At 36.6% G+C, this 288,358-nt stretch overlaps 8 protein-coding genes and 1 long non-coding RNA gene across 15 annotated transcripts; 5 read left to right on the top strand and 4 right to left on the bottom strand.

Annotated features, from left to right (window-relative positions):
* Nucleotides 1-9,236: 9,236 nt before the first annotated feature.
* On the bottom strand, nt 9,237-20,109 carry LOC149963476 (uncharacterized). Its single transcript, XM_090180559.1, has 16 exons — nt 19,922-20,109; nt 19,318-19,432; nt 18,734-18,875; nt 17,823-17,883; nt 17,644-17,753; nt 17,417-17,573; nt 17,132-17,366; nt 16,294-16,411; nt 15,988-16,228; nt 14,892-15,074; nt 14,490-14,595; nt 14,065-14,170; nt 13,525-13,657; nt 11,811-11,919; nt 11,659-11,743; nt 9,237-9,565 (listed from the first exon to the last, which is right to left on the bottom strand). The coding sequence occupies exons 2-16, from the start codon at nt 19,421-19,423 to the stop codon at nt 9,487-9,489; spliced, it is 1,971 nt and encodes a 656-aa protein (XP_090036685.1). The 5' UTR covers nt 19,424-19,432; nt 19,922-20,109; the 3' UTR covers nt 9,237-9,486.
* A 5,580-nt stretch (nt 20,110-25,689) lies between these two features.
* On the bottom strand, nt 25,690-26,162 carry LOC149963475 (uncharacterized). Its single transcript, XR_016480236.1, has 3 exons — nt 26,087-26,162; nt 25,901-26,012; nt 25,690-25,853 (listed from the first exon to the last, which is right to left on the bottom strand). It is a non-coding gene; the product is annotated as an uncharacterized LOC149963475 (long non-coding RNA).
* Nucleotides 26,163-46,756: 20,594 nt separating this feature from the next.
* On the top strand, nt 46,757-47,448 carry LOC149963474 (uncharacterized). The gene is made up of 2 exons (XM_090166964.1): nt 46,757-47,009; nt 47,066-47,448. The coding sequence occupies exons 1-2, from the start codon at nt 46,757-46,759 to the stop codon at nt 47,446-47,448; spliced, it is 636 nt and encodes a 211-aa protein (XP_090023090.1).
* Nucleotides 47,449-65,816: 18,368 nt separating this feature from the next.
* On the bottom strand, nt 65,817-71,303 carry LOC149963473 (insulin-like peptide 5). Its single transcript, XM_090170723.1, has 3 exons — nt 71,229-71,303; nt 70,422-70,602; nt 65,817-66,090 (listed from the first exon to the last, which is right to left on the bottom strand). The coding sequence occupies exons 1-3, from the start codon at nt 71,229-71,231 to the stop codon at nt 65,879-65,881; spliced, it is 396 nt and encodes a 131-aa protein (XP_090026849.1). The 5' UTR covers nt 71,232-71,303; the 3' UTR covers nt 65,817-65,878.
* A 1,340-nt stretch (nt 71,304-72,643) lies between these two features.
* On the top strand, nt 72,644-76,942 carry LOC149963472 (bombyxin B-1 homolog). The gene is made up of 3 exons (XM_090170718.1): nt 72,644-72,670; nt 74,333-74,545; nt 76,620-76,942. Exons 2-3 carry the CDS (start codon nt 74,365-74,367, stop codon nt 76,847-76,849), a joined length of 411 nt encoding a protein of 136 aa, XP_090026844.1. The 5' UTR covers nt 72,644-72,670; nt 74,333-74,364; the 3' UTR covers nt 76,850-76,942.
* Nucleotides 76,943-91,159: 14,217 nt separating this feature from the next.
* Nucleotides 91,160-221,759, top strand: LOC149963470 (uncharacterized). 2 transcript variants are annotated; one of them, XM_090180545.1, is made up of 9 exons: nt 91,160-91,444; nt 111,024-111,240; nt 211,023-211,220; nt 211,611-211,888; nt 213,005-214,133; nt 214,849-215,110; nt 216,006-216,138; nt 216,205-216,315; nt 218,546-221,759. In XM_090180545.1, the coding sequence occupies exons 2-9, from the start codon at nt 111,094-111,096 to the stop codon at nt 219,342-219,344; spliced, it is 3,057 nt and encodes a 1,018-aa protein (XP_090036671.1). In that variant the 5' UTR covers nt 91,160-91,444; nt 111,024-111,093; the 3' UTR covers nt 219,345-221,759. The 2 variants fall into 2 exon arrangements, with proteins under 2 accessions (XP_090036671.1, XP_090036664.1); XM_090180538.1 differs by having other exon boundaries at nt 213,005-214,223.
* Nucleotides 126,341-127,113, top strand: LOC149963471 (uncharacterized). The gene is made up of 2 exons (XM_090155939.1): nt 126,341-126,527; nt 126,593-127,113. The coding sequence occupies exons 1-2, from the start codon at nt 126,494-126,496 to the stop codon at nt 127,111-127,113; spliced, it is 555 nt and encodes a 184-aa protein (XP_090012065.1). The 5' UTR covers nt 126,341-126,493.
* Nucleotides 221,760-224,070: 2,311 nt separating the features above from the next.
* On the bottom strand, nt 224,071-236,444 carry LOC149963469 (uncharacterized). 2 transcript variants are annotated; one of them, XM_090170709.1, is made up of 6 exons: nt 236,372-236,444; nt 230,895-231,526; nt 229,258-229,356; nt 229,083-229,187; nt 225,931-226,047; nt 224,071-224,206 (listed from the first exon to the last, which is right to left on the bottom strand). In XM_090170709.1, the coding sequence occupies exons 1-6, from the start codon at nt 236,421-236,423 to the stop codon at nt 224,174-224,176; spliced, it is 1,038 nt and encodes a 345-aa protein (XP_090026835.1). In that variant the 5' UTR covers nt 236,424-236,444; the 3' UTR covers nt 224,071-224,173. The 2 variants fall into 2 exon arrangements, with proteins under 2 accessions (XP_090026835.1, XP_090026839.1); XM_090170713.1 differs by lacking the exon at nt 236,372-236,444 and adding an exon at nt 232,493-232,556.
* A 24,419-nt stretch (nt 236,445-260,863) lies between these two features.
* Uba1 (ubiquitin-like activating enzyme 1) lies at nt 260,864-282,628 on the top strand. 5 transcript variants are annotated; one of them, XM_090180529.1, is made up of 25 exons: nt 260,864-260,994; nt 261,083-261,154; nt 263,840-263,956; nt 268,276-268,346; nt 268,624-268,792; nt 269,916-270,050; nt 270,112-270,218; nt 271,672-271,895; nt 272,586-272,833; nt 272,901-273,071; nt 275,241-275,336; nt 275,400-275,480; nt 276,005-276,160; nt 276,929-277,094; nt 277,157-277,239; nt 277,511-277,624; nt 277,807-277,871; nt 278,384-278,432; nt 278,505-278,651; nt 278,715-278,789; nt 279,271-279,457; nt 279,902-280,284; nt 280,354-280,437; nt 280,909-281,009; nt 282,061-282,628. In XM_090180529.1, the coding sequence occupies exons 3-25, from the start codon at nt 263,840-263,842 to the stop codon at nt 282,209-282,211; spliced, it is 3,180 nt and encodes a 1,059-aa protein (XP_090036655.1). In that variant the 5' UTR covers nt 260,864-260,994; nt 261,083-261,154; the 3' UTR covers nt 282,212-282,628. The 5 variants fall into 5 exon arrangements, with proteins under 5 accessions (XP_090036655.1, XP_090036631.1, XP_090036636.1 ...); XM_090180505.1 differs by having other exon boundaries at nt 278,505-278,789; XM_090180506.1 differs by having other exon boundaries at nt 260,866-260,994; nt 261,102-261,154; nt 278,505-278,789.
* Nucleotides 282,629-288,358: the final 5,730 nt, after the last annotated feature.

Here is a 288,358-nt window from a genome sequence, read left to right as displayed (position 1 = left end):
CTGGAAGGTTCTATGGTAACCGAATGTCTTATTTTTTAAATTACAGTTTAACAACTTGCGCAAAAATTACCAAAATTAAAATAACGTAGACGACGAATTTTTCCAGTGCACAAGATTAATTTAAAACATAAATAGTTAATTTATGTAATTAAATTTAGTCATTTTGAGCCCACTACTTTGTTTTTATAAAACATGGTGACCTGTATAAAACAAAATTTTCACGCTTAATTTTCGTTTCTGCTTTCAAATTTCGCGCTTGTCATTTCTTGGCATTTTTTCGAGCTCGATCTTGGAATTTTGTAAATCATAGAGTGGCAACACTGCTCATGACTCCGGACTAAAGTTAGTGTCGAAACTGCAGCGCAGCGTAAGTTAAAGTTATACGATTTTAATGTTCCAGTTTTGATGTTAAGGAATGTAAATAGTGACGTAGACTGGAGCTTAGGTGGTGAGGCACTAATTTAAAAGTAAGCTTAATTAATTTTTATTTATTATTTTATTGAAACACCTATTGTATTAAGTAAACCCGTTGGCTAAATTTTACTATATGGGAGTGGGTGCCGTAGAACACATGACGGACATTGACGCAAAGATTGTGCAAACCATACTAAGCTTTCTGGGGACCATAGTTCGACTGTAGTAGAACTCGTGAAGATGACATTGTTTGAATTATTTCTTTTGAACTGTACTACAATAATATTGAATTATTTTCTAATATTTTGGACGTTTTTTGACAAATCTGAAACGCGTACTTTGTGAAACTCCTCTCACGCTCCTCTCCCTTTGAAGTTTCGCGCATCTCGCCTGTCAGATTCTACACTGTTCTCACAGGGGTAGAACAACGACCATCACTGGCCGGTGACCACATTAGATTTACTGTCTTTAACTTCTTTATAGCTTTCTAATGTCAGCATATTATGTGCTCTTGTTCATATTTAATTACCACTTCAAAAGAAGTTATGGGTCCCAGTGGCGTAGCTAGACCTTTTGCAGAGAAATAGTTTTCAAAACTAGTTTAAAATGGAGTATTGACCGTCGCTTCAGTTGCCATGAAGTGAAAAGTGCCGCCCCCCTAGCTACTCTACTGATTGGTCCATGAAAATTGTTTTAGACGGTCAGGGAAAAGTTGGGGAATTTTTAAATGAAAACGTTTTGGCAACCCGTATTAACATTAAGAGGGAATAATCTTTCCTTGCATAATAAGTCCTTTCTTTGAATGCGGGCTGACTCTACTACTAAACATAAATTATTGAGGTCAAGGTTTAACTAATTTTCTTTCAATATTATAGATGCATCGCCAAGATAAATCCAGAGAACCCGAAAGAGGTTATAAACGTGAAGATCTTTTTTATGTAAACAAAATATCCCAATATGATTGGATATTAATTAAAAATAAAATCCTGTAGTAATTTTGGGAAATTGGCTCACGAATAAATGATTTTTTCGAAATTGTATCCAATATTTCGTAATATTTGCAGAATATAGGTTTTTTATCACAACGGAATGTCCGTTTTTCAAAAGAAGTTTCCTTAAAAAACCGAATTCAAAGTATTTCAGAAAATCTGGGTTAAGTGTTTTTTACCGAAATTATCTGAAATGTTTACAGAATTCCGTTTTTTGCAACACATAAGACGTACTACAGAACTGTATGCCATATTTACAGAAGAACGTTTTATAAAAACACAAGTTGTTCAGTTTGTCCTACAGAACGGTGTCGGTATGCCATATTTACAGAAGTACGTTTTATAAAAACACAGATTGTTCAGTTTGTTATACAGAAATGTGTGCCATATTTACAGAAGTATGTTTTATAAAAACACAGGTTGTTCAGTTTGTCCTACAGAAATGTATGCCATATTTACAGAAGTATGTTTTATAAAAACACAGGTTGTTCAGTTTGTCCTACAGAACGGTATGCCATATTTACAGAATTTCGTTTTATAAAAACACAGGTTGTTCAGTTTGCCCTACAGAAATTTGTGCCATATTTACAGAAGTACGTTTTATAAAAACACAGGTTGTTCAGTTTGTCCTACAGAAATGTATGCCATATTTACAGAAGTCCGTTTTATAAAAACACAATTTGTTCAGTTTTTAAATAAAACATTCTTTAATATGTACAGAACATTGATTTTTAAAAAAAAAAAGTTACATTTTTATTTAACATATTTGTTCTGTATTATTTACAATACAAATATCTGTAATTTTTATATAATTAATCTGTAAGTGAAAAACATTTTTTTATCTGTTAAAAAAGCAGTTGGTTTCTGTAAACCTTTATTATGGAAATATCTGTAAAGAAATCAGAACATTTCTGGAATGATGGTTTGCCAGATATTTTCTGTAATTTATGCAGTAGAAATTTCTCTCAGTGTACCCTTAAAATATACAGTACCTCAGACTGTATATTTCACATATTCCTCGATATATTAAATATATCTTACTGTACAATATCCGGTAATTTGAGCTGTATATTTTACAAATTCTTCAATATAATAAACATAACTTACGGTAAAATATACAGCACTTCAGACTGTATATTTCACATATTTTTCCATAAAATACTAATAACTGTAAAATATACTGAGGGGTGAACTGTAGTTTAAACATTTTTAGCTAGAAACTGTACTATAGTGTATATAAAATGTATAGAGTTACCTACTGTTATGTTTTCATATTGTCCTGTAACAACGAAAACCTCTACCGTAAACTTTTAAATGTAAAATCTACATTTTGTTTATGTACATAAATTTCACGAAAAGATCCAGTTCAATCTACAGTAACCGTGTAACGACATGGACACCCCTTGGCCAGAGCTTCCGCTCGCTCGTTTCCTAAAATACCACTGTGTGCTTTAACCCAGTTAAGGGCGATTTTAGTACCATGATTAATAATAAAATCCCGAATGGTTGCACACATGCCAGACTATCACTCGACATAGCTGATAGCTACCTGTGCATCGTGGGGTCGTTCCCTAGCGAACTACTTAATGCCCTCCAAAATGGAGTAAACCTCTATGTAAAAAATACTAAAATTATAACTCATGTCTAGACGAAATGTCATTGACAAGAGTTCCAAGCCATTAGAGTAAACGACAAATGTCGCAGCTGCGGCATACTCCGATAGCGAACCATCGTAAAGATGTGTTGGAGGCTGAAATACGACGAATGGCACAAGTGCGAATCATTGAAAAGGTAGATTGCTCTGACTACGCATCACAAATTGTCACAGTGATGAAGCCTAATGGTGGCTTACGCGTTTGTGCCGATTAAAAAACTACCATAAATCCGCAACTAAACGTCAATAAACACCCAATACTGAACGATGAAGACATCTTTGCGATAGCCGGGTGCAAGTTCTCGAAACTTGATCTCCGGGACGCCTACAACCAAGTTGAACTCGACGTAGTTTCACGAAAATTCACGTTCATTAACACGACTCTTCGCCTATTCCGGTTCAACCGATTAGCTTTCGTTGTAGGCCCACGAGGGGTCGGAGTGTGCAATAACTGGTGGCTTTCCCGGGGAGTCGGGGCCCGGCTCTTGTAACCCAGCACGGCCGGTGGCGCACTGGGAGATGTTAGCTCCGTCCAAATGGTCCTATCTCCACCTCCGACTTCAGTCCGGTGTGAACTGTTAACTGGGCTTCGGCCCAGGCTAACGGAGAGGGGCCGGGCAAACTGGCCGTCTCCGCGGATTGAGTTGCCTGCGGTGGGGCTGCGGGCCTCCGTAAGAGGGCACGGCGCCCATCTCCCGACCTTTTGGGGTTCCACCGGGATTTCCAGTGCCAGCTGTGCCGGGTTATGCGGTTTGCCGTGTGCCCGCCGTTCCCCTTTAGACGCTCTTTCCAAGGGGCTTGGCTCTCTACCTTTCTAGGTAGAGTGTCTGCTGGCGTTGCCAGAGCATCCGCTCTTATTCCCACTGCTGTGTGCGAAGTGGCGAGTTGGTCGGCCCATTGCTGCACCTTCTGCTGGGTTGAGCGGCTTGCGTCGAAGGTGCGGCCATCAGTAGTAGGGTTCTACTACCCATGCTGGTTTTGTCACCTGTCCGGGCGTGTGGACGCTGGCGTAGGGCATTTGATGATGGACCTCCGGTGGTGTGGTTTAAATCTTACCGGTACACCGGACTATAAATCTGATGCATGTCCAGCTTTCGTTGTAGCTCCGACATCGTCCATTTTCAACAGTTAATGGAAATGGACCTTAGTGACGTCCGGAACGTCACTCTCTTCTAAGACTACACTCCTGTTGAAGGGAGCACCAAGCAAGAGCACCTGCACACCTTGGAAAAAGTCTTAAAGAAATTTAGTGACTTTGGTCTAAAACTAAAACTGCAAAAGTGCAGATTTCTCCAAACCCAAGTAGAGACACCTAAGTAGTTAGTGGGTTGATGGACTAAACTGCTAGGGGGCGCTCGTGCGAGGTCGGAGGGAGAAATTCCGTGAGCGTTATTCTGGTTCCCGATGAGAGACTGAACACCAACTCGTGTAGTTTCATCCTAGTTGTATTATGTTAATAAGTTGCCCATTAAATATAATTTTCATCAGTAAATGCGATTCATTTATAAGCACAACGAAACACAACAGAAGGTCAACATGCAGCTTTACACGTCCTGACCACACTCACTCAAGCTAAACGTGAAGCGATGCAAAAGGCTACCCGTGATGACCCAGCTCTTCAGGCAATGAAAATATATATACAGGGTGTCCCAAATTGCTCGAACAGTGCATTTTTCTCAAAAACTATTTCACTTAGAATTTTGAAATTTTTGGGGACGGTGTAGTAGCCTTAATTATGAAATCGAATCATTTTTCACGGTTATGAAAAAAGTATTTTGTCACCGGTAGGTGGAAGCGGAAAAGTTTCAACGATAAACTCGTAGCGCATAATAAAATTTGATCTGTTAAAATTGGCCTATTGTTCACTGAGATACGAGGACATGAATAAAAACAAGTTGGTAGAAGGAGGCCATACCTTTTTGAAAAAGCACCTACTAGTGCTTAAAAAAGGTTTCAACATTTGAATGCTTTGAACAACGGTCCAGTTTCAATTTCCTAGCGTAACCTTTCATGTTTAAAATCACGCTCTCAATTTAGTCAGATAAGTCAAGTATGCCGGGTTATTCTGCAGCAGAGCGGACTTTAATGGTGCAACTGTTTTACGGAGAAGCTAATGGAGCTAGTCAGTTATATAGTATGTGCTATCCCAACAGAAGACCAACCCATAACACCGTTAAAGAAAGCTTATTCAAAAAGGTAAGGCCTCCTTCTACCAACTTGTTTTTATTCATGTCCTCGTATCTCAATGAAAAATAATCCAATTTTCACAGATCAAATTTTATTTTATGGTTTAGAGTATGCGCTACAAGTTTATCATTGAAACTATTCCGCTACCACCTACCGGAAAAAAAATTCAAAACCGTGAAAAATGATTCGATATTTCTGAAATTTCATAATTAAGGCATCTACTGTCTACACAATACTACAGATCGACCTCAACAAAATCTTCTAGTGAGTAATCATGATCACACATGAGTTCAAACTGAGTTTTTCGAGTTCGAATAAAGTTCAGGGAGTTTTCAAGAGTTCGTAAGAGTTTGCACAGATTGAGAGAGTTCGAGTTGAGTTTGTGGTAGTTCGAGTTGAGTTTGTGGGAGTTCGAGCTGAGTTTGTGGGAGTTCGAGCTGAGTTTGTGGGAGTTCGAGCTGAGTTTGTGGGAGTTCGAGCTGAGTTTGTGGGAGTTCGAGCTGAGTTTGAGAGTTCGGAGAGAGTTTCAGAGAGTTCACGTTGAGTTTCAAACAGCTTGCCCTTTTTGGCGTATTGAAGTGATCTACATTTAGATTTAATATTAGGAGTTGACTCTTATGATAGGACTAATGCATATTACATGAAAATATGTGCTTAACAAATAGAAAGCACAGCATTAAAATGTCTAGCTAATTTTAAGGAGTGAACTAATGGTTTTTAAATATCTATTTGATCGAGCGAGTGGTTGCGAGAGATAGATTCCTTTAAAGCTGAGAAGCGATTCTTTAGTAATAAAGAAAATGCTAAAATGAAAATTAAGTTACTTTTAGGCAGGTGCAGTTTTATTTAGGTATCGTTACATTTTGCAAATACTCAGATACATTTAATAGCATTTAAATTAATTTTAAATAAAATCCAAACACAATTTTGTTTGGTCAAATATAGGATCAGCAATATGACATAAAAGCCATGAACCGTTAAAGGAATTTCAACTAAAATATTATTTCGTTTTAGTTCATACGACATACATAACACCCCTATGCCTTTAGATTTAGAAGTGCTAGATGGCAAATGTATTGGTGCAGTCTTTAGAGTATTGCTGTTCTTTGGCTGTTCCACCTCTAAGATAGCTAAAGTCTAAAGCACATCCAACAAGCCAATCTTTTTATTTATATTTTCGAAACATATGGAACCTTTGATTATTTCTTCCGCTCTCCACGTTACAGTATAAACGGCGGAAAACCGTTATCTAAGAAGGCCACGATTTGACGTTTTGGATGTAATATTTGGTTGCATGACGCGACGAAACCGATCGCTAATTAAATTCGATTTTTCTGCGTTTAAAAGCTAGCACAACGTAGACTTCCTTATGACATGAGGTTTTCCGGTCGAACCCGAGAGGCAAATAAAAGGTGTAGACTCGCTAATTAGTTGTACATTTAGTTGGCCGAAGTCGCGTAGACACAATTCTACTGTTAAAAAAGAATAGTTACAATTGAAATTGATGTCTTAGGTAATATACCTCTGGTGTGCTTAAGGTAAAATACCTGTAAGTCCTGAATAACCATTGACAGTGTTTGAAAATCGTGGTCCCAATCGTCCACTGTCTTCCAAAAACTCTGACGATAAGTCGAGTACAGAGTTGTGTCTCTCGAAACATTCCACATTATTGAAATCGTCTCTGCTATTGTCATCACTTTCTTCAACTAGCCTTACCAGAACTACTGGAGTTCGTTCCGTTAGCAACTAGACAGCGAATGTGGTTTTTCCACGATGGAGCGCCACCACATTTCTGCGGTGCCATAAGAGATCATCTTGATGCGACCTTGCCTTTGAGGTGGGTAGGACGAGGAGCCATTCCATGGCCGGCACGATCTCCTGATTTGAACCCATGCGATTTTTATCTTTGGGGACATCTCAAAGCCTTAGTTCACAAAACCGAAGTCCAAGATGTCGACGACTTACGGCAGCGAATAATTGATGGAGGTGAGACTATTCGTAATACACCATAAATGTTTGAAAACGTTCGTCAATCATTTTTACGACGTTGTCGTTTGTGTCTTAGTTCAAAATACCCGCCTTGGGCCCCAAGGCGGGTATTTTGAACAGATGTTGTAAATATTTTTTTGTACTTATTAATAAAGATAACAATTTCATTACGTGTTTATCTACTAGGGTTTATCTGATGTTATCATTAACTTGAAATATTTTATAATTAGTCAATCTTTCCAGCTTAAATTTAGTAAGTTCAAAATTTGGCGGTGCATTACGAGTAATGAATTTTTTGATATTCGACAATCTTTTTATCACTTTATCGCTAAAAAACCACCCACAAGTTTATGAAAACCATTGGGCTCAAGGAAGAATAACGATTTCACATTTGCATCGATTTCGATGGTTTTATGCCGATTTTTGAGAGCTCGTAACTTTTAAACATGGTTTTTTAGGACCATGGTTCATTTAACACTTTAAACTCGTAGGGGCCCACAGAATACAATATGAAAGTTTCGATACTCCTATCCGTAACATCTTACATATTACTACTGGCAAACCAATTACCTTGCTATATCCAGGTTTCTCCACTAATAATTCTGATTTTTCCAGGTGAAAGCTTGAGCACCCAAGAGAATAAGATTAAACATTTTTAATGAGGTTATGTCAAAAACACTTACCTAGTGTAACTCTCCATATGTCATAGCTAAATTAATCTTATTACAAAGTATAGGGTCACTAAATTCATGGTTGACACTTAAACAAATTGGTTCCACATAAAAGAGAAGTAATAAAGGCAAATCTTAAGTAAGGAAGATTTTTTATGTAAATTTGTACTCTTTCGGGCAAACTTTCTGAACCCTCATAAATTTCCTTGATTTTTACTAAATAATGGCAATTTGGCTGACTTTTCTGTCAACAATCTAATTCCCAGTTTTCCAGGTCTGTATGAACCCTGTATTTATATCTATATTTTATAATGTATGTCAGGATCTATTATTATCAACAATCAGAGAAACAGTTCTGGATATGCACAGACTGCCCTGCTGCTAAACAAATGTAGTTCTACATCAAACAGGCTTAAATTCTTTCCATTATTTTAATTAAGATCCAAATGAACAACTCAGATGTGTCAATGTTGCAGTGGAATTATTGTCTCAATTTAAAAAGCTCTTATTTTCCATAGTGTTGGTTTAAACTGAGTTTTTTAAATAAACCTTGGTGGTTTGCTTTGTTTATCTTTAAATAAAGCGCTTTTTTCATATGCATACAACAAAAAATAATTGAATATATAAAAACAAACTTTAGAACAACTGCTGCTCCCATAATTACTGCTATTATCAAGAACCTATTTAGGTTGATGGAGTGTACAAGGACCATATTAAGAGTAGCTTCCACATTCAGCCTCTTTGTATTAATACTTGCTAGTGAATTGCAAATGGGTTTTATAATCAGGGTCGTACACAAGGGGGGGGGGTCCGGGTCCAGACCCCCCTTGGGCCTACCTTTGACTGTACTAACTTTCCACCCCCTTCTCGACACCCCTCTTATCAAGGAGGGTCCAGTATGTGAAGGTTGAATTTCTGGCTACACCACTGCGTATAATAGAATACCTTCTTAACTTCTGTTATTAATGAGACCAAGAACCCAATTTTCAAAAAGAAATTATGTACTTAAATGTAGCAACTTAATTTATTTTTAATTTTGTTGCAGTACTGAGAAATGTTATGGTGAATTTTCAAATCATAAAAAAATTATAACACTTTTTACAGATTTAAATGAAAACATTTAAAAGATACTTAAACTAGTTAAATGTGCAATAAATACTTTGTGAAAATAAATTGTAAACTTTCAGAAAATTTTATGTTATTGTGATACAAAGAAATCTTAAAGGTGAATTTTCCAATTGTGATAAATTTATTAAATTTAATTTCTCAAACTTCAATGGTGAAAAAATTTAAATGATACTTACAACTTAACAATGTTAGTAGTATGATATAAAAATAAGTACACTAAACACAGGTCGGCATTTTTATGTTATACTGCAATAGAAAGAAATACTTGTGCGAATTTTTAAATCATGACATGTATTTATAAAATCTTTTTTTTTTTCAAAATTAAATGGTGAAAAATTTTAAAAGATACACAAGTTAAAAATATTAGTTCAATCTTACTCAAGTTAAAAAAACCGTAGTATGATCTAAAAATAAGTACACTAAATACATTTTCTGTAAATGCAAGTGGTTGTCCTCACTGTTTTGATCCAAGATTTGGAGAAGCGAAAAACTTGTTCCTCATCGGGGTATGTCTCAATCCCATGTTATTATTTCTAACAAACATACAGAATAAATTTTAAGGTCATGTTCAGTATAAATATGCTAAACCATCAATGCACTCATTCCAACCTTTTCTATCAATAGGTTGTTTTAACATGACAATTGCGTCTCATTCAATGATTATTCACTCTGTTGATGAAAACTTCTCGATTTCGCATTTTAACAGTTGAAGCAAAATATGTTGGTAATCTTTGATAAAGTTGGGGCCTACCTTTGTCAAATTTACATATGAAAGCTCCGGGGTTACGGAATTCTCTAATTGGGAATACAAACTCCTCAATCCCCCCATTGGGTTAAGGGGGGGGGCAGTCCGCCCCGGGTGCCAGGGTAGCTGGTGGTGTCATTTGCCTGTCAAAAACGTCGGTAGGGTGGCGGACCATAGCTAGGCAGGGGTGGGCTAGGAAGCCGCCCCGCCGACGAAACATTGCCGACCCGGGGATCCAGCCATCTTAAGCCGTCACTGCATAATAGCAACTGTGATATTATCGCACACTGCAAGATTCTGTACTAAGGGAGCCAAACCATCCCTGTATAAATCCAAAGAACTAACATTTGGCTAATTTTAGTTTAATTGAAAAGATTATATCAATTTCAGAATATAAAATTGGTGGTTGATAAAATGGGTCAAAACTGTTGTTGAGACCAGATGGATAATCATGTCACAAGAATAAAGATCCCATGATCTAACAATGTAAGAGATTTGAGGGAGAATACCTTACGCAGTTTGATAATCATGGCAGTAGCGTAGCAAGAGGATTTTAGTTGGGGGGACCCATAAAATTTATTTTTTAAACATTTATACCTACAACCATATGTTTCTGATTCATAGTAGAATTGAATACATTCATAGTGGTTTAATTAATCTATATTTGCTGCAAAAGGGTTTCACAGGTATGTATTGCTACCAGATAACTATTTGTTTATTATTTTCAAAAGTACAATACAAGGACCCTGAAAACCAGGAATACTCAACTTTTGTCCCTGAAATGAGCAAAACTAACAAATCTTTTTTTCTTTCAAAACAGAGAAAAATTTTATATCATCTTACTTTAAGTTTTGTCATAAGTAAACATTAAACTAATTAGTTACTTAAATTAAGGCATTCATCTATAACATCCAACTTTTTTCAAAAGACAATACTAACCTAACCTTTACCCCTTGTATTTCTAACGCAGTATATAAGCAGTGTAGTTAAGGAACACAATTTCTTAGTACTGGCAAGAGACTACTTCAAGAATCAGTTTAATATCAGGAATTTATACACCAACTTTGAATGCTTATTCCACCTACTAGAAAAAATATCCCCCATTTGTTATATTTCCCCTCACGTAGTTGTTTTAATACTAGGAAAATCTCCCAGTTTTACCACTCTTGTTTAACTGTATCATCTGCTTTTCTGTTTTCGCCTTTTCTATCATTTTGATGGTGTCAAATGTAATTTGTGATGCATTTTCGATATTTCAAAACTTATGCCTTTGCCAACATTTTATGGCTATCCAACTCATTGAATTGGGAATAATATTGCTAGAATTACAATTAAGATTTCGGTTGCCATGGTTACGCGGGACCTGTTCTGATAAGACTGTACGAAATTCATCTTTATAATTAGGCGGTAGTGCCATACTCACCATAACTTGAGTTAAAATGATCGTGTTGACAGAATAAAATTATTTTTTAAACAACTTCAAAGGTTTGTTTGTTACGAGTAATCATACATTTCAATTTCGCATCAGATTTGCGAAAATAATTCAATATAGTTGCCACTACAAGAGACAGATGCCGCCACGGTTGAACGATAAAGTTGATAAAGTCTCCTTATTGAACGAAATTGGTCCCGCGCCAGCCAGATTTAGCTGTACCACTATTTATTCCCAACTCAATGATCCAACTTACAGATAGTAAAGATGACGACGACTTCATGCTTAATTGTGGAAGTTTTTGGTTGTCAAGTTCTAACCTTTGACCCCATCCCCCCTTGAGATCTTTAAGTAACTTATGATTTGCACTCCCGCTTGATATGGAAAAGGAATATTACTCCAAACCCCCTTAAATATGCTTGATACATCAGTGAACATGAAATAATTACCTGCTTGAAAGTGGTGTTTTACCAACAGCTTGACTCAGGCTTGAGAAAGATCCGCTGCGGAGAGAACCCTTACTGTTGACTGGTGCTAAAAACACAGAAGTTTATAGATAGTGGTATAATACTATTGAATGATTGAATTTTAATAAACTTACTTAAATTAGATTCCGGTGTAGTGACATGGCTTGAAAAAACTTCAGTGTTATCAACATTTGTGAATGAACTCCAGTAATCACTTGAAATGTTCAATAACTTTTCCATAACCTTGAAAAAAAGTCTTTTAGAGAAAAGTCACAGGTACTAGAGGGCACCATTACAATTAACAAAAAGGGGGGAGCTGGATGGAACTTCCAAAATGGGTACTGGAGAAAAAGCTATGAACTTTTCCATTTTAAATTATCATCCTGCAGTGAAAGGAAGAAAATTATATTTTTGTGTTATAATTATCTGGTTATCTTTATGGGGGGGGGGTTTCATAATTAGCCTTTGACCAAATAAGTGTTCATATTTGATAAACTTAGAAGCTGAAAAATTTAGAGAATGTATCTTAATATATTATTCTTGACGTTAGTTTTTATATCTTCAGTTGTCTAAGGACTTGTACAATATGTTTGGAGTAGGTTCTATTAATTTTTATCAACCTTGATTGTATTGTTGTTAAGTTCTACTTTCTTTATGGACATATAATTTAATTAGTATCATATCAATTTTTAAATACCAATTTCCAACTCGAATTACCCTAGGTAAGTTTATGACATTTGCTATAACAGCTGACAATAAAACTTCAATATTTAAAAGGTGGCCTTTTTAAAAAATTGGCAAAATAAGAATAAGTTTTGATACTTATACATTTCTAAGCTTTTACCATCCACTTATTTTACCACTTAATAAGAATCAAAGGCTTACGTAGTTTTTGTAAGTTCAGTATGCTGGTAATGATTGTGAAGGAGACTTTGTTAAATTTGAATATTTAATTAAAATCAATACCATGACCATTGTAAATATCATTGATTTTAATTAAATATGCAAAGTTAAGAGTCTCTTTTATATAATTAGTAAGAATTTAAAATATACAGTGTGTTACTATGTGATAAATAACCACAATGCATATAGATTCAAAGTATGATATCATAGAAACAAGACTATATCTTATGACAAGATGAGCTTAAGTACCATGATAATTTCTCATTTCTATCCCAAGCGAAGTCATAGATCTCTTATGATACTGAAGAAATGGCAACATCTGGCAAGATAAAGTACTGTAACCATATATTAAGAAAATTCTGTCCCAAAACAGTATAAAGCTAATTTAATTTTTTATAGTAGGTTAAAAAGAATGGTTATGCAAGAAAAACTATCTACTTAATTGGAACTGAGTCTCAAAGCACTACGGTTCTCAAGATAATTTTGAATGACCTTGAGGACATGGTTCAAGGTCACTGAGTTTTTTTCCCTGTAATGATCCCCTACGAGTGCTATGCGATCTCAAAATATCACATTTCTAGGTAACAAAGATTTTCAATTATTAGCTCTGGACCGTTTTTAAGTGGAAACCCTGTAAATATGAAAGATGAAACTACGAAAACAAAACAGACTCTAGCTAATTTTTCAACAAATAAAAATTCAAGATGGTCAGATAAATAAGTGTGTTGATTTCGCATGGAATGCCCCAAGTATTAAAAACATCTTAAACTGATGGTACTTTTCCCTGGGCTTATTGAAAATCAGAAACTAATAAAAATGTATTTTAAGCCAATACTGGTTTGAGACTGTTTCCCCCAATTTCAAATACATTCTTAATTAGTTCCAATTTAATTGGAAAGGAAAAATATGTTATTAACTTTTGAGATATAAGCTAGGAACACTTACAGAGCACTGCTTTCCTTGTTCCGAAACCAAAGCCACAGCTTCCAAATGAGCCGATGAATAGCCAACAACAGTAGGTCCTAGCACAGTAGCCAAATTTCTTATACCCATTTTAATTTCTGGAGTGTCTGCAATTCTGAAAAAATAAAATTCATGAAATTACTGCAATTGTCAAAATTAATGCTCAAGGCAAATCTTGTTTCAATCAAAAAAGAAACCTGACCAAACCCTTAAGCTAAAAGTTACTTGTCCAGATTATGTCAGCCAGCTATTTATAACAATACATTTGAAATAACACTCAAGACCGAGTAAACTGTTGCAAAGTATGATAATTAAATACACTATGCAATTCAAAGTGGATGATACAGGGTGTTAACTAAAAAACGATACAGCCTGTATAACACCCTGTATATAATTATGGTAGAGTTACTCTAATTTTTGTTAACGTTAAATTTATAAATATCTAATCAGCAGTAGCCATTTCAGTTTGAGAAACTTTGTTTAAAGGCTATTCTAAAAATCAATAAAAGATATGAAGCATACCTTTGCCAGTGTAGGATAAGAAAGGCAAGCGTATCTCTGTTTGGTTGTGGTAGTTGACTAATCGCTTGGTACAGGGCAGTCAAGTTATCTTGCGGGTCTTTAATCTCTAAAAATATACAAAGAGAGTTGAAATACAGTTGCTTTCACAAATGGTCCTAAAAAAACTTTGTGATATGCGAATATTTAAAAACCCGGGTTAAAAAAACCCATTTTTCGAAAAAACTCGTAACTCAGCCTTTTAGGTTTAAACCTGGTTTAATTTCTAATACTCCATTTAAATTAAACTAATTGTCACTTCTGTTGGTTCCATTAACGAAAACTTTAATTTGAGTAAAAATTCTATGCGTAGATTAAACTAAAAGAAATTTTTCATATCCACAAATACAACAAAGTTTCCAATTTAAAATGTCCCAAATAGATCAAACCTGAAGCTTTGATAAACTCATGCCACAATGCTCGTGGTACCAGGGTTTCGAAACTACGCAGAAAGTCTTTGATAACACCACACAAAATGTGAACATCAATTTTAGACTAAAAATAAAATAATAAATAAATGACGAGAGCAGAAACATTAGCGATGATAAAAGAAAACGGATATAATACCAGTTTAGGTTATTGATATAGCAATTTTAATGAATTGGTTCAATTCTAAGTTAATGATATTTACCAAGTAAAAGGGAAAAACCAACTCATAACAATTTTCACAAATTACTTAAAAGTAGATTTCTTTATGGAAAGTAAATAGACATAGTAGTATAAAATGAATTTTCAATTAAATTAAAATCGAGAAGAAAAGGTATCAGAATCGATTCCCCAAATATATTTACAAGATTAGGAACTCCTTTTCCTTTGAGAATTCGCTCTTTCATTTCTCTGACATCTTTCTCAGAGCCAGGAACTCTGTACAGGCCAACTTCGGACATTCCACGATTGTCAATCTCATTGACGCAGTAAATAATCAAGCCTGGGACCATTGGTGCTTTTTTCGGCGCATAATCAGCAATTGTTGTCTGAAATTAACAGTAATTAGTGGATACTTGTGACTATTCTAGTGCTACACTTTTAGCTAGTGTACAAAAAAATCATATAATCAAATGTTATACAACCAATTGTACAAATTAGTTTTGATTTCCCCTAGTTGGATATCAGTGTGGCACATCACCAAGGAAATCAAAATAATACAAGTTCTTATAGCATATGAAAAAACCAATCATCTATTTATTTTTAACTTTTACTACCTAATGCATCAACTTAGTATTTTATTTAGACTAAAAAATTTTGGTAGCGCTGAAATGCCAAAGATTTTCTTTTCCCTTAAGATGTCAATCCTAATATAACAACTGCTGTAGCCCCTAAGTCCTTAACACCATGAAACTTATCTTGGATTAAACTATGTAGAATGCAAGATGTAGTGACTTATCAAATTCGCACAGGCAGAAAATAAATTATGCCAGGTAATTTTTCAAAATGTTTCCTTCTGCATTTGATATATTTAAAGGGCAATCACTTATCAGCAACTTATAGAGTTGTAAATCAAAAACTTTCCCACTCTGAAAATTTTCTGGCTAATTAGTAATTGCAGATGGTTATTTTCCGCATTTTCCAGAAAAATATAAAAAAGGTTTCCATTCCATAAGTAGCCCAATTTTTTCGAATCCAAAAGTAAAACTAAACCTCTAAACTAGTCTAGAGTTAAAAACCCTTAGTTCACAACAGTTTGTAATGTCTGCCATACACCAACAAACAATTTATTTAAAGAAAGGTGGACGTAACGATAATTTTCAGGTGTTAATAACTACAAGTGGAGAACATCATCTAAAAATGAACTGAAGAGACAAAAGTCATGGTCACTCTAGACCTTAAAGCACAGTTTAAATGAGTTTAGATCAATATCATGAGAAACTGCAGAGAGATTTAATTTACCCTTTCTCCTTTGTTGGGTGTATTAGTGCAGGGCACACACGGAAGGCCGACTCTATTTTGACACTCCGGATGGCAGGTTGATCTGCACTCTATGCATTTCAAGGCTTCCTTGTAGAATTTAATGCGTCTACCACATGGGTTACATTTCTCAGGACGGATAACAGTTTTTGTTACAAAATTGTGAGGTCTGCAATTAATTTTTGTCCCTGATAGTTGGCGTTTTTGAAGGATTGAATTGCTCCTAAAAAATTAGAATACAAAAAATATTAAATTTCAGAGTGACAGAAAATACAAGTAAATTCATACCTTTGAACTGGAGTTCCGGTAGATGTTGGAGTAGAGAATACATCAGAGTTACCAATGCCCATTCTGTTCACTATTGACGACGATGAGTTAATGGATGGAAATCTTGGTTTATCAGAATCTAAAGATAAATATTAATTATATTTACTTATCCATCAAAATGGCTCTGCAAGAATGATAATTCCAGACAAGCAATTAGCTGATTAATATTTTTGTTAAGTAAACAAACACCACTAAACCAATAATTTCAAGTGCTTATTTTATTTATACTTAGTGAAAATAATAGTGTTGTAAGTCGGAAAATGACCGAGGCCTTTTTTCCGGAAAATTTTCCGTATTTTTCCGAAAAAAATAAAAAAAGTTTTCATTCCATGATTAGTCTAATATATTGTTTGCAAATTGAAATAAAGCGGTATTTTCGCCTCATTTTTTCGAATCTGAAAGTAAAACTAAACCTCTAGACTAGTTTAAACTGATTAACAATGTAACGCTATTAATGTTTTGTAGTATGTTTACTGATATTAGACATTTTATATCGATAAAAAGTTAAAAAGAGTTTAAAAACCCTTAAAAGGTAATTTATGTTTCCAATTTTGATTTTTCCGATTTGCGGAAAATTTTCCGCATTTTATTTTTCCGGAAAATTAACATCCCTAGAAAATAACCATTTGAGACGATCCGAAGGTATCATGGTCTAATTTACCCCCAGCACAAGACAGGGGAAAACGTAACTGGATGTGCTCCAATCACATACATTTAATTTGTATGAAAAATGGCGCCTGACATTACTATCCCAGGGGCGCCTGTTAGTATATATTCTAAATCTCAATTTGAAAAGCACCTGAACGAAGAAATGGGCGACTTTGAGCAGGTGGAGCACTGGGTATCTCTTCTTTGTAGATGAATGGTTCTGGTTCACTGTTACACCGTTCAAACTCACGATGAGGTATTTGGTCTTGCTGGGCTTGTGATTCTATTCTGGATGTAGCTACAATATTGCCTTGAGGAGGAACCGTCACTGTGGTGGTTGCAATTAACGTTTTGTCTCTGCTGCCGGCAACGTATAAATTTGTATCCTAAAATCAGAAATGTTAAACCTATGCCATAAAAAAAAAAAAACAGTTACCCCAGATTTCCTTCGTTTTGGGGGTGTGGTTTCGCTCTTGTGTTTTCCACCACTTCTTGTGCGACGTTTTCCTGGTCTAGACTGTTCATCATCTTCCAAATCTAAATCGTCTTCAGTTTTATCATAAAATTCAGACTGTTCAGTAATAATTTCATTGCTAAAATTATTAAAAGAAATGATACATTAAACTATGTTTAGAAAAAATATCAATTGAAAGGTTTGTGTACATAGTTTCTGGTGGAACATATCTAACGTATTGGGCAAACATCTCTTTAGTTTGATCAGCTATTGTATTGTCACGGTTGACCACTTCTTTCACCTCTCCAAAAATCATTTTCTAAACAAATAGAAACCAGGAACTGAAATTAATAACGTGTCACATATCTTAGAATGCACTAAAACTTACTAGATCAAGCAAACGCTTCTCCGCATCTAGTCTTCTGTTTCGCTCATCCCTGAACTTTTTCCTAATGCAAAATATAACATTAACACAATATTTCAGCCAGGGTTGTCTGATTTAAATCTATTTCATTTAAATCAGTTATTAAAATTAAGTGATTTTTTTAAGAAGGTTCTTTAGAAATTTCAATTCAGAGAAAATGCAATTAAGTTTTATTATTAATAATAATTCAATTTAATAATGAATAATTTAAAATAAAGTTTACGTTATCGCTGCACTCAAACTATTTATCAATTTATTAAGAAAACAGACATAAAACCTTAAAAAAATCATTAAAATTCACAAAATTCCAATTTAGATCAAATCAATCTATTTTTGATTTTCTTAAAAAACCACTCTGATTCCAGCCACCTAAATCAACGGCTTTAAAAGTTGCTCGGGTAATAGCTTAGCTGATTATTTCTGACACTTAGCTAAGACCAAAAAATTAAATCGCCATGAAAAAGTTGTAGGGTATGATGATTAGACAAACCAAGGATGTATTTAATATACTTTGGAAGAATAACTATGTTAAGACAATCCGTGGGCTTCATGGTTTAGTATCCCCCCCTCAGAAAGAGAAAGGGGGGGAGGTAAAACATCACTGTCATTTGCTTCTATCGCATCGGAAGTATTTGTTTTTATTGGAACGGATGAAATACCAGGCTAATTTCATATTTTTAAGGCATGAGGTGCATTGGGAGCAACACCGAAAACTGTCTGAACACAGTCATTCTCCCTTTAAGAATAAATAAATACATTCTTGGATTAACTATATTTTACTAAGTAGACTTAGTATAACTGGTATAGTGCACTGGAAGCAGCATAAACATAATTGCTTTAAAGATTTATTCAAAATAAAAAATAGTAATACTGACACGAGACTGTCAAATTTTGATTTCCACTCATTGCGTTCCAGAGCCACAGTGTTATATTCAAGTTGTAACTCCCGATATAAAGCTTCCGTATTCAGCCATTGTTTGCGGCCCATTTGGACAATTTGCACAAACTTAAGGAACTCTGGATAATAATAAAAAGAATTAGAGCATTAGTTTCAACAAATTTTAGAACATTAATTATCATTATCTCAAGTTTACAAATATGTTTAGTATAGATGTACCATTATAATTTTATACGAGAAAAGCTCGCAATTTATATATACTTTCCTAATTGGAATTTCCACCAACTACACCAATCCACATCTAAATCTAATCAGTTGGTTTGTGTTTTGAAGTAACAAGTTTTTTTTTTACTTTTTCAAACATTTCTATCAGTTAAAGCGTCACCAAGCATTCTTACATAAGGAACCTAGTTTGCTTGGATATTGACAGTCTAAAATCAATTGGGCTTATCGAATTTTTAGACAATGTTCTTAACAGTAAAATAGTTAAATTACGAAACTTGGATTTGTAACTAAGTTTTATACAACAAAAATCATTGATTTCGAGCACGCCATAATTACCAGATTCGATGCTGGATTCTTGTTGACTTTCATTTAAAATTGCATAGTATCGGCATAAATCATCAAACTGCGCCACTAATGACATTTTCCCCAAAGAGGAGGCCATGCTTAACTTCTAAATAAAAAGGATTTTTTAATACACAGTTATATCTACACTGCAGTTTAAACTTTAAAGTAATAAATAAAATAAGAAAAACAGAAATATCAATAGATTGACCATTATTGAAATGGATACTTTAAGAAAACTCAAGTGACCTTCTTCAACATTACCTTGCTCCACTACATTATTACAATAACTCTACAACCTTAATTTTAATTCTACGTGGTGTGCACACTTTTCATATGTTTTTTTTTAACTTTACCTTTAATTTTTATATATTTACAATCGTAATTGTTCAATATCTATAGAATTACATAAATGAAATAAATGAAGGTTGCAGTTTTCTTAATTTCCTCAATGTGCCATCAATTAATTCAAACCCTTTGTACAGTAAGGTCCAAGCCAATGATTTAAAGTGTATAATTATGAATATTTTCACATACAGCAAATAAACCACAGAATACTTCACAATTAAAATAGTTGTTAGAAAAAAACAAATCTTACCAATACGTTTAAATTAACGATCGTAAAATATTTACATTAAACAAAACAGTATTGAGTATTTAACGGCGAAAAAGTGATTTGAATTATCAAAATGCAACCCCGCCTGAACCGTTAAAAACTTAAAAATCCCGGCATCCCACGAGCCTTTTATTTTGTTGTGCTATTACAAAGACCTGACATAACACGGACAATAGTTTTGATTTTTATGAAAGCTCTCAGGGGATGAGAAAAATAAAGGCAACAATGCAAAAATCGACCACGGGCTGCGTTCTTTAGTTCTTTATTTGCTTAACAAAAGGTCTGAGACCCATCACGTCAAGACATCGGGAAATGATATATGTACAAACAATAGATAGAAATATAAACATACAGTGAAAATAGAGAAACAATAACGATAAATTTGTTAGGATAGATTTTTTGACCCTTATTCGAAGATTTCAAGAAAGTTCCCAAGCTCCTTTCGGAACTGGGTTTGCTTGGGAATGCCCTTGAGATGATCGGGCAGAGATTTCCAGTCCCAGATGGATGAGGGTAGGAACGAGTGTCTGCGGCACGCAATGCGAAGACCTGGGAGAACCAAAGACGCCGTACGTTGACCTCGGGGATGTCGGAACCACTGAGAAACAACAGCGGAAAGAAGAGCAAGGGTGCCTCCTTGGCGGTGAATGACCGAGTTTACTATGACCAGGCGTTTAACACGGCGACGAGAGGCAAGCGTGTTCCACTTGAAGTTAGTGAGAACATTGGTCATACATTGGGGGAGGTTCGCCTCTCTCATTCCACCACGTTTAAGTACTTGGGTGTCGTTATCGACAACCACCTCAATTGGATTCCGCATTTGAATTCTGTCAAACTTAAGTTGCTGCCCTGTCCCAGAATATTGCCCAGTATGCTCACGAGACCTGGGGCATTAAGGGTGCAGCCCTGCGTAACATATACGATGGGGCATAGAGCGTATCATCGTCTATGCCGCCGGAGCCTGGTGGCGTGAATCAGGCAATGTCAAGATGGTTCAAAAACTCCGAAGTATCCAACGCATTTTTGCTCTCCGCATCACAAAGTCATACCGCACGGTATCTACCGACGCCCTGCTTGTCTTGGCTCGTCTGACTCCTGTTCACCTTATTGCAAGTCAGGAGGCGGCTGTCTTCCGGCTGTTCTCTATTGGTATTCCCGCTACCCATCTGCACGACCGTCTACTACCAACTAATTTGTTGAGACCGCACGATATTTGGTACGAGCATCCTGCTTGCAGGTTTGCCTACCCATGCCCGACCACCGAGCCCAGGGGTTTGTGGTATGAAATTTTTACCGATGGTTCTAAGAATGCTGCCGGCACTGGATGTGCCTTCGTAGTGTTTTGGCAGGGACATGAGGTCCACCACGAACAATTCCATTTGAACCAAGAGGCCGACATTTTCCAGGCCGAGCTTCTGGCAATTTTTTACGCACTTCTCTGGGTCAGGGAGCAACAGGTCGCTTCCCCCACTATACTCTTTACAGATAGTCTGTCCTCAGTTCAGACTTTAAGAAATCCCAATGCCACTATCGTATAAAAACCCTACTTACCGACATTGGTCCGGATTTGATAAATATATCGTGGGCCCACGCAGGTACTCCTGGAAACGAGCGCGCCGACGCTCTTGCTAAGGAAGCGGCACTTGGAGTTGGAAAGGTGCTCCGCTTGCCCATTACTAAGACTCACATTAAGAGTCGCCTTCGTACCTCTAGCTACAATACGTGGCAAATTCAATGGACCACTTCAGATAAGGGTCGACACACGTTCTCCCTTATTCCTGATATAGGCAATTTTCACGCTGACGTTGATTATTTTTCCTCCCAGATTCTCTCTGGCCACGGCAAGTTCCCGGCCTATCTTTTCCGGCTTGGTCACTGTACCGAGCCCTCTTGTATATCCAGCTCCCCTAATGCGGACGCCGCGCATTCCTTGTCTGACTGCCCTCTTACACAGAGATTTCGGCACTCTCTCTTGAACGACGCTGGCACCGTTGTTGTAAACACCACCACTATGGCTACCTTTTCTAAGTTAATGAAGTACTTAGTTTTTAATTTTGAGTATGTTGTGTCCATGCATTTGCGCCCTGCTGTTGATCACACTACCTTACCAAGCGACCAGGATGATTCGCTTGCGTAAGCTCCTGCACTTTTTCTTGCAATAAGTCTGCAGTCTAAATTTCTCACTCAACATCCGTTTCATTCGTGATTTTTCACTTGTTCCGCTTCTGTACACTCCAGTACCTCCGTATTTTGCACTTCCTTTGCCCGTTGGGCTTCCGTCTGCTATCCCTGGGATAGCCTGTACTAGCGTGCAGCCTCCCCTTTTGTGACTTCGGTCGCGTTGATTCTCACTCACCACTTCTCCTATTATGGTAACAATCCAGCTTGCACTTTTTTGCACTGCCTGCCTGCCCCGTGCTTTTTGCTCTTCCCCGTTTGTACCTCCTCCAGTTGACGAGGCCTTTCTTGTCGTATGTTTGCGCCCCTGTAGTATGAGCATTGCTCGTGGAACAGGGGCTTTAATAAATATAACACAAACTGGTCATACAGGTGCTCCACGAAAGCCGATGCTAGCCGCGAACCGAAGAGCCCGTCTCTGGACAGCCTCAATTGAATGGATACCGCTAGCCGTGGCGGGTGCCCAAACGGCCGAGAAGTACTCCAAGATAGGGAGAACGTAGGCTTTGAAACCCAGAGACTTAGTGCTGAAAGAGCAGTGGACCAGATGTCGTTTGACAAAACCCAATGCACGCGCGGCCTGTGAGGTCACCCGGGCAATGTGGGTAGACCACTCCAGCGTGTCCGTGAGGGTGACTCCGAGATATTTCCACGGTCCCCGTAGGAGTGAAGCTTGGACTTTAGAAGTTCGTGTGGAACCAAGTCGAAGGCCTTTCGGAAGTCACGGAAGATTATGTCCACACGGCCCCCTAACTCCAGCCCTGCAGTCCAGTCCTCAATACAGCAGAGGAGTTGAGTTTCAGTGCTGAACCCGCTGCGGAAGCCATGCTGGTACGGCATAAGCACATCATTAGTAGAGAGGTGCGTGGTGATCTGGGAAGCATCGACATGCTCATCGGGCTTGAGGACTTGAGAGAGGAGTGCGATCGGGCGGTACTCAGACGGGTCAGAGGTATCACCACCCTTCGAAACCAGGGTGACGTTTGCGCAACTCCAGTCAGAGGGAATGGCACCGGCGTCGTACGACAGTTGGAAGCGGGCAGTCAAGGGAGCAGCAAGAGCATCTGCACACTTCCGAAGTAGGGTAGAGTGGATGCCGTCGGGGCCAGGGGCCTTCAATTGCTTGACCGTCCTGAGCAGTTTCCGAATACCAGGTACAGAGAATTGGACGGGGTCCATAGTTGGGGCCCTCCGGGGCAGGAGAGAAACCGAGTCGAAGTTATATTCAGGAAAAGTTTTTTGGAAGGAAGCAGCAAGCAGGTTAGCCTTATCGGCGGCAGACGTGTAAAGAGTCGAGCCCATCTTGAGGTCTGGGACCGAAGACGTCTTGTTTTTCCGAGAGACGAGCTGGAAAAAAGCAATTCCGGTTAAAATCCAGGTCCGAGGCAACCAGATCCAAATGGCGAGTGCATGCAGCCCGGAGCGCAAACTTTACGATTGCACGGTGCCACGAGAAGTGCTTCCTGTTAGCGTCACTAGGATGAAGTTTGGTTCGGTTGTATCGGCGCTTAGATATGCGAATCAACCGACGAAGCGGAGGCCCCACCCAGGGCAAGCTTTGGCGCGATGAATTTTTTTTTACGGGCACATGAGCCGCCGTGGCAGCCTCAGTGGCTGACCGTAGGGTGCTCCAAGCTTCCTGGACCACAGGAGGGAACTGAATGGCTGAGAGTTGAGCGGAGATAGCCGTGAAGTCGGCACGGTTAAGGTCCAAGACCGAGCGAGGCGGTACCCAAGCTGGGGGACTCACCCCCCGGATAGGGCAGAGGAGAAAGTCATGGTCGCTAATACACGGAAGGTGAGTGACTGCCCCCAGAAGGCCAGGGTTCGAGACAAAGATAAGATCGAGGATATTTCCACCGTTTATGTTGTCGCGTGTGGGCTCCAGGACTAGAGGATAGCGCCGCCGCCGCTGATTATTTAGATAACGCCGAAACGCCGCCGCCGAGAAATTTAAATTCGGCGGCGCCGCCGCCGCCGCCGAAACATTTTTATTTCGCCGCCGAATTTATTTACATTATTATAGTATAATAATTGCGTTTTGAGATCTAAATTCTAAATACGATTTCTAGGTTGGTGGGTGCACCGTACTCGCGTTATAAAATTGGAAAAAATAATAATTTCCAAAAGATCTGGCACCACTGCACCGCGCGCACTAACATTTTCTGCAGCAGACAGCTGGGATCGGAGCATAGACATAATAAAGAAATAGACCCAAGATTCTACGGGGGTTAAATACGGGAGTGATAACGAGCAGACAACCGGTATTTGTTCCGTATTCCTGTGGTACCACGTTTAAGCGACGCCTGTCGATTAGGCGAGAAAATACAAAATCATCACGTGACACGTCACACATGTTCGTGTTTGTAATCTTTTAGGTACTCTGACGTGATTCGCGAATATTTTGGCTGTGAGAATTTAAAATAAGGTAAATTTTTTTTATAATTTTTAAATAAGTCAATTAATTCTTTCAAAACCCAAATAAAAAGCAGCAGATGATCTTATAATCAAAAACATAAAATTATATTTGCGAAATGATATTTTTTCAAAGGCTTAAGTAACTATCCGGTTTGTTGTGGAACTTGTGGTTATGGCTTGTTATGGGAATATTCTGAGATTCTAAATTGTAAACAAAAGTAAATGGAATTTCGATGAAAAGGATGATTCTACTAAAGGTATGTAGCTATTGTCCTTGAAAAAAAATTAGCTTTGACAATTTAAGTCTGATGGCTTGACCCTTCATTTCTAGATTTTTGTCCTTCGCTAATTTGTGGAGTCTGAGCTTGCAATATAAATTAATAATTTTCTGAATGATGATGTTCGATCCTGCCTATAGTTATAAAAAGATTTTTAAATAAGAATGAATATTCATTGAAATAATATGATAGTTTATTCCTACTTATAAAGCGCCACTAAACTTAAGTGGCGCTTTGGACTAGGCGCCCACTGGCTTTCTGTTTCGTATCCGTCCTGCCTTCCACAAGGAATTGTCTCCGTTACGAAGCAAAGGCTCGTGGAAGCCATGACAGAGACGTTACGAGGAGTAGTGAGCGCTTGGCCTAGGCCATGTAGTACCTAACGCTTAGGAATATTTATCCGGTTTAAAATCAGACGCAAAAACTTTAGGGGTGAATTTGATAAACGGGTAGTACTTTTATGTTAGCTAACATGTTTCATAATTCGTTTTGGTGATTTTTTTTTATTTGGTAAAAAAAGGTTAATTTTAGTGTTTTTACGCATTGCAATAACAAGTAAAACAAGACCGGAAAAGGTTTCATTCCATAAGTAGGATTAAATTATCATATTATTTCGATGAATATTCATTCTTATTTAAAATCTTTTTATAACGAAACCTACAATACTTTCTCAATGGACAATTGCTGTAAATCGCGACACATTCAAATCATGATTTAATTTGTAATGATCACTTTTTAAAACGGGATATACAAATTGTAAATGGCAAAAGGTGGGTCACACCAAAAGCCATTCCAACTCTGGTTTGGTTTCCATAGAATTAAAACAAGTAAAAATAGTCAAAATAATTTTTTTATTTAATTTATAGAAATTACATCCAGTTGAAAGTGAAATAGAAAAAACCGGTGATGCTAACTTCTCACCTTTAAATTTTGACCAAGGATCATTTCGTGTAGGTTTAATTATGTTATTATAATTTGAGTAAGATCTCCTTGGTTTTTAGCCAATTTTGTTTAGTTGTTATGAAGAGATATTCCTCTCTCTATAAAAGAAATGTATTATGAAATATTGTTGGCATGGACATCTTACCAGATCACCATGAACATGTTTGATCCTGAAGTTGGAATCGAACATCATCATTAAGAAAGTTATTAATTTATATTGCAAGCTCAGACTCCACAAATTAGAGAAGGACAAAAATCTAGAAATGAAGGGTCAAGCCATCAGACTTAAATTGTCAAAGCTAATTTTATTTCAAGAACAATAGCTACATACCTTTAGTAGAATCATTCTTAATCCAAGGTAGAATCAAAATTCCATTTACTTTTGTTTACAATTTAGAATCTCAGAATATTCCCATAACAAGCCATAACCACAAGTTCCACAACAAACCTGATAGTTTCTTAAGCCTTTGACAAAATATCATTTCGCAAATATAATTTTTTGTTTTTAATTATAAGATCATCTGCTGCTTTTTATTTGGGTTTTGAAAGAATTAATTGACTTATTTAAAAATTATAATAAAAATTTACCTTATTTTAAATTCTCACAGCCAAAATATTCGCGAATCACGTCAGAGTACCTAAAAGATTACAAACACGAACATGTGTGACGTATCACGTGATGATTTTGTATTTTCTCGCCTAATCGACAGGCGTCGCTTAAACGTGGTACCACAGGAATACGGAACAAATACCGGTTGTCTGCTAGTTATCGCTCCCGTATATTTTTGGCAAATCAAACTCCGCGTAAGGTGTCTATTTCTTTATTATGTCTATGGATCGGAGAGAGAGAAACGGAAACTGCTTTGGAGTTGCCTCGCCTCGTATTTTGCAATAAGTACAGAAGCGTATCAGCAGCTGCATTCAGCAATAACTAGTCTATTATATTTTAAAAATTCCTTTGATACAAAGATAAAATAATTTGTGATAATAGACTTAAACGCGCCTTCCCAATCGACCGCCATTACCTTACAGTCTACAGGGAGGGTGATGAAAAAACTGGTTTTGGGGAGATGAAATTTCAGCGGTAGAGGGCTGGCTCGTTGCTTGTCGGTACGATAATGGCGGCGCCCAGTAAACGTTTCTAAAAAGAGTATATATATAATAATACTAGTGAAATACTAGTAAATAAGTACAGTATTGTTATTACCAGCGTAAATGTTTTAGTTTAATAGTATCATATGTAACATAGTTACTCATAAGTGTGCCTCTGTTTAACATCTCTATATTAAAAGTTTAAATGAGACCTTGTTTCACAGCCACCAAAGAAAATACGGACTAACGTCGCGTAAAACTGGTTTTAACTTTCTTCCCTCCCCGCCAGAACTACTTTTGATGACGATAAAACCGTCATCGACTGGGAAGTGACGTCAATTACGTCATATCCTTGCAACAAGGTCTCATTGTGAAAAAGTTCTTTCTGGCACACTTATGATTAAATAAGTTACATATGATAGTATGTAACCAAAGTTACCTCTTTCTCGTTTTGGAAACAAGTGGTTCCTATTTTAATAAAATACATTCTATTAAACATGTTTTTTTTAAAAATGTGTTTAACAGTTCAAGCTCTAGCGGTCTTTTAAAAGGCTGTCGCTATTTCTGAGGGGGGGGGGGCAGTTTTTCCCCTTAGGCGCCGCCGCCGCCGATTTTTTCAACGCTGCCGATTATTTTCTGCAAATCGGCGCGCCACGCCGCCGACGAACTAATTATCGTTCCCGCCGCCGCCGTTGAAGATTGGTTCGGCGCTATGCTCTATCCAGGACACACTGCGTCCGATTGGCGGACAGCATGGCGTGAAGGAAGTTCGTGTCTTCCGCGGCGGGACTAGTGAGGGATGTCCAGTCAATTTTAGGAAAGTTGAAATCGCCGACTATAATGAGGTCCGATTTGGCATCAGGGAGACGGGTGATGAGATTGTGGATGCGTCTGTTATAAGCAGGTTAAGCTGATGGTGGCCGGTAGATACAGCAGATCCGGAGGCAGGAGGAGCCGACAGTAATCCTGGCAGCCACAGCCTCGACTTCCGTGTGGAGATCAAGTGGGAAGGATCGTAACCTACTGTCTATAGCGAGGCAAACCCCGCCGCCGTTTTTATTTCTGTCCTTTCTGAAGACGTTGAACGTAGGGCCAAAAAGCTCAAGGGAAGAGAATGAGGTGTCCAGGTGCGTCTCAGTGAGCGCAAGTATATGGTGTCAGTGAAGGTCCGGAGGGCGAGATGCTTATTTGTGAGAGAACACAGATTAGTGTACAAAAGGGTGATCCCAGTTGTCGCAAGTCACTCTTGTGGGCGGGCCTTGGGCAATTCAGGCTGCTTGCTAGCGGGAGGGCGATAGAAGGCAACTGTGATGCCTTTGGCCCAATTATCAGGTATGAGCGCCCGGCGGACCTTATGGGCCGGGAGTTCGACCTTGAAAGAGCTGAAGGTTTGCTGCTTGCCAGCCTCCACCTCTGAGACGGAGAGTGGGTGAAGCCCAAGCTTAAACAGATGGTCCTCGACGTGGGCGGCCCTGGCTGTCACGTGAGCCTTCGATACGAGGAGGGTTTTGGTGAGTTTAGCGGCTAGATGAGACCACGCTGGATCGTCTCTCATGCCCCATTTAGCCACAGGGCATCTGGACTTGGCCTTTTCGCTGGGCGAGACAACGACCCCGACAGGCCAATGCGCTGGATCAAGGATAGTGGCCTCATCCTTTGGATCGACATCAAGGAACGCTGTCTGGAAGTCATTTTTGCCCAGGGTTATCAGCTGGATGCCGGACGGAGTGATGCCCAAACCCTTGACATAAGCGTCCAGGTCGGGACTTTTAACTGCTGTGTGCAGACGAGAGAGGTATATCTTTTTAGCGGAGTCCGCGACAGAAGGCCACTAGGCAGCCACTCAGTTGCTAATCCAATGATGGTACTGTTGCGTTTATTGGACCTGCAGCGGTATCTGAACTGTTGCATAAGGTTTGCAGCGTTACGTCAAGAGCAGTGCTACCAAATGCTTTTCTGTACTTAGTGGTGAAGCGAGGATGGAGCAGGATGGGCAGCCGCCCCGAGTGCCGGTGGCTATAGGGGGTGCCCATAGTATTAAAAATGATTTGTTGGATTATATATTAACAAGAATGTATTTATTTATTCTCAGGGATAATGAATATGTCGAGACTATCGACGGACACGTTGAGGCCCTAACCCCGTCACGCTAAGGGGGGGGGAGGAAAAAAGGAGGTGGACTTATTTTTTGCGTCCTCGCAGCAGCGTTAATCGCGTCGAAAAACGTAATTTCTAAGAACCAATGAGATTGCAGTATTATTTGATTTTATTAAAGCGGGGGAGCATACCGGGGGCCCCAACGGGTGGAATTGGAGAAACGCTAAAAATAATCTCGACATATTCATTCTCCCTGAGTATAAATAAATACATTCTTGATATTAATATATTTATTGTTGAATCTTGAAAAATAAAACCAAGCAAATAATGTTGTTTTCTAGTTACCAGTCTATATAAGGATTATTTTAGTCTAGGTGGCGTAGCGGCGCTAGCTTCTCCAAGGTAGCACACAGTGTGAGAAATAAGGCACTATCACAGGCCAATCGCCTTTGACTGTATTATGAAAGCCCGATTTTGAAGGTTAAAAATGGTAAGTGGCCAGTGGCCAGTTTTTTAATTAAACTACCTAGGCTCTACTGGCCACAGGTCCCGTTTAAAAAATTCCTTATTTCTCAGCCTGGTAACACATATGATCTAGCGTCTGCTACAGAAAAATTAAAAGCAGAGATATATACCACATAAAGGATCCTTGGATATGAAATAGAATAGATCCATTACGCTGTAATAGGCTGGTCGGAAAGACGCGGGATCGACAACTGGCAGAAGATCGATAATTCCGTTATAAGTCTGTTAAAAGCGCCATTTATTGGTGAAACTAATTACATAACAAAAAACAAAGGCGCGAAATACGACTTAGGCTTAAAAGCAAACGGAAGACCGGCCCCTTAGGTTTAGCCATTTCATTTACCAGCATATTTGAGATTTCAAAGAAATACCTTTTGTCAACAAACCCTCAATTGAAGTAATCTATTTCTGGCTACAGCAGAAAAGAAAATTTCAATTTAAATTTTTTTTCTAGTTATTTACTTACCTGCAAGTTTTCTCATGATCATTAGGAATTATTTTTTAACACAATCCGAGGAAAAGGCATTGGGAATAGTTATCCTACTCAGGGGCGAATTAACCCTTTCGGCTCCTCGAGGCACATAAATATTTGGCGCCCCTTGCCATTGTCTAACGGGCTGGTCAGCTAAATAGGGTCAAGCCAAGTACTTGGATCGTGGGGCTTTATCAGAGTTTTTGCGCCCCCTTGAAAAATGCAGCCCTACGCACGTGCCTACTCTGCCTAATGGCTAATACCCCCCTGATACTACTACAAAACAGTTTGAAGGTGCTTATAAAAGATCTCTAACCACCCGACCCACTCCAGTTCTGACTGGATGAAACTGAAATTCCCAGACTTTATAATGTTCGTCATTACACAAAATAACAAAAGATAAGAATCTACAAATAAAGAGTGAAGCGATCAAACACAAATATTCGAAATTAATATTATTCAAAGGGCAATAACTCGTCACAATCTATTGTACAGCTGTTTTATTCTAATTCCCATAAAATTCCTTAGTTTTATTCCCCTAAGCCTTAGCTAAACATTATTTAAAAGTGATAAGAGTTTTGAAAAGATAATCGTGGAAAATAGATCAGTCGAATGCTTTCTCTAATTTATAATAAATGACTTACGGGGAATGAGCACGGAAGTGACAGCTAGCAGACAATCGCTAATGTCTGGGAGAGTTACCTATAAGCGCCATCTGATGGTGAACTTCCTGAGGTTAAAAAAAATAATATAAAATGTCATAGTTCAGCTTGGCGGATGATATATTTTTTTCGGAATCTCTGGCGCTAAAAGTTCCAAATTAAACTTAATTTTAAATCTAACTTGTAAATAACTCATGAAAAACCATTAACTAAGGCAAATGAATCTTTAATTGTGAATATACTTTTTATTGATTTAAATTAAATCAATAAAACATTTCCCACCTGAATTTTTAGCCCCTCTCAATCGCTTTGCTTTAAACCTACGCGTCCTTTCACATGATCACATCTTGGATTAACAAAAATCTGACCAGCAAATGACTTTTGCGACAGCAGTGCCGCTTCAGCGAAGTTAACGGAGAATTTCCGAAACTCCTGTAACCCGTAGCCTTCTACAAGGCAGAACCCGTAACAAACACTTAGGAAATGCACGGGGAACGCTAGACTGATATATCCAGGTAGGTACTACTATTATTAATCCAAGATCACATCAAAATTAATAGCTCGCACACTAGGGTAGCGTTCAGCAAGTTCCCTCAACAAACTCAACGTTGCAACCGTTTACTCTAGTGTACGATTTTTCGCGTATGTGGTTTTGACGTCAAGTTAAAAATGTTTAGTCAATGATTGGCTGAAGGAAAATATTATTTCGATGATAAACGGTCACGTGACGTCACAGCACGGAAGAAGGCTAGCTGCAGAAGCCGTGACAAACGATATTTGACAAAATTTACAACAAGCGTAAAACGCGTTCAACAAGATAATTTTTCAGATAACTTTGTTGAGCGTTACTGAACGCAGCCCATCTGTTAAATTTTCCCCTCTTTGGAGCGTTATCCTTCATCGTTATGGCACCTCTTCTTCACCTCCTTGACTTTCAACTCGCTCGCTCAAACGAACTGGTTCCCCACCGACGTCTAATTAATTCCACAAATAAATTAAATACGTTTTGCAGCTACTCTCAAGCGAGCGTTAGCAACTTGAAAACCGTAGACTTTTGGTATGGTGCGTGGCGGCTAGGAGCAACAAACACAAGGAGAAAGTAGCTAGCCTTTAAACACGCTAACGCAGAGTTGTGTACAAATTTCATTGGACGAGCCTTAACGCTGAACGTTTTACGGAAAGGGGGGTAGAAAATTTCAAAATTTTCCCCTTTCGACGGCAGCAGGCGCTAAAGCGTCTAACCAATGCAAAATGTACAGAAGAAAATGCATGACTTTCGACGGGTTGCGTTCTCCTTGTGTGGGGTGCTGTGTTTGTTGCTCCTAGGGGGCGGAGATGACGTGGAATGGTCACCCGAAGAACGTACTTAGATACGTTTTGCACTTACTCTCAAGCATACATTAGCAACTTGCAAACAGTTGGGTTTGGTATATGGTATGTGGCGTGGCTTTGGAGGGCTGTCCGAAGGTTTTCTCTTTAATCAGTTTGTCCACGATGGAGTTTTGTCCGTCATGGACCTTCGCGATTCTGACTGTCTTTGGTGGCGTTGGATTCCTGATTTGATTTCATTTCCCGAATTGGTCTCCCGCTTAACTTTTAAACCTTTTAAGGCCTTACAGATAGGTGTTTTTGACGCCTTCCCTGACATTTTTGATACTTTGTATTACGAGATAGCTTCGATTTTGGGGAATATCGCTCTCTGACTATTGTTTTAATATTTCTCTTACGTAACTCCTTTTTGGCGTTGTTGTCTCGTAACTCACATTTCCCAACTTCATTCGGACAGCGTTTTGTTTTCCAAATCCGATTTGCCCTCCTGACCTTTTTTTGTGTGAAAACAAGTAAGGCGTCGGATCGTACGCAATCCTTAGGCGCCCTGCACCTTGAATAAAGCTATAGAAGTAAGAGAGAAGACTTAGTCTAGAGAAGGCCTAGAGAAATTAGGTGAGAGAGGAACACTGAAAGGGTCCGCAGCAATTCCGGATGATGCGCGTGGGTAAGAGCTTGAGCTAAATGAGAGCCACTAGGATGAACCGGAAGACCAATAAGGCAGCGTACTAAAGGGCCGCGGTGAGCCGCGAAGCGGGGACACGAAAAAAGAAAATGTTCCAGGTCTCCGAGTAGTGCACATGCTGAGCAGGACGCGGAAGGCGCACGATCGGAGCGATAAAGCTCGGCAGGAGTGGGGAAGCGATCTAACACGGCCAAGAAAAAAGGACGCTCTAGTGATTGCCGCAAGCGGAGGTGCCAAATGGCTGGGTACTGCGGAGTCGGTTGGACCGAATACAGAAAACGTTCGGTAGATAGCGCAGAGAAATGAAGTGTCCAGGAGGTCATCAATGCACCAGAAAGAGTCTTGCGGCATTGTAAAGTGTCAGCAGGTGAGAAAATATAAGGCGATACCAGGGAAGCAGTGGCGTTTTTAGCAGCTCTATCGGCAACCTCGTTACCGGAAATCCCTACGTGCGCTGGAACCCACAGAAGAGAGAAACGGGCAGTAGGACAATCTCGAAGCCGAGAAGCAAGTGGGAGTAATAAGGGATCGGTGCCGTCTGCGCGGCTAAGTATCGCAAGAGCAGAGCGGGAGTCCGAGCAAATCCTAGCGTCATAAATGCGATGATCCCGTAGCCAGAGGGCAGCCTGGACAATTGCCGGCAGTTCGACGCGGCAGATGGACAACTCAGAAGATGTGCGGAAAGAGTACGTGACATCCAGGCTAGGAATATGAAAAGCCAGCCCAGAGTACATTACATTAGGATGACGGGAACCATCGGTAAACACTACACAGTGATCCAATGGATAGAGAGACAATCGGCAAGAAAATTTATCAGTCAACTCCATTGGAAGAGAGGATGCTTTCGTCCCCACAATCCAATCCCCGTCTACATAGAATGGGGAACTGGTCCAGGGGGCAAAATACGACGCAAGGGGGGCACGTAGGATAGAGCGGTAAAGAATGTCGACCTTGTGAATAAGAGAAAGGTGAGCTAGAGCCCCACGAAGGGAAGCTGAAGTGGGATTAGTTGGGGACATCCATTCTGCAAGAAAGTGGGAAAGAGGACAGGTGAAGCAGTGAATCCCGTACTTCAAAAGTTGTATATCGCGATGTAAAGACAGAGGAGGGACAAAGCTTACAACTTCCAGCGCACCTATAGACGCAGACTTCGGTGCTCCAAGTACCACCCGTAGGAAGGCGGACTGAACGCGATCCAACAGAGCAAGGGATGTTGCAGATGCAGCGCGGTAGGCCATCGCTGAGAAACCTATACCGCGGGCAGATCATCCAGGAGGAGACTGAAGAGCAGCGGGCTGAGAACAGCACCTTGAGGCACACCACGAAGCAGCGGGAAAGGAAAAGAGAGCGAGTTACACACCCGCACATGAGCGACATGGTCCGTGAGGTAAGACCGGAAGAAGGTTAGTATCGAAGCGTCGAAGCCCAGCGCTGTTAGTTTGCGAAGGACAAAATCATGATTGGCGTTTCCTTGATGTTGAGGAAAACGGCCACACAAGAATTTTGTGTGGAAAGGGCATGCTTAGCAGTCTCGCTGTGATAGACAACATTATCCATACTGCGGTGGGCATGACGGAAACCCGTCTGAAAAGGCGAGCGAGTACCCAGCGATTCGAGCCACCAATCAAGGCGACGCTGAATGAGGCGCTCGAAAAGCTTCCCGAGAACAGATAAAAGTGTAATGGGCCTATAAGAAGCTGGATCGTTAGGATCCTTTCCTGGCTTAAGAAAAGCCACAATGATGCCGGATTTCCAGGCGGTAGGCATATAGTGCGCTGACCAGCCGGCGTTAAAGATCCCAAGAAGAATGTAGAGGGCAGTCATAGGAAGATTTCGAATCAATAAAAGAGAAACCCGATCAGCTCCGGGTGCAGTATTCCTGGTACGGGACAATCCGTAAAAAAACTCATCCAACGTGAAAGGACGTGAAAGAGCGGAGGGTGCAAAGGCAGAGGCCAAGGGACGATGCCTAGTACCCGCCACTGCCGCAGAAGAGAAATGTGAGCCAAAACGTCAGTGGCCGCTGCAGCCGAGGACACGGGGCCAGAGACCGATTTCAAAGGGGGAATCGGAGAAGTGGGAGGAGTAGCGTCAAACCAGCGAACCTTCCGCCACAGGGAAGGAAGGGGAGCCGCATCAGATAGATACGAACAGAAAGTACGCCAAGAAGAGGTACGGGACTGTCGGACAAGACACTTAGCACGCGCCGTGAGCCGATGAGCAGTTTGAAGATCATCAGAGCGTTTAGTCCGATGCGCCCTGCGTCGAGCCGCAGCAGCGGCTCTAAGGGTAATGGCAATACGAGTAGACCACCACGGACGAGTTCGCAGAGAGTGAGATCCAGGACTAGAGCCATGGACAGGGATGGTGGAATGGGCTGCAGTGACAACATGGGAAGTAAAGGCATCTAATGAGGGAGAGGAAGTCAAACCAGTAAACAATTGGCCAGCAAGGGAGTGAAAGCGATTCCAGTCGGCGCGAGCGTAATCCCAACGAGGAGGGGCATCATTTACAGTAGCACCACCTTCGGTGCAGCTAATAAGCAAAGGGAAATGGTCACTGCCGGAATCCGGCAGCACAGGCCACTGACATGTAAGAGCCAAGTCAGAGCTGACGAAAGTAAGGTCAATCGAAGAGTCATTCTGAACAGCATTACTCTTGCGAGTAATCGACCCGTTGTAGAGCAACGTGAATCTGTCCAGGGACTCGTACCAATCGGCCAATAAAACGCCCTGGGCATTAGTGGAAGGTGAACCCCATAAAGGATGATGGGCATTAAAATCACCCATAATCACAAAGGAGTCTCCGAGGCATCCGGAAAGAAGATCCAAGACGATACGCGATGCGCAGCCATGAGGGTCATAAGCGCTAGCAACCGCCACCCAGCGGTTAGCAATAAAGCAGGTAACTGCAACAACTTCAAGTGTGACAAACTTGGGGAGAGGAGTACACTCCCCCTCCAGGGCGGCCAGAACGATCACTACGATAGACGGAGTAACGACCAAAACGTAAATACAGAGTTGAAGATTCCGAAAAACAAGTCTCTTGGAGACCAACAACTAATAAAAAAATAAATAAAATCAGCTAGGCTAATACCCTAGGCACCACCTTAGGCCAAAGGGAGAAGTTTGGATTAACAATTGAGACAGGAAACCTATGTGAGCCCGAACTCCACAAATATTCCACTGAAGGAAACTATAATCAAGACTCATTGGAAGGATCGGCGACGTCCATAGCGGAAGACTTAGATCGCCTACCAAACTTTCCAAAGTTATCTAGTTGGGCATCAGATATATTGCTGAAGTGTGACACGGCCACACTGGTGATCGTGGAAACCAGTCGAGGATCCTGAAGAGAGGAAGTGAGTTCAAGAAGAAAAGGCATAATAATCTCCGCCACAACAGCAGAGACCACAGCTGTTCGAGAAGCAGTGGCTGGGGGCTCAACGAAGACTTCAGATGAAGCATCCGAGGTGCGGATAAGAGGAGATGGGTGTAAGTCCAATGACGGTTTAGTGGAACGTAGAGTAGGAATCGGGGGAAAATCCATTACGCCAGCGGTGAAAGGAGGGGTCACAGGGGCAGCTCTGGCCGCGGCAGCATAATTCGCAGTGACTGAGATCCGAGCTTCCGAGAAAGTAATTCCTTTCTCTGCCTGGAATTTCTTAATTTCAACTTCTTTCCCAAAAATAGGACAGAGTCGATAAAAGCTAGGGTGGGGGCCCTGGCAATAGTTGCATTTGTATGGTTTCGTACAGCTGTCAGTCTCTGGATGCGTCTCACTACAACGGGAGCAGCGCCACTTGTTTTCAGGTTGACGACATCGCTTTTCAGTGTGCCCGTAGTGCAGACACTGGCGACAACGCATAGGACGATCTTTAAAAGGTAAGATGTAAAAAAGCTCACCATAAATTTGAACCCTTTCCGGAACGTATGTGGAGAACCCAAGAAGGACTACACTACTACTAGAACCTAGACGACGGCATTCTACGAGGGAATTGGAGTTGGCCGAGATTTCGACCTTTATTTCAGCATCGGAGTATCCAGTACCTGAATGAACACGAATGATTTTACGGCGGTGGAGAGGTTGGAGATTCGGAGCGTCGACCAGTTTGACCGGAATGGAATGGAGGTGTTTAATGACTCGAAGCTTGCCAGCAACGATAGCGTTAATAGGAGTAATGGAAATCCGTCCATTCGGCAATAGGCGAATATCGGAGATATCGGCGCGATCAATATCAGGGGAGGTTATCACGTCCCTGGCCGATAGAGCCAGGGGAGTGTTAGAGTCGGAAGCTACGAAGATCAGTGGAGGAGGACTCGTGACCAATCCTACATTAGAAGGGGGGTGCTTCGGACCAGACGCGCCAGAGTCTGCGGTATGAGACCGTTTACCCATGACGACCGAAGCTGAAACCCACAAAGGGTTAGAAAAAGAGAAACCCGCAAGCGCTAAAAGAATAAATAACGGGGACACAATGAAAAAGGAATTAAAACAAATAAATACCAGTTATCTTCTTGCACCGGCCGTGACTCGATGCAGGGAATAGAGAATAAGAACGGCCTAAGCCTAAAGAGAAAAACTTGCCCTAATTGGGAAGGGAAACACACAACTGCGCAAAAGACTAAGTGAACCCGAGAAGGGGGCGAACCGAAAACACGAAGCGAAAGAAAAAGAACCGACTCGGACGAAAGTTCGAGGCGGACTCGCCCTCCTGACCTTTCCATTCCAACCTCCACAAAATGTTGGAGAATAAACAATATCAGTCATCTTTCGGGCTGGTATGAAAACACTTCGCAGTGGCGCCTACTTCAAGATGCGCTTCCCGTTCTTACACTATTGCACCATTCTGAACCTGGCTCCTACGGTCCTTTCTGCCCAGCTGTAGGCAATCAGTTCCCGATTGCCGTCACCATCGCTCTTGCAGCCTGCGAGACGGGTACGCCAACTATTTTACCTGAACTCCACCCGGGTTTATCAATTTTTTATTTAATTGCAAATGGGCTGAGAAACAAGATAAATTTTTTGAATATCACGGATTTACATATTTATTCGTTAATTTTAACATTTTGTTTACCTCTTCTATTTATAGGAACTCTATAGCGTAACGTTTTACGAGACGGATAAGTAAACTTTTACTTTTTAAATATTTTTAGTCGTAATTCATTCCGTCTCCCGAATTAAGTAGGTCCTCATATGCGCTCAGAATCATGATAAAACGCTAATTTTAACACTATTTGTTTTTTACTAAAATTTTACGCACCAAGTAAATATTTAAAATCTAACTCCATGGCTTCGGGCCTAAAACCTGAAACCGAGATTCCCTTTAATACGATTCATCCTATTTTATTCGTTATTAATTATGAATACGACTTAGTTACATCTAGGAGCAACAAACACAACACCCCACACAAGGAGAACGCAACCCGTCAAAAGTCGTGGATTTTCTTGTGTACATTGGCTAGACGCTTTAGCGCCTGCTGCCATCGGAAGGGAAAAATTCGGAAATTGTCTTCCCCCCACCTGTAAAACGTTCAGCGTAAAGGCTCGTGACGCTCGTCTAAGGAAATTCGTACACAACCCTTCGTTAGCGTGTTTAAAGGCTAGCTGCGTTCTCCTTGTGTTTGTTGCTCCTAGGTTACATGTACTTCTAAAAGCTTTAATATCACGAACTAGCAATTATTCATGTGTAGCTGCACCAATGACTCTTATCAGGAATCCATACCTCAACTTGGAATGCTTATGTTTTAGGCGGCGCTTAAGCCACCTGTCAAATTTCTGAAGCGCCACCTAAAATTTCCGAGAAGCGCCACCTAAAATTCCCAATTTTTCCAATTCACTTGTCGAAAAGTTTCTTCGAACTTAAAAATGGGCATCAAAAATTTAATTTTTCATAGTCGGCCTCAATATTTCAACTTTAAAAACCTTTTTGGGAGCTCCCCCCTCCCCCATATCACTCACGATAGGACGCCCCTGACCAGTGCTAATGGCTTAAGCGCCACCAGTTTTGAAATCCTCGTGACACCACTGCACAAAAGATCGTTGGTCGAGTGAGCTCTCGGCTGCTGTGTCGTCTGCTATAAAAAGTGACGACGCTTACGCAAGCTAAATAGTGTATCCAAGCGACTTTGTGAGCAGCCGAAGTTTAGCAGACGACGGTTTGCTCAACCTTAACGATCACGCATAAGCCTCTGCGTTCAAAAATCTTTCACGATGCTTTTGACGTCTAAGCATCCAAATGGCAAGGTTTCCAACAAATGTTCACGGTATATGTCTTACTTGTGATCGCATCGGGTGGGTTTCGAATCTGACTCCTCCTGCATGACAGGCGGGCGTTCTACCAGTACCAAAGAACCTCCGATACTTAAAGCAAAAGTGGATATAAAACAGAAAGTCTGGGAGGACCCGGTAGCCCTGTTCCATCAAAAATGAGGATCCCCCAAGCATGCCCCTAGTTTGTGCCTACCCCCTTTGGCGGAGCATTACAAATGGCGCTTTACTCGCATGTACCTGCGTAAATCGGCTGATATATTATAGTTCTTCTTCAGTTTCTTATCCACCTGATTATATAGTCTTTGGGCTGGATTTGGTGCGACATGTTTGGTAGATAATTGATAAAAACGTTTTGGTTTTGAATGAATGGGGTGTGCGGTTTTAAGTGTTTAACGAATTTAAAAACAATGGAACTTTAAAAGAACTACTAGAATATATGTGCTCTCAACACGAGTTGTTACATTCGCATTACTCTGAAGAAACAATTAATTTCATCCCCCTTTTTTTGAGATACAATTGAACCCAAAATCTCAGTTTGCGATTCTGCATTATTACCTTGGTTATTACTATCATTGATTAAATAACCTTATAAGGTTATTTAATCCATGTTACTATACTAAAATTTGTCTGTACATCCCTATCTACTGGAATTTTAGCTAAGCCTTGGTTTAAATCTTCACTGGTTTGTACAGTACCAATTGAATACAAATCTTTTAAATTACACTGACTAAATTTACTTTTCGGCTTTAAAGCTAACTCTTCTGGTGTATATTTCTTACGGGCTTGAGCCACGCTTGAACTTAACAGAGGCAAAATTTTTGAAAAAGGAATAAATTAACCAACGTGACAACGTCTTCGGGAGTTTTACCAAGGAGGATATGCTTCTTGGTTTTACCGCTAGGTTAGCTAGCATCGCCCATCTGAACTATTTCCTCTGACCATGACGTCATGAGACAGAGGTAAAACGTAACAGAGTCGTTCCTGATTGGCTCATTCATTGTATAGGGGAAATAGCTCCTCATTTTTGAAGGAAACCACTGAGAAAGCTAACGAACCCTTTTCCTCCCAGACTTTCTGTTTTATATCCACTTTTGCTTAAAGGGGCTCCAAAGTTCGGTGGCAAAATGTGTGTAAAGTCAGTAAAGTGCGAAATATACGGTTGGCTCTGCCCGCCTCTGCCAAGGCCGAGTGAGGGGTTGGGGGAATGAAAAGCATGCTCAATTTTCTTTTTTTTTTTGCCACCGAACTTTAGAGCCCCTTTAAATCACTTTGTTGAAAATTAGAAATTCAGTTTCATCAAAAGCGTATATCAATAGTGTTTTATTTTTCGCTTCTTATGTAAATACATGGAAGAAGAAAGCTTTATTCTTCCATGATAAATATAACAAAATTTTGGGTTCGATTTAAATTATTGCACAGAAGAAATTGAAATGTTGTGACTTGCGTATTAGTAATTATTCAAATGAATTAACAAATCCGGCTACCGTGAACAGAACTCCCAGCGCTCTGCACTCCGAGCGAGTGCTTAACCGTTGAGCCACCGACACTTACTGCACCGGACCCTTTTTTTAAACATAAAGCTTAACGTTTCTCTGCCATTCTTTATGCTTTTTAATTTTGGAAGAGACAATTGTTTCTTTAATAGTTTTGTTATACATTATTTATATAATTAATAATAAAATTTGAGCTGAGCTTTTTTTAAAGACAATTCAGTGCAATTTTTTATTTTAATTAGCAATAATTAAACGGTATGGAATCGAACCCGGATCACTAGATTTAGGCGGTAATGGCTAAAGAATTAAAAAACTCGGACTCTTGGCTAAGATCATTGTGTATTATCTTGTATATAGCGGATACACCTTATTATTAAATTAATTGAATTAAACAAAGTTGTTTTGCCGACCGACCGTAACCATCGAAAACCACATTCAGGGTACCATAAATTTGTATACCAAACGTGATCGGGCTGAGCTATTTAAAATACGAACCAATTAATTAATCTAAAATGAATATTACTTTAACCCTCTAGTAGCACAAATTTACACGATTAAAATAATTTACAAAATTTTGAAATTCATTTTACAATAATTTTCGATGTTCAGCCCCGCTTTCTCGTAACGGCTGCGGAAGCGCTCCGGCCTGGAATCATTTGCGTTTTAAAACGTGGCAGCGATGCGTCGCTACCCACTCCAAAAAGACCCTGCTATTACTTAAGAGTATCGTGGGAACTAAGCCATTTTTTCCCGGTCGTGTTAAGCCTTAGCCTACTTTGTTGTTCAACTACCACGACTTCACGAGGGTACCTTTTAACAAGCAGGTAAATATCAATTGGTTTTGCTATTCTAATTTTATATTATTCTTGGCTTAGAATTAAGCAATGAAATTATTTGTTCTTAAAGAAAATATAGGGTTCCCCGCTTCCGGTAAACAATGGCTACGTTAAGCTTATGGAACGAGATTTTTGAAACACTAGTAAACGTTTAGTGTTGAAATGAAAACTATTGACTCTACAGATTTTAAACAGAAATATACTTGATATAAATTTAAATTGGGAATTTAGATTTCATTTTATTTCGCTACCTGATCTCCAAAACCTGATAACTCGAAATTAATGGTTGGCGTTTTTAGAAAGAGCTTTTCAGCCTTCACTAAATAAAAATCAAGATAATTCACCACTTCAGTAACACGATCTGCGCAAACGCAGTGACTGACGCGCCATCTACTATTAAAGAAGATAACTGCTTAGTATGCAATTTCCTTCTTCCGTTTCTACAAAATTTATATAGTATGTGCTCTCGGAAAATTTCCGTAAATGGCACAATAAATACTGAAGTGGTGAATTACCACATAGTTTCATAGTTCACGTTTAAAGTGAGAATAATTTTTTTAAAGCATGCGGTTTTATATTTTACAAAATTTATATTTTTATATTTTTATATTTCATACAGGATCCAATTGGGAATACACCGAAAATAGTATTCCAAAATGAAAACATTAGAGAAATATTAAATTCTCCCTTGGAGGTTAAAATTGACGGGGTGTCATTTGACGTCAACTCTATAAGAATGACAGTCGCATCCTTGTTTTCTGGATACCATACGTTTCAACTTGAGTATCCGACTTCCTTGAGAAAAACAATGGATAAAGAATTTCCAGAAAGTGTTTTTTAAAATTGTAACAACGGATGTTTCGTCGCCGGTAGTAGGCATTGTTAATAGACTTACAGAATAACTATAAGTTTATGGATCATGCTTTAGAATACACTAATTTTGTTTAAAGAATAAAGTTTAAATTTCAATAAAAACGTATTTTCTAAACTATGAACTTATTAATGCTGTAAGCTTACTTGTTCCCTTTCTAGCACATAAACAATTAAACATATTTGTCGCCTCAAATTAACCATATAATAAAAATGATTCACGCACACCTGTACGCGTTAATGTGAAGCTCAATTGTCGTTATATTGAACGACATATCGCTTGAATTTGAACAGCAATTCAGGTGCATTTGATCGCCAAAAGACTTAAATTTGAATGATAAATCCCGCACATTTGAAAGCCATTTCAGGAAAATATGATCGACCCAAGACTTAAATTTGAACGCCAAAAGACTTATATTTGAACGCCGGAACATTTAAATCTGAGCGCCTAAAGACTTACATTTGAATGGTATATCACGCATATTTGAACGCCATTTCGGGTAAATATGATAGACCCATGACTTAAATTTGAACGCCAAAATACTTAAATTTGAACGCCGGAACGCTTAAATTTGAACGCCTAAAGACTTACATTTGAGTGATAAATCACGCACATTTGAACGCCATTTCAGGTAAATATCATCGCCAAAAGAGTTAAATTTGAACGCCGGATCACTTAAATTGGAACTTCAGCAATCAAAGATGAACTGTGCGACTATTGGCTTTGAATGCTTTACCCATTCAGGATTGAATCTTCGCTTTCAATATTGAATGTTAACCTAGCAGTCAAAGTTGAACGCCCCGTGAGCACTTACATTTGAATGGTAAAGCATTCCACCACAGTGGCAAGGCATTGAATGCTGATGCATTCAATTTCTAGTGTTGTGTTTTTAGAGTGTAACTGGACATTTCCAACCACTTCGAGCTCTCTTAGATTCAGCATCGCAGGCAACATTTATTACTGAGCAAGGTATTCGAAGACTGCAACTGAAACGTACTCGCTGCAATCTCACTATAGGTGGCATTGGCGCCGCCAGCATTGGAACTGCTCGTGGAAGCGTGCAATTGGATATACAGATTGGAGTTATTCGTTCAATCCAAGTCAATTATCATATATCAAGGGACTGAAACTAACGGATTCAACCTTCAACATTTCTGGTCCTGTTGACGTGCTGACATTTACTTTGATGTAGTCGAAGAACGTATACGCAAGGGACGACGACAGCTACCTATAGCCTTCAAGACGAGTTTCGGGTGGGCTCTTGGCGGGAAATTGCACCAAGAAGCGTCAAGGATTCCGAGTAATTCAAGTCCATTCCTGTTGTCTGAACGATCAACTGTCCAAGTTCTGGGAACTTGAAGAACTCACCTCTAGAAGAATACTTACCTCAGACGAGAAGCAATGCGAACAATTTTTCGAAGAAACACATTTACGAACCAGTACAGGAAGATTCGTCGTACGCCTTCCTTTCAAGTATGTTCCAAAAGAACTGGGTGACTCGAGAAAGTCTGCTATCAAGAGGTTTCTACATTTGGAAAGGCGTTTACAAGCCGACCTTGTCCTTCTGCGCAAGTATCACGACTTCAATGATGAGTACATTGAGATGGGACATATGGAACTCTTAAACCAGAATCATCAAGATAAGGCTGCATATTATATGCCACACCATGCGGAGATGTGGCAACTTAAAATTGACTGGGACGAGGAGTTACCGACTCAACTGATTAACAAATGGCAAGCTATCAGAGAAAACCTAACACTCATCGAGAAATTAGCAATACCACGCCATACAGGGTGTCTTAATTTGATCGGCTCAGGCGTTTTTCTCAAAAACTATAGTTGCTAGAAATGTGAAATTATCAGGATATACTCTATCGGGGAGGACCCTTTTCTTTTGGAATTATCAGAAAAATCGTGAAATTTTTACAGTTTTGAAATTTTTATTTTTTGAACGATAAGTGGTAGACGTAAATCTTCAATCAACAAGTTGTAGAGCGTACTCTAAAACCTTTAATGAAATTGGTTTGGTCAAAAACGGCCAATTTTTCATTGAAATAATACGTCATGAAAAAAAAACAAGTTGGTACTACCCAAAAAGGTTTACGTCTCATGAAAAAGAAAGAGATACCCATTTAATTTGAAATGATCCTATGTTTCTAAAGATAAAAAAAGGGACTTTTTTAAGCCAAATCATTTCAAATAATGTTTTAGAGAAAATACAATTTACATTGTAGAATTCCAGAATTCACGTGTCTTATTTTAAATGAGGTTCAATAATTCCACCATCCGCTGCAATACAAGTCCGTGCGCCATGAAGCATATTTTGAAACGAAGCACGGACCATCTCGGGAGTTACGAGTTGGAACGCCGCGATTATTCTCTGGCGTAGATCTTCTTCCTAGTGACAGGCGTTTTATACACTTCCTTCTTGACGAATCCCCGTAGGTAAAAGTCTGGCGATTTGAAATCTGGGGACCTCGGAGGCCATCGTACTGGACCGCTCTGGCCTATCCATCGCACAGAGAACTCGTTAAGGTACTGCAAGACGTGTCTTTCTTGGTGGGCAGGTACACCGTCATGCTGGAACCAAAGTCGTGGGACGTCGACTAATGGCACATCTTCCAACTCGTCTGCGACTTCATTTTGTAGAAAGGCCAGGTAGTTCTGCCCATTGAGTCGACGCGGAAGAAAAATAGCCCAATAAGGCGATCTCCCAGAAGACCAGCCCAGACGTTTAAACGGAATTGTACCTGATTGTGGTGAGGAAATCCCCAGTGCGGATTTTCATAACTCCACATGTGGTTATTTTGGCTGTTAAACGGGTAGTCTCTCCCAAAGGAGCACTCGTCGGACACAAGAATTAAACGGAGGGAATCTTCGTTTCCGTCGGCCATAGTACAAAACCATTTACAGAAATCCAGCTGAAGTCGCTGATCACCATCGTAAAGTGCTTGGAGGAGCGTGGCAAGAAATGGGTGATAGTTATGACGGTCAAGGACACTCCAAACGTAGTACTTTGACAAGTCCAAATCAGAGCAGGCCATTCTTATGCTTGCTTGAGGGTAGGCGACAAAGCAGGCGATGACTTCCATGTCTATGTTCTCATGGCCAGGTCCACGGAATCTGTGATTCACGTTGCCTTCGTTTTCAAAGTCACGGACAGCACGGAGAACAGTGTCGTGATTTGGATGACTGTCAGGATACAACATTTAAAATAATCGACTCACTTCACGTGCATTTCGTTGACCATCTCCGTAGTATAATTGGACCATCCTGAACCGCTGTTCACCGGTATAACGAGGCATTTTTTGATTTTACTGGAGTACGTTCAGAGAATGATTTTTAAACGAAGCTGTGTCTCTTTAAATACTAAAATGGAGCCACACTTTAAGCGACAGAGTAGTGCAAAATAAAAAACACGTGGGAAATTCAGTTGGCATAAATTAGACGGTTTCGTAGACTTCTTGCAACATTCCTGCCCCAAATAAGACGCGTGAATTCTGGAATTCTACTATGTAAATTGTATTTTCTCTAAAAAATTATTTAAATTGATTTTTTCGAGAGAAAAATGTAAACAAAGAAATTTACCGGTTAATATTTCGGAAAATGATTAAAGCACATGTATTATTCGTAAAATTTGAGCTTTTTATCGAAAAAAACGTCGTTTTTCCGATTAATTTTACAAATTTATCAAAAATCAATCGGATAATACAGAAATATAAATTACTTGATCAAAACGTTTTACGAATAATTTTGAGAGCTTTATCTATTGAATAAAAGTTAACCGTCCCCGACCTCTAGACGTAAACCTTTTTGGGTAGTACCAACTTGTTTTTTTTTCATGACGTATTATTTCAATGAAAAATTGTCCGTTTTTGACCAAACCAATTTCAATAAAGGTTTTCGAGTACGATCTACAACTTGTTGATTGAAAATTTTCGTCTACCAAATATCGTTCAAAAAATAAAAATTGGAAACGGTTAAAAATTTCACGATTTTTCTGAAAATTCCAAAAGAAAAGGGTCCTCCCCGAGAGAGTATATCCTGATAATTTCACATTTCTAGCAACTATAGTTTTTGAGAAAAATGCCTGGGCCGATCAAACTAAGACACCCTGTATATCCCGCCCAGAAGCACGAGACAAAAGCTTACATGGGTTCAGCGACGCCTCTGAAAAAGGATTTGCAGCATCGATTTACATGAAAACTGTTTCGTCAGATGGTCAAATCTATATCCCATTAATCGCAGCGAAGACCAGAGTAGTTCCTTTAAAGAAGACGAGCATACCAAGACTGGAGCTTTGCGGAGCAGTTTTACTGGCAAGACTTGTCGAACTGGTGCAAGAATCGATTAAAGATGACATTCCCCATCTACACTGCTGGACCCATTCAAAAATCGTCTTAGCCTGGGTTTCATCACCGCCACATAGTTGGAAAACGTTTGTGACGAACCGAGTCGCTTAAATTCAGGAGCTTTTACCATCCGCTCACTGGTGTCACGTTCCAGGCCAGAGTAACACCAGCCCGAGCTTTTCTCACGGCGTCGACTACGCTAGACCCTTCATACTCAGAGTTCTAAAGGGCTGAGGCCAAAAGCGTTTAAGGCATACGTAGCCTTATTTGCCTGCTTCAATACTCGTGCTTTACATTTGGAATTGGTAAGCGATATGACGACAGAGGCGTTTCTAGCCGCCTTGAAGCGATTCGTCTCTCGAAGAGGGAAATGCAACACCATCTACAGCGATTGTGGGTCAAATTTCATTGGCGCTAATCGAGAATTAAAAGACTTTATCAAACTCATCTCGGCAACGACCAGCCAGTCCAAAATCACTGACTGGTCAGCAGAGGAAGGCATCCATTGGTGCTTTATAATCCACCGGCAGCACCTCATTTCAGCGGCCTGTGGGAGGCTGGTGTCAAGTCGGTTAAATTTCATTTGAAGAGAGTCACCAGTTCCACAACACTAAATTTCTAAGAATTCCAGACGTTACTCTGCCAAATTCCGGCCGGCCTCAATTCCAGAACCCTGACTTCCATGAGTAACGATCCGAGCGACTTGTCCGTCTTAACTCCTGGGCACTTTCTTGTGGGTGGCCCTCTTACCGCTGTTCCTGAGCCTAATCGAAGTTCTGAGAAAATCAACCGACTCTCTCAATGGCAACTAACGCAGAAATTACTTCAGCATTTTTTGGAGACGTTGGAGCCAGGAATATCTATCCCGGTTACAACAACGTCCAAAATGGACCAAGCCATATCCGAAGCTCACTGTCGACACCCTTGTTTTATTAAAAGACGAGAATTTACCACCAATAAAATGGATGTTGGGTCACATCGTGGAAGTTCATCCAGGTACAGATGATCTTGTACGTGTGGTGACTATTAAAACGGCTGGCAATCAAATCAAAAGATCTATAACAAAACCGTTACAATTGGAATAAGTCACTTACTTTTTGAAACTTGACGTTCAAAGGCGGGCGGAATGTTCGTAGACTAGCTAGTTCTTTTTTACGAAATATCTTATGATGTAGTACGAAATTGCGTAAAGGTTCTTTTCTGTAGATGTCTTTTTTTAATGAAAAATTATGATAATTTTAAGCGTAAACAAGTCGGCCCAGGCCGTAATATTAGTTCCACATCAGTGTATTAGAGTGGGCAAACCCAAACCCATACACCCTTAGTAGACACAGGTAGGCAAACTAATACAAAAGCTGTTGAGGCTACGTGATTTCTTATCGTTTGATATATAAATTGCCATCCTAAGTTAAAGAGTGGATGCCGCCCACCATCAGGAGACCCGGGTGGGAAAACTGATATAAAAGCTGTTGAGCCCATGTGATTTCCTATTGTTTGATATATAATTTACCAATCTATGTTAAAGAGTGCGCACCGCCCACCCTCTGAATACGCGGGTGGGCAAACCAATGAATGAGACCAACTTTTTTCAGTCACTCTCCCTTTAAGGGGGTTGGTCAGAGGGGGCGGAAATTAACGGCACGCATGAGGCGGCGGAGTAAACAGTAAACAGGATAAAGAAAATCGTTACGCCCAGGAACTAGCATTTTGAAAAAATATTTTCGTTTAAAGAAGGCTAGTTCCGGGGCCATTGTTCAATAGTAAAAGTTCAAGCGACAATTTCAAGAGAAAGGCGTGGTTCGATTGGTAAGGTGTCGGTAAACGAGTTAACGCGGCCAGCGGCCATCTGTGTTCGAGTCCCGGCGCCGTCGTTAATATAAATTATATTAATAAATATTTTTTCGCAGCTCCATCTACCGTGTCGTTGCTTTTCCACGACAAACAACTACAACAAACACTTAACGACAATCCGTCTATAGCAATAGTCCCACTTCGATATATACAGGGTGGAAGCTTCAGCCGTGGTCCAGCCTCGCTACTTCTCCTAGTACACCAGAGTCCTACGGGTCGAGCACTTCTACAGGAGCTGATATTCCACAAATAGAACAATGGGATAACTATAAGCGCATCTTTATCCAATCGCCCGAAAAAGCATTTGTAAGATGCGCTTCTAATTCTCTCATTGATCTATTTTTAGACTAGGAAAAGTACCGAGGCTGGACCACGGCTGAGGCATCCAATTCTCCCATTGGTCTATTTTTGGCCTACCAGCGCCTGTAGAAGTGGTCCACCCGCAGCACTCTGGTGTACTAGGAGAAGTACCGAGGCTGGACCACGGCTGAAGCTTCAACCCTGTATATCTCGATGTGGAACTAACAAGTCGGCCCAGGCCGTAACATTAGTTCCACATCAGTGTATTAGAGTGGACAAACATATACACCCTTAGTAGACACAGGTAGGCAAACTAATACAAAAGCTAATGAGGCTATGTGATTTATTATCGTTTGATAAATAAATTGCCACCCTAAGTTAAAGAGTGGATGGCGCCCACCATCAGCTGACCCGGGTGGGCAAACTAATAAAAAATCTGTTGGGCCCATGTGATTTCCTATTGTTTGATATAAAATTCACCACCCTATGTTAAAGAGTGCGCGTTAAAGAGTTCTATCGAATGAGACCAACTGTTTTTTTTTCGGTCACTCTCCCTTTAATAAGAAAGTGCCACACTAATTATTTATTACTTCTGACCATACACGGTTTCGATAAGAAAGTGCCACACTTATTTATTACTTCTGACCATACACGGCTTCGATAAGTAAGTGCCGTACTTATTTTTTACTTCTGACCCCACATGGTTTCGATAAGAAAGTGCCACACTTATTTATTACTTCTGACCATACACGGTTTCGATAAGAAAGTGCCACACTAATTATTTATTACTTCTGACCATACACGGTTTCGATAAGAAAGTGCCACACTTATTTATTACTTCTGACCATACACGGCTTCGATAAGTAAGTGCCGCACTTATTTTTTACTTCTGACCCCACATGGTTTCGATAAGAAAGTGCCACACTTATTTATTACTTCTGACCATACACGGTTTCGATAAGAAAATGCCACACTTATTTATTACTTCTGACCATACACGGTTTCCATAAGAAAGTGCCACACTTATTTATTACTTCTGACCATACACGGTTTCCATAAGAAAGTGCCACACTTATTTATTACTTCTGACCATACACGGTTTCCATAAGAAAGTTACACACTTATTTATTACTTCTGACCATACACGGCTTCGATAAGTAAGTGCCGCACTTATTTTTTACTTCTGACCCCACATGGTTTCGATAAGAAAGTGCCGCACTTATTTTTTACTTCTGACCCCACATGGTTTCGATAAGAAAGTGCCACACTTATTTATTACTTCTGACCATACACGGTTTCGATAAGAAAGTGCCACACTAATTATTTATTACTTCTGACCATACACGGTTTCGATAAGAAAGTGCCGCACTTATTTTTTACTTCTGACCCCACATGGTTTCGATAAGAATGTGCCGCACTAATTATTTATTACTTCTGACCATACACGGTTTCGATAAGAAAGTGCCACACTTATTTATTACTTCTGACCATACACGGCTTCGATAAGTAAGTGCCGCACTTATTTTTTACTTCTGACCCCACATGGTTTCGATAAGAAAGTGCCACACTTATTTATTACTTCTGACCATACACGGTTTCGATAAGAAAATGCCACACTTATTTATTACTTCTGACCATACACGGTGTCCATAAGAAAGTGCCACACTTATTTATTACTTCTGACCATACACGGTTTCCATAAGAAAGTGCCACACTTATTTATTACTTCTGACCATACACGGTTTCCATAAGAAAGTTACACACTTATTTATTACTTCTGACCATACACGGCTTCGATAAGTAAGTACCGCACTTATTTTTTACTTCTGACCCCACATGGTTTCGATAAGAAAGTGCCACACTTATTTATTACTTCTGACCATACACGGTTTCGATAAGAAAGTGCCACACTAATTATTTATTACTTCTGACCATACACGGTTTCGATAAGAAAGTGCCGCACTTATTTTTTACTTCTGACCCCACATGGTTTCGATAAGAATGTGCCGCACTAATTATTTATTACTTCTGACCATACACGGTTTCGATAAGAAAATGCCACACTTATTTATTACTTCTGACCATACACGGTGTCCATAAGAAAGTGCCACACTTATTTATTACTTCTGACCATACACGGTTTCCATAAGAAAGTGCCACACTTATTTATTACTTCTGACCATACACGGTTTCCATAAGAAAGTTACACACTTATTTATTACTTCTGACCATACACGGCTTCGATAAGTAAGTACCGCACTTATTTTTTACTTCTGACCCCACATGGTTTCGATAAGAAAGTGCCACACTTATTTATTACTTCTGACCATACACGGTTTCGATAAGAAAGTGCCACACTAATTATTTATTACTTCTGACCATACACGGTTTCGATAAGAAAGTGCCGCACTTATTTTTTACTTCTGACCCCACATGGTTTCGATAAGAAAGTGCCACACTTATTTATTACTTCTGACCATACACGGTTTCGATAAGAAAATGCCACACTCATTTATTACTTCTGACCATACACGGTTTCCATAAGAAAGTGCCACACTTATTTATTACTTCTGACCATACACGGTTTCCATAAGAAAGTGCCACACTTATTTATTACTTCTGACCATACACGGTTTCCATAAGAAAGTTACACACTTATTTATTACTTCTGACCATACACGGCTTCGATAAGTAAGTGCCGCACTTATTTTTTACTTCTGACCCCACATGGTTTCGATAAGAAAGTGCCGCACTTATTTTTTACTTCTGACCCCACATGGTTTCGATAAGAAAGTGCCACACTTATTTATTACTTCTGACCATACACGGTTTCGATAAGAAAGTGCCACACTAATTATTTATTACTTCTGACCATACACGGTTTCGATAAGAAAGTGCCGCACTTATTTTTTACTTCTGACCCCACATGGTTTCGATAAGAAAGTGCCGCACTAATTATTTATTACTTCTGACCATACACGGTTTCGATAAGAAAGTGCCACCCTTATTTATTACTTCTGACCATACACGGCTTCGATAAGTAAGTGCCGCACTTATTTTTTACTTCTGACCCCACATGGTTTCGATAAGAAAGTGCCACACTTATTTATTACTTCTGACCATACACGGTTTCGATAAGAAAATGCCACACTTATTTATTACTTCTGACCATACACGGTTTCCATAAGAAAGTGCCACACTTATTTATTACTTCTGACCATACACGGTTTCCATAAGAAAGTGCCACACTTATTTATTACTTCTGACCATACACGGTTTCCATAAGAAAGTTACACACTTATTTATTACTTCTGACCATACACGGCTTCGATAAGTAAGTATCGCACTTATTTTTTACTTCTGACCCCACATGGTTTCGATAAGAAAGTGCCACACTAATTATTTATTACTTCTGACCATACACGGTTTCGATAAGAAAGTGCCGCACTTATTTTTTACTTCTGACCCCACATGGTTTCGATAAGAAAGTGCCACACTTATTTATTACTTCTGACCATACACGGTTTCGATAAGAAAATGCCACACTCATTTATTACTTCTGACCATACACGGTTTCCATAAGAAAGTGCCACACTTATTTATTACTTCTGACCATACACGGTTTCCATAAGAAAGTTACACACTTATTTATTACTTCTGACCATACACGGTTTCGATAAGAAAGTGCCACATTTATTACTTCTGACCAAACACGGTTTCGATAAGAAAGTGCCACACTTATTACTTCTGACCAAACATGGTTTCGATAAGAAAGTGCCACACTTATTATTATTATATAATATTATATGCTCTCTGCTGCAATGTCTAACGGATCTATCTCTCCTGCCTTTACGGGCACTACTAGTTAACAATCTACTTATACCGCTATAGAAAGTGCCACACTTATTTATTACTTCTGACCATACACGGTTTCGATAAGAAAGTGCCACACTTATTACTTTTGACCAAACACGGTTTCGATAAGAAAGTGCCACACTTATTATCCCCAGTCCGACCCGCAGACCGCACCATCAGCGGGGCCTCGCGATTCAGGGCCTAGGGAGAAAATTGACGGGCGAAAAAGCCTATGTGAACTGATACGAAAAGAGAACGGAATATGGTTGTCCGCAAATCCCCAGTCCGACCCGCAGACCGCACCGTCAGCGGGGCCTCGCGATTCAGGGGCGAGGGAGAAAATTGTCGGGTGAAAAAGCCTATGTGAACTGATACGAAAAGAGAACGGAATATGGTTGTCCGCAAATCCCTAGTCCGACCCGTAGACCGCACCGTCAGCGGGGCCTCGCGATTCAGGGGTGAGGGAGAAAATTGCCGGGCGAAAAAGCCTATGTATTACGAAAAGAGAACGGAATATGGCTGTCCTCAAATCCCCAGTCCGACCCGCAGACCGCACCGTCAGCGGGGCCTCGCGATTCAGGGGTGAGGGAGAAAATTTACGGGCGAAAAAGCCTATGTGATACGAAAAGAGAACGGAATATGGTTGTCCGCAAATCCCCAGTCCGACCCGCAGACCGCACCGTCAGCGGGGCCTCGCGATTCAGGGGCGATGGAGAAAATTGTCGGGTGAACAAGCCTATGTGATACGAAAAGAGAACGGAATATGGTTGTCCGCAAATCCCTAGTCCGACCCGTAGACCGCACCGTCAGCGGGGCCTCGCGATTCAGGGGTGAGGGAGAAAATTGCCGGGCGAAAAAGCCTATGTATTACGAAAAGAGAACGGAATATGGCTGTCCTCAAATCCCCAGTCCGACCCGCAGACCGCACCGTCAGCGGGGCCTCGCGATTCAGGGGCGATGGAGAAAATTGTCGGGTGAACAAGCCTATGTGATACGAAAAGAGAACGGAATATGGTTGTCCGCAAATCCCTAGTCCGACCCGTAGACCGCACCGTCAGCGGGGCCTCGCGATTCAGGGGTGAGGGAGAAAATTGCCGGGCGAAAAAGCCTATGTATTACGAAAAGAGAACGGAATATGGTTGTCCTCAAATCCCCAGTCCGACCCGCAGACCGCACCGTCAGCGGGGCCTCGCGATTCAGGGGCGATGGAGAAAATTGTCGGGTGAACAAGCATATGTGATACGAAAAGAGAACGGAATATGCTTGTCCGCAAATCCCCAGTCCGACCCGTCGACCGCACCGTCAGCGGGGCCTCGCGATTCAGGGGTGAGGGAGAAAATTTACGGGCGAAAAAGCCTATGTGATACGAAAAGAGAACGGAATATGGTTGTCCTCAAATCCCCAGTCCGACCCGCAGACCGCACCGTCAGCGGGGCCTCGCGATTCAGGGGCGATGGAGAAAATTGTCGGGTGAACAAGCCTATGTGATACGAAAAGAGAACGGAATATGGTTGTCCGCAAATCCCCAGTCCGACCCGCAGACCGCACCGTCAGCGGGGCCTCGCGATTCAGGGGCGAGGGAGAAAATTGTTGGGTGAAAAAGCCTATGTGATACGAAAAGAGAACGGAATATGGTTGTCCGCAAATCCCCAGTCCGACCCGCAGACCACACCGTCAGCGGGGCCTCGCGATTCAGGGGCGAGGGAGAAAATTGACGGTCGAAAAAGCCTATGTGATACGAAAAGAGAACGGAATATGGTTGTTCGCAAATCCTCAGTCCAATCCGCAGACTGCACCGTCAGCGCTCTCCTGCCTTAACGGGCACTACTAGTTAACAATCTACTTGTCCCGCTTTTGAGTAAACGCAAAATTTCGTCCCGCCCCCAATGGAAGATAAAAACTGTTCAATGGTAAAATTTCAAGCAAAAACTAATTGAAGACGGCGTGGCTCGGTTGGTAGGCCGTGGGGTTTTTGGAGATTACGCGGCGAGCGGCTGTCTGTGTTCGAGCCCCGGCCAGGCCAACAATATAAATTATATTTATAATTTATTTTTCGCAGCTCCATCTACCGTGTCGTCGCTTTGCCACAACAAACAAACAAACAACAACACTTAACGACAGTCCGTCCATAGCAATAGTCCCACTTCGATATATATATCTCGATGTGGAACTAAAAACGGGTTTATTTTTAAGTAATCATATTTTAAATCTGTATAAAAATTAGGAACGTTCAGTCAAAAGTGTCAGTCAACTTCTGTACTCTTAATCGTTATGATTATTCTTTGAATTTAAATAAATGGTTTTAAACTGTTAATTGAGCTCAGTTATTTATTTATTTATTTATTTACTTATTTATTTAGTTACATGGTGTGTAGAGCTACTAAGCCGAAAGGCTTGTCTGTAGCCATCACAAACAAGATATATATATATAAATATACATATATACATATACACATATATACACATAAACAAAATCACAAAGGAGAGGAACAAAAAAAAAGATGAGTTAAGTTACACAAGTAAGTGAAGTTTTTATCCAGGAAGTAACATTACCTCGGAATGTTCTTGAAGATCTTAAATCAATTAGATCGGAAGGAAGATTGTTCCAGTCATTTATCACACGTACAGAAAAATGTTGTTGCTTGACAGACGATTTCACTATGGGGTTTCGCAATTTTGCATGATGCCCTCGTGTTAATGTGACAGACGAAAGCACAAATAATTGTTTTAAAGTTGGGTCAATCCTCCCATGATAAATGTCGTGTAAAAAAACCAAATCGTTGACACGGTGGCGATTAGACGGAGCCAAAAGTTTTAAGCTGGCATCGCGCTGGTGGGGAGCATTTTTTTGGAAATTGCGCGTTAGTTTGGTAAAACGATTATGCGCCTTTGTAATGAGGGTCATTGGAGTTATAAGCGAAGGGGACCAGATAACGGAGCCATAGTCTATGATCGGTAAAATCAAGGATGTGTAAATAGTTTTCATAAAGGCTTCACTATAAAAGCAAAAATTTCGGCGTACAAGACCGGTAATAGAGTGGCTTTGATACTTAAGTTTGTCATCAACTATTACGCCCAGATCTCTCACTTTAGTTACAGAAGGTGTTGCGCAACCATGAATCGTACATGTAAAATTTGGGTTTTTGAAGCCAAGGGCAAGGACTTCTCATTTAAAGATATTAAAATGCATACCACGGTCAGTAGTCCAATTAAGTACCGCGTTTAAGTCAGCTTGTAGGCGTGCACAATCCATATCATTCGTAATAGCCATATAAAGCTTCGAATCGTCAGCAAAAAGTAGAATAATTGCGTTCCGAATGACTTCAGGTAAACTGTTTATAAAGATATTGAATAGTAAAGGGCCCAGAACAGAGCCTTGGGGGACTCCGCTACGCAACTCTTTACTCTCCGAGAAACAGCCCTTAAAAACAACGCGTTGGTATCGATCAGTAAAAAAACTAACAAGCCAGTCAGACGCCTGACCAATAATACCAGCACGACAAATCGCTTCCGCAAGGCCCGCGAATGGTATCGTATCAAAGGCTTTCGCAAGGTCGAGGTATAAAACATCAACAGACAAACCAGAGTCCAACCAGTTAGTCCAATCGGAGGTCGCGTGAAGAAGATTAGAGCTGCAAGACCTTCCATGCAGAAACCCATGTTGGGACGGGTGAAAGAACTCCACTTCATTCAAAAATCGGTCCAATAATGACTTCACTATGCGCTCACAAACTTTGCAGGCTTGGCTAGGTAGGCTAATAGGTCTATAATTGGCCTTATTGGTACGCTTCCCTTTCTTATAAATTGGAGTAACATTAGCTATTTTCCAAGACTGAGGTACAACGCCAGAAGAAAAACTCTGATTAAATAATAAATTCAGAGGGTGACAAAGAGGGATGGCAAGTGTTTTTAAGAGATACGGGTGAATGTCATCGGGACCCGCAGACTTGGAACAATCCAAATTGTTGAGCTGCTTAAAAACATCATCAGGCGTGCAAGCAAAAGTGGAAAGACGAGGGCTCCCAAAAGCAACAGCAGGGGAAACTCCTTGGGCAGAGGATGGAACATTAGACGCAACCCTCGCAAAGTGATCATTGAGTAGATTTGCTATGTCTTCAGGGTCCCTGATTACATTCTCAGAGTCATCTTCAAGATGGGAGACTTTAAAACGACTTATTCTTTTGCTATTGATATGCGCAAAAAAAGCTTTCGGATTTGTTGAAATCAAGTTGGCCAGCTGATTTTCATGTTTGCGTTTGCACTTCCGAGCGGCATTTGTTAGAGCATTCCGAGCCTTTTTGTAGTTATCGTAAGCTTCCTGAACTAAATTATGAGACGCTTGCCGACGTTTAAGCCGAACATACCGTTTCCAAGCAGAATCCTTCATTTTCTTAGACTTATCAGAGCGCACAAAGGAAGGCGTACGCTGACGAGGCTGTAGTTTTAACGGTACGTATCGTGAAGTGCCATCAAGAATTACGTCACAGAAACTCTTCCAATTAGAGTCAATGGAACCAGAAGAAAGCAAAGCCTTCCAGTCAATATTATTTAAATAAGCTCGGAAGTTGTCATAATCCCCTTTGAAGTAATTACGAGAGCTTCTGTTCCAATTATCTTGGGGTGTAGGCGAGAAATCAATAAGGAATTCAACGACAGCATGGGCACTAGAACCAATGGGAGGCGCAGTTTGGACATCAAAAACCAGGTTCGGGTCCGAAGTAATAACCAGATCTAGAACATTCGCACGTTCGTGAGCTGAACCGGCACGAGTAGGGAGAGTAACCTTTTGATAGAGACCTGCATTAGAGACAACCTCAAGGAAAGTTTTCGCTCCCTTAGTTGCATCAGGAGCAGCTTCAAACGCGATCCAGTCCAGTTTGGGATAGTTAAAGTCCCCAAGAATTAATATTCCATAATGATGAAGAGTACAATAGTCATTAGCAGTTTTTAAAATTTGCTTAACTTCTTCGTGACTTGAGAAACTAGGGGAACGGTAGAGAACACCGACGACTAGCGAAGAGAATACGTTAGAACACAAGACACTTAAAAACTCTAGACCCAAGTTCAGAGACCAGTCAGACAACACAGTATCATCAAATAAGTCCACCGAAGAGACCGAAAAAAGACTCGAGACGTAGAGGGCAACACCTCCTCTGTCTTTAAGAGGGTGCCGATCCTTGCGAAAAAGGTTATAATGCAATAGGGAACGTTCACAGTCTAAGGTGTCTTGCGTAAGCCACGTTTCCGTTAAGGCGACAAATTGGGCCCTTTGACTAAGAGCCAAGTTTTGAAGTTCCAAAAATTTATAGGGACTTCGAAAGCCTTGAATGTTGGTAAGTAAAGCGAGGGTGGCACTAGAACTGGTCGAAGAATTGAAATGTTTAGAGACATAACAATTGAAGATACGAGATCCCGATGATGAGTGAAGATTTGACACAGTAGGTATAGTCGACGCAGTTGGGACGTTAGACGTGGGTGTTGTAGCTGAAGAGGTTAACACAGTAGTCATTAAAGCGCGAGAAGCAAGAGATGTAGGAGGCACGGTTATAATAGTCGACAATGCTGGAAAGTTAGACACTGATGATGATACAGTTGACACTGGCGTTATAGTTGACACAGATGACAAAAATGGCGCAGCTGTTAAAGTTGGTGCAGATAATATAATTGGCACAGAGGTTATAGTTGACGCAGAGGTTATAGTTGACGCAGAGGTTGTAGTTGACGCAGAGGTTATAGTTGACGCAGAGGTTACAGTTGACGCAGAGGTTATAATTGACGCAGAGGTTATAGTTGACGCAGAGGTTATAGTTGACGCAGTGGTTATAGTTGACGCAGAGGTTATAGTTGACGCAGAGGTTATAGTTGACGCAGAGGTTGTAGTTGATGCAGAGGTTATAGTTGACGCAGAGGTTGTAGTTGATGCAGAGGTTATAGTTGACGCAGCGGTAATAGTTGACGCAGAGGCTATAGTTGACGTAGAGGCTATAGTTGACGCAGAAGCTATAGTTTACGCAGAAGCTATAGTTGGTTTAGGTGCGATAGTTGACGCAGAAGCTATAGTTGGTCTAGGTGCGTTAGTTGACGCAGATGTTATAGTTGGTGCGGAAAATAAAGTTGACGCAGATGTTATAGTTGGTGCGGATAATAAAGTTGACGCGGGTGTTATAGTTGGCGCAGAGGTGATAGTTGTAGTTGACGTGAAGATTGTAGTTGTCGTTGGCGCAGAGGTTATGGTATACGCAGAGGTCATGGTTGACGCAAAAGATATAATTGACGTGGAGTTTATAATTGTCGTAGAGGTAATGGTTGACGCGGAAGATATAGAAGACTTTGATATTGTAGCTTTTGATGTAGACTAAGAAATTAAACAAGAACGGGAGATTGGAGGTGACGGAGAAGTTGGAGTTGGCGGCGGAGTTAAAGATGGCGGCAGAGTTAAAGTTGGCGGCGAGGTTAAAGTTGGCGGCGAGGTTAAAGTTGACGGCGAGGTTAAAGTTGGCGGCGAGGTTAAAGTTGGCGGCGAGGTTAAAGTTGACGGCGAGGTTAAAGTTGGCGGCGAGGTTAATGTTGGCGGCGAGGTTAAAGTTGGCGGCGAGGTTAAAGTTGGCGGTAAGGTTAAAGTGGGTGGCGAGGTTGAGGTTGGCAACGGGTTTGAAATTGAAGTTACAGGTAATTTCCGCGCATCAGCGAAGTGGGGCCAAAGCGCGGCGCAGATAAGTTTTTTGGGGAGAGTTGACGTGGTTGATAAAAATTACCAGTAAGAGAATTAGGGATTCCATGGGGACCATTTAAGTTCATAATGAATCGGGTTTCTTGCGCTGGAACTAAATATCGATACGATGATACATTAGTTAAACGTTTGGGCTTGGTAGAATCCGCCAAGGTAGCTGATGCACCAGAATAATCACCATTAGAGTCAAGGACGCAGACCACTTTATTTTGTCAAATAGTTAGGTCACTTTCTCCATCATGCAAACGACGTGTGAGTTCATCACTCGCCCTTCGGTAGTCATCAAGTTGTTTCGGTGTTTGGTCAATTCTCGCAGAGAGCTGAAATTGAGGATCCCGACGTCTTGCTTTGATAATGGCTAGAAAAGCTTTTTTATGCGCAATCGTCGTGAACATGATCTTAACAGGCCTTGGTCTAGAGTTTGGTGGCGGTGGTCGTCCAAGTCGAAAAAATGGAGTTGAATCCGGAGCACCGATTTCAGAGAAGAGCTCACCTAAGACACCCAGTTCTTGATCTCGAGATAAATCTTCCGAGAGGCCAAAAAGGATAACGTTGAAACGGCGGCTATACTGTAAGAGGTCATCAGTTGTAACAAAATCATTGCGTTCAGGAACAGATTGGGGCTGCAATTGGTCCAATTTCGAAGATAAAACCCTTAGAAGTGAGGACTCCAGCACTGCAACATGTTCAGTGATTTGCGCAGGAATAGCAGTTAGTCGTTCCGAAACACTGTCAATAGTCTGTTTGTTTGACGCAGCTTGTTCTTTAAAAGCATTAAAGAGGTGGTCTTGGGCTTTAGATAAGGTAGAGAAGGCGTCGCCAACGTTTCATTCGAGCTCAGAACATTTAGATTGAAGAGATGATAAGTGTTTGTGATCATCTAAATAGGCGAGATGTAAGGAATCCAACCTCTTATCAATGTCAGCAATATTCTTCGTGTTAGATGAAACATTATCAACAAAAACCGATTGGAATTTATCAATGTCATTAATTTTTGCCGCTAAATCACGGATCTCAATGAGCTCACGAAGTTTACTTTCCACGAAGGGGTTGCATGACGAGAAAAACTAATGAAAATTCCCATTTTGGCATATTAGCTCGTAGACATCAGTGGTAATATTAAGGCATGAAATATGGAAAGTAAGGCCGCAGTCCCCACAGGAAAGTTGATCCTCTTCACTTTACACCGACAAAGCACAAATAGGGCAAACGCAAATATTATGAGTACCAGAAACACAATCAGCAGAAAGAGTGGGACATTCGTCCATCTCTGAAGTATCACGATTGTCAGAAGGAACAATAATAGTAGGTCCATAGTTCGTCGTAGAAGGTACAGTTCCAGTATCAGTATTCGACTTCAAGACTTTTCTTTTTCGTAGCTGAAGGAGACAGCTTGAAGTGTAACCCACCGATTTTGTTCAAACTCGAGGGATTGGTAGACCTTCATGTATCATGAAAAACCCTAAAGGGAATTTTTTCAATGGGCAACCGTTATGCCATGGCAACGAAAAATGTTTTTGACAACACAAAATATTAAATTTTCCCATTGAAAATAACATGGGATTTTGACCTCAAATTGATCAAAAGTTGATCAATTTTGATGTTTTTTTGGTCAATTTTTATCTATTTTTTTCCATTTTTGTCATTTTTGAAATTTTGAAATTTGTTAAAATTTTTCACATGGGGGTTCCTAGGATTCGGTCAGAATCCCATGTTATTTTCAATGGGAAAATTTCCATTTGTTGTTGCCAAAAACATTTTTCGTTGCCATGGCAAAACGGTTGCCCATTGAATAAATTCCCTTTAGGATTTTTCAAGTTACACGAAGGTCTACCAATCCCCCGAGTTGGAACAAAATCGGTGGTTTACACTTCGGGATGTCTCCTTGTTAGTCCACGCTCAGTATGGATGGTACATTTAAAGCCTCTCTTGCACTACTTTACCAGCTATACACATTACATTGCCAAGTAGAAAAGAAAATCCTGCCACAGCTTTTTGCTCTACTTCCAGATAAATCTCGTGGGTCTTACGATAGGATATTTCGCGCAATCCAAATCATCGCCACTAATCGTGGTCTGGCATTTAATCCAAATAAATTTATGATTGATTTTGAACAGTTGGTCCTGGCTTCCATCGAAGGAATGTTTCCAATTTCTCGAATAAGTGAATGTTTTTTTTTCATTTTGCCCAAGCAATTTTTCACCAAGTTCAAGTTTGAGGACTGGAGGAAATATTAAACAGCAACGTTGAGTTCGAGATGTCTCTTAGGAGGATTGATTGGATTAGCGACACCTCGATGATCTCTAGTTACACATTGATGGAAAAGCACCAGCAATACCATAGACCACAGTACTGAGAAATGGCCGATTATTACGTCAATACTTGGTTAGGAGAGGCATTTCAATGAGCTGTAATTCACCGTTTCTATTCATTAAGTCTTATTCGCCGTTTCAATTCATTAAGTCTTATTCGCCGTTTCAATTCATTAAGTATAATTAGGCGTTTCAACTTACTAATTTGCCTTGTCTATTCATTATGTATGATTTGGCGTTTCTATTTACTCTAATTCGGCATTTCTATTCATTAAGTCTATTCGGAGTTTCTATTCATTAAGTCTAATTCGGTAATTTAATTCATTAACTCTAATTCGGCGTTTCCATTAACTCTTATTCGCCGTTTGCCTTAATTAACTCAAATTCGGCGTTTTTATTCATTAAGTCCAATACGGCGTTTCTATTCATTAAGTTTAACTTGGTGTTTCAATTAACTTTAATTCGACGTTTATATTCATTAAGTCTAATTCTACGTTTCTATTCATTAATTCTAATTCTACGTTTTTATTCATTAAGTCTAATTCTACGTTTCTATTCGTTAAGTCTAATTCTACGTTTCTATTCGTTAAGTCTAATTCTACGTTTCTATTCATTAAGTCTAATTCGGCGTTTCAATTAACTCTAATTCGCCGTTTGAATTCATTTTTACCTAGTGTTAAAAAAATAATTTGTCTAAAAGTGTGAAAATATTTTCAGAAAGTGATGGAAATTCCACCAATCAATGTCTACCTTAAGTAGTTTTCGTAAAAAATCACTTGTCCAAAAAAAGAACATAATAAATAAATCAATAAATTTACATTCGTCTCAACTTTGTATCTTTTTTGCCAAAATTACAACAGAAGTAAATAAAATACCTCTTGCGAGAGAAGTATGTATCTACATATCCGGCGACTTTGATTTGTTTCAATGATGTTCTTCCGCAAGCAGCAAGCTCCTTTGGTAAAACATTTCATCGAAATTTCGATTGTCTCCCATACAACCTATTTCCCTTTCAATCGAATCCTACAATTTTGGCGGATTTCAAATAAATTTACGAGGAACTTTTAATACGCAATAATTTTATCCAACCCAACCCAACACAATCTAACCCAACCTAACCTTACCTAACCTATACCCTAAACTAAACCCATAACCTAACCCTAACACATTGGGATATATTATTTTAAAAATATGAATGGGACCCCGCCAACTTGGTGCTATTTTCATATATATATATTTACTCAGGAATCCATACATCTACTTGGAATGCTTATCGCGGCAGATTTTCGTATCGATGTGGATGACGGTTAACTATGTTAACTTAACAAACAACAACGTGAGAGGGGAGCGCGCGCAGAGGGGATTTTTTAACTCGTAGGCGTGGCCAAAGCCGTCAGAGTGATCTTACCATACGTGATACGCGAGGATAAGTATTGCAAGTAGAGGTATGGACTCCTGATTGACTAAATATTGATTCGGCTTAATGGGAATTAGGTTTTATGGGAGATCAACCAATTTTCAGAGAGGGGCGAAAAGAAAACATGTTAATTTAAATTAAATTAATCAAAATTTTTGGTACGATTTAGTGTCATTGATGTTTGGTGTCTAAGGCCTCGGGCCGACACCACTTTGTCAATATATTAAAAAAAAAGTGTCATTGATGTCTTCAAGTCGAGTTTCGCAAAGTGAAATTTTTAGTGAGCACTTTTTAAGATATACAAAAAATTAGGCTTGGATTTAAGCATGGATCCATTGAGAGGTTACTGTTTTGATTGAACCCTCCCATTTGTTTAGACAAGTTGAAAGTGTTACAAAAACGAATTACTCTAGCATAACCCACGCTTTTTCCAACAGAAAACAAATTGTATACCAACGTGGCTGTCATGGCTAAAGATACGAATTGCTACTGCAGTAATTAAATGCAAAACGGCTTTTCGTGATGGCTGTAGAACAGTTTTAATTGGGTAAATATATAAAGATAAATAACAATTTTTTTGCCATTAAATTTAATTGTTGCCATTTTTGTGCAACGCGAATAACTAGCTTTCTGATATCCTAGCTATTCACAGGACTGGTTTTTACACTTTTGTTGTCTATTAAACTAATTTACGTAAAAGAACAATAGAAACAGTGTAAATAATGTCCTATTGTCGGAACAAAAGAACCTACAATATATTTTAAGCGCTTTTAGCTTTTGAAATGAACTTAGCAGAAAGAAAGTAAGTAAAGAGTAACGGTTTGCAAGATAGTAAGTAGCCTAGCGACCTCATTTTTCACCAACTCGAGCTGAGGTGGGTGAATGCTGGCGGAACGTTTCAAGGGGGCTGGTGGAACATTGGAAAGGTTAGCTTGTAGCTGATTGTAGACGTAGGTTTAGTCTGTTCAATCTAGAATCCTACAAGTTCTCCCTACCCGTTTTTAAGAGGTTGGATTGACCAGGCTAATAGCAAACTCTGTAAAGGTCGTTTAAATTTCTAATATATGTTAAACAGTGGCGTATGAACAGGGTGGTACAGGGTTACAATATACCTCGTTAATAATGGAAAGGGCACCAAATAGGTCCGTAAGAAGCGCTAAAAGCCCCCTTGATCCTAAACGTTCCTACGCGCCTGATGTTAATAATATAAACCATATATAATAATCAGCTAGGCTAATACCCAAGGCACCACCCTAGGCCTAAGTCATCAAGCGACTTTTGAAGCCTTTTTAATTCAGGTGGCCGGGTTAGACTGCGTAGGAGGGTGGTGGCAAGCCCTGCATGCCACGTGATCGAGCCAACAGCTCCCTACACTAACTATTACCGTTAACCTCAAGAAGTTTTTATGGAAGGGGAAACCGAAGAGCTCGGGGGAAAACCCCTTAAACCAGTGGGGAGAGAACTTGCAAACTCAACGCAGAAGGAGTGGTTCCGAATTTTCACCCAGTGCCACAAGCTGGGATCGAACCCGGCTCCTCTTGCTGCGAGGCGAAAGTGCTAACCACTCCGCCACCCCACATATATGGTGAAGACGATCGTCTGAGTTCCCGGAAGGTGAACGAAAGTGGGGCCAGGGGGAACTCGGGGCCAAAGAGGCATCACATTGTTACGTGTATCACTAAAGATTTTAAATTAGACTTAGAAGGAGTGGCTAATGGTTAGCGTTATAGATAACACAATAGGACTGTAACTCAAAGAATCACCTTTGAACTGCAATGCAAAAATTGTTAAAACACGCGAAATGGTAGAAAAGTTCATGAAAAGGTGCTAGAAAAGCTAAAGCCTGAACAAAATTAAAGAAATTTAAAAACTTAAGAATTACTGGTACCAAAAGGTCATAGATTAAAGACGCGAAACTCGAACCAAATATAATCTTCGATTGAAAATCCAATTTAAAAGTATTAAAAATAGCTATAATTTAGTTCGATACTATGTAAACTGGTTTCGCCCGGTTTGGGGCTCAACAGTACCGTGCTGGTAATCTGGCAAGCGACTGACTAAACCGAAAAGATGAGTGTTTATCCGGCGTTGGTTATTCAGAATTGTTAATAATGTAGACGATGGAATTTCCAAAGCTTATTGTTTGCCAAAGTTATAAAAACCACCTATGACTTATAACGCAGTTAAATTACTTGAAAAATAGTTAAAAGTGGGCAAAAAGCTAAGCCCTGGCAAATTTAAAGTTATGATAAAACTTACGAAATACTCGGAAGAATAGGTCTTCGAGAATAAAATTAAAACGCGAAACTCGGATCAGATAGGTCTTCTAGTCAAAAACCAATTAGAATCTAATTAAAATAGTCAGAATTTCCCACGGTAGACCGGTTTTGCCCTATAGAGTAGTATCGCTCTGTAGCTTTGGGCTATAGCCGCCATTTTGAGGACAGTTTTTTATCTATAAAAAACATGGGCGACATCGACATACGTCACGCCGATATTTCTCTATTTGGAGCTCATCTGGCTTTTGATAAATTTATTTAACTTTCCTGAAGTCCTGCAACCAAAAACAGCCTTGAACTTTTTATCTAAACTTTAATTGGCAGTCAAACCGAGTCAAATTAGATTTCCTACACTGTAGTGTGAGCCTTGAAGGATGAAACCGTTCAACATTTGAAATTTCCACTCAAGAGTGCTTATTTGTATGTTTACAAAATGTCGGACTTTGTTGTTCAAAGATATCAGAACCACAGTGCATTAGTGAGATAGACAATATCGAACAAAAACTGTATTGAAGGGCTCATGTAGGACAAGTTCACTTTATGTAAAAAATCCTTTAAATTCATATTTTTTATAGATCATTTATTTTTCAACGAACATATTTTACTAAATTTAAATTTCGATTTGCAACAGTTTTAATTTCTTAAACTCAGCGTATTGAAACAAAATATTTCCGTTGAGTTTAGTGGTCCAGCTAAATGCTGTTATCGTCTTCAGATGTCTTTGTCGCGCAATAGCTTTTGAGCGTTTGGTATGAGCATGAGCGTCTGCAACATTCATCGACTATCCCCCTGACGGCGATTTGGTTTCGCTTCACTTCTTTGAGTTGATTTCCGCTGTTCCCGAGCCGTTCCAGAAAATGGTCCTCCAGAATGTCTATCATTAGTCTGTCCAACAGCAGATTATCTGGTAAATTGTGATTGCAATAATTAGAGACTTCACGTCACGATGACTCAAAATTATTATTTGAGCCGATAATTAAATTTAAATAATTATAATAATAATAATGAGCTAGGCTAATACCCAAGGCACCACCTTAGGCCTAAGTCATCGAGCGGCCCCTTAAAGCCATTAATTCAAAATTGAAAATATTGATCAAAAACAGTAGTTTCGTTCAAAATTCATAGGAATTGAAAGAAATTTATAAGTTGTGTAAAATTGGATTAGTGTATAGATAAATTGCGATTTTTTGAAAAACAAAGTATTTATTTTTTTCAATTTGATCAAACTTGACCAAAATTGGAAAATAATAGTTTTAAATTAGCCAAATTTTAAAGTTTTGTAAAAATTATATAAATAGAAACTAAATTCGACCAACAATCGCAAAATTGTTTAAATATTTTTTTTTCCAAAATTGAAAAATGTTAAAAACACTGGAAACAAAAACATATTTCGTTGCTATGGCAAAACCGTTGCCCATTGAATAAATTATCTTTAGGATTTTTACCTCTCCGAGGGGACTATGTCCCCTAGGAGGGGTTATACAATCATCGTGTCTGTCTGTCTGTGTGTGTGTGTCTGTCTGTCTGTGGGCTGCGAACGCGTTACCGGAGCAAAGTCGAAAAACCGTTTTTGCAGTTTAAAGGTTGGCAAAACCACCGTCTGACGGTGAGCGTTAACGGAGTAATTTGCGGTTGGTACGGTTTGGTATGGTTGTTTTTTCGTTATTGTAATGTTTATGCGTAATGTGGGAATGTTGAGTTTGTGTTATGGCGGTTGTGGGTGTTCAGTGTGTTGTGTTTCGTATGTATGTGCGTTTTCTCTCTAACTTCTTCTTATTGACTTTTGAGACGGACCGAGTGCTGAGGGTTACGATAAACGTCTCAACGTCCAAATGGCAAGGTTTCCACCAATTGTTTACGGTATTCATCTTTGTACCAATTTGCGATCGCATCAGGCGGGATTTGAACCAGAGCCCTCCTGTTTGAAAGGCGAACGTTCTACCACAGAACCACCGACACTTGTTACGCTTTATCGAAAATTAGACCTTCAGCTTTATCGGAAGCGTTTATTACAAATTAACCGAGTATTAAATTTCGGTTTTTATTAAATAGAACGAAATTTCGTGTTCCATTTAAATTATTGCATCGAAGTAATTCTAATGTAGCGTATTCTCTGTTGATTAAAAACGAAAGCACCGCCCAGGTTGCGAACCCGAGCCCTTCTGCATGCCAGGCGAATGTTCTACCACAAAACCACCGTCAGATGTAACGCTTATTTGAAAATTATAAACTCAGCTTGGCGGAAGAGTATATTAATGGTTTTTAAAGTCTAAATTTTTTAAGTATGCAATTTTAAAGGTCAAATCTTGTTTTAGCGCAGTCAGCCGAGATTAGAGGGTAAAAGGGTAGACCCTGTGGGTGGTCCACTTTGTTAGTTTTTTGTTATTTATTTAAGGGTTTTATTATCAACCTATATATAGTTATGTTAATGCAAAGGCGATAATTTAACGTTTATTGCTTTAAGAGCTGGCGGTTAGTCAAGTGGCTCTCTGTGCTTTGTTGATGGTAAGGTTTTTGCTTCTTGTAAATACATTTGGTGTGGATATTTGGATATCTACGATTTCTAACGCAGTTAATGATTTCCTGGGTGTGCGAGTCATTATATGATATTGGAAATTGGATGGTTTTGGTCTTTTTCATGCGGTATGTGTCACAACGTCAACTGGAAGTCTACGAGTGTTGAAATAAAATGAGCGTTAAAGATGCGGCAAGTATTTCGTAAGCGAGAAAAATACAAATACCATCTGTAGATATTTCTTTCATTAAAATTTGCTTCGTATTATATTCAACTGATAAACTTGTACTGTAAAAAGGGTTAAATTCAATTGTGCATTGTTTTAGTACGTCTAACTCACTGTTGTAACTACTTAATTTATAATATTTTGAATAAATTAAAATCGGTTGTTTCGTCTCATTTATTTGAATTATAATTAAAATTTTATACCGGGTGGGATGTAACCGGGATTACGTTTTTAGTAAATAACTCAGAATTGCGGAGATATATCTTTAAGGGTCGTCTCGAGAAATTAATACCACCAGGGACAATTCTTCCGAGGAGAGGTATATTTTGGCAAGCTTGCCAACTTGTTCAAGTTACATGAAGGTCTACCAATCCCCCGAGTTTGAACAAAATCGGTGTGTAACACCTCGGGTCGTCTCCTTGTAAGTGAATTTAAAGAATGACAGGCAGAAAAAAACCTAGGCCTTTAAATAAAGCAACAACTACAACTTAAGTGTGGAACTCGTAAATTGTTATGGTTTCACAGTTCGGTATTTCCAATAAAGATATTCAAAAATCTATATTAGCAAGAGTTAATTCTGGTAGTTAAGAATATAACTAGTAACACCCTCGCATGTATGTCTGCTTTTTAATCATAAAACTTTCCGATAAATTGAATTTGATGTTTTTTTTATAAGAAATTTTTTTTGACCAATTCATGATGGAATGAATACCAATTTTTGCCATGGTTCAATAAGACATATAATTTATAAAAGAGAGAAAAAGGAAATAAAAAAAGACAGGTTGAAAAAGGCTCGCGAGCCGAAAGCTCTCTTCTACAGTATTTTAATAATAGAGCTTTTTCACCTGAATTAACCTTATATTATTTATTCTTGTGTTTCCTCTTTTTGAAATTATATCATGACATAATGAATACGTTCATGATCAATGTTATAGTGAAATTGCAAAATAAAAAATTAATTTGAATATGAGGAAGATTTTACTACGACTATTCTGAAACATGTACCAGGAATCTAAGGGGACCCCATGTTGCAATGTTTACGTGTAGTGTATGAATGTTGAGTTTGTTTGTTATGGCGGTTGTGAGTGTTGAGTTTGTGTAATGGTGGTTGTGAGTGTTGAATTTGCATATGCCTCTTTGCTCTCCAACTTCTTCTTAATGAATTTGGGACGGACCAAGTGCTGAGGGTTACGATAAACGTCTCAACGTCCTAATGGCAGGGTTTCCACCAATTGTTTACGGTATTCGTCTTAGTATCAATTTGCGATCGCATCAGGCGGGATTTGAACCCGAGACGTCCTGTTTGACAGGCGGACGTTCTACCACAGAACCACCGACACTTATTACGCTTAATCGAAAATTAGACCCTCAGCTTTATCGGAAGCGTTTATTACAAATTAACAGAGTATTAAATTTCGGTTTTAAAGGTGATATCTTGTTTCGGATACGCTTTTTTGTTGTGTTTTTTAACTGATCCCGATTACGTTCTTTTTTGTCTAATCTTTGGTATTGTTGGTTTTTTCTGTCTTATATTTGGATCTACTATTTTTTAAGTTTATTTCCTTTTTCCCGCAAAATCGTCCAGTCTTAGAGGAACCTTTCAGAGCATAAGTCATGCCCAAAAGCTTATCCGGTTTCATTATAATAACGTGAAAAATCGTACTTGTGAATGGTAAGGTGTTGCGCTTCTTGATATTATATTTTCTATTGCTTGATTTCTAAATATTTGAACTAATTTATTGCTTGACTGCGTTATAATATTTTTCTATGAATAATTTTGATTCTGAAGTCTGATTGCTTGACTGCGTTATAATATTTTTCTATGAATTATTTTGATTCTGAAGTCTGATTGCTTGACTGCGTTATAATATTTTTCTATGAATTATTTTGATTCTGAAGTCTGATTGCTTGACTGCGTTATAATATTTTTCTATGAGTTTTGTTTCTGAAGTCTGATTGATTGGGTTGTTATTGTATATTTTTTTATTCGTTATTTTTATTTTTTGATACTCTAATATTTTAAACTGGATATAGTATAACGTTAATTCTGCGTATTTAGAATGTGCGTGATGTGGAGGGTATTTTTACGTTTTATTAGGATCAGTTTTTTTAATTTTAAATATCTTTCGTTTTATTTGTATTTTATTTCGTTTTTTCAGTCGTATATTTTTATCGAGTTGTATACATCGTGCGGGATTGAACGGGATCACTCCAGCTTCTCTACGAAACTACGCCGGAAATCGACTTCAGCGACGCCAAGTTTGTCCACATTGAACTAATATTAACCGTGATTTTTCAATTCCCAGTACTCACGCGTGCTTTTTAAAGCATGAACAGTGAGTCCCCTTAGATTCTTGGTCCATGACTGAAAACACGGCCGTTATTAAATAGAAATGATAAAACCCCTAATGTTGCGTCGCGACATCTTCATCTTACTTGTTAGTTGTAGTAAAAATATTCCACATTGGAACATTTAAATTATTTTAATACATACCATCGACGTTTCTTTTGGAATATTCCACATACGAGTAGTCACAAACAACGCCTACTATATAAGACAATTCAGATCCACACGCTCGAATTTGCCTTTTCCCCAACGAATGACTACCAACTTCACTCAATACAGTAAAGACACCGAGAATAGCTAAAAGCAACGCAATCCTGTTCGTCTGTTCCTGCAAATTGTCCATAGTTTAAAAGAACCCTCGTTTCAGCAGTACAACTGTACAAGTTCAAATACGTTTATCACTGCTTTGGTGTTTACAACTCAATAACCGTAATAAAACATTTTCGCTCAGGTTAAAAGATTTTGGTGGCAAAAAAAGCTAAACCCGAATAAATTTAAAGTTATGATAAAACTTACGAAATACTCGAATCAATAGGTCTTCGAGAATAAAATTAAAACGCGAACCTCGGATCAAATTACAATAGCCATAATTATTTCCAGTGGTAGACCGGTTACGACTGTCTTAACCCAAAAGAGAAGCTAGCCCTAGACATTGAAAATTTCAAAACACCTTGCATAGCACGGAAAGCCAAATAGTGGGATATTGGAGAATGATATGTACGATATTTTAAATTAATAAAAACCACAAATGGACTATAATGCAGTTAAATTACGCTATTTTCGCGTTTTTATTTTATTCTCTAAGACCAATTGGTCCGAGTATTTCGTAAGTCTTATCATTACTTTAAATTTGCCAGGGTTTAGCTTTTTGCCCCCTTTTCATTATGGACTTTGGTACCTTTTCGCGTAATTTAATCAGTGATTTTAATTAACTTTTTAAAGATTTTGTCTTACCATTTTTGTCTCTTCTCAGTCAAGTTAACCGTTACCCGAAGCAACGGTAATAAGAACGTCTTGAATAGGTTGCCAGGGCTATAACAAGAACGTCTTGAACAGAATGCCAGGGCTATATATATTGTCGTTGTTTTTCTTCACTTCGAACACATTTCAATTATTGGGGACAGTTTTTCTTGACAGAAACACTTAAGGTTCGTGGATTAAGAGCCTTAAGAAAATCATAAGTACATTATCTACGTTTTATGCATGTACATCTTAGGAAAGCTTTCGTTACTTCAGCTAATGGATTTCATATAAAACTTTGGCCTTGGTTTAGCTAAAGGTTTAAACAATCTACCTTATACCCATTAATTAAGGAATTGTTGGGACGGTTATTCAAATTTGTAGGGGGCCATTAGTTTATGGGCCCCTTAGAGGGATTTAGTCGTTTTTTGGATTTCCTTAAAGTGGAAAAATATGTTGATTTTCTTTAAATGTTATTCTTGCTATAAGCATTTTCTTTTAAATATGACTTTCGGGAAAATAATTCCCAAAGGATATGACACTTTTTGGGCAATCCTTATTAGGGGTATTGCTAGATAAATTAACCGCCAAAATTTCAATTATTCATAAAAATTTCGTTTAAGTGTTTATTTATGGATATCATTCGCGGTTATAAAACGAATTAATATGCAAAATATTAGTTTTTATTCGGATAATTTTCAGCTATTTATAAAAACAAATAAATCAGATATTTCTTATCCAAACGCCGAGCTCTAGGCAGGGGCGTATTAACCATTAGGCCAAGTAGGCACGTGCCTAGGGCGCCATTTTCCTAGGGGCGCCAAAACTCTGATCAAGCCCCACGGTCCATGTACTTGGCTTGCCCCTACTCAAAATAACGCCGAAAAGGTTTGGGGAAACTAAAATATATTTATTTATTTATTAAAAACCGATACGCCCCTCCTTAGCTGACCAATGCCAAGGGGCGCCAAATTTTTCTGTGCCTAAAGGCGCCGAAAGGGTTAAGCCACCCCTGGCTCTAGGTATTGCTAACCACAGTCGCCTTCTTTCAAATACCATGGTAGGCGATGTTCTACTAGGCCTACATCCTGGCCCCGTAATTGCTGTGTGAACCTGGTCACGAGTAATATAGGAATTAAGTGTCGACTATCGAACGCAAATGCTGGAAACTATATTTGGAAACTGGGTGTGTGTGTTTTAAGCATTGACGAATTTCTTCTGAAGGAGCTTAATCCGCGGACCTTAAGTGTTTCTGCGTAAAATGTCAAGAAAGACTGTCGCCCACAATGGGATATTAACAGGGACCAACACAAATCTCGGCCAAGGGGAAGAAACACGAGGACGAATCAGACTATATATAACCCTCGGGTCTTCTTCGAGGCATTCTTGTGAGCGTTGCATCGGTTCACACGCTCAATACTCTGGTACTCGAACTGGTAAGTCATTGTTTTATGTTAGTTAAATTATTATTATTGTAGTTACTTTGAAAACGCGTCTCTAAGAACATCAACAGGTGGATTCTTTTCACCTGTTCTCGGACTAAAAGTGCACTCTTTTTACCCTAAAATGTTTTATTCGCCTGTTCCGGGGATGATAATTACTCTGTCCCACAAACTATTCGCTTGTAAAGGAGTAAATCCGATTTTGTCGTCTGCTAGCCGGAATTTATCTGCTGAGAAGGCCACAGGCAGCCATTTTGGAAAAACGTTTTTACTCCGACTCAAACTATTCGCCAGCATCGGAGCAAAATGACTCTTCTTACCCTACTCCGAAATCTCGGAAAAAGCGAAAAGAAACCACCTAACACCAATCACAAAATTTGTTCTTCTTAGTTAGTTTCAGTTAACATAGCCCCACGTAGCGTCCAATGTGAGAAGTCCATCAGCTACTGGTTTTTTGTCTGCATGCTAAACAGGCTAAAAATAACAAATCGTCTTCTCGCCATGGCTCTATAGAAACTGTAAAGACTAATCTACATGGCTCTATAGAAACTGTACAGACTAATCTACATGGCTCTATAGAAACTGTACAGACTAATCTACATGGCTCTATAGAAACTGTACAGACTAATCTACATGGCTCTATAGAAACTGTAAAGACTAATCTACATGGCTCTATAGAAACTGTAAAGACTAATCTACATGGCTCTATAGAAACTGTAAAGACTAATCTACATGGCTCTATAGAAACTGTAAAGACTAATCTACATGGCTCTATAGAAACTGTAAAGACTAATCTACATGGCTCTATAGAAACTGTAAAGACTAATCTACATGGCTCTATAGAAACTGTAAAGACTAATCTACATGGCTCTATAGAAACTGTACAGACTAATCTACATGGCTCTATAGAAACTGTACAGACTAATCTACATGGCTCTATAGAAACTGTAAAGACTAATCTACATGGCTCTATAGAAACTGTAAAGACTAATCTACATGGCTCTATAGAAACTGTAAAGACTAATCTACATGGCTCTATAGAAACTGTAAAGACTAATCTACATGGCTCTATAGAAACTGTAAAGACTAATCTACATGGCTCTATAGAAACTGTAAAGACTAATCTACATGGCTCTATAGAAACTGTAAAGACTAATCTACATGGCTCTATAGAAACTGTAAAGACTAATCTACATGGCTCTATAGAAACTGTAAAGACTAATCTACATGGCTCTATAGAAACTGTAAAGACTAATCTACATGGCTCTATATAAACTGTAAAGACTAATTTCGGATATCTTCGAGCAAAATATATAAAATACGTATGTAGATGAAGCTACCTTGTTGATCTCTAATATAATTTAAAATCATGGACCATAGTTAAATTTAAATTAGACGAGCGTTAATGAAGTATCATACTATGCATTATCAGTAATTTTGAATTTAAATATATTGCTTACATCTCTGTGGCCTTGAAATACAAAAACCGAGATAAGGCAAACAGCATTAGATAAGATTTCTTTTTTTGGACGGGTGTCCACAGTACCCACCAACCTCGTACAAATTAGGTGAAACTAAAATTTAATATCACAAAAAGTAATTACACAGAGATTGGGATTTATTTTGTTAATAGATAGAACTGGTTTTGTTAAATAGTTTTCAATTCTGAAGTTATCCCAACTGAATAAATGGAATCGATTAAGACCGCTCTGCTCTTTGCTTTGCTTGGCGTTTTCACTGTATGCAGTGAAGTTGGAGCTCGTCATTTTGAAAAGAGGAAAGTTCGACTCTGTGGATCTGATCTGGCCGATATGGTGGGGTTTGTTTGCGATCACGTTTATACGGAATCTTCCAAAAGGAGCGTTCGTAGTAAGCATTTCAATATTTTGCTGGTTCACACTTAAATATAGGCTGTTGAAACCACACCATTACAAAATAATAAGCCGTAATTTGACTACTATTAAGCTGTTTTTTGACTGCCAGTCTGAATTTTAACTGGAATTGGGCTACACTGAACTACTATGAATTTTAGTCAATTTCATCCAAAAATACGGAGACTGTAATTTTGATTGCATTACCTTTTCAGACTGCAAAGTGTGAGAAAATGACTGAAATTATAGCAATTTCTCAGTTATAAGTCATTTGTTGATGTCTAAAATTGTTATTTTCCCTTTTTTTTTTGATAAAAGATACCACTTGACTGCTTCTTGTAACCTTAATCTGAGATGCAATGTGCCTCTAAATTCAAATGATGAAATAGCAGTACTAGTATTTTATTTTTGGCAGCTGAAATAAACGACTGAAATAAAGCTACAATTGCAGATTTTCGACTGCAAATATATTGTGTTAGTAATTTAGATAAAAATGCAGTCACCAAACTGTAATGTAACAAAAAAGCAGTCATTAAAATTTTTAGATAAAAGCTGCAATTGGACTGCTATTAGCATACAATTGTAGCAAATATCTATGTGCTGTTATCATACTAAACATTTGCTGTAACAGCAGCCCTATTATTTTAACAAAAGTTAATGTACAACTGAAACGAAGCTACAATTGCAGATTATTTATTGTAATTGGTCTGGAAATTCGATACATTTCCAATCACTTAACCCAAAACTGCAAAATTAACCAATTAGTTTTCATTATTTTAACTATTGAACTTCAATAAATGGACCCTTTTACACTATAAGCTGTACTATCTGAGACGAGATAGTTCAATTTAATTAAATGTTCAGTTTGGTCCTGTGTGCTTGGAAAAAATGTCAGTTACAAACCAAACCACAACAACCTTTTCAGCCTATAAAGTTAACTACTTATATTAAAATAATTTTGCAATGTGACTACAAAATAAATGACATGAGGCTTCAATGCGACTATAAATTAACTGTAGTTGTGCCGCAAAATAATTGTAATAGAGTTAAAATTCGACTGCAATTAGATGTAATGGGTCTGCAATGTGACTACAAAATAAATGCAATGGGGCTGCAATTCTGCTGTATTAAGGTTGTGGTCTAACTGTAATCTAGCTGAAAGTAAATATGTAAATCACTTCTGAGAATGGGCTACTTTCTGCTTCTAGTTTAAGTTAAGGGGGAAGACTATAGTGGCCATTGTCTAATTTCGCGTTATTTCAAGCAGAACTCTTTTAATTTTGTATTTTAACTTATAAAATTAATATTTAAGTGTAGAACAGCCTCTTGTTTAGTGCTTAAAATAATTTTGACAATTTTAAATTTTAAAATAATTAAGTTATTACGTTTTAATTCGGGCCCCCGGAACTAAACAAGTTGGGCAAGCGCCCAAACTACCCTTTAGTTAGGACCTTATATCTCGTTAACTATTAATATTATAATTATCAAAATTGTTTTAAGCACTAGAGGAAGGTTCAGCCGAACAAGAAAAATATAATTCAATAATGTAATTGTTAAAACAGAAACGTTCAGCTTGAACGAAAAAGAGGCTTTTACTGTATTCTTCCTCCTTAAGTAACCCACGTTAAAAGAATATTTTTCAAAATAGAGGAATATTATAAATTAACAATTGATACAAAATCGAGAAATCGTTAATTCACTACATACCAAAGTTTGCTTTAAAACATTCACCGATAAATGACTAACATTTTGCCATTTTAAACAAACCATGAGCGTCAAGGCTGTTACCGGTCTTGTTTGTTAGTAAAGAGCATATTTTATTTGCACCAAGTTACACAAAAAATTACATTTCATCCTTGGCGTAGTTATTTTGAAATCGCCAGCCTTTAGGTCAATTTTTTGGAATAATAACACGATAACTGGTTTGTGTAAAAATGTAACCGTTAAATTCCATTAAGCGCGAATGTGGAAACATTAAATCCATTTTGTGCACCTAAAATTACTTTTCTTAAAGGTATAATTTCTGTAACTCCCCAAAGGGTTCCCATATAATTCCAACCTCTAATTCGCAGTTAATCCGCTGATGGACAGCTTATTGTTTGCCGTTCTGGACGAGCAGAATGTTCGGCGAGTTGGACAAAGCGGAAGTGATCTGAATTACGTGAAGCGAAACCAAATCGCCACCAGGGGGATAGTCGATGAGTGCTGCAGACATTCCTGCACTTACGAAACGATACTAAGCTACTGCGCAACAAAGACACCAGAAGACGACAATAGTTTAAAAAGGAGGTCTCTGTACTAGACGCATCGTATGCTCAATTTCAATATTTAAGATGGACGAATCGAGACATCGGAGTAAAAACTAACTGTATACACTATTGGTGGAGTAAATATAAAAATATTACTATGAAAAATAAAATTGTACACAATTTTTTAATGTGAAATAATAAAATCCTTGATCCCTGATTTCATAAAAATTTCAATGAAACTGATCCCGCATTTCACAAAGAAATATTAACTAAAGTGGCTGGACCGAGGGGTAAGACACTCTGCGAACTCGGTGTACACTGCCGTACCTTTGACAGTGCTAAATGGAACTCGCGAACTCTTGAAAATATGTACCTTTGACAGTGCTAAATGCACGAACTCGGTGTACAGATTATATGAGACTGTCTTACCCCTCGGGCTGGACGTACAAGTTACTTTTTATAAAGTCTTTGCTGTTTGGGTTTAGGAATAAAATTTTATTATTATATAAACATATCTTCGAACAAAATAAAGATGAAAATAGGAAAAAGTACACACCTAGATTATGTTTAGGTGGGGTGGAAGAATGGATAGCACTTTGGCCTCGCAGCAACAGGATTACTGGATGAAAACTCGAATGTACTCTAGCATTTTCTCCCCACTGGTTAAAGGGGTTGGCTTTTCCCTTTCCATGAAAACTTGTTGAGGTTAATGGTAGTTTTAGTCCAACGTGGCATGATGGACTTGCAACCAACTTCTTAAGCATTGTAACCCACCTGATTTAAAGTCGCTGGCTGATTTACGCCTAAGGTTGTGCCTTGGGTATTTAGTCTATATGTTAATTAAATTGTTGTAGAATAGGTATTTTTAACAGTTATTCTCTTAAACTGAAAATTTTCTGTAGCTTCTCGTCGGGGGATAAAATTAAAATATTTTAATTAATTTAATTAACCAAACATTCTAGTGAAACAATTTTAAATTTTTCAGTATGATCTACCCCAAATGAAACCCCAGGAAAAAAGTTAAGAGGTGTCAGGTCAGGGTATCTTGGTGACCAGAGAACAGGCTCATTCCTTATAATCTATAGTTGAGGAAACTCGTTGGCTAGAAATTCTACAACATCACCAGGTTGATGCGCTGGCAAACCGTCATGCTGAAACCAAAGCCACCTGTAATCGACCAAAGGATTTTCAACCAACTCGTCTGCTCATTAGTTGATAACGAATTAGGCTAAATAGTTCTGTCCATCAAAAGATGATGGTTGGCTCTTCCTTTTAAAATAGATTGTATATTTAATAGTTGCATAGTAGAAGCCAACCACGTCATCTATGTTAAAAAACCAAAATTTTCAGCTAGATGCTGATCACTTTGCTGAAACTCTTACTCTGGCTTGCCCACCGCTGATAATAATTTACTAGGAGCAACAAACACAACACCCCACACAAGGAGAACGCAACCCGTCAAAAGACGTGGATTTTCTTGCGTACGTTTTTCATTGGCTAGACGCTTTAGCGCCTGCTGCCGTGGGAAGGGGAAAATTCGGAAATTGTCTTCCCCCCGCCCGTAAAACGTTCAGCGTAAAGGCTCGTGACGCTCGTCCAATGAAATTCGTACACAACCCTTGGTTAGCGTGTTTAAAGGCTAGCTGCGATCTCCTTGTGTTTGTTGCTCCTAGCTAATTTATTGAGTCATAATAATAATATTGACTTCTTTACACAAATTTAACATACTAAGAGTGTCTTACAGTTGTTCATTAAATCTCGCTATATCTTTGCTAGATTCTACTAATTTCAATTATCGAATTCCAGCTCATATGTCTCACAAAAGCCGATTATGGTCTACTTTTATTCCAGTTTGCGTAGATGCACGCAGCAACTCTTTTTCTATAAATTCTTTTTAGAAACGTTAACTGGGCGCCGCCATTATCGTACAGAAAACCAACGAGCAGAAATTTCTTCCCCCCAAAACCGGTTTTATCATCACCCTCCCCGTAGACTGTAAGGTAATGGCGGTCAATTTTGAAGGCGCGTTTGCTTGTGTACTAAATTCTTTTGATCCTAGCTTGTGGCATTGAGTGAAACCTTAGACCTCAGTGAGTTCGCTCTCTCCCTACTATTTAGAGAAGATTAATACATGTTCTTCGGGGTTAAGGGTATTAGTGAGTGTAGGGAGCTGTAGGTTCACGTGGCATGAAATGCTCATCACCACACTACCACGCATTGAACCCCGCATTAAATTTTAAAGGCATTAATGGTCACTAAATGGTGCCTTGAGCTTATTATTTATTATTATTTCAATCTAGGTGGCTCTACTAGGTGCTAGAATATCAAACCACCCGTAAGTAATTATCAGGACTGAGGTGGTGCTGTGGTATTAGCCAAACTGATTATTATTATTATTTTAAATTATTATTTTTTGATACACCCTTAGTTCGGTTGATACATCCAAAATATTTTGGCCGAACTTGGGTGGCATTATTTACTTACATTTTATTTCAAGTTTGATTAACGGAGATAGTTCGTTTTAAAACAGTGCTGAGGGGCTAAATATATCGATAAAGAGTTGCACAGTGTTTCCTGGCGCCGTCTAGCGATCACTTTCGTAAGTTATGTAATATTAGTGCAGAAATTATAGTAGAGTTAGTATATGTGGACACTACTTACGCCATCTACTGAATCTTAACTTTTTATTTTATAATATAATAGTGGTTGAATATAACATTATTTTAAAAAAAATGTTGTTTGGAATAACAGTACAGATAGCTAATTAAAATTATCTATCTTTTAACTGACGAATGAGTTTCGCAAGAAAACGAAGAGTGCGCTGACCTCTCCATTAAAAGATCCTGATCATGAAGTGGTAATATTTCAAGTACTTACAATAAGGATATTGTAATTGTAAGTAAGTAAAGGGCTATGAAGACGTTGCGAGTAAGCAGTGGCGTAGCCAGGATTTTGTTTCGGGGGGGGGGGGCACACCATTGAAAAAAAAGTAAAAAAATTAAAATATTTGTACGTACGACCATACGTTTCGGGGGGGAGGGATTGCAAGTTCTGGGAATCCCTACAAAGCCAGGAGATGCCGGGAATAGCGACGTACAATGTCACCCATCCTAAACTCACAGCGACGCTCAACATTCCACGATACCGGTAATCTCAATCACTAGGCGTTCCCAAAAGACTAACATTTCAATGAGAAAAATTAGAAAAGTTCATAATCATAAAGGTAAGCTTACTCTAAGACGATTCGATCGGGAATTCATAGTTAAAAATACTGATAAATCACTAGATTTTTTAATGAAGTTAAATGAGGCAGGGTCAGTAGTCGATGATGTTCACACTGACGCGCTGGGTTTTTTCGCTAAAATTGCTGACAGGTCAACGAACCTCTGAAATTTATTAAATAGTTATATTTCTTTCTATTAAGTTTCAATTTTAGATATTTTATTATCCGAAGTGACATTTCCGACAACAGGAATCCATACAGGAATGCTTATCCTGGCGTATCGCGTATGGTAAGATCACTCTGACGGCTTTGGCCCCGCCTACCAGAGAAAAATATCCCCTTGGCGCGCTCCCCTCTCACGTTGTTTTTTGGTAAGTTAACATAGTGACGTCATAAAAACCGTCCGCCACATCGAGACGAATATCTGCCGCGATAAGCATTCCAAGTAGAGGTATGGATTCCTGTCAATAATTATCACTTGAAATTTAGAAATCCATATTGCACTAGCTAACATAAGCACACTTCCGATAATATCAAAATTTCGATAAAGGAGGATTCTTCAATGAAAGGCGTTGGAAGAATGCGTGGAAATTTCAGAATACGAGTTTTTTTTTAAACCAAATTATCATGCAGTGATATGACGGATCGATTTAATAATAATAATAATTATAATAATAATTATCAGCTAGGCTAATACCTAAGGCACCACCTTGGGCCTAAGTCATCGAGCGACTTTTAAAGCCTTTAATTCAGGTGGCCGGGTTACAATGCATAGGAGGGTGGTGGCAAGCCCTGCATGCCACGCTAGCCAACAGCTCCCTACACCAACTATTACCGTTAATCTCTCCCAATGGGGGATAATTTTACTCCAACTATGCTAAAGATTACAATATGGGGCTTATGGAAGAAAAATATTTAAATTGGCATTTACCAGTTTCTTAAGATTTGATTGTGTAAGAATATGCCATTCATAACATTGCTTTATTTTTATATTTTTAAATACCGTTTTGTTATGGGCTACCTTACACAATCGCCATGTACCAAAAAATACCAAACTAAAGTAACTAGCTCTAAAGAAAATACACTGCCTATACTTATAATCAAAAAGCATGAAGTCAGTGTTGTCGGCTAAGGTTGGTTCAAAATGGCACCTTTAAATAAAAACTTGATGAGGCTAAAAGTAATAGTGAGTGTATTATGCATAAACGTTTGGCCACTACCTGATTACCTGGTTTAAAAACCTTAAAAGGAGCTAGATTACTAGCATAGCTGGTTATTATTATTATTATTACTTTTGGCCCGAAACAAAGTTGAAACGAATTTAAGTTCGTTTCATGTTTTTAACAATATTCTAGTGTTGTTAATTTTCCGGAAAAATAAAATTCGGAAAATTTTCCGCAAATCGGAAAAATAAAAATTTGAAACATAAATTACCTTTTAAAGGTTTTTAATGTTTTTAACTTTTTAACGATATAAAATGTCTAATATCAGTAAACATACTACAAAACATTAATAGCGTTACATTGTTAATCAGTTTAAACTAGTCTAGAGGTTTAGTTTTACTTTCAGATTCGAAAAAATGAGGCGAAAATACCGCTTTATTTCAATTTGCAAACAATATATTAGACTAATCATGGAATGAAAACTTTTTTTTATTTTTTTCGGAAAATTTTCCGAGCGCGAAATTTTCCGACTTACATCACTACAATATTCATATGCAGAATCTTTCCTTTCATTTCATTAAAATTGTGAAATTATCGACCACGATTTACTAAAATCCAGCCAATTATAAAAGTATTATTATTTAGTTTTAAGATAATATTTGAAACTTAAAATCACCACGCGTTTTTAGCTTAAAATCCTCCTATTAAACCTTATCACGCTTTTTTTTAAAACTTCATAAATGCTTAAAATAAATAATATATTAAATGAATTTATTTCAGGGATTTTAAAAAGAATAGCAAAGAATCTCTACATGAATACCTTCGACAAATGTATTGGCAGTATATAATTTTTACCGTATCTCGGAAATGAGAAATTTTTATGACTAAAATACAATTGCATATTTAGTTAGAATTTTTAAATTGAAAATATTTTTTTTTAAACTCACGATGATAGAATCTATATTAGAACTACCCAAACAATAAAGTGGAAAGGCAAATGTAACGAAGGAAACTTTACGTACGTGTCAGTAATTTATGTCCTAAATCGAAAGAGCCAAATATAGTTCCAGCTAGGAGTAGGAGCAACAAACACAAGGAGAACGCAGCCAGCCTTTAAACACGCTAGGCAGTGTTGTGTACAAATTTAAGTGGACGAACCTTTATGCTGAACGTTTTACGGAAAGGGGGAATCCAATTTCCGAATTTTCCCCTTCCGACGGCAGCAGGCGCTAAAGCATCTAACCAATGAAAACTGTACGCAAGAAAATGCACGACTTTTGAAGGGTTGCGTTCTCCTTGTGTGGGGTGCTGTGTTTGTTGCTCCTAGGTTCCAGCGTGCCCTACACTATTCGCCAGAACAATCCAGAACGCTCGGCTACAAATCAAATAAAATAAAACCGAAAATAAACCTTCAAATTGAAACATTACTCTATAGTTAATTTATTAATTTCTTTGCATTGGAAATGCCAAAACACCTTATTTAAATAAAAACTCTAAAATATCTTTAATAAAAAAGATAATGCTTTTAATTTAGCATAAGCCTTTAAACCAGTTCATTAAGAGCACAATTATATTTTTCTTATTATCTTTATATTAAATAAGGTTAATAAGACAATAATACGTTTATAACTTGAATTTTTATATTCTCCATATGATTTGCATTGAATTGAAATTTTTACAAACACTTAGGCCTAATTGGTCATTTTTTTAATAATCCAATAAAATTTATCTGATCTATACTGTAAAAATGATTTAAATTTATATTTGACCACGGTTTAAATCTATATTTAACCACGGTTAAAACCTATATTTGACCACGGTTTAAATCTATATTTGACCACGGTTTAAATCTATATTTGACCACGGTTTAAATCTATATTATCAACATGATTTAAATCTATATTGTCAACATTGTTGAAATCTATATTGTTAACATTGTTAAATCTATATTGTCAACATGATTTAATTCTATATTGTCACCATGTTTTATTTGTATATTGTCAACATGATTTAAATCTATATTTTCAACATGAATCAAATCTATATGGTCAACATGATTCAAATCTACAACATTTGTCAACATGATTCAAATCTACAACTTTTGTGAAAATGATTCCAATCTATAATGCCAACATTATTCAAATCTATATTGTCTACATGATTCGAATCTATATTGTCAACATGATTCGAATCTATATTGTCAACATGAATCCAATTTATATTGTCAACATGATTTAAATCTATTTTTTAAATACTATTTAAATATATATTTTAAATACTATATAAATATATATTTTAAATATTATATAAATCTATATTTTAAATACTATATAAAGCTATATTTTAAATACTATATAAATCTATATTTTTAATACTATATAAATCTATATTTTAAATACTATATAAATCTATATTTTAAATACTATATAAATCTATATTTTAAAAACTATATAAATCTATATTTTAAATAATATTTAAATCCCTATTTTAAGTACTATTTAAATCCATATATTAAATACTATTTAAATCCATATTTGAAATACTATTTAAATCCCTATTTTAAGTACTATTTAAATCCATATATTAAATACTATTTAAATCCATATTTTAAATACTATTTTAATCCCTATTTTAAGTACTATTTAGATCCATATATTAAATACTATTTAAATCCATATTTTAAATACTATTTTAATCCCTATTTTAAGTACTATTTAGTTCCATATATTAAATACTATTTAAATCTGTGATTTAAACATAATTTAAATTAAATTGATTTGAATCAGTCAACCCATCGATTTACGAATACCTCTTCGATAAAAGTGCGCCGATAGAAAGTTCTAATAAAATGACACTGTTCGCACTGATATTCACTTCAATTTCAAAGCGAGTTGTGGCAGAGATCTTGAGACACTTCGACGATGTCCTCCTGAGAGACATTATCCAGGGCGCAAGTGTAGTGGACGAATGGCGCCAAGAAGACCAAGTTCATGACGGACAAGGACATCACCCCGTTAAAGTAGGTCATCGTGGAGAAGTACAGTATTTGCCATTTTCCGGAATTTTTTTTTTTTTTTTTACTCTCCGGGGTTGCTACTCCCAATTTGACTAATGTCCATCTGATTCATTTGGCAGACTATTTCTTAAGCACCGAAATTTGTATTCTAAAGAGAGTGCTTGAAAAGCGTTAGTCGTCGCTGAAAACGTGTAAAGCTTGGTTTCCACCAGCACGCGTCAAAAAGCGACACAAACGTTTTTACGCGCGACAAAAAATTAACATTATGACGCGCTCTTACGCGCGTTGGTGGAAACCAAGCTTAACAATACGTATTTAAACAAGATGTCACGGACATTTAAGTACGCACAATTCCACGATGTATTAACTATATTTTAGATATTAAATTAAAATTGGAATAAATATTCAATCATCTTGTATATTAAAATTCAAATATCACAATTCAAATATCACAATTCAAATATAACAATTCAAATATCACAATTCAAATATCGCAATTCAAATATCGCAATTCAAATATCGCAATTCAAATATCACAATTCAAATATCACAATTCAAATATCACAATTCAAATATCATAATTCAAATATCACAATTCAAATATCACAATTCAAATATCACAATTCAAATATCACAATTCAAATATCACAATTCAAATATCACAATTCAAATGTCACAATTCAATTGTCACAATTCAAATATCACAATTCAAATATCACAATTCAAATTTCACAATTCAAATATCATAATTCAAATTTCACAATTCAAATATCACAATAGTGCGTATGCGGGCTATGTGGTCCTTCGAATTGGCTAGAAATCTCACTTAAACCGCTTAAAATTAAAATTTCTTATTGCAACCGAAATCGTAGTTCTGAAATGATCACAACTAAACCAAGTCGGTCTTAATTTAAAAAAAGTATGTAGATTTTAAAGTTTAATATCGCCATATGGCACTAAAATGGGCAAATGACCAACTTGTGGGCTACCGATCTCCATCACGGGCAAGATATTTCCTTGCGATTGAGATATCCATGGCCCTTCTAAGTTTAATTCTTGGATAATTCGGTGGAATACGGCGGCATCGGCTACACTGTACGTGGACCTAGTCAGTATACACAAATTCTTTAGAAATTGTGAGTAAAAAGGGTTGTACCTTTATTACAACATATGCTTATAGTAAGGTATTTAGTTTAAATTTCAAACAAGCGAGATTTTAGGGAATGTCACTCGTACTACGTCAAAGATTATTGTTGTAATTCTACCAATATTCCCGTAGATGTTTTGATATAGTTAAAAAAACTTATGCGTCAGAACTTAATATACTATATTTCCCCTATATAAATAGACGACTATATTAAATAAAAAGATGGCACAGGCTATAATAATAGCCACACCCCTGCCCTTTATTATCCTAATTGTGGCCACAGTGGTCGCTGATAAATCAAGGACCCCCGAGGGCCCGAACGGGTATCGCACCTGAGATAGTTTTTCTTACCCCATTCATGGACGTATCGTTCATATTTTTCGCTTCAGTGAAATCAAGGGCCCAAAGTTACGGGCCCCCGAGGGCCCAAACGGGTATCGTGTCTGAGAGAGTTTTTCTTACCCCATTCATAGACGAATCGTTCATATTTTTCGCCTTAGTGGTCGCTGACAAATAAATTAATCGTTTCGCGGGCACTTTTCCGTCAAAGTTTTATTCGGGGGGCTAAAGAAACCGCTTTGATCAACAACAAAGGTCTGGTACTGGTATTCTTAGATAGATTGAACTAATACCGATCGAACGCCGTATCAATTAAATCGTTCGCACGCGCCGCCGATAGAGAATTGAGCGGTGCTACTTTGGTTTGAAAAAATCCCTTTAATTAATAACAACGGTGCTACTTTGGTTTGAAAAAATCCCTTTAATTAATAATAACGGTGCTAATTTGGTATGATTAGACAGAAGGAATTAATACCAATCGAATGACGTATCAATTAAATTTGTATTAAGGGTCGTTGATGAGCAATCGGCTTTTCGCGGAGTCCATTTCGGAGCTAGCGCCGCGGTGTATTCATCACCATTTAAAGCTCATGTAACCATTTTAAATTTAATGTTATTTTACATGAACTATCGTGTTCAAAGAAATATGTTATGAAAGATCGGTTTGGGTGAAAGAAACATACAGGAAAAGAAGGTAACAAGGGTATCAAGAAAAAAAAAACGTTCCAAAATTCACACAAAAGCACGTGGCCGAGTTCCGGATGCAAGAGGCAGGAAATTAACCATCCCCCTGACGTCACAGTCACCTTTCGAAAATGGTTTTTGATTGGTTGAAAAAGAGCGAAATCGCCCAACTGAGCGAAAAAAATCGAAATGAAAATCGCCACACAAAACCGAAAACCGACGGAATTTCCGCCCGGCGTCGACGGAAATTTCCGCCCATTTTCCGTCGACGCCAGGTTTTTACGCCCAAAAACCGCCTAGTGAAAAACAGGGAAAATTACAGCCTCAATCTCTCTATAACTAGATGGTTGAGGCTAAAAATCAAACCAACTAAATAGGCTAATACAGTTGTCATCATTAAAGGTGGGCGGGCTAAATTGCCTAGAATGATCACTGATGTCGAATTATTATTAATTATTATTTAATTTTTGTGTAACTACGATGTTATCTCGTAATTAATGTAATTCAAACTAAAGCTAACCATTTAATTTAGTTAAACTAAATTTCCGTATAGAAAACTTTGGCAATTTCTGATCAATTTTCAAGTTGTTGCTACTGAAGAGGATTGCTCATAAGGTAGTAAATCACATGCAGTTAAGTTAGAAGAAACAACCTATGGACTGTGCGAAGGATGATAAAATACGCGAACAAGTAGATTAGTCCATAATTAAAATGGATAATATAGCTAAACCCTAAACAAATTTGAAGAAATTAAAAAACTTACTAATAACTCGTACCAATAGGTCTTCGAGCAAACAAAAAGACGCGAATCTCGGATCAAATAGATCTTAGAGTAATAAACTACATAAAAACTAAATAAAATAGCCAGAAATTCCAACGGTAGACCAGTTTCGTTCTATTTGGAACTCATCAGTACCGTGCCAGATTTAAAATGATAAATTTTATATGATATAAAGGTAAAATTTTACCTTTTTTAAACTTTTCTATAACTTTTACCGCCTACAATTTGGTCTTATTTTCGGCACCGCTTCAAAACCAAGAGACAAGGACTAAATAAAACCAAGCTTTCCATCCTACGCTCTCAGTGCTATTACTCCTTGGGGACTCGCTGATCTGCTTTTATTGAGACGCCTATTGCGGTGTTATAGGCACCGTCTCCACCTTATTTCTACAACCAGGTATCTCAAAAACTTCGGTTTGAATAATAACCATTTAAATGGCGTCGCACTTCTTCTGTGGGAAATAGCTTTCTACAGATGTATTTAAAATTTCAATATATTGTTACGCATGGTCAAAGGACCAAATTGTTCTTTGCCAATTGTCCTATAGTTTGTCCAGTATCAGTGGTTAAAGTTCGACAAAGCTTACAAGGAGACGACCGGAGGCGATTCTCACCGATTTGGTTCAAACTCGGGGATCTAGTAGACATTCATGTAACTTGAAAATTCCCCAAAGGAAAAATTTCAATGGCTTTCCGGGATTTAAAATCGGAAAATCACAACAAGCGCAAAACCAAGCAGCAGCGAAATGCAAACAATGAGGTTGGGTTCCTGTGATAGGTAAAAAAGGACTTTGTAAACAAATCAAGGTAACCACCGTAAACTTAAACAGTATTTAAAGTCCTTGCTTCTTGGTTTTGCGCTTGTTGCAGCCTACTTCCAGGGGCTAGTAGGTCACACTTTGAAGCTCTCTGGCGCTCTTTATACTCATCGTACGAAAATGGGGAAAAAACAAGCATACTTTACAACTCGTTCAAATTTTTGCATAACCTTTTGAAACACCCTGTATCCACACGCAACATTTTTATACAGAGCTTTTCACGACACAGACTTTATAAGAGGATTCGCTTACGTTTTGTGTCCGATCGCTCTGGCACTCACGTAACTTTTGACAGCGTCTCTTGGGGGTGATTTTGTATCTCCAAAAAGACGTCACTCTGTGAAAAGCTCTGAGCAGGATGTATTGAAAAAGAGACAATCTTATGGAAGCGTATTATAGTCCTATTCCCATGATAGCCACTTTAAAACTACGTCGTAACTTCATGGTGTTCAACTTATTTTCTGTAAGATTTTACCATAAAATGACCACTGATTTGTGGTCTGAGAATGATAACTACAATTAAAATGCAAATGAGTAAGAGACACACGATTTGGTGAAACCTTAGACCACGAAACACAGGGACGTCGCACGGTAGATATTTCACGCCCGAAGCTTCGTTGTGGCTGCCTATTTCCTATTTATCTCGCACTGTGTCGCTAGTAGCGAAGGTGAGTCAATTTTTATTGGCTATTTGAGTCACTTGCACAGCCCTACAATCTGTCAGCACGTGGCCTGCAACAGCGTAGCTCCAAAAAACGAAATTTCTGGTACGTTTTTTAATATTTGTGCCCCTAAAATATTAAAAAAATATAAAATAATTTAAAAATATGTAACTCTTAGCTGATTATTTTTTTCAAGTTCTTTAAAAAACGTTATTTTTATCTCTCATGGATGGCGCCTATTGACTATCTGTATCACCTAACCCCCCTCTCCCTACCGCAGCCGCAACAAAGCCCCGCCGAAAAATAAAGCGTTGGGTATGCTATGAGCGAGACGTCCCTGTGTTTCTTGGTCTAAGGTGAAACTAACCTTTACTAGGGTAACATATTATTTTTTACGATAAGAAGAATGACTATATGTTGATAAGATCTTCATGTAGTAGTCACTGACTAGTGGGGGTAAAAATTGAGGTATAAAAACCAGAAGGACAGCCAACATATTGCTTTACCCCAAAGAATTAAAATAGGAATTTATTATCACTTGAGTTACGTGACTATGGCCGATCACAATTTTTAAATAAAATTGGATTGATGAATGATGAATTTATGGTACGCCATATTCTCCATTACTTATGAATATTTAGGTAAATTTTTCACTAATCAAATTGACTATTGAACCCCCAGATTTCGATTAATTTTAGTAGTCAGAGCATTTATTTTAGTAGTCAGAGCATTTATTTTAGTAGTCAGAGCATTTATTTTAGTAGTCAGAGCATTTATTTTAGTAGTCAGAGCATTTATTTTAGTAGTCAGAGCATTTATTTTAGTAGTCAGAGCATTTATTTTAGTAGTCAGAGCATTTATTTTAGTAGTCATAGCATTTATTTTAGTAGTCAGAGCATTTATTTTAGTAGTCAGAGCATTTATTTTAGTAGTCAGAGCATTTATTTTAGTAGTCAAATGCCGGGACTAGTGCCTTATGTCCAGCCCTGGTTATGGTTATTCTCCCTTTATGAATTTTTCACATCAAGGCTATGGTAGGTAAATTTTTGGAATTGAGATTAATGTATTTAAACCCGACTTTTGCACAAGATTTTGGCAAATGTCCGACTACTCGACTGGCGCCAGTTACGTAAAAAATAGTAGGTGTTAGCAGACGACTTTTTCGATTTAGCTTTACCTTTTTTATCATTTTCGCCCATCTCCGACTTGGAATTGCACTTTGTTTACTGCCGATTTTGTTCAAAGTCGGGTGTAATGTAGACCTATATGAGTTATTAAATTTCCCAAAAGGTGACGTTGCACTACCCATTCGATTTGCCATGGCAACCGAAAATGTTTTTGATCAATAAAAACAAAAAATCTCCATTCAAAAAAGCATGGGATTTTCTCGGGTTCACAGGGTCCTAGCTACGGATTTTTTTTTTTAATTTGAAAATCACGAAACGGGTAATTTGGACCACATTAGTTTGGGTAAATTGGAAAATTTTAGGGGTTAAATTGTAACAATTTTGGATAAAATAAGGAAAAATATGTATTTTTGTTTTAAGTGGTCATGGCAAATCGAATGTGTAGTGCAACGTCTCCTTTTGGGAAAATTCATATCTCATATATATAGGTCTGCATTACACCCGACTTTGAACAAAATTGGCAATAAACACCTCGGGTACTCTCTTTGTGAGTAGTATATTATCATCCTTGCTACAAGTATATTTGGCCATGGGCATATTTAGACACTAGGGGGCTCTGTACTGAGCTAAAATTTGATTAAACTTTATTTGTAATCACTTATTCTTTAATCTAAAAAACGTTGTTTTTATAAATTACTTGGTGTTTTTATAGTTGGAGACAAGATAACGCAGGACCAGATCATAGAGTAACCCACTCACATAGAGTGGAAGGCTATCAGCGAAACTTGCAAACACTTTTCGTACGCAACGTCTTGTTTTCGAGGTGCGAAATAAACAAGTTGGCCTAAAGTACAATATCTGGATAAAAACGTACGTTTATACTCTAAAAAATGTCAAAACCACACCATCGCTCTTCGGACTATATTTATTCACGCCTCGGAAAAAAGTGGTGCGATAGGATTTATGTTTCATGGGCCTTCCACTCTACGCGAGTGGGTTACTTTGTGGACCAGATTCTAATAAATATATTGGTTTTGCTCGCGCATTGTCAAAATGGACTATTATGACGCAAAATCCGAAGCGGTGGCGATCTTGTTTCCGAGAATTATGATATTTCTCTTTCCTTTCGGTGCAAATCGAGGAGGAACAGTTAGCTTTGGGCAAATTATTCGCGAGAAATCGATCCGTTGGGGCTCCCATAGCCTTCTTCCCTCTGGCTGTAGGGAGCCGCCAGGGTACGTTGCCCGCCGAGCCAACTGCGAAGCAAAGTCTCGGAGAGGCCTCCGATGTCGACGGCGCGCTCCTACTTCGAATGCGTGTTCATTTGGCCTCCATTTCACCAGCGTTCTCTTTTAAGAAACTCGAACGTCTTAGTTGAGCGGAAGAAAGTCTAGTTGTTAAGCGGAGAAATGTCAAAAGCAAAAAAGCGGAAGAGAACGTGCTTCCGTCGAATCAGAACCCGGGAAGACGTTTGTTGTTTTTGCTGCAAATATTGGAGGGCTTCCCCGCCGAACTCTTCGCTGTTACGCGAAATTGCGCAACCAACGTTGAAAGCCGTGCCTCCATGAAGATGCGTCCCAACAGATTTTTCCGCAACGTATTTGGTTTGACGACTCAAAGTTCCCGGTGGTCCACAAACTTCAAGGATCTCCTTCGGTGCTAATAGAAAGGATTATCAAAACTAATAGGTATGACGCTCTGAATAATTCCGTTTAAATCTTTCAGACGGATTTTAAGAGCGCTAATTTTGGCTAGTGTTTAGGAAGACAGAACGTCTGCTACTTTCATAATTATCCTAGAGGCGCGACTCGAATCATCTGTGTATCTCTAGCGCAGTGATGGGCGCGCTCGTATCTTTGGATACTTTTAGGATACGAGATGATACTTTATCCGAAAAATAAAAATAAAAATATACGATTTTGATATGATCTTCTACATTGCAAAATGATCGCGATAGAATTTTGAAGAAAAAAACTCGGCAGCGAACTATATTTGAAAAGATTCTTCTCTTACCTAGCCTAGCGAAAAAAAGAGCGGGAATAGAGCTAGTGCTTCCATTTGTTGTATTAGAAATTACACGATAGATTTTTTCTGGTTACTCTTCAATTTTGTTCGTATTTGAGAGGAAATATTTTAACGCCATCTAGATATGCCGATATACAATTATTTGAGCGGCGAACATCTCTCACGTGATACCGAAATATAGCCAAACCCGAAACACTGTTAAGTGATAGAAGGGAGAGGAGCGGTCAACGGTCGCGCGGTTTTTCTGCTGGGGGAGGGGGGATCATTCGCTCTATCACTAGGCAGACAGAAGAGGGAAAGCAAAGACTGATTCTAGCAATAAGAAGCTGCGCCGCGCAGCCTGAAAGGCGATTTCAAAACTAAAACCAAAACTCTCAAAAGTTATTGTTCCCACCGTCCCAACTCCCACGCAGTTAGAGTGTCACGTGTGTTGCAAACTGGCAGTGTGGGCTGTGGCGATGCAATAGCTTTATTTATTTTCCATAATCAAAATTAAAATCGATTCTAATCCATAAAATTAAAATCGATTCTAATCCATAAAATTAAAATCAAATGTTGGAGGGTTTACTACTAAATTAATAATCAAAAGATAAAAATTGAAATATTCATTTTAATACTTCGAACTTTTGATATGAAAATTTTTTATTCTACTTTCTCGTGAAACGTAGTTGAAATATTTTTAAATATACTTTTCAAAATAATGAAAACTAAAGAAGTATTTGAAATGATACTTATCTAAATCTTTAAAGATTTCTATTGATATTTTTCAGGCAAGGGCAAAAAAGAATTGAAAATAATTGAAACTCTCATATCTTAAAAAGAAATTTGAAAGATCGTGAAAAATCAAAGGGCCAAAACTAAATAAAATGAAAGATTGTGAATGATTTTGTCGAAATCTATGCTCAAAAATATCAAAAATAAAATGATATTTTATAGAAATTTCAGAGGGAAAAAATTGATAGTATAGTATAGCTGCTGCCATCTATGTAAAAAGATACGAAAAAGATAGATATAATTTTTTTTGTGCAACACTGCTCTAGCGTAGATATTGACAAAGGCCTAATATTGATTTCGTTTCGGGACAAGTCTACGTAGCACGAACAGCCAAGGCATGTTTGACCTTGCTTTGCAGATTGCCTTACAGTTGCTAGTGAACAAATAATAGTGTAATATTGTGCAATAATCGAATACAAATATGGTAAAAAATATTCCCTATTTAATATGAGAAGGAGGTATGTTTAAAAACATTTAAAGCTGCTTAATCTTATTCGAAAATTAATTCTAACTAAGTCTTGTCTATAATTTGAATAGTTACTTGATTCCGAGGTTATAATTATTGGATTAATCAACTTGAAACGTGGGGCAGACATTCCGGTCACTGACCCCGACTCCGCAGACAATTGCATTCAAAGCTCGTGGAGGGAGGGAGGGGCAACGAGGCAATCCACCCAAATTAATTAGTTCCTCTTATTCACTTAGCTAAAAGAATTTTGGAATTTTCTACAAACATTAAATATGTATTTTCTATTTCGCTAAGGAATAAGTAACGTAAAAATATTAGTCTGACAATTGAACAAAAATTCTCACCGAAATGATTTTCAGGAATTGTGGCTCCTAGTGTCTAAAATATTTCAGGGTTGCCACGGTACCTGGATTCCTGGAAAACCTAGAATTCCAGAAAGAATCGGGGAATTTGAATATGCGTATAAAAATCAAGGGAAAGTCAAGGCATTTTCAAAATTAGTCTAAAAATCAGGGAAAAGTCCGGGAATTTTCAAAATTAGTCTAAAAATCAGGGAAAAGTCCGGGAATTTTCAAAATTAGTCTAAAAATCAGGGAAAAGTCCGGGAATTTTCAAAATTAGTCTAAAATTCAGGGAAAAGTCAGGGAATTTTCAAAATTAGTCTAAAAATCAGGGAAAAGTCAGGGAATTTTCAAAATTAGTCTAAAAATCAATGAAAAGTCAGGGAATTTTCAAAATTAGTCTAAAAATCAGGGAAAAGTCAGTTAATTTTCAAAATTAGTCTACAAATCAGGGAAAAGTCAGGGAATTTTCAAAATTAGTCTAAAAATCAGGGAAAAGTCAGGGAATTTTCAAAATTACTCTAAAAATCAGGGAAAAGTCAGGGAATTTTCAAAATTAGTCTAAAAATCAGGGAAATGTCAGATAATTTAATTTCGCTTGCAAATAGGGAACTTTTACTAAAAATCATAGGTTAAAAAAAGTCAGTGAATTTGATTGTGAAAAACTGTGGCAACCCTGTTTGTCCAATATCGCAAAATATAATACAAATAAGGGCGATAATATGGCCAATATCGCATTATTTAATACGGGTCAGTGGTAGTTAATGTTCTCTATTTGGTTATAAGGCAATAGGAAGTGTCATACTTATAGTCTTATGTTACTTAAGGCCGATTCTATCTAGTTATCTAGTTAGCAGCCTTATGGGTTGCGAGGCCTTAGGCAAATATGGAAAGTTCGAAAGACGTGAGGCCATATTGTAACAGTTCATAATATAGCCCTCTACTACATTGACTTCATAAATTTTTGGACGTAGGGTCAATATTGGATCCAATCAAATCTTGAAATGGTCAAATATTTGTGGATCAAACTTTGATTCAAAATAGTTTTAATTAAAAAAATTTTAGCAAATTCGGAATCAAAATATTTTGATTCAGCGCGATTTGTTAAATTTTTTATACAAAATATTGTAATCCAATAAGATTAGTGCAAGATTTAATACAATTTTTTGGAAATAATTAATTTAATTTGTATTTTATCCTCATTTAATCTGTTGAATTTGATCATATCAGGTTCAAATTTGTATCATATATGAATCAAATTTTGATCATATATGAAAAAATTTTCCTCATATCTGAATATAAATAATATCATTTCTGAATCAAATTTTGATCATATCTGAATAAAAATTTTATCGTATCTAGATCAAATTTTGATCATATCTGAATAAAAATTTTATCGTATCTGGATCAAATTTTGATCATATCTTAATCATATTTTATCATATCTGAATCAAATTTTGATCAAATCAGGATCAAATTGTTATAAAATCTGAATAAAGTTTTGATCATATCAAGATAAAATTTGATCAAAATTTTATTAAAATTTGATACAAATTTGATTCAGATTTGATGAAAATTTGATTCAGATATGATCAAATCTCGATCAAATTTTGATCATATCTGGATCAACTTTGCATAAATTACACTGGAAACTAAGCCATCTATAAAAGTTAACTTGACATGTTGATCGGCCTTGCGAGGCCATATGCTTAAAAGCCGCCACTGACGACACAAAGAATATAAAGCCCCAGGAATGGAAGGTGTAGCTCCGTCTAATGGAACTTTTGCGCCTCTCGTTTTTAAAGAGAGGCCGGGTTGTGGTAACCGTTTAGCTTAGCCAAAACACGCGGCCAATAATATCAATCCTTCCATTCCTGGGGCTTTATATTCTTTCGACGACACGAGTGACCACATTTGGTCACCCACTTTTTTATTCTCTGTCATAAGGAAGAAAATTTCGACATCGTTTTGGTCCCCAGAGTTTGGTCGAGGTTAGTCTTCATAAAAAAATTACTTATTCAAAACGCTGTCTTAGCAGAATTAAGAATCATTGCTGAACTAAAGAATGAGAGCTATGCGTGCATTGATTTGATTTGTTTTTTCTTTGTTTTAGTGAACGTTTTTGGGTTAAAATATAGGGTTTTACCAAAAGTAAATAGGGGGAGAAAGTCTGGCACTTGGGTCCAACCGCACGACGTCTTATTTGAGGGGTAAAATTTTTGGGCTTTGGAAATGACTTCCCTCTCGCCTCTTTACAGGGACCCAAAGGTATCAGTTGTACTCCGCCACGATGAAAAATAGTTCTCTATAAATTACGTGAATATTAAACTTTTGCTTTCGATAATTTGGTTAATTTAGTTTCTAAAGAAAGTAGATATATAATAGAAACTAAAATGCGACATTTAAAAAATAATAACACAACTTTTGAAAAGAAATAAACCATAACTAGAATAACGCTCACTTAAATCGTGGAGAGCGTGGCGCCATCTAAGAGCAGAGATCGGGACTAATTGGTAAATCTACGATGTTAAGGCCTGCCTAACAATTTGCAAGTTTAACTGAAATAATAGCTATAGCTACGAGCTTTTTTCGTTCATTTTACAATTGATATAGTAATTATTAATTAAAATCAACCGTTATCGAAGGAAATAATGCTCAGCATTTGACAGAGAGACTATTTGAAATCACGAGGCGGTAACATGGTTGCCAGGGAATAAAATTAAAAAATTTCATCTTGAGCGCGGACCGGAATACCACAAATGCACTACTTCGCACGTAATGTGCTATCCTTATTGGTTAGAAATATCACGTGATCACTAGCTCTTTAAAAAGGGTGTCAAGCATGGTGGAAGGTAAAATCTGAAGGCAGTGATAGACTTTCTCTGCCTATTTACTTTTGGTTTTACCGATTTAAAATTTTGAAATGTTTATTACCGCCCTTAGTAAAGACACACTTTGTATTAATAACGTAAAACAGGATTAAATAAAATAAAACAGGATTAATTAAAATAAACCAAGATTAATTAAAATAAAACAGGATTAATTAAAATAAACGAAGATTAATTAAAATAAAACAGGATTAATTAAAATAAAACAGGATTAATTGAAATAACACAGGATTAATTAAAAAAACAAGTTTAATTAAAATAAAACAGGATGAATTAAAATAAAACAGGATGAATTAAAATAAAACAGGATGAATTAAAATAAAGCAGGATGAATTAAAATAACCAGGATGATTTAAAATAAACCAAGATTATTTAAAATAAACCACGATTAATTAAAATAAACAGGATTAATTAAAATAAACAAAGATTAATTAAAATAAAACAGGATTAATTGAAATAAAACAGGATTAATTAAAAAAACAAGTTTAATTAAAATAAAACAGGATGAATTAAAATAAAACAGGATGAATTAAAATAAAGCAGGATGAATTAAAATAACCAGGATGATTTAAAATAAACCAAGATTATTTAAAATACACCAGGATTAATTAAAATAAACCTGGATTAATTAAAATAAACCTGGATTAATTAAAATGAACCAGGATTAATTAAAATAATCAGGATTAAATAAAATAAACAAAGATTAATTAAAATAAACAAAGATTAATTAAAATAAAACAGGATTAAATAAAATAAAACAGAATTAATTAAAATAAAACAGGATTAATTAAAATAAAACAGGATTAATTGAAAGAAAACAGGATTAATTGAAATAAAACAGGAATAATTAAAATAAAACAGGATTAATTAAAATAAACAGGATTAATTAAAATAAACAGGATTAATTAAAATAAAATAAAATATAATATAATTATATTAAATTAAATTAAATTCAGTAAAATAATGTAGATCTAGATTAGATAAAGCATGAAGGTTTTAGTATATCTAATTAACTCTAATGTTTTTCGACATTCTGTCTTTCCGAAAAGTTTTTTCAGAACTCCATTTCATAACGCAGATATTTAAATATTAATTAATAATATTGATAAATTTATTAATTACGACGAAATAACGTTTTTGGTTAAAAAGATAGCGATTAAAGGGCCACACCGCCCTTTGAATATCTCGACGAAAATGAAGATGCTCCTCCCCTTCAGTACCTCGTGACAACGGATCCAGCCATTCATATTCACTCATTTTTCCAGCCCTATTCGCTGAGATAGCGCGTAAAAGAAAGGAAAATTCAAAAGCTGATGTGGCCCTGAAATTCGCATTGTTGTATCTCTATATTGGTAAGTCTTGGCGTATTTAAGTGCTTAGTACGTTAGTTTTCCGAGCGCCAAAATTTATCTATGAGTGATTGTCAATAGGTATTGGAGAGGCTATTCAAACTCCTACAATGCCATTCTGTATATGGAACTTTGATATTTCTGTCTTACGCTTTTAATTAACCTTGTTTCTCAGAAAAATGTTGGCGCCGCCATTTTGAACGCACCACGACTATCATCTTTGTTGGTTAATTAGTAGGCAGTATACTTTCTTCGCACCTAGTTACAGCAAGGCAATGCCATTTTCTTTTTGAGACTGGGTGTTTCTAAATCTCTAATATTTAATATTTAATATTATTATTAGTTTAATATTAATAATAATAAATAGAATATTAATACAATTAATGAGATATCGTTAATTCATTGTATGTATCCAATAGTTTGTTTAAAAACTTAACGGACTGATGATTAAGGCGCCACACATATAAATTTTTTAAAATTGGTGCTTAAACGGAAATGACTAAGGCGCATGCGCGATAAGTGGATCAAGGGGAGAGAGAGAGATAAACGTAGGCATGGCGATTCTCCATCAGAGCAATTGAAAGTTTGAAACTAAAAATGTTTAGCGATCGTACGTTTGAGTTTCTAGGTATTACACGGTACACCATCGGAACCGAGCAATATAAGCTACCGAGTTGATGCTAAGAACTTAATTACGGAACTTTGTAGTCTGAAAGTATATTAATTAAGATTTTACCAAATTATTTAGGTGAAAAGAAAGGGGTGTTACTAAGCCTTGGCTCAAAATGTGAAGATGATAACGTTTGAGACACATTTCGTGCATGCGCAATGGGGACTTCTAATAGATTGTTTATAACAATCTTTTCTGCTACATAATGGAGTTTTAAGCTGGAGCAGTATATCCCTGTGTTTAATTAATTCAAGCTAGCAGAAACCCGTAGGATTACGGTATAGGAACATAGGACGAATTTTCACTTACAATCCCCTACTGGAGGTGTCAGACAATTACACATTTATGCAGGAAAGTCTACAGAATGTAAGTTCGTAGGTGGTGGTAAATCAACATCCTTACTTCCATTTGAGAAGTGAGAGGTCTGAGGTTAGGAGCAACTGGTAGCACTGCTAAAACATTTTAATCCGTGAATTAACAAGATGGGACCAGTGCTTTTCCATTTGTTCTTCGGATGTACAGCCAATTGGTTGATAGGTGCAATGAATAAAAGTCAACCGTGTCGGAAGTCTATGATGGATAGAAGCCGATAGCGTCGCTATTAAAAAGAAACCTTACATTTCCCAAAGACTTGCGTTGGCCTTTCGTATTTCTTAGAGTTCCATATAATTTTTCAAAAGCCTAGCAGACAATACAAAACTAATACTTAAACGGTTTCATCCATCCAAAAACGCCACCAGTATCAATATCTTTAACATTAAAAGAACCAAGATGTGTCTTCCAAAGGAGGAGTGCCAAGAGGTGTCTTGCAAATCACGATTACCAAGAGATGCCCGAGACGTGTAGATAAAGCGTAGATCGTTGCGCTTGGTAGTTTAATAAGGCAAAACTAAATTTCTGTATACATGTTTACCAAATTTTTATTTTTATTCAAATTAATCGAAGCGCAAGTATTGGATAATTTAGCTTCTTAAAGAGTCCTTTTTTTTAAAGAAAATGATGCGTGTTTCAAGTAATTCTAATAGTTCTTTCAGTCAGGTGATCTCGAGCTCATTTAATAACTTTTAAACCATGATAGAAGCTACAACATGCTCTTACGCCAAGACTTGGTGTGATATAAAAAGCAAATAACCTCTTATTTGCTTTTGATATCATACCAAGTATATATAGAAAGTGTCAATAAAAGCAAAAAGGTTCCTTATTAGAGTTAAATGAGCGCTTAACCTTTTCAAATTGTTCATCACCTATCAAAGGAATTTCAAAACTCCGTAATATTCTTTAAAACAGTGGTGGGGGAACGCTGTCCGCCAAATAATTTAGAACTTTACCGTTAGTAATGGCCGTTTTAACCTCCCGTTGTATTCGTAGCTTGCTCGTCGGTGTGGCTTGTGTTCGTGTCCATGGTAACGCGTATAGGTCGGCCATGATATTAAGACGCCCATCGGGCCATCGCCGTCACGTGATTATATAACCTACAAAGCATATTTATGGAAGACCCCTTCAATTTTTCAAATTTCCCTGTACAGTGGCGCCAAACATTTTTAAAGCCAAAGGCAAGAGCGGCCAGAGCTGCAAACGTTGGTGTTCCACACCAAATACCTGAGGTTATATTCCCTTTAATAACGAGTCTTACTATTTGAGTAATTTGCAAGAAAGATGGCAGAATTGGTTTTATCGTCTGCTTCAGTTGCAATTGTCTGCAAAAGCAATTTATGGGGGCATACATGAACGTTAAAAACTGAGTTATGTGGCCCGTTTGCTTGTTTCCAATTTTGAATTGGGTCAATCAAATATACTTATTGCCATTCCAGGTCCGTAACCAGCCGCCAAAACGTTTTTTGGGGATGGAGGGGGGGATGGAAGCGCCAATGCTTTGATACTATAAATCGTAATTTTTGACTCGCACTCCTGAAATTAGTAAATATACCGAAATTGGCTTTATTGTGCTATTTTATAAATTATGAATTGCAACTTCGTTGAAACAAGGATCCTATATGTTAGAAGGATAGGTAGCCCTCCGGCCAGCCCGTGTTTTCAAAAAGCCGGCAGCGCCGTCGATATTAAGAGAGCCTCTAAACGTGGGACGTCTTGTTTCTATTCCCTCAAGGACAAACTTTGGCGGTGCTTCCTCCATGTTTTGTCCTTGACGGAATCTAAAGACGGATTGTCTATCGCGCATGACCCACCGACGGCGCTGCCATTTTTCGTCCCTCGCTTCATATCCTTCTAACATATAGGATCCTTGATACTACAAGAATAGAAGGAAGCCCAAAGGAATACAGTACTTCAATGTACTTGCTTCTATAGTCAGTTGCAGGCTAAGAAAGACAAAATATATAGTACAATCGGCGCAAGGATACCTCAGACCAATTCTGGACAGTCGACCGCGCGAAATTTGAATTTGACCACTTTACGGTCAATTTCAAATTTATAATAATAATTGCGCTCTTTTCAAGCATACAATTAACTTATGAGGCTTTAACTACATCTTCATCTACTTTCTACACACAATCCCTTGGTATGTAGGGGCACTAGCGTATCTACCAGGAGGGCGAAAGGGGCCCCAGTTGCAAACTTATAAGAGCGGAGGGCGCGTTTTGAATGGTCGGTCGCAGATTATCACGTGTACATTTTTATTTCTTGTATTTCAGACTTTCAGTAAAGTCTTAAGTTTAATTTCAATGTCTATTACCAAAGCAAATAATATTTGTAGTTCATTTGCCATAATAATGAATTAATTCGTCAATTAATTAATTAATACTTGAAGTCATTCAAATTATTATTAATTAATTAATATTAATTGTATGAGAGGGGGCTAAGGTTTTGTCTTCCGCCCCGGGCGACCGTAAGTTTAGTTACGCCACTGTATAGCGATTGTCGTGTACTAGTTTCACGTATCGAAAACCCTCTTCGCCATTGCTAATTATTTTGAAATCGGACACCCAGAAGACAGAAGTTTAAGCGGAAATGTTTTCGCTCCTCCCTTTCCGCTCTTTTTTGAGCTGTAAAATCGGCGCTCCTCTCTTTCCGCTCTTTTTTTGAGCAGCAAAATGTTTGCTCTTATTTTTCCGCTCTTTTTTGAGCGGTAAAATCGGCGCTCCTCTCTTTCCGCTCTTTTTTGAGCGGTAAAATTTTCGCTCTTATTTTTCCGCTCTTTTTTGAGCGGTAACATTTTCGCTCTTATTTTTCAGCTCTTTTTTGAGCGGTAAAATTTTCGCTCCTCTCATTTTTGTTTTGCGCTCTTTTAAAAAGATATTTTACCGCTCATTTTCGCTCATAATAACAAATCCGCTCACAATGAGATGAGCGGTGCCCAACACTGCTTATGTTATTATTATAATAAAATTATAACAGAGCAATTATTATTTAATAGTAATAATAATAATAATAATATTCAGACCATTCAATTGGGAATAGTACCGCTAGAATTACAGTTTCAATGTGCCTTCCGCGAAAAAAAAAATTGAGAACTCTATCATTTGTCGGTGGCGCCATCCGTTGTTAGCGGCAGGAACTATATCTTATAAAAATGACTTTTATGAATATTTCACCTTGAAAGTGATATATGGCGCCACCGTACAATGGTAGAGTTAACGGCTGAGAGTGCCGACTTGAAATTTCAGAATTTGTTTCGCGAAACCACGACTCCCGAACGCGTCTATGTAATTCTAGCGGTACTATTCCCAATTCAATGGACTCAGACTTTCTTCCAAAGTATCACCGAAGCTTAGATTTTCAGAGATAATTTGTATGTTAAAATTGTTAAAAACCTCGCAGGCACTCGATAGCCTCGCTTTCAAAAGATCGGAGTTACATTCCTTCTTCTTTTTATTTTGTTCAAGAAATATTTATAACTTTAAACCTTATTTTTAACCAAATAACGCGAAGCGTCCGGAGAAGTTATACTGCTCTCGTAAACTATTTTTACTTAAATGACATCATTTCCAAATTCATTCTTATTGGCTTAAAGCACGGCAAACTTTGATCACGCGCTGTTCGCGCTACAGCGGCCAACCCATTCGTTGAGGTTTCTATGTTAACCTATGAGCAAAAGATACGTGTATGGTTTGAGCGCCCCTAGCTTAATAATATTTTTAGTTTTTGCATTGAAGACAATATAAAAACGAGCTTGGCGCTGAACTCCTACAGTTTATAGTGGGAAAATCCTTGTTCACGGAATTTCGGCGAATGGGTAGGCCCATAGATAAAATAACTTCGTATATAGATAGGAAACTATATTTGTTGTAGAGGTGATTAAAGAATTTTGTCCGACATCTGGTGGCTGCACCCGAATAATACTATTTGGTGAAGTTCGCACTACTCGAAGTCCGTACTACTCTAAGCTTGGCTATAAACATTGCTTTAATGCTTCAGCTTGGATTAATAATATAAACTTATATTTTAAATCCAAAATCCCTGGCTTCCATAAGTTATGACTTATACGAGCTTAGGATAAAAAAAGTATGATGAATTATAATTATTTAACTTTTGCTATTAATCCAAGGTTAAGGTATGTTAAAAATTATTTAAATGATACTAAAATTGGCTGAATGTATGTCGCAATGACAATTGCAAAGGCTTAAGTGAGCTAGGTGTATTAAAAGTACTTTTTTCATGTACTGAAAGCAAATTTAAAATAAGCACAAAGAAATAGCATTCAGTAAAGATTTCTAATTTGTTTTACACGCTATTTCTTGTATATTTGAAGGCATTTACCTTTATAAATAAGTTTATTAGCAAAAACGTCGACTTTAATTCCTACATACTTTTTACGCTCTTGAGAACACAGCCAACGGGCGCAGTCACTAGATGTGGGCTCGTTTCACACTTCCATAGAAGTAATGTAACGTGAGCCCGAGCCGAGCCCTTCCTATGGACAATTAACATACGGGCTCGCGGGGCTCACGAACCCGTTCAGCTATGGATGTCAGGGGAATCTGCTGAAAGTCAGCTTGCCCCATTGAAGTTTCCTATCTATATACGAAGTTATTTTATCTATGGGTAGGCCGCTATAGCGCGAGAGATCAAAGTTGGCCGTGCTTAAAGTAAATCGAGAGAGATTGTTGTTCCTATGGTTGTGGCCCTAAATGGGTTAGAGTGTGCAATAACTGGTGGCTTTACCGGGGAGTCGGGGTCCGGCTCTTGTAACCCATAAGGGCGGTGGCGCACTGGGATATGTTAGCTCTGATCAAATGGTCCTATCTCCACCTCCGACTTCGGTCAGGTTTGGGATGGATACTGAACTTCGGTTCAGACTAACGGAGAGGGTCCAGGCAAACTGGCCGCCTCGGCGGATTGGGTAGCCTGCTGTGGGGCGGCGAGCCTCCATATGCGGGCACGGCGGTCCTGTTTCCCGGCCTTTTGGGGCCCACCGGGATCTCCGGTGCCAGCTGTGCCGGGTTACTTGGGCTGCTGTGTGCTCGTCGTTCCCCTTTAGGAGCTCTTTCCAAAGGGTTTGGCTCCTTACCTTCATAGGTAGGGTGTCGGCTGGAGTTGCTATAGCATCCATTCTAAATCCCACTGCTGTGTGCGAAGTGGGGATTGGTCCACCCATTGCTGCACCTTCTGCTGGGTTGAGTGGCTTGCGTCAAAGGTGAGACCATCAGTAGTGGGGTTCTGCTACCCATGCTGGATTTGTCACCTGTCCGGGCTAGGGGGACGCTGGCGTAGGGCACTATGATGATAGGCCTCCGGTGGTATGGTCTCTGTTACTAGGTACACCGGGCTATAAATTCTGACACACTGTTCCTATGGTTGTTCGTTTTCTAGCAACACACAGTCCCGATCAAAAGTTTCTGGCCTTTTTCTCTGGGCAGCCATTTTGTTTCTGTTTTAGGTAGAGAGCCAAATGAGGACTTCTATGAAAGCAAACCCTCACGAAATTAATATAGGTGAAAATTAATGCCCTACCACAATTAGATCGCGAGCAAAGCCGGAAATAGCCAAACCCCTCCAAAATGACGTCATGCAAAATGAATACAATATGTCCTGTCTACACTTGTTCATTGCGTCATAATATTCGGAAACAAAATCTGGTTTCATTTCTCAAATCGGATTTGTGGTTGTAAAGTTATTGAAGAAATAGTGACATGATATTTTTTGCTTCACCCTAAATAGTGGCGTCGAAAGCTCATAAAATTGTGTATGATAAAATAGGCTAAATACGAATTAAAGTAAATTACGTTAAAATCAAGTAAAGTTGGTTAATTGATACTAAATTGGACAAACTCAATTAAATTGGGTAAAATCTACTAAATTGTTTGAATACGACTTAATTTGGGTTATTGCGAATACATTTTGATAAATGCAAATAAATTTGGATAAATTCGAAGGAAATTGGGTAAATGCGAATAATAATAATAATAATAATAATCAGCTAGGCTAATACCCAAGTCACCACTTCAGACCCTAAATGTGGGTTAATGGGAATTAATGCGGGTAAATGCGAATAAATGCGTATAAATGTGGGTATATGGGAATAACATTGGGTAAGTGTGAGCAAATGCGAATAAATGCGTATAAATGAGGGTATATGGGCATAAAATTGGGTAAGTGTGAGCAAATGCGAATAAATGTGGGTAAATGGGAATTAATGCGGGTAAATGCGAATAAATGCGTATAAATGTGGGTATATGGGAATAAAATTGGGTAAGTGTGAGCAAATGCGAATAAATGTGGGTTAATGGGAATTAATGCGGGTAAATTAATGCGAATAAATGCGTATAAATGTGGGTATATGGGAATAAAATTGGGTAAGTGTGAGCAAATGCGAATAAATGTGGGTAAATGTGAATTAATGTGGGTAAATGCGAATAAATGCGTATAAATGTGGGTATATGAGAATAAATGAGGGTATATGGGAATAAATGTGGGTAAATGCGTATATTTTTAAATAGCTTATATCTTGGTTTTAGTGGCGGATAACTGGTTTTTAGTGGTATATTATTTTTTAAGTAACACATAACTTATATAACATATAATTGTTTTTAAATTTTATTCACAAATTTTGTTTTTCCATGTTAGAAAAGCTATGTTTTTGGTCAAACACAATTTCGGTTGCCATGGCAAATTTATGAAACATATAATACAAACTGACACCCGGTCAATCACATCCACTAATTCCATTACTTAGAAGTGCACCTTTTATCATGCACAATTCTATGAGTTTCGACGCCACTATTTGGGGTGGAGTAAAAAATATCATGGTCCCGAGCGATATTATTTTAAATACTACTTTCACGCTTGCTTTGTTTCACTTAGAAATTAAATTAGGGTTAATTGTCATGTTTTCCGTTATCACTATTTCTTTAATAAATCGGCCGATAATAACAAAGTTATCTATCTTAACAGCAGTGTATATGATAAAATCATTGTAAAAGACGGTTCAGTACACTGTCATACTATTTTATTATAATTTTTCATGAAAAAAGGTTTGCAATAGCATATCCGAATATGATTCTTTTCATTTTACGTGATACATATTTTCTATCACAAATCGAATATCGTTGTTTTTTATTTGTTTACACTCGTAACCCCCTGTCTTAATAAATGTATGATCCAGCTTCTGAAGTCTGGCGTCCGTGGCGCGGCCAATCAAATCAAATATTATCATTAGTTAGTTAATCGATAATTTTCCTATTATTAAATGTTGTTCTGAAAGTATTTTTCGAATTCCGGTATCAGCCTATATCGGAGCCTTCGTTTAAGCTGATATTGGCTGATACCGATATTAGCAAAATAGGCCGATACATCGGTGCATCCCTACTAAGAAGGTCAGATGAAAATCTCAAGTGATGTAGACAATATAGGTGCTATCATCATTACCGATTCCAGCCATATGAGATCGTTGCATATTTGTTTTAGAATATTTGTGCACTCCTCTATGTTTTTGCAACTTTTAGTTCGACTTTGGTAAGATACTAATCTTTGGGCTGGAAGTTTAGATAATGTTTCTAAAAGATATCTTTTGGGTTATCACAGTGACAATGACGCGCTTTTCAAAGATAATATTACAGCCTAAATACTATAATTGGGCCCCACGACAAACTACAATCCTAGAGAGGAAAAGAAGGCGCACGAACAGCGGCACAACTGACCTTTGTGCCTAGTAGAGTGTCTCCACCTATGGATGAACGGAATAACTATAACTTTATAAAAATTCATTAATGGCTGCCCTAAAATAGGAGTCGCTAAAAACCAGGCGTAACGCTTGGCGCCTCTAGCTGATTTTCCCGCCGCACTACGAACAATAGGCCCGTGCTAGAGGTCTCGTATCTACTTCTCCAGAAGTTAGTACCTCCTCCATGCTACAATAGATTTTCGGAATTGAGGTAGTTTCTACCGTTTTTCCCGTGATTTATTTCAAGAAATAATTTGCGTTTAAATTCAAACTTATACGAGCATTTCGTCTAGCCTGTATTTCCAAAATATTTCATTTTTTCACGGAGAAAGGGGAGTGGAGAGGAAGATACGGAATTTTTTGTACATCGAGCCCTTACCAGTCTCTCCCACGGGTGGGTGGAAGAAGGGGGAAGAAAATAAAGGGGGCGGCGGTTGTCAACTCGAGGGCTCCCGGTTTCTATGGTTACGATTTCCCCCTCTATGTTGAAATCTCTTTTTGGTGCCATGATTGCCATCTTCTGGCTATTTTATTATAATAATGGCGATCTGCGTAAATGGTTTACGGGTTTAGTTGATCATAATAAATTAAGGTAATTAGTGAGGGATAACTGTAAGAGTCGTGACAAAGCCTATTCTAAAAAGAAATTTAGCTAAAGCTTAGCAGATAAATTATTTAACTTTATAATTAACAATACCTTTCTTCGTCTGTTTTTTCTTTTTAACTTTACAGTAATTGTGATCCATGACCCTTTTATTCATCTTTGTTGGATATTCTTTTAAGACACAAAAGCTATCTGTTCAATGAATGATCACGTGTTATCAAATATTACAAATACTCCTCCTGAAAAAATCCTGCCAGATGGCGCAATGAAATGTGGAAAAAAAGGACGCCAAAATTCGTAACCATAGCCCTCGAGTTGACAACGCCACCCCCTTTATTTTCTTCCCCCTTCTTCCACCCGCTCGTGGGAGAGACTGGTAAGGGCTGGAACTACAAATATTCCGTCTCTTCCCCTCCACCCCCCTTTCTCCATGATGTTTTGAAGAGAACAAGTTCGCCAAGAAGGCGATAATATTATTTAATTGCCCGGCTCTCAATCGAACCGTTATATATTAAGCAGAGATCGGCATTCTAATATACAAAAGAGAGCGAGCCCCAGCCTAACCTAGGGCATTGGCGATCTTTGAAGCCCAGAGCCCCCGACCTACGATATCAAGTTTAACAGTGTTGAATTGGTTTCTTTAAAATTTAATTTAACAACACTCTATAGTACAAACGTTTTTACTATAGAGTGTTTTTAAAATTAAAGCCCGCAACCTTCTGGGACCCTATTCTGTAAGCACTTCTCGATCGAGATCTCTCTCGATGGCGCTTGCTATAGCTCGGCTTGTATTGTTAAATATAGCCTTAGAAATCGATAATAGGCGTAATTTTCAAATATAAAGAGTTATAAGAGACCAAACAATAAATCCTTTGGACTTAGAGCTCGGCGTTTGGATAAGAAATAATAACTTTATTCATTTTTATCCACAAACGAAAATTATCCGAAAAAAAACCGATTATTTTACATGTTAAATTGCTATATAGCCGTGGATAATATCCATGGATAAACAGTTAATCGTAATTTTTATGGTTAATCAAAACTTTAGCGGTTAATTTAGCTGTTTCGCCAAGCTCTATTTGGACTTTAAATATATACTGCAGTACAATGAAAATAAATATCCTTTCTCTAAACTATAAAACATGGGCGTTTGTAATCAGCTGTTTTTGTAATGGTGTATTCTTATTGGTCGGAAAATAGAGAGCCTATGAGCGATTACAACCGGAAATATGAAGAACCCACGTGGTCTACTCGCTTGTCGAGAGTCGAGATGTATCACTTCGAAGTCGATTTCGATGAAGTATAGAATAGCGTTTATCGAGAAAGGACTTCTCGATCGAAGTGATCGTCTTCGAGATCGACTTCGAGTCGACATCGAGAGTGAGATCAAGATAAATTAGAGAATAGCCTCCCTGAACGCCAGAAGCCCACGCTGTGTAATCCCCACGCCCAAGCCGCGAAGAAAAATTTCGTATACTTTTGGCAAGTTCTACACGATCATTAAAAATTTGGCTTATCATTAAAAATTTGGCTTATCATTAGAAATTTGGCAAATATACCTAAAAAGATCATTACAGTTTCCGATTAAAAGTTTACTAATTTTGGTTCCACTAATTATAAAAAACAATGTGATTAAGGAAATCTAAATTGAAATCGCAGACTACAACCGACGGCAAAGAATTATCATATTATAATATTATATAGACTCTTAAACGCGCCTCCAAAATTGACCGCCATTACCTTACAGTCTGGGTGATGAAAAAACCGGTTTTTGGGGGAAGAAATTTCTGCCGTAGAACGCTTGCTCGTCGGTTGCCTGTACGATAATGGCGGCGCCCAGTAAACGTTTATAAAAGGAGTGTATAGTATTTATTTCGCAGTCAGGATGGTATTTCGCGCCACCTATGAATACTAAAAATATTATATGGTATTTAAATTTTCACGGTCATATCAATACTAAAAATATTATATGGTATTTAAATTTTCGCAGTCAGGTGGATATTTCGCAAGACTAAAAATATTACATGGTATTTAAATTTCCGCGGTCAGGATGGTATTTCTCGCCACCTATCAATTAGGTCTTCCAATCTATAACAATTTTAAAGAAATCTAAATTGAAATCGCAGACTACAACCGTCGGCAAAGAATTGTCATATTATTTCTCGTTGAAAAGCTGGTTAAAATCTGTTAAAACAAAAGTCAGGCTGGCCACGGGTGACCTGTAAAGATATACTAATACTATTATATGGTATTTTAATTTTCGCGGTCAGGGTGGTATTTCTCGCCACCTATCAATACTAAAAATATTATATGGTAAAATATTAATATTATATAGTATTTAAATTTTCGCGGTCAGGATGGTATTTCGCGCCACCTATCAATACTAAAAATATTATATGGTATTTAAATTTTCGTGGTCAGGATGATATTTCGCAAGACTAAAAATATTACATGGTATTTAAATTTTCGCGGTCAAGATGGTATTTCTCGTCACCTATCAATTAGGTCTTCCAATCTATAACAATTTTACATTAGAAGTTTTAAAGCGCGGAATACGAACTAAAAAATGGCTTAGATCGTGGAGGCGAGAATTTCGAAGCTGCTAAGCTGAGGGCCATGAGTTCGAATCTCGGTTAAGATGGTTTTATTAAATGGGCTCTTCTGGGTAAATCCGGTAGGGGGTCCTACCCGGTGGTCTCCCTTTTTCCCTTCCTGCCCCCGGATCGGTCCTACTGGGAGCGCCAGAGGCGTGACCCTCTCTCAATATTTCTTTGCTACATATGTGAGGCAATGAAATAAAAACATGAAGTGGTAATAGTTCAGCAAGTGGCGCCTCGACGTGAAGTAGCTATTTCTCAATAGATGTCGCTAGCATCGAAATCAATAAGGTGGTACTTATGGGTACCCCTCGCGTTGATTGGATCGTTTGTAAATTAGTCAATAACATAAATTACAGCAATTATAAACAATATTTTTACATGGGATATATAAATTAGATTAAAGTCCACTAAATAGAGTATAAGTTGTCTAACTATAATACTCTACAATGGTTCTTTGACGACGTTATTATTTGGCTAATTTAAATTTTATCTTCCGTTTCCATAAATAGATGGCACTACGATCTCCAGTAAGGTCGTGTTTTTCGAAGAATCGGATAGATTCATGGCCATCTTTAATAACAGGAGCCTTTTCATAATAGAGGTGGCAATGATAGAGCCGCAACCAGGGTTGGACATAAGGCACTAGTCCCGGCATTTGACTACTAAAATAAAAGATCCGACTACTAAAATTAATCGAAATCGGGGTGCTCACTAGTCAATTTGACTAGTGAAAAATTTACCTAAATATTCAAAAATAATGGCGAATATGGCTTATCACAAATTCATCATTGATCAATCCCACGTTTTAAAAAAAAATCACATCATGTAACTTAAGTGATAATAAGTTCCTATTTTAATTCTGTCGGGTAAAGCAAAATGTTGACTGTGGTTCTTGTTCTTATACCCAATTTTTACCCCCTCCCCCAGTCAGTGACTACTAGTAAAATTAAGATAGAAGGCTCACGAGCCAGGCAGACTATTAAAACAAATATCCGTATGTCCAAAGCTGGTTACAATGCGTGGGAAGGTGGTAGCAAAACCCTTCATGCCACGCGAGCCAACAGCTTCCTACACTAACTATTTCCGTTAAAGTGGTTTCTTACGAGGTTGACAGAAGATTATGAAAACGGGAAGATTGCTGCTTGCAATTAAAAGTTGCTTGAAAACCCAAAATAGTTCAGTAGATTAGCCTTTGCACTTAACACAAAGCAGCAGCTAAGGTCACAAGGTGGTTCTATGTTAAAGAAAAGCTAATATAAATTAAATATTTCAACCGTTTGGAATCACTTCAAAAGGGTTTGTGAATTTTCGATTTTTTTTTTGAATTAAACGAATAAGAAATTGTTTATGAGTTCAGGATTTTAAATATAAACATATCCGTGGAACTCTCTATACTTTTATTTATAAAATGTACTTGTTTATTTGCAGGTGTTCGGTTTTCAATATAAATATTTGGGATTAAGTTTAAATTGCCGAGCTTTTCAAGTCCTAAACCAATATGGCTTCCACGGAATCCCACGCGACCAGTACCAGCCAGGAAACGACCAACAACGACGAAGCGGAAGGGGACGCGCCAGTTGGGTTGTCTTCCGTTGAGGATGTCGTCAACATGGACGAGCTACTGGCTAAACTCCGCGTCGAAATGGTGAGTACCTGAGAAAAATTACTTTTACGTTTGTGCGAATATACTCAGAGGAACCGGGAATAGTATACCAGTAGGTGGTTAGTGTTCGTGCATCGTAAAATTATTTCGTACAATAGAGTAAAGCTAGTGGTCCACCAAAGGTTACATAACCGTATCGCAAGCGTTACGTCACTTCCACGTCGCATGACGTTTTATCCGCGTTTTATTTACGTTTCAAAAAGCCCGCGTCCATTATCTCTGATGCTAATACGTAGACGCTGATTTTCAACAAAAGTAATGGTTTCGGTTATTCTACGTTCTACATGCGGTTACGTAACCTCAGGTGGACCACTAGCTTAAGTTAATTACGTAGCTAAAATAATGTCTGCCATTATTCGCGATAAATTATTTTATATAGCAAAAACCGGTGGTGATATCTGGTCACGTGGAACTGATACCACACTTAAAATAATAATCAGCTAGGCTAATACCCTTGGCACGACCTTAGGCCTAAGTCATCAAGCGACTTTACAAGCCATTAATTCAGGTGGCCGGGTTACAATGCGTAGGAGTGGTTAGCACTTTCACCTGGCAGAAGTACGAGTCGGGTTGGATCCCAGTTTGTGAACCTGGGTGAAAACTCGGAACAGATCCTTCAGCGTTGAGTTTCCAAGAAATCTACCCACTGATTAAAGGAGTTTTATCTCGAATTCTTCTGTTTTTCCTTTCCATAAAGTTTAGCTGAGGTTAAAGGTAATATCGTAAGTAACCTAATCACAATAAGCATTAATTATCACCGAACTGATTTAAAGAGCCCCTTAGTGTCTAATTATACCTAAGGCGAAATATACTAAAATACAATTGCATATTTAGTTAGAAATTTTAAATTGAAAATATATTTATTTTAAACTCACGATGATAGAATCTATATTAGAACTACCCAAACAATAAAGTGGAAAAGCAAATGTAACGAAGGAAAGGTTACGTACGTGTCAGTAATTGATCTCCTAGAATGAAAGAGCCAAAGATAGGATCAACAAACACAAGGAGAACGCAGCTAGCCTTTAAACACGCTAGGCAGTTTTGTGTACAAATTTCATTGTACGAGCCTTTACGCTGAACGTTTTACGGGCGGAGGGAAGATAATTTCTGAATTTTCCCCTTCCGACGGCAGCAGGCGCTAAAGCGTCTAGCCAATGAAAAATGTACGCGAGAAAATGCACGACTTTTGACGGGTTGAGTTATCCTTGTGTGGGGTGCTGATTTTGTCGCTCCTAGCGGCCAAGAACGATAATATACTACTCAAATCGATTGCAGTTCTTAATTCGAGCAGTAGGAAGTGTCATACTAATGATATGTTACTTATGGCTATATTGAGTGTAGGGAGTGGTAAGCGGAGCGTGAAAGCTGGCCACTAGCCTCCTACGCATTGTAACCCTGCCACCTTATTTAACAGCATTAAAAGTCGCTAGCTATGGCGGTACATTGCCTAGCTAGTTATTATACCATATTATTAAAGAGCTAACTTTGGTCAAATCGAGCTTGTTTATCTTTTGGGTTAAGGATTCGTCTTAATACAATTTAAATTCTCCAGTTTCAATGATGTAAGGTATTTTCAAATACCACATGTACAGCCAACTTCAAAAATTTTGACACGATTTTTTATTTTATCGCAATTCACCAAGATGGTACTAATTCAGTGCTAAATTTTGGTAACTGACAGATGGCGGTAATGTTATTGAAACTGGCAAACTGTTAAAATTATACTCGAAATCAATACTAGCAAAAGTCTTGAACTTGGATCGGTTAGCCTAGATGAGCTATTTGATTGCCAAACTATTTTTCATTCGCTTACCGGTTTACCGGAATTTTATCAATATGTGTATTCCGCCGCGATAAAAAGTAGTTCGCTGCTTTCTGAAAAATTGTATTATTTGAATAAATACGTTTTCAAACTTTAAAATATCACAGTGGCGTATCTATGCGATGGGCTGATCACTTAGAGTTTGCTTGTACAGTTATTACCCGGAGTACGCCGAGATAAGTAAGCTAAAGCAGATTACGCTGAGTGGTCAGTACTTCGTTTCTTTGTGATCCGTGTTCATTCATAATTTATAACCGATTTTACGATTGTATGTTTTCATTAATTAATTAATTAGCTGCTTAAAAACATTTAATTTTTAAAAGTTAATACTTTAATTATTCCTTAAGCATTTAAGCGCAAAGTTCTTAAGTCGTGCGAGCACTGCTGCTGTGTGGTTGCAGTTCATGGGTCACTGACCTTCAAAACAAATCATTCGTGTGGGGGTCAACATGACGCCCAATTTAAATGAGAAACGTTTATAGAAAATATGCAAACATACTTTGAAAATATTTTCTTTTCCGGTCGCTTCTGAACTCTTTTTTATTCCCAATGTGTCAACTAGGAGCAACAAACACGCTATCGCATTGTTGTGTACATATTTCATTTGACGACCCTTTATGCTGCACGTTTTACGGGAAAGGGGGGAAGACAATTTCGGTATTTTCCCCTTCCGACGGCAATGAAAAATGTACACAAGAAAATGCACGACTTTTGACGGGTTGCATTATCCCCTTGTGTGGGGTGCTGTGTTAGTTGCTCATAGGTGTCAGTAACCCTCACGGAAAAAATGACTAAAGCCCAGTTCACACTTTACATTTAATTGGACCACTTAATGGTATCCAACTAATTGTAAGCAAGAAAATTGTATAGTGTGAACAATAAAAATGGGAGTTATTATTACAATTTTTCTGTTCACACTATACAATTTTCTTGCTTACACTTAGTGGGATACAATTAAGTGTCCCATTTAATTGTATAGTGTGAACTGGGCTTTACAGTATCACTATTTGTAAGTCTGACCCAGACAACGGCAGACGAATAACGCGAGCGCCATCTAGTACCGGAACTGAGAAGTTATTACTTTTCCATTTTCCCGTTTCTGTGCATCTTACGAGATTTGGTAGGGCTGTGCGAGTACTCGAACATCATCGAGCATTCGGCCTTTTTTGATATTTTTTTCATAATTTCTTGAATAAAACCAGCTCCTAATCAAGAAATCGATAACCCGGCTCGTGAAAAATATTACTCGAGGTTTTTTTTTAGTTACTCAACTCGAATAAGAGAAAGTTTTCCCTTAATCAAGTACTCGATTACTCGACTCGACTCGAATACTCGAGGAAAAAAAACTTGATACTCGATAACCGACTCGATTGCTTGAAACACCACTCGCACAGCCCTAAGAATTTGCCGTAAAACACAGAGGAAAAACACCGATTTACAAATAGCTTACAGGGAAACAAAATTTTAGAGGTGCAATTTCAATGCTTTTACGTACACTAGGCGGCACTAGGAATTAGGGGTTACAGATTGTATTGCCGAAAATTTCGTAAATCACATTTTGGACTTTAATTTTCCAAATACATTCTAAATTTCTAAATTCAGAAAAATTTGGGTAAATGAGGAAAAACTAAAACCATAAATAAAGCAATTTAATCGAATTAAGTTATTGTGTGGTAAAGCAGAGTACACGAGGATAGAAACCAAGAAACTGTTTGGACAATAATAACAAATGGATTTGAAAAGACGTAATTTTTGGCGTTGGTAACGTAACACCTAGATGTTGTATGGCAGAAAATTTTCAGCGGAATTTTTTTTATCTAAAATTTTTCCGGAAAATGAACGAGGCCTTTTTCCGGAAATTTTTCCGTATTTTTCGGAAAAAAGGTTCCATTCCATTATTAGTCTAATATTGTTTGCAAATTTAAATAAAGCTGAATTTTCACTTAATTTTTTCGAATCTAAAAGTAAAAATAAACCTCTAGACTAGTTTAAACTGATTAACAATGTAACACTATTAATGATTTGTAGATTTGGGTACATTTGTTCGAATTTCATTCGTCCGAACGGTGGTACAAATGTCCTAATGATCAGTTGTCCGAATGCCGGAAAACAGGATCGTATATCCGAAAACGTATTTCATTTGCCCGAAAAATTTATCACAACTTTTGTTGGAGATTTAGTCGTTCAATTTATGTTAACTTTACTGGCGAATTTCATTTGTTCGAATAATCGTTTGTCCGTTTTTTCGAACATTAGGAATTGGTTGGTTTTTTTTTTAATATTGTTAATATAAGAAAATAGTAACATTAACGTGAACCTAACCTAACCTAACCTAACATAAAATATCCACAAAATTCAACGCAATTCCCACTTACTAACAAACAACGATATTTACTATGTAGTTTTTTATTTTTTATTCTTGCACTAAAAAAAATCCGGACCAAAAAAAACAGCAATAAGAAATACTAATTTAGCGACAGAATTCGGACAATTGATGCTACCGATTCGGAAGAATGAAACAAACAAGTTGTCCAATTCGAACAATTGAAACACTTGTTATTTTGGCGGGTCGGACGAATGAAATTCGAACATTTGTTCCACCGTTCGGACGATAGAAATTCCAACAAATGTACCTTCCCCGATTTGTAGTATGTTAACTGTTATTAGACATTTTATATCTATAAAAAGTTAAAAACATTAAAAACCCTTAAAAAGTAAATTATGTTTCAATTTTTAATTTTCCCGATTTCCGGAAAGTTAACAACTCCAGTAACACCTTACCAAAAAATAACCTTTTACACAATTTGAAACGTTCAACTTGGTAAAAATTCGGTATAAAAAGAAAAGCGAAACAATTTAAACTTTTTGACGCCACCTGGGTAGACTTCGGGTATTTAAAAATCGACCACTAATGGCGTCACGCCCGTGAAAGAATCCCTTTCACTTGTCAAACGTGTATTAGTTCCTTCCCCCTTAACACTTTCTATTTAATGTTGAATGTTTGTAGGCTTATATTAATGAAAATTTAAATGCAATGTCGTAGATATGTAATTACGTTCGTTTACGTGGTAATTAGTGTTCCAGAATTCTAGTTACCAAAAAGTGAACCCAAAGGTTTCCCGGGTCGAGCCCACTTCGTTGCACCCATTAACAAAACTCGTTTCTTAACCGCCCAGGTGTAGGAACGAGACAAAATTAATTATACATTTGATGACCACAAATTACACAATGTCAAGGTCATTCTTAATTACGAATTTTTAGCGAAATACACTATGGGAAATAAAACGAAAGTAATTGCCATTTCGAAACCGCTTATTATCATACATTTTAATTTCGAAAGATGTCATTCTGCCGGGCGTATCTTTAGATAAACAAATTTCGAAGAATTACTTTAAATTTGGGTGTCAAAGAAGGTATATTTTTAAAGGTGATATATGCCAATTTAGCGAGACCCAATTTTAATGATGTACTGAACAGAAATGACTATTACAATGTCTATGAGAAATCGCTTCGGGGTAAAAACTGGATAATTATTAATAATTTTCAGTTTCACGATCTTATTCAAAATTCTCATGGACTATCTTCTTCTTGCGTTTCATAAAAGTCAGTTGTTACTTGGATTTGATTTTTATCATTTTCACACGCCCGAGTTCGAAGAATTTATCTGACTATCGTAAAATAAACAGGTTAGATTTGTATTATCATATGTAACTTAATTATCATAAGTATGCCTCTGTGCAACATTTACAATGAGATCTTGTTTCACGCGGAACACACAATAAGGGTACCCAAACACTGAAATTTCTTATACTCTTTGTGTTGTTGAGAAGGTGACCATGGAAACGATATCAGGTGATGGCGAGGTGCGAACTATACAAGTTATTAAAGTTAGAACTAACCTCCGTTTTTACACAAAATCCCTAGGGGATTTGCGTGTATTACTTAAATGTCCGTGACATCTTGTTCTTCAATAAAATAGTTTACGCGTGTAAGTGACGTAATTTACGTGAACATGGTTTCATTAAAGAAAATGCTTTTATGGCATACTTATGAGTAATTATGTTAGATATGGTATTTTCTCTAAGTTTTAAAATTTATTTTATTTCGTGTCGAAAGAGTGATTTACTTTAGGACATAAAGAATATAAGCGCCATCTACCGCCGAACAATGTATTTTCTTGTTTTGTTGAGGCTGCCACTTGTGAATTATAATTAATTGTTGGGACACTTCCGATGTATTAGGAATCTAAAAGACGAAAATATAGAACAATCCCCGTAGAGGTTAACGGTAATAGTGAGTGTGGGAGGCTGTTGGCTTGCGTGGCCGTAAGGGCTTGCCACCACCCTTAAGGGAATTGCCTCCATAGGCCACCGTTTTACCATGGCAACCCAAAATGTTTTTGACCACACAAAATGGAAATTTTCCCATTGAAAATAACATGGGAATATGACCAATTTTAAGGGTACCCCTGTAAAAAATTAAAAATTTTGAAAATGCTTAAAATATAAAATATAATTAAAAAAATAATGAAAAAGTTCGAAATTGATTAAAATTTTTACAGGGAGTACCCTTAAAATTGGTTATATTCAAGGGGAAAATTTCCATTTTGTCTTGTCAAAAACATTTTTGTTGGCTATGGAGACATTTCCCTTTAGAGTTTTACCAGTTACATGAAGGTCTACCAAACCCCGAGGGGCAGGTCACTTCCTTGATTAACGACGCACCCCTCAAAAATTAAATCCGATTTAAACGTGATTATTTTGATTAAATTCAATTTAATCACGATTAAGTTGATTAAATCACATTTAATCATGATTAGAATGTTTAAATCTGATTTAATCATGATTAAATGATTAAATCTGTTTAAATGATTAAATCTGTTTAAAATGATTAAATCTGTTTAAAATGATTAAATCTGTTTAAAATGATTAAATCCTGATTAAAAAAATTATTTTGAGATTAGTATGATTAAATCGTACTTTAGTTTTGATTTTAATGATAAATTCTCGATTCAACCGATTATATTGATTAAATCGTGATTAAAATGATTAAATCTAATTAAAATGATTATATCATGATTAGAATGACTAAATCTCGTTTAAATGATTAAATCCTGATTAAAAAGATTAGATCATGATTAGAATGATTAAAACTCGTTTAAATCGTGATTAGATTTTTTAATCTTGATTACCCTGATTTAATCATTTTACTATGATTAAGACGCACCCAAAATGGAAGTGACCTGCCCCTCGCCAAACCCCCGATTTGGAACAAAATCGGTGAGCTACACCTCGGGTTGTCTCCTTGTAAGTGGTGCCATAGTATATTAGCCTAGCTAAAATTCCACCCTGCCCTCCTGATTCCTACGCCCCTTGTAAACGCAAAATCAAACTCATAGAAATTAAGACAAATACAATTTTAATATTATAGTCGTATTAACTTGAACCGCGGATTTCAAATAGAGGTTTTTGGGGCGTGTTTTCTAAGTTTATATCTTAAGGAGCGTTACTAACCCATGCTTCGTCACAACCAATGACAGTCCTGGGTGTCCAAGGGGAGATACTTAGGAAATGGAATAATCAAATTTCAAAATGTTAATAAAAAAATATTAAAATCTGATAATAAACAAATAACTAATATTAATAAGGCGATCTCAACCTGAAAAAAATTAATCTCGAAAGAATACTAAAATCTTAAAATAAACAAATAACTAATATTAAATACGCGATTTCAACCTTAAAAAAATTAATATCGAAAGAATATTAAAATCTGATAATAAACAAATAACTAATATTAACAAGAATATTTCAACCCTTTTTCATGTATATCATAAAAGTATACTAAAACATTATAATAAACAAATAACTAATTTAAATTAGGCAATCTCGATATTAAAAAATGTTGATCACGAAAGTTTAGTTAAGTCTTACAATAAACCAAAAACTAGTATAAACAGGCGATCTAGACCTTGAAAATTCTGATTTCACCCGTAAAAATGTTTATTTTTGGAAAGTTTACTAAAATCTTATGACAAACAAATAATTAATAACAAGGCAATATTTATCGACCTTTAACATAATAGAAGAATATTATAATTAACAATTAATTAATATAAACAGGCGATCTCAACCATGCAAAGTCTGATTTGGACCTTCAAAATTTGGATCAACTAAAACTGATTGATTTATAATTTGTTTTCTGTCATTTTCAAATTGCAACGAGTGACAAAAGACGCTCAATTTTCTTCAATCAAGAACAGAATACTTTTCGTATTAATTTATTTTCAATTTAACGTTCCTCCGAAGCATTCTAAATTCTTCAAATTCGGCGAGCTTAATCGTACCAATAATAAATGACTCGTTCTGCTATGTAAGCTGCAACTAATTAACGGCTCGAATTTCGGTCATTTATAATTCACGACTGATTGGAGAGCTCTAAATATAAGTCGGTTACCCTTGATTGCGAAGAATTTCCGATTTATTTCGAAGCGTAGCCATATTAATCAAATTGTATATAGCTATAATAATTGGTTATCGCTACGGGGTGTACTTGCTAATATCTGGAGAACGGGCTGGGCCCTTAACGACGCTTCGCAACTGGGTTCGGCCGCGCTTCCGCGACGAAAATTAGTTCCCTTTACTGAATAACGCGGCAACAAATTTAATACAAATTCGATGAGGGTACCCGATGATAATTCTTCTTGAGGGTCGAACGGCCACCGACAGCAGCTGATGACGCCAGTTGCGTCATTTGAAAGGTGCGCTCAAATAATCCACTTTCTTTTGGGGCTGTCCAATTAGCCAATTCATTAGACGCAGGCGGACGATTACCGGCCCTGTTTGGTATTTTGGTCAGACACTTTCGTACGAAACCGCGTTTGCTATTGATTTCTAATTTCATTCGGGATTTATCGAGGGCCAATTCGCTATGCTTTAGAGTCTCTTAATAATCACGATTAAATTAATTAAAATTTAATTATGAATAATTTTAATCATGATTTGATCATTTCAATAACGGTTTAATCTCTTCTATCCCAATATAATCATAACAATCTATTTAATCATTTTGATCACAATTTACTACTTTTGATCACAATTTACTACTTTTGATCGCAATTTAATCCTTTTGATCACAATTTACTCATATTATCCAATTAATCATGCTTTCATTCATTTCAGCATAATTTAGTCCATTTCATGATTTTTTCCATTTCATCACGATTTTTCCATTTCATCATTCTTTAATCCATTTCATCATGCTATTATCCATTTTATCATGCTTTTATTCATTTCATCATTATTTTATTCATTTCATCATTATTTTATTCATTTCATCATTATTTTATTCATTTCATCATTATTTTATTCATTTCATCATTATTTTATTCATTTCATCGTTATTTTATTCATTTCATCATTATTTTATTCATTTAATCATTATTTTATTCATTTAATCATTATTTTATTCATTTCATCATTATTTTATTCATTTCATCATTATTTTATTCATTTGATCATGATTTAAACCATTTGATCATGATTTAAACCATTTCATGATGATTTTAACCATGTCATCATGATTTTATCCATTTAATCATGATTTTAACCATTTCATCATGATTCTATCCATTTAATCATGATTTTAACCATTTCATCATGATTTTATTCATTTAATCATAAATAAATATGATTTAATCTTTTGAAATTGTCCTAATAATCATAATGATGACATGCACTTCGAGATTTATGCATTGGTAATAATTGAGCGCGGGTGACTTGCCGATATGCTAGCAATGAACTTTTTATTTATTTATTTTAAAGCTTAGCTTATATAGAAATATCATCATAAATAATTGTTTTAATAAAAACTTGTAGAGGTTAACGGTTATAGTTAGTGTAGGGAACTGTTGGCTCGCGTGGCATGCAGGGCTGGCCACCACCCTCCTACGCATTGTAACCCGGCCACCACCCTCCTACGCATTGTAACCCGGCCACCTGTTTAAGGCCTTAAAAGTCGCTAGATGACTTGGGCCTAGGGTGGTGCCTTGGGTATTAGCCTAGCTGATTATTATTATTGACATTATATGTTTTTGCTGAGTATGTCAAGGTTTAGTTTGAGTATTTTAAATTTTTCACAATTTGTCTTCATTTGATCGGCCCAGGCATTTTTCTCAAAAACTATACTTTCTAGAAATTTATGTGAAATTTTCAGTATGTACTCTCTCGGGGGAGATCGTTGTTATTTGTGAATTTCAGAAAAATCGTGAAATTATTCACGGATTTAGAAGTGTTAGATTTTGAACGCTACGTGGTAGACGAAAAGTTTGTTTTTCATGAACAATTATTTCAGTGACGAAATGTCCGATTTCCACCATACCAATTCCATTAAAGGTTTTCGAGTATGCTCTACAACTTGCTTATTGAAACTTTTCTAGAAAGTATAGTTTTTGAGAAAAATGCCTCGGCCGATCAAATATGGACACCCTCTATAACATATTATAATTAGTCAAATTAAAAAAGAATTTCGAATATCAAATAATACCCTGTATAGTATAGCGCGATTCGAATAGTTTTCAAAATTACCAGTTTCATTTCTTCTATTGGTTTTTTTTCCATTATTTCTTTAATTTGTAAATTTCGCTAAAAAATAAAAATAAACGGCAAAAATATACTTTAAAAAAATTGAAAATATTCATAATCTGACGTAAACAAAAACTCTTGACTAGTGTATACTAAGTAATTAAAAATAATTGACAACGATAACCGGTACACTATAAAAGTTTAATAAAAATTAAAATCGTGTAACAGTTCAATTTTTCCAAATATAAAAGGTTATTATTAAATATTAAATTTTAAAATTATTGAATAAGAAATCTTTAAAATTTAAAACTCAGAGAAACCGATCAATATCGAACTTAATTATGAAGATGCATTCGTCGAATTTAATTGTACTTCGCGTAAATTCTCCAATTCCTATTATTGAGAAACTTTGTGCAAATTGCTTTTGAAACAGCGAAGGGCTTAACATTTCCTATAGATTAAAGTATCATAAACATTTCTTGCCTTAATAAATCCCGCGATATCAAATGCCCAATTTCGCGCGCCTCGATTGCCCAAATTGATATCGTTTCCAAATTCAGAAGGAGCGTTTTATACATTAGTATTTTTATAATTAAATAATTTTAATTTTCACATATCTTCCATTATCAGGATTTTTGGAATGTACAATTTCTGTTTAGGGGGAAATTTAGCGAGAGGCTTGAGAAAATTTTGAGGTGACACAACAACCTAATGATTAGCTAGTGGAAACATTTACCAGCCAAAAGACGTCTCAAATAAATTTCTATCAAGTGCCGTTGAGGAGAATAATAAATAATTAAATAAATAAATAAATAACCAGCTAGGCTAATACCCTAGGGTATAGGCACCACCTTAGGCCTAAGAAATCGATGTATACTTGTCAATTTTTGTTGGACGGACAAAAAAAACTCTTTGATTAATAATAGTGATGCTGAATTGACATAGTTAGATTCAGGGCCGCTTTATCCATAAGTGCTTTGTGCCTACGAAGATCCAAAAAGTCTGTAAATGAGAGATTTTTGCCTAAGGCCTACGGAAAGGTTAAAACGGCCCTGGTTAGATTTAATACCATCGAACTACGCCTCAGTTAAGTTTCTACCGAGTGTCGTTGAGGAGATAGGAATGTTTCGCGGGGAACCATACCAGGGTTCGTACAAAATTGCCAAATGTTTTGAGGTAAAAATCCTGATTGTTCTGGGGTCATTTTGAAATTCCCTTACTTTTTGGGACCATTTTCAAATTCCTTGACTTTTCCCTGACCTTTTGAAAACATTTTCAAATTCCTTGACTTTTCCCTGACCTTTTGAAAACATTTTCAAATTCCTTGACTTTTCCCTGACCTTTTGAAAACATTTTCAAATTCCTTGACTTTTCCCTGACCTTTTGAAAACATTTTCAAATTCCCTGACTTTTCCCTGACTTTTTGAAAACATTTTCAAATTCCTTGACTTTTCCCTGACCTTTTGAAAACATTTTCAAATTCCTTGACTTTTCCCTGACCTTTTGAAAACATTTTCAAATTCCTTGACTTTTCCCTGACCTTTTGAAAACATTTTCAAATTCCTTGACTTTTCCCTGACCTTTTGAAAACATTTTCAAATTCCTTGACTTTTCCCTGGCCTTTTGAAAACATTTTCAAATTCCTTGACTTTTCCCTGACCTTTTGAAAACATTTTCAAATTCCCTGACTTTTCCCTGACTTTTTGAAAACATTTTCAAATTCCCTGACTTTTCCAGGTTTTCCAGGTCGTGTACGAACCCTGCATACGGAGCTAGTGCCGCGGTGTATTCACCACCTTCATCACGGACAACATCGAAAATATCAGACAATTTATCTTCTACATTTAAACGGGATGAGGCCGAAAGGTGAAAGTATACCACTTTCCAAGGCGATCTCAATATAGGGGTCACGAAGCTTTCAGCTGCCCCGTTGGGGGGCCCCACCATCTTTGGCTTTCGCCTCGGGCACTGGATTGAAGGGCTGGCTGGGATGTCAGCTCGTTCTTATTTAATCTACGCTTCTCCGAGTTCAATGTGTAGCCGATAGATGGCGTAATGGTATTCGTAAAATGTAATCTAGGCAACTGGAGATGTAGAATACAAATATTGAGATAGCTTAGATTAGATTGGGATTTTGTTGCAGTCAGTATTTTAATCAAATTTAATTCAGGTTTTGGGCATCTGAAGGATATATGATCTACGAAAATGAATAGAATATTATGTTTCGAATAGTTTTATTATTTCCTGAACGTATAAAGTAACTTTCATACAACCTTTTGTTAGCATACTCTGCTCATATTGGAGTGTTTGAAATAACAAGTTGGCAAGCCAAAATTTACCTCTCCTCGGAAGAATTTTCGTTAGTGGTATTAATTTCTCGAGTTGACCCTTAAAGATATCTCCGCAATTCAGAGTTATTTACTAAAAACGTAATTCCGGTTCAATCCCACCCGGTATAAAATTTTAATTATAATTAAAATAATTGAGAAGAAACAACCGAGTTTAATTTATTCAGAATATTATAAATTAAGTAGTTACAACAGTGAGTTAGACGTACTAAACAACAACAAAAATAACCAATAGAAAAATTTAAAAGAATATTCAACCAAGAAGCAAGTTAATCCAAATACTTTGAAATCAAGAATAAATAAACCCAAATACTGAAAGTTGAAAAAATTATGTGAAAGGAAAAACGAAAAACACCTTACCGTTAGCAATACACGGCTTACAACGTACAATAAATGACGGTAGACGAAATAGTTAGGGCTCTTTATAAATAAAAACAAACAAACCCAATTGATGAACTGCATCAAAAAACTAACTAGGTGAACCACCCACGGGTTCTACCCTTTAACCATCTTATCTGCTGACTGCGCTAAGACAAGATTTGACCTTTAAATTTTCATACGTAAAAACTTTACTTTAAAAACTATTAATATACTCTTCCGCTTAAGCTGAGCTTAAAATTTTCATTGAACTGCAACATGTATCGGTGGTTCTGTGGTAGAACACTCGCTTGTCATGCAGGAGGGCTCGGGTTCGAATCTCGACCGATGCGATACTTAGACGAATACCGTAAGCAATTGGTTGAAACCCTTACATTTGGACGTTGAGACGTTTCTCATAACCCTCAGCACTCGGTCCGTCCCAATAGTCAAAAAGAAGAATTTGGAGAGAAAACACCAACACATGCGAAACGCATACGCACAGTGGCGTAGCGTGGGCCATTGTCGCCCGGGGCGGAATCATAATTCCAAGGAGGATAGGAAGAGAGGTGAAGTAGAAGGGATGAACGCGCCAAAATCATCCTTGTAAAAAGGGGCAATTTTGCCGCCCTCCTAATGGTGGCACCCGGGGCGGTCCGCCCCTCCGCCCCCCCTCGCTACGCCACTGCATACACAACAAACTCATCACCCACAACCGCCAAAATACAAACTCAACATTCCCGCACTTCACATAAATATTACAATAACAAACTTTCCGATGAAACTGAGTTGAAACCGTCGTGACGGTGATCGTTAACAAAAAAAAAGCTACAAACCCAAACCCACCCCAAATTCATCGGTTAACGCTCACCGTCACACGGTAGTTTTGCCAACTTTACCTTTAAACTGCGAACACGGTTTTTGGACTTTGACCCTACGAACACGTTCGCAGCGAACACAGACAGACACGGTGATTATAAAACCCCTCCTAGGTTACATAGTACCTCGGAGAGGTAAAAATTATGTATATTTGGTTTAATTTTTTTTAACAAAAATTCGTAAAATGACAAATTTAGTAACGGTTTACAGTATAATTTATCAACTGTTATCAGTCTTTCATTTGATTTTCAGCTGACCGAAAACATCAACGGAAACTATTTCAGGGGTGTACAAGTTTCCAATTTTCGATATATTCAAGGGGCAGATCACAATTTCCAATGTCAAAATTGCTATATTCATTTTAGTTATTATTTAATAGAAGATTTTAGTACAAGGATAAACATTTTTTTAGGTCAACACTGTCTTATTTATTTTAGTATATAATTTTAATCAGCTAGGCACAACCTTAGGCCCAAATCTTCTAGCAACTTTTCGTGCCTTAGTTAAAGCTTGGACGAGTTCAAGCCTTAGTTATAGGTCTGTAGTTTGTTTTCGATATCACAATTTTCAAGGTCAACATCGTCAAGTACAAGTGATGGACAGAACTTTAAAAGTCCACAGGATCGTTTGAAAAATTCGGGGTGAATTTCCGTTAGCCCCTCCCCTTCCGTCACGTGACGTACCTTCCCGCTTCCCAAAACACGTGATTCTGTGTCCTTTTAACCAGGGTTGGGGAAAAACCCGGATTTTTTAATTAAAACCCAAAAAACATTTTGTTTGGTTTAAACCAGGTTTTTTTTAACACTGCTTTATTTACTTTTAGTCTAATTTTCGCTTTTGTTTAACCGTGCATACATATTATCAATCAACTAAATATTAATATTAGTATTATAGGGAGTTAACAACTGACATAGGTTTGACGTCATTTTCAAAAATCGGCGCGATTTACACGCCATCTCTCGAGGCATCCGCGAACTATATTTCATAATAAAGCTGTGGTCGGCCATATTGGGTTGAAATTATCTGTTTACAGACATACAGTCGGAGCTCTAAAGATGGTTAAAAGTTGCGGTGTCAACGGGTGTAAAAGTGTTTTTGGGGCGATAGATAATGAGAGTAAGATAGGATTTTTCAGGATCCCTCGCGTAGTAAAACACCAAGGTGAAAAAACCGAGGAACTTTCAAAAGAAAGAAATCGTAAATGGCTTAGATTTTTAAGCCTTGCACCTGAAGCCTACAGTGAACATATGAGGATATGCTCAAAACACTTTCTCTCTGGAGGTAAAGGTCAACAAATATTTTGGTTAATTAAATAAGTATTCTAAAATATATCCAACATATTACAGCACCATCGTCATTGTTTGACACTTCTAATCCAGACTGGCTCCCGTCTAGATTCGTAAATGGCAATGAAAAATATGAAAGCGTCAACAGTTCAAAACTGCAACGTTTTGAAAGAAGACTTAAACGAGCGTGCCCAGAACAACTACCCAACGCTAAAAGAAGAAAAGTCAAAGCTTCACAATTAGATATTTCTAACATAAGCACCAACATCCTCGAAGATAGCACACTTGGGTTATCATTACAAGAATCGGAGTTAGGAGTTGATACTTCTTTGGTTATGAATAGAACGTTTAATGAAATAAGCTTATCTGAAGTTTCGAAATCTCCTTTAAAAAACATTTACAATGATTTTGGAACGCAAACTTATATGGTACGGAAGGATTTCAGTGCCCAGGTAACGGTTGGAAAAGAAGTGTGCGACTTCAGCGGGCAAACAGATATCGCTCCAAAAGCAAGTTCTGATACTCAAACAATGAAAGTTGAAATTATGGATAATGAAACCCAAACGCTATTGGGTTATTGAAATGTTTGAATTTGAAGCAAGCAAGCTCAAAGTTGAAGAATCTTTCACCGAAGCTGAAAAATTGAAAGCATCAATTAAAGAGGCAGAAGATAAAATTAAAAATTTGTTTGAAGACAATGTTCAGCTAATTTGTAAATTAGAGAAACTTCAAAATGAACCGAACTTAAGAAACTTCGTTCAATCAACATTCGTCAATGATGATTCCCGCACAAGGTTTTTTACCGGACTAGAAACCTACTCAACTCTCTTGACATTGTTTAACGGAATCAAAAGCTACTTGTTTCAAAATTCCAAACTGACCCCTTTCCAGCAGTTAATTTTGACTATGCGTTATACAAACGTATGACAAAATTTATTCACTGGCCAGATAGAGACAAGCTACAAAAAACAATGCCTATGTGCTTCAGAGATAAATTTGGTCAAAAGGTTGCAGTTATCATCGACTGTTTTGAAGTTTTTATGGAAAAACCATCAAATATACTAACAAAAGCCGAAACATGGTCTAGTTACAAGCATCAAAACACAGTAAAATTCCTCATTGGAATAACCCCGCAAGGAACAGTTTGTTATCTTTCTAATCTTTGCCAATCAGTTGTGCCATTTGATTAATATAATTTTCAAAATTAAAATCTTGCTCGTATAACCTGGAAAAATTTGTAAATAAATATCAAGTGATAGTTTTAAACAACTTCATTTTCTTTTATTTTTTACTATGGTTTTTTTACGCTTATTTGATCGATTAACTTTAACACAATCAGGGCAAAATCATTTCCCTTTGGGAACATCATTTATCTTTAAATACTCTAAATGAAACCACCGCAGTACACAATCTGCCTATCAGTTTCGATTGAACATCACGGACAAACCCATTCTCAACATTATTATAGGCTAAAAGGCTTTTTCGATTATTTAATTGGTCCTCAGTAAATGGTGAAATACCGTGAATTAAATAATGATAAAGATGCCCATATTCTGTAGGCGGCAAATGTTCAAAACCAAACCCTACACCTCTATGTTCTCCATCCCCATGAACTTGTTTCAAATCGTCTGAATTCATTTTATATGGATCGATATTGTTGATTAATTTAATTTTTTCAAGGTACCTCTTTTTAACATGATCAGGGAGTTCATTAACATAATCTGAAGGAACATCTTCCTTTACTTTCTTAGTCCTACCAATGACTAGGTTATTCAACTTATTCTACGTTTCTACCCAATATGGCGGACACTATAGTTAATACAAATTCACGAGAGATGGCGCCAAAATTGCCAGCGAAAAAAAAAACCTCTACGTAATCTTTTTTTTTTCCCCTCGGATGTTAACTCCCTATTAGATGTCTCACGTGACCAGAACAAAGTTTTCATTTTAGTTTCGTTTTTTACAAGTCTTAACAGAACGAAGTTTTAGTTTTAGTTTCATTGTTGATTTGGTATAAATGCAGGAAAATGCCTCGAAAATTGTATAGAAAAAATAGGAAATTTTCAAGCGAATTTAAGGAAAATTAAGGAAAAACCATAAGGAAAAATAAGGATTTGGGTCGAAAAACAGTAGATAAAATAAAATGAAACATATAATGAAGAAGGGTACACGACGACGGAATGTTTTCGGGTTATTCTACATAAGAAAACCTAAGGAATTTATAGGAAGGTATTGAAAATATAGGCAATGTAAATGTTTTAGAAATGTAACCATTTCGGTAAGAAAATGTACAAACATTTTGGAATAATTTTTAGTTAACTTGTTGAGGTTAACTTTAATAGTGAGTGTAGGGAGCCGTTGGCTCGCGTGGCATGAAGGACTTGACACCACCCTCCTACGCATTGTAGCCCGGCCACCTGAATTAATGGTTTTAAAAGTCGCCTTTTGACTTAGGCCTAAGGTGGTGCCTTGGATATTAGCCTAGCTGACTATTATTATTTAATTAAAAAAACCAAATCACTTGGTTTAAACCAGTCAACCCTGCTTTTAACTGTTCTCAACATTGCTATAATCTTTCTCAGTTAGAGCACTATATTCCTAACCAATTGGAAGATAATAATACAATAAAACTGTGAAATAAATAAATAAATTTGAAACCCTTGATAGCCGACAAGGAATGTCTATTTGCGAGTGATTTAATTACTGGCATTGAACCTTGAAGATAATTACGTTTAGGGTAACTGTTAACGACGCATTATAGCTCGTAGCGAGAACAAGCTTCTTCGCGACTCGTGTCAGCTCCCGCAGAGAGGACAAAAATGAGGAGAAATAGATTCCGATTGTTGGAAAATTAAAAATAAACGTTCAGCCGGATGTCGAGTTAAAATAATGGTACCTCTATCATCGCTATATCATCGTTGTCTCGGAGGTATTCGCCAAAAGTATCTTTCCTTAAAAAAACGACATTCCAAATCGAAGAAACGCGGAGAACTTCCTAATTTTTCCAAAACGAGTTTCTGCAATCAGCAATTCTTATGAGATGTGGCGAAAACCTCATAAAACTATACGTCGATATTTAGAACGACCTGCCAATAATTATCTTTCGATGAAGTAAGAAAGATCCTTGCTTTTAGCACGGCCAACTTTGATTTCTCGCGCATCTCTCGCGCTACAGCGGCCATCTCATTCGTTGACGTTCCTGTGTTAACCTATGAGCAAAAGATGTGTATGACGTCAGCGCCCCTAGCGGATTATTATTTTTAGTATAGTTTTTACATTGGGGACAATATAACCACCGAGCGTGGCGCTGAACTCCTACACATATAGTACAGTTTATATGGGGAAAATCCTTGCTCGCGGAATTTCGACGAATGTGTTGGCCGTAGTAGCGCGAAAAGCGCGTGATCAAAGTTGGCCGTGCTTTTAGAAACGACATATAGGCATATACCGAATCCTCATTATCGGAGAAGCGATCGAGTTAACAATATTGTATTATAGTCAGACCTCGATGTAGTCTCTAGCAGGGTGACCTGACTTCCTATATTTCCTATATTTTCCTATATATTTTTAAGGCCTTCCTATAAATTCCTTTATTTTCACCTATTTTCCTATAATTTCCTATAATTTCACGGTCTTTGGAAAATGAATGAACTTTTTGGTACATCTCATAGAACATCTGGTGAAAACACTGCCACTTTCGAACAAAATCTTGAAATGTACGGGCTTTGTAAATCCGCTAAGTGATCCAATAATGCAAGAAAGCAGTGTACAAGAAATTATCAATATTCTAGGTGATTCAAGTGAAAGTATATTGATATGCAATAATTACCTTATTATTATTATTTATTATATTAAATATTGATATTTATTTATAAATTAGTACATTCCTGCGTAGTGTTTATGTGTCGAGCGGTTTGGTGGGGAGTTTCTCTCCAATTGGAAACCTGCAAAGCCAAGTTATATATTTTTTCTCGTAAGATATATATTAAATAAGGCTGATATTGTGATACCTCCATAGATAAGATGTGTTTTGTGCATCGTAGGTTAGCCAAAGAATCAATGGAATATGCTTTGAATATAATTGTGGATAAAATTCAAAAACCTTATCTAAAATTGGGCCGGTTCAAATTTCGTTCAAAAATAATATCCAAAATTGGGCCGGTTCAAATTTCATTCAAAAATTATATATAAAATTGGGAACATTCAAATTTAATTCAAAAATAAAATCCAAAATGGGGCAGATTCAAAAATCATGTCGAAAATGGGGCAGATTCAAAAATCATATCCAAAACTGGGCACATTCAAAAATAAAATCCAAAATGGGGCAGATTCAAAAATCATATCCAAAATTGGGCACATTCATAAATAATATCCAAAATGGGGCAAAACTCATATCCAAAATGGGGCAGATTCAAAAAAATATCCTAAATGGGGCAGATTCTAAAATAATATCCAAACTGGGGCAGATTCAAAAATCATATCCAAAATTGGGCACATTCAAAAAAATATCCAAAATGGGGCAGATTAAAAAATCAAATCCAAAATGGGGCAGATTCAAAAATCATATCCAAAATGGGGCAGATTCAAAAATCATATCCAAAATGGGGCAGATTCAAAAATCATATCCAAAATTGGGCACATTCAAAAATCATATCCAAAATGGGGCAGATTCAAAAATCATATCCAAAATGGGGCAGATTCAAAAAATATCCAAAATGGGGCAGATTCTAAAATAATATCCAAAATTGGGCACATTCAAAAAAAATCCAAAATTGGGCAAATTCAAAAATCATATCCAAAATGGGGCAGATTCAAAAATCAAATCCAAAATGGGGCAGATTCAAAAATCAAATCCAAAATGGGGCAGATTCAAAAATCATATCCAAAATGGGGCAGATTCAAAAATCAAATCCAAAATGGGGCAGATTCAAAAATCATATCCAAAATGGGGCAGATTCAAAAATCATATCCAAAATGCGGCAGATTCAAAAATCATATCCAAAATGGGGCAGATTCAAAAAACAAATCCAAAATTGGACTACCTACATACTCATTGTTAATGCAGGTAAATTCTTAACCTGGCTAAATATAATATACATTGTATAATAAGTATCCATCCCGACTTTATTGCTGTAATATTATACTTTATAATAATTATATTTCATTTGTTATTTGATTTTGAAATATAATAATTTTCTTTTAGTTACGAATAAATTTTATGTTTTTTTATTCTAATGTAATCAAAAGATGATCAAGTAATTTTCTTCAAAAACAAGACGCAAGTGGTTTCACTTTTATAGCTAATATTAAATTCAAATGATATTTAAATTAAATCGTATGAAATACATTTTAATCAATCCATCATCGTACAAAATGATTTAAGTTTACGCGTACGAAACTAAGTAACCGCCTTTTAATCAATTACTTATTTAAATTTAAAATTTAAATTCGTTGAATAATTTATAGGAGGAAAACATTTCGAAGTGAACTCGCTGAAACGTTCAAGTTCCCCATTGTTTTCAATCTGTTGGAAATGGAATGCGTAGAAATAATTTCGAATCGGCCACATATGTATAAAACAAGTATGGTGTAATGACGATAATTATAGGTGAGGTATTTTGAGAGAGAGAATAGAGAGAACATGATCAGGTGTTCAGTGACCCTTTTTCGGTTGCGGAGGGACAGGGTTAAGGCTCCAAAATGGAATCGACGGCCCCGGGGACCGAGTGTCTCCCATTACTGATTCAAAAGCGTTGATATAGTTCGAACGGCGCTCGATGTCGCGAGCTCATTAATATGAGCGGCGGATGAGGGAGAGCGCCACCAAATGAAGAAACAGGTCTCCGACAGGGGGCGCCCTGGACCGGCTCGCCCCGCAGCGCCTCGACTCGTTGCCGATTTCTTCTTCTCGTTTTAGCAGGCGCTTTTGCGGATTATTTAGAGCCTAATACGAAACGGTAATGGTTGAGGCGATAACGCTCATTTCAATGAGCCTTGTCGCGATTTTCAAGATCAATGACAATCTACCCCGAATACGAACCAAGTAAATAAAGGATCTCTATGACGGGAAAGTTTTAAAAAATGGGGTTTTTTTTTGGAAAAATTATCCCAAATTTATTTAATATTTATACTAATATTTGGAAACACAAACCTTATTGAAGATTTGTCCAAAATTCATTGAAAAGTTACTCAAAATTTATTGAAAATTTACTCAAAATATATTGAAAATTTACTCAAAATTTATTGAAAATTTACTCAAAATATATTGAAAATTTACTCAAAATTCATTGAAAAGTTACTCAAAATATATTGAAAATTAACTCAAAATTCATTGAAAATTTACTCAAAATATATTGAAAATTAACTCAAAATTCATTGAAAATTTACTCAAAATATATTGAAAATTTACTCAAAATTCATTGAAAAGTTACTCAAAATATATTGAAAATTAACTCAAAATTCATTGAAAAGTTACTCAAAATATATTGAAAATTTACTCAAAATTTATTGAAAATTTACTCAAAATTCATTGAAAATTTACTCAAAATTTATTGAAAATTTATTCAAAATTCAATGAAAATTTACTCAAAATATATTGAAAATTTACTCAAAATTCATTGAAAATTTACTCAAAATATATTGAAAATTTACTCAAAATTTATTGAAAATTTACTCAACATTTATTGAAAATTTACTCAAAATTTATTGAATAATACGAGCTGATTTAAAAATTCCACTTTTATTGAAAAATTAGATAAATGTTTTGTTATCTTCCAGAAATTGTTTTGAAAACCAAAATTGCCTGTTTATTGTAAAATTACACTTTTATTGAAAAACTACATGTTTATTGAAAAACTACATGTTTATTGAAAAACTACATGTTTACTGAAAAACTACATGTTTATTGAAAAACTACATGTTTATTGAAAAACTACATGTTTATTGAAAAACTACATGTTTATTGAAAAACTACATGTTTATTGAAAAACTACATGTTTATTGAAAAACTACATGTTTATTGAAAAACTACATGTTTATTGAAAAACTACATGTTTATTGAAAAACTACATGTTTACTGAAAAACTACATGTTTACTGAAAAACTACATGTTTATTGAAAAACTACACGTGTATTCGAAAATTACTCATTTGTTGAAAAACTACACGTGTATTCGAAAATTACTCATTTGTTGAAAAATTACACCAATTTTTATTTCAAAAGAAATTAATTAAAGCCTAAATTTAAAATTTTAATGGTTTCCCTTTCGATGCTTATAATTTGACACTGAACTGACCAAAAAAATGAGGATAAAATTTCGCTGAAGCTAGTAACAACCTTTCATACATTTTGTTCCCCCTCCAGCACGCTAAACTAAAAGTGGTTTGTAGCGAAAAGGGGGGGGGGTCGCCAAGGAGCTATTTTCGTCTTATTTTAATTCGTGAACTGGGCCTTTCGGTTTCACTGCCGAAATGGTGTCGAACTGGATCGACGGACGCCAAACTGGAAGCCCCGCCAGCGTCTAAACGCGCCGATTGTTAAAAGCTAATTCATTTTCATTGTCGAGGGGTTTTTCCCCCATTCTTTTCATTGTTTAACAGCGTCTGCTAAATTAATAATAAAGAAATTGAATTTTTACGAATGCCGAGAATCTTGTTCCGGGGCTATTAGCGTTTCATTGTTTCTGCTTTTTTTGGCGGATATAATTGAGAACTGGTCGATGGAATGTCGCTACTACTTAGTTTAGTTTGAGAATGAATGATACTCACTAGTTGTACCTTAAGTAACTTAATTACTATAAGTACGGCCCTTCTGGCTGTTTTTACGATAATTAGCCAAGTTTTATTTAAAATAATTGAAAAAATTCTGGAATTTGCATCTTCGGTAACATAATACCTTCTGTCATGAATTTATTCGTATTCAACCATGAATTTAGAACAGTAGGTTTTATACCTGGTTTTATCATTATTAAGAAAAGGCTCTACTGCAGATTTACCAGGGTTAGTACACGACCTGGAAAACCTGGAAAAGTCAGGGAATTTGAAAATGTTTCCAAATGGTCAGGGAATAGTCAGGGAATTTTAAAATAGACCAAAAAAGTAAGGGAATTTTAAAATGACCCAAAAAAATCCAACAAATAAATTTTCGAAAGATGCATTAAAAATTCATACTAAATATTATTCAAGATTTTACCTCAAAACACTAATTTATTCTACAAAAATGGTCAGTGAAATTTGGCAATTTGGTCAGGGAAAACCTGGAAATGTCAGGGAATTTAATTCCGGAAATTTTGTACGAACCCTGTTAATTACGTCACAACGACGCGAAAAATCCCGCTCACGTTCTGGAGTTACAGTGAGGCCATTTTGCGTTTTGCGTTTCGTTTTTAGACTCCGTAAGTCTTACATTAATTGTGGTTTAAAAAGTGCTTTTAAGATGTCCGTTTCTACCAATATGATTAGTTCAAAAGTGATTCTTTTGAAAGCCATTCTTTCCACCTCTTGTGATCATTTTAAGAATCAATCATTAGTTCATTTACGTAACTTATAGGACCTAGGCTTAGCATCATTTGAAGTCCGGTTGAATAATTTTTATATCTTTGGCTACAGCTAGAAATTCTGTTTGAATTTTGGAAATATCATTTTCAATTCAATCAAAATACTTGATTGATAAGTATCACAGTCAAGACCGGGTTTCTCATTCACTTCTGTTAACAAACGTAAGCCAAAATGGTCTAGATATTTGTGCGTTTGTGGTTTTAAAATTCCTTCCTCCTTATCAAGGGCTAACCTAGCAATAACATTTTGGGTTAATTCTTCACTCGCTAAATTTATTTTAGATTAACTAAAACTAATTTAACGCGCAACTTTCGCGTTTTTCTTACCCATAATAGGTGTTTCTATAAAATAAAACAATTAAAAATTGAAGTGTAAAATGTTTTTATCCGCGTCACGAGCTTAAGCCTTTTAGCATATGTAACATAATTACTCATAAGTATGCCACTGTACCTTTATTCCATTCAAAAATCTTCACTAAAACCAGTAAAAAGGTGGACTACGTTAGATTTTAACCTTTTTATTCATCCTAGTAGTTTTGGGAGTCACACTATTGGCTACTAACATATTGGAAAACTTCTAAATTGAGAAGGAATTTTTTGCGTCGGAATTTTAGTCAGCCCAATGTAGCTTTATTGAAATTTATAAACTCGCTCGGTTTGTGCGGATGAAGTTAAATAATGAGTAGTTTAGAAAAAGAAAAGGTTGGGGAAAATGACCAATACGGTTCGGTTCAGAGATCACTTTCCGAAAATGTAACAAGTAGTCGAAATTTGATATTCCACCAGCGTTATTAAAACCCATACCAAGCCTAGAAGAGCTAGGCCTAGGCTCAAAAGAATCTGCAAAGACTCCAACCTTGGAGATGCCGAAAAATTTCGGTTAACTGTTTATTGATGGATATTATTGGCGCTTATAAAACGATTTAATATGCAAAAAAGTTTTTATTCGGATAATTTTCGGCTATGGATAAAAACAGGATTCCATAACTCTACTTGGAATGCTCATAGCGGCAGATTTTCGTCTCAATGTGGCTGACGGTTTTTTTGACGTCACTATGTTAACTTAACACACAATAACGTGAGAGGGGAGCGCGCGCAAAGGGGATTTTTTCTCTCGTAGGCGGGGCCAAAGCCGTCAGAGTCAGGGACGCCGATCCTGTGGGGACCAGGGGGGCCGGGCCCCGCCGGGAAACATCCTGGAGGGACAGAGTCCCCCCCCCCCCCCTGGGAAGATACAACTTTTAATGTATGGACCTTTTATAAACTCCGGTGACGGACAGTCGAAGCCAGTCTATCGCATATTTAGTCGACGCTTGTTAAAAGCTTTTATTTAGAAATATAACCCCAAACCTCCGACTTCTATGCTGAATTCAGGGATATTCGGGCACAGCCTAGGTACACGGTACAGAGTAAGTCACAAGTGCAGTTCGTGAAAGGTACTTGGCAGCCTGGTAGTTGCCGCTAATTGAAGATAGACATCATGAGACCGGCTGAACTACAATTTTTCTGCGGAGTACGTTTCGTTCGAGGGGCTATAGTCACTAACTTGTAAGCGTAATCGTTGTGCCAGCCCGTGACTTTGACTGTACTAATGAGATTACGCGTAATCTCTATAGAGTCTGTACCTTTATCAGTGTTGAGTACGCGTCATCAGTGTACAGGCCATCTGACCGTGGTTATCCCCTCGGTTTCGTTAGCGACATAGCGTTAGTGAGTTGTGGGTGCTAGAAATCGAAAGTTAATTTTTGTCTAATAAAATTAAAATATACTCTTGTGGGTGTTAATATTTATTTTGAAAGATTTAATGAATCTAATTGTGATTAGATTCTCTGAAAACGCTGATTCCAGAGCTGACAAAACTATTAAACATTTTATTAACTATACCGGTAAGCTCTGCCACGGCGGAAAGATAATTCGGTGCCTTAAAAAGGATAAAAACGTTTTTAAGAAATACTATTGGCCAAGAAAGACTGAACGATTTAGCTATCCTACACATATATACAAGTTTTACAGAAAACATTGATTTGGATAGCGCTGTTAATTCATTTATTGATAAATGTGATACCAGAAAAAATATTTTCTTCTATAAATAAAATGTTCAAAAACATTTTTCTATTAAAGCTGTCTTAGTTACTATCAATATTGTAATTTCAATGTTTTCATATTAATTTCATATTTGTGGTATCCGAGCCCCCCCCCCCCCCCCCCTGGGAAAAATTTTGATCGGCGCCCCTGGTCAGAGTGATCTTACCATACGCGATACCCCAGAATAAGCATTCGCAGTAGAGGTATGGATTCCTGATAAATACCAACAAAAGTAAATATTGGGGAGAAAGTCTTGGACTTGGGTTGTTTAGCGCGACGACTTATTTGAGGGGCAAAAATATTTACAAGAATTTTCTTACAGGGATTTTTATTGAAACTTTGTACTCCTCAAAAAAAATATTTCCGTTCTTTTTGGGCTTTTTTTCGGGCAATACTAAATTTGTAGGTAGTTAAAAAAATTACATTATACAGTTTATCAACCAGTTATTAATTTCTACTGCTAATGTATTTCATGTTTTAATAAAATTAATCAAAGTCCAATTATTGGCTAATTTCACATTATTACCACAACCAACTGTGCCTCGGTTCTTACTAGGGAAAACGCGATTTTCATCTTGGAAATGGTCAGAAAAGGCTTACGTGTAGAATTATTATTGGATAACTATAATGATGATTTTTTTAATTGGATGAAGATTTTAAACCAATTTGTGGTACCTTTTCGCGGCCTATTAATACTTATAATAAGCTAAAAAAAAATAGTATAAACAATGAAATGAATCTACACAACACAGGCGACACGCAATTACCGGACAAACGAAGCGGACGCTGTATAGAAAATCTCTCGCTTCAAATACCACCCCAGAAGCCTCTAGAGGAGCACTATTTTTTGAGAAAAAGGCGCGAATTTCTAGCAATCCTATTGGCTCTCTGATTCAAATGTTCTCCAGCGCGTTTAAAAGCAAAGCAACCACAGTGGAAGCTACAAGAAGGGGGCAGTGCAAGACTTCGGCCCAAACTTTACTTTTGATACCAATAAGTCAGATATTTCTTATCCAAACGTCGAGCTCTAGATGATTTGTCTATGGTTTATCTTTATACTGCCAAATCTGAGAATGTTCTATGCATAGATCTGGCAGCATTTCTCAACAGGGGGGCAAGACAGTCAGACAGGGGTTTATTTAACCGCCTATTATGACCCTTTATTACTAATTTACTTACCAAAATTGTTTACTTTCTCGCCCAACTCCGACTTAAACTTGTAACCAAACTGATTAGTAGAAGTATATTTCGCCTTGGGCGTAGTTAGACACTAGGGGGCTCTGTGCTGCACGATACCTTGAATGAACAAAAACTCCGAAATTCAGTTCGGGGATATTTTTTGATAATTATTGCAAGTATGGTTTTACAAAGAAACCTAGATTGTCCAAAATTCCGAACAACGAATTCGGATTTAACGATCTTTATTGAAAATTCACTTGGACTTAGTTTAAAATCCAGTCCATATAAGTAAAAAATATGTAAATTAAGTAAAACCAGAATTATATAATATTTATCGTACCCAAGAAGTATGCATTTAGGTCATTAAGAAACAAAACCTGCACCTCCACAGACTTGAAGGAGTTTCCAATCTGCCGGAATTTCTTGTCAAAATGTTCAAAATAAACTGCGTAGGGATATATTTTTACACTTGGTAAGGTGTCAGCACCTCACACAAGGAGAACGCAACCCGTCAAAAGTCTTGCATTTCCTTGTGTACATTTTTGATTAGTTAGACGCTGTTGCGCCTGCTACCGTCGGAAGGGGAAAACTTAGGAAATTGTCTTCTCCCTTTCCGTAAAACGTTCAGCGTAAAGGTTCCCAACACTGCGTTAGCGTGTTAAAAGGCTAGCCGCGTTCTCCTTGTGTTTGTTGCTCCTAGGTGGCAGATTAGCCGTACACCTAAATGCCCGTTTACTTAAATATCCGCACACCGAAATGCCCGTTTACTTAAATATCCGCACACCGAAATGCCCGTTTACTTAAATATCCGCACACCGAAATTCCCGTTTACTTAAATATCCGCACACCGAAATGCCCGTTTACTTAAATATCCGCACACCGAAATGCCCGTTTACTTAAATATCCGCACACCGAAATTCCCGTTTACTTAAATATCCGCACACCGAAATGCCCGTTTACTTAAATATCCGCACACCAAAATGCCCGTCAAACGAAATATCCGCACACCTGAATGCCCGTTTACCTAAATATCCGCACACCGAAATGCCTTTTAAACCAAATATCCGCACACTGAAATGCCTGTTAAACCAAATATCCGCACACCGAAATGACCGTTAAACCAAATATCCGCACACCGAAATGCCCGTTTACCTAAATATCCGCACATCGAAATGCCCGTTAATCCAAATATACGCACATCGAAATGCCCGTTAATCCAAATATCCGTACACCGAAATGTCCGTTTACCTAAATATCCGCACACCGAAATGCCCGTTTACCTAAAGATCCGCACACCAAAATGCCCGTTTACCTAAATATACGCACATCGAAATGCCCGTTTACCTAAAGATCCGCACACCGAAATGCCCGTTTACCTAAATATCCGCACATCGAAATGCCCGTTTACCTAAAGATCCGCACACCGAAATGCCCGCTTACCGATATATTCGCACACCAAAATGCCTGATTACCAAAATATCCGCACACCAAAATGCCTGTTTACCTAAATATCCGCACACCGAAATGCCCGTTTACCTAAATATCCGCACACCGAAATGGCCGTCAAACCAAATATCCGCACACTGAAATGCCCGTTTACCTAAATATCCGCACATCGAAATGCCCATTAAACCAAATATCCGTACACCGAAATGTCCGTTTACCTAAATATCCGCACACCGAAATGCCCGTTTACCTAAAGATCCGCACACCGAAATGCCCGTTTACCTAAATATCCGCACATCGAAATGCCCGTTTACCTAAAGATCCGCACACCGAAATGCCCGTTTACCTAAATATCCGCACATCGAAATGTCCGTTTACTTAAATATCCACACACCGAAATTCCCGTTTATCTAAATATCCGCACATCGAAATGCCCGCTTACCGATATATTCGCACACCAAAATGCCTGATTACCAAAATATCCGCACACCGAAATGCCCGTTTACATAAATATCCGCACACCGAAATGGCCGTCAAACCAAATATCCGCACATCGAAATGCCCGTTTACCTAAAGATCCGCACACCGAAATGCCCGTTTACCTAAATATCCGCACATCGAAATGCCCGTTTACTTAAATATCCGCACACCGAAATGCCCGTTTACCTAAATATCCGCACATCGAAATGCCCGTTTACTTAAATATCCGCACACCGAAATGCCCGTTTACCTAAATATCCGCACATCGAAATGCCCGCTTACCGATATATTCGCACACCAAAATGCCTGATTACCAAAATATCCGCACACCAAAATGCCTGTTTACCTAAATATCCGCACACCGAAATGCCCGTTTACCTAAATATCCGCACACCGAAATGGCCGTCAAACCAAATATCCGCACACTGAAATGCCCGTTTACCTAAATATCCGCACATCGAAATGCCCATTAAACCAAATATCCGTACACCGAAATTTCCGTTTACCTAAATATCCGCACACCGAAATGCCCGTTTACCTAAATATCCGCACACAGAAATGCCCGTTTACCTAAATATCCGCACACCGAAATGCACATTTACCTAAATATCCGCACACCGAAATGCCCGTTTACCTAAATATCCGCACACCGAAATGCCCGTTTACCTAAATATCCGCACACCGAAATGCCCGTTTACCTAAATATCCGCACACCGAAATGCCCGTTTACCTAAATATCCGCACACCGAAATATCCGCACAGATACATTATCTATTTATTCATTTATTTAATTAAGTAACTATTTATAATTTTTAATTTGTTTATTTATTTTCTTATCAAAAGAGTATTTCTTTTATAATATATCTAAATTTAATGGTTCAATAAATAACTTTATTCTAAACTGGGAAAATTGTAAACTTTATTTTCAACTAAATATAAATCGCGTGGGCCCTATAAAAACGGTGCAAAAAATGCAAAAGATCTCTTTAATTCAAAATGATGACAAGCGTTTTAATAGAGACAAATTATCACTTAATCGCGTATTAGGGCCATAAATTTGAAAATGACCGAAAGGCATCGGCAGCTATTTGGAGCACGTGGGCGCTGCGGAGTAGCCGCCAGTTCTCTCTCGCTTTGAATGCTTTCGGGAAATGTTAATGACGTCTTCAAACCGCGAAGAAGATCCACCTCCGAAAGAATTTCCACATTCTTTTCGTTTTAACTAAATTGGAATCGATTTTACCATTTTGGGTAAAGCTGATCTGGCTGTGTTCGCAGACCACCTACCCCAAGAAGGACCCGCATCAACCTAGAAAAAAGGTGTTTCAAAAGTGACGTGGCTTTTTAACAGCGAACAGAAAATAGCCAACTTCTAACAATACATTTTTCATTATCGCGCGCGCTAATTTTTGTACCTTCAAAACTGTATCTATTTGCCGTGAGATGGCGCTCATTTTTGTAGCTTTAAAACTGCCTCTATTTGCCGTGAGATGGCGCTCATTTTTGTACCTTTAAAACTGCCTCTATTTGCCGTGAGATGGCGCTCATTTTTGTACCTTTAAAACTGCCTCTATTTGCCGTGGGATGGCGCTCATTTTTGTACCTTTAAAACTGCCTCTATATGCCGTGAGATGGCGCGCTCAATTTTTGTACCTTTTAAACTGCCTCTACTTGGCGGAGATGGTACGCTCTTAAAAAAGCCGTATCCCATTCGAGACATATAAAAATTGAAATTACTACCAGCGATACATGTCCATCTTGGGGTAGGTGGTCTGTGCTGTGTTAAAGTATCGTGGTCTTCTGGTTTCAACGAAGCCTTTTTACGTCACTGTCTTTTAGCAAAAATTTATTTGCAGATTAATTGCAGATTTAAAACAAAAATTTTCTCAGAAATTTTTAGACTTGCTTAACATTTGCTCTCAGTTAGGGTCTGATGACTTTAGTATGTTTTAGCACGCGCCAAGACTACCACAACTAGCATAAGTCAAATAATCAATAATAAGTATGACGTAAAGGTATTTTATTTAATGAAACCTTGTTCACGGGATATGACGTCAATTACGTCATATTTGACCTAGATTGATTCACGTTATGATATAAAATAAAGCTACAATAATTTTAATTATATTTCTATAAAATTAATTGAACAAAAAAATTTAAATATTATATGTTTCTCTTACGTCACAAGCCACAGCTTTATTAGAATATTCATCGCGCGCGATATTTGAACGCGCGCTACAAAAACCTATATAAGAGCCACATTAAAATATTTAAAACCAAAATGCTTTTACCAAAGTATCGATATTAATTATAGTTAAGATTTAGAGATTATAGTTTATTTCATAAATGTTTCAAAATAATTGTAATCATTTTTCGTCACCTTTTCGTAAACTAATGTATATATTTATCAGATGGAAATGAATATATTTTAAAACCCTTTGCTTAAATTTCAGCAATTAAATGATAGGCCTTCGACCAAACCAGCAGAATTGTTGATTACAACTACAGAACTTTGTATAATTTTAACTCCTCCGTCAGCTAAACTGTAAAAACCAACACGTTTGACGTCAAGACATCAAAAAAACCATATCTGCGAGATGGTTTTTTTGATGACCATCGGATGCCCATCGTGACGTCAAACCGGAAACACGAAAAATCCTACAGTAACAAATTGTTGGCATCGATTTCTCATCGATGTTTTTGATGAGCGTTACTGAACGCACCCAAGGTACACTTTTATCGTAAACACGTAGCTTTGCTTTGTACAATCAACACAAGTTCCCTCACACGTTTCAAGAGGGGTGTATTAACCTGTCTGTTATGTTATTCTGATGTCTTGTATAATGAGCATCAGCTGATCGTTACATTTTCTTGAAAACCAGAATTCGAAAAGTTCCGGAATTTTCGTTTTTTATTTCCACGACACCACAAAGAAATATTCTAAGCTCAATATTCTGACCAAAAAACATGTTTGTTAAGAAAATATGCAAATTATTTATTATAGAACTTTAAATAAATTCGAGAATTTGCATCATTAGTATCCCATTTTTATCAAAACTGGTTCATGGTATACAAATATTTTGGTCAAAGCCTTCAGCTTGAATTCAGAGCAGAAACGATAATTACTACAAATTACCATTTTCTAAATACTTAAAAACTTAATCAACGAAATAGGAGCCGGGTTCGAGACCTGGCCCATCCTACGCGACTAAATGCGGCCACCGGTAATTGACTTTACAAGTCACTGGTTGACTTAGTCCTGTGTGGCTCTTTGGGCATTATATATAGCTTAGCTAATAGTAATGATAATTATGTTTGAGGTGTATCAAAGAATTTCTCATTCTTACCACCAGGCTTAACAGAAGATTGTCGCTAGTTACGTTAAAAACCCGTCGTATTAGTAGACCTGAAATTAGATTTAAAAAAAATTTAAGCGATTCTATATGGCTGTTTCTTCTCATTTTCCTACGATGAGTTTAAAGAGCGCCAGATAGCTTCAAAGTGTGGACTACTATTTCCTGAAAGTAGGCTGCAACAAGCGCAAAACCAAGCAGCAGGGACTTTAAATACTGTTTTACTTTTTTACGCTGGTTATCTCGATTTGATTACAAAGTCCTTTTTTACCTATCACACGAACCCAAACCTTAATGTTCGCATTTCCCTGCTGCTTGGTTTGGCGCTTGTGGCAGCCCACTTCTAGGGGCTAGTAGGCCACACTTTGATGCTCTCTGGCGCTTTTTTCACTCATCGTAGGAAAATGGGGAAAAAACAGGCATACTTCTCAACTCACACCCTACAACTCCTTTAATTTTTTGCATAACTTTTTGAAACACCCTGTATTGTTAGATGTTTTTGAAATTGAATATTAAATGTGTATTGAGGAAGAACTGAAACCATTTTAAAGGGATTTTTAGTGTTGAAATTGTTCTGGAATAATTTTATTATGTTAGCAGTGCCCCTTGTGCTGAAATATTACCGTTGCCTACGTTATTATAAAGATCCAATCACACCTCCCGATCAGGGGCTACGTTTGTTTTTCGATAGATGGCTCTTTGATCTGGCCCCAAATAAAAGGTTTTCACGAAGTTCGTTATGAACTTATTCAAGATGGGCTGATAATTAATAAAATAATCATATTTATAATCAGGTATGCACCACCTTTCTATGTCTTTAATTCTGTGAACTACTACTTCTTAAAACAATCAAAAAACCTTAAATTACACGCGAAGTTTGATATTCTGCAACAGTTTGCAACGCCATATTTTTCTAGGTTTTGACACTTGAAACCTTGCCGTTGCCTTGGCAACGGGGTCCTTATTCGAGAGAACCTATAGTTACCCAAATTGTCGAACTATAAATGCCAGAAATAATTACAAGAAATAAATAGGGCTGTGCGATTAGTGGTTTTAAGCAATCGACTCGGTTATCGAGTAACAAATATTTTTTTCGTCGAGTATTCGAGTCGAGTAATATTAGTTTTATTTACAACTTTTACCTTGTCTTGTAGCCATTTTTCCATACATATAACCAGAAATACATGAATTTCTGATATAACTATATAATTTTCATTATCTTCTAAAGAAAATAAAATGTTTATTTAGGTGGAATTTGTTCATTTTTATTATAAACATGTTCTAAGATTTACATTGTTTGAAACCCTTGTAAGAATAAGTTCCAACATATTTATATGGTTTCGAATTTCATTTATCAATAAGTCAATGGATTCACTAGATTATACAAACTATTGAAACGTAATAATACAGTTTACAGGTAATTAGAAATTAAATAATTTTTATTCAACAATTTAGTTACCCTTACGTAACTAGATTAAAATGCTTTTGCGTTCCTTATTGCAAATCTAAAAAAGTGATGAAATTCTGTGAGAAAGATGGCTGAAAATCATATCACATCACGTGATAATTACAAAATAAATGACACATCAGCATCAAGTGTAGTATGCAGTTTACACTTTAGTGACACAGATAAAGGTACAGAATTCATCTTTAACAGACAATTGTGGGGCTTGACATTTTCAAAGAACCTGTAAACAATTTGGTTATAAATGCACTGGCGTCTCTAGACCCTTGGGGGTGGGATATACTGACCTGAAATTAAAAATTAGTAGTCCCTCAAAAATGTAAATAATGTTTAGTCATTTTCTTGCCTCTTAAAATCATTAGATTTATTGATTAAACGAATCAAATTTCGAATTGGGATTTACTACTCTCCGCTCCTTGATTTATATAACTATCAGACAGAGGTGGTTTAAAATATCCAAAGCAGAAGTTTGTTTGATTATCTCAATTGTTTTGACCTTCATAGAGGGAGCGATTCCATATTTACGAGAAACTCCTGGAATTTGTAACAATTTGCCGAAGCTTTCTAAATGTCCTCTTTTACAGTGTGATTGCAATGACACTCATGCTTCAACTTCTGCAAAATTTATCTGTGACAAAATAATTCCACCTTTAGTTGATAATATAACACGGTTTAATTTCAGCTTGTTACGAGAAACTTAAAGAACTTAGTTTTAAGCCTCAAACGATAAAGTGTCTCCAAATGTGAAACGTCCAATACAACATTTACGGCAGTCATTCCTGGAAACAGATAAATAATAACTTTGTTTAAACTTCTCCATATTATGGATTGTAAATATTTAAATAATAACTTACTTTCCATTTCCCAGTTATTAAAATATTTGCTATTGTGATTATCCAAGCAGTCTTTTTATCGACGTGTTGTCAACTGTAACAGCTGACTCAGTAGCGAGAGCATCTGACATCTGGTGATTTTAAAATATTATTTTCGGCGGGAAAAACAAACGTAAAAATTTTGAAAAAGTTATTAAAACGTATAAAAAGAGTTGATTTACCTTTCATTTCCTTGAAAATGCCTATTAATTCTTAATCTTTTTCATAATAAATCAAAAAACAACATATCTCCGTAGGATTCAATGTTAAAGAGGGGTCAGATTATAGCGCTCCAGCCTACGTAACGGCCACAAATGGCATTCTCTATTTTGGGCTGATTGAGCGGGCCGCTATGGGGCGAGAGAACGCGAGCGCATGCGCAGTGGGCCGTGCTCGGCCCATCGCTTTATGTTTGCGCGTCGCTAGTCCGGGCTCACTATCAATAGAGGTTTCTTGCCGAAATTCCGGATGCTTCCCATAAATTAATTAGTCCATGCCATAACCGAGCGTCGTATTTGGTTTCGTTCTGTTCGTACGACGTTCTGATCGCACGATGAACGAACTCAGTAGATAAATAGTATTGAGTCTTAACTGTCGTGTGACCGTGACTTTAACCGAGTATGTGCTGTATCGCTAAATAAGTGTTTGATCTGTTGTTGAGTGACTGTTTCTTACCTATGAGCGAGTGTTGAATGTGGGATTCAACGAAACAGTTAATCATATATATTCTGATTTCTTTAGTATTTCTTTTATTTTATTACTGATCATAAAATATTGAATAATAAATAATTCCACGTACGAAAATTCATCGAATAATAAGAGGTGTAAAAATCTTGGCAAGAAAACTCTATTGATAGTGAGCCCGGACTAGCGACGCGCGAGCGTAGTGCGCTAATTGATGGGCCGTGACTCCTTTTAACAAATAGACTAAACTAAGTTTTGTCCACTTTTGACCGCTGATACAGGACAAACTATAAGAGCTAGGGAAAAATAGCACGAGACAATTTTGCTCCTTTGATCAAGCTTAGCAACATGTTTCATTTTGAAAAAAATCGGTCGAAAGCCAAATCTCATAGAAGAAGTGCGATGTCCTTTAAAAGGAGCATAAAGTAACTAAAAAATATTCCTTTAATTTAAATGAACCACAGTTTCCACAACTTTATAGGTACCGTTTATTGCCCCCCAAAAGATTGTAAAAACCCCTTTTTGAACTCTTAGGATAAAAGAAAACAAATACTCGACGAGTTTAGAGACCAGCTTGTTCGAGTAATCGGGTACCCAAATATGCAATTTTTTGGTACTCGGTAATCGAGAAGTATTCTCCAATTACTTAACTCGACCTCAAAAAAGGCCGAGTACTCGATGATGTTCGAGTATACACTCGCACAACTAGAGATCGGCAGAACAAATAAATTAACCGGCAAAATTTCGATGAATCATAAAAACTTTGGTTAACTGTTTATTTACGAACATTTTATACGAATAAACAACGATTTAACATTAAAAATAACCGGTTTTTTCTGATATTTTTTGGATAATTGTCGGTTATGAATAAAAATAAATAATTTGATAATTTCTTATTCAAACGCCGATCTCTACGCACAGCCCTAGAAATAACGTAAGCAGCACATGTTCATACTTTGATAGGAGGAGTTAGTACTGACTATAAAGTTATACACCCTTTAAGCAAGTATTCGAGATTTCAGTATATATAAACTTGAAACTGGAAAATACAATCGAGTTTCTAAATTTGGACATTCAAAAACAAAATCTTAAAGTACCACCGAATAATTTAAAAAAATCGACCAATCAAATTTCGTAATTTTTAAAGCTTTATTACTGAAATTCAAACGATTCTACGCAGTGGCGGCGCCAGGAATTTTCGCAAGGGTAGGCAAACCAAATAAATGGGCCCCCGACCCGGGACCCCCCTTTTCTCAACGAAATGCTTCAATAAAATAAAGTAGTGATGTACATGACGAACAAAAAAGTTCTAACAACAGTAAAACGAGTTCAAATATAACAGAACTGGTTTTATTTACTAGGAGATAACTCAAAAATTTCTAAATACATTATCGACAATTGTTTCATTGTTATTTATAAATAATTTTATCTCTTGGGACAATTTGGGGCCCCTTATAGGATGATTTTTGGGCCCCTCAAAATTTTAAGGTAGGCAGTGGCCTACCTGGCCTACCCCCTAGCGCCGCCACTGATTCTACGGCGTTTTAAATTATCAAAACCGTCACCAATTTGAAATGAGCTGTAGTAAATGCAGTATTTGAAATACATTTACTACCGCTGTTAATGTAAATGTGTAATTTCCTTATAAGGTACGTTTTACAAATCGCGTTGAAAATAAAAATGAAATAAAAACTTCTCCAACATTTTAAAAATTCTGATTATATATATTTCTGATCGTTAGCTTTTGATTTTTCCACGCGCCGTCTTGTGACAGAAATCAAAATACATTATAAAATAAATGAAATTGATTGATTGCCTGTTCACTTCTTTTCAAAGAAAATTTTCGAAATTAAACATTGCTCGAGTTTATTTTGGTTCTTTTTTTCTTCAAGATACAAAAATATGTCGTTTATCATTCGATTTAAGCAGACCACAGAATAAAAATTGCGTTTTTTGTTAAATTATGATTAGTATCACTACTTGAAACTTGAAAGACGAGGAAATGTGGTTGTATAGCGTATCTTACTGACCCAATGAACGTGGACTACCGTTATCTTTAGAAAACACGTCGGCCTTAGAAATGCAGGGTTGCCGGTTGCGCGGTTTTCCCGCCCGATTGGGCTACTTTTTAAAATACTGTGCGATAAATAAAATTATTGTTTCGGAGGGTTTTGTGCACGAAACCAAATAAATAACTTTTTAATAACGATATTTTAAAATGGTTCAGTTAAATTATATTAATTAAAAATTAAATTTATTTAAATATAAAAATTTATAGAAGGAACTGCTCGAAAAGGCAAATTTTTAAATATATTATTGGGGCTTAGGAGGTTTGCAAGTTCAATATGCGTAGTTGATGATTAATGAAGATGTCATGCTAGGCACGACGAAACTAGTCGGACTTTCATTGTAAATATCATAAATATTTTATTAAATATGCAAATATAACGAAGTCGTTTTTAATTTCATTAATCATTAAATATATTATTATGGTATTTAATAATTCAAACTGTGGGTAAAACCGAGGGGCAGCTCACTCTAATGATTATTAGGACACCCTCGTATGATTAAATCTTGATTAGATTAAAATTTAATCTGTAACTAAGGCTGTACAATGATTAAAAATGATTAAATAATGATTAAGTTTCTAATCATGATTATTAGGACATTCTATAACAAAGTGATCTGCAACTAGGGTAAAATAATTTAATATTTAAAATTCCTAAAATTTAATAAGTTCGAAAAAATTTGTTTTATTTTTAATAATATAAATAAAAAATGCCACTGACTTTCTTTAATATAACGGACTAATTTCTGCTAAGAAATAAGCGATAAATTGGGATATTTTGTAAAATACAATTTTGGGCTAGTTTTCTGAGCATTTGGGCTACTAGGAGACGTGCCACTAGTAAGTTGGCAGCCCTGCCCCGAACGGATTGGTCGCGCACTCCGGTTCTTCGCTTCGTAACGCAAGTAGGCCTACTTTCATTTATATTACGACCAGTTTTCTTTCATGTACAAGTTACAACGCGATACGAATCGGTAAACAATCCGAACGCCCCCGACACGAACGAAATGCAGGTCGAAATTACGATTTATAAATCTTAGCCTTTTATAACGGCCAACTCGAGATTTTATCGATCGGGAACAGTCATTGTGTACATTACGACAAGTGACGTTTCGAGAGTTTTAACGGTACAATGAAATTTACAGATTTCTTTTGTTGATTCCTTATTCGCTGTACAGAAAAGGGTTAAATATTATGGCCTTTACAACGGAGAATGTATTTAAGTTAGCGGTGGACACGTGAAGGCAACTAATCACTATACTTCGTGAGTTGAGCGAAATATTATCCACTTACACACAGAGAAAACCTGCAATCCTATCGAAATTTCTTCCAGAGGGGCGTGGTATTATTCCGATTTGGGTACATTTGTTCGAATTTCATTCGCCCGAAAAATTTATCACAATTTTTGTTGGTGATTTAGTCGTTCAATTTATGTTAACTTTACTGGCGAATTTCATTTGTTCGAATAATCGTTTGTCCGTTTTTTCGAACATTAGGAATTGATTGTTTTTTTTTAAATATTGTTAATATAAGAAAATAGTAACAATAACGTCAACCTAACCTAACCTAAAATATCCACAACATTCAACGCAATTCCCACTAACTATATCGGCCAAAGGAAAAAAATTTAATTATTGCACTAAAAAAAATTCGGACCAAAAAAAACAGCAATAAGAAATACTAATTTAGCGACAGAATTCGGACAAGTGATGCTACCGATTCGGACGAATGAAACGAACAAGTTGTCCAATTCCAACAATTGAAACATTCGTTATTTCGGCGGTTCGGAGTCTTCGGACGAATGAAATTCGAACATTTGTTCCACCGTTCGGACGATGGATATTCGAACAAATGTACCTGCCCCATTATTTCCGGTATGAAGAGCCAAACATGGTTTTGTCAGGGTTGGCACGAATTTTCCAAGGGTGGTAAAAACCACGGTATTTACCAGGAAAAAACCACGGTATTTACCAGGAAAAAACCACGGTATTTACCAGGAAAAAACCACGGTATTTACCAGGAAAAAACCACGGTATTTACCAGGAAAAAACCACGGTATTTACCAGGAAAAAACCACGGTATTTACCAGGAAAAAACCACGGTATTTACCAGGAAAAAACCACGGTATTTACCAGGAAAAAACCACGGTATTTACCAGGAAAAAACCACGGTATTTACCAGGAAAAAACCACGGTATTTACCAGGAAAAAACCACGGTATTTACCAGGAAAAAACCACGGTATTTACCAGGAAAAAACCACGGTATTTACCAGGAAAAAACCACGGTATTTACCAGGAAAAAACCACGGTATTTACCAGGAAAAAACCACGGTATTTACCAGGAAAAAACCACGGTATTTACCAGGAAAAAACCACGGTATTTACCAGGAAAAAACCACGGTATTTACCAGGAAAAAACCACGGTATTTACCAGGAAAAAACCACGGTATTTACCAGGAAAAAACCACGGTATTTACCAGGAAAAAACCACGGTATTTACCAGGAAAAAACCACGGTATTTACCAGGAAAAAACCACGGTATTTACCAGGAAAAAACCACGGTATTTACCAGGAAAAAACCACGGTATTTACCAGGAAAAAACCACGGTATTTACCAGGAAAAAACCACGGTATTTACCAGGAAAAAACCACGGTATTTACCAGGAAAAAACCACGGTATTTACCAGGAAAAAACCACGGTATTTACCAGGAAAAAACCACGGTATTTACCAGGAAAAAACCACGGTATTTACCAGGAAAAAACCACGGTATTTACCAGGAAAAAACCACGGTATTTACCAGGAAAAAACCACGGTATTTACCAGGAAAAAACCACGGTATTTACCAGGAAAAAACCACGGTATTTACCAGGAAAAAACCACGGTATTTACCAGGAAAAAACCACGGTATTTACCAGGAAAAAACCACGGTATTTACCAGGAAAAAACCACGGTATTTACCAGGAAAAAACCACGGTATTTACCAGGAAAAAACCACGGTATTTACCAGGAAAAAACCACGGTATTTACCAGGAAAAAACCACGGTATTTACCAGGAAAAAACCACGGTATTTACCAGGAAAAAACCACGGTATTTACCAGGAAAAAACCACGGTATTTACCAGGAAAAAACCACGGTATTTACCAGGAAAAAACCACGGTATTTACCAGGAAAAAACCACGGTATTTACCAGGAAAACACCACGGTATTTACCAGGAAAACACCACGGTATTTACCAGGAAAAAACCACGGTATTTACCAGGAAAAAACCACGGTATTTACCAGGAAAAAACCACGGTATTTACCAGGAAAAAACCACGGTATTTACCAGGAAAAAACCACGGTATTTACCAAGAAAAAACCACGGTATTTACCAGGAAAAAACCACGGTATTTACCAGGAAAAAACCACGGTATTTACCAGGAAAAAACCACGGTATTTACCAGGAAAAAACCACGGTATTTACCAGGAAAAAACCACGGTATTTACCAGGAAAAAACCACGGTATTTACCAGGAAAAAACCACGGTATTTACCAGGAAAAAACCACGGTATTTACCAGGAAAAAACCACGGTATTTACCAGGAAAAAACCACGGTATTTACCAGGAAAAAACCACGGTATTTACCAGGAAAAAACCACGGTATTTACCAGGAAAAAACCACGGTATTTACCAGGAAAAAACCACGGTATTTACCAGGAAAAAACCACGGTATTTACCAGGAAAAAACCACGGTATTTACCAGGAAAAAACCACGGTATTTACCAGGAAAAAACCACGGTATTTACCAGGAAAAAACCACGGTATTTACCAGGAAAAAACCACGGTATTTACCAGGAAAAAACCACGGTATTTACCAGGAAAAAACCACGGTATTTACCAGGAAAAAACCACGGTATTTACCAGGAAAAAACCACGGTATTTACCAGGAAAAAACCACGGTATTTACCAGGAAAAAACCACGGTATTTACCAGGAAAAAACCGGATGGAAAAATAGTTTTTTCCGCGGTTTTTTTCACCTATTGTTTTCCTGTTAAAAACCGTGTGAAAAAACGTATTTGCATGGTTTGTTCCACCTCTAGTGGCAAAATTCAATAAAAATAAATAATAAAAGCAGTGATATTCTTCTGTTCTATTCACTCTTCTTCTGACCTTTTTTCATCTCTCCTATTTGCAATGACCAAATTAGTCACTTAATAGACATATCAACGATTCATTTAGCCTGAAAAGGGTTTTTTCCATTTTTTCCGGTTTTTAACAGTTTTTCCCACATTTCCCGGCAAAAACCTATTTTGGCCTGGTTTTTGCTAACCCTGGGTTTTGTCCACGTATTCTCGGTTCGACCTGAATACGTTCTTGCTTTAGACGGTATATTCCCATTCGATCGAAATCCCATTCGACCGAATTCAATATGTTTCCGAAATATAGCCCAAAAGGCGGATTCGGTTCATTGGGACCTTTGTTTTCGTTTTTTACTTTTGCCCCGAGATATAGCAGGGTACGCAAAAAACATTATACCTAAACAAAATTGCTACAGGTGTACTAACGGTAAGGTTAGGTTAGGTTAGGTTAGGTTAGGTTAGGTTAGGTTAGGTTAGGTTAGGTTAGGTTAGGTTAGGTTAGTCTCTCACTTCAGTAGGGTGGCGCGCTTTTATAAATATATTTATGCTTTGAACTTTTTATTTATATCAATAATACAATAATTCGAACAATTTCATTTTATAAAATGAATGGTTAAGTTTGTAGCAATTGCGTCGAGTAAGGCTAACGCGACGAAATTTGATGTACTATAAAACATAATATAAACGTGCAAAATTGGGCTGTAAACCGCACAATTGGGGTATTTTCGATCGATTGGGACTCAATGTTAAATCGTTTTCGAACGAATGGGATTTCGGTCGAATGGGACCAAAGCCTTTAGACGTATAAGGCTATTCGCGACCGAAAACTATCGCTACGCCCCCTTTTATTCGCCATTGAAACCTAGATGGGTAGCGGGCTAAGGCAGACGCTATTAGTTTTTCCTCATCGTTATTCGCAAATTTAACTGAAAGATACTTGCAATTTAATATAATTTTTTGCATCATTTGCTTGTATTTTGATAAGTTTATTTAAGAAAAAACATTCTTATGACTTTTTAATTTGTCTGTAGCAGACGGTAGAGCACAGGCGCTACCTCCGAGAAGCTAGCGCCGTTACGCCATCTAGAGTCGTTTCGGTGGCGAATATTGAGTTTAAAAAGTATTTTAGCGAAATTAATTTAAGCAAGACAGGTTATATGATATTTATATAGGAATTAATATAATTTTAGAAGTTTCTTTTTACCACGGAATACTTTTGCACGTGTTTCCATACCAGATTGACTGAGAAAAAATATACCAACTCGGGCAGGAATCGAACCTGCAACCTTTAAGTTACCGTTCAGGGGCGTATTAACCATTAGGCAAAGTAGGCAAGTGCCTAGGGGCGCCAAAACTCTGATAAAGCCCCACGGTCCATGTACGTGGCTTGCCCCTACTCAAAATAACGCCGAAAAGGTTTGGGGAAACTAAAATATATTTATTTATTTATGAAAAACCGATACGCCCCTCCTTAGCTGACCAATGCCAAGGGGCGCCAAATTTTTCTGTGTCTAAAGGCGCCGAAAGGGTTAATCCGCCCCTGTTACCGTTTCAACGTCATTACTATTCGACTACCACGATTACGTTGTCTTCGGACAATAAATTTATGAATGACTCGATTGGGATCGATTGTTTGACGGGTTACATTTTATCCCGATGTACGTCAACCATAATTATAACAGGTGTATGATAGCCTGTAGTCATAACCCTGAGATTCATTTTACTATTTATACATGTACAGGGTGTTTCAAAAGGTCATGCAAAAATTTTAAGGAGTTGTAGGGGCTGAGTTGAGAAGTATGCCGGTTTTCTCCCCATTTTCCTACGATGAGTTAAAAGAGCGCCAGAGAGCTTCAAAAGGTGGCCTACTAGCCCCTAGTAGTAGGCTGCAACAAGCGCAAAACCAAGCAGCAGGGAAATGCGAACATCAAGGTTTGGGTTCGTGTGATAGATAAAAAAAGTATTTTGTAAACAAATCGAGGTAACCAGCCTAAAAATGTAAACTTAAACAGTATTTAAGGGGTTTTCCCCCGAGTTCTTCGGTTTCCCCTTCCATAAAAACTTGTCTAGGGTAACAGTAATAGTTAGTGTAGGGAGCTGTTGGCTCGATCTCGTGGCATGCAGGGCTTGCCACCACCCTCCTACGCATTGTAACCCGGCCACCTGAATTAAGGGCTTCAAAAGTCGCATGATGACTTAGGCCTAAGGTGGTGCCTTGGGTATTAGCCTAGCTGATTATTTTTTTTTTTTTAAAGTCCCTGCTGCTTGGATTGCGCTTGTAGCAGCCTACTTCCAGGGGCTAGTAGGCCACACTTTGAAGCTCTTTTAACTCATCGTAGGAAAATGGGGAAAAAACAGGCATACTTCTCAACTCAGCCCCTACAGCTCCTTCACATTTTTGCATAACACTTTTTAAAACCCTGTATTTATAGTCCAATGGTTGTGGCGTTCGGACGGTAACTCAAAGATTGTAGTTTCGATTCCTGCCCGAGGTGATATGATTTTCACAATCACTCTGGTATGGAAACCAACTTCGAAAATTATATAATAAATGTTGAACGTTTCAACGGTATAATGAAATTTGGAGATTTGGAGATTTTTTTGTGATTTGTGGTAGTATACATAAAAAGGATTAATATGGCCAATAAAACCAAGAATGTACTTAGGTGAACTGATAATATATAACTCCGCCTATTATTAGTCTCGGATAAATAGGAACTTAAGGCATTTATTTATCGTTGTAGACTGTATACCAGAAGAGGTTTAATATGATAAGACTCAACTAAAAAACGTATTATCCTGTATTGAATTTAAATCTATTTCAGTTAATTAAGGTTAAGCACGTTAATTTTTACCACGTTGTACTATATATAATCGTTGTATTGTTTATTATTATTATCATTGGTAACATAATTATTAATAAGTATGACTATACCGTATAGCTTAGCTAAAAGAAAAAGTATATATTTTTTATTAATACTACGTCATTTACTACCCGCCACGAACGATCTCATGTGTCGATGTTATATGAAGTTGTAAAGCACAGTTTATAAATAACTTCAATTAAATAAATAAATAAATTTCAACAGTTACAATTAAGGATAAATAAAAACTTCTTGATAATAGAAAAATATCCATTTGGGAAAATCCAATCGAACCGCACTTAAACACAATACAATACATCTTAGAGCACGCAATCGGCACCACGCGGCGCCACTTTTATATTTCTTGTAACTTAATTTCTGCTCACTCATCAATTAACCATTCTCACGTACTTATATTATTCGTTTACTTATGACAAATATATTTAAATTTATTTTCAACTTTTATCACCAATTGTTTTCATTTTTGATATATTATGAAAGTGATTAAATTATAATTTCATACCTACATAATGATAGTCCGGTGAAAACACTCAATTTTGAACAAAAGTCATTCTTATTATAAATGCCTATTATTAATGATATTATTACTCTTAAATAATCGTGATAAAAAAAGCTGTAGAAAGTGTTTTCATTATTTTATTTTCACACTTTGTCATTTCTTAATTATGCGAATCTAAAATGTATATTTAAAATTAAATTATTTGCATTTTAAGCCAAGTTTAGCCAAACAATAAACCATTCATCCAACGTTCTTAATTTATAAAATGACTCTTTAAAATGTTAATATTTCCCTAACTAGACGGGGACGCCGCGAAACTTTGATCGGTAGCGGTGCAATCGGCGTGCGCCGACATTTTGGTCGGCGGCGGCGGCGTTGAACCAAAATACATATTATCCGTAAAATTGAAGTGTTCAAGTAATTAATAATAAATCTTATTTGAAGTTGATATACTTCATATAAACATCGTACCAAAATTGACAACGTAAATTCTAAATTCTTAAGCTTAAAAATATTTTATTGGTTTTCGTAAATTTTTCTATTTCTAAAATTGAAATACAAGTCTCTTTAAATGGACTACAATCTAACTAATAATATAAAATACTAAACTAAATACAAACACGTTACTTACCAACCTAAATACTAAATTTTTAAGGCCTATTCATACGAACAGGAATCCATATCTCTACTTGGAATGCTCAACGCGGCAGATTTTCGTCTCGATGTGGATGACGGTTTTTTGGTTGTTAACTTAACAAACAACAACGTGAGATGGGAGCGCGCGCACAGGGTTTTTTCTCTGGTAGGCAGGGCCAAAGCCGTCAGAGTGATCTTACCATACGAGATACGCCAGGATAAGCCTTTCAAGTAAAGGTATGGGTTCCTGATACGAACCAACATTATTCCAAACATTGTTGGTTAACACTCGTCGTTAGAATGGAGAAATATTTCCACAACTTGTTGGGCAAACAAAAGCTATTGTTGGACACGTTTTGAAGAACGATCGGTTTTTGTGACCGAGGCTTAGCTCCAAATATTTAAACTTAATAATTTTGGTACACATCAGTTTAATAACGCCAAAATAAATGATAACATTAATAATAAGTACCTTTATTAATATAAATTTACATAATTTGTAGTATAATTTTTTTTTTAAATACGACTGTAATAATAATAATAATAATAATAATCAGCTAGGCTAATACCCAAGGTACCACCTGAGGCCTAAGTCATCAAGCGACTTTTAAAGCCATTAATTCAGGTGGCCGGGTTACTCGAAAACTACTTTCACAAAAGTTTTACCTTGTGTGAATTGACTTTTCATATCGTTCATGCAAGCACTATATTTTACAGGCTTTCGTAAATTTTTCTACTTCTAAAATTGGAATAAATATAATTATTTATTTAAATAATTTTCATACTCCATAAACCCTAGTAATAACACAATAGAATATATTAAATTAAAAACAATGACATAAACCTAAATTGAACATTTCTATTCTCATTAATGCAATAAATATATGTCACTGATTTCGGTCAGTTATTCTATTTCTAAAATTGGAATAAATATAGCCATTAAAATGGTTATAAAATATAATGGAATATAAATACAAACAATGGCATAGACCTAAATTCAAACATAAAGATGGACCAATAGAGATGAATACTAATAAGAAGTCTTCATGAGAATTGCCATTACGGTTTTTTCCATCATCCTGCAATTACACGATGCCTACAAATTAGCAGGACAATCTTCCGTGTTTTGAAGATACCCTGAGTTTTTTCCCCTCGCTGTAATAATAAGCTGGTCTAATAGTCTTTCAACCGCAACCTGAGTCTTTGAATACCTGAGAATTGTCGGAGCGTCAATTTGCTCCTAACCAGGAAAAACTGCACGTCACGAGGAATTTCTAATGATAATATAAACGACTATTTTTACTACCCTAAATATGTTAAAATAAAATATTGGTTAGCCATTTCTTAATGGTTGGCTTATTGGTTCCTTCTGGGTTGGTTTTCCCTTTCCATAAAAACTTGTAGAGGTTAACGGTAATAGTGAGTGTAGGGAGCTGTTGGCTCGCGTGGCATGAAGGGCTTGCCACCACCCTCCTACGTATTGTAACACGGCCACCTGAATTAATGGCTTCAAAAATCGCGTGATGACTTAGGCCTAAGGTGGTGCCTTGGGTATTAGCTTAGCTGATTATTATTATTATTAATTATGGTTACACGGTAAGTGTCATACGTGATTGTATCGATACTGAAGGTTTCTTGTGGATTTTTATGTGAAGGCTTCTTATTGGTGCGATTATCACGTTTTAGGTTATTGTAAGTCATATAAAGTAGCTTAATTAAGGCTTTCAATTTATCGGTTTTATTATCGAGTAGTTGCGCAATCCATGTTTCTTATCGGTAACCTAATTAGGTTCAGTTATTGTGCAGTAGCTTACAATCAAGGTTTCTTATGGCTCTTTTAAAGGTAATAATGCTGTTGTACTTTAATTTGACTTTATTTTAAAATATTTATCGAAAAATTACCGATTATTCGATATTAATCGGTTATTCGGTCGGTTTTCTTAAGAACGATAAAATGAAACCGAAACCTTTCAGTTATTTATGTAAGTCCTTATCGGTTATCAGTTCGGAATTTGGTAAATTGATCTGTTTGGTCAGAATGCCTAATAGATAGCGAAAACATTTAGTTATTTATGCCTATCCTTATAGGTTATCGGTTCGGTGTTTATCCGTTTCTCAATCAGTTTTCGTTAGAAAAATAAATAGAAACCGAAAACAAATATCCTTATCGGTTATCAGTTTTTTGTTAATCGGTTACTCGATCAGTTTTCGTTAGACCAATAAATAGAAACCGAAAACTTCCCGGTTAATTATAAATATCCTTATCGGTTATCTGTTTTTTTTTGTTAATCGGTTACTCGATCAGTTTTCGTTAGATCAATATATAGAAACCGAAAACGCCCCGGTTAAGTACAAATATCCTTATCGGTTGTTTCGTTTTTGGTTTATCGGTTACTCGATCAGTTTTCGTTATATTAATAAATATAAACCGAAAATTAGAAATATCCTTATCGGTTATCGGTTTATACTCGAGTAATCGTAACCTATGTCGAACCGATAAGCCCGTCCCTTATCCATTTAATCGTCCCTGTATATTTGAAATAACGCCAAGTGTTTCGTTGAGATTTGGATCAAACGGGCTTTGAAATATGGTTTGTTGCTCTAATTACTCATCCTCCGTTAGAGAGCCCTCGAAGCAAATTCTTGTCCAGGTTACATCGTCGCTACGCCCACGAAAAGTGCAGTGACATTCGTTGACTGCTGTCTTCAATAATAGATAGGCAGTCGATAAAATATATACGCCAAGAAGAAGAGTTTGTTGAGCTCCAATGGCTCCCCGCGCGCGTCCGAAATATCTCTCTTTCTCTCTCTCTCTCTCGCGCGGTCGGCCAATAAAATGCGCCCCCTCTTCATCCCCCCTTATACTTCGCCCTTTTAATAATCTGATCCAGTATTTCGAGTTGCATTTCTAACGCTTAGAGGCGAATTGCGTTAAGTACAAAAACAGCGAAAATCGGCGATAGTAAAGCGTTTGGAAAATTGAGGCAAACATTGTTAGACGTTTCAATAAAGGGTACGTTCAGTAACGGAAATCTGGGAAAAATCGGTTTTTCCGATGTTTGCTTGTCGTCATGTTGACGTAGGAAGTTACTGAACGCTGTTATTTCTAGTCAGCGCTGTTTTTAAAGATGGTGGTTATAAATGTTACGGGGCCCGAAAATTATTATTTTCAATAATTAATGAGTTGCTAGATGACGAAATTGTTGGCAACAATATTATTTATTGTTGCAACGATCAGTCTTCTATTAAAAAAGCGAAAACGGCCATTGCAGTAGCTGAGGCATTCCAATTAAATGATAAACCAAACCAGTAGAATTGTTGTTTAAAACTACAGTTGTATAATTTCAACTCCTGCGCCACCTAAACTGCAAACACCGACGCGTTTGACGTCAAGACATAAATAAAAACCCTTTTCTCCGAGATTGTCAAACCGGAAACGCGAAACACCGTACAGTAACAAAATGTTGGCATCGATTACTCATCGATGTTTTGATGACCGTTGCTGAACGCACCCAAAATAAAATGAATAAAAAGTAGAAATAAACTGTGTCTCTTTTACGTCATAAGATGAAGCTTTATTGGTACGTTGTCTAGCACATAGCTTATGAAGTTGTAAAAAATAGGAGGTATTGATGTCAGAGTTAAGTTAAAACAAAAAGGCCACGTTGCTTTATAGCATTAACAATTTAATGTAGTGGGCATCATTTGCACGATATAGTAAATTTAGAGAAGATTGTTTTGAAAGTAATTTTACTTAACGCACGAGACAAATAGCATGGTTGAAATTTTGATATGCACTAATCCAGGTTAAATGAGGTTCTTTGAGGAAATTTATAATGTACCTTTTTTAAATGCAACCCAATCGACAGTCTAATTACAAGTGGTCGATAAAGTAAACCAATTACTTGAATTTGATTTATTTTCCGTAGTAATACATCTTTTTCGACTGTACAATCTTAAATCGCCGTTTGCATATATTATAGAAACATAAAATGGTTTGACATTCGAAAGACGTTCTTGAAATATAGTGATTATTTGAAATATGGTATGTGTTAAAGGTCAGTAACAGGAGGATAATTTAATGGGGGTTAAAACGAGTTACTTTGCAGCTTCTCATCTTTATTGGCTACGTTTGTAGTGGCATTTGTCCAGATTGCTAGGAACTACTTTTTCTGAACGCGACTACTTTAAAATAAACCAGAGGTAACATTGCGCGAAATCGCAGAAATATTTTATCAAGATAAAAAGTAACGGCATTTTTCCTGGTCGTTTCCTACTGTAGGAAACTACCATAATGGATGGACAATCGGAATCCTACTAATATAAACAGAATCTGATTTTTTTTTTTCAAAGTTGCATATCAGTTTAAACATTTACAACATATTTTTCAGTGGCATAGACCAGGGGGTGGGTTTCTGGGTCCAGACCCCCCCTTGGGCCTACCTTTGACTTTAATAAATTTCCACCCCCTTCTCGACCCCTCTTAACATTTACATACTTCGACCCCCCCTGGACGAAATTCTGGCTACGCAACTGATCTTTTGAATCTTACTAGATTTGTCTGCTAATTTGCTAATTTCTCATTCTATAGTAACTTATTAACAATTGTTTTTTTTATTTGTGAATGCCACTATTTTCGGAACTGTTAATTAAATATTCCTAATTTTAAAATCAAGCCACGTGGGTATAATTATATTCTTGGTATTTTTCAGTAGTCTATAGGATTATACCCTCTTAAAAATTCGGCATTTTTTCTGCTATTGCCTAAAAATTTACTTATATAAAATCATCTATCGAATACATTATTTATTTATACCATGAGTAACAATAACGCGTAAGTATGACACTTACTGTTCTTTTGGTTCTAATTACTTACCGAACCTTTTTTCGACACTGACACTCTTGTCCAACACCGACGTGGACTCGCAACTTAACCGAGTAATATATTATCGTCCTTGGTCATATTTAGACATTATGGGGCTCTGTGTTGAGAACTGAACCTTGATTGCGCAATAACTACGAAAATTATTGACTAATAGGCGAAACTATAAAGTAAATTTGATTTTAACCAACTTTGCTAAAATGGGAAAACAAAATCACGTGACTACTATATCACAGCTAACTTCGATTCGGTAACTCTTGTTCATAGTTGGCCGTGCAACGGTAAAGAAAAAAATATTCCTTCCAGATATTGCAGACAGCTAATTAACTTCCACTTTTCTACTACAAAATGTTCTAATAATAATAATAATAATTAGATAATTTAGATGAATCGATCAAAATTTAAACCGCCATTAGAAAATAAAATAAATAATAGTTCGTAATTCTTAGGATAGATGGCGTTGCCGTTCTAAACAAACTCACGTGACTTCCATCTTTTCAGGCCCCCCTGGACTTTATAGTTTCGCCTATTGTTATACGCCTTACAAAAAGCCACGGCCGCCATGATATTATCCTACGTCACCGATCACGAGGCAAATACCTACGTGCTCACCATGAGCGTCATACACTAGTTACCATGGCAAACAAATTAAGTCACAGTCACTAGTAAACTACGAATTTTTATTATAAATAATCAGTGTTCCTAAAAATCCACCTTTTTGGATTTTTGTAATGGCCAGTGGCAAATACTGGCAAATAGTGGAAAATAGAGGCTATAATAGTGGCCTTTTGAAAAGAGAATAAGTTGAAAATCTAATTAATAATTATCAGTAATAAACTTTTGAACTTATTTATTAATTTTAACTTATTTATTTATTTGTTTGTTAGAAATGAAAATAATAAAATATAAAATTATGTATTAACTACTGTAAACTAATAAACATTCAGAGTGCCCTATATGTTTATTAGTTTTACTGATATCGGCAGATCTCCGAGGATAGCCAGAGTTCCTACACAGTACTGATGAGCCCCAAAAGAACGAAACCGGTCTACTGTTGGAATCTCTGGCCTAAATTTTGACTTTTGATACTGTAAACTACACAGTAACACAGGCAACTTGCATGTTTAAGGTTTAAAAAAAATCGTTTCTGAACAGATATTTGTATTTTATAGCTCAAACTGCAAAAACTTTATTGTTGAAATCTTAATAATAGTAAAAAATGTATTTGCCACTTTTTGCCAAATTGACCACTAAATACATTTTTGGCCACGCCGGTATTTACCACTATTTGCCACCTGGTATTTACAACCTCGGAACACTGTATTTCTGTAAATAAAAATATTTATCCCAATAATAAATTCTTATCCACAAATTCCATACGGTTAAATGTGAAAACAGTCCCAAAATTTGGACTTAACACGTTCGGGCACTAAATCGTGCGCGACCAAACCATAGAAGCCTTCGACGTAATACCCAGAAAGGAAGTCAGAGATTTTTTTGGGCAGAGAGGGAGATGCAACGGGGGGTAGATCGGAGATGGCTATTTTTTGGCGTGTGGTGGCGGAGGGCTGGACCCGGCCGGGGAGGGGGGGAAGGAAGTGGTCACGTGACTGCTACCCGCTGAGACGCTACTTACGATTTTCGAAGCATTCTCTCACGACGAAATAAAAACTTACGCCTCTGTCGTGCCTCGGCCCCACTCTCGGACGGACTGACGCGTTTTCGGGCCGATTTTGCACGCGGACGTATTTCCAATATATTTCGGTTTACCACTTCGTAATATTGACGCGGGTTTATTCTCGGCGATAGGACCCCCTAATGTACGTTGAGGGAAACTGTAGGAACCCCCTCGGCGTAGTTAGGTACCCCTCGTAATTGTAGTGGTTCCTGTTGTACGCGGAGTTCTATGTGTGTGAGTGTGTGTGTGTGTGAAAACTGTTTGTGGTGATGAGTAGAAAGCGTCACTGGTGGTAACTAATCGTGACATGGAATAATTTAACTTTTGGTTTGCCGTATTTTTATTTTTTATTTTCTCGTCGTTGTTTCTACGGAAAAACTGAATATTTTCCCTACGGGATTTCGTCCTGGACTTTGTCGTCGTCGAAGTATTTAAAGCGTAATTTACGTCGTAACGAGTCCAGTTATACCCAGCTTTTTTTTTATTAAACGCTTTATCTTATCTTCGGGTAATCTCCTCCGACGTGAAAAAAAGACAGAAAAGGAGCTATTTTCCAGACGGATTAGAATCAGGTTAGAAAGTATGATCCTACCTTTTACGTCTTTTCATCTTTCGCATAGTATTTTTCTGTCAATAGAGATGGTTATTTGTTTTTGATTTGATTTTTACGGTAATTTTTCTAAATTTTGCTAAATATTTGGTTTATTAAATAGGGAGGGTTATACGGCAATAGTCGAATATGAAAAAATAGTGGTTAATGTTTTTAAAAATTAGTTTTTGTAAATAAATGAAAAGAAATATAAAAGTTCAGATAAGTTTCAAGAGCTGGGCCCAATCTCCAATAACTTAGCAACTAGTGTAAGATTAAGAAGTTATGAACTATCGATTGTGTTAGGTTCTACACAAATTGCTTCTATTACTTATTGTAAGGAAAATATGGAAATTGGATAAAACCGAGTACCCGACGTCGAAACCCTTTTAATGTTTGGACAATACCATTTGACCAGTGTATTTTGTATTATAATAAAAAGTAAAACTAAAACGACTTCGGAGTGTTTTATAACTAACTGGTCCATCTCTTTACCCCTTGTGGGTTACAAGGACCAAGGTAATCGTACATATCGTGGGGTACTTGGTTACGCGCTAATTGCGAATCGGAAATAGTATTATCTAAACATACGGAAACACAAGCATTTCGTTGTCGTGCACCCGGTTACACATTGAAGCCGAAGTTTCGAACAGCAAAGGAAAACAAAAGGTGCAAGTATGAATAAAGAGCCTGCAATAATTTCAATTAAATTTCAAACGATATCTTTGTTGGTAACCAGGGAATTGAGTTTTTTTGTGTTCAGAAAATAATCTATTCCGCTTGGTGTCAATCAAAACACAAATCAAACAGTTTTCCGTGTATGTATTCATCTTTTAGTTAATTAAACCAACGCATTATTGATCGTTACAAAAAACCACGAATCCAATATTTTATATGGGAATTAATTTTAAAATAAATTTTGTTAGTGATATTAGTTCATTTTTACCCACGCGGAAATTACCTCGAAAATTTAGAACGTCAAAAATGTAAATTACTTGGTTATTATGGGAAAATTACCAACGGTAATACACCCATGAATGATCGAATTGATTTGTAAAAGAGCAGTTTTACAGCCCGTTATTAATCCGGCTTTTCAATCTCAACTTGCAAACTATGTCATTAGAAGTAATTAGGTACGATTATTTTTTAATTTGCGTAATGTTTGGGTAGAAGGGGATAATTTAGCGTTATAGACGGATATTTATCTCGAGAGAGAGTTTTGAGTCCTAGACGGATACTTTTATCGTAAGAGAGTCTTACGTTCTAGACGGATATTTAATTAGTAAGAGTCTTACGTTCTAGACGGATATTTCTTTAGTAAGAGTCTTACGTTCTAGACGGATATTTCTTTAGTAAGAGTCTTACGTTCTAGACGGATATTTCTTTAGTAAGAGTCTTACGTTCTAGACGGATATTTAATTAGTAAGAGTCTTACGTTCTAGACGGATATTTAATTAGTAAGAGTCTTACGTTCTAGACGGATATTTAATTAGTAAGAGTCTTACGTTCTAGACGGATATTTCTTTAGTAAGAGTCTTACGTTCTAGACGGATATTTAATTAGTAAGAGTCTTACGTTCTAGACGGATATTTATTTCGTAAGAGTCTTATGTCCTAGACGGATATTTCTATCGTAAGAGTCTTATGTCCTAGACGGATATTTCTTTCGCAAAAAGTGTTTCGTGAAAAATATTTATTTTGGTATCATCGAGATAATCTTAAAACAATTATAAGAGAAATCATTAAAAACATTTCATATTAAATTTTTGAGATAAAATAAATTAATTTAATTCCCAGGAAGCAATTGTTTTTCTTAAATTGTTGATGTTTTTAAAATAATATGGTATTAGTATCCTCTAATATTTGGAATTATACATTATTATATAATGATGTCGGTACACTGATATTTTGAAATATAATGATATCAGCACACTGATATTTTGAAATTTAATGATATTGGTATATACTGTAAAGGCAAAAACGCGTAAAAAGAAATCAACAAAATAAAATGAATTGTAATGACCCCTAAATATATTCATCAAGAACTCACTTATGACATTGAACCCGATTTCAAAGTGTAAAACCTTTGGTCGGAAACTACAGATCAGCAGCTCGCGTGTTCTGCTGCGCCTGAGTTGTTTAACGACTGGCTTTAATGAAGCCTAATGATGAGAGAAAACCAGATTAATATATTCGACGATTAATGGCCATTTTTTAATAGTTTTCCTTGTAGTTTACAGCCGTAAATTTTCATAGTCTATTACTGGTATGATAAGTAACATAATTAAATTAGCATAAGTATGACTAGAATCACCCTATAATTAAGTCAAAGGCGTGAACGTCGTGTTTACATTATGTAACATAATATCATAAGTAACGTGATTGAAAATAAGTAGGATACTTCCTATTCTACCCGAAAATATAAACCAGTGTTAAGAGGGTGGTTGATTAGCTCAGACCAAAATAATGAGAGCGTAGAAAAACAATCGGGAGTCCATTGGCACCTACAGTATGTCAGAATTTATAGCCCGGTGTACCTAGTAACAAAGACCATACCACCGGAGGCCTATCATCATAGTGCCCTACGCTAGCGTCCCCCTAGCCCGGACAGTAGACAATTCCAGCATGGGTAGCAGAACCCTACTACTGATGGTCGCACCTTTGACGCAAGCCACTCAACCCAGCAGAAGGTGCAGCAATGGGTGGACCAATCCCCACTTCGCCCACAGCAGTGGGATTTAGAATGGATGCTATAGCAACTCCAGCCGACACCCTACCTACGTAGGTAAGGAGCCAAACCCTTTGGAGAGAGCTCCTAAAGGGGAACGACGAGCACACAGCAGCCCAAGTAACCCGGCACAGCTGGCACCGGAGATCCCGGTGGGCCCCAAAAGGCCGGGAAACAGGACCGCCGTGCCCGCATATGGAGGCCCGCCGCCCCACAGCAGGCTACCCAATCCGCCGAGGCGGCCAGTTTGACTGGACCCTCTCCGTTAGCCTGAACCGAAGTTCAGTATCCATCCCAAACCTGACCGAAGTCGGAGGTGGAGATAGGACCATTTTATCAGAGCTAACATCTCCCAGTGCGCCACCGCCCTTATGGGTTACAAGAGCCGGACCCCGACTCCCCCGTAAAGCCACCAGTTATTGCACACTCTAACCCATTTAGGGCCCATTGGCACCTACAGTCTTAGAAACCCCGAATGATTTGATAATCTGAAGTTATTGTTAGGCATTGTTGATAGAGCTCGGGGAAACGGATAAATTAACCGCCAAATTTACAAATAATTATATAAAGTTCGATTAATAGTTCATTTGCGGATATTATTCGCGTCTATTATACGATTTCATACGCAAGTATCCGAACGCCGAGCCCTAATTATTGAACTTAAATTGTATTGTTTTTACTTCCCAAATCACAAAAATTAACCATTGTGACAGAGCTACATTATTTTTCATAAAATCATAAGCTACATTACCCAGCCGTCAAAAAAGCATTAATATTAATACAGTTTTTACGATTTGTAAATACCCTTATTGAACTTGCATTATTTGAGACTTCAGATTAGCTAGCTAGTATTTTATGTTAATTTTAGGTAATGAAATAAACTACATTACTTTTAAAGTCGCTCACACTATATAACAATATTAATTAAAGACATAATTAATTAAAGACATACCTATAAAACACAGATGAAGAGCTGCCAAGCAAAACCTGAACTAAATTCGTACCAGCATAAGTAACGTAATAACAATAAGTATGACACTTCCTATTGCTTTAATGCTAGTTTTCTAACCGAACCTTTTTTCGGCACTGATACTCTCTTCAAGCTGTGACTTGGACTCGCGACTTTGATAAAAATTTAAGCCTAATATCGGAGAGCACGTTCTGGTGTCGCGAGGGGCTTTGGCTTTGTTTTGAAGCCCGCGTGCGAGTCACGCGTGATAAATAAAAAACATGAGCTCGAAGCGCCGAGTAAAACGTTTTTAATTTTTATCATTTTAGCCTATCTATCGGATACCAGATATTTCGGCTTAGCGGAAGTCTCATATTTTAGACGCTAGAGGGCTCTGTGCTGAGAAAACATCTTGATTACGCAATAACTATGAAAATCAGTTTGGTTGTAAATCTCGTTAATTGTCATACTTATTGTTATTATGTTACTTATGGTGCCAGCAGTGGTGAAATCATCTTTCTTGCTATAACGTTTGCGTCGCAGAAATAACCCGTGTCAGAATTATGCTTTTCCTTGTTATAAGAGAGGTTAAGCAGATCACTCCAGAAATTGCAACGATAAATATAAGGCGTAACTTGTTAGTACTTTTCAACTATGTAGTGTTTTTCGTTAGGTACTCTGTTTTATCCAAACTTTTAAAAAAGTGTAAAAATTATTTTGGAACTGAATGCACGCTTTACCGACTTAAAAAAGAAACTTCCTTGTCGCTGGAATGTTTTTAAAATAAAATCGTAAGTTTTAGTATTATACAGTAATAATATTGGAAGGTAAAAATTCGGAACTTATATTTTCCATTAGGTTGACATAATGGCAATTATTCATATAAGAATTAACTGTTGTTCGAAATTTAACGAAAAGCGGTGAATCTGCTTAATAAACTAGTCATATTTTCCCCATTAAGTATCGTCGTGAGCCCGGCTGCAATTCATTTTTTTTAACGTTTCTTTTTGGTAAGTGGAAGCTTACTTATCTCCTCCCTCCAAAATGTTTTATATTTTTTTTCAATTTGCAAACTTGTTCCATTAAAAATTGAAATATGGCGTTATGAAAAATAAAATTTTTATTCGAGAACAGACATAATGCCAGTCTTGCCAGACTGGTTAAATTCCAAGTGTAATATACTAATAAACAAAACACGTTCACTGATTCAGAACTTGAGAGGTCTTACCGAAAAGGGTATGGAATATGGAAAAGGCACAATTTTTCCAGTTATCCACGTTTTTTAGCATTTTACACCAATGGATTTTTTACGGAAATTGGATTTTTATGCGAATAGATTTTTACGTAAGCAGAGGTTTTTTACTCCAAGAGGTTTTTTACGCCAATTGTTTCTTACGTTAATTGGGCTTTTTACGCCAATGGCCTTTTTACCTCAATTGGTCTTTTTACCTCAATTGGTCTTTTTACCTCAATTGGTCTTTTTACCTCAATTGGTCTTTTTACCTGAATTGGTCTTTTTACCTGAATTGGTCTTTTTACCTGAATTGGTCTTTTTACCTCAATTGGTCTTTTTACCACAATTGGTCTTTTTACCCCAATTGGTCTTTTTACCCCAATTGGTCTTTTTACCCCAATTGGTCTTTTTACCCCAATTGACCTTTTTACCCCAATTGACCTTTTTACCCCAATTGACCTTTTTACCCCAATTGACCTTGTTACCCCAATTGACCTTGTTACCCCAATTGACCTTGTTACCCCAATTGACCTTTTTTCCCTAATTGACCTTTTTTCCCCAATTGACCTTTTTTCCCCAATTGACCTTTTTTCCCCAATTGACCTTTTTTCCCCAATTGACCTTTTTACCCCAATTGACCTTTTTACCCCAATTGACCTTTTTACCCCAATTGACCTTTTTACCCCAATTGACCTTTTTACCCCAATTGACCTTTTTACCCCAATTGACCTTTTTACCCCAATTGACCTTTTTACCCCAATTGACCTTTTTACCCCAATTGACCTTTTTACCCCAATTGACCTTTTTACCCCAATTGACCTTTTTACCCCAATTGACCTTTTTACCCCAATTGACCTTTTTACCCCAATTGACCTTTTTACCCCAATTGACCTTTTTACCCCAATTGACCTTTTTACCCCAATAAGTTATAAGGTCTACGCAGATTATTACGCCCAGTAGGTTTTTCGGTATATTCCCATTCGACCGAATTCCATATGTTTCCGAAATATAGCCCAAAAGGCGGATTCGGTTCATTGGGACCTTTTGTTTTGTTTTTTACTTCTGCCCCGAGATATAGCATTGTACGCAAAAAACGTTATACCTAAACAAAATTGCTTCAGGTGTACTAACGGTAAGGTTAGGTTAAGTTAGGTTAGAATCTCACTTCCGTAGGGTGGCGCGCTTTTATAAATATATTTATGCTTTGAACTTTTTATTTATATCAAGAATACAATAATTCGAACAATTTCATTTTTTAATGTGAATGGTTAAGTTTGAAGCAATTGCGTCGAGTAAGGCTAAAGCTGGTTTCACACTCGACGGAAAATTAGCAGCGTAAAGTTGAACGTTAGCGGTATATTGATTGGGAATCAATTTTCAGCTCGGCGTTTATTATCTACTTTGTGAGCTATTTTATCCATTTAGCTAACTGGCTCCAATAAGACTATCAACACTTATTTATATAAGAAGTAAACCTATTTAAAAACGTCTCATAAAAACGAAATTTGATGTACTATAAAAAATAATATAAACGTGCAAAATTGGGCTGTAAACCGCACAATTGGGGTATTTTCGATCGATTGGGACTCAATGTTAAATCGTTTTCGAACGAATGGGATTTCGGTCGAATGGGACCAAAGCGGTTTTTCAGCCGATTTAGATTCTTATATTTATTACAAACTAGCTTTGATTTATCAATATGTATTTAATAACTACTTAATTGAACCAAGAATGTATTTATTTATTCTCAGGGAGAATGAATATGTTGAGATTATTTTTAGCGTTTCTCCAATTCCACCCGTTGGGGCCCCCGGTATGCTCCTCCGCTTTTATAAAATCAAATAATACTGCAATCTCATTGGTTCTTAAAAATTACGTTTTCCGACGCGATTAACGCTGCTGCGAGGACGCAAAAAATAAGACCGCCTCCTTTTTCTCCCCCCCCCCCCCTTAGCGTCACAGGGTTAGGGCCTCAACGTGTCCGTCGATCGTCTCGACATATTCATTCTCCCTGAGAATAAATAAATACATTCTTGATTGAACCTTACAAAATAAAGATTTTATTATTAAATTAATTTGTTGACGAGCTTGAGAACTTGAGAGTAAGTTGTGAGATCTTCGTTAAAAAAAATGCCTATTTATATTTATATTATTTGTTTAAATGTTTTAGATAAAACCTCGAGTTAAAAAGATTCTCAAAATTCTTAGGAACATTTTAAAGTATTTCTAACTGACCTTAAAATACCTGAAGCTATTGACGTCTCAAGTATGTTAATTTCATCCCCAAAAATGGCGACCCCTTGCAACCGAGACAGTCTGTTATCTCTCCGCGCAACCCTTTTGCGTCCGGTCCGTATCTGATTTGCTTATTGAGGGGGTTGATATATTTGAAAACTTAAGTAACATCGGAAACTAAAAAAACAAAATGAAACCTTCAAAGGTGTGTTTGAAATAACAGGTTACAAAATCTTCCTCATTCCGCATTGTTTTTTTACGCGCTATTTTGGCCCAACACATCCTGCGTTTTTTTATTCTTTCTTTGTACGAGCTGATTTCAAATCGAATCGTTTGGAATTTACGGGTTAATTTTGGGCGCCGGGGTCTTCTATAGTTCGCCACCTCCTCCATGGCGCAGGAATTATACTCTGATAAAGAGACACATTTCAAAAAAATTATTTTTGGTTTCTACCACATATCTACAAACTAGCTCCCTCTAGGGTATATAGATAAAGTATGTAGATCGCTTCGTCGCTGTCTGTTCTTGGAATATGGAGCCCTCCATCTCGTAAGCCTGGAGCTTAATTTCATAATTATAGTAATATGAAAATTTAAAAAAAATTAAATTAAAATTAAAATAATTTTTAAATTAAAGAGTTAACTTAATATTTCATTGAAATTAAGAATTAGATTAGTATTAGGAATTAAATAGGTTTTAAATTAATAGTAAGAATTAAATAGGTTTTAAATTAATAGTAAGAATTCGATAAGTTTTTAATTAAAAATAAGAACTAGATTAGTTGTAAATTGAATTGATATAACATAATTAATAATAATTAAATTCGAATTACATTAATAATAATAATAAAATTCGAATTACAGTAAAATTAACAATTAAGATACCATTAAATTAAAAAATTAAATTGCATTAATTAAAATTAACAATTAAGATACCATTAAAATTAAAAAATAAAATACCACTAAAATCAACAATCAAATTAATATTACATTAAATTTAACAATTAAATTAGCATAACATTAAAATTAACTAGTTAATTACACTTAAAATAATAATAAAGGAAATTAATATATTACTACTGTTTTTCCCGCCAGTTCGCTTTTACGATTGTAGATGACGACTTAAGCGCCAGACTGTAAACTGGTCTTTCGTCAGCTTGTTTTTTAACGATCCAATTGATCTTCCCCTTCACAGTCCACGCGCGATGAAGAATAAAATCCTCAAGAAAAGGGTGGTGGGGAGGGGGCAGCCGCGTGTTGCTGAGCTCGTCCGCTTGGCGGCGCCCATGCCTTATTTACTGGGACGATCTTTCAGAAGGTCAACAGTTTCGTTTTAAAAAATCAATTACCGGTTTTTGACATTGAACGTTTTCTGAAGATGTCGTTAGAGCCACAAACTAGTTTTTCGCCCCCAAAACATCGCGTTGATCATCGTTCCGAAGAAAAGATGAGCCGCTTTTTCTTAAGAAGGGTTTTTCAAATAATTTATTTCCAATAAATGACCATGTCAGTTATCTTTGGCGATTATTAAGCGGTGATTTATGGGCAACCGCAATCTTCACTGACTGACCCATATTTAAACGTCGTTGACCTTTATTAGCGTCACTCAAACCGGCAATTTGACGCCTGTGGATTTTCGAGCATCGGAAATTTATTTACCACAGGGGCTGTTGCAATTTCTAATTTAAAAGTTTTATTTTTCACATAAAAGTTTTGAAGGTTATGATGGTCATTTACTCAAGGTCAGCGATTTAGGTACTATCACGTTTAGTATATTTTCTAAGTATCCCACTTGGGCACCCCATTGACCTACCACTACTAGTCTACTTTCGAGATAAACATTTGAAGGTTAAGATGACCATTTACGCAAGGTCACCCATTTTGGGCACCCCCTTGACCTACCACTACTAGTCTACTTTCGAGATAAACATTTGAAGGTTAAGATCGCCATTTTTACGCAAGGTCACCCATTTTGGGCACCCCATTGACCTACCACTACTAGTCTACTTTCGAGATAAACATTTGAAGGTTAAGATGGCCATTTACGCAAGGTCACCCATTTTGGGCACCCCATTGATTGACCTACCACTACTAGTCTACTTTCGAGATAAACATTTGAAGGTTAAGATGGACATTTACGCAAGGGCACCCCCTTGATATTAACATATTCTTTGCTGTTAATGCTTTTAAAAACGTCTTCAAGAATACCATGTGTTTTAAGTCATTAAATAGTTTTTATGGTGTGTTACCATATTATAATACCGATTAGCAGGTCTAATGTCAGGGCACGTGAAAAAATGTCCAAACGTGTTCGTACATCTGTTGCAGCTTCATTCATTAAAAGATAAGAAATGTTAGAGGTGTAAATTGGGAAAATACTTTCTGGAATATAGTAATTAACAATTGATATACCTGGAATAATTATTTCATTGAAGTGTCTGTGTCTGATTAAATTGTTTCTGATAATGGTGTTATATTTTAAATGTTCGTGCCAGGTGTAACAAATTGATATTTTAAGATGATCAATCATATTTCTCAAATATAATGTTCCCTACAATTAATAAAGGTCTATAGTAATTCCGTTATTTTATTTTCAAATATTTCTAAGCAACCATTAATTAATTAATTATAAAATATTAAATGTCAAAAATATTTTTAATCAAACAATAATTATTTAATTATAAATTATAAAAGGTCAACAGCAATTCCGTTATTTTATCAAAAATATATTAAATCAAACAATAATTAATTAATTAATTAATTATAAATTAAAAAAGGTCAAAAGCAATTCCGTTTTCTTGTTCATTTTTTATCAAACATTAATTATAAAGTAATAGGTAAACTTTAACAGTGATTCCGTTATTTTCTTAAAAATATAATTAAATGTTTTATATAATATTAATTAATAACAAATAAAGGAAGGTCAACAGCAATTCCGTTAATTGATTTTACTTATATTTTATCAAAAATAAATAAATTAATTAATTTTAAATTAATAAAGGTCAACAGCGATTAATTTATTTAATTTTTCATCAATCAATAATTAATTATAAATTAATAAAAGTCAGCATCAATTCCGTTTTATCTATTTTTATAAAACATTAATTAATTATAAATTAATAAATTTATGTCAACCTAAATTCCGTTTTATTTATTTTTATCGAACAATTATTAATTAATTAATTAATCATAAATTAATAAATGTCAATCGAAATTCCGTTTTATTTTTTATCAAACAATAATTAATTATTTAATTAATTATAAAATATAATAATAATAATAATAATAATAATAATAATAATAATAATAATAATTCCGTTATTTTTATCAAACATTTGTTAATTAATTGTAAATTAATAAAGGTCAACAGCGATTCCTTTATTTAATTTTTTATCAATCAATAATTAATTATAAATTAATAAAAGTCAGCATCAATTCCGTTTTATTTATTTTATCAAACATTAATTAATTATAAATTAATAAATTTATGTCAACCTAAATTTATTTTTATCGAACAATTATTAATTAATTAATTAATTAATCATAAATTAATAAATGTCAATCGAAATTCCGTTTTATTTTTTATCAAACAATAATTAATTATTTAATTAATTATAAAATATTATAATAATAATAATAATAATTCCGTTATTTTTATCAAACATTTGTTAATTAATTGTAAATTAATAAAGGTCAACAGCGATCCCGTTTTATTTATTTTTATCAAACATGAATTAATTAATTATAAATTAATAAAAGTCAACGGCGATTCCGTTTTATTTAACTTATATTTATCAAACATGAATTAATTATAAATTAATAAATGTCAGCAGCAATTCAGTATTATTTATTTTTCATCAAACATTAATTATAAAGTAATATTTAACAGTGATTCCGTTAGTTTCTTTAAAAAAATATATTTTTTTTTCCTGAAAACATGAATCAAGCGAATTGTGTTGGCACACAAAAGAGAGAATATTTGGAGGCGGCTCACGCGATCTTCGTGGCTGAAATCATGCATAACTAATAGCCCCTTTTTTTAACAGCCAGGCTACGCGAGAAAATTCCAGCGGAATTTACAAGCTGCCTCGTAATAAACCCCTCCGAGTTCTGCCAAATTTGGGGCTGTTACCTAATAAACAGCCGACCCCCGCTTGGGCCTCGATACCCACGCCCAAAGCGATAAGGTGCTAAGTCCAAAATACGAAAATAGCCAAAGATTTCCTCGCCACAACTTGAAAACGGGACGGCGCAGCTTGTAGGAACGTAGACTAAGCTTTGTGTGCACAGCCTGCACCTAATACAATTTCCCCCGTTCACGTTTTCGAGAGGTGGCTTAACCTGTCCAATATGAGGACGATTTTCTACCGAATATTTCGATCAAACACTTTCATAAAAAAATTTAATTATAATTATTGCTTAATGTAGGACTTAAACGATGTTCGTAGATATTTTTGTTATTTTTTTTAGAATTTTCATTATTTTTTAAAAATATTTGAATTACCGCTTTTTTAATTTTTTAATTTTTATTATTTTTAAAACAAATTAGAATTTTCATTTCCTTTTGAAAATTTATTTTTTAATATAAAATTTTACGTATTTTAATTTTTAAAATTTTAATTATTTGATTTTTTGAAATTTTTTTTGTTCAATTTTTCGAATTATAATAAAATATTATCATGGTAAGAACGTTAAAATGAGCTCCAATGAACTTTTTTAAATTAAAATACGCAATATTGACCCGTAACATGTTACTTGGACCAGAAAAATCGTAGGCCTACTTAATTAAGTACTTTTTAATTTACTTTCGAATAAAAGTTCGCCAAACTTTTTAAGAAATAATATTTGGGCACGAACTGAACCACAAAATGAAATGAATGAAAGGTTAAATTGCTTTAGAAAAAAATATATATATAACCTTTTAATTAAAAATTACTATTATTAAAGAATAAAATATTGTTATTATCAAATAATATCCAGGGATATATTATGAATTTGACCTAATATTTAAAAAGGTGTGAACCTTTTTAAATATTTTAATATCCTTATATATGTGGTAAATTTGTAATTTCTATTGTAATTACCCTGAAATTTTAAAATTATAGAATTGTTATTCATCTCTCAGTTATACCCTCAAACAATTTTAGACTCATCATATATTCTGTTGTTACATTTGTAATTTTTCATCAATTCACTGGTTCGATAGATAGATATTCTTGTAAATATGCGAACATTTAAATTTTTTACATTAATACGAGTGAATACATTTCTAGATATTTAAACTCCTCAAATAATCCATTGTTATAATTGATATTTTTATGCCACTGTGTGTACAGCCTTGTTGGTTCGATAAGTAACTGTTGTTGTACACGTTAAATAAAAGCATTTCATTTCATAATCTTATAGTGAAATAAAAAATCCAGGATAATTTTATCCAGGGCTATTTTAAGAATTTGACCTTGCCCAATAGTTATATTAAAAAGTCAAAAAAAAATTAATCCAGTAAAATTTTAAGAACTTAACCTAATCCTATAGTTAAATAAAAACGTCCGGTAAACTTTTAAGAATTTAACCTAATCCTATAGTTAAATAAAAAAGTCCGGGAAATATTTTATAAAATAAAATTTTAAGAATTTAACCTAATCCTATATTGAAATAAAAAAGTACGGAAATTTTTTTATCCAGTAAACTTTTAAGAATTTAACATAATTCTATAGTTAAATAAAGTCCGGGAAATATTTTATAAAGTAAAATTTTAAGAATTTAACCTAATCCTATATTGAAATAAAAAAGTACGGAAAATTTTTTATCCAGTAAACTTTTAAGAATTTAACCTAATTCTATAGTTAAATAAAAAAAAGTCCGGGAAATATTTTATAAAGTAAAATTTTAAGAATTTAACCTAATCCTATATTTAAATTAAAAAGTCCAGAAAAATTTAATCCACTAAAAATTTAAGAATTTTACCTAATTCAATAGTTAAATAAAAAAACCAGGAAAATATTATCCATGAATATTTTAAGAATTTAACCTATTCCTATATTTAAATAAATTTAGTTTAAGAAATTGACTCTTAGATAATTTCGAAAAAGACAAATTTAAACTTAGAACGTTATCGCATTGACCACGCGCCTTGATACACCGGGTACTTTTTATTCTTACCAAACTACTTCTTAACGCGATAAAAAATTCACAAAAAATTTGTTTGAATTTTTTCGGGGGTCCTAATTTTTTGGACGACGGCAGGCGACCGCTTTCAAAAATTTCCGCGCCTCCAATTTTTCTTTACAAAAACATTGAGCCTCTATGCGCTTCTTACGCGGAATCTGGTCGTCGGGGTCAAGGACGAGCGCGTGCTGGTTGTCGTAAGAAAGAAGCCAGTAGGAAATTAATTAAAACCACAGCCCGGTATGCGCTAGAATTAATAGTATGTTATGGACTTTTCTAAGGTGAGCCTTATGAAGAGCGTAATTTTCATCAACTCGTCGATGCCAATAGAATGAGTTTGAACAATAATGGATTATGGATATGACGATGTCTCAACATATCAATAAATACAGGGTGTTTCAAAAGGTTATGCAAAAATGTGAAGGAGTTGTAGGGAGTGAGTTGAGAAGTATGCCTGTTTTTCCCCATTTTCCTACGATGAGTTAGAAGAGTGCCAGAAAGCTTCAAAGTGTGGCCTACTAGCCCCTGGAAGTATGCTGCAACAAACGCAAAACCAAGCAGCAAGGACTTTAAATACTGTTGAAGTTTACTTTTTTACGCTGGTTACCTCGATTTGTTTACAAAGTCCTTTTTTACCTATCACACGAACCCAAACCTTAATGTTCGCATTGCTCTGCTGCTTGGTTTTGCTTATTGTTACTTATTCGCTAATTTTATCATCAATAGTGATAACCTTTTTAATCAAAATATATAAATAATACAATAATTTTATCTTTGTATAAAGTAAATATAAGTTTTTTCTTAACGTAAAAAGGTCTTTGGCAGAATATAATATTTAACTTTTGAACATGATTCAAGGTCATTGAATCTTTTTTTTAATTCTAAAAAAACCATTTACTCAGTAAAGGTTTATAAAAAGTTGAATTTTTATTATAAATTTTCAATAAACGGAATCGAAATATATATATTTTCATTTTTCACCTTTGAACCTCAATGCACATGATTAATTCTAAAAGTGGTTCATTGGAAATTTGCTTGATTCCCAAGATCATTGAATCAGAATTTAAATTATTAAAAACTTTTCTTTATTTTTTTGCATAAGGTTTATAATTATAAAAAATAAAAAAAGTTTTTATTCCATGATTAGTCTAATATATTGTTTGCAAATTGAAATAAAGCGGTATTTTCGCCTCATTTTTTCGAATCTGAAAGTAAAACTAAACCTCTAGACTATAGTTTAAACTGATTAACAATGTAACGCTATTAATGTTTTGTAGTATGTTTACTGATATTAGACATTTTATATCGATAAAAAGTTAAAAACATTAAAAACCCTTAAAAGGTAATTTATGTTTCAAATTTTTATTTTTCCGATTTGCGAAAAACCAGGACCTTTTATTATTGTCAATTCTGGCGCCAATTCGGAGACTTTTTGGTGAAAATGTGTAGACTTTTTTGGTGAAAATGTGTAGACTTTTTTGCCCAAAATGTGTAGACTTTTTTGCCCAAAATGTGTAGACTTTTTTGCCCAAAATGTGTAGACTTTTTTGCCCAAAATGTGTAGACTTTTTTGCCCAAAATGTGTAGACTTTTTTGCCCAAAATGTGTAGACTTTTTTGCCCAAAATGTGTAGACTTTTTTGCCCAAAATGTGTAGACTTTTTTGCCCAAAATGTGTTGACTTTTTTGCCCAAAATGTGTTGACTTTTTTGCCCAAAATGTGTTGACTTTTTGAGCGACTGTTAGTTGACTTTCTGGTCGCCAAATATGGTACTTTTTATCGGTGCCAATTAGGGGACCTTTTGGGCGCTAATACTAAATCTGTGCTGGAAAATAACCATAAACATTTACTTAGAATTTATAATAAATAAAATTTAATTTAGATCGATTTAGTCTAATATATTGTTTGCAAATTGAAATAAAGCGGTATTTTCGCCTCATTTTTTCGAATCTGAAAGTAAAACTAAACCTCTAGACTAAAGTTTAAACTGATTAACAATGTAACGCTATTAATGTTTTGTAGTATGTTTACTGATATTAGACATTTTATATCGTTAAAAAGTTAAAAACATTAAAAACCCTTAAAAGGTAATTTATGTTTCAAATTTTTATTTTTCCTATTTGCGGAAAATTTTCCGGAAACTTTTCTGGAAAATTTTCCGCATTTTATTTTTCCGGAAAATTAACAACACTAAAAATTATCATAAAATTGGAATTTATCAATGGATTTTTAGGCTGCCCCAGGCCGCGACATCTGCGTTTTTTTCGGGGTTAAATGACATGATATTGGGGTGGTGGACTAAGTATACTGTTAAGTTTCCTTTCTGGCGTTACGTGATAAATCAATCGTTTAAAAGTCGCGTTAATTTCCGGTTAATTAGGGTGGGCCCCCGCTGCGTCATGTACGACACTTCCTTCCAAATCTGACTCTCTTCACGAAATATAAAATGATTGAACATCGTCCCTTTCAGCTGCTCCCTTTAGGAAAGCCCACATTTGGGGCCATTTATTATTTTGGTTCCCGCTGATCTGATGCTCCCCAAAATCCACGTCACAAAGTCGTATTTCATTTCGTGTCGAAAACCAATAGTGTGGTAACTATGGACCTGGGTGTCGTCTCGATCCGTCGAATACTTGGAATGCGATCAGTGTTTCTAGATTGGTAAAAAAAAATTGGAAGTGGCAAGCATAACCGAAAAAAATCCTCCTTAATTGCGGTCTGAAAGTCGAGCGATTGATTAAAAGGGTTTGCCACGGGTCAGGGAAAACGGGGAAATCCTGGAAAGATTTTGGATTGTGAAAATGCCTAAAATAAGTGGGAATTCTAAAATAAGCCTAAAAAGTAACCCAACCACTTGAATTATTTAATTAGCCTAGCTGATTATTATTATTATTAAAAGTCTGGGAATTTGAAATGGGCATAAAAAGTCTGGGAATTTGAAAATGGGCATAAAAAGTCTGGGAATTTGAAAATGGGCATAAAAAGTCTGGGAATTGGAAAATGGGTATAAAAAGTCTGGGAATTTGAAAATGGGCATAAAAAGTCTGGGAATTGGAAAATAAGACAAAAAAGTCTGGGAATTTGAAAATGGGCATAAAAGTCTGGGAATTTGAATATGGGCAGAGAAAGTCTGGGAATTGGAAAATAAGACTAAAAAGTCTGGGAATTTGAAAATAAGACTAAAAAGTCTGGGAATTTGAAAATGGGCATAAAAAGTCTGGGAATTTGAAAATGGGCATAAAAGTCTGGGAATTTGAATATGGGCAGAGAAAGTCTGGGAATTGGAAAATAAGACTAAAAAGTCTGGGAATTTGAAAATGGGCATAAAAAGTCTGGGAATTGGAAAATAAGACTAAAAAGTCTGGGAATTTTGAAAATAAGACTAAAAAGTCTGGGAATTTTGAAAATAAGACTAAAAAGTCTGGGAATTTGAAAATGGGCATAAAATCTGGGAATTGGAATATGGGCAGAGAAAGTCTGGGAATTGGAAAATAAGACTAAAAAGTCTGGGAATTTGAAAATGGGCATAAAAAGTCTGGGAATTTGAAAATGGGCATAAAAGTCTGGGAATTGGCAAATGGGCAGAGAAAGTCTGGGAATTGGAAAATAGGTGTAAAACGTTATCCGCAATTCGGAAAATTTTCTGGAAATTTTTCCGCATTTTATTTTTCCGGAAAATTAACAACACCAGAAAAAATCGTAAGGAAGAAACCGCTTACCTTTTCAATTATGATTCTCACTGGTCTAACAGATGACATCTAAAATTCTTAAAGGATAAAGGCATAAAAATTAAACTTCAAAATAAAAATGAAATAACTGGAACTTAAATAAATCTAGGGTTTTTCCCAACCAGGCTGGTATCGCCCAGAAGAAAGAGATGAATAAAAATGATGGTCATTTTATTTCAATTTCCTTTTTTCGCGACGATGATTACTTCGAAGTCGGTCGCTAATGGCGACGTACTGTTCGAACTTCCGAAGCGCGCGACGGTTCTACGCCCTTCTCCGAAAGCTGAATACATAATTTCCTCCATTGTCATAAACGTGCGCCTGATCAGAAGCATATTACATATCTCTAGCTGGAGAAGTATCCATCGCCCCCTATCGCTAATCGCAGGCTGAAGCTGTTTTCAAAAGACGTTTTGCAAAGAAAAAATATTGCATTTTATAATGATTTAATAAAACTTTTATATCGGGAAAGTTTGTTTTTAATTTACGTATATTCCCACGCAGTTTAATTTCTACTAAATTTAAATATCCTAACAAAGGTTAATTTGTCCTATTTAATATCCCTACAAAGGTTAATTTATACTATTTAATATCCCAACAGGGGTTAATTTATCCTATTTAATATCCCTACAAAGGGTAATTTTTAATATTTAATATCCCAACAGAGGTTAATTTATCCTATTTAATATCCCTACAAAGGGTAATTTATCCTATTTAATATCCCAACAGAGGTTAATTTATCCTATTTAACATCCCAATAGAGGTTAATTTATCCTATTTAACATCCCAATAGAGGTTAATTTATCCTATTTAACATCCCAATAGAGGTTAATTTCCCCTATTTAACATCCCAATAGAGGTTAATTTATCCTATTTAACATCCCAATATAGGTTAATTTCTCCTATTTAACATCCCAATAGAGGTTAATTTCCCCTATTTAACATCCCAATAGAGGTTAATTTCCCCTATTTAACATCCCAATAGAGGTTAATTTCCCCTATTTATTATCCTATCATAGTTTAATTTCTACCCCATCACAATTTAAATTATATAATTTAATATCCCATCACAGTTTTATGTCCTCATTTTAATTAGCCCTACTTAGTTTAATTCCTACATCTTAAATATCCCTACGCAGTTTAATTATTACAGCTTAAATATCCATACATAGCTTAATTCTAACATCTTAAATAACGCTACGCAGTTTAATTCTAACATCTTAAATAACGCTACGCAGTTTAATTCTAACATCTTAAATAACGCTACGCAGTTTAATTCTAACATCTTAAATATCGCTACGCATTTTAATTCTAACATCTTAAATATCCCTACTTAGTTTTATTCCTACTATTTACATATCCCTGCGCAGTTTCATTCCTACTATTTACATATCCCTGCGCAGTTTCATTCCTACTATTTGAATATCCCTACGCAGTTTCATTCCTACTATTTAAATATCCCTACGCAGTTTCATTCCTACTATTTAAATATCCCCACGCAGTTTCATTCCTACGATTTACATATCCCCACACAGTTTCATTCCTACTATTTACATATCCCTACGCATTTTCATTCCTACTATTTAGTAAATAGTAGGAATGAAAATGCGTAGGGATATGTAAATAGTAGGAATGAAACTGTGTGGGGATATGTAAATAGTATTTACATATCCCCACACAGTTTCATTCCTACTATTTAAATATCCCTACGCAATTTATTTTCTACATTTTACATCGTTAGATATTTGTTGGGAAAGTAACTCCCATTGTGAAGTGCTTCAAGCCTTCAAATGTACATGCTCGTCTGGTAAACTATTTAACATCCTAAATGAATACGTCGCTAAGATAACTAGTTAAATACTACTTGTATAATTTATGTCCTAGATGGATCATGGATACTTATTTAGTAAGGGGAGTCTGATATACTTCTGATATGACAGATACCCTCCGCAGCGTCGTCGCTGATGGGCACACTCCAGGATACAGGCTGCGGCAGTTCTAGGCAATGGTCATTAACATATATATATATATATATATTCCTTTTTTCCGGAGGAGGTGATAACCCCGGTAACGCATCACCTGCTCTCGTTCCCGAGAAAGTGTCACGTTTACTGATAAAACCTCTTCCTTTCGCCGCCTCTGCCACGATTTAGTTTAATCCAAACGCTTTTTTGGCCGTCGGGGGTTTCGGGGAATATATAGTTAGTCTCTACGGATTTTTTACGATCGTCGTTTCGTCGAAGTCGTCGTGCTTCTCGGACTTCTCTGTGTACTTAGTACTTGGATTTCTTTTCAAATTTATTTCGATTTAACCGAAGCACACCCAAACAATGTGGCTAGTGGCTACCCAGACGGTTTATTATATATACAGGGGGTTTCTGAACAAATTAAGAGTTTTTGTGGCTGAAATTAGGGTGGTTTTTGGTCGAAAAACCAGGACTTTTTATTGTTGTCAATTCTGGCGCCAATTCGGGGACTTTTTGAGCGACAATTATTTGACATTTTGGGCGAAAATTGACTTTTTTGCCCAAAATTAGTTGACTTTTTTGCCCAAAATTAGTTGACTTTTTTGCCCAAAATTAGTCGACTTTTTGCCCAAAATTAGTCGACTTTTTGCCCAAAATTAGTCGACTTTTTTGCCCAACATTAGTCGACTTTTTTGCCCAACATTAGTCGACTTTTTTGCCCAACATTAGTCAACTTTTTTGCGCAAAATTAGTCGAATTTTTGGGCGACTATTAGTTGACTTTTGGTCGCCAAGTATGGTACTTTTTGGGCGCTAATACTAAATCTTTGCTGAAAAAAACCATAAACATTATACTGTACAATACTTAGAATTTCTAATAAAATAAAATTTAATTTAGATCGATTATATATTTTCTATATTGGTCAGGTTTCCTTTTCAAATTTAATTCGTCATGTTTGCTTTCCAAATTTATTTCGTCATGTTTATTTTCCAAATTTAATTCCTCGTGCTTTCCAAATTTTATTTGTCATATTTTCTTTCCAAATTTTATTTGAAATAATAACGGTTAATAAACCTCGCCGCACATGTCTTTTAACCGTATAAACGGCGATTCAATCAGCCGCTCCCAATTTTCCTAATTAGCCGCAGACACTCCGATGGTCCTCGGGGTCTTCTTATTTTCACTGAAGTCCGTTATTTGCGTGACCGTCAATTGGCCGTCGAATTTATTCGAATCGTGAACGAAATAAAATAAGCGCAGATTCCGGTAACTTTTTAGTATCGTTCGCGTGTCAACAAAATTACGTGACATTTTTCTTGGCGACATAACATCATTTCGTGATTAAGTGGAGGGGTCATTTTCGTCCCGGGTACCCCAATTTCCGTACTCGAGTCTCGCTAAAAGATTTATTCCAATCATTTATTTTGAATGGCCAAAACACTTCCTTCCAACCGCAAGCTAGAAAAATAATTTCAATCCTGCCATTTTAATACCTCAAATCTTTTTTTTTTAATTTCCTTATTATACGTTTCATTTTGGAAAATAAAATTGGACTTTTTGTAGACGCAGGTGTTATAAATGAGATTTATAGCTGTTTTAAGTACGTTGATATCATATCTTAAAAGCTGGGCTATTTTTATAAGTACGTTTCATGAATATTCTTTTAGGATTTTTTTGGCAAATTTATATCACGATTGTAGTATAACTTTCGGCCAAGAATTTATACAATTCTACTTCGGGAGAATGACTAACAAGGAGATATCCCGAAGTGTTTCTCCCCGATTTTGTTCAAACTCGGGGGTTAAGTAGACCTTCCAGTACCTTAAAAGCTCCGAAAGGGAAAAGTTTCAATGGACATTCGTTTTGCTATGGTAACCAAAAATGTTTTTCACAACTCAAATTTAAACTTTCTCTACGTAAAATAGCATGGCTAAATCACGGATCGTATTTATTGATTTTACGCAATTTTTTTCCCAAAATTTTAAGTATTTAATTTTTTAATAATGGCAAGGGGGCATACAATCCTTGATTTTGCCATGCTATTTTACTTAGAGAAAGTTTAAACTTGAGTTGTGAAAAACAATAGGTTTCATTGTACATGAAGGTCTACTTAACCCCGAGTTTAAAAAAATCTGGGAGAAACTACTAGGGATGTCTCCTTGTGAGTTGAGACGATTTGTAGCCAGGGTTGGACATAAGGCACTAGTCACGGCATTTTACTATTAACGAAATCGACTTCAGCGTCGCCAAGTTTATCCACATTGAATTAAAATTGCTCGTGATTTTCCGATTTCCCGTATTAACACAGTGAGTCCCCTTAGATTCTGGGTCTATGGCGCCATCTAAGTGTAACATACATTTATTATTATTATTAAACCCGTTAAATTAAAATACAATTTATTAATACGGAACTTGTTTTTATGTAGCTCATTCGTCACGAAATAAGTAGAAGTTCAGTTCAGTTTATGTCTAAAAACCGGGTTCCTCGTCGAAATTACTCTTATGTCCGGGGCTTTTCGTAGTAAAACGTCATTGATACGTCACCCGTGACGCCACAGAAACATCAACGCCAATGTTACTTTATAAATAAGCCTATTTAATAAATCATCATAGACGCGAAAAATGGCAGAAATGGCCTCAATGACTAATGAAATCACGAAGCGTTGAAGGCTGGCAGCTTGGACGAATAAGTACAGGACCCGAAACCAAATTGCTCGCTTGGTGCTTTTACGGCAGCGCCGCTTGTAGCGCGGTAGTGTCAAGTATTGGAAAGATTTCTATCCAAATACTAAACACGTGCCCAATATTATCGGACGCCGTTAGGCCTAGCGTTCTTAGCTCGTCACTGTCGTCAAAGCTTACACTTTTATTTCCATTTTGCCTATGCATTTTTTAATTTAAACTTTCACACAAACTATATATGCAAAAACATTAAAGCTAACTTCCTTAAATCATAACTCTTTCATTTTTATTCCTATACAATTATTACTAAATAATCTAAAGCCTATTAAAATTCCAAAAGCCTCACTTCTATTCAAAACAGCGGAGCAGACGACGGAAAGTGGGTAATCTGACATTTTTAAGCACGTGTTTTGTATTTGGATAGAAATATTTCGCGATTCTCTCGGTAGGAGCGCTGACGGGCGATTCGAATTGTGGAACCGGGGATTTTGCTTATGTTTCGAGTCCAGTCATTATTCGTCCAAGCTGGCATCTAGGAGCAACAAACGCAAGGAGCACGCTGCTAGCCTTTAAACACGCTAACGCAGTGTTGTGTACAAATTTCATTGGGAGAGCCTTTACGCTGAACGTTTTACGGAATGGGGGAAGACATTTTCCGAATTTTAAATTTGGTCATTATATCAGGAAGTCGTACTTGTCACCTGCTTCATTTTTCGTTGCGAATAACGGGAAATTGTTTAATTCTTTGTGCTGGGTTTCCGAGTTAATTGACGAGATCCTTTTTGCAAATACAACGTCCTATTCTGGAGCGATGATTCAAAATTATATCCTTTTATCAGCTGTCGTTTAATCAAAGGTGAATATTTTATCAAAATTTGATTTAAAATGTCAGGTCGAATCAACTTTTTTTATCAAACTAAGTTTGATCATATCATAAGTAACATAATAGAATAAGTATGTCAATTAAGAAAAATTATCACCGAACTGATTAACTTTTTATCACACTTAGTTTGATCATATCATAAGTAATATAACAACCATAAGTAGGTCAGTTATATAAGGTCGTCTCGTTAATTATAGGATAGTTATATTAAAAGTATGGTCTTCCCAGTTATTATAAAAGTTAATTAGAAAAAATTAACGCCAATCTGAATTTTTTATCAAACTAAGTTTGATCATATCATAAGTAACATAATAGATATAAGTATGTCAATTAGGAAAGATTGTCACTGAGCGTATTTCAGAGCAATTGCGCAATATAGGTTTAGTTCACCGCACAGAGCCACCTAGTGTCTAAATATGCCTAAGGCAAAATGTACTACTACCAAAGACTATATCAGGCTACTCCGTTCCAGTGCAATTTGAGAATGTCAGTGTAGAAAAAAGGTTGGGTAAGGAAATTAGCAACAATTTGAAGTGTCATACTTATAGTTATTATGTTACTTATGATCAAATAACAATAGATCGTTTGTTTTGCCAAAGACCTTATTTTGTAATGTGACCAACTTATACAACGCAATTTGATCCACAGATTTCCCAGTCAGCTTAGATTTGATAAAAATTTGTTTAAATCAACGCTTTATGAAAAATACACTGTCTATAATAAGTTGTTTTTTCAGTGCTCAAAAAATCTATCTAATACTTTTTTTTTGCGTCGACGCTCTCTTTCGCTTTGCTTTGTTTCTTTGGCTACTCCTGATTACGGCCGTAGAATTGACGTCACCCCCGTAAAATATCAACTTCTCTAGCGGCGAAAATAAGCAACTCAAAAACAAATTACATCGCAGGCCGATCCTAAGCCTCGGCACGTCACTATGACCACGAGGCAAAGAGCACGTATTAAGCTAGGAGCAACAAATGCGAGGAGAACGCAGTGTTGCGTACAAATTTCATTGGACGATTCTTTACCCTGAACGTTTTACGGATAGGGGGAAGACAATTTCTGAATTTTCCCCTTCTGACGGCAGCAGGCGCTAAAACGTCTAACCAAGGACAGTAGATACAGGGACGAGAAAGTGTATTGACGGTCTCTGTTGGAATATATCACCTAAAACGACCTAAACGCGAGGAGAGTTAGTTGTAAACAAAAAAAATGGCGGTCACCTAATTTTAGCGGTTCTTGACGAGGCTGAAGTGTTCAAAACCAATGGGCATTTTATTATTTACGCTCGTAGTTTTATTTTTAATTTAACATCGAAATGGTAAAAACTAACTACAATAATACTGTCCATGGTGAACCACGTCTTAACAATGGCCGCGGTTTGTTTACATCTAACTCCCCGTGAATATGAAGACGTTTAAAATCGAAATTTGTTTCCCTGATTTCTCGTCCCTGCATCTACTGTCCTTGGTCTAACCAATGAAAAATGTACGCGAGAAAATGCACGACTTTTGACGGGTTGCGTTCTCCTTGCGTTTGTTGCTCCTAGATATTAAGCTTAATGCCTTAAGTCTAAAGTTTGAAAATGTTTGGTAATTTTCGCAATTAACCATTTCAGTGTTCCTAGATCCACGTAGCGGCCAACACGAGAAGTTCATAAACAAAGCAAATCATCTACTTAACAAACGAAAATCCAACCGTTTATGTACTTCCCGTGTTTAGCTCTACGTACGTGGCTTTATTTAATCTGAAAAATTGAAGTGCTTTCAATCAAAATTAAACACACTGATGTGAAACCAATTCTAATACATTGTAGTAAAATCCTAACAGACCAAATAAATCTTCCAAACTTATTTTAACGTTAGTGTCTTTCCGATATAGTGCAATTTTAATGGCGACGTTGAAATATTTCGCCCATAAAGAGCAATTTGAGTAAAAGGGTTCTGAGAACAATTACCCCTTTTTTTATTTATTGGAACAGTCCTTTATTGTTTCGGCGTAGAGTGCCCGGATGAGAGTCTTGTGGGAAAAGAGGATCAGCCATTAATAAGTGGGTGTCGTCCGTAAATCCTTTTCCGCCGTCTTCTTCTGTAAAAGTGGACAGGTCGATTATGAATTTGGCGCGTTCCTTTTGTGTCGCGCGGCCATTCTCATTTGGAGCCCGACACTCTTTTGTTTTCGGTGTGAGAACTTCTAGAACTAGTCTCTCACAACAGTCGCTGCACTTACGAAGAGAGTCTTTAAATAATTAATATGGAAAAAGCATTTGGCCGGGGATTAGATATCATCAAGAATGTATTCTTTTTAGCAGAGAATGCGTACCCTTTTGTTTTCATGATCCACCTACACGCCGCGCTACCTGAGAGCAAAAGTCAAGTAAGTCGAGATCGAGGTCGAGATACGTGACTATTGATAGAAATTCAAAATAAGAATCCTTGATTATTTTTAAATTAAGGTGACGCGGAACAAAATTTTCAATATATATTTTCACTCTTTTATTATCAATTTTCATTATTAGATTACCATTGTTATTATGCTAGATTTCGAACATAAAACTGGTTTTTCTCAAATGGTGGCGCTCAGATTTGCTTGACTCTTGCTCTAAGGTAACAATGGAGAGGTAGAGCTGGTGCTCGTATTGGAGTGTCTGGCTCTCTTACCACAGTGTTGCCCATGTTCTAAAGTCAAAATTCCCATTGCTGGATAGCAAATTTCCCACAAATTAACACACCCCAATAGACGCTTCAATAAATCATTCTCCCAGGAAATCACCAAGGAGTAATATTTCCAAGAGCCAGGACCTGCAAATTACTGTTTATTTAGTGCTTGTTGAAATAATGGAAATTTTTCACCTTTACGACAGCTAGGAGCAACAAACACAAGGATAACGCAGCTAGCCTTTAAACACGCTAACACAGTGTTGTGTACAAATTTACGGTGAACGTTTTACGGAAAGTGGGAAGACAATTTCCGAATTTTCCCGACGGCAGCAGGCTCTAAAACGTCTAACCAATGAAAAATGTACGTAAGAAAATGCACGACTTTTGACGGGTTGCGTTCTCCTTGTTTGGTAAAAAGCGTTCCCTTTTAACCAGGTAGCTTTTTTGACGTATTAAGGCTTGGCAAAAACACGACGTTCTGTTTACAGGTGAAAAGTTTCCATTATTTCCACAAGCACTATAAAAACAATACCTTGCGGGTCCTGTCTCTCGGAAATATTACTTCTTGGTGATTTCCTGGGAGGAAGATTTATTTCGAGGGTAAGACACTTTCGGATGACTTGTACACCAAGTTCGCGTACTTAGTACTGTTAAAGGTACGGATTTTAAAGAGTTCACGAACTCTTATTAGCACAGTCAGAGGTACGACAGTGTACACCGAGTTCGCGGAGTTACCAACCCCTCGATTTATTTAAGCTCCTATTTAGCTCTGCCCCAACTAAAACTCAACGGAAAACAGGCCATAATTTTTTAAAAATTAAATTTTATTCAAATAGTTCTTTTTATAAACTAACGTGGCCTTCTTGTTGAAATGTTGCTCTTACGTCACAGTCTCTTACTTTGACAAGCCTACGAGCGCGCGCTACAGTCGCGAGGAATATAGCTTTTTCTAGAGCGCGTGCAAATCGCTCGTGCGAAGAATACACTAATAAAGCTGGGTCTTGTGACGTAAGAGCATCATTTTAACAAGTTGGGCAAGACCACTTTTTATTTTATAAAATCAACTATTACAATAAATGATTTTTAAACATTTTGGTTGTTAGGCCTATGCTTTGATTGGTTTACTATTTATAAAATCCCAAGATTCACGAAAATACACTGCTCTAGATAATTTTGGGCTTGCTATTGATAGTCAAAATTAAAACAAAAACATAGGATAAATTACCCACAGAGCCAAAATGGACCCCAAAAAAATATTGTTTACAATATGGGAAATTTCGCGCAATTTGGCAACACTGCCTTACCAGAAGAAATGGGGAAAGATTACACGAGGGGGGGGGGGGTTCTTTTCCGGATATAACGAAACAAACATGGCGGTGTCTATATCTTCTCTGTTCCCTTAAGATATTCTTGATCAATTGCTCTTTTCTCTCCTATCTAGAAAGAATTATTTCGGGTAGTCTTATTTTAATAATTAAGGGCGAAATTTAAAAGCGTTCACGCACGATTGAGTTTTAGAGCTGCGAAATTGTTAGGCACGCCGATTTTCCCACTATTTTTGCAATTAAAATGTCGCTCGTGAATAATTTGTCATCTCACCGGGTCTTAGGCAAGACGTATATTGTATAATAAAAGTATTCAAAAAAATGAAAAACGTACCTTCGTGGGCTGTAATTAACATTTTAAAAAAGCAAAGGCATTTACATAAACTGCTGAATTTTAGTCTACAAATTAGTAGGTTATGAAATTCTCGTGTTGGCCGCTACGTAGCGCTACAGTATGTATACTGAAAATACGAATGTTTGGGCAATGAAAGAATTATTTAAAAATACTTCATCCGATATATAAAAGAGATTCAATGTCCACATCGCCATCTATCGACTTTAAAATAACTTTTAGATTGGTACTTTTCGTAACAAACGGAAGTCTTAGTTGTCGTCATAGGTCACCTAGTGACCGAGGTCATGCTGAGGTAGGTCGTAAAACCTGGTTAATACCAGTATTAAAACCTGGTTAATACCAGTATTAAAACCTGGTAAATACCAGTATGAAAACCTGGTAAATACCAGTATGAAAACCTGGTAAATACCAGTATGAAAACCTGGTAAATACCAGTATGAAAACTTGGTAAATACCAGTATGAAAACTTGGTAAATACCAGTATGAAAACTTGGTAAATACCAGTATGAAAACTTGGTAAATACCAGTATGAAAACTTGGTAAATACCAGTATGAAAACTTGGTAAATACCAGTATGAAAACTTGGTAAATACCAGTATGAAAACTTGGTAAATACCAGTATGAAAACTTGGTAAATACCAGTATGAAAACTTGGTAAATACCAGTATGAAAACCTGGTAAATACCAGTATGAAAACCTGGTAAATACCAGTATGAAAACCTGGTAAATACCAGTATGAAAACCTGGTAAATACCAGTATGAAAACCTGGTAAATACCAGTATGAAAACCTGGTAAATACCAGTATGAAAACCTGGTAAATACCAGTATGAAAACCTGGTAAATACCAGTATGAAAACCTGGTAAATACCAGTATGAAAACCTGGTAAATACCAGTATGAAAACCTGGTAAATATCAGTGGGAATATATGTTCATTCCTGATTTTTTTTTAATGAAATCCCAGGCATATAGCACAAAATCCCAAAATATCAATTTCGATGTTTTTATCTTTTGAAATGAATAAGGGTGAAACATCTCTTTAACCTTGACAAAATTATTCATGGTCAAATGCAATTATAATTCTCTATTGAGGTGTAGTTTGGGGAAAAAACGCATAATTATACTTCATCTAAGAAGTGTTCGAATATGATTGGGGAATTTTTATTTGCTAGTATAAAAGTCGTTAGAATTCATCCAACGTGTATGAATTCCCCTGCATGGAAAAATATCCATAATCGACTTGGAAAGATGGACAAGGGTGCCCAATCTTTAGTAACTGGTGATCTCGACCTTCAAAATGTTTATCTTGAAACTTGGAAGGGGGGTTGAGAAGTGGTAAGCGATTTCGCTTCGCAGCAAGAGGCGTCGAGTTCGATCCCAGTTTGTGGTACTGGGTGAAAACTCGGAAAAACTCCTTCCGCGTAGAGTTTGCGTGTTCTCTGCCTACTGGTTATGTTAGTGGTTATAGTGAGTGTAGGGAGCTGTTAATTTTGCGTGGCATGCAGGGCTTGCCACCACCCTCCTACGCATTGTAACCCGGCCACCTGATTTAAAGGCATTAAAAGTCGCTAGATGACTTGGGCCTAGGGTGGTGCCTTGGGTATTAGCCTAGCTGATTATTACTAAATATTACCTTCGAACGGATCACATTTAAGTTCTTAGCAATGTCACAAATGGAAAAAGTGCATTTTATGCAAAATCTTTCTTAAAATTGATCTAAAGATTTATAGAAAACGTAATTATTACTATTGTTTGTTAATTTATCAGCGTGAAATGAGAACTTGGCAGAAAATGATATGAAGGGTTATTCCAGTTTTTGGCAAAATAGCAAGATTTGTTTGCAATAGATTGTTAAGGGGAAACAAGAACGAATAAAGCCATAGTTCTTGCGAGATTTGTTTAGATGGCTTTAATAATAATAAATAAATAATCAGCTAGGCTAATACCCAAGGCACCACCTTAGGCCTAAGTCATCAAGCGACTTTTTGAAGCCTTTTTAATTCAGGTGGCCGGGTTACAATCTGTAGGAGGGTGGTGGCAAGCCCTGCATGCCACACGATCGAGCCAACAGCTCCCTACACTAACTATTACTGTTAACCTCAACAAGTTTTTATGGAAGGGGAAACCGAAGAGCTCGGGGGAAAACCCCTTAAACCAGTGAGGAGAGAACTTGCAAACTCAACGCGGAAGGAGTTGTTCCGAGTTTTTCACCTCCTCTTGCTGCGAGGCGAAAGTGCTAAACACTCCGCCACCCCACGTTATAAGTTAATAAATGAACTAAAGGTGGTCGCTCCCTTTAAATATTCACGTTCTTTGATTATTAAATCGATTAAAAATGTTTTTCTTGACAACTTGATAATGTATTCAAGTATTCTTATTGTAGGAGTTTTTCTAATAAAGAGCTTATTAGCTTGACGCACCCATAGAGTTCCGTGTTTACTCGGTTGCGGGTTAAGAAGGGTAAAATATCTAGTGCATTTGGCGGAAAGATACTACCACGAATTTCTGGTAAATCAGAGGCGGCAATTTCAAATTTGGCCTATTTACCGTTGAATTTCTAAGTATACCGGCGCGGGTTATATATTTTGGAAAATACGGCTCTATGGCGTTATAATTCAAAGTGATAATTAATCAATTAATATTAAACAGTTGTAATAATTTAATTTTAGTACTTAAACATGTGATTTGATGATTTTTTATGAGCATAATATTAAAAATACGCTATAAAGAATCTTAAAAATAATAATCTACATCAAATATTTATCGATCACTTTGAAATTTATACAATTGACATTTCTAAAATGGATTAATATAACACGCGTAGGAATCTTAAGAAATTCAACCGTAAATAGGCCAAATTAGAAATTCCCGCCGCCTATTTACCGTAGATTCGTGCTGGTATCTTTTGGCCAAATTCACTAGATATTTTTAGTATAATGCTCATAAGCAATCATCAAATCGCATTTTTATATACGTCAACGTGGTTATTTCGGCATTACCCGTTCTATACTTACCCTGGACTCGCCATACGAATTTGTTTTATTTATGCCACACTTGTTGTATATTAAATTATTACAACTGTTTTAAATGTTAAATATATGTTAATTGATTAATTATCTCTTTGAATTATAACGCAATAAACAGTATTTTCCAAAATTATATAACGCCCTCAGGTGTTCCTAGAAATTCAACCGTAAATAGGCCAAATTCGAAATTTCCGCCTCCGATTTACCGGAAATACGTGCTAGTATCATTCCGCCAAATGCACTAGATAATTTTCATTTCTTAACCTGCAACTGAGTATAGCACCTAAGTATAAATATACACATTATTGATAATATAAATTTAAATTCAATCGCTGAGCAAAGATAATATAGAACTTAGTACCCTAGATTCAAATGCTGAGGGCTTTCTGATTGATGGTTTGGTAGGAAGCGTATACACACTTCCGTTACGTGACCCTCGAAAAATCGACCTCCGTCGGTCGCTGTATTGTACACTCACGGCCAACTTTGTTGACGCGCTATTGGCCGGATTTGGGATTTCGAGATTTCGCGTCATTTTTCTATATTTCTAGCCAGATTTTCGAGATTTCGCGTCGTATTTCTGGATTTCTAGCCAGATTTTCGAGATTTCGCGTCATTTTTCTATATTTCTAGCCAGATTTTCGAGATTTCACGTCGTATTTCTGGATTTCTAGCCAGATTTTCGAGATTTCACGTCGTATTTCTGGATTTCTAGCCAGATTTTCGAGATTTCGCGTCATTTTTCTATATTTCTAGCCAGATTTTCGAGATTTCACGTCGTATTTCTGGATTTCTAGCCAGATTTTCGAGATTTCGCGTCATTTTTCTATATTTCTAGCCAGATTTTCGAGATTTCACGTTGGTTTTCTGGATTTCTGGCCGGGTTTCGCGTCGGATTTCTGGCGAAAAGCGCGTCATCAAAGTTGGCCGTGTACTAATCTATACTGGGTTACCATGGTAACTACGGAGTTCATAATTTCGGAGTTCCGGATTTTTAATCTAGGTTACGAGGTCCAAGGAACCACTAAACTTATATTAGTTCCACTAACGGCCGTTGGATGGCGAGACAAGACAGTGGTATTTTCCGCTCCGTCATACGTTCCCCGACTAGAAGCAGACTAGGCATATGGTTAAGTGGCAGAGATGACCTTTCAATGAAGAGATTCTGGCCTCCAAATCAGGGAGCGGCAGCCATCAACCGCAACCACACTCGAACGATTTCACAAACCACGTTTATAGATTTTATCGGATTTTTGGGGTAAATTTCTAGCGGCAGGAAATCGTCCCTGATTAACCAGAATGGTGGCGTTGGTCGGCACGGGCTCACCTGCGCCAGATGTCCGTTTTGGTTCCGCTCTACCTCGCTAATTGAAATAATCGACCGCCCTTTTGGTGGGACGCGCACGTGGACATTGGACCCTTCACGAGGATAATGGCGGGATTAAGTTTCCCGGCGTTTGAACGAGAACGTCAAGCCACCGAGAACGAATTTATGCGAGAAAAAACCGGCCAGTTTTTGTTTCCATGTAAATTTACCAATTTGTTTTATTTTTGTAAGACCCAGATGGCGTTATGTATTGAGCGCAATCGAAATGATTATTAGCTAGAGCAAAAACACTAAGTAAAGAGATTAAGAAGTGGAGGAGAAAACTAAGCTTTATTTAATGACAAATTTCGCTAATTACCGAATTTTATAAATCTATAAAATTAATTTTTTTTCGTAATGTCAATGGCGCCAATGACATTTATAAGCCGCCAATGGTATTAAGGTGCCGCCATTTAGTCGCCAACGGTATCAAGGTGCCGCCATTTAGGCGCCAACGGTATCAAGGTGCCGCCATTCAGGCGCCAACGGTATCAAGGTGCCGCCATTCAGGCGCCAACGGTATTAAGGTGCCGCCATTCAGGCGCCAACGGTATTAAGGTGCCGCCATTCAGGCGCCAACGGTATCAAGGTGCCGCCATTCAGGCGCCAACGGTATCAAGGTGCCGCCATTCAGGCGCCAACGGTATCAAGGTGCCGCCATTTTGGCACCAACGGTATTAAGGTGCCGCCATTCAGGCGCCAACGGTATTAAGGTGCCGCCATTCAGGCGCCAACGGTATCAAGGTGCCGCCATTCAGGCGCCAACGGTATCAAGGTGCCGCCATTCAGGCGCCAACGGTATCAAGGTGCCGCCATTCAGGCGCCAACGGTATCAAGGTGCCGCCATTCAGGCGCCAACGGTATCAAGGTGCCGCCATTCAGGCGCCAACGGTATCAAGGTGACGCCATTCAGGCGCCAACGGTATCAAGGTGCCGCCATTTAGGCGCCAACGGTATCAAGGTGCCGCCATTTAGGCGCCAAGGGTATTGAGGTGCCGCCATTTAGGCGCCAGTACTGTAAGGCATTAGCTGAAATACAGTGTTTCCTCTAAGTATACGAATTTTAAAAGAGCCGAAATATCTTTCTAATAATTTACAATTTCTTATCATATTGGAAACGGTTTTTATAGGATGTTTTTTCTGTCGTTTTTTGTTTAAGGGCGGCGACCGACAAGACGTGAAGAATTAAGTGTCGTATTAATTGGCTCATTGCTTAATGAAAAATAACTCGGATGAGGTCGGTCCGCGGAGGCGAAAAAGTAATTACTTCGATGCCCCTTCGTTATGCGGATGACAAATGGGACCGAATTTCGGGATTTGCGCTTGAAAAATGATCGAACGTCAGAAGGGTGCTCGGCGATCGACTAATACTCGATCAAACCTTCTTTCGAGCCATTTCACGCTAGTCAACGTTTTCTACAAGAGTTTCGCGAGACCTGGACCCGGCTGAGATATGTTATTGTGTAGGGCTAAAATATACTACGCTTTCAATTTAAATTTTAACAAGTTGGCAAGCTTGCCAAAATATACCTCTCCTCGGAAGAGTTTTTAATTTTCAATGAAGCGTAACTGTATCCGTGGTTCTGCGGTAGAATGCTCACCTGTCGTGCAAGAGAGCTCGGGTTCGAATCCCGGCCGATTAACAAATTATACTACACCCAATGACAAAAAGAGGGCACTTTTGGAAAAACCTCTTCCCCGATTCTAAGAAACTGCGTACGCAGTGATTACCTTTTGCCTCGAAAATGCGAACGCAGGCATGACAGACAGACAGACCCACCCACCCACCCACCCACAGACAGACAGACAGACAGACAGACAGACAGACAGACAGACAGACAGACAGACAGACAGACAGACCCACCCACCCACAGACAGACAGACAGACAGACAGACAGACCCACCCACCCACAGACAGACAGACAGACAGACAGACACGGTGGTTCTATAACCCCTCCTAGGGTACAAAGTCCCCTCGGAGAGGTAAAAATATTATTTTATACAAAATCAGTTATTTTGTTCATGATAAAATATAGTGTTGGAAGTCGGAAAATATTCCGTATTTTTCAGAAAAAAATAAAAACAAGTTTTCATTCCATGATTAGTCTAATATTGTTTGCAAACTTAAAAAAGCGGAATTTTCGCCTAATTTTTTTTAATCTGAAAGTAAAACTAAACATATAGACTAGCTTTAAACTGATTAATTATTAAATGTTTTGTAGTATGTTTACTATTATTAGACGTTTTATATCGATAAAATTTTCTGGGAATTTTTCCGCATTTTATTTTTCCGGAAAATTAACAACACTACTAAAACACAATATACTTTGATTTTAAACAAATGACCAACGAAGTTATATATTTTATTGATGCGAAAGATACTACATTTTGTACTTAGCAATAAGTCGAAAAAGTGTAATATAAAATTTCCAACGCATTTTACTATAGTCCTATATATTTTGTTGATGCGAAATATGCTACACTGTGTTATTAGCCAAAATATTGTTTCATACGGAGTTATTTCTTTTATACGAAACAAATATTTTAAACGTATCTATATAAACCATATTTTTTTATTTAAAAAAATGATACAGTAAAACATCAAATCAATTTTAAGTGTGTCCAAGTAGTCCAAGGTAAGTAAGTGTAGGGAGCTGTTGGCTCCCGTGGCATGAAAGGCTTGCTACCACCCTCCTACGCATCGTAAGCCGACCACCCGAATTAATAGCAATAAAAGTCGCTTGTTGACTCATGGCCCATTATCATGCTCGCTGGTAGCGGGTAAAAATTGTCAATATTCGCTTCCGCTACACACCTTTTCACTTTCCGCGTCGATCTGTTTCAAACAGATATTTTAGCTTTATTTTCACGCTTGCGAGTGGCGGAAGCGAATTTTGACGATTTTTATCCGCTACCAGCGAGCATGAAAATGGCCCTTTAGGCCTTAGGTATTAGCCTAGCTGATAATAGGCGCTTAAATAAAACATCTTCCCAGAAATTACCAAGAAGTAATATTTCCGACAGCCAGGACTCATAAGTAATTATTTATATAGTGCTTGGTGAAATATTAGAAAGCTAGAAACTTTCTCGAAAGTAACATCAGTTTTTTGCTAAGCCTTAACATGCCAAAAAAATTACCTGGTTAAAAGGAAACACTTGTTGCATACCGTACTCAAAAGTAATACGTTTAGTTCTTTTTCCAAAAGATAATTTTATACGAAATGAATTAACTCTGCCTCCATGGGAAGCTTTAAAATTTTCCGGTATTATAAAAATATTACATATAATTTTAATTATTTATACCATAAGAGGATGATAATAATAATAATATTATCTTCTTATACTTAGTTTTAAAAACATTATATATGTTACCTTAAAATATATTATCGAAAATAAACATAAGTATGCTCCTTATACACGTGAGCCGACGCGTTTCTTATCTGACGCAAAATTCTCATGAGGGCAAAAACGCGTCTCCAATTGGCTTAAATATGACTTTGTGGCTAGCCATTCTAACCGTTTAAACGACCGACCGGAAATAGCTCCTTCCCAGAAGAATTTGGAGAGGGGAATAGAAACCGAGTATCTTTTATTGAAGCGTCCATTATAATTATTATTATTATTCACACTGCCAAATATTTCGCGCATTTATTTGCCCATTCTATGATTTAACCGCGTTTAAATCTCTTAAATGTATTCAAAATTAAGTATTATATGACATTCTCATGCAATAAAATAACTCTAGTTAATCATAACGATAAATGCTTTAATTGCGACCGAAAAACCCAAATCTTCGTACGTAACTAGATGCGCTTTTTCATTAAGAAAAATGTAAAACCAGTTAATTAACGTTACCACTTGTTAGAAAATTAGCCGGTGATAACCTTAATTGCAGCTCGTTGGTTCATCTCAACACACCCATTCTCCCTAATTAGAAATAAATGCTTGTACTAATGGCATATTGTCTTCTGTTCAAGAAAAAATTAAACTTGATATTCTAGGTTTCTTTTTATTCGCGAGTGAAATACCGAGTAATTGGCAATTTCCTAAGTACGCACTTAACCAATTAAATTTAATTAGTTTTGTATTTCAAACGTTTGTATAATCCGTTAAGCGCTCGGGGCTAGATAACGGACAATTTGCATAAATTATATGAATGGATTACTTCCTCTCCACCTTTAAATAAAAAAAATACCAACTTAATAAGTGTTCTGAAATTAGCTTTTTTATGACAATTTTTTTTACACTCATTCGCGTCTCATTTGGTGTAAAACCTTTTTATAGACTGCTACAACACTATAGTTTCTTACAAGAAGATTTCTCGAGGTGTTTATTGCCGATTTTATTCAAAGTCGGGCGTAATGTAGACATGAAATTCCCACAATGTGACGTTGCACTGCCCATTTGATTTGCCATCTGCAACCTAAAATATTTTTCACCACTTAAAACAAAAAAATCTCCGTTTAAAAAAGCATGGGATTTTTAAAATAAAATAAAATCACGAAATGGGTAATTTGCACCACATTTAGGTAAATTTCATCAAGTTTGGGTAAATTGGAACATTTTTGGGTAAAATAAGGAAAGAATCTTATTTTGGTTTTAAGTGGTTAAAAACATTTTCGGTTGCTATGGCAAAGCGAATGGGTAGTGCAACGTCTCCTTTTGGGAAATTTCATATCTCACATTACGCCCTCGGGTACACTCCTTGTTAGTAGGTAATATCAGAAGTATATAAATATCTCTTACGATAAAAATATTCATTTGAAAATGGTGCCAAGACAAATTAACCCATAGACCAAAAATAATGCTTTCAATACATTGGCATCTAGTTGACTTTGTAGTCAACTAGCTTTCAGTAGGGCAAAGGTAGAGCTGACACACTTTTGGGTACTATGTAAAAATACAAGTATTCAGCTATCCTATTATTCGCTTGAAACATGCCCCTTCGCAGGCTCCCGTTGATTTATAACTTAAAATAAATTTAAATTAATTAAAACTTAATTTTATAGGAATTATTTTTAAACAAACCTAAGAATAACAATTAAATATCGAAATTTAGAGACAGATTAAATATTCTACTCAAAAGAAACGTTTTTTTTGGAATGTACCGTCGTCATGTAGGTTGATTTAGTTATATCAACTTATGGTTATATATACTAAAAATTATCTAAATACTCCATTAAAGGCTTGGGTCAGTGGCGGGTAACCCATTAGTTTTGGTTTATTTATGCTTAGGGGCTTGAGAAGAACCAATGGGGAGCAAAGGTCGAAAGGGGCATCTAAAGATTAATAATTAATAATAATATCCAGGCCTCACGGGCCCCTGGAAATTGTATAGGGGCCCCTATCAAGTCAATTTCAACTTTAAAATGGCATGACTATTATGTGAATGGAAGATTTGAATAGGTTCACCTCCTAAGTGATTTAAGGTACTTATTAAATATCCAGAAATGTTGTGGATTTCCTGTTACAAATAAATTATGGCATACCTGTTAACAACCTGCGATAGACAAATCATTGGCCTAATACCGGAGTCTAGCGAAGTATCCTTAGAAAAAACATGGGGGAAAAATGAGACCTTAATTGACACAGCGTGGGAAACGAACTTTTCGCGTCTTAATGGATTTAAAGAAAAAAACTGGCTTATAAGACGACCCCAAAAAAAGCTTAATCGTAATAAATATTAACATAATTCGGATTTTAGTTTAACTATTATTAACAGACACATTACACCCCATTTCACTTACGAAAAAAAAATACAGTTGCCTAAAAAATTGCAATTAATTATCGATTAACTTTCATAGTTCACACGACAAGTTGAAAATATAAATATGAAGGGAAAAAACTTTGCGTTATACGGAGATGATATTTAAAAAGAAATAGAAATTCCACCTTTAAATATTGGAAATAATTAGTTCCCCGGGCCAAAAACGAAACGAAGAAGGCACCTTGCATTCTCCTTCACGCCTATCATTAAGTTCGTATTACCGCGAGAGTATTTAGAGTCGCATTACGTAAACGAATCGCGTTCTAGAGACGCTCGAATTGTGCCAAAAGCGTCGCCCGCGGAGTCATTCGTCTCAAAATATTCCCCTAACCCGTCTTTTGGCGCCATCTATTTCTATCCGCCGGTACGAAAAAAAGATTGACCCCTGCGAGGGCCAGCGCGCGCGCGTTGCTAAGCAACGCTTAAAAGTATTGTTGACCCCCGCCCAATGACTCCGCGTCGTTTTATATATAATGTCGCCGTGGAATGTGGATAATTGTAGCTTTTGGAAGCTCCCGGAAAAAACCCCCGCGGGGCTCTCATCGCCCCCCTCCACACCCCGCTCTTTATATCTCCGCTACGATGAGCCCCCCTTTCCCCTTGTCATCCCCCACCCTGAGTACTCCCCCCCCTTGATACCATTACGCCTACTGAGCCTCCTTTCTCTTGTAAAAAGAAGTCTTCGAGAGGTGGTGGGGGGTATTCATCTTTTGGCGCCCCCCCCTTTCCATGTTTAATTGTAATTGGGTCTTCTCATGCACGACGCTTCGAGGCGAATCTCAGCGCGGTCCAGCCAGAAAAAAATTAGAGGAGAACACGAGGCCTAGCGTCGAAACGTATTTCTGAAATTTAACCGAGAAATGGAATCTCGCGAGAGTCAGGAATTAGAAAGGTAAAAAAAAGAACGAAGAGAACGCCCTCTGTTACGCGAAAAGGGAACTATTTCGTCGAGCGAAGACGCAAAAAATCCCCGTTAGGCCTAATGTTATTTTTTCGCGTCGAGGCGTTTTGGCCGTAGTGAAAACCAGCCTTTGTACAGTTCAATGGCGTTTTAATTTTCTTTCGAAAACAGATTGTCCGTTATTGATGAGTTTATAGCGAGGGATGTTTTTTTTGTATGCCGCGAGAATCATTTCGATTGTCTCTACGCGAGGTATTTTTTAAATATAATTCAAGATGAAGTATCGATACCCGATAATTGAAGTTCAAAAGAAAATCGATATTAAGTTTTAGAATATAAATTATCAGTTAAATATCTTATACTTGGGATAAATACCTTCAATTTAACAAAACTGTTGAAGTTTCAAATGATAAATTCGTAATGGTTTGACAGCGTTGCAAAGATATCTTGACCAATCGTTGGCAAGGCATTGTGGGACTCATTTCATTAACTTTAGAGAAATGTAAAATACGTTAATGGAAAAAATTGTTTCACTTACTAAGGATAAATGTAACATAAGATGTGAATTAATAAATTCGTTTCATTTTCTTGGGATAAATATAAAATCGGACGTTAATGAAAAAAAAAATGGTTTCATTCCATTTCAATTATGAGAGTTGATATCATCAGATGATAATAAATAAATTCATTTAATTTCGGATATACTAGTTGATAATTCAAAGATTTTTCGCATAGAAATATATATATATATATAAAATCTTTAAATTATCTCACATATGTATATATATATATATGAATGAGATAATGTTATGATATGTTGTATAATTTGTGGTTTCAGTTTTACGTCGTCAATCTGTAGTTTTCAAAATTATTATTTTCTTTCTTCCAAGTCGTTTGCGGGGAGGGGGGGGGGTTGTGACAAACCCAAAACCCCTGTGGCAATGTCAGTGCTCCTACGTCTAATGTCTTTTTTCGAACAAAGTATTGTATATTTGTAACAGAAGACTTAGAATGCATTTCAAATATTAATTATCATAACATTATTATTGCGTTGTTTTTTTAAAATATCCTCGGGCGCAAGAAAATAGGAAAATTTATTTAGATATTTAAATATTAGATTTAAGTGAAGGGCGCTGTAATTAATGTAAATTTAATTTGGTTTTATAGGAAATGAAAGTTTTGAAGCATTAGTGGTGGCGGAAGTTTATGCATAATTACTCGTAGTTGTACAAGCAAAAGTAAATAGGGGGAGAAAGTCTATCACTGCCTTCAGATTTTACCTTCCACCATGCTTGACACCCTTTTTAAAGAGCTAGTGATCACGTGATATTTATAACCAATAAGGATAGCACATTACGCGCGAAGTAGTGCATTTTGTGGTATTCCGGTCCGCGCTCAAGATGAAAATTTTGATTTTTATTCCCTGGCAACCATGTCACCGCCTCGCGATTTCAAATAGTGCTGAACATTATTTCCTTCGATAACGGTTGATTTTAATTAATAATTACTATATCAATTGTAAAATAAACGAAAAAAGCTCGTAGCCATAGCTATTATTTCCGTTAAATATGCAAATTGTTAGGCCTTAACATCGTAGATTTACCAATTAGTCCCGATCTCTGCTCTTAGAGGGCGCCACGCTCTCCACGATTTAAGTGAGCGTTATTCTAGTTACGGTTTATTTCTTTTCAAAAGTCATGTTATTATTTTTAAAATGTCGCATTTTAGTTTCTATCATATATCTACTTTATTTAGGAACTAAATTAATCAAATTATCGAAAGCAAAAGTTTAATATTCACGTAATTTATAGAGAACTATTTTTCATCGTGGCGTAGTACAACCGATACCTTTGTGTCCCTGTAAAGAGGCGAGGGGGAAGTAATTTCCGAAGCCCAAAAATTTTACCCCTCAAATATGACGTAGTGCGGTTGGACCCAAGTGCCAGACTTTCTCCCCCTATTTACTTTTGGTACAAGTGAAACATTTGGTACTTTCCAGTCAAATCGCGGACGAACGTTGTAAAATGGAAACATTACATTGCGTAGGGATAGGTACTATTTATCAGTGGCGTAGCGTAGCCAGGGGGGGGCACATGCCCCGCCCCGAAACGTTTGGTCGTACGTACAAATATTTTTCATTTTTTCTTTGGGCTAGCACTTTGACTGGGGCTTTTGCAACAGGCTCTACGTCATACCATAATTTTAACAGCGTGCTGTATGGTACGCCTTTTCCACGGCATTATTGGTAGTTTTATCATGAAAAATCACTTATGATTTTTAAAAGCTTGCCCATCTCCCAAAACAAGCCTTCACAATGGAAGTGAAATAATTTTGCCAAGAAATCAATAATTTTGGAGCTTGTATATCATAATTTCTTTTTTACATCTGGCAACACTGTCATTTGGGGAAATGCCTAGTTGAGAATAAAACCACTAGGGGTATGTGACCGTTAAAAATTGGCCTAGACCTTTGCTTATGGGGGACCTTATAATAAAACCACATTACATTATGGTAGTCTGAGAAATATACTTGGTAACTTTCGGGGTTGCATTTGTCCGAAAATTTGTTTTGCCATTAAATGTTCAATTTTTATGTAAATTGTGCTTCGGTTAGGTTAGGTTATTTAAGTTTACTTCAGTGGGATTTTAGCATAAAGAATTTATCTTATTACTTCGGTGTTCAGTTGCTGTTTTAGCGCCCTGATAAACTTTACAAATGAACCTACATTTGCATTTTATAGTTGATGCACTCGGAAAAATATTTTTTTGTCATACAAATGGTCGTTCGTACAAATGGACCCAAACCGTAACTTTCGACCATCATGAATCATAAATTGACCTTTGCAGAGGTACCAGAGGATTCACAGATGATTCACCGTGTTTATGCCACTTGAAGCCCGTAGGGGCAATGTGATTATTAGGGCCTCATTTGCTAAATGCTACAGTGTTACTATTGGCACCCTACCCCTCGAGTTGCCAATGGGACGCTTAAAAATCGGGGGCCTAAGGTGGATATTTCTTTCGCAAGAGATATAATCATATTAATATTTATAGATATTTATAATGACACTGAAACTGACATTCAAAACTACTTACACTTGTTACGTCATTTTTTAATCACCCGTTAAATCCTACATTTCGATAGTGTCTAGGGATTTCAAGGAAAATGCAAAGTTTTATTGAATTATCTCAATTGGTGTTCAAAATACGGCTGTTTATAATTTTAAAAAAATGGCCAAAATCACATGACTGGTATATTTTCTAATCCCCATAGCTGCTGTTCTAATTAAGCTACAGATTTGCAAATGGTGTCATTGTACTCAGCTATGTATGCCCTTTCCAACGATATACACCATACGTACATTTGTTTAAAAAAAATTATAATTTCAAATTATTGTTTAATTTGATTTTTTTAGAAAATGCATCTTCAAAATTTAAAAAACAATACAGTGAATAGTTTGTATCCACGTTAAATGATTGACCAACTTATGCCACCACCCTCCTACGCATTGTAACCCGGCTACCTGAATTAATGGCTTTAAAAGTTGCTTGATGACTTAGGCCTAAGGTGGTGCCTTAAGTATTAGCCTAGCTGATTAAAAAAATAGGTCTGGATAAATCTCACAATATGATTGGCCGGATCCACTATCACGTGGTACGGGAAAGGTGAAGCTTTCCAATTTCCGCCCAGAATTTTTAGACGCTGGTGTGGCCCTTATAAAGGACCAGCGTTATTATTAAATTGCCTAAAACTTATATGAAATGTGTAAAGTTTTTAATTAATAATAATTTTGAATTTTCCCACCGCGGTAGCGCAGTTGCGCCACCTATCGCTTGTTAAGCGAGAGAAACCAGTACTTCACCTTTCCATTTTCTCCAATAGCGCACTAGATGGCTATTCTCCGACTCTCGCTGCGTACTATAGTTCCAGAGCCATCCGCTATTCATCTCTGGCGCTAGGAGTAGGGGTTATCGGGGGAAATTGGGGTCGCAAATATTTTGACGGGGATTCCACGGAATGTTAACGTTTTAATTAGTTTCGAGTTTAATATTTATCTAATTTTTAAGAATGAGACATCATTTGATTTGATATTTTAAAAATAATTAATCAATTTTTAATTAAGCAGGTCCTTTATACGCTCAAATTGTAGCAATTTCACAAGTTGATTCTTATTGTTTTAATAATAGCCAAGTCACTGGTGTACAATTTATTTTCTAGTAATTCATTTCCTTAAACATTACTATAGAGAAATATTTTTTCTTGGATTAAGCTATATGAAAGGCAAAATCAATTTAAAGGTCGTGATCTCAACCGGGTTTTATTGCTAACGACAATACCACGTGTATCTTCATAGTCTATAAATAACACTCTGTTCCTTCAGGCGAAATAAATTACACTTTTTACCAGGCTTAGATTAAATTAAATATAATGTACATATAAAAAACTACTGTTTTTTTTTATTCCAAGCGTAGCACGTTAAATCTTTAAAAAGAGGGGAAAATTAAAAATACCGAAGGGGGGATTCTAGTAAAAAAAACACGGTTAGAGAGTTCTATACTCTGTAAACGCCTTTTATGACCTTTTTTTTTTTCATTTTGTAGCCTGAATACCAATATATATAATAAAAAAAGAATAACTCATCTCTCCGCCAGAGGGTGCGAAAGACAGAACACGATAAAATATCTCTCAAGGGCGCCAAATATTTTAAGGTGCTGAGATTGTATAATAGGGTATTCTAACTTACTAGGGTTATTATTGCATCTTTAAATGGGCAATCGCCTGGCCGTCAGGGAACTATTGTTGTTATGATTCGTACAGGAGACATATTTATAGAAAAATGGTCGATTAATTTTTAATCATGTTTTATTTTTAGATTGCATTTGGAAGAATTTCATTACGCAATTAAATATGCAAATTTTAATCAGGCGATGTTTGAGGTTACCAAGTTAGGAAACAACTTTTTTGTAATGAATGAATTAAAGTTAGTTTATTACCGATCGATATTGCCTTCTTTAAATACGCTAAAACTACGAGTAGCCAAGATTTATTTTAATTAGAAACGATATATCGAAAGTAATAGTAAAGTTTACTTTGTCTATATAACGATGAATTATTGAAGCTGAACATAAAATTGATTATTATTCGGTTGTTCCTACTTTCCCGAAGAAATCTATTTTTCTCGTCCTGTTAATGATCATTATTTAATATAAGCTAAAATTTCTTTCGTGTTTAAAAGGTTAAAGAAAAACTCATAATAAACCTTTAAACACATTTCATTGTCTTTATTTTTAATATATGTTATTTACGAAAGAGATTTTAGCTAATATTAAATAATATTAATATATATTGATTTAATATAATATAATAATATTTATTAATTTAATATAATATAATAATATTTATTAATTTAATATAATATAATAATATTTATTAATTTAATATAATATAATAATATTTATTAATATAATATAATATAATATAATATAATATAATAATATTTATTAATTTAATATAATATAATATAATAATATTTATTAATTTAATATAATATAATATATAATTATTTAATATAATAATATTTATTAATATAATATAATATAATATAATATAATATAATATAATATAATATAATATACAATAATATAATATAATATAATATATAATAATTTAATATAATAATATATAATAATTTAATATAATAATATTTAATAATTTAATATAATGTATAATAATTTAATATAATGTATAATAATTTAATATAATGCATATTAATTTAATATAATGCATATTAATTTAATATAATGCATATTAATTTAATATAATGCATATTAATTTAATATAATGCATATTAATTTAATATAATGCATATTAATTTAATATAATGCATATTAATTTAATATAATGTATATTAATTTAATATAATGTATATTAATTTAATATAATGTATATTAATTTAATATAATGTATATTAATTTAATATAATGTATATTAATTTAATATAATGTATATTAATTTAATATAATGTATATTAATTTAATCTAATAATGTATATTAATTTAATCTAATAATGTATATTAATTTAATATAATGTATATTAATTTAATCTAATAATGTATATTAATTTAATCTAATAATGTATATTAATTTAATCTAATAATGTATATTAATTTAATCTAATAATGTATATTAATTTAATCTAATAATGTATATTAATTTAATCTAATAATGTATATTAATTTAATCTAATAATGTATATTAATTTAATCTAATAATGTATATTAATTTAATCTAATAATGTATATTAATTTAATCTAATAATGTATATTAATTTAATCTAATAATGTATATTAATTTAATCTAATAATGTATATTAATTTAATCTAATAATGTATATTAATTTAATCTAATAATGTATATTAATTTAATCTAATAATGTATATTAATTTAATCTAATAATGTATATTAATTTAATCTAATAATGTATATTAATTTAATCTAATAATGTATATTAATTTAATCTAATAATGTATATTAATTTAATCTAATAATGTATATTAATTTAATCTAATAATGTATATTAATTTAATCTAATAATGTATATTAATTTAATCTAATAATGTATATTAATTTAATCTAATAATGTATATTAATTTAATCTAATAATGTATATTAATTTAATCTAATAATGTATATTAATTTAATCTAATAATGTATATTAATTTAATCTAATAATGTATATTAATTTAATCTAATAATGTATATTAATTTAATCTAATAATGTATATTAATTTAATCTAATAATGTATATTAATTTAATCTAATAATGTATATTAATTTAATTTCTTACTGTATATTAATTTAATTTCTTACTGTATATTAATTTAATTTCTTACTGTATATTAATTTAATTTCTTACTGTATATTAATTTAATTTCTTACTGTATATTAATTTAATTTCTTACTGTATATTAATTTAATTTATTACTGTATATTAATTTAATTTATTACTGTATATTAATTTAATTTATTACTGTATATTAATTTAATTTATTACTGTATATTAATTTAATTTATTAATGTATATTAATTTAATTTATTACTGTATATTAATTTAATTTATTACTGTATATTAATTTAATTTATTACTGTATATTAATTTAATTTATTACTGTATATTAATTTAATTTATTACTGTATATTAATTTAATTTATTACTGTATATTAATTTAATCTAATACTGTATATTAATTTAATCTAATAATGTATATTAATTTAATCTAATAATGTATATTAATTTAATCTATTACTGTATATTAATTTAATCTAATTACTAAATATTAATTTAATCTAATACTATATATTAATTTAATATTATAATGTATATTAATTTAATATAATAGTTAGATTCATTTCAGTTCGATCACTGTTTATTTCCAGCAATTTTACATGTTTTAAAACACTTTTCATAGAGTTACAAGTTTTGTTACGCAATATTATTTACAATAACTTCATTTTTCGTTAACAATGATTGTCTGTCAAACCTAACGTTATACAATTTAAAATTCATTCAGAACAAATTGTTTTCGTCAATTAAAAATCATATCTCAATACACGATTTATAGAAGTTCAAATTTATACATCTTCATAAAGTGTATTAGTTAAATCCTTCTGGAATCTATATTTAAATCTCAAAAAATTATAATTTAATTTATTCAAATTATTATATTCGATTTGTGCTCTAGAGCGTTTAACGTCGTTTTAAACTCCGAAATATAAAATACATCTTTTATCCTAGTACCGAATAATTTCGTTTTTAATTTAATACAGGAAAGCAGTTCGTTAGAATCAACATAGTTGTGAAACAATTTAAATAAGAACATTATATCTAAGTATTTAAACCTTTGTCACATTTATTATTTCAGGGTGTCATTACTATTGTATTGAACTTTTTTTTATGAAAATATACAGGGTGTTTCAAAAGGTTATGCAAAAATGTGAAGGAGTTGTAGCAATAGTAAATAAAGGGAGAAAGTCTGGCACTTGGGTCCAACCGCACCACGTCTTATTTGAGGGGTAAAATTTTTGCGCTTTGGAAATGACTTCCCCCTCGCCTCTTTACAGGGACACAAAGGTATCGGTTGTACTCCGCCACGATGAAAAATAGTTCTCTATAAAATACGTGAATATTAAACTTTTGCTTTCGATAATTTGGTTAATTTAGTTCCTAAAGAAAGTAGATATATGATAGAAACTAAAATGCGACATTTTAAAAATAATAACACAACTTTTGAAAAGAAATAAACCGTAACTAGAATAACGCTCACTTAAATCGTGGAGAGCGTGGCGCCATCTAAGAGCAGAGATCGGGACTAATTGGTAAATCTACAATGTTAAGGCCTAACAATTTGTAGGGACATTAAATACTGTTTAAGTTTACTTTGTTACGCTGGTTACCTCCATTTGTTTACAAAATCCTTTTTATACCTGTCACACGAACCCAAACCTTAATGTTCACATTTCCCTGCTGCTTGGTTTTGCGTTTGTTGCAGCCTACTTCCAGGAGCGCGTAGGCCACACTTTGAAGCTCTCTGGCGCTCTTTTAACTCATTGTTGGTAAATGACAAGAAAACAGGCATACTTCTCAACTCACCCCTACAACTCCTTAAAATTTTTGCTTAACCACTTTTTTTTTTATAAAAAATATATTTAGGAATGAATTAAAAAAATTTGAAAATTTAAAATACTATTTATTTCGAATAATAAATGCAGAATATAATACTTTGCATTTTTTATTCCTAAACGAAACTAAAACTTAACCACCGGTTACAACTGGTTTTATCTAAACTGGATTTTTTAATTTTAATATAAAGCCGGTTTTTTGGCAACCCTGTTCATCGCCCATTTGGACAAACCTACTTTATAATTCAAATTATTTATTTAAATTTAAAGTTTGGTGATTTGCCTTTGTAAAAGTGTGAAATCTAGATTTTAAAAATCTTTGTCCATTAGTGATGTTACTAACGTGCCGTGTTTTTGACTTTTAGGCGGAACTAAGCTTGCAAGGAGATGATTTTGCTCGTCAGATGTGTCATATGTACGCTATTTTCGAAGAGGTTCTAATCGGAGGAACCAATGCTGGCCCGTCGTCACAAGCGTCCTTACCTCAGCCCTTGAGCAAGAACACCACCCCAGCCCTAGCCAGGTCGTCGGAACCTACCAAAGAACACGATAGTAAAGTCGAGGTACGTTTTTCCAACCAATGTTAGAGGGGTCGGACATTCACCAAAAATGCGTACGGGATTTTCAAATAACGCTGGATTTCAAGATTTCTTGTTGGATTCCGGATTTCTTATCATTTGTCCCGGATTTCGAGATTTCGCGTCCGATTTCACGATTTATTGTCTTATTTCGAGATTTCTGGTCAGATTTCAGGATTTCGCGTCGGATTTCTGGATTTCTTGCTGGATTTAGAAATTTTGAAAAAATCTCCGGATTTGGAAGAAATCCCGGCTGGATTTCGTATTTCTTGGAAAGTGTACGGGATTTCTTTGAATGTCCTACTTTCGCCACTATTTGCCAGCGAACGAAATTTCTTTTCGAAGATAATTTTTAACTGATTAATTTCCCAACAGGTCGATATCTGGAGTCAGTCAGCGACTGCCCCTGGAACCAGTAGCGAGCATTGCAGCGGAGCCGTGCCGGAAAGCTTGCAGCAACGAGCTATCTTGCCCCTGCCCCCGTTGTTGCCGCTCAAAGCGGCCGACGCCGAATCTGGCTTCCAAGAAGACATCCTCGCAGTCAGTCAGCGCCAGGCACTCCGCACCACCGCTTTGTACGGCTCTCCCGGAGTCAGACGCAAGAGGATGAACGTAGCTCCACCCCAAAGACCGCCCAGGAGCAGGGATCCTGGGTTCGTACTCTACATCGTATATTCTTGGATAGAATGTAAACCCGCCATTTAGATGCCCGATCGACTTGCACCTAGGAGCCACAAACCCAGCACTCCACACACGGAGAACGCAACCCGTCAAAAGTCGGGGATTTTCTTGCGTACAATTTTCATTCGTTAGACGCTTTAGCGCCTGCTGCCGTCGGAAGGGGAAAATTCGGAAATTGTCTTCCCCCTTTCCGTAAAACGTTCAGCTTAAAGGCTCGTCCAATGAAATTTGTACACAACACTGCACAGCCTTAGCGTGTTTAAAGGCTAGCCGCGTTCTCCTTGTGTTTGTTGCTCCTGGCTTACACCAAGAATGTATTCGGCTATACAGACCATATGTGGGCAGCACCCTATTGGACAAGAAAAGGAACCACGACCTTCAGACTTTCATCGTGTAAGGGGGTGGAGGAGGGATTCTGGTGGGGTGGCGGAGTGGCTAGCACTTTCGCCTCGTAGCACGAGGATCTATCCCAGCTTGTGGTAATGGGTCAAAAACTCGGGACAACGTCCTCTGCGTGGAGTTTTCAAGTTTTCCTCCGGGTTCCTCGGTTTGCCCATTCTAAAAAACTGGTTAATATTAATAATTAGTTTTGGGTGAGATTTTAGTCGGGGTCGGGCGAAAAAAAATCCCCGAAAAACAAGGTCGGGTTGGTGTTTTTTACGCTTGCTAATGGTAATAGTTAAAATAGGAGGCTGTTGACTCACGTGGTATGAAGGGATTGTCACCATCCTCCTAGGCATTGTAAACCGGCCAAATGACACCTGAATTAATGACATTTATAGTCGCTCGATGACTTGGTTGGTGCCTTGGGTATTAGCCTAGCTGATTATGGTAAGGTATAATTTTAAAGGGTGCTGCTTTGCGCCACAAATCAGCTCTTTTTATCCGAAATACATAACTAGGATGATTCTTATGTCCTGTAGCACACTTAGCACATGTGTCAGTGGAGTAGCCCACCATTATATCCACCCCGGGTGTCACCCATGCTAGCTACGCCACTGACATGTGTATAAATGTTGTAAAGGCACGTTAACACCGTTTTTCTGCTGAAAATACTGAAATTGTTTTCTTCTCAATTTTGGTAACAGGAGGGTGAAAGTGGACGAGAAGCAAAGAAACCACAGAAGAAGCAAATCCGAACCAAACTGCAACCCCCTTCTCGAAACCATAAGTGCTTTGGACTACGACCCTGGAGACTCGGACGACTCCATCGACGCCCCGGCCACCGCCGTGCCCACCACGACGCAAGAGCCAGACCGGGAGTCAGTGGGGTACGCCGGCTCCAATTCGGTGGACAGCGGCTACAAGAGCCTCTGTCCGACGCCAGAGATTCCGGAAAGCTCTTATTACGGCGGAGAACCGATTCTACCTCCACCCACGGTTTGTGGTCTAACGGGGAAACGTTTGCCCCCGGTCACCCAAAGAAAAGGACTGAGTTCCGGAAGTCATCATTTAGCCAATGAACCCAACCTTGGCAGGGCGTTGGACGCCAAAATGAAACCCAACGCGCACACGTCGCCGAGTTTGTCGCGCCGATCGCCGAACGTCACGCGCATTAAGAGCGTCCCCGCTTCGGTCAGTTACGGCACTGGCGGTGCCAACGACTCTTCCAGCTCAAGTACCAGCCCGAACCACAAGGGGCTCGATCCCAAGCCAAAAATGGGCGTCAAGGCGGTTGACTTCCAGAAACCTCCGGGCGGCACTGATATGTCGCCTTACCGAAGCGCGCCGCCATCGAAGGTGACCGCGGAGTACTTTCGCGGAGACAACGATGCCTCCAGTCAATTGTTTAGCTCTCACGCGCAATTAGGAAACGCGCCTAATTTGTACGACGTGTCCGGGAGTTCTGGTCAAGGAGTCGCCGCGGTTCGGAAAGCGCCTCATAGCGGTAGAACTGGTTACTACGACGTAGATTTAGATCATCTGATGCACTTACGAAGGACGCTCATCAACGCCATTCAGAAGTGCGAAGCTAGCATGAACGCGTCTATTTCGGCGCAAAAGGAGAACTTGGGTTCGGCTTCTTCTTTGACCAACAGAACTAACCTGTGTTCCGGCTCGCAAAGTCCGCAAATTTCTCGCGCGTCTTTGCAGCGTCCGCGGAGAAGATCGCGCTCCATTTCTTCGGAGATGAGGCCCAAAAAGAAGGAATCGGACAATTCGGATTTCACGACCTCAGGTTCCGGCGACGGCGAGTCACCCACGTCTCAAAAGTCGGTACGATTCGACACAGACTCCTCCCACTTTTATTCGACCAATAACACCAAATCATACTCGAGTCATTATTCGGACAGCGGAGGCATTTACGTAGGTTACAAACAAGTTCACACGCCGCTGTGTTCTCTACTCGTATTTTCCAAAATATTCACTCTCTTCGTAAAGATGTCCTTTTCTTTAAATATCTCTCAGAATTCTTCCGCTGTTTTCTTTTCTCGCTGAATAGATTGTTTGCGACACTTTCGAATGGGGGACGCCATCTTCTCGGGCTCAGGCATTTTAGGATTCCCTCCTCAACTAGACGGGTGTTTAATTTCAGGAGGTGTTAAAACTCAGTACCTCCATCCGTGAGACTTCAAAGCTATCTTACGCTCTCGCTCTAAAACCATCCACTTGCCCCTCAAGTCACATTCACCTGATTTAAAAGTCCCTCTGTGAGATGCACCCGAAGTACGGTGACTGTAGGGGCACCAGATTTAAAAGTCCCTCGGTGAGATGCACCCGAAGTTCGGTGACTTCAGGGGCACCTGATTTAAAAGTCCCTCTGTGAGATGCATCCGAAGTACGGTGACTTAAGGGGCACCTGATTTAAAGTTTTATCCTTGAGAGTCCCAAGAACATGATGGCCCCCTTTCGAAAGTACCGCAATATATCTTTATCAAAACCATTATTTATTTCGAAGTACATTGACGTTGGTTTTGCCTTATCTTGGTAGGACCCTTACTTCAAAGGCGCCAAGTCAATTTTGAAGGATCCGTTGTGCGCCGGAATCCGTTCTCGGCTGTCGGAAGGAGCCACGGACAACGTGGCTTCGACGGACTCTACTTTCGAGGAAGAAATTGATGCCCTGCTTTACGGCAAAGCCGAGTACTACGACCTGGAGAGCGTCAAGGAGTTTCCGTGCAGCTACGTCACCATGATCGAGGAGAAGTATCGCAGTGGGATATCCAGCGTTGCCAAAGTTAAAAGGTTGAAAGGTCAGTATTTTCATTTCACCGTCTTTATCTTTAAGTTGAGAGTATTTAACTTTGAACCAGTGCCGTCTTTACGTAGCAGAAACCCACGTGGAGATGCTGCTCCTTATTTTTGTTGGGTTGAGACCTAGTGCTTTTATTTGTCCTGGGACTTCCAACATTAAGATGGCCTTGATAAAGATAGGACACGCGTATAGCTAAGCTACCTAACATAAAATAGATAAAATTTTTAGATATGTCAACAGAAAGTGGGGTGGCGGAGTGGTAAAATAGGTTATCACCCGAGTCCTTAAGTTTATCTGTCCATAAAAACGTGTTGAGGTTAATGGTAATAGTGATTATAGGGAGCTGTAGGCTCGCGTGGCACAAAGGGCTTGTAACCACCCTCCTACGCATTGTAACCCGGCCACCTGAATTAAAGGTATTAAAAGACGCTCGCTGACTTGGGTATTAGCCTAGCGAATCAAAAGGTAGTCAGACCAGTAGTTGACACCACCTTGTTTCGTTACTGTCCCGTTGGTTTATGGATAAGAAATCTTGAAGCGAAGTAATAGATTCGATAAAGGTACGTGCTTCATTTCAATGGCCTAGATGGATAGCTCTCTCGTAAGAGGTATATTATGAACTTCTGGTAATAATAAGACTTACATATAACAAAAAGGCCAAGCTACTTTATAGAAAGACCTTTTTAGTTTCTCCGTTGCACGATAGGTAACGCCACGGAAGAGGGTGGATTTTTTAATTTAATCTTGACTTCTCAGGAACGTAAACAGATTTCCCTTCGAACGTAGCGCGTCTTCGTGGGTTCTACGAACGGCAGTTAAATGCTATTTTGCTAACGATCTTCTGATAATATTTAAAAGTACCGCGTATTAAAATTGAAATTTTCTTCCGAAAGATTCCAACAGTTCTTCGAGTAAACCAACGTCTCTGGAAATTGATTCTGGTGGAATGACGCATCAGGGCAGGCAGCATATTCACCACGCTCAAGTACACAAACAAGAAGAAACCAAAGCTAGCTCCGCACCAAGGTACTCTTAGTACACGCCCGCATCGAAGAGTGCGAGAAATAACGATCATTTTATTTTTAATTGTAGTGGAAAGTCAAAAAATCGATTCACTGAAGTTGCTCGTTGTATGTTGGAAATATTGGAAGACATTCAATTTAGAAAAGTCGCCAACGTTACTTGCCGGCCTTCTAAAAGCTCGTAAGTTTGCTATCATTACTTTATGGGTTAAGAACTTACGAATTAAATTGTGGCGGCTCTACGTGAAGTAGCTCTTTTTTCAATAGATGTCGCTAGCGTCGAAATCAAAAAGGCGTTGATTGTATTGTTTGTAAATTGGTCAATATCATAAATTACAGCAATTATAAACCAAATTTTTCGACGGGATATAAAATTTTGGTTAAAGTCCACTAAGTAGAGTATAAGTTGTCTAACTATAATACTCTACAAAGGCTCCCTGGTGACGTTATCATTTGGCTATTTTAAATTTTAGCTTTCTTGGCCATAAATAGATGTCACCACGCTCTCTAGTAAAGTTGTGTTTTTCGAAGAATCGGATAGATTCATGGCCATCTCTAATAACAGGGGCCTTTTCATTATACAGGTGGCAATGATAGAGCCACCACTTGCTTTCATATAACTAAAGTCATGTTTTCATTTCCACCACGAACTGTATCAATGCGCTTTGTTAACTGTGGGTCAAGGATGGGCACTAACGCTCAAATCGTTTTAAGCAAATGAGGAGACACGTGAAAGTAGGCTAAAAAGCACTTTGTGTTCCACAGAAAGTTTCAGGGATAACGCGTGTTAACGGGCTAAGCGAGTCGATGGTAACTTTTAGGAAAATGTTTATACAAGTTCGAAGTTTTTAATTATCATTAACAGAGGTGCATAATATCAGTATTATTTCTTATTTGTTTCGTCTTAAAGGTACATATAAAAGGCTTACGAAATAAAATTCGCCACTAAGACTTGGCAACAAAATTTACAAATTTAAAAAATTTGTCATTGTTACTACCGCATAAACCTCTGATTGATAGGTCAGAGTGCCTGAAGCAGTTAGTAATTCCTGGTAGAATACATTGTTAGTAAAATCATGGCAGTACACACTTTGTCACTTTTATTACTAAGCCTTATCAAGAATGTATTTATGTTGAGACGATGTTATGCTCTAGCCTAAAGCTCCTTCTCCCTTAAAATATCAAATCAGACCGTTATCGCATTGGTTTTTTAAAACTGACATCTTGCAACGCTATTGAAGCACGCAATTGTCCGTAGAAAATTTGGATCATGATGCCCACGGATCGTCTCTAAATAATCATTATCGCTAAATATAATCATACGTAACATAATCACTCGTAAGTATGACTCTATCTGACATTCAAATAGAAAAATTTCCATGGGACATCGTTTCAATTTAAGGAGGGGTTTTAAGGGTTCAAACCCGAAATGGATCAAGAGGGGGGTGCTTAACGTATCTTTACTTTTCAATACCAAGGGGAGGTTGTAAAACGCAAGTTAGTTTGAGGTTTGAAAGGGGAGCTAGAGTTAGACCCCCCCCCCCGAAATAAAATCGAAGACACGCCCTTATGTTTCGCACAGAGCATACTTAATGTAGACCCAAAAATGGAAAATTCTTATATTTCTTGTGCTATTGAAAATGTTACCAAGGAAATAGAATCTCGTCGTTACCCGGCCACCTGTTTAAGGCATTAAAAAGTCGCTAGATGACTTGGGCCTAAGGTGGTGCAGGAATCGAACCTACGACCTTTGGGTTAACGTCCCAACGCCACTACGATATGATATTATTTTTCTCAGTCACTCTGGTATGGAGCAATTCCTAGGTTTAAAAGAAACTTCTACTAGCTGATCATTATTATTATTATTACTATACATTTTATAGCCAAAATCGCGCGAGGAATTCAATAACTTCCGTTTCCCATCAATAAAGTTGATGACGTGTTTTTCGTCAGTTACTAATATCAGTTGATTTTGGTTTGATGAAGTCGTGGTGTCACAGGTTTCTATTTCAGTCACTGGTGTTTTAAAACATGACGACGAAATCTACTAACAACGCGTGTGACGTCACGGCATAAAAAAACCATATCTTCTAGCTGGTTTTTCAGATGGGCATCATGTTGTCTCAACCAGAAACGCCAAAAGTCGTACATTAAGAAATTGATTGCATCGATTACTCACCGATGATTTTTACGAGCGTTATTGAACGTACCCCTGGAGTTGGAAGTGACGTAATTTACATCATATCCGGTGAAATGTTTCATCAAAGAAAATGCTTTTATAGCATACTTATGAGTAATTACGTTACATATGATATGATTGAATCAATTCTTGGCCTACAATTTAAAATCTTGAAGTGGTGATTAAATTTCATGTTCAAACGCTGTAACGAAACAAATTTTCTGTATTCCAGTATTCCCAAAGGAAGCTCAAGCGGTAATCATCGAAAGAACACTGGCAACGGATCGAACGCTCCCAGCTCAATGCCTGTTAGCGGACGCATCCAAGAAACCAAAATCGACACGGTGTCGCCGGGCAGCGGCGGAGGCACATTCCCTCGACGCTACAAGAACAAGAACCAGAATTTCAAGTCAGAGCAAGCGCGGATGGGGGTCGGACTTCCTCTAGTGTACACGACGGCGGCAGAGTACCACGTCTACGAAGAAATCGTCTACGACTCCATCGCGGGTATCGGACAACTGGACTTAACGTTGCCGAACCCGCCGCCGTTGCCCGCTCGACCAGACGGCATGTTCCACAAACAACGAAGGATGTCAGTGTCCGATCTGAGACACGATTTAGACTACCAGACTCAGCCGGGCTCCGATTGCTTCTCGGTGAGACAAGGACTTCCGCCACGCGTCAGGGACGACATGGAGTTCATCTACGCCCAATCGTCGAAACGGGCGACGGCCGTTTCGACGGGTAACGGCGGATACGCGACGGGCCGACCAGGGACCAGTTTCAGATCTCACACGTACAGCGGAAACCGACCGAAGCAACGCAGCAATCTCTACTCTCTATTCTCCGACCAGGTCGAACGAAGGAACCTGTCGCAGTCTTTGGCCAGAGAGCAAAGAAGAAGTACAAACGCGAATGACCCAGACGTCGTCATCGACGATGACCAAAGCAACGCCGCTCTTGTTGAAGACGATTACGGCTTTCGTGAAAGGTGCCTATACCCGAGTTCTAATAGAAAACTTTCCAACTAAAAACAAGTATTGACTTAATAGTAAAAATAACCCGTTTCAGACAAATGTTTTAGAGATACGTCAAAATATCGACGTCTAATTAGCATCTTACCAAATTAGGACGTAACTATTCATTCCATCTTTTACGTGCCATATATACATTTTGCACTTGTGCGTAGCTAGATAGAATGTCACTATACAATGAAGTTTTACACATGACGGAATTTCTAATGTTTGATATTTAGCTATATAGGGTTTTGAGAAGAAATAATTCATGGAGAAAGCTCTTTCACAAATTTTGCTATAAAAGACACGCAAAGTCTAATTGAAAATATACACTGGTTAAGGTAATCGGGTTGCATAAGCTCTGGTAAATTTACGGTTTGTTCTAATACGTCAGTAATTAACTATGGTTACCAAGCACTCCTTTAAATCGACATCGGCTGTTTTGAGTTGTATAAACTAGAGCATCAGAAACAATTTGAATATGCCCAACCAATATAAAATCCACAAGCGGTACACCGATTGTACCACCACAGCGCACTGCGCTAACCGCACACCTTTTACTGATTGTAACACTCTATAATACATCGTACTTAAGCACTTTTAAGGTCCAGTTTAAAAAGGAAATAAAAAAGTGGCTTAGGCAAATCTAACATTGTAAGTAGCAGAATCTGCTCTAACTGCACCGTGTCATTGGCGAAAGGCGAAAAAGTGGCAAAACATTTCAAAGAAATTTTAGCTGTGGAACTGCTGTACAACGCCAACGGTACTAGCTTTAGTGCCACGGTGCAGTTTGAACAGATCCTGCCATTTAGTTTTTCCCACGTCACTTTGGTTGGCCTTTAAGTCCGTATGAAACTGGCCATTAAAACTATTCAACCAAATAGTGTGACCATTCCTCTAGTTTAATATTTCAATAACTAAGCTTCTACATGTACACACAGTCTTCAACACAATTACTAAATTTAGCGAATAACCACCGGTTCTTTCATCACAATTACAAACTATGACCTTTACCGACGTTACCTCTATAAAATTATACGCATTTAGCGTAGATATACTTAAATTTGGACTGTTGGCAATTCACGCAATTGCTTGTTTTACTTATGAGAGTTATTTTTAGTTGGACTTTTAAATATTTATTAACGTTATTTGACTGTTAGAAATTATCAAAATCCAATTGTCAGGGTTTTTCAAAATTGATTCCTCTTTTTAGTATTTTATAAATGACATGGCTAGGGGCCCCACAAGCTAACTTATTGGGCCCTTTATAATCGATTGTGGGCCCCCAAGTAAAAGGAAAAGCCAACATTGCTGATTTTCTTAGCAGATTATCCTTTTGATTTGCAATGTTTAACATTCTGTTAGAGCAGGAAATTTCACGACCCCATTGACCAAAGAGTGGACCTCCAATTCCAGCCTTCGCCCCTGGCAATTATCTATTGGGATAATTTAGAATACCCTCTGTCACAATTTATGCAAAACCAGAACATAAGCTTAACCATTGAAGAGCATCGCGTGTTGCTGTCTCCATCCCCAACGTCTAAAAGTATATCACTAACACCGTGTTCAAATTCTTGATTTTTCTCGGCGTTTCAAACATGTTCAATCTACTTGTTGGTTTTCGGTAGATACATTAAAACAGTGTGAATCGTGCTACTGTATCTCTAAAGCGTTTGTCCGTTTGCGGGATTATTAATAATCGAAATGCCAAGTGCGCAAAAGTTTGTACAAATTATGGTTTTGTTTTCTAAAAACCAAAATATGAAACGGCACTTACCGTCATCTTGAAACGACACCTCTGAAAAACATTACGAAATATGAATAGAGTTTTGTTTGTGTTATACGTCATAATATTATTTCACAAAATTAAAAAATCGGTAGAAGTGTTTATAATATATTATATTATATTATTAGTTCATACATAGGGAGGTTTGAAAAACTATTACTAATTCAAATAGTTTATAATTTGATTTTTGAAAAAAATTGTATACCTTATCAGAGATATTTATTGACTGTTAGTCTGTTTTAGTTTAATTCTCGAAAAAAAGGGTTTGCGACCAAAAAAATATCCTGCTGTGTGTGCGTGCGTTGTGCTATACCCAGTTTGCATGTCATTATTACAAATGTCCTTTCTATGGAATAGCCTCAACATCTTAAATGTGTCATACCGTACGTATCAATCTGTTATTTCCAATGATCCAGTCGTATGTTTTTTAAAATCTTATTAAATGTAGCTGGTATGTATAGATGAATCAATGCACAGTTCAACGTTACAATTCCATTTGTTTAAGAAAGAGTTGAAAGACGATTTTACAGTAGAAAACCGTATTTGTTTAGTTCATATTAATTCCTGATATTTGTAGCGAAAGGATCGACGTACTTTTTATAGTATATATTTAAATATAAATATGGTTTCTCGTAAGAAACGATTAAGTGCCACTTTACAAGTCACACAAATTAACATATTTCAATCAATCGAATGTCATTTTGTTAAATACAGTTTTATAAATTGCTTGAAAGTTATTTGAATCTGATTTTATTCTGATACTCATTTCTGACAATATAAATTGTTGTGTACAACCATACAAACCAACATCATTTCAACACAAAGCGGAAAAAAATTAGGGGTTAAGCGGGAATTGTCAAAAATAGAATTGGGTTAAATGAGAGACACAAAGTTTCTCACGCAAACCACAGTCTGCTAGTTTGCTTCTCCCTTTCAAAGCAATAAAAACTACCTGTTTCCCGCTGGTTCCTTGAAACTGACGTCTTCACGCGTCTCAACATAGTCGATGGACGCTTCAATAAAACGTCTTCAAGGAAATCGCCAAGAAGTAATATTTCCGAGAGCCAGGACCTGCAAGCCTAGCTGCACACCAAGACTTGGTCTCGGGCTCAGTCTCACCAAACTTTCTGTTTGGCCTTAGTCTCGTCTCGGTCTCACAATAATTTCCCCAAAAACACGAGAGATCGTCTCGGGCTCATCAATATTTTTTAAACACGAGAGCTCGTCTCGGGCTCATCAAAATTTTTTTAAACACGAGAGCTCATCTCGGGCTCATCAATATTTTTTAAACACGAGAGCTCGTCTCGGGCTCATCAATATTTTTTAAACACGAGAGCTCGTCTCGGGCTCATCAATATTTTTTAAACACGAGAGATCGTCTCGGGCTCATCAATATATTTTAAACACGAGAGCTCGTCTCGGGCTCATCAATATTTTTTAAACACGAGAGCTCGTCTCGGGCTCATCAATATTTTTTAAACACGAGAGATCGTCTCGGGCTCATCAATATTTTTTAAACACGAGAGCTCGTCTCGGGCTCATCAATATTTTTTAAACACGAGAGCTCGTCTCGGGCTCATCAATATTTTTTAAACACGAGAGCTCGTCTCGGGCTCATCAATATTTTTTAAACACGAGAGCTCGTCTCGGGCTCATCAATATTTTTTAAACACGAGAACTCAGCGCGGGCTCATATTTTTTTCTTTCTCCTATAAACACAAGAGCTCGTCTCGGGCTCATATTTTTTATCTCCTAAACACAAGAGCTCGTCTCGAACTCACAATTCCTGTCCCTAAACATTTGAGTTTGTTTCGGGCTCATACTTATTTCTGTGACTAACAAGGGCTCGTCTCAGTCTCATAAGAATTTGCATAACTCGCGGGGCTCATTTAAGTCTTTTAATATCTTTTTTAAGTCTTATGATTTATATATCAATATGAACAAAATATTAAGTCAAACGAAACAGCTGGGCGACCAGGCCTGGTACGCTCTTCACCACAACAATCTTCGAAAATTCTAGAAGAAAATTTACTTTGAACCAATCAGAAAACGACTGGATTAAATCACGTTATCCGAAATAGCCAATTACGTGAATTCCATATTAACCCAGTAGGCCAGAGCTCTCTTCAAGGGCGACACGGCCAACTGTTATCACGCGCTGTTCGCGCTTTAGCTATAACTCAAACAGCACGTAATCGAAGTTGGTCGTGTCGTGAGAAAGAAAGCGTTACGGTTACGGCACGTGCTTCTCTGCGCCGCAGCGCTCCCAGTGGCCAAGGGAAACATAATCGCGCCAAAACGGACACATAACGGTCTCTTAAAAATTAAAAGGTCTCATATCGGGCTCGTTTCAAAAGTATGGCCTCAGCTCGGACTCGTAGTAACACACTATATTATATTGGACTCAGCTCAGGCTCACAGCAATTTATTATACTTTAGTGGTCTCATCTCGACCTCACAAAAATACACTTTACTATAATGGTCTCATCTCGTGCTCAAATTAAATGACTACAACGTTTTGGTTTCGTCTCGGGCTCGTATCATTTTCATAATAAAGCCTGGGCTCAGTCTCAAATCGAGCTCGGGCTCTTATGTGAGACGAGCCCGTTCAGATGTGCCTGAAAGTTACTGTTTAAATAGTGCTTGTTGAAATAATGGAAACTTTCCACCTGAACGGTATGCAACAAGTGTTTTCTTTTTAACCAGGTAGCTTTTTTATTATATTAAGGCTAATTGGCAAAACACAACGTTTTGTTTATAGGTGAAAAGTTGCCATTATTTCAACAAGCACTATATAAACAGTAACTTGAAGGTCTTGGCTGTCGGATTTATTTCTTCTTCGCGATTTCCTGGAAGATGTTCTATTTAAGCACCTATTAGTCATTCTATTTTGTTATGAAAATTACCTAGTTGACGGGGCTTGAAGAAAGTTTAGTAACAAATAACTCGGTCAAGCAATTTTATATGTACTTTATTCATAAATTACTAACAAACAAATGGTAAATATATGTGTGTTTTTTTAACAACTGGAAACATCAGGTAGAATTTGGTCATGTTTTTAGAGGCGAGAACAACGGCCGTTTTTGCAATGCTAAAAAGATAAAACAAGCTTTTGTAAGAACAGTAAAAACAGTAATTAGCAATAGAATCGGTGCCTGAAAAGCCCTAATAGAGATGACGTTAACGGGGATAGATTTGTAATAAATGTTCAAATCAGTTCCGATATTTAGGGCGCTAATATTTCAACCCCTATGTTTTAGCAAAAGCGACAATCATGAGACACAAAAGTGTCAACTAAAAATATTTACTGAAAGCTAGTCTCACAATAGATTACATAACCTACTAGTTGGAATAGTTACTAGCAACTTTATAATTAGTCTATGGTCTGCCGCGATTTTCTCTTCGATTTACTCGACCCTAGATATATGTTCTAAAACGCCTCACTCGGCGGCGCTGTAGTGAAGAAAATTTCAAATTTTGATGACGTGTTTTTAACCACCTCTCACGCTCCGTCGTTTTACTTAGCGAACAGCTCTCATTCAAGGGACACACTTTTGGGTCTTATCGCTTTCCGATTTTAGTAGACCAACTACTTAGTCCTTCATAACCCGACGCAATGAACGTTATTCTTATTTCCTCCAAGTGGCAGATTTTGGAAACTCACGAATAGAGTTATGGAAGCAGTTAATATCTAAACAGGGTTTCCATGCATTTTTTGCTCTTATTTCTTTATTTAAAAGGAGTATAACCTCAACGCATTCAAACAATTTGGGCAAGAATGAACTAACTGGCGTTAGTAATGTATAAATTCCTATAATAGAGAGACCAATATTTGAATTGTTGGTGTTCAACACCAATTACCGGAGCTTCTATTCCCTTTAACACCAAAATATGTAAGCCAGCCCTGATTTCCATTTATTGAAGAACACTTTTTCCAAGCATCTTTTGATGTAAAAGAACGATAAATGCATAGAAACCACCGGTAATTGGCTTTACAAGTCACTAGTTGGCTTCAGGCCCGTACACAGCCGCCAAAACTCGGGGACGCTCAAATTCTTTTTGGGGGTGCCAATGCCTTGAGTCATTTTTATCTCCCCGCCTATGAAATTAGTAAATTGGGGATGCTCAAGTACTCATTTGGGGGCTTACTCATTTGGCTTAGGCCGGTGTGGTTCATTGGGTATTAGCTGATTATTATTTTATCTATTTATTTAAGACTATCAATGCCCCCCTAAGTTTGAAACGTATGGGATTTTGACGTTAGGCTAATGACTGGCCAAACCGAGGGGTAAGACAGTGTCAGATAATCTGTACTCCAAGTTCGTGCATTTAGCACTGTTAAAGGTACATATTTTCAAGAGTTCGCGAGCTCCATTTAGCACTGTCAAAGGTACGACAGTGAACACCGAGTTCACAGAGTGTCTTACCCCTCAGGCCAAACTGGCTACATGAATGCACCTGGTGGTGAAAAAATGAAACTTAAGCACAAATCGCCCAATGCATGCTACAGAAAACTGCTTCGTAGATGGCAACAGGTAGTATATGTGGGGGATGAAGTAGATTGGTATAATTTGCTCTTTTTCTCCGCCAGGTAGCGTAGATCCTAATTTTGATTTATCCCACGACTGTCTAGTGCTGAATACATGGGCTCTTATGCCGAATTCAAACTTAGGGGATGCCTTAATAGTCTTATGATTTAACCCTGTTAAAATATCGTCTGCTTCCACAATTTTATTCATCAATTTCCAAAATCCGCCACTTGGAGGAAATAGGAATGAAGTCCATCCGTTCACTCAAACGACACAAAACACTCACAGGTTGTCCGATGAAGGGGATTTTGATTCCGCATGGTTTTCCTTCTCTGACTGGGGCGGCAATGCTTCCTCTGGCTCCTTCCTTGGTGCATTCTACGCGACACTCGTCATTCTCGATCTGAAATAAACAACCGTTAGACATCATCATGAGTTTATTATTACTTTATTAGTTCCCTATATTTCCAGTGGTAAATGCTAACTTAGAGCATAAGTTAACACGTACCCAGAGTTCATTTTCAAAAGGATTTAGTTAAATCCAGAGTGTCTTAGAATGTCTTTAAAGTATTTAACTTTAGACATCAACATGAGTTTATTATTACTTTACCAGTTCCCTATATTTTCAGTGGTAAATGCTAACTTAGAGCATAAGTTAACACGTACCCAGAGTTCATTTTCAAAAGGATTTAGTTAAATCCAGAGTGTCTTAGAATGCCTTTAAAGTATTTAACTTTAGACATCAACATGAGTTTATTATTACTTTACCAGTTCCCTATATTTTCAGTGGTAAATGCTAACTTAGAGCATAAGTTAACACGTACCCAGAGTTCATTTTCAAAAGGATTTAGTTAAATCCAGAGTGTCTTAGAATGCCTTTAAAGTATTTAACTTTAGACATCAACATGAGTTTATTATTACTTTACCAGTTCCCTATATTTCCAGTGGTAAATGCTAACTTAGAGCATAAGTTAACACGTACCCAGAGTTCATTTTCAAAAGGATTTAGCTAAATCCAGAGTGTCTTAGAATGTCTTTAAAGTATTTAACTTTAGACATCAACATGAGTTTATTATTACTTTACCAGTTCCCTATATTTTCAGTGGTAAATGCTAACTTAGAGCATAAGTTAACATAAGAAATTAAGAATGACATCTCAATGATAATTTTCTTATCGGACGTTTTTTCGACAATGACATAGCGAGCGAAATTTTATGCCATTATTCCAGGTGATTGGATTGTATTATGTAGGTGATAAAACCATCAGGCTCCATACACTCAATATTACAATAAGTAAGATAATAACAATAATTATAATAATCAGCTAGGCTAATACCCAAGGCACCACCTTAGGCCCAAGTCAGCTAGCGACTTACAATGCCTTTCAACAGGTGACCGGGTTACAATCAGGGTTGTAGATAAATTTATGAAATTAATCGAAATCTGGCGCTCACTAGTCAATTTGGTTAGAGAAAAATTTACCCAAATATTCATAAATAATGGCGAATATGGCGTATCATAAATTCATCATTCATCAATCCCATTTTGTGAAAAAAAATCACATCATGTAAAGACCTTTTCACACGAGCCAACGTTTCAAAAAAAAATGCTGAGTCAGCAAAAATGGATCATTGATCCATTTTTTTCTCGCGTACTTTTTTGGTGGATCAACTCATCAAACTTTTATTCACACGAACCAACTAGTTGACTAAACTCAAGTTGACTCATCTAGTTGTATCAAAAAGTTGACTCGTGTGAAAAGGCCTTAACTCAAGTGATATGAAACTCCTATTTTAATTCTGATGGGTAAAACAAAATGTTGGCTGTCGTTCTTGATTTTATACCCCCAGTCAGTGACTACAAGAAAAATTAAGATAGGAGGCTGACGAGGCAGGCTGACTATTAAAACAAATATCTGTATGTCCAAACCTGGTTACAATGCGTGGGAAGGTGGTGGCAAAACCCTTCATGCCACGCGAGCTAACAGCTTCCTACACTAACTATTACCGTTAACCTCTAAAAGGTTTTATGGACAATTATCTATTGTTTTTATACTAATTTTCGGTTGTATACTATTGGACCGAATCCCGTTTGACCGAATCCCATTGAACCGAAAAGTATTTTCGTTTATAGCCCAACATGGCGTGATTCAGTTGAATGGGAAATTTAAATCTGGTTCGTTTTCACTTCGGGTAGGTTAGTTCAGGTTGGGTTAGGTTAGGTTAGGTTAGTTCAGGTTGGGTTGGGTTGGGTTAGGTTAGGTTAGGTTAAGTTGGGTTAGGTTAGATATGGTAGGCAACTATTTCACGTCGGGTCTTATCAAGGTTATTTTCCCAAATTAAACCCGGAAAATATCAAATTTCAAGGGAAAAAGGTCGGTACGAAATAATAAATATTTAAGACATAGTTTAGTCCAAATTATATATACTATCGTCACGTAACCTACGATATATAAATATGTATCACTAACGGTATATTGAATGAAAACCGCGCAAAACGCGGTTTTCGGTCGATTGGAATTCGGTTGAATGGTACAATCGGACGAATGGGATTTCAGTCCAATGGTCTACAATCCTAATTTTCTCACCGCAGCTTTTTTCGACATTCTCACCCATCTCCGACTTGAACTCGCAACTGAATAATATATTATCGTCCTTGATAGTAGTATATAATCATCCTCGGTAATGTTATATTTCGCATTGGTCATATTAAGACACTAAACTAAACCCCGATAGCGCTATAACTCTGAAAATCAGTTCAATGCTGATTGTCATACATATTTTCATTATGCTGCTTTTGCTTAGAGCCATATCTAGAATGACCACACATATTTGGTGAACTTTAGATCAAGATATTAGATCAAGACGTTGTGATGGGCATGTACAATGAGACGTACCCATGATAATTTGATTTTAAGTGGCATTATTTCCTCACTAGAGGCGCGTATCTTTCCAGGTACGATGTCAAGTACAGTAATTATTTCTGCTAACTGGTACACTTACGGAATTTAATTATATATTTATGGTAGTACTAAACTCAATAATTTATTTTCAAGTTGCTAAGCTTTCTCGCTAGAGGCGCAGAGTAAGACGTAAATTCTACGTCACTACACACATAACTATCAGGAGCTAGCTGATGCATTTAGGGCAGCGGTTCCCAAAAGGTGTTCCGCGGAACCCTTGGGTTCCGTGGAAGGGTCACAGGGGTTCCGAGAATTCGCAGCCCGGCCATCTTTGTTTGTGTCAAGAGTCTTTAAAGATAATTTTAAAAAATTAGTTGGGGTTCCGCCAGAATTAGGAAAATAATTTAGGGTTCCATAGCAAAACAAAATTGGGAACCGCTGATTTAGGGAACACAATTATAGACACACTATCACTCGCACTTCATAACCTCAACAAAAATAAATTAATATTTGAAATATGAGATAATTGTACCCACCGTGAAAGCAGAAATTTTGTCAGTCTTGAGAGATTTCTTGCAACTTTCAACGGACGCTTCAGCACTGTCGCGAACACGGCAACTTCCGCCCAAACACGCGAAACGCTAAATTGGAAAGCATCCCGTTAAAAAAAGTAAATGGTTAATGGTTAGTTGAAGTTGTGGAAATACTTACGGCGCTACCACCGCATGGAGTTAAATCCTTCTCGACGTGCATCGAAATTGGCTTGAACATGCTTGGAGCGATGCAGTTCCATCTGCATCCACCATCGGACTATTTAAAATAATTGTTACAAACAAATTATTTATGTAAACGCGCGTTTTTCCAATATCATTGGTTGAACACCGTCGCTGGGGGAAATCTCGCCTGTAAACCACGCCAGTTTCTCTGAGAACTATCAGTGGCACCAAAAGTAGCAGAAGACCCAAAAGTTTGTCAGCTGTACCATCGCGCCTATTAAATTTTCTAGTGAGACCTAGTCACAATATAGACTACATAACCTACTAGTTGGAATAGTACTAGCAACATTACATTTAGTCTATAGTATGGCGCGATTATCTCTCTTCTATTTACTCGCCCGTACGCACACGTTCTAAATCGCCTCACTCGGCGGCGCTGGAGTACCTCGATTTTGATGACGTATTTTCCGACCCCCCCCCTTCGTTTCCCTGTTTTACTTTGCAACAAACTCTCATTAACTTTTATACCGTTCTGACACACTTTTAAGTCTTATGCTACTTTTGGTGCCACCATAATCTTACTTCGACATTCCAAGTATATAATATATAATTTCCTGTTATAAATATGCTACTTATTTGAAACGATTTTGACTTAAATTTAGTATAATGTTGGAGGTTCTATGGTGAACCAACTAATTTCACATTGAAAAGTGTATAGTAGTTGCTATTTCTACCTCATAAAATGCAATATTCGTGCGTTCGATCAAGTCCTATAGTGGAAGACAGAAATCCATAGCTCTACTTGGAATGCTTATCGCGGCAGATTTTCGTCTCGAGGCGGCTGACGGTTTTTTTTGACGTCACTATGTTAACTTAACCAACAACAACATGAGGGGGGATCGCGCGCAAAGGGGATTTTTTTCTCTGGTAGGCGGGGCCAAAGCGTTCAGAGTGATCTCACCGAAACGCGATACGGCCGGATAAGCATTCCAAGTAGAAGTATGGATTCCCGTGGAAGACGATTCATTCCAAGAAGGGCTAAGCAACTTTACCGGGTTAAGATTTCAATTTTAAATAAACTATATATTCCCTTTTTTAAACTAGTTTAAGCATTCGCAAACTCAAATTGTGCTCCTGCAGAAATAAATGAACCAATGTAGGTTACATTATTACAAAGCTGGCCACCGAAGCTACTTGGGCAGGGAACAGTTAAAAATGGCTGAAGGTCGGGTGGACCTGCCAAAGGGTTCGGTGGTTTAAATAGTAGTTAGGGATCGATAACTTACTATGCCAATCTTTATATTAATAATAATAATATTAATAATAATCAGCTAAGCTATTACCGAAAGCACCACCTTAGGCCTAGGTCATCAAGCGACTTTTAAAGCCATTAATTCAGGTGGCCTCGTTACAATACGTAGGAAGGTAGTGGCAAGCCCTTCATGCCACGTGAGCCAACAGCTCCCTACACTAATTATTACCTAACTATTACTATACGTCACGGTTCCGCCCCTACCATGAAGAAATTAACTCTGTTTCGGGCCGATTTCCATTACTTGGTTCATTTATTCCTGGAATCAGATTAGTGACTACGAGTCTTAGGCGTAATAATCTTCTGATAATAGCAATTACTTCGCTAGCGATAATGATCAAAGCATTTGGGTGTTCTCTTCTACATCTTTCAGAAAAGTCTGGCCTTGGTGTTGGTTTTGGAGTTGGTGGCTCAGTGGGTTTTTCGGTTGGTTTCTCAGTGGGGGTTTCAGTTGGTTTTTCAGTAGGAGCTTCGGTTGGTGCTTCAGTAGGAGCTTCGGTTGGTTTTTCAGTAGGAGCCTCGGTTGGAGCTTCAGTGGGGGCTTCGGTTGGAGCTTCAGTGGGAGCTTCGGTTGGTGCTTCAGTAGGAGCTTCGGTTGGATTTTCAGTAGAAGCTTCGGTTGGAGCTTCAGTAGGAGCTTCAGTGGGAGCTTCGGTTGGAGCTTCGGTTGGAGCTTCAGTGGGAGCATCAGTTGGAGCCTCGGTTGGAGCTTCAGTGGGGGCTTCGGTTGGAGCTTCAGTGGGAGCTTCGGTAGGAGCTTCAGTGGGGGCTTCGGTTGGAGCTTCAGTGGGAGCTTCGGTAGGAGCTTCAGTGGGGGCTTCGGTTGGAGCTTCGGTTGGAGCCTCGGTTGGTGCTTCGGTTGGTGCTTCAGTTGGAGCCTCGGTTGGTGCTTCAGTTGGAGCCTCGGTTGGTGCTTCAGTTGGAGCGTCGGTTGGATCAGACGCATCTTGAGCTTTAATATTAAATATTAAATATTAAATATAATATTACACAGTTCCAGAAATGTATTCAGGTATATATAAGTATAATAATAGTCTTGTTAGCATAAACGAATCGCTTAAAATATGTCCTAATGACCTAATCTGATTTGATGTCCTTCTAGTATTTTGACCCATCCCACCAAAAGGTCAAACCAATAAAGGACTTACTCCACAATACTACCATTTAAACGCTAAATTCAAGACAATAATTAATACGCAAACTTGCAGCCGATATAACGCTAACATCACTTTAAATTTGATAAAACTCTAACATCACTATAATAGGGATAAAACGCTAACATCACTATAAATTTGATAAAACTCTAACATCACTATAATAGGGATAAAACGCTAACATCACTATAATAGGGATAAAACGCTAACATCACTATAAATCTGATAAAACGGTAAAATCACTATAAATCTGATAAAACGGTAAAATAACTATAAATCTGCTAAAACGCTAACATCACTATAAATCTGATAAAACTCTAACATCATTATAAAACAGATAAAACTGTAACATCACTATAATACAGATAAAACGCTAAAATAAATTAAATAACTACGTGAAAATACTTCTACCCATCTAATACAGTTAATAGTCTACATGAAAACAATGAAACTGCTATAATACTCTGTCAACACAATGAAACTGCTATAGCTATAATACTTTACGTGAACACAATGAAACTGCTATAGCTATAATACTCTACGTCAACACAATGAAACTGCTATAGCTATAATACTCTACGTGAAAACACTAACACCGCTCTAGTACTCTACGTGAAAATACTTATTCCGCTCTAATACAGTTAATAGTCTACATGAAAACAATGAAACTGCTATAATACTCTACGTGAAAACACTAACACTAACACAGCTCTAGTACTTTACGTGGAAAAAAACTAAATTCGGTAATTCGCAGTCGTACTCACCGTACACCGCCGTTAAACACAGAACACAAATAAGCAACGAAAACTTCATGGTTGAGATTGCGATTATCAATCTAATAAGTAACAATCAACGTAGGAAACCAGGTCCCTTATATAGTGTTATAATTGTCAAATATTTCAAGGTTAGGTCAACTTATCAACATCAATAACGTTGATAAATGTCCGTCGATAGAGTGCTGCCCATAACTGACACTGAGGCTTCAACGAAACATCACTTTTGTACAATTGTTTTTCCGGTTGGCACTGCGCGCATGATTGATTCATTCTTTTCGTCAGCTAAATTATTTTCCTTCACTTCTCGACAGTTGAGAAAAATATTGTCTCTTTTTCGCGTTGGAGGTGAACAGCTCGTGCGTTGCTACATGTATTTTACAAAATAAAACGTTCTACTTACATAAATTTGATTCTGATGTATTTTATTTAATTAATGGCTAACATGACATGTGCATAAATTTACTTATGTTTCTTATATAAAATTTAATTGAACAATGTAAAGTACTTGTTTAATTTATCGTAAACATACAAAAATTTTGTAATTAAAATAAATTTTCAAAAACCCACAAGAGTTCCTGGACCTTTGATTTTTATCGACCTAGCTCTTAACAAATTGATAGTTAATGTAATTTAAATGTAGCTAACGAAAATTCGGCATTGTATATATAATATGGGTCCATTTGGCAATATTATAAACGATTGATACCAATGCCTCACACTAATTCAAAGGTTTCCTTCCTGTTAAATAATTTTTCAATTTATTACATGGATAAAAAGAGGGAACTAACCAATGAATGAATGATTATTTTATTACTCTCCTATTAACAAGGATCCCTTTTGTAGCAGGGATGAATCTAATTTACAATATATTCGCGAGTACATATAACAGAACAAAATATAACTGAGATTAAATATAATATACATGTAAAATATTAACAAATTCGTTAAATAATATCAACAATTTTTTTATCAAGATGATAAGAACACGAAAAAGATAAAAAGTTCATGTTCCACAGAGTTGATTTTGTTTGATTTACAAGATGTCATTCCACACCGCAATCCGAGAAGAGTACCAGCCTCAGTGTGTCAGTTCCCATTTTCCACGTTTTAAATATTTCATGAGAGTCATTTCTAGAATGACCAACAGCGTTGCCTACGTTATTATAAAGTCCCGTGAATATGAAATTGCTTCAATGTATTTCTGGACTAGGTTCTCTCATATCTGGACCCCGTTTCAAGAGTCAAGTCCACAAAAATATGGCGTTGCAACGCGAGCGTTGCAAACTGTTGCGTTTTATGTTGGCTTCTATTAAGAAGTTTAATTCCCAAAGTTTAAGTATAATTAAACGCCCAATTGGAAATTTTTTTAGGTCTAGATCGGAGGGACACCTTCGTGAACCAGAAGCAAAAACCATTCGTAGCTTGGTTCAAATGTTCCCCCCTTGCCTTTATAATAACGTAGGCAACCCCAGCAGACATTTTGGGAAGAGTTCAAACTAAGTCTTATGCCCTCAGTTAATGGACTTCCGAAGTCATGAGTGAAAAGGAGTCCAATTTTAAGAATGGCTCAAACTGTTTCGATAATTTTCTATCCCGGTATCGCCTGTGGAGTAACATTTTGAAGTCAACTAGATTTTTTATCAAGTCGCCGATATCCTGTAGTCATAATATACAAGTAGATTTGTATCGCACCGTAAAAACATAATATTTTTTTAATAAAGGACTTTTGACTTCAAATAGCACTGTACCTTTTGCATATGCACTTGCCGAGGAAGTCTACCGTAGGACGAAAAGATCTATGTGTGTTTGAAGTTATCATATTGTGAAGCTTTATTGTTATGTGCCATGGTAACAAGTTGTCTGTCGGACATAACATTGAGACGCCAACGGTGGCAGGGCCGTTTTAACCTTTCCGTAGGACTTAGGCAAAAATCTCTCATTTACCGACTTTTCGGACCTTCGTAGGCCCTATTATATGCAATCGTAGGCCCTAAGGTCTCCAAAATTTTCGTAGGCCCTGGGCACTTTGCCTAGTCTGCCTTATGGATAAGGCGGCCCTGATGGTGGTCACGTGGTGATTTGCCAAATAGGATCGATTGGCATTTGGCTCGTGATCGGTCATGGCGGTTGTCTTAAGGTGGAGCTTAGCTACGAGCAATCACCGAATCACCCGAATGCATGTAACTAAAAATTGGCAGTTTCATCAACAAATTACACTCGGATTTTCCAAATGTCTTTGTTAATTTTTCTCAAAGGATTAGGTTTCTAAAAAACATTTGAAGCATACCAAGCCTACTACTTCATTTTTCAAGTGTGTCTATCTCTTGGACACAAAACAGCTTAATTTTACCTGCCGAGTGCCGACCAACAGAAACCGAAAATACAGAAGTACTTGATGTTTTGACGGTAGTAAGAATACAATCTAATTTTCATATGGATTGAGTTGTAAGTTTTTTTAAGGCAAGTAGTGGAGTCCTAAGCAAGGTTTTTTAAAGTTAATAAAAGTTCATAGAAGTGGTTCCGATTTAATACTTACTACAATATCATTTTGCATTTTTGGGTTTTAAGATTTAAGGCCACATATTCGTTTGAATGTTGACGGTGCGGCTACGGAATCATTGTTTTGATAAGCGAGATGGTATGCCCAAGTCACGTGACGGAAGGGGAGGAGCTACATAGAAAGCAGTCTGTGCACCTTTAAATTTATGATAATAAGAAATATAACCATAGCTGGGTAGGTCAAACTTCATGCATTATTCAGTCATGGAACGAAATATTCAATATTGTAGTAGAAAATAACCATTTCCGATCCTGCTGCGAGGTGTATAGAAGCATTGTTGCAGCAGTAGTTCTAAGTTCTAGATTGTTACGCCACGAAGGAGTATCAACGGAAACTCAACCTTTCCTGTTGGGATTATATTATCTATACTATATTCCTAAGTGTCTTGTGTCTGTCTGTCTGTCTGTCTTGCGTCTGTTTCTCTATTCTGCCGTGAATCCTGCCACCTACATACACCTATACAACCAATATTTTTCTGCCTCAGTCAATTTCGCGGCTACGTCATCGTCACTTGGAGAATGGAGACGGGGGGGGGGATAGGGTTTTGTTTATGCCTCAGTTTCAATCTTCACGGGATTTTAGTTCTACTTTTCAATAAGGATAAGAAAAGTGGAAGTTCCTACGGTCTAATGTCTAACAAGCCGAAATTTATTTAAAAATAAAATTCGAGGAATATTCATTAATTGAGTAAAATAAGTGATAAATTACATCAGAAACCTCTTGTTGACTAACAAGGAGTGTACCCGAAGTTGTTTATTGCCGATTTTGTTCAAAGTCGGGCGTAATGTAGACCTATATGAGGTATGAAATTTCCCGAAAGGAGACGTTGCACTACAGATTCGATTTGCCATGGCAATCGAAAATGTTTTTAACCACTTAAAACCAAAATAAGATCTTTTCCTTATTTTAAACAAAAATGGTTACAATTTTATCCCAAACATGTTCCAATTTACCCAAACTTGATGAAATTTACCTAAATGCTGATCCAAATTTCCCATTTCGTGATTTTAATTTTTTTTTTAAATGTTTGTAGCTAGGACCCTGTGAAACCGAGAAAATTCCATGCTTTTTTTAATGGAGATTTGTTTGTTTTTTTAGTGATCAAAACGATTTTCGTTTGCCATAGCAAATCGAATGGGTAGCGCAACGTCTCCTTTTGTAAAATTTCATATCTCATATAGGTCTACATTACGGCCGACTTTAAACAAAAATCGTCAATAAACACCTCGGGTACTCTCCTTGTAAGTCTAAATGATTTTTTGAATGTTTCCGAATTAAAATAAAAAGAACAAAATATTATAGCTTACCAAAAGCCACCGTCACTGATGTCAATAGAAATATGCCGTAAATTCCTCTCATGTTGTTTAGGAAACAAGAGAAGCACTAATTTAAAGCTTATATACAAAACGTTTACCCTCACCAAATATTCTATGTAATTTAAAATCCTTACAAAGGCTTGCTGTAAGTCCATATTTTAATTCATTGTACAATAACAATACAATGAAATCAGAACATGAATATTCCATAACGTTTATCAATGAATAAATTAACGTAAAAAGGTTTTAGCTGTTTACTGATAACAGCTTAAGTCTAGTGCATTAAATTTCACGTGACGTTTAATAATAGTAATAATAATTATCCACGTCAACCGCAGTTGACTAAACGATAAACTAGTGATAGTATTAAAATTACAATTAAAATTTAAATGTTTCATTTCATATAGGAATTATTTTGTAATCAAGGCTACTTAGGCACGTGCATTTTAAGCCTTTGTTGATCTATACGTATAATGTTATTATGTTACATTCAGCAGATAAAATATTCCTGTTTCGAATTACAGATATCGAGGCGAACTTTCGACAATCCCCTTTGGATGTTGGTAGTCGTATTCAAACTGTCATGACACCACCCGCATTAAGGTCTAGCAAATATTCACAAAAAAAATGACATATGTTGACAACAATTAAAACCTCCCACTGGTTTTAAAATAAAAACATTAAAATAATGCTACTATATTGTAGAATCTCTTCCAGCCTATGGGAAACAACGAGATCTTGTACTTGTATGTGTTTTCATTGAATATCAGAATAATCTCTAAGATTCTTCTTGGATTATTTTTAAATTAGTAATCGCTTTTTTTGTAATCACACTTTTTTGTTTAATCTCGATAAAAATTTAATCTGGTGTACAGTTTTTCAAAGAAATATATCCTCTCGGTTACAGACTACATTATCTTAAAATTATGGTTTTAAAAACAATTAACCTTTTTTTATACAAAATCTATAGCTACTGAAAAATTACCCATAAAATTATATTTTTGCCTTATGTTAACCGTCAGGTGGTCACCAACTGTTAAAATTAATTTTAAACTATTTATAAGCAATTTAAAAAAATATTTTAACAATTCCGAATAAGTTCTGTCAATTTTAATTATTTTTTGGTATTTATATTACACTATTTTAAAACAGCTGATAAAAAACTGAAATGGGTGTTAGAAAATACTTTTACAAATTTATTCAGGTTTTACTTTACGCAGTAGCTACTATAGTAGTAAGTGTATCTAATTTCTTATAACCAGCACAATGGACGAATTGTACATTCGTTAGTTACCACAGCAAGCATAGCAATCTTTAACCGGTGTGAAATAAATTTAAAGCATAGCCCGACTTACCGAGGACCCGAGACAAAGACTGAATTTTGAAAATAAAACTGTGGTCCGAGATATTTGAGGTCAAAGTTTATAACATGCAAGTCTTTTAGAACCTACGATTGTGTAAAAACATGTGTTGGCATGCTATATTGAATCATTAATTACTGAATGAGCTATTATTACCTATTGAGGAGAGTATATCATAATTAATTTAATTTAATTTTAAATGAAAACACGAGAAATTAAAACTTAAAACATTAATTTTTGTTGATATGCGTTACTAATAATAATAAAAATATTTATTTCGCAAAAAATATTGCAGGCAACCACGGAGGCAAAGCCCTTACAATGTGGTTACCAGAACGATACACAATACATAAAAAGTGATAAACAAATAAGTTAAAATTAAGTGAACATTAAATAAAAATTGAAAAAGAATTTTGATTGATCCAACGAGCAAATAAAAATTCCAAAACCAGCAAACGAAATTGAGGAAATATAGCCGAGTGGAATTTTCCCCGAGGTCATCGGGCCAACTGTTGCAGGTTCGAGAAGCCCTAAAGAAAAATGAAATCTCCAGAACCAAGCATCAGTGGCGTAGCGTGGGGGGGGGCAAAGGGGGCCATGGCCCCGGGCGGCATAGATGTAGGGGGCGGCCTGGCAAATTGAAACCAACGCGGCCGGCCGATATTCTGGGTCAGAAAAGTGACATTGGCGGCAGCCGCTGGCAGGCGACTATTGCAGTGTTGTCACAGGCCCTTAAGGGGTCTGAGTGTTCAATAACTGGTGGCTTTACTGAGGAGTCGGGGTCCGGCTCTTGTAACCCATAAGGGCGGTGGCACCCCGGGAGTTGTTAGCTGAGATCAAATGGTCCGATCTCCGACCTCCGACTTCGGTCAGGTAAGGGCTGGAAACTAAGCTTCAGCTCAAGCTAATGGAGAGGGGCCAGGCATCCTGTCGCCTAGGCGGATTTGGTGGCCTGCTGTGGGGCGGCGGGTCTCCGTATTAGGCGCTGTGGCCCGGTTTCCCGGCTTTGTGGAGCCCATTGGGATCTACGGTGCCGATCGTGCCGGGTTACGCTGGACCGCAGTGTGCCCGTTGTCCCCCTTTAGTCCACCTTTTCTTAAGGGCTTTGGCACCTCACCTATGTAGTTAAGGTGCTGGATTCCGATGCTAGAGCACCCGCTCATGTAACCCACTGCTGTGTGCGAAGGGGCGAATTGGTCAACCCATTGTTGAACCTTCTGCTGGGAGAGCGGCTTGCGACCTTCAGTAGTAGGGTACTACTACCCATGTTGGTTTTGTCACCTGTTCGGGCTGTGGACGCTGGCGTAGGGCATTATGATGATAGGCCTCCGGTGGTGTGGTTCTCTTGTTACCGGTACACTGGGCTATAATTTCTGATAATAATAATAATAATAATCAGCTAGGCTAATACCCAAGGCACCACCTTAGGCCTAAGTCATCAAGCGACTTTTGAAGCCATTAATTCAGGTGGCCGGGTTACAATGCGTAGGAGGGTGGTGGCAAGCCCTGCATGCCACGCGTTCGAGCCAACAGCTCCCTACACTAACTATTACCGTTAACCTCGATGCAGTGATGTCACACCGTGCGCTGTGTTTATGAGATTTCTATGCCGTCAACAGAACAGTCTACGAGTCTAGTCGGGCAGCGCGCGGTGTGGCAACACTGCAACAACCGCCAACAGAAAACAGTCAACGAGTCTAACCGGCTCGAACGAAACGTCAGTTATTGTTATTGAGAAGCGCGGTGCAGTTACTATTTAAAATCTACAATGTCGTTCAGATTAACAAATCTGGGTATCGTGGCAATCGAACAAGAGGTACAAATTAATATTGACCATTGCATAAAAGAGTTCGCGTTGCAAAAAACACGCAGAATAAAATTTTAATTTTTTAACGACTTGAATCATTTTGCAATCAACAGAGTATCACAGAATTTTTGCCTACTTTTGGGGGGGGGGGGCGGCAAATTTAGGGTTGGCCCCGGGTGGAAGAAATGCACGCTACGCCACTGCCAAGCATCTAGTTAACTTCTCATAGTAAGTATGGATGTTCCGCCTGGAATTCAGGGTCACGAAGATGTTAGAGAGTAGTGGTCCCAAAATAGACCCCTTGGGAACCCCAGAAGGAACTGGTCAGTAAGTGCTGAATTCGCCACGATAGATAACTCTTTGTAAGCGACTGGACAAAAAGTTCTTTAACCTCCTCAAAATTTCAACACTGATTCCAATTCTCTTCCGTTTAAAATTAACCGCTTGTGTCAATCGGAGTCAAAAGCCTTTGACCAATCAAACGAAACCACGTGAATGTCCGGCCGGATACGCTCATCTAGAACGAATGACTACTCATGGAAGGATTGTATAGAAGCTGGTGGGTACCAAGTTTCCTAGAAAAATCTCTTATATGGGTGGGTACAAAAACGGCCCTGACGCAGGCCAAACTGTGAGGCATAAATTTAGGAATTGACATCTAGGAACTTATTAAGCTTCTCGATCGGAAATTATCGATTCCAGTAACTTGCCAATGATAAACGTCAGATATATACAGGGTGTCCACTAAAATATGGACCAGAGTGAATATCTCCAAAACAGTTTTAGGTAAGGTGAAACCTTCTTTGAAAATTTCGATGACCTTGAACCATGTCTTCAAGGTCGTCCAAAAACTATCTCGAGAACCGTAAGTGTTAGAAAGTTGTTACCCGTCACGTTTTAGGTCTAAATAGAGTAGACCTAATTAGAAAGTTAATGGTAATGTGACGAAGAACAACCTTCTTCTTAGAATTTTTACTCACGAGCAAAACTCTCGCGCCTCGCTACCCTCATTCGACAAAAACTCGTCATTAAGCCTAGTCATGGTTATTAAGAAATACCGTGTGGCTTCTGATGCAATACTCAGAATTGTGGAAAGATATGGTGAAAATGACCTTGACTGCTATCTTAGCGGACTTGCCCACCATTTCGTTATTCAAAAGCACAAATTTTTTATTTTATCTTGTATATTATATGACTATATTAAATTTTTTGGACGATGAATTAGTTGTCGATGTAAAGTCTTTGTCGATGAGTTTGTTGACGATGAAACGCCCATGTCGATGGACAGTCTGTCGATTAATATGTTGTCGATGAAGTGTCAGTTTACATATAGCCACGTAGGAGCCAGCGCGAGAAGCTTATGAACTGCTGGGTTTTCGTCTGCTAAACAGACGATTTGTTATAATAGAACTTAAAGTGACGAAAATCCAGCAGTTTATCGCGTTGATCGTTATGTAGCTCTATCTAACCTTAAAAGCTAATTAAATGTCATTGAGGGTACCGTACTGCGTAGAAAACGCTTACGAAGATAACCAAGTTCCGAATTAAACTAGAGATTTATGGTATACTATGAACTTCCTCGGTCACCATCCGTCAAGAGCAGAACGGACTACGTATAATATCCTATCGAGCAGTATGACTTTTAATGTTGAGAAAATCAGAGAAATGTGGAGTCAAACACATGGTTCGTAATTGTTCGGTAAAAGATTATGATATTGGTGGCACTAAATTATCAACTTTTGACACTCCGTTTCGAGTTCTCGGAATATGGATAGATCCGTCACTAATGTTCAGCAATCACAAAACTAGTGTGGTAAGAAGATAACCTCTATTAAGCTACGTTCACACTTACCCCTAAATTCGCTTCGTTTAGATAACTGGTTTTTAAAACCAACGGGAGAAATCGCTTCGTGTTGGTTCGGGAAGCAACTCGTCCAACTCGGTTCGCTTAGAATCGCTTTCAAAACGACAAGGCGGGGAAGTCAAATTGCTCGTATTTTCAAAAATAATGGGGATCAAATTCTAAATAATGTCCAATAATATTACTATGTATAGTAAACATGATTAACTAATTGTTTTGGGATACATTTCAGTATTTTCAAAATTCTAGTCATAATTTGAAATGACCTTAAACCTTGGCTATAAGCGAACCGGGGTGAAGCGATTTCGCACGTGTGAACCAAGAATTATCGTCGGCGGTCAAAACTGGCATACAAACCGTAGATGGCGTTGCAAATTCTGCCCATCTCCGCTTTCATACATGCGTGGGGTGGGGGGGGGGGTGAATTTTCCCGGTCAAAAACAGGGGTGCCTTAACGCGGAACAGCCAACTTCGATTACGCGCGAAATTGAAGTTGGCCGTACCCAGGTAGCGCCCCGGTACTTTTTTTAGGACTACACCACTGGTTACAGGGCCAAGTCTTAGTGCGACTTATGGCCCTTCGAATGACGTTGTACAAATTTGGAAAGATTTACCCATCCACTCTTTTCCAATTTAACACATACTAAGATTATCAAACTTAGAGTTAACGTGCTCGCCAATACCACTTTGTATTCCTATCTATTCAGAATTTGAACTCGTTTTATGATGATTTTAATTTGCACGCTTACAACAAGCCTCTAGTCAATAATCCTAGTGATCAACCTTCACTACCATATCAGTTAATCTCAATAGTTATTGTTATTATTATCTCCCTAACATTTGTTACCTAGCTCATCATTCGGTCAGTACTTTTTGAAATTTCCATGTACCTATAACAACTTTCTGCGCACTTCACGGTTACCCACAAGCTCATCAAGCTAACTAATCCTTATTTTTAAGCTAAATGAATAAACCTATTAAAGATATCTCGGGAAATACCGAGGGGCTAACCACTCTTAGAAAGTCTGTACACCGATTACGCCGGATTACGTTTAGATTAGCACTACCAAAGGCAGGGACTTCAAAGATTACGCGTAATCCCATTAGTACAGTCAAAGGTACGGCTCTGTACACCGATTACGCGGAGTGATCAGCCCCTCGGGAAATACATTGGAGTTTTAAAAAACAAGAAACTCTACTTTAGGGTAGGATGTGGCAACTCCGAACATATTTTACAAATTAAAAGTTAGTTAATTGTAAGCATAGAGAAATATTAAAAGAGGGAAATTATAAATATTCTTACAACACATTTTCAGAAATTTTAAACTTTCTAAGGGCCCGTTGCTGCTTTGCTAGAATCGCATATGTTAAATTCTATGGGCTAGGGCTTTTGCAACAGGCCCTTAGTTAGCCAAATTTAAAATAAACTCAATTTTGGCAAAGGTGGTTTTGCTGGTTAACTCCGAACCAATTAAGGTAACTCCGAAACCCCACTCTCTAACTCAGAACACCTAAGAATGAGTTTGCCCCTCATAAAAATATAAAAATATCAGTTTAGGATATAATAATAATTATTATTATTGTTATTCCGCTGCAATCATTGAGCAAAAACCAAGGCAAAAATCTCCGCTAGCCTCAAGTTATATTTTTACGTCAAAGCTCCCCCTCGTTGCGTTTTTTCTTTAAACGCCATTGGCAAATAGCAAATATTTTGGCGAGGTGCAAGTACGTGCACCAGGGAGTTTTTTTTAAGGTATTGGCCATGCATTGAGTTGGGAATATTAATCTAGAGGTCCAATCAAAACGTCAGATTTCAGTATTTCGCGAAACAAGTTTAAAAAAAATAAGAATACTGTTCCCAAATGACGAGAAAACTTTATCATTCTACCCGTGGCGCCGTCTATCTCTTGGAAAATCCAAAAATAGTCTGTCTAGCCCTATGGTCTAGATCAATGTACAATCGTGGAAAAAACTTAAATCGATTGAATAATAAGTAATATGTTCTTTTAATATAAAAAAATGATAATGCTGAATCTAAAATACAACTATTGACCTTTGAACAATATCAATTTGGTAAGTTGTCTTACACATTCTCTCTTCATTCTCTCATTGAAATAAAAGTTAATAACTTTTTTGACCAGGAAATTTAAATGATGGTTCCAGCCTATCTCTTGATCAAACATGTGATCATTCAATTCTGGGAAAAGTGTCTCATGATTGAGACATCTTCTGACGAGCAACTCAATTTTTAATGTAAGGCCCTTATTTGAGGAACCGTGATATTCAAGGTTTAAGCTTCTAATACACTTTTTAGCAATCTGAAGGATTGTGACTATACTCTCCGATGGATAAATTAACCCGCCAGAGTCACGTAAAAGTATTAACCCCTTTGACGTCAAGCAATAATCGTGGAAACTGCTATTGGTGTTTCCTTCTAGACTTTCCTTGCATGTTTCATATTTTAGGATTTTACGGAGTTTTTTACCACAAATCCTCCTACATAATGAATGATTTTGTCTCTTAATAGATTGGAACCATCATCTTCCAAATCACTTAAACCAGAAACTCGTTCATTTGGCACGCTTGTTTCGGAGCTTAAAAAATTTGTTGACATTTCACACATATCTGGTATGGCTGTATCATTTGCACAACCAGATGCTTCAAGTTTTGCCATAAATGTGCTCTTGTACGATGATTTAAGCTGCGCCACAGTTGGATTATTATTGAAACCTCCCTTTGATCGTATTGTGCAGAAAAAAAGCTCTAGATGATCTTGGGACAGTGTGTACGTTGCAAGGTATCTGTAAATTAAGTTAAGATGTTATTCGTGTTCCTAATTTTAATATTAAGAAATCTTGCATACTTTAGGGGACCATCAGGCTTTACATAAGTGTCAGCCAAGTACAAAACGCTTGTAACTGCCACAGCAAAACCAAGAGGTCCAGTTTTACGGTTAGATTCGCAAATCAAATTTCCTTCTGAATCAGCTAAGTTCAACATTAGTTCCTTAACTTCATTCAAATGGGCTCTCTTAATTTCTATATTTCTGATATTTATTGGAGCTTTGTAGCCTTTGGCAAAAGGATTACGAGAATTCAGGATGTCAAATGCCCTGAGAAATATTCAAACATTAAAATCATGTCTACATGGTAAATTTAAAATATTTATTTTTCACCTATCAACTGTTTCAATGAAGTTAACTGTGCAATCACAATTTTTAAACCCTTGAACTTTAATTTGTTTAAGCAGTTTCATTGCGCTGGCTACAGAAGAGCTCAGAGTTTGAGCTGCTAGTTTCACTTTCATCTTTTGTGTTTGAAAGAGGCTGAGCTTATTGGCAATACTAAGTCCTTCTTCCTGCACCAATTCAAGTAATACGACCAATGCCCAAATGTTATCCTAATATATTTGTTTAACTTAGAAACTATACGTTTACATAATACTTCGCCATTTCGCATGTCAACCAGCATGTTGTAATGTTCCCACAAATTTCGGAGGAGTTTCAACATATGGCAAACATCTAAGAAAAAAGCAACTCTTTTCTCTGCGTTACCTATTCACAAAAACATTTCTACGGTTAAAAAAGTACAGTTTGTCTAATTTAATTTAACCATTTACCAGGATTTGGAAAAACTGATATAATTTCGGTTTTATTCATTACAACTCCCAGTCTTTGTGCCATAGCGATGTTAGATGAAAGACCATCACATATTAGAGCCACACATTCAACACCCGTGGAGTGTAGAAGCTGAAAAGCTTCCTTTACCAATGTGCCCAATAACCAAACTGGTGAGCCATGAATGAGGAAATATCCAATTGGTAATTTCCAGCTTTTGTTTAGAGCAACAACCATGAAAACTAAAGCTGAAGTTGCCACTTCATTGTTGTCAGAATTAGTCTCTATGGAAGTGCCATAATCAACATATACATCGAAGGATTTACCATTCCATCTAATCTCTTTTCGAGTGGAAATTTCATCTAACATTAAAGAGACTAGAACCGGGTTTTCAGAATTTTGGACTTCTTTTTTTAGAAATTCAAAACTCTGTCTTGTGAAACCTGGTTCACTATTTATTTTAGAAGACCAAAATCTGAGGATGTTTGGATGAGGCAAACAAAAAGAACGACGAAGAAATCTATACGCTTTAGGACTATAAAAATGAAGCAAATTCTTTTAGCGTACTGCTGTATTCTTTTTACCTCTCCGAGGGTACTTTGTACCCTGGAGGGGTTATACAATCCCCGTGTCTGTGTGGGTGTGTGTGTGTGTGTGTGTGTGTGTGTGTGTGTGTGTGTGTGGGTGGGTGGGTGGGTGTGTCTGTGTGTCTGGCCTGCGAACGCGTACGCATTTGTGTAGCAAAGTGTAATCACTGCATTACGCAGCTTCTCGGAATTTAAAGGTTGGCAAAACCACCGTGTGACGGTGAGCGTTAACGGATAAATTTGCGGTTGCGTCGGGTTTGGTATTGTGTTTTTCGCTAATGCTCACCGTACGACGGTTTCAACTCTGTTAGATTTTAAATTTCGTTATTGTAAGGTTTATGTGTAGTGTGGGAATGTTGAGTTTGTGCTATTGCGGTTATGGGTGTTGAGTGTGTGTGCGTTTTCTATGAATGTCTTAGCTCCTACTTCTTCTAATTGACTTTTGGGACAAACCGAGTGCTGAGTGTTATGCAACCTCTCAACTTCCAATGGCAGGGTTTCCACCAAAGGGTATGGAAGAAATAGAGATAAAACAACCGGGAGAGGTCCGCAACGAAACGTTCACCACCGGGGGGTTGACAATGGGGAAAAAGGTCTGTAAATCTAGCTTCAAAATAGTTACCCTCGTAGCTACCGCAGCGCTATTTTGAAGCTCGGTTTACAGACCTTTTTCCCTATTGTCAACCCCCTCGGTGGTGAACGTTTCGTTGCGGACCTCTCCCGGTTGTTTTATCCAGTGGCGTAGCTAAGACCCGCGAGGCCCCCCCGCAAAACAATATTCGGAATTTTATCCGGTATCTAGTATATACTTTGATATGAAATTAGGGGGCCCCTAAAGCTCCGGGGGCCCCCCGCACTGCGGGGTCTGCGGGGGCCTTATCTACGCCACTGGTTTTATCTCTATTTCCTCCATACTCTTTGGTTTCCAACAATAGTTTACGGTAATCGTCTTAGTTTCAATTTGCGATCGCATCGGGCGGGATTAGAAACCGAATCCTCCTGCTTGACAGGCGGACGTTCTACCACGGAACAACCGAGACTTCGCTTCTTCGAAAATGAGACCTTCAGCTTTATCGGAAGCGTATATTACTAATTAATAGAGTAATAACTATTGATTTATATTTAAATAGAACGAGATTTCATGTTAAACGTAAAATTATTTATTTTATTTTATTTAAGTATTAAAGTAATATTCTGCCGTGCCCGGGAATCGAACCCGGGTCTTACGGTTAGTTAAATGACATCTTACCGTTGACCCATTGATTGCCCCGTTACTTAAGTAACAAGTTGGCAAGCCAAAATATACCTCTCCTCGGAAGAGTTTTTAATTTTCAGTGAAGCGTAACTGTATCCGTGGTTCCGCGGTAGAACGCTCACCTGTCGTGCAAGAGGGCTCGGGTTCGAATCCCGGTCGATTAAAAAACTATACTACACCCAATGACAAAAAGAGGGCGCATTTGGAAAAACCTTTTCCCTGATTCTAAGAAACTGGGTACGCAGAGATTACCCTTTGCCCCGAAAATGCGAACGCGTTCGCAGGCCTGACAGACAGACCCACAGACAGACCCACCCACCCACAGACAGACACGGTGGTTGTATAACCCCTCCTAGGGTACAAAGTCCCCTCGGAGAGGTAACAAGTTGGCAAGCCAAAATATACCTCTCCTCGGTAGAATTGTCCCTAGTGGTATTAATTTCTCGAGATAACCCTTAAAGATATATCTCCGCAATTTAGAGTTATTTGTTAAAAATATTAACCCATTTCTATCCCGCCCGGTATAAAATTTTAATTATAATTAAAATAATTGAGACGAAACGACCAATTTTAATTTATTCAGAATATCATAAGTTAAGTAGTTACAACAGTAAGTTAGACGTACTATAACAATGCACAATTGAATTAAACCCTTTTACAGAACAAGTTTATCAGTTAAATATAATACGAAGCAAATTTTAATGAAAGAAATATCTACAGAGGCTTTTTGGAATTACTCGCTTACGAAATACTTGCCGCATCTTTAACGCTCATTTTATTTCAACACTCGCCCTTGATGAAGATACCGTAGATATCTGGTAGTGGACGACTCGTTCACTTCCTGTTGACGTTGTGACGCATACCACATGAAAAAGACCAATGCCGTCCAATTTCCAATATCATATAATGACTCGCACACCCAAGAAATCATTGACTGCGTTAGAAATCGTAGATATCCAAATATCCACACCAAATGTATTTACAAGAAGCAAAAACCTTACCATCAACAAAGCACAGAGAGCCACTTGACTAACCGCCACCTCTTAAAGCAATTAACGTTAAATTATCTCCTTTGAATTAACAGAACTATATATAGGTCGTTAAGAAAGTGGACCACCCACAGGGTCTACCCTTTAACCCTCTAATCTCGGCTGACTGCGCTAAAACAAGATTTAACCTTTAAAAAATACCAGATTAGGCCTTCATAAATTCATTAATAAAAAAAGACTTTATTACCTATTATGCTTACGATGCCTGTCTTAATTTCAGTGAATCTAAGCAGCTATCGGTGGTTCTGTGGTAGAGCGCTCGACTGCCAAGCCGAATGGTCTGGGTTCGAAACCTGGGTGGCGCATTTGTTTTTAATCAATAGAGAAACGCTAAATTAGAATTTCTTCGATGCAATAATTTCAATTTCAATTCTATTTCAATTAAACCAAAATTTCGTACTCTATTAAATACGCTTCCGATAAAGCTGAAGGTCTAATTTTCAATAAGGCGTAACAAGTGTCGGTGGTTCTGTGGTAGAACGTCCGCCTGTCAATCAGGAGGTCTCGGGTTCAAATCCCGCCCGATGCGATCGCAAATTGATACTAAGACGAATACCGTGTACAACTGGTGGAAACCCTGCCATTGGACGTTGAGAGGTAGCATTACACTCAGCACTCGGTCCGTCCCAAAGTCATTAAGAAGAAGTTGGAGAGAAAACGCCCATATAAACACAACAGACTCAACATGCACATCCATCAGAACACAAACACAACAAATTCAACACTCACAACCTACGCATAAACATTACAAAAACGTAATACACCAAACCGTCACGACGGTGAGCGAAAAAACACCATCCAAACCAAACCGCAAATGCATCCGTTAACGCTCACCGTCACACGGTGGTTTTGCCAACCCTTTGAGAAACTGCGTACGCAGTGATTACACTTTGCACCGAAAATGCGAACGCGTTCGCAGTCCTGACAGACAGACACACCCACAGACCCACCCACAGACCCACCCACAGACAGACACGGTCGTTGTATAACCCCTCCTAGGGGACTTTGTCCCCTCGGAGAGGTAAAAATACAAAAGTTCATAGACCAATGCCTAGGTTATTAATAGAGGCCTGTGCACGCGGGTTTTTTTTTTAATATTTTTGGGTTTTTTCAAAATCAGGCGAGGTAAATACACGAGTCTACGTAAGGAGGTAAGGCCTGTGGAAGGCAGGACGTAGACGTTACGGGGAGCAATGGGCGCCTCGTATAAGGCTCCGCAATTCGTCACACGCAACTTTCGAAATTCCATGTATTCTCCATTCTCAGACGCGTTTCGAAGTTGCGAATCCGAACGGCAAACGGCGAGCGGCAAAATCGAAGAGGATGACGTCATACGGGTTTCTCGATAAGGCCGGGGTACCGAGAGGACTATTTTTTCGTTCGTTTCAAAGGCAAATGGGCAGTGTTACCGGACGACCAAATTTATTTTCTCTAATTCTGTAAGAATCGCTTGATAGCGTCAGAGGAGAACCTATTTCTTGTTTACGTATGAAGTTTTTAAGGTCAAATCTTGTTGTAGCGCAGTCAGCAGACATAAGAGGATTAAAGGGTAAAACCGGTGCGTGATCCACTTTGTTATTTTTTGTTATTTATTTACGGGTTTTATAGTCGTCTCTATTTTGGTCTTTGACAGGTGTATCTACTTCAGTACTGCCTTGCATGGAGTGGGATATTATACAGTCAAATTCCAGATCAACTACGTCATCCTGTAGTGGTGGTTCATTTTCAGTGCTGGGTTTTTTGGAGTACGAAGTATTGGATGCGTCAAACTCTGATTCATTATCTACTGCACCAAATTCCTGTGGTGGGGCCTCGGTGATGCATGTGGAATTGTATGCCATGAAGTAAGGTAAATTTGATGAGTTTTCGTATGATTCATGGCCAACATCAATATCCTGCGGTGTTGATTCCTCCTCTGTGATTATCTCTAATGAACGTGAAGATATGCCTACTTGTAAGTTACACCGACTTTAAGTTTTCTGTAAATAATTTTAAATTGACAGAAATTTTACAATTCCTTCCAAGTCAAGTTCGTCTGGATTAGGCAAGTGTAAAGTAGGAACCGCATTTTTCGTAAGTGAGCATATTTTTTAGTCTTTCTGAAAATCCGGTTGATCAAAATGATCCCCGCAGATACATGTAGCATCTTTTGTTTGTGGATAACACTCAACATTAACAATAGCCAAAAGCCATTTCTTAAGTAAATCTGGCTTTTTAACTGGGAATCTTGATTTTAAAACATTATTTTTACAATTAGCCTAACCTATGTACTAAGATAATTAAATAAATCTTTAGTTATATCCTTACTTATGCCACGAAACCTTTTTATTTCTACCTGTATTTACACAGTTTTTAACGAAACATTTTCGTCCCATTGCTTTATAATTGTTAAAAACATTTAATTAGTTTCCAAAAAAATTATTTTTCTTCGAAGTACCTTTCGAAACACGCGGTTCGTTCAAATAAGACGCGTTTTCCGGCAAAAGATTTTTTTTCTTCAAAAATAATGGATGGCGCCACGGGTCAAATGATAACGTTTTCTCATCATTTTAGAGGAGACGGCACATTCGTAATTTTCAAAAACTTGTTGCACGGGGAACACATTTGATTGGATCTCTAGATTAATATTCCCAACTCAATGATGTGTTTGTGTTAATAATTTCAAATTAAGTGTGAGCTGTTCACATTACTTAATCCTTATTTTTTTTTAATTTTAGATTTTAAAAGAATTTTGGGTCTAAAGAATTGATATTCTAGAAAAGAGTTTGCTCTTCCTCGTGGATTGTTTAGGAACGGCTTTTCTTTCATTTATGAAACCTTATTTACCAGGCCCTATGAAGTGAGCCTGAATAAAAATATGCATTAAAGGGGAACGGTCAAGCTTTAACCAGTTAGATAGCCCTATAGCCCATTAAAAACTAAAATTTATGGCGAAAACCGCATCAAAAAATATTGAGTGGTTAATTTTTAATAAAATAAAGAAATTTCGGGAAATCGAAAAGCGCGCGTCCGCCACGACACCTGGTGAGCAGTCGGTGATACAGAAAAACAATATAAAAGCGCGCGCTGCTGAAGTCGCAAAAAATTTGTTTTGCACGCGCGGCGCGTTCCAGTTATAAGAGACCTAAGCCTAAATTGAGCGATTTTAAAAGTTAGGATAGTTCGAAAATCGCTCATACGGGGTTAGGGGCGCTGCCGGCAGCCCCTAAGATGGCGGCGAAAATTCAAACCCAAACATCTGGCGTTATTTTTCGTTTCAGCTTTTTGGGCCAAAAGCTATTTTTTCAAGACAAAAAAAGGTACGTGTTAGTATATTGAACGTCTTGTTAATCTTTTGATACGGAAATAAGGCCATATTTGGAAAAGCTTGGTCGTTCCCCTTTAGGTAGAATAGTTGGGGGAATTCGCTATTTATTCCCATAATTTTTAAAACTATTATATCTACGACTTTAAGGTGTTTTGTGCCAAATTGCTCGATATCTTTCTTGGCGAATTTGACCAATCCAATATTTAGATATGTTTTTTCAAACGAAGTGTTCGGAGTTACCTGTACTAACCATATATGTCACAATAAAAATAAGCGAAAAATAATAGGTGAAAACTATTCGTAAGTCCGGAACCGTTCAAAGAACTGCCACGCTAATACAGTTTTCATTATGTTGTTTCATTTAGAATTACTAACACTAACCTTTGAAAATATATATTTTAGTTGTAGTAATAGGCATTTCCATAAAATATTTCTGTGTGCTTTCCATAGAAATAGAAATGAGATTAGAAGCACGATTAGATTGTGCTGAGATGTACGAATTAGAAGTCTGCCATCAGGACTGAGGAGCTATTCCAAAAGTATTAACCAGACTTGGAAATAGTGATTATTTTTATTGAGGGCCAGTGGACCAGGGGAGGTGAAATGGGGGAAAACATTTTAAAATAGGGAGATAAAATATAAGAATAAGAATTGGTTACGTTAATTACGTAAACATTTATTGACTTTAAAACGTTAACTTTAACGCTAAATTTTGCTCCGAAATTCCCGCAACCCCAGTTCAAATGATTTATTTTAAGGGCCCCTGAGTTTTTTCAAGAGCCATTGGCCCCAGGACTCCCGCTATTTCAAGGTCTGGTATTAACAATATTCAATATTTCAGTTCGTCGCCGGTTCCACTCTACATAAAAATATCTTTTTTCACTTAAAGGGAATATAACCTGCAAGGCAATCTTTATGGAAGACCCCTTCAATTTTTCAAGTTTCCATCTACAGTGGCGGCAAATTTTTTTAAAGCCAAAGGCAAGAGCGGCCAGAGCTGCAAACGTTGGTGTTCCACACCAAATACCTGAGGTTATATTCCCTTTAATTGGTTAAAAAAACTGATTATTAAGCCTTGGCTTTCAAAAATTATATTGCGATATCATATTTCGATTTCTAATTAAAGCCCTTCGATGGAAATAAAACGGCAAAAATGCAAGCATTCAAAAAACAATAATTTAACTTACCTCATAGTGGTCAAAATAATCTGTATACAAAATACATGTAAATTCGAGCCATCACCGACACAATTAAAACAATTCAAAGAACATTTAATATTCCAGTTGCATTGAAGAAGGCTACGAGACTTCGGTTTCAATACACTCTGTTGTCTTTGCAATATCGTTTCTGCCTGGCAACGCTGCTCCCACCAATAAGCTCCATAGAATTAGTCATGGATAAGTGGTCAACTTTAGGCTCTTGGAATAGTTCCCATGAGAGTGGAATCGCCAGTATTCTTTGTGGGCGCACGCCATCTATTTAAAAATATTTAAAGTGTATTTTTTTTTAATAGATGGCGCACTCCTGCGTGGATTAGTATCGATTCCACTCTCATGGCAGCCTTCTAGCTTGCCCGTTTTCCTTGAGATTACCGGATAGCGCAGTGGTTCTAGTCTCATTTCTATTTCTATGGTCATATGTAACATAGTTACTCATAAGTATGGCACTGTACCTTTACTCCATTCAAAAATCTTTACTAACGTTTTGTTTCACCACGAACCAGTAAAAAGGTGGACTACGTTAGATTTTAACCTTTTTATTGATTCTAGTAATTTTGGGAGTCACACTATTGGCTACTAACATATTTATTTAAGCTTAAGCCAATGGAAAACCTCTAAATTGAGAAGGAATTTTTTTGCGTCGGAATTTTAGTCAGCCCAATGTAGCTTTATTGAAATTTATTAACTCGCTCGGTTCGTGCGGACACGGCCAACTTTGATTTCTCGCGCATCTCTCGCGCTACAGCGGCCATCTCATTCGTTGACGTTCCTGTGTTAACCTATGAGCAAAAGATGTGTATGACGTCAGCGCCCCTAGCGGATTATTATTTTTAGTATAGTTTTTACATTGAAGACAATATAACCACCGAGCGTGGCGCTGACATCCTACACATTATAGTACAGTTTATAGGGGGAAAATCCTTGCTCGCGGAATTTCGACGAATGTGTTGGCCGTAGTAGCGCGAACAGCGCGTGATCAAAGTTGGCCGTGCTACGCCCGACGCGTCATCTCTCGGCGGATAAATATGAAAGCTGCAGACGATGCTTCCGATAGCCAAGCTCGGAAAATTCCCATAGGATTGTGCTGGGTTTTTTCTATTTTGAGATCTTAAACGTTTTGGGAAAAAAATGCAATTATTTATAACGGTAAATATACCAAGTTCATTATTATTTTTCTTTTAAATATGTATAAATATTAACATTTGGAGCCATTTTGAAGAATATATCTCCGTTTCAACGGTTTCTTTCGTTGGTGCGCTTCGAAAAGATTAAGCCTAGGTCAATCTGCCTGGCAAAAAGTGACGAGCCGAGGCTCTTAAAAACTGCGTATGATGAGGCTGTTAAGTGATTTGGTATAAAACAATAATCCCTCTATTATAATAGTCATATCACTCTAGCTCTAACTACTTAACTTTAACTTTATTCATTCAGAGAACTCCTGCCTTAATATCAAATCCAACAAATTTGCCAAAAATGTATTTAAAATTCCAAATGTTTTGATAGAATTAACACAAATCTGCCACAATCACTGTCTTTGGTATAATCTGTGATACTGTCCCGTTTATGAGACAATTTGGGGCTGCGTTGCTTATAACCACACTTTGTTTTACAAAGATAAGGAAGTTTCTCAAAATGTATAACAATAATAATCTTCTCTCCAACGCAACAAAATCACAACGATTATAAGGATAATTTTCGTTTCCCCAACACCAGCATTGCGCATATATTTTGTAATCAAATTAAACAATTTTTAAATCATTCTGTGTTACTTAAATTGAACTCCGTATAAATAGCCCGCTGCTGTGATAACCCTCGAAATAAAGTTATAAACAATTATTTCAAATCACCCGCCGTTTCCACCTGTACAAGGAAACATTCACGCCCGATTAATATTTTTTTTTGCCCGTCGGAATTACACACCGAGGAGCCATAACACCAAAAGTTAAAATTATTACTAAACATATCTACAGTCTGTCTTGTATATACTGTAACCATATGTAACATAATTACTTATAAGTGTGCCTCAGTTGAACATCTCTGTATTAAAAATTTAAATGAGACCCTGTTTCATAGCCACCAAAGAAAATACGAACTAACGTCTCGTAAAACTGGTTTTAACTTCCTTCCCTCGCCGCCAGAACTAGTTTTGATGACGATAAAACCGTTATCGACCAGTAGCAGAGATAGTATATAGCTGCGCTAAGGGAGATGTGAAAGTCTACCTCCTGGCAATAGAAAAATTCCGTACAGTGTCTACCCCCGTTTTACCCCTACAATACCCCAGCGCCTCTACGGCAGGGAGTAAAACGATTTATTTTCCAAAGACAAGTTAAGAGATAAGTGGACGCGCAAATTAGTATTTTATTTAGTCTTTGGCTTAAAAGACGCGCGAAATTCAAATTTAGGTCATTTTTTACTATTCCTTCCATACTTCTTTTTAACATAAATAAATTAAATATAATAAAATGAAATAAAATAATTCGTGATTATGTTTCGTGCAATAGAATATAATTAATATAATATGAATTTAACATAATAAAGTAAATATGTTTTAACATTTTATTGAAAGCAAGGTTTTGTGATTAAAACAGGAAATTTATTGAGATCATTTAATACAATAACTCAGTTTTAATGATACTTCGAATTAATAGGAACTGAAGCCTATACAAAAATATCACAACGGTTTATCTAGAAATCATTCTTCATAATATCTCTGTTTTAAAGATATTAAAAAAAATAGGAACTAAAGCCTAACATCTAAATATCACAGCCACTTAGTGTTTAACTTTAAGTGCTTTTCTGTCTACCCTGTCTTGTACTTTCTTGGCTTCTTTTCCTAGATTTATACGGCTTATGGCAGAAAATATAGAAAATCGCACAAAATAATTAATTGTGTAGTCGTATAAATCTATACACTTATCTTCTTTTGCATTGAACCATTGCTTATCTACTTTACTTTGGATGTGTCTTACTAAGCGATTTTTTATATTACTCATATGAATGATCTTTGGAAAAAGTTGATCAAATTCTTTGTTGAGTTCAATTAAGAAATTAGCGAATGCAGTACTGGGCATGGTCAGTTTTCTAACACTTTCTACATCATAGGACTTGAATGAAGAAAAAAGGTTTGAATTAGAGAGTTCTCCTTTATAGTCTAAAAGCTGTTTTTTACACGACTCACAATGCAAATGATTTTTGTTTTCAAAACATTTCTTTAAAATATAACCATTTATGTAAGTTATTGTATTATGGTTGTCATCTTTATTTTCTCTTATTTGTTCGAACATGGTTTCAAAATTTTCGTGTTCTTTGAGTTCTTCACTAGAATTTTCTTCAATTACTATTGGAACTTTTTTTGCTTTTTCAAATGTATCAACGTTGAAAAGCAATTCATCCACATCTTGAATGCAATTTGATTTGGCAGATGGTTTTAGTAGAAAGTTAACACTAGCAGCTGTATAGCTGCTACGGAACTGCTGGCATGAGGGGTGATCTCGGTTTCCTCCATGTTGCCGTATGACCCCAAAAAAATTCTCAACGAAATCTTGATTGCACTTGCCGGTAAGGAAATATTCAAATTTGTACTTAGTGGTCAGCTCATTGTATAATCCGATGATTGCCTGAATGGCCAACTTCCAACCTTCTAAACATGGAACTGTAGAAAACTTACAACCTGGAAATCTCCACAATTTTAACCATTGGGCCATGTCTTCGAATATCTCCATGTGTGGTGACTTTGCAGTCATGGGACCCTTACATGGAACATTTTTGTTAAATTTAACACATCTTGAATTAACTAAGTCAAATAAGTCATTCATTCCATGGACTAATTAATGTATACACAGGGACGGTCCGCACAACGCCACTCTCTCATAAAATCGGCGACTAAGTCTTGTTAATGCTGTTCCCTCTTTTCCTCCCCCCTTAAGCAAAGTTAGCCGAGTCAAAACGTCATCAAACGGAAAACGATGCTGCCCTCTATCTGCAAGTCTTGGAGTCTATCGATGTTGGCGTCTGCTTATAATTTGAAAAATAAACGTTTTTTTTTGGTTCATTTGAATAAGGTGTATGATTTAAGAGCTTTAATTTATTTAAGTAGTTTTACAAATTAATTATGAGTAAAAAGCTGTGTGTTTACCCTTCGTGTAAAAGTGATTCGAAGTATTGTCATAAAGAACACACGAAAGATTTCTTTATACCTTTCCTGTTCATCTTTTTCTAAGCCTTGTCCAAAAAAATCTTTGAACTTTGATTTACCATTATCGGAATCACTTAAATCCACTTTTTTAATTTTATTTTTGTCTGGAGAAATTGAGAATAACGTCTCGAATGTATGGGCCGAAAAATTAATATCAATCAATTTAATAGATCTTAAAAGAAATTGATTTGAAAATCTTCATCGGTTCATTGTGTAAATTGGCGCGTGCTTGCTCGGAAGGGATAATCTTATTGGCTAAGACAAATGCAGATAAATATTGCTAAGCCCACGTGATTCTATTTTATTATCAGAATAAATAATTACACGTGCGACGAAAAAATGGGCGATATCATCGAGATTCACGCGTTTTTAATTTAAAAACCCTTCCTTTTGACGGTTTTTATTTTGGAGCGAATAATTTCTTTTGGCGTCTATTGTTAATATAAATGAATTCATTTACCAAACGCACGTGGAGCTTACAACATCGCCGGCAAGGCGACTGCTTTTTTTTTGTACCCTTAAACCTTTCCTCCCGTTTTCATCCCCCTTGACTCAGTTTGTCGTTAGTTCGCACAATCGCCGCTCGAGGGCACATTTAGCAATCGCTAGCCGCAAAATTTCCTATGCGGATCGTCCCTGTGTATACATTAATTAGTCCATGTTCATTCTTTCGAGAAATTCTGCTGTGAATGAAGCCTGAAGCGGGAGCAGTCCTTGACTCATGTAGCTATATATTGCAGTTGCAACAGAACGAGAAAACACTTGGGCAGCAAGAGGGACTCTCATCTTAGAGAAATTTGTCAGGTGCAGGTGTTTTTTCTTGAGTTTATGTGCTCTCTTAAATTTACCCATTTTTAACTCCAGGTCGTACAACAGTAGTTGGAGAAAATAGAAGTCTGCGCTTTAGAGTAGATGAACAGGGTGATCGAATGGTGGTTGAATTTCTCTTGGGTGTTGAAGAGATATTATTTGTAGCTATATCAAAAAGAGTTTCATCAGTTACTAGACAATTAAGCTAAAGATTGAACAATTACGTAAATCATGTATTTGATTAGGAACAAATGAATGTCCCAAAGTGGGTGATTTACTCTGCACGCGTGTCATGGTATTGCAACTAAAATCACTGCCAAAATTCAACTTCCTTCTTGGCTTTTCAAGTGGACCATTTCTTTGAACAGTATTTGATATAGGAGATAATGCCTTCCTTGGTTCATTAATACTGAACTTGTCTAAAATAATATTTACAACCCTTTAATAACAACTTAAAACCAGAAAAAAGGTAAAATGTTACTAACCATTTTTAAATCTGTCAGCATTTATAACGGTATCAGATTCTGAAGTGAGATGTTTACCTAGACCAGCCTCAATTAAGCCTTCCTCCTTATCACAAAAAATTGTTGGTATAGCGTTTTTAATCAACTTGCTTTTAGTTTTGATCATCAGTGAAATGCTTAAAGCAAACTTTATAATTATTATAAAGTTGGACTGCAGACTTTCCATATAAATCTTTCCTAAACACATTTGCAACCCATTCATTACACCTGTAAATTATACAATGGATATATAGAATAGTTTTTAAAATAAAAATGATTAATAAACATTATAATTACCTTCGTTCGTCTTTTGGAAATTTAAAAAAAGATCCAGATGTTTTACTATAAATGTTATAACAATTTATAGCGGTACACCTGTTTGGTGCCATTTTGAAACTACTACCTCTGGCTAAGCCTCGCCAGAATTTCCCCCGTTAGTTTTACTCCGTACCGATAGGTGGCGCCGTGATAGGCTTGTACGGCTCCACGAAAAACTTTCACATCTCCCTTAGCGCAGCTATATACTATCTCTGCCAGTAGCGGCACAGGATTTTTGGGGAGGTAGGCCAACCATTTGGAGGCCCCCCCACTACAATTTTTTCAAATCCATCCACATGGATTATTTAATTTTTTTGAAGCAAGTGGTGATATTTTTGGGTAAAATGGGTACGCGACGAAATATTAGAGTTGATTAGGAACTTAAACATTACTAAAAACTGAGTGTGTGTTGATCCCTTTTTGTGTACCGATAACACTTAACAAATGAGTGTTTATATATTTATTTCTACCACTGAATTCCAGTTTATCAATTTACATTCATTCCTTCAGTACTTCGCATGTACATCCCTTACATCAGAACTTATAACTTTATGAAAATGAATGTACGTAGGTACACTAAGTTAAGTAAGTTTAAGAACCATTAATTTGTAAAGTTAAAATTAAAGATACAATTTCGATAAAGTAGCGCTCATGGAAAATTAAAACTAAAAAATAAACTGCTGTCAAAGAAAAGTTACTCGTACCTTTTAATGAATAAAACAGCAGTGTCTTTAAGCAAATCCATAGAAATCTCATAGGTAACTAGAATGCTGCCGTGTAACTGGCAAATGGGCCAAACGCCGTGGCAGACGATAGCCAGATCTCAGCCAATCAGAGCTCAAAGAGTGGTTCTGCCAAGAATTTAATGTCACCAGAGAGAATGACGTCACCTATCTCCCGCTATAGTAGCGGATCCAAGGAGGATTATTATCCTCCTTGGCGGAACCACTCTACGGCCTCTCATTGGCTGAAGGTTCAAGGCGAACTGGCGTCAAGCTCGGCCGTAGGCGGCAGATTCTAGTTACCTATGAGATTTCTATGAGCAAATCACTCGCATTGAATATTGGAAAATTAATAAATAAATAAATTATTTCGCAAACAAATTACAGAATTTTTTTATATTAAATAATTGAAGGCCCATTTATTAAATTTTGGAGGCCCCTTAAGACGACTTTAAGTAGGCCCAGGCCTACCCAGGCCTATTGCTGGCGCCGCTACTGTTATCGACTTTGAAGTGACGTCAATTACTTCATATCCTTGCAACAAGGTCCCATTGAGAAAAAGTTCTTTCTGGCACACTTATGAGTGGTTATGTTACATATGCTGTAACTAAATAAAACATATTAACCATTGTTGTACAATAAAAATACTTTTTATTGCACAACAGTGGTTTTTATGTTTTATTTAGTTAAAATCATTAAATAAATAGTTTTTTTTATCTTATCGCCTTGTCGGAACAAATATAAATTTGATCACCCGCCATATTTGAAAACATAAATCAAATCAAATCAAAAATAGTTTTATTAAATATCGTAGTGACTTTAAATGTTCGACAGTAAAATTAAAAATAAAAGAGATATCAGCCAATCAATTGCTGGTTCTATAGTGACGTAATGTATAAAGTAATTTATTTCACTTTACCGGGGGTAGTCGCTCTTTGAGTCCTGATTGGTTGATATTGGTCGATCGTCTGCCACGGCTGTTTGGCTATTTCTGAGTTACACGGCAGCATTCTAAGTAACTATGAGATTTCTATGGTTGCGTGCGACTAGTTACCAGGTTTGGAAATAAGGTTTATTTCTAAACTGGTCTATTTGGCCAGTGACTCCCAACTCTTGAATTATTTAATTGGTCATGTAGACCAGTTGGTTAATAATACGGTAGATAATTTTGAATTAATAAACTGCAGCACTGGACCAGTGAACCCCTAGCTTTTGATTAAAAAAACTGGTCCGAACAATTAATAAACTGGTATTTGACCCAGTGACCACCGCTTATTTCCAAGCCTGCTAGGGACCTAATAATCAAGCCTTGATCTAAAATTTGAAAATTGACTCGAAAAACCCCTTTATTAGCATAGACGAAGATAAAATATTTTTTCTACGATGTTCCACACTGTCTTGCTCAAAAGTGTTAGGAACAACTTGGTGAGATATATATTCATTGTTGACAGTGTTCCAGTCAAATGGGAGTAGCTTCGAAAATTTAACAACACAGATGTGAAACTATGAAAATTTCGTAAAGCGCACAAGTTAAAGAATAAACATTTAGATATACCACCCCTTTTCAAAGCTGCTTCCCGCCACTCGAATGAGCGTTCTAATTATTTATCCGATTTCTATGTTGCTGACTTATAACTATGTTGATGGTGCATTACTATAGGGTCGCGATTCTTTTTCTATCGTTAGACAAAATTATAGCTTATCCGTAGAGCCCTTATGAGAATCGTGGTCTAAAAATTAATAAAAAACTAAAAAAAAATTATGGTTATTATTTTTTTGGAAAAGAAAAATGGGAAAATATTCTACATTCTACAGGAAACACTGCTGCTTGCAGGTTTCATCCCGTAATGAATGTTTTGTGTTTAAGACTTTGTAAATCTCATCATTCTCATGTCCTACTCGTACCGCGATGTTTTTAGAGCCGGTCAAATATTTTCTCGTTGACAATTTTTAAATATTTTAAAATCTACGGTAGCCAGGGATTGAAGTCATCTTTTTCGGTATTATTAATAAACATTTGCTTAAATAATTCTTGATCTTCCAATGCCCTTGTTTAAAGAATTCTTTTTTGTACTCTTGCTTAACAAGGACACTGTCTTCCATTCAGAATCTATAGAAGGCACCTTACGTACATAAAAAGCCAATAGGCTTTTTAATAGTGTAAGTACTTACTATTTAAGTAAAGCGATTTTAGGTTATTAGTTTAATTACATTAAAGCCAAATTATTCAAGTTTGGATTATTTTACTGTGTTGGCTTAGTTATCTCTTTAGTGATAGTCATTCGCAAAATGATGAAATTTAGTAATATCTCTGGAAATCTTAAGTTGAGCAAGATTTTGCGTAGTTCCTTTGATTACAGTGGTAACTCATAAATTTAGAAAAGATTCTTTAAGTGGTATAAAATCTAAAGCTAGACATGGATTAATTAATTAATTAATTAGTCCATGAGCTAGGTTACCAAATGTGCTTGAAATACAGTAAAAGCTGGGCTTCTGCCAGTGGTGTTTCGTTGATCTGTTGAAAATCCCCGTAGACTATGTTTGGTGAGCATCACAATCTTGCCTTTATTAGTTTTCAAGCGCTTTTGTAAACCAAGTTTAAAATATGTAGAGATAAGAATTATGGCTACAGTAGCGTAACTTTTTGGAGTAAGGTTGTTTGGCCTTTGTAAAGGATAAATTTACTAAAGTCAAATGTGAATCCCATTCAGTCAGTAGTATCACTCCATTGATTTCGAAATGACTATCATTTATGTGTACATTTTCTTTGGGAAAAAAACTTTGTTGAGACAGTACTTCTTGCAGACGCTAGACTCAATGGGCTTGATGGTTTTTGAACCAGAAACACAATTTCTTAGTTACGTCCATGTGTTGAGATGGTTTTCAGTATGTTAACATCATACTTTTTTAGGCCATTAGAAGAAATTCATTTCATTACCCATTAATTGAATATAAAAGCCATTATTGAGGTTCTAATATTTTGATGAAACTTAGGCCTTTGAATATCATTATTTATTTATGGGTGAATGTTAGCACTACCATTTATTTCATAATTTCCAATTATAATTTTGAGTCACTGATGCTCTTGCTTTGTTGTAGACAAGTCTATACCTGAAAAAAACAAATTTAAATAAGTATAGGGTTATCCAATAATGATACTGCTGGAGTATTTGAGAATTTATCCATTGGCAAGATTTCCAAGAAAGACATCATTAACTAGTCTGAGGCAAGCAGTAACTTCCAAACACAGTTTCAAAGTTCTTTGAAATAGGAACAAATACAAATATTTAAAGTATGCTAGTCTAAAACGAAATTAATAACTCTGCATTAAAAACCAAGTATTTTTCAAAGACCTGTCGTAAGTTTTTCAAATCATGATCCGAAAGAAATAAATTTAATGAATAAGGCTTAAAATGTTTTTGTTTCATGATCTCTTCATTAAGTTAAACCTTTCATTTAACCACATTTACATTATTTTTCTATTGTACTCCACTCTAATCGGCTATATATTTAGTTTCAAGATTCTGAACATCAAATCTGTTATTTACAATGGTAGTAAAGAATTGAACTGTAGAATTATTCCCGTGACTGATTTTTGTTCAGTTGCAGTAATTTTATTTCTAAAGGTAAAAAAACCCTAGTAAGGAAGATCATGTTTCCATCTATAGTCACTCAATCAAGAATATACTAGAAAATTTAAATTTTAAATACATTGGGGGTGTATCGAAATATTTGCCAGCGATATACGCTCACAGCTGTATTTTTTAAGTTTTAGACTGTTGCACCTTGCGTGAGTAAGGGCTATACTCCCTTTATTATATACTATAGTATTTGAAGTCGAGTATGCAATGATTTAATAAATACAACTAAAGAAATATTAAAGATTTTAATTTAAAAACCCTTGTGTATTTCATGTTATTTTGTCAAATGTGTTTTGCATTACCTCAGTCTTAGCACGTTTTATGTTCCCTCTTAATTTGTCCGATAATTTATGGTATCTACTCAATATCAAATCGAGGAGATTTTTTTTTCAATTTTAAATATCTTTTAGTATTCCTGATGAGAAACGGTAGACATTAGAGGCAGCACTTGTTATCGGTTGAACCGAGAACCTAACAACAACTTTCACCCAGGAGATTTGGTTCCTTCATCATTAATATATTAATAATATTAGTCTTAGCGAGTGATTAAAATAAGATAAGACTGATCTTCAAATTAGTTTACAACTGGAAACCGTAACCCCATCTCTCATTTGATTCAAAAAGCCTTAATTTTTTTCTTTTAACATAATTGTAAAAAGCTGTTACTTAAACATGATGAATTTGAATTTCAAGACTTGTAATTTGAAATTGTTCTTCTAATGAGCCCAAAGTACTTTACATAACAAATTTTATTTAACACTTGCATTAGGCTGTTATGACTGTATAATAATTACAGCAATAATATCACTTAAGTGATCATTTACTGTGGGAGCTAAGTTAGCTAGCAGTTCTACGTCACACGACGTCAAACATGTTTTTTCCTATTAAAACCAAAATGGCCGCCATGTTGGGTAGATTTTTTTTCTATAGGAAAAAGCATAGGTAACACAGAACTGTTAGCTCCCTATAAGAATTTTAAAACAAAGGAATTTTATATATTTCAGTAAGTTTCTTTTCAAATGTAAACTGCATAAAATTAATAATTTTTAATATTTTTTTACTTGTTTTTATGGAACTTACCAATTTACGCGTATTCAGAAATAACCCAAAATGTAAATTATCCGAGATAGGAGAAAACAAAACCATTTAATATTATGTTATTTTTGATAGATCTTAAATATTTTTGTATTTTCTTTTTACTTAGATGTCTGGTGCAACTGGTGACTCAACCAGAGAACTGTCAAACTCACTCAGCCCACCAACGAAGAAACGAAGAACTGATTCAGTTATAAAAAACTGTGGACCTCGTTTAAAGAATCCTGTAAATATGCATTCGCTATTACATCATCTAGCTCAATGCTTTAAAACAATTGGAGAGACCCCACCATTTAAATTACCTATTAAGTATTCTTTGGATAATTGGTAATTTAGGTTCGGGTATAAAATTGTGTAACATAATTTAAAGGGACTATGAACTCACCGTTTTATGGTGAACCAACGTATTTCTCATTTCTGATACCAGGTTTAACTGAAGCTTGTCGCCTTTAGATCCGCGACCCCTAGAAAAACGCCCGTCGCCTTTAGATTCGTGACCCTTAGAAAAACGCCTGTCGCCTTTAGATTCGTGACCCTTAGAAAATCGCCTGTCGCCTTTAGAATCGCGACCCTTAAAATTGCTTTTCTACCCGCGACCCTTAAAAAATAGCTTTTATACCCGCGACCCTTAAAAAATAGCTTTTCTACCCGTGACCCTTAAAAATACAACTTTTCTATCCGCGACCCTTAAAAATACAACTTTTCTACCCGCGACCCTTAAAAAGGTAACTTTTCTACCCGCGACCCTTAAAAAGGTAACTTTTCTACCCGCGACCCTTAAAAAGGTAACTTTTCTACCCGCGACCCTTAGAAAGGTAACTTTTCTACCCGCGACCCTTAGAAAGGTAACTTTTCTACCCGCGACCCTTAGAAAGGTAACTTTTCTACCCGCGCTACCCGCGACCCTTAAAAGGGTAACTTTTCTACCCGCGACCCTTAAAAAGGTAACTTTTCTACCCGCGACCCTTAAAAAGGTAACTTTTCTACCCGCGACCCTTAAAAGGGTAACTTTTCTACCCGCGACCCTTAAAAGGGTAACTTTTCTACCCGCGACCCTTAAAAGGGTAACTTTTCTACCCGCGACCCTTAAAAAGGTAACTTTTCTACCCGCGACCCTTAAAAATGTAACTTTTCTACCCGCGACCCTTAAAAGAACTTTTCTACCCGCGACCCTTAAAAGAACTTTTCTACCCGCGACCCTTAAAAGAACTTTTCTACCCGCGACCCTTAAAAGAACTTTTCTACCCGCGACCCTTAAAAGAACTTTTCTACCCGCGACCCTTAAAAGAACTTTTCTACCCGCGACCCTTAAAAGAACTTTTCTACCCGCGACCCTTAAAAGAACTTTTCTACCCGCGACCCTTAAAAGAACTTTTCTACCCGCGACCCTTAAAAGAACTTTTCTACCCGCGACCCTTAAAAGAACTTTTATACCCGCGACCCTTAAAAATACAACTTTTCTATCCGCGACCCTTAAAAATACAACTTTTCTATCCGCGGCCCTTAAAAATACAACTTTTCTATCCGCGGCCCTTAAAAATACAACTTTTCTATCCGCGGCCCTTAAAAATACAACTTTTCTATCCGCGGCCCTTAAAAATACAACTTTTCTATCCGCGGCCCTTAAAAATACAACTTTTCTATCCGCGACCCTTAAAAATACAACTTTTCTATCCGCGGCCCTTAAAAACACAACTTTTCTATCCGCGGCCCTTAAAAACACAACTTTTCTATCCGCGGCCCTTAAAAATACAACTTTTCTATCCGCGGCCCTTAAAAATACAACTTTTCTATCCGCGGCCCTTAAAAATACAACTTTTCTATCCGCGACCCTTAAAAATACAACTTTTCTATCCGCGACCCTTAAAAATACAACTTTTCTATCCGCGACCCTTAAAAATACAACTTTTCTATCCGCGACCCTTAAAAATACAACTTTTCTATCCGCGACCCTTAAAAATTCAACTTTTCTATCCGCGACCCTTAAAAATACAACTTTTCTATCCGCGACCCTTAAAAATACAACTTTTCTATCCGCGACCCTTAAAAATACAACTTTTCTATCCGCGGCCCTTAAAAATACAACTTTTCTATCCGCGGCCCTTAAAAATACAACTTTTCTATCCGCGGCCCTTAAAAATACAACTTTTCTATCCGCGGCCCTTAAAAATACAACTTTTCTATCCGCGGCCCTTAAAAATACAACTTTTCTATCCGCGGCCCTTAAAAATACAACTTTTCTATCCGCGGCCCTTAAAAATACAACTTTTCTATCCGCGGCCCTTAAAAATACAACTTTTCTATCCGCGGCCCTTAAAAATACAACTTTTCTATCCGCGGCCCTTAAAAATACAACTTTTCTATCCGCGGCCCTTAAAAATACAACTTTTCTATCCGCGGCCCTTAAAAATACAACTTTTCTATCCGCGGCCCTTAAAAATACAACTTTTCTATCCGCGACCCTTAAAAATACAACTTTTCTATCCGCGACCCTTAAAAATACAACTTTTCTATCCGCGACCCTTAAAAATACAACTTTTCTATCCGCGACCCTTAAAAATACAACTTTTCTATCCGCGACCCTTAAAAATACAACTTTTCTATCCGCGACCCTTAAAAATACAACTTTTCTATCCGCGACCCTTAAAAATACAACTTTTCTATCCGCGACCCTTAAAAATACAACTTTTCTATCCGCGACCCTTAATAATCGCGTTTAGCGTTTCGTCCCTTAATAATCGCGTTTAGCCTTTCGACCCTTAATAATCTCGTTTAGCCTTTCGACCCTTAATAATCTCGTTAAGCCTTTCGACCCTTAATAATCTCGTTAAGCCTTTCGACCCTTAATAATCGCGTTTAGGTTTTCGACCCTTTAAAGCGGCTTTAACTCCAACGACTGCTAACTCTGATTAGACGCTTTAGCTAAAGTTGGCCGCGGGGCGAGCCTCTGATCAGCTCGCCTTGAAAACGCGACGTCTACAGAGGCGACTTCAAACTTCTAATAATTGGATTACTTTTCCTGTAGACTCTTTAACTTTTTACGGTAAAAAAGTGACTAAGCCGTCTGGGGGGTAAGGTGCTGTTTCTCACTCGGGCCGGGAAATTCTTCCAAGGCCACGTCATTTTTCTCCCTCGCTTTTCGCTGTTGTGGTATCACCCCTGCGTAGTTGCTTGGCAAGTACTCCGTACTGGCTTCGCCTGTGTATTTCGGCCGTCATTGATAGTTGATAGGCTTATTCAAATGTGTCGTCCGCTGGTTTCGTTGCTATGGGAACGAGTTGTTCTAATGTAGTCCCTGATACAACGACAATTTTACAAGAAACTGAATGCGATAAATCATCAATTAATAATTCAGTTAATGAAATTGAGGTAAGTTTTTAAAATGCCTCCCGCCGAGGCTTATTTTTTATGTATTGTTTAAGAGCGCTCTATTGTCTACTTCTTCCTGGTTGTTGACTTCAGTTCTGCCAAATCATTCAAGACCAAGGCCCAAATTATGAAAGATTGTCATATTGCTTGCAATACCTTTTATATATTACTTAACAGGGTTAATATTACATTTTATTGTATAGATATATTACTGCAATGCAAATTATTTAGTGAATCAAATAAGGGTATTACAATTATTTGTAGTTAGTACAGTGTAATAGCGAAATAATATAAAAAAGGAGTTTGTCCTGATTAAAATAAGGTGAATTAGCTGAGGCAGCTAATAGTTCTTTCATAATTTGGCCCAAGGTTTTTGTTATTTAAAATTTAAATCTAAATATCAGAATTAATTTTAATACTTTATGTACGTGTAATACACGTGTATGCAATGCCTAGAATACCAGAGCTAAATTTGTTACATATTTGTAATATCAAGGGTGTTAGTTTAAAAAATCTCAAGTATAATTTGGTAGATGATTCAATGAATGATATTTATTCAAATCTAACGATGTGGCGCAGTTATCAAATTACCGAAATGTATCTTTTCTGTAGAATTTGATTTAACTATATCTGGGAACGATTTAGATTAATTAAAATGTAACAAAGGAAATGGAAGATTGTTATTGACAAAGATTTCAACATTTCTTTCATTTAAATTTTTATCAAAGTGGGAGGGGTAAATATATTAGTGCTACCTAACAGTAAAATGTTTGGGAGGGGCCTTGCCTATCGGGTTCTTACACCCTATGTAATATTTATTAGGGGGTCTCTAATTTAATTAAAAGTTTCCATTTCACACTGTCAATATTCACTATGGTATACAAAGATGATAGTGGTCCTCAAGTTTACGCACAGTTATTTAGCAGTAACGTCTTGGGACGAAGTTTGGAGAAATGCTCGCCGTAAAGGCTCTTACCTACGAATTTTACATAAGGCTGTAGGAATAAGAGGACCCTAGAGACGTGTACCAAAAATGGCATAGAAAAATGTTCCTAGGGACTAAAACATGAAATTCATTGATCCATTATCAAACGACCCACTTTATACTCTCTTTATATTGTTTTAAATTCTGGTATTAGTGTAAGGATTTGTTAATTTATTTCATTTGGTTTGCAGAGTGAAATGGCTCAAAATGGGTCATCCAAACCAGAAGCAGACATTGATGAAGGGCTTTATTCAAGGCAACTGTAAGTTTTATTCTAGTGTTGATAAAAAAAAATTCCTTTTATCCAGTGGGAGTCTCCTTTAAATGTAAATGTTAATTTAATTTAACATTTGCAACACTATTTGTGAGTAAAAAGTTGTGAAAGTTTTAAACCTGTACTAAATAAACCCTTAATGCTTAAATTGTTCTTATTAAATTAATTTGAAATAAATTAGACTTTTTAGTTATAATGGGTTGGTGTGTATATATTTGTTAAGTGTTAATCAGAAGGATATTGATGGTCTTTAAAATTTTTAAAGGTACGTGCTTGGCCATGAGGCTATGCGACGTATGGCCTCATCAGATGTTTTAATATCTGGAATGAAAGGATTAGGTGTTGAAATTGCTAAAAATGTCATTTTGGGTGGTGTTAAATCAGTCACTGTTCATGATACCGAGGCAGCACAAGTAGCTGATCTCTCATCACAGGTAACATTCATATTTTGTTCTTGCTTGTAATTTTTCCTTTTTGTTAGTCTAATTAATTTACTCATCTTAACGATAGTATATTTAATGATATGCCTAAGAATAACTACCCCATTAATCAAAACCCATTTAAATTTAACAAGTTTTGAATTTGGCTTTATTTAAATAATCATTAGTTATACATTTCTAAAAGCTTTCCTGGTATTTAAAATTTCAAATCTATGGGGAAATTTGTTGCCATTGATTGAAGCTGACATACTGCTGAGAGTTAAAAATGTCAGGGTACTTATAAATTCATGTAAGTTATTTGGTTGCGAAAAAGATAATCCGCCATTTGAATTTTGAATTGCCGTGAGTCGTTTCACGGGCTGTTTTTACAGCTCAAAGTATAAGTTACATAGCCCACTTCTTGTTATTCCACATCCCATATCTCAATTTTGTTTAGTCTTGTAATAACCATTAAGGATGTTATGAAAATGTTAAAGTAATTCCTGTAGCAAATACAATAAGTAGTAAACCAAATAACTGGAAATTAAAATTAATTAAAGTTTAGTGTATTGAAGAAAAAATTAAAATCATGCCTTTTGTTTTGGGTTTAAAGGCCGACTACATAGTTATTCGGTCTTACAATGGAAACTGGCTGCTTTCATAGGGCATTTGTCTTGCAGCGAGCCAACTTCCAGTGAAAGACAGTAAACCAATTAACTATGTAGTTGTCCTTTAAATGGAGATTGACTAGAAGATAAATTTTTGGTTCTGGTTTCACACACTAGTGAAAATTAAAAGAAATTTTGTGCTTACCTTTGTTTTTGGTTAATCTCGGAAAACTAGGAAGTTCTTGCAATCTTCTGATAATGTATTTTCCTCCTTTTTTGTTAGCATGAGCCATGAGGTCTTGTCAGGGCCATCTTTATCTTTCAGGCGACCCTGGGCTTATAATATCAGGCACCCTTTTTCATATGGCCGGGTCTCTATTAAATAATAAAAAATATGAAGGGCCAGATGGCCCCTTAGGGCTTACCCCTCCCTAGCTAGTCCATTAATTAATAACTGCAATTAAATTTTACATATACCTATTTTCTTCTAAGTCTTTTTATGATTGTAAATTTCTGCTATTCCGAATTAGTTTTTTCTCAACACGGAAGATGTTGGTAAGAACAGAGCTGAAGCTTGTTTTGAACATTTGAGGGAACTCAATAGCTATGTGGAAGTCTCTTGTTATACTGGTGATCTTGATGAAGATTTCTTAAAGAAATTCAGGGTATGTATTGTTACTAAGATTATTTGGTCCAATTTTTATTCTTTTTTATTTGATATTTTAGGTTATTGTTTTAACTGAGTCAAATCTCGATGAACAATTGCGGATATCCAAAGTCACACATGATAATGACCTTGCCCTAATTGTAGCCTCTACCAAAGGCCTATTTGGGTATGTACGTTTTAGCAAATGTTAAGTTATACTGCTATTAATTTTTTTGTGCTTTAGAAAAGTGTTTAGCGCTGTGTATTAAAAGTTTGAGGTATTAAATGCAGATTATCATTATTTTAGAAATAATTCAAATCTGTATTTAATACCTAAACATATGATAGAAATATTTGTATCGTATGTTACATAATTACTCGTAAATATGCCACGAAAGCCTTCTGCTTAATGAAACCTTCTTCAAGGGATAAGACTTAAATTATGTCACCTACAACTCGGTGATAAAAAATACGTTATATAGAAGTTAAGCAGAATTTGTACAGTGTTTCTAGTTTTTCATTTTTCGGGTGTTGCTTTAAATTCCCTGTTGGATAGACCATGACCTGAGTCCAAGCCTTTAACTTTGTTGCTATCCAGGATTGACCATAGGGTTGTTCGTTTATCGTGGGCACCTTGTAGTTCTATTAAAGAATTTGATGCAGTAGTGAGGAACTTAGGGTTGGAGGCTTCTGGGGGTACGAAACCTATGGATGATCCGGCGCATTTCCATTCAACTCATGGCTTTGGGGATGTGTATCGGGTGAGCATGAACTCTGGGGATGGAGATGTGAATTCTTGGCCTCAGGAACAGTCACAAGGTGTTAGAGGTGTAAGACCTGATTTTAACGTCCTTGTACATGTTTCCTTTGCAGGGGTCAGGGCCATTTTGTTAAAGATTGTCCTTCTCGGGTAGATAAGGTTCAACCACCATCTTATTTACATGGTAGCGTTTATCTTAAGGACTTTTTATTAACTTGAAGCTCCACTGCTAGATAATTAATGGTATTGATATTAGCTTGCGGCCATCATGGTGATGCTATCAAATTGTTTTACAAAATTACAATTATGTAATTTTTTTAATTTAATAGTTGTTTAAAGCATGACTGATACTTCATGGTATTCTTGATTTTATTAAAAACAGTCAAAATTTACATGTTTCCGAAGCTTTCGGGTTCGAGACCCCTCGTCAAGCGGTATTTCAGTTTTCAAAATACCGCTTGACGAGGGGTCTCGAACCCGAAAGCTTCGGAAACATGTAAATTTTAACTGTTTTTAATAAAATCAAGAATACCATGAAGTATCAGTCATGCTTTAAACAACTATTCAATTAATATTTTAAACCATGGTAAATAAAAATTTTAACTTATACGATGTAATTTTTTTCTCTATAAGATGATTAAGGAACTCATTAGATTTAACGTAAAATGGACAAAAATTATTGGTTAACGCTGGCGAATTTCTACTCTTAATCTTCTTAACACTTGCATTTGATGACATGTGAATATTAGACAACTAATTAAATGGTTGTTGATCTTGGACCATTTTGAATTTTAAAAAGTGGATCGTAGATCAAATAAAACCATAGTTTCTCTCATGCGAAAATAAGAATTCAACTGATCTATTGATATTTCTTTTTTAGACAAATATTTTGTGATTTTGGGGAAAAATTTGTGGTAGCAGATACGAATGGCGAACAACCACTCTCGGCCATGATCTCAAATATATCAAAGGGTCCTGAAGGAATTGTGATGTGTTTGGATGAAGGTAGACATGGTTTTGAGGATGGAGATTATGTTACGTTCTCAGAAATTCAAGGGATGACGGAACTGAATCAGTGTTCCCCAAAGAAAATCAAAGTTATTGGTAAGTTATTGTATTTGAATACTTAGTTCTGTGACGTTTTGATGGTTTAAGCTGCCATTGCGTTAATCGTGATTTACACCATTTTTTGGTATAATCTGTATCTACCTTTCCTTTTTAATAAATTGGTTTTCAAGCAATTTGTAACCCCTTTTGATTGGTGTGTGTCATGTTAAAATTGTAACCCCATGAACCCTTAATTTAGAATCTTTCTTGGGCGCAATGATACATCAAATTTTATTTGAAATACTGTTCATAGGGGTGTGAGTCCAGTTTTTTGGGTTTTTAGTCTTAGAAAAAGATTGGCTCAAGCCCTAGAGTGCTGAAAAATAGTGTGTAGCCCTAGTACTCTTAAAATTTATCACCAAGCTGTTTTAAATAAAGAAAATTTATATTTTTTTAACTAATTACTGAAGTTTATAAAAAATTAACAATTTTTTATTATAAACAAGTTAATTGCCAGCTTAAAATATATTAATTTGAGCTCCATTAAGGTAACGTTCAAACCTGAATGTTAGTCCAGTTATAGTATTTCTTGGTCTTAGCAAAAGAGTCGAGTACTTGTTAATCCCAGAAATAGCAGTTTGGAACCAGTCAAATACTCACAAACTATAATCTGTATCTATTTATATCTTATAAAAATTTTGGATCGCTAGGAAATAGCCATTTTAAAATTATTTTATATCTTTTTAGGACCGTTTAGTTTCAGCATAGAATGTGACACAAGTGATTATGAAGATTACGTCCGAGGTGGAATAGCAACTCAAGTTAAAATGCCAACAACTGTGGAATTTAAGCCAATGGAAGTGTCTCTGAAGAATCCAGAAATAGTGTTTTCCGATTTTGCAAAAATGGAAAGACCCCAACAATTACATTTAGGATTCCAAGCTTTACATGAATTTCAGAAGAAAAATGAGAGACTTCCAAAGCCGTGGAACACTGTAAGTACTTTCAATTTAATATTTTCTGTCTTTATTGTTTAAATTAATTTACTCTCCATAATTGTAGGCTGATGCGGAGGAAATACTAGCCATTGTTAAAGAAATCAACAGCGGTCTTGAAAATTCCATTGAGGAGTTAGATACTGATTTACTTCAAAAATTTTCATTTTTATCATCTGGTGATCTCTGTCCTATGCAAGCTGTAATTGGAGGAATTTCAGCGCAAGAACTTATGAAGGCAAGTTTAAGCAGATGTTTCTATGAAATGAAATTGACCAAAAGTAGTACTAAAAGATGATGAATTTACGTCGCAAGAAAGCTTTATTAGTTTAGTCAAGAATGAATTCCAAGTACCTAAGAACATGGGAAGGCCTAAATTCTAAACCAGGGTTGGCTGGTTTAAACCTTGGTTTAAATCATGGTTTAAACCAAGTGATTTTCTTCATCCTATATTTTACTTAATTTTATCTACTGTTTTTCGATAAGGATCCTTATTTTTGCTTATGGTTTTTCCTATATTTTCCTTTAAATCACTTGAAAATGAGCTATTTTTTCAATAACATTTTTGAGGCATTTTCCTGGTCACCCTGCATTTATACAAAATCAAAAATGAAACTAACTAAAACTTCGTTCTTGTGAGGCTTGTAAGAAACTAAACTAAAACTGAAACTTTGTTCTGGTCACATGAGACTTGTAATAATACTCTTACTAATTTTTAATGGATTTGTAATATGAATGCAGGGTGAAACGAAAGCAAAAATAGAGTAAGAGTAAAATAAAGCAGTTTTTAATAAAAACCTGATTTAAACCCAAAAAACCTGGTTTAAACCAAATAAACCGATTTTTTGGGTTTTTATGAAAAAAAAACTGTTCTAAACCTCATCCTAGCATAGTTTGTAGCGAAATTTAGAATGCTTTCGGTTTTTCTTGATTCTCTTTCGAACAGACTTATTTGCCATCTGTTTACATTTTGATTAAAAACAGACAAATATACTTATATATATTATATTATATATTATTAGGTAGCTGAATGCATTCTTGGTATAGTTTTAGCATAAGAGTTTTAAGTTTGCGATGGGAATTCCTCAAGAATCCCGTATTTGCTCCAAGACTATTAAAAGTAAAAAAAGCAACATAAAAGATACGTTCAAACAAGGCAAAATTAATTTATTGAAAGACCTATTATCAGGATAAACAATTTAATTGATAATTTCTACAATGTTAACATTTTCATGGTAGAAATTATGTTTGGGAAAAATTGTTTTTATGCCGAAACCCTGTGAATGCTATTATTTGTCATTGGAAGAGTAGATTTTAAATTAAAGTATGTATTCAGGGCAATTACCTGATAACTGCTAGTTATTCTATTGATCAATTTTAAACTTGACCAACCAACTAAAACCATACTTTTTGACAATTTTTAAGTGTATTTGTAATGAGAATAGAGAAAGCTAAATTTTATTTGGTAAATAGGTAATTTAAAATCTGTTCAGGGCACCTTAGCAATCAGTCTTGATACTTATAGTCCCTTATAGATTTTTTATATAAGCTATTATAAGTTCAGAACTTCTTAATCCGTAACAACTCTTTATTTTCTAATTTTCTTTTTTGCGGTTGACACGAATTAAGACTATGGTGCAGGGTCCTCCTTTCCTTTCCAAAGAGATATTTATGGTGGGGTGGTTGAGTGGTTAGCACTTTCGCCTCGCAGTAAGTGGAGGCGGGTTCGATTCCAGCTTGTGGCACTGGGTGAAAACTCGGAACAACTCCTTCTGCGTTGAGTTTTCAAGTTCTCTCCTCACTGGTTTAACGGGTTTTCCCCCGAGCTCTTTGGTTTCTCCTTCCATGAAAACTTGTTGAGGTTAACGGTAATAGTTAGTGTAGGGAGCTGTTGGCTCGATCGCTTAGCATGCAGGGCTTGCCACCACCCTCCTATGCATTATAACCCAGCCACCCGAATTAAAGGCTTTAAAAATCGCTTGATGACTTAGGCCTAAGGTGGTGCCTTCGGTATTAGCTTAGAAGAAAGTGTTACTCTGCAGCTGATGGAATTCTTACCCATATGATGGCAGAAACTGTTGTTTAACTATTACATGGTTTCACCTTTGTTGACTAATTTTATAGTACTTCCAAGATATAATTAGTCCACATATTAAAAATTATAATCTCCGGATGATATGCCAGAGTAAAAAATTTAGGTTTTATTTACTTTTGATTGTGAATTTTTTTATTACATGGTAATGAACTAATGATTTAAATTAATTTGAGCAAATGTAATATAGACATTGTACAATAGATTCGAAATCACTTCCTTGTAGTCAATAGTTTACCCAATTTGTGCTTAAAAACTAAACTGATGAGCTATATATTTGTGTACTATTACTGTTATTAATTTAATTTTTAATAGGCTTGTACTGGGAAATTCACTCCAATCAATCAATGGTTTTATTTTGATGCCCTGGAGTGCTTACCCGAAGTAGTTGAAGAACAGCAAGCACAGCCTGTAAGCATAAATAATGGTGGTATTTAGTTTGATTAATGATCCAAGACAACATTGTATTTTTAGACTAATAGTCGATATGATGGACAAATTGCCGTGTTTGGGAAAAAAGTGCAAGAGAAAATTGGACAAGTAAAATACTTTCTGGTAAGATTTAGACTGAAAAGAAATTTATTTTCATAGACATTATTAATACATTTATAATCCACAGCATAGTGAACGCATGGAATTATAAGCCATTACTTAGAATCTAGGTTGCCACAGTTCAGGGAAATCAAAAATTTATAATAGGTCCAAAGAGTGGGGAAATTTTAATTTGCTGAGTCGGAATTAAATTTTATCTTAAATGTTAGAAGGTAATTTTACCATTTAGTTCCTGAGAAGTTATGGTCAATTTTTTTAACATCACAGTAGTTTTTTTGATAAAACGTAACCTTTATACTAAATATAACTTGAAGCAAATTAACTAACTTCTGATAAAACTAAAATATAGTTAGAAATTGTCTAATATTGACCTTAAAAAGGTCAGGGGAAATCTCGGTATCTTAACATATGTTGGCAAACCTGAATAACAAGTCAACTTTATAGTTTATTAATTTTAAATGGTACCTGTTTAGTTTCAAAACTTGTTTATTGTATTTTCAATTAACCAATTTAATATAATTATTTAGGTTGGAGCTGGTGCAATTGGCTGTGAGCTTCTCAAAAACTTTGCAATGATGGGATTGGCTTCAGGTTGTGAAGGTAAAGTCCTTCTGACTGACATGGACATCATTGAAAAGTCAAACTTAAACAGACAGTTCCTCTTCAGACCTTGGGATGTCGGCGTAAGCATTTTGTCCTTAAATGTTTCTCTAAAACTATTTTTAAATGTAATGTATGTTATATGCCGTTGTTCATAGTGCGTAGCGTAGATTTTTCGTGCCTCAGTATTATGGGGAAATTTTATATACACACACTTGGAATGTATAAGCAATTCTTGGGGTGGCACTGATGATTCCCATAGAAGTGGGTGTGGGTATTAGTAGAATTTTTGAAGTGATCTGCGGTATGCTTAACTTAATGGCAATTTAAAAATAAGCCTTAGCAAGATTTAAATTTTGCAAACCTCATTTATTATTTTTGGAATTTATGTGCAACTAAATCCCATTTTGTTAAGAATTTCTAGAACTTAAGCGGTTTCTATCAGAATTTCAGTTAATGATATTGCCTATTTACAGCATCTATCGTTGATGTTACTCTAAGATTTTTCGCATTTTCGGTTTTGACGTCATGTTGCTAATTGGCTACTCAACTAAGTCATCGGCTGTTTTATAGTTAAACATAAATGCAAAAAAATTAGAAAATTTGCAATATTTTATCTAAATTATTTGAATATGGGGGAATTTCTGTTAATCCTTTTGTACACATGAGGTAGCCGCAGGTAGGTGGCATTTCCCAAAATTTGTTAAACCAAAAAGTGTTTTGTAAAATTCTACATCGGGTTGGACAATGGTCACAATGGAAATCTTTTTTAGAAAACTTTTTCTCCCTTGAGTTTTACTGAATTCAGGTGGTCTCATTAAGCATATTTAAATTGATTATGTATTTTACAGCGTCATAAGTCAGAAACTGCTGCTGCTGCAGTAAAAAAAATGAATCCTGATGTTAAAATCGAAGCACATCAAAACAGAGTTGGTCCTGAAACTGAAAATATTTATGATGATAATTTCTTTGAGCAGTTAGATGGAGTAGCTAATGCTCTTGACAATGTTGATGCTCGTACGTATGATTGTCAAAACATAAATTTTTACATTTCTTAATTGATAATGTTTTTTATCAAGGCATATACATGGATCGACGATGTGTCTACTATAGACTACCATTATTAGAATCTGGAACATTAGGAACAAAAGGCAATGTGCAAGTAAGTTGCTGATATCTTCAGAGGTAGTTTACCTAGAAACATTTCTCAGAATAGAAATTTCAAAAGCTTTTCTGTTTTCTATTATAAGTTTTAATTTTTGCTTTGAGGCCTATTTGTCTTAAGTAATAATTATTTCAATCAGTCGGGTTTAGTTCTCCATTTTTTACTCTTATTTAAATTTATTTTGTTTGTGCTAAAGTAATAATAATGTAACTAATACTTAGAATCCTTTTTGTAGCTAAAAGAAACTGAAATTGTTTATTACTTTCAGGTTGTAATACCACACCTTACAGAATCCTATTCATCATCTCAAGACCCTCCTGAGAAGTCCATACCCATATGCACTCTTAAGAACTTCCCTAATGCCATTGAACACACACTTCAAGTAAGTAATGTTCTCATGTCTTTTTTATATTATTCTATAATTTTAACTTGTAATGAAAACTGAAATTTAATTTAACATTTATATTATTATTGAGATTAAAATTTATTAATTATATTAAAATATTTTTCTAATGTCAAGAATTAAAGCTAGGTGGCTACCATAATTTTTAATTTTCTTTCTAGTGGTCTCGAGATGACTTCGAAGGGGTTTTTAGGCAAGCAGTTGAAAATGCTGTTCAATTTTTCAAGTAAGTTAATAATAAACATAGTGCAGTTTTTCTTCGTATTGGAATCTGTGTGTAGTGGCTATTTAGGAACAATAATAGTCATAATTTGGAGGAATATTCACCAAATGGTAGTGTGCTAAACTCAATGTAGTAGTGATGCTATGTCACTAGATGTCACACCGTAAGTGGTGGCAAGGAAAGTAGCCACAATTCTAATTTATGCTTAGTGGAAACCCTAATTATTTGGATGAACCAAAGATTTGCGATTGGTATTAACTATAAACTGAATTTTTCATATTGGGTGTGGTACAATTTTAGTGCTGCAGATTGTCACATTCTCTTGTAGGAAATAATTGTTTTACGGTACACTTGGGGTTTTTAGTGTATTTATAAACTGGTTTTAAAAACACTGTTTAATTACTAGTACTAGAATTAAATGTTAATTTATTTACTTTTCCTAGTACCCATATTTTTTTTTACAATTTTGTTGGGAGTGATACGTGCTGTTTTAATTTATTCGTTTTCCTTTTCAGTGATCCAAAATTTTTAGACAGAACAGTGAAATTGCCAGGCAATCAACCGGTAAGTTTCTTCCCAATTCTGTGTATAGTTGGAAAGTTTCCTTAACTGCCATCTCATGTATATATTTTTTAGCTGGAGATTATGGAATCTGTTAAGAAAGCAATTATAGATGAAAGGCCAACAGCCTTTGGAGATTGTGTGAGATGGGCACGTTTTAAATTTGAAGAAGAATATTGTAATCAAATCAAGCAGTTACTCTTCAATTTCCCATCTGAGCAGGTACATTTGCAACCTTTTCTCTTTTATATATTCAGTACTGTAACGTTTTACATTCATTTTCAGGTTACTTCATCTGGTGCTCCCTTTTGGTCTGGCCCTAAGAGATGTCCTCATCCAATAAAATTTGATTCAAGTAATGTATGTATGAATTTTTAAATTGAATCTATGTATTAATATTAATCAATATTAACCAGTACTGCTATACAATCATAAATTAATGATTCATTTGAGGTCAAATATTTTTTCATCTTAAATTACTCAGACCCATAGTTCTAATAGAATAAAAAGACTCGGAACTATGACCTAATAGGCCTGAGTTAAAAACCAATTAAAAATTAGCCACAATCTCCAACAGTAGACTTAAAATCAGTTTCAGGTATTTATTTTATTCTCAAACACCTATCTACGTAACTAGTTACATTTTACAATGTTTAAGTTTTTCTAGGGTTTTGCTGTTTTTCCCCTTTACGTAATGGACTTCTCTACCTTTTCGCATTAACTCTTTTTCTATGTAGTAAATTTAGTTGGTATTCATACTTGCAATGACCAAACTTGATTTCAATTGAAATCTTTATTTTGGCATTCTTAAATGAAATACATAATTTATTTTTAAATTTAGGCATTGCATTTGGATTACATTCAAGCTGGTGCCAATTTGAAGGCATTTGTTTATAACCTTCCTGGGAACACAAATAGGGAAGAGATAGTTAATATTCTGGAGACTATTGAAGTGCCTGAATTTACACCCAAATCTGGTGTGAAAATAGCAGTTACTGAAGCAGATGCTCAACAGGACTCTCAATGTGGTATGATACCTAATTGGTGCAGCCTTGCGTTTAAGGCTGAATATTCAATTTAGAGGTGTGCTAGTACTCTAAAATTGCAAATTATTGTCCAATAACAACTCTAATTTGAATTGGTTATTTCCCGAGTTCTTTCCCAAGGGCCAAAAATAACTTTCATTGGACTTTAGTTTAGGGGTGGAGGTTTCCTTGATGGAGCTCAACTGCTTTTTTTTAAAGTTGGCAATTAAATTGTTTTAAGTTTAATAAAAATTAAAATTTATATTAAAATTATTTTATCGTTTAGACTGTTTATCTCTATTTTAAAGGCCAATGTTTAAATTTAGGACTAGAATAGGACTAAACCTTTTTGGACTCAAGACTCAAATTGAACGCCCAAAAACCAGACTCGCACACCCCTAAAAGAATATATTTTCCGAATTTTACAACATTTTAATTTCATTCTAGATGCAGATAGAGTAGCCCAAATACAAGATGAATTAATGAAGTGTCTTAAAGCTTGTGGGAAAGGAGGTATCAAAATGACCCCAGTTGATTTTGAGAAAGATGATGATACCAATCATCACATGGATTATATTGTTGCCGCGTCCAATTTAAGAGCTGAGAATTACGATATACCTCCTGCTGATAGACACAAGAGCAAACTAATCGCTGGTAAAATCATTCCTGCCATTGCAACCACCACTTCTCTAGTTACTGGTCTTGTGTGTTTGGAATTATATAAGCTGGTCCAAGGGCACAAAAATATTGAACTTTATAAGAACGGTTTCGTTAACTTGGCTTTGCCTTTCTTTGGCTTTTCTGAACCAATACCAGCTCCAAAGCAAAAGGTATAGTGATATATTTATTTTCGATAATGTTTTTCGGTTTATTCTTGTATTGATTCTTTGAAAACATAGTATTATGAGACTGAATTTACATTATGGGACCGTTTCGAAGTTGAAGGTGAACTTACCTTAAGAGAGTTCCTAAAGTATTTCGAGGTAAGTAGCTATAATAATAAGTAATTTTAGTGTTGACTGTTCATAGGTATATGAGAAGTTCATAGTCATTCTGAAACTTAAAGTAATTTGTTTTTGGCAGTCATGGGGAGGGGATTGGCTAAAATGTAAATTGATTTTACTACATTTTAGTTCAGTAACTGGCAGTGCCTGGGATTATCTGAACCCATAAATGAGATTTTTAGGCCCCTTTTTTGCTTAAGCTTGCACAACAGTGATTCATCTGAAATATTTAAGTTCCTAGGTTTCCTAGAATTTAAAAGTTAACCCCAAAATGTTTTAAGCTAATTTTAATATTTTTGGGTCCCCTTGGTAGGATTTTAGAGCTCCCTTCAAATATTAGAGTTTTATGGAAAGTAAAATATCTGCTGGACTGCGACTTGTTTCAGATTGTCACATGAATTCCGTATTAGAAACTTGTTTAGTCTTAATACAGTTTAAAAACCTTTGTAGGATGTACATGGACTGGAAATAACAATGTTGTCTCAGGGAGTGTGTATGCTATATTCGTTTTTTATGCCTCAAGCTAAAAGAGAGGAAAGATTGGAATTAACGTAAGTTTCTCCTGGACTTTGTGGAATCAGTTAAATACAATGTCAAACTTAAAATAATAATAATCAGCTAGGCTAATACCCAAGGCATCTAGGCGACTTATAATGCTACCTTAATAATAATGTGTTTAAGCTTTACACACTCAAATTAAAGGTCAACAAAAACGCTGTAGTGAGGAAACTGTAGGGATTGCTTAAATATTACTGCTTAGGCTATCACTGCATTAATTTATTATTATACACCCATGAATAAAGAACATAGAAAGATTGCCTTACTATAATGTGGGTGTTGTAGAAGCAGGACAAGTTTATTGTTCTTTTTATGATGCTCTAAATTTCGCTCTCCAATTGACCTGAGAATAGCCAATGAGATGCATTATAGCTGAGGCATCAAGGAAAGAGAGAGCCGCAGCTAGAGTGTGGTCATTGACTTTACTCGGTCAAATTTGACAGCTCCATTAGTGACAATGAAGTGAGTCAGAGCTTAGTCTTGCCAGTGCTACAGGCTGATGCTATGAAGATTTATATAAATAAATTAATTCTTCCATTAAAGTAGATCCTGACAGTTTCCACAAGCCTTCAATTCCACTTTTGTTTGCTTGTATTTTTTCATAATAAGCTATTGAATTTTTACATTTGAGATGTACAGCTTTTGCATGTTATCGTTACCTATTTGTTTCTTATTTAAATATTTGACAGCGGCTTTGTCTACATCGTTTATCAGGAGCTTTTCCTAAATTTCTTGAAACTTTATACAGAGGAATTGTTTGAGTAATCTATTTTTAGAGGAATAATAGTTGTATATTTGTAATATTAAGTAAACAGCCCTGAAAATATGCAAAATATCAAAGAAAATATCAATAAGTTAATGCACTATAGAGATTCTAAAAGTAAATTTTTTTATAATATTCTAAAATTTGTAAGCCTTGAAGAAATATAATGTACCAGTGACTTTTAGTTATAATAATTTAACTTGGTCTACTATTTTATACTTGTTTAATTCATTTTTATTATGGCTGAATATTTGTTTTATTTTTTCACGAATATTTTTTAGGATGTCCGAAGTTGTTAAGAGAGTATCAAGAAAAAAGATCGAACCTCATATAAAGGCTCTTGTGTTTGAACTTTGCTGTAACGATAGAGAAGGAGAGGATGTTGAAGTCCCGTATGTGCGTTACAAGTTACCCTCAGAAAACAGTCAATGAAATTGAACCCACTTGTTAGATGCAATTTCGCGTAATGTTAGTTTAGAAAATTTCAGTTCCCATTGCTACAAACATTCGTTACTATTGTCTAAAAATAGGAATATCACCCAAGGAAAACCTTTTAGGTGATTTTTTTGTACAGAACTGGCTTGGCGTATTTCCAACCAGCCATTTCATTTCTAACTTAAATTAACAGTACTCTATTTTATGTTGAGTTTTTCTATTTTGTGAAATTGTATTTGCCCATGTGTGAAAAACTAAATTAAACTAGTTTTATTTGAAGTTATTTAATTGCTCTAGCATTTTCAGTTTTTGTTTTTTTATACTACTACTACAAAATATTTCTGGAACTTTGTTTAATGTAACCAATTTTGCCTGAAAAGTTTTCTATCTGATGGAATAAAATAATGAAGTGAATATTTTTGAAGTGTTTTGTTTTCAATTGAGGTTGTGTATTTGACTAAAATTACACAACTAATGCACGGCGAGCGAATGGCGAATTTCGATTATGGGTGTCCAGTCCTAATTTTTGGGGTTTTAAGTCTAGTCTCATGTCCTGAAAATAAAGACGTTAGAGCCTCGATTCCCCTAAAGAGAAGTCTTTAGTCGAGTCCAATAGGCTCTTATATAATACATCTTATGGATTCCTGTTACCAATAATAATCATATCTCTACTTTGAATGCTTTTGTGCGGTATCGCGTATAGTAAGATCAGTCTGGTCTGACAGCTTTGGCACCGCCTACTAGATAAAAACAAGGAGGATAGGAAGGGAGGCGACGTAGGAGGGATGAACGCGCCAGCATCCTTGTAAGAAGCTTAGCGCGCGCTCAGCGGGAAAATTTCGGAAAAATGGCGGCAACACGTAGCGTTCATCCCTCCTACTTCGCCTCCCTTCCTATCATCCTTGATAAAAACTCCCCTTTGCGTGCGCTCCCCTCTCCCGTTGTTGTTTGTTAAGTCACCGCCAACTTCGATCTCTCGCGCTACAGGGGCCATCTCATTCATTGGCGTTTATGTGTTAACCTCAGAGCAAAAGATGTGTATGACATCAGCGCCCCTAGCGGTTTTTTATTTTTAGTATAGTTTTTACATTGAAGTCAATATAACAACCGAGCGTGGCGCTGAACTCCGAACTCCTACACGTTATAGTACAGTTTATAGGGGGAAAATCCTTGCTCGCGGAATTTCGACGAATGTGTTGGCCGCTGTAGCGCGAACAGCGCGTGATCAAAGTTGGCCGTGGTTAAGTTAACCTAAAAACTGTCAGCCACATCGAGACGAAAATCTGCCGCGATTTGAACTACGTTCAGTGAAGCTTAACGGTCTTATACCGTTTTACGTTTGCGTTGATTCCGTTGAGACTTTTTATCCTGTCTTGTTGAACGCTTTTTTACGATTGTTGTAATTTTGATAAAATATCGTCTGCTGTGTCGTCCACAGCTAGCCTTCCCGCGTGCTATGACGTCACGATTCCGTTTAACAACCAAGAAACCGGCTGGAAGAGTAGGTTCAAATGTTTCAGCAACGGTTCAGCAACGCTACGTCACACCGGAAATGAAAAAAAGCGTACAGTAGAAAACTGGTTCCGAAATACTGCAACGTTTAATTTTTTGCAAGCTACTGAACGTAGCCAAGGATTCCAAGTAGAGGTATGGATTCCTGTTGGTAATAGTTAAGCGATTCAACTCTCATGGCAGCCTTCTAGCTTGCCCGTTTTCCTTCATATTACCGGATAGCGCAGTCACCAGTGGTTGTAATTTCATTTTTATTTCCATGACCATGGCTGGCGGCCGTCTTCATGCGCTCCCTCTCGCGTAAATAAATTTTGCGCAATCCGACCAGACCCGAAAAAAACGACGCAAATTTTTCCCGGCCCAATGCTTAAAATATTGCCAATGCCGATGCCACCGCTAAATTTTATAAAACTTTCCAAAAGATATATCTATAAGTATGGGGCGCCAAACCGGAAAAAACTAAACAAGATAGTTCTAGATATATTTCAGTTTTCTAGGAATATTTCAAGCGTTCTAGACACATTTCAAGCGTTCTAGACCCATTTCAGTTTTCTAGACCCATTTCTGTTTTCTAGACCCATTTCAGTTTTCTAGACCCATTTCAGTTTTCTAGAGCCATTTCAGTTTTCTAGACCCATTTCAGTTTTCTAGAGCCATTTCAGTTTTCTAGAGCCATTTCAGTTTTCTAGACACATTTCAGTTTTCTAGACACATTTTACGAAGCTCTCTCTAGATAGGTATTTTACGCGACGTTCTCTCTGGATATTTTACGAATATCTCTAGGTATTTTACGCGAAGTTTTCTATGTAGTTTAGGGTTAGGGACTTCGAAAACTTTCGCCTTCGCATTCAACGGTTTCAGCCGCGTATTCAACTGAACGATCGCGCTTACCAAAAGAACGCGTCGTCGTGGGGACTGATAAATACATCTTAGATAAAGACTATAGATGGCAGACACGAGCTTCCATTTTGGAGGATCGAATAGTACTGGTACCGTTGCGGTGGTATTTATTATCTGAAGTCTTTAACCTTTAATAGGTGTGACGTAATCCATAAGGTCATAGATAAGTCTGAGAATTAGCTGAAATCTTTGAAGCAACCCGCGGTTTGATTAAGGGTACTTTAATATCGAATAAAGAATGTTGGTTTTTAGTGTTGTTTAAACTTAAAATTAGCTATTTTCTTGACCTAATTTTGGGTTAGCTGTGGGCTGGTGGCGACTCATTCGCAATTTTGTCGAAAACTGTTTGTTACCTTTCTTTGAGTAGGTACATTTAATTCACCCTCCAGAAAAAAAGCTTTTTTAAGGGTGAAATTAAGAACCTTTAACAATGAGCAAAGTTTAAATTGAGAGAAACCCGTCAGTCTATCGATATCGAAACGGAACGAAAATTCAAAAGCTATTTCGGGATTTTGAAAGCGATTTCGGAATTTTCAACGTGGTTTCGAGTTTTTGTGTGAATTTTCAAAATCATTCTAAACGATTTGATGATTTTGAGATTTTGACGTTGATTTCAAGATTTTTAAAATCAACCTTTTGCGATGTGTACGGGATTTTGGCCAATGTCGGTGCCCTCGGACTAAATAATGATATGGACTACAAGACTAGTACAAATGCGTATCAAAACGGCCAGCACGAGAATCTATAACATTTAAATTAACGCGAGCATTGCTATTGGCTACAATAGTATCACGTGACCCATTTGTTTTTTGTATTCCGACCGCCTAGCTCTCATTAAAGCAAATCGCGGTTTGGTGTAACTCTATTTTCGTTTAATGGAGGTCACCACCGTAGAAATCTAAACAATCACTGCCCTAATCTGCTATTGGTTCAAATTAGGACACGTGTACCAACAATTGGTTACAATATCTTAGAAAGTTGAAATTGATAAAATGGGTATATGCCGACCAAGAAAATAGCTAATTTTAAGTTTAAACAAAACTAAAAACCAACATTCTTTATTCGATATTAAAGTTCCCCTAATCAAGCCGTGGGTTGCTTCAAAGATTTCAGCTAATTCGCATCTTATCTATGACCTTATCTGAGATGAATTTATCAGTCACCGCGACGACGCGTTCTTTTGGTAAGCGCGATCGTTCAGTTGAATACGCGGCTGAAACCGTTGAATGCAGTTTTCCCTCTCTCTCTCACTGGCGAAGGCGAAAGTTTTCGAAGTCCCTAACCCTAAAATACATAGATAACGTCGCGTAAAATACCTAGAGAGATTCGTAAAATATCCAGAGATAACGTCGCGTAAAATACCTAGAGAGAGCTTCGTAAAATGTGTCTAGAAAACTGAAATGGCTCTAGAAAACTGAAATGGGTCTGGAAAACTGAAATGGGTCTAGAAAACAGAAATGGGTCTAGAAAACTGAAATGGGTCTAGAAAACTGAAATGGGTCTAGAAAACTGAAATGGGTCTAGAAAACTGATATGGCTCTAAAAAACTGAAATGGGTCTGGAAAACTGAAATGGGTCTATATAAAAATTGTTTATTTTGATAGGGGAATTTTATGGGGAGCTTTCGTTTCTGTAATTGGAGAAAATCCCACAGGTTGGATGGAAAAAGTCGAATATCGGAAGTAAAACTAAAATAAGCAATCACCGAGTTACGATGTCCGACAAATCAGACGTTCTTCCGACCCAGTCCCGCTGAAATCTTTTGAGTCCGACCTGGTCTGAAATGAGTTCGCGTCGGGTCGGGCCTAAAAAGCCCGACTAAATCGGGTACTCAACTCGTCTCTAGTCAACGCCGTATTACCAGAGATAATGGTAGTCGCTGTGCTTATAGAGATATGAAACTCTCACAAAAACGTGTTAAGAAAAATTCAAGCATCAGCACCGCCACTCGGCCGGGAGCAAACCAACTTTTCGCTTATGGCATCGCAATAGCTTTCTCCCAGACGTCGATGGGCGCCACCGTCGGCAAAAAATAGAGGGTCGCTGGGGGTATTGGGAGTTTCATATCTCAAAAAGCGCAGGATCTCTGGTATTACACAGTCATCGATTCGAGCATCGATTACTTTAATGTACCTAACGAGCTCCATGAAAAAAGTGTAGTATGTTTTAGGAGGGGTTATACAATCACCGTGTCTGTCTGTCTGTCTGTGGGTGGGTCTGTCTGTCTGTCAGGCCTGCGAACGCGTTCGCATTTTCGGGGCAAAGGGTAATCATTGCGTACGCAGTTTCTCGAAATTTTGGCGTTCGCAGTTTCTCGAAGGGTTGGCAAAACCACCGTGTTTCGGTGAGCGTTAACGGATTGATTTGCGGTTGGCTTTGGTTTGGATTGTGTTTTTTTCGTCAACGTTCACCGTCGCGACAGTTTTAATTCAGTTTGATTGGATATTTCGTTATTGTAATGTTTATGCGTAGGTTGTGAATGTTGAGTTCGTGTTGTGAAAGTTGTGGGTGTGGAGTTTGTTGTGAATATTGAGTTCGTGTTGTGATTGTTGTGGGTGTGGAGTTGGTTGTGTTGGTGTTATGATGGTTGTGGATGTTGAGTCTGTTGTGTTTGTATGGGCGTTTCCTCTCCAACTTCTTCTTAATGACTTAGGGACGGACCGAGTGTTGAGTGTTTAGCAACCTCTCAACGTCCAATGGCAGGGTTTCCACCAATTGTACATGGTATTCGTCTTAGTATCAATTTGCGATTTTTTGGCGCCGGAATCGAACCCGGGTCTGCCTCGTGCAAGAGATGTACTCTAACTACTCAGCCACCAACGCTTGGTAATTTACGGTGTTTTTCTAAAAAACAGCTTTGGTGAATGTCCTTTACAAAGTTATAACGTTAGGTACTATAATTTATTCTACATCATTTTAAATATTTATAAATTAAATTAATCTTATATGTAATTAAATATTTATAAATTATATTAATCTTATATTTAATTAAATATTTGTAGATTATATTAATCTTATATTTAATTAAATATTTTAGTATTTTAATGTAAAATTTGATCGTGATCAGGAATTAAACTCGGGTCGCATTGTAACAATGCGGATAGTTCACCGCCGAGCCATTGACTTCCTTAGGGAAAATATTAAAGTAAAGCAACAATTATGATAAGGCGGGCTTTTTTACTAAACGGATTAATACAATATCTGTATATATTGTTTATTGAACTTTGTTTGTTTATTCTTTGGTACGGTTTTTTGTTTTGTTTTAAATTTTTCTTAAATTCTTAACAAAATTTCGTTAAAACACAAAAAGTAGTTCATTGTTACCTTTTAATAACGCTTAGAAAAAGTATAATTATTCCAAACTCCCACGGAAACTATATCAAAGTAATAATATAGCGCTACCGTGTGGAGAACTATCAATATAAAAAAATATAATCTCTTCAATTTTTCGAACTTTAGTCAAATCTCGATGGGTCAAAAAAACACAAAATAAAGGTATATAAGGCCGTTGCCGTCAATATAGAAGATTTATTCTTTCTTAGTTCTTGGCTGTCAGACGAACTACTACAGGACGGGGTCCTGGTGTCGGTCAAAAGTTATGAGGTAACTTTGCGGTTTTAATTAGTATGTTCGGTCTTCGGTCAAGAAAAGAGTTAAATTGTGTTTCGCGTTCGGAACGTGAGTGAATGGACTTAAGTGTATGAATATTGCGTGTTTAAGACTGAAAGTGTT

Source organism: Leiobunum rupestre, chromosome 1, assembly GCF_980474605.1.
Source record: "Leiobunum rupestre chromosome 1, qqLeiRupe1.1.hap1, whole genome shotgun sequence".
NCBI lineage: Eukaryota > Metazoa > Arthropoda > Arachnida > Opiliones > Sclerosomatidae > Leiobunum > Leiobunum rupestre.
This window is presented reverse-complemented; position numbering and strand designations above follow the sequence as displayed.

Bases quoted from the DNA above. Each gene is read 5' to 3' on its own strand.
- LOC149963472 (XM_090170718.1), top strand. From the start codon at position 74,365: ATGGAATCGATTAAGACCGCTCTGCTCTTTGCTTTGCTTGGCGTTTTC. The intron at 74,546-76,619 runs GTAAGCATTTCA...TCTAATTCGCAG, and splicing joins TTCCAAAAGGAGCGTTCGTA to TTAATCCGCTGATGGACAGC.
- Uba1 (XM_090180505.1), top strand. From the start codon at position 263,840: ATGTCTGGTGCAACTGGTGACTCAACCAGAGAACTGTCAAACTCACTC. The intron at 279,458-279,901 runs GTATGATACCTA...ATTTCATTCTAG, and splicing joins TCAACAGGACTCTCAATGTG to ATGCAGATAGAGTAGCCCAA. The intron at 280,438-280,908 runs GTAAGTAGCTAT...AAACCTTTGTAG, and splicing joins AGTTCCTAAAGTATTTCGAG to GATGTACATGGACTGGAAAT.
- LOC149963476 (XM_090180559.1), bottom strand. From the start codon at position 19,423: ATGGCCTCCTCTTTGGGGAAAATGTCATTAGTGGCGCAGTTTGATGAT. The intron at 18,876-19,317 runs GTAATTATGGCG...ATTATTATCCAG, and splicing joins AGAATCCAGCATCGAATCTG to AGTTCCTTAAGTTTGTGCAA. The intron at 14,171-14,489 runs GTTTGATCTATT...GTATATTTTTAG, and splicing joins TGAGTTTATCAAAGCTTCAG to AGATTAAAGACCCGCAAGAT.
- LOC149963470 (XM_090180538.1), top strand. From the start codon at position 111,094: ATGGCTTCCACGGAATCCCACGCGACCAGTACCAGCCAGGAAACGACC. The intron at 211,889-213,004 runs GTTCGTACTCTA...TTTTGGTAACAG, and splicing joins CCCAGGAGCAGGGATCCTGG to GAGGGTGAAAGTGGACGAGA. The intron at 216,316-218,545 runs GTAAGTTTGCTA...TCTGTATTCCAG, and splicing joins TGCCGGCCTTCTAAAAGCTC to TATTCCCAAAGGAAGCTCAA.
- LOC149963471 (XM_090155939.1), top strand. From the start codon at position 126,494: ATGAGGATATGCTCAAAACACTTTCTCTCTGGAG. The intron at 126,528-126,592 runs GTAAAGGTCAAC...AACATATTACAG, and splicing joins AAAACACTTTCTCTCTGGAG to CACCATCGTCATTGTTTGAC.
- LOC149963469 (XM_090170709.1), bottom strand. From the start codon at position 236,423: ATGAGAGGAATTTACGGCATATTTCTATTGACATCAGTGACGGTGGCT. The intron at 226,048-229,082 runs GTGGGTACAATT...TGTTTATTTCAG, and splicing joins ACAAAATTTCTGCTTTCACG to ATCGAGAATGACGAGTGTCG. The intron at 224,207-225,930 runs GTGAGTGTTTTG...TTATCTTTTTAG, and splicing joins TCCCCTTCATCGGACAACCT to CATTGCAAAAACGGCCGTTG.
- LOC149963474 (XM_090166964.1), top strand. From the start codon at position 46,757: ATGACGACAGAGGCGTTTCTAGCCGCCTTGAAGCGATTCGTCTCTCGA. The intron at 47,010-47,065 runs GTCGGTTAAATT...TAAATTTCTAAG, and splicing joins CTGTGGGAGGCTGGTGTCAA to AATTCCAGACGTTACTCTGC.
- LOC149963473 (XM_090170723.1), bottom strand. The intron at 66,091-70,421 runs GTATGTATTAAA...ACAATTTACCAG, and splicing joins TTCCAAAAGAAACGTCGATG to ATAATCTGCTGTTGGACAGA.